This window comes from Gymnoscopelus braueri (genome assembly GCF_963280865.1).
Source record: "Gymnoscopelus braueri genome assembly, chromosome: 2".
NCBI classification, from domain to species: Eukaryota; Metazoa; Chordata; class Actinopteri; order Myctophiformes; family Myctophidae; genus Gymnoscopelus; species Gymnoscopelus braueri.
Genome location: NC_137604.1, coordinates 14,567,590 through 14,835,006, shown reverse-complemented (window position 1 = coordinate 14,835,006; position 267,417 = coordinate 14,567,590). Strand labels below are relative to the sequence as shown.

Here is a 267,417-nt window from a genome sequence, read left to right as displayed (position 1 = left end):
TAGGAAAGACCATTGAATACTTTTCAAAATGTGTGGCTATATTCCCATAACAATACCCAGCATTACTGTATGTGCACAGTTGTGCTAAAGATAAATGTGTGTTTTTCATATCTACATAATAAATGACATGGTTTATGAACATTAATCTGTTCAGTGGATATCCACCCCTGTTGCTGTGTTTGCATATTTACATAAACCACATATCTCATAAGAGTTACAGTATGCTTACTTTATTCTGTATCGTATGTAGGCGTTACACAGCAAAAATAGCCGATGTACAAGAGCTTGTAGATCTGCTTGTAGATAGGCATTTTTTGGCATGCAACACGGTCGTGCGACCAAGTAGGCTTTAGTCTTGTGATTACCAATTCAAAGAAATTCATTCATTTCACAGATCTCGAAACTCACATGGGAACAGAGTGACTCCAATGTGGACTTCATGTGGCCAGCCTGTGAAGTCAGTCATCTATGACATATCCATGATGTATGACTCCAAATTTGGGCAAGGTTTCAGCCCTATCTGATACATTTGAGTTACATCAACATTTTAATTTTAACATTTTAAAATAGTGTAATATAGGAAGGAAGGTGGGTGGGGGGTTGTGGAGGTACTTCATGGTACTTCTGTAGCATCTTGAATGCAATAATTCAACTTGCATGACAGGCGCTCATCATCATCATCATCATAATCATCATAACAGAGGTCTAGGTAAACACAGTACTGAGGTCAATACTTTAATCAATGTCTGTCATAGAAGTATATAGTTGTGGTATTGTGGTGTTTTAACAAGCCTACAATAGTAGTCTATCTATCTGTAACATGACTGAATGGTCTATTTGTTCTTAGAGCTGCAACCCTTAAGTTTCATGTCCTACCCGGGATTCGAACCACTGCAATCCCTGCATAGCCAGAGGAAAGTCTGTGCTTATGAGCTTCGGGCAGAACTACTACGAGATTGACTATTTTCACAGAATGTTCGCCACCGAATAGGGAAACAAACTAAGGGGTTCATGCGGTTACAATAAGTCCCGGACTGCAGCTTTAACCTGCAGACATTCGTTTTCACTCTGGAATAGCGACAGGGCAGATGATGAGCGGAGCGTCGTTCTTCCCAGACTTATTGTTACAGGGGCTGAAGAACGGGTGGATGGTGTCGGAGAAGCTGTCCATGAACGTGTAGATCAGGACCTTGGCGTCCACGTTGTAGAAGGACACCAGGCCCTTGTCACAGTCCACGTAGATGCCGATGCGGGAGGGCCTCAGGCTGAGCGACAGGGCGGTGGAGGGCTCCGTGCGGAAGGCGTAGTCGGTCCGATCCCGCAGGCTGAGGAACCAGTAGCCGTTGGCGGGGCTCACGGTGATCTTGCCCTTTCGGTTGACGGACCGGCTCGCCACTCCGAGGTCCCAGTCGGTCTTCCCGCCGACCTCCACCTGGAGCAGAAAGATGACATTTACGGTCATAAATGACGTCACGTACGTGCACATTTCCTCAGTGGTGGAAAGTAACTTAGTACATGTACTCAAGTATTGTACTTAAGTACACATTTGAAAATCCAATTTTCAATACTTTTCCTTCTACTCCACTACATCTCAGAGTCAGAGGCAAATATTGTACTTTTTACTCCACTACAATAATACTCCACTACAATAATTGAGTTACTTATTTAGATTATTATTACAAAACATACCCATTTCAGCCCTATCTAAACTATGGCTATTTTCCAAAATATTTCTTTATACATTTTAGACTATGATCATTTGTGAAACGGGACATTCTGCATAATGAGTATACTTTTACTTTTGGTACTTTAAGTATATTTTGATGCCAATACTTTTGTACTTTTACCCAAGTAAATTTGGATTACCTGACTTTTACTTGTAACAGAGTGTTTCTACATTGCAGTATTGATACTTTTACTTAAGTAAAACATGTAAGTACTTTTTCCACCACTGATTTACAGTCATAAATGACGTACACACATTTCCTCATATTGTTGTTGCCAGCTGCTTATCAAACAAGAAGAGCTATTTTAATTTCAATCTGTACACGATTGTCTGTGCTTTGTTTATGTACTGTATAGTGCATTGCCTGTATGTATTGGCATGTTTATACACGTTACAGAAACAGTCTTAAGGAGACCCACAGATAGATAGACCTTCATTGATACCAAGGGAAATTCAGATGTGATCGCAGGACCACAGTAATGATGAAACAAAGATACAGGTAGAGAAAAAGTAGTAGTAACATTCAAATATAAATATGCCTGCGTAGTGTATAGGCCACCAGTAGGTAGACATTGAGTCAAAGGTATCGTGTTTGTGTGAATTAGCAGCAATAAAAACAGCATACAAATAGACTTAAAGACCTAGGAACTGACCTGGCCTTCTGGCACTTCCTGATCTATATTTGGTGCACAACACTGCTGTGAAACTGAGTAGCTATAAGTCAGCCTTAACTGGACATAAATATATATTGTGCCATTTATCACAGTAAAAGGGCATACAGCATATTATGTATGTATCAACAAAGTAACTAAAGTTTTCAAATAATTGCAGTGGAGTAAAAGTACAATAATTGCCTCTGAGATACTAGTGGAGTAGAAGTAAAAGTGCTGAAAATTGGAAATACTCCAGTAAAGTAAGAAATACCAAAAAAAAATACTTAAGTACAGTATAGTTACTTTACACCACTGATACAGGCAAAGGCAATTGTACAATCAGTATGTGCATGTAGAATGGGCTCTATAACTGTTTGGGAAAGCGTACTACCTACCTCCCAGTAATGTCTTCCAGAGCTGAAGCCCTCGCGGGCGAGAACACACACCACCCTGTCGAAACGCTCCGCGTTCCCCGGTAGTGTCTGATTACGGTCACCGCAGGACACCTGTTTACCATCCAGAGCAATGATAAGACGTGGATGGGACGTGTTGGGGTCTAGCGTGATGTCAGCTGACACAATGAGAGCGAGAGATTTGATAGTTAGACTGATCATCGGCAGATAGCTGAGGCAATGACTGAATGTCACAAAAGCCCAGGAACTCAATAAACAAATTTAATGCAACAGCATTGATGTAGTGTTACAGTATATACTCAGGGTTGGATTTGTTGGGAGAGATGGGGGATTTCTGTTGATATCATGTTTATGGCCGGTGGGGATGTTTTATACCTGGTTCTGGTACGACTGAATTTAATACATGCATTTCCTTTTGGGTCTGATATATGTTTGATATTTATGTTTGATAATATCATAATATAACAATTTCGTTTAGAATGCATGTCAACAAATCCACTCTCAGTTCTTTCATCTTGTATTGTGTTCATGTAAATATCATCTACAGTAGAACTGAATTGAATGGTTTACCTGCATATTCTTGAACCCTCCTCACCTCTGCAGAGGAGAGAGAAAGATGGAAAAGGTTGAAGTTAAAGATGTTAAAATCCAATCCAATCCTATCCACTTTATTTATAGAGCACATTTAAAACGACAGTGTTGAACCAAAGTCCTGTACACTCAGTAAACAAATATAAAACACTAAGAGTAAAACAATAAACACATAGAAACAGCAACTCTCTGAATCATCGAACGCCAAGGAGTACAAGTGAAATAAAACACACTAGGAATGTGTGACAGACACATCTATTAGGCAGTGAGAACTTACTTGGTTTGGACCTGGTTACTGATTGTTCCGATGGGGACCTGTGACCTGTTCATAGGAAGGATATGGTATTGTCATTGTCGTCATTATTCTATAACCACAGTGAGAACTTTCTTAAGCTAAATGAGGATAAAACAGAAGTTCTCATAATTGGCTCCAGTGAGCAGAGAGAATCAATAACAAGTAGACTTGGTAACCTGGCTGTAGAAAGTAACACCAGAGTAAAGAACCTGGGGGTTATTATCGATTCTGAATTGAATTTTAATACACACATTAATCATGTCACCAAGATTGCTTTCTTTCATCTTAGAAATATTGCGCGAATTAGAGACTATCTGTCGTTAGACGATGCAAAAACGCTGATCCACGCTTTTGTTTTCTCTCGGCTTGATTACTGCAACGCACTCTACTCTGGCCTGCCAAAGAAAACAACTGACAGATTACAACTTGTTCAAAATGCGGCAGCCAGAATTTTAACTAAAACTAGGATGAGAGAACATATCACTCCAGTTCTAGCTTCACTACACTGGCTCCCGGTTGTTTTTAGGATTGATTTTAAAATTCTTTTAATAGTTTATAAAGCTCTAAATGGTCTGGCACCTTCCTACCTCTCTGACTGCCTAGAGAGATATGTTCCAAACCGGGCCCTCAGGTCTTCAAGTGCTGACCTGTTCGAGGTGCCTACAATGACATATAAAAAATACGGTGAAGCAGCATTCTGCTTTTACGGACCGACAGTGTGGAATAAACTCCCATTACACTTAAGACAGGCAGCCTCTGTCGATAGCTTTAAAGCACAGCTCAAGACCTATTACTTCACTCTTGCTTTTAGCTGATTCTTTGGTTGATTTTTAATTCCTCACTGTATTGCCTATTTTAATGTTGTTTTATGCCTTTGCTTTTATTTTATTTTATTTTATTTTTGTTTGCTTTATTGTTAAATTGGTTCTAACTGTAATTGTATTCTTGCTCTGTAAAGCACTTTGAGCTGCATTTCATGTCATGAAAGGTGCTATACAAATAAAGTTTATTATTATTATTATTAAAGCTCCAATCCGTAACTTTCAGGTCGTACCCGAGAATCAGCCCTTGGTCCCTCGCCTGAGTGCCAAAACTCTGACCTTTGAGCTTATAGAGTATGCCTGCTTAATGATGGGATTTTATTTGGACTTTCAGGCAGTACTACTTGTCAACCAGTAGGTGTCCTACCTGATCACAGAATCTAAACGTCTCAATGGAAGAGTTGGGAGACCTCCAACCACAACACATCATGTGTTAGTTATATTGTTGCGAACGCAGCGGAAGGAGGCGCCTCCGCGCAAGTGGAGCTTACTATGTAACTCTGCCTGGGTTGTGTGTGTCTCTGTCCGTGTGTCTGTGTTCACCTCTCATTGGCTGCATGCACCCATGTGACTCACGCTCTCACTGCCTGCCTGCCCCTGGGTGACATGACTCACATGCGTGCACTGCCTGTAAGCAGCCACCCGAGTGCGCCAGAGTGCAGGAATTTACACAATGCTCTGACACACACACACACACACACACGCACACACACACACACACACACACACACACACACACACACACACACACACACACACACAATGTTCTCTCTCCATCACGGTGAAATAACACGGATTACAAGTCCGTAAATACACAATATTTTCGAGCTGCGTTCGCTTCCCGCGTTCGCGCGTCTATACTTGTATTAACATACTATACCATACATATTTATTTAACCCATTAAGACCTGAGGCCGATTCTACAAAATGTCTTCTAAATCCCAACAGTTTTCTGAAAAACTATTGTTGCTATATCAGAGGTGCTCAAACTTTTTCATGTCAAGGACCGCCCAAAATGATATGTATTTGGCCACAGACCCCATCTCAAAATATTTAGCTCCAGGGACCCCCAGAAGCAAAGATTTGAGTTACAAATGTTCGCTTTAAAAATATACAGTATATTCAAAGATGTGCACAAATGTTTGAATGATTTAAAAAATATATAGCAGATCTACAGTATATCTGCTATTTTTGAATAGCCAAATAAATCTAAAATGACACAGACGCATTCCTGGTCTTAATGGGTTAAAATAAATGTCATGTTACCCTATGACTTTTAAAGAAGTTCTTTAGCACCACAGAAATTGATTGGTCACCACTGTCGGTGATGATAAAATTGTAGTGCATGGCCTCTACTGTAGGTCCTGCTAGCATGTTTAGACTCTTGTATTTGTTGTTGATAACCTGTGTAGGATTGGCTATGTGTAATTGTGTATGTGTGTGAGTGATGGGCTGCAGGTGTGATTGCATTTTGCAGGTTGTTGGAGGGAGCTGATTGGTTCTAGCCTTCTGGAGGGAATTTTAAAAGACAGGCTTTGCTCTTTCCACGTCAGCCAGACTGCCAGCCAACCTGCCACACTTTGTAGAATGTTTGTTAGAGATGCTCAGTGTTTTAACAGTCTGGGGGTAGCTTTTATTTTAATCTATTTTTCTCCTATGTTTTGATTAGGTGTTAGGTTAGTGATTTGTCTTTTGATTTGATTAGGTAATTCATGTTTAGTTCCCTTTTTGTTTATTGTTTTGGCTATCAGCTCACACTGAAGTCAATTAGGTTTTTAATAAAACCTGTAAAAGAAAAAGATATATATATTTCATTCAACATTGCTTTAAATTTGGCATCTTTGGGCTTCCTGGTGATTTAACCACACTGCTGGAGATTTCTTCTAATGGTTATTGTTTCTTGCCACTGTCACCAAGCACTTGACCTGCTGTATACTGTATGATGGATCGATCGATCGATTGTACACCACATAATTGCAAGGTCCACATAAAAGCAGAAATGTCTTAAACAATAGTCATTGAATGTAGGATCTTTAACCAGTAAAGTCCTATATTATACATCAGAAATGAAAAACAGCCGATCTACAAGCTCACAACGTTGTGATGTGCTATTTTTTAGAATGTGTACGTTTTTTGGGAAATTGGCAGTCTACCTGCCCTTCAGGTGTGTGGACTTACAGATCTCTGGCAGTTTCCTCAGCTCCTCCTGAAAGCGCTCCATCATCTGCGTAACAGATCTGAGAACCACTCCTGAGGTCAGCTCTGACGTCACACAGGCGTCCGACCAATTCTTGGTCAGCGGACGGCTGGAGAGCGCAGGGAAAGTCTGCAGGGAGCAAATGAAGACAAGAGATAGTTTGAAGAAAACTTAAAGTCATCATGTGACTTGTTAGTTACAGTAGATCATCTATTTTTGCTATGGGGGGGGGGGCATTTTTGACTCTGTCCTATAAATAACCTGCCCAAAATAAGGACGCAGGTTGAAAGGGGTTAATACATCCTGTGAGTCTGGGGGTTCGAATCCACCGTGGTGGTGCACCGTTGAGCATCTATACTAACACAATTGGGCCATGTTCGGGGAGGGAAGCCGGGTGGAGAGGGTGATATTTGTCACTGCACGTACTCCTACGGGCTGGAGCAGCACCTGTCAGCAGGGAGTGTTGGGTGGGAGGAGTAGGACGGAGGCTCTCGGTGGGGGCTCCTCACTGGCAGATGAGTCAGTAGGATACAACAGCAGTGACAACACACACATACATGTGTGTGGGGAGGAATCAATTGGCATAATGACTAAATTGGGGGGAAAGAAATGTCATAAAAAAAAGACGGCTTCCTGAGGAAGCTGTACATTACATTACAGCGTAAGTCCACCCTATATGCAGTTTCTACAGCAGTTCTTCGGCAGGCTTTTCTCCAGGTGAGATGAAGTGAGCCTGTAATGAACCTGAACTCATCATACCTTGAGGAACAGGACATAGTCTTCAGACTGAGCGAGCTGTCCCAGTGCAGTGCTCCTCTTCCTCAGTTCATCTAGCTCCTTCTCCAGCTCTCTGAGCAGACTCTGTGCTCTGTGCTCCGCCGAACGCCTCGCCGTCTCGATCACCTGTTATAGTGACAAACAGAAACACATTATTCTTATCGTCTGTTTTCCTATCTTCGCTGTCGAGCAATCCTTATCCAATTGTTATTATGCTCTGTAATGTGAAGCACTTTGGTTCGACCCTGGTCAATGTAAAATTGCTATACAAATAAAGTTTGATTTGATTTGATTTTAATCCATATTTCATCTTTTTTTCCCATTAAAATAATGCTCTATTTTATACACAGTCGTATGACAGTGTCATTCAAAAGTAGTGAAAATAGCTCATCTACAAGCGCACAACACATTGCATCGTGACGCGTTGAGATAAGATAAGACCTTTATTGATCCCCGCGGGAAATTCAGGCGCCAAAGACAGAACAACAGTTAAGAACAGGTTACAGGACAAGGAGAAACAAAAAGTAGCCTTGAAAATAAAACATTTAAAAATGTCATTTTCCCCTATAAATACTTGCCCAAAATCGACACCAGGTTGAAATGTTTAAAAGTTTGTCTGTGGGTTTTAAATAATAACTACATTGGATCCATTGGAAGTTGGAGGTGGTCTACTTGCTCTTCTATTAAGAATTTTTGAGGTTTGTCAGGTCAGACACCTATTATACTAATTTGTAGCTCAACAGTACAACTTTCGGCACTCGCACAGGGAGGGGGATTCAAATCCCATGTAGGACATGAAAGTTTCGGATTGCAGCTTTAACTCGACTCGACTAGTACTCTTGCAGAGTAGAGTGGGATTATTTATGAGCTGCTTACCTCCAACACTTCAGACTGGCAGCGTTCCACACTGGTGACAAGTTGTGAAAACACACGCACGCTGCCATTTGTCTCTCTCTCCGCACATGCCTGGATCAAACAGACGGCAGGTGGATTCGGTTAACTTAAAATGTTTTAGTTTACATTTACAAACAAGGTAGAGCCATATCTAACAGTTGGTGATGGCGATCACTGTTTACCTTTATGTGCTGCAGTGAAGTCTGTATCTCCTCCACTTTGCGCTCTCGCTCTGAGATCAGATCCCTCAGCTCCACCTCGGTGATACCTAACTGGGACTGCAGGAGAAGACAAAACATTAGCACAGACGTCCACGCATACTCCCCACATACTGTACCACTCCTCGTGCCAATACGCAACAACACACACTAGCCCACAACGTGTTGAATCTGAAGCCTGAGACCTGAAGCCGATTCTACAAATCTCTTCTAAATCACAACAGTTTTCTAAAAAGCGTATGTTTCTGTGGTTCTCAAACTTTTTCATAACTGTCAAGGACCCCCGAAATTATATGTAATTGGCCGCGGACCCCCCACCTCAAAATATTTTATTCCAGGGACCCCCAGAAGCAAAGATTGGAGTTAAAAATGTTCGCTTTAAAAGGATACATATTCAAAGATTTGCACAAATTTTCAAACATTTTCAAAAACAGCAGATCTACAAGTTCGTAGCCGGCACTCAGTGCCGCGCTATGAGCTTGTATATCTGCAATTTTTGGATAGCCAAATTGTAAAATAATGCTTTTTAGCTCAAATAAAAAAATGACACAGATGCGTTCCAGGTCTTAATGGGTTAAGTGATAGCATGTTTTTTTTTATAGCCTATAGAAAGAAATTTAGATTTACAACCCAGTGATGTGTTCTACCGTGGTACGCTGTATACGCAGTATGCCCTGTAGATTTTTTTCGTCGCCACCGTCTACATCCAAAAACTGTTCAAAACAGCATATCTGATACGGTCTGATATGCTACTGCCCAGGAGTGGCTGGGGGGCAGCAAGAATGTGGTCTGTCTAGTGTAACTCTGAGTTGATGGCTTATCATGTGTGTAGCTATTGTTCTTGAGGTGATAAGTAATGGCTGCGACGGAATTCACACATTAACTCAACGACGCGAATACTAATGAAGTACTCTAATAATCAGGCAGACAGAATCTCTCTCTCTGCTCTCATCTGCTGACACTACACTCAATAAGGCCAATGCCAAGTTAATACTATTCTGTAATAGATACATGAATGCTTGCTGTTAACACTGCTATTATATCTGATAAGCCTAATCAGCATCTATTTATAACAATCCTTGCGCTCTTACATGGTAATAATCCTTGCTTTGCATTGAAAATGCATCCAAGGCTAAAAGCAGTTCAGAAGTGGTTGAGTTCAGGTGATTAACATCAGAAACACTATAAAATCAGTACAAAGCATATTGTGTGTGGGCCACACGTGTGCAAAATGTTGACATTAATTTTTTTTGTGGGCCACGTGCAATTTTTTTACATTTAATTACCGGTAATTATAGACGCGCGCATGTGCACATGCCGTGCGTGTGGGAGGCAGGGAATAATCATAGTATACCCTCCAAAAAAATCTAGAACACACCACTGTTACAACCTATATAAACAGGGAAGATTCCTATTTCTGTCTGTTCTGGCCTTTCTCTGTGTCTAACAATTCCCATGATGCATTTCATGCGCCTGCCACTCCCATACGGTCTAATGCCATCATGTTATCTCACATGTTGAGATAATTATTTTGCTGTGAAAACAGAAAACAAGGACAATATCACTTCCACCAACGGTAGCATCTAAGAACCAGGAAGTAAAGGGTTGTAGTTCTCACATTCACGTAAACCTTTCAGCTATTTACACAGACGGCTGCTCAGTGTTACGCCAATGAATGGAATGCCAGCAATGCTATTTTCCCTTTAAAATCCTTTACCAGACAGCAGTGGTGGAACAAGTTAAAGCCGGGCCCTGCATGGGGCAAAGCACATGATTGACCTCTACGCTCTATTCGTTCCTTGCATGGTGGAGAAGCCAGGTTCAGAAAAGCACAATGCTGTTACAACATTTTTTCTCATACAAATTCAAAGCATTTGAGACATCTTCACGAAAATATGTAGGCTATATAAGTTAACAAGTTCATTTCATCCACTTCTTTACACCTGTAAACCTGTGATGTGACAAAAAAGAAATCTTGATTCTTGAACAAAATAACACTACAATGGATGCCTGCCTGCACAGCACAAATCATGCATGACAGTGTACACACACTGACACACACACACACCCACAACCTAAGAGTTCAGTACCAGGGACAGCGTCTGTGTCATTTTGGAACCCGCTTCGATCAGTTACTACAACTACTTACATTACATTACTTACATTACATTACATGTGATGATGGGCCCACCTGACACGCCAGGGGCCCACGCAGGGCTAACATAACATATAGGCAGTGGTGGAAAGTGACTAAGTACATTTACTTAAGTACTGTACTCAAGTAAAATGTTGAGGTATTTGTACTTTACTTGAGTATTTCCCAATTTCCAATACTTTTACTTCTACTCCACTACATCTCAGAGGCAAATATTGTACTTTTACTCCACTACAATTATTTGAAAACTTTAGTTACTAGTTACTTTTGAGATATAAATTATGATATTATGAAACATACACTAACCACTTTATCCCTATTTTATACATAGGCTATTTGAAAATAGCCGATCTACAAGCTCACACGCGACGCGTTGTGAGCTTGTAGATATGCTATTTTCAAACATTTTAGTACTTTTACTTTTGGTACTTTAAGCACATTTTGATGCCAATACGTTTGTACTTTTAATCAAGTAAATTTAGAATTCTGGACTTTTACTTGTAACATTAGTATTTCTATATTGCGGTATTGATACTTTTACTTAAGTAAAGAATTTGAGTACTTTTTCCACCACTGCATAAAGGTAGATGTCACAGACCCTCTGGGAGTCGCGGGGCCCTCAGGCGGTGGCCCCTCCCTCAGCCCCCCCTGAAGCTGTGTGCCCCTGGCATACCTTCTTGATGTGCCATTCTCTCTTGGCGGGGATGGAACTGTGCCCTCGGTGCTCGGTGCTCTCCAGACACACACTGCACACACACGTCTGGTCCGTACGACAGAAGAACTCCAGCCCCCTCTGGTGGACAGGACACAGCGGGAGGTTGAGGGAGGAGTCAGATGGGCCGCTCAACGTGTACCTGTGATCAGTGGCAAATATACAGTATTGTGTATATATTGTATACTTTTTTTAATTTTATTTCAAGGACACGTAGTTTGATATCTGTCGAGCAGAAACCAGCTAACTCCAAAATGTAAAATTTTCAGGAAAAACTGAACAAAAAGTGGAGTTAGGAGGTTTTGTTCATCATTGATAAGAACAGCTGAATGGACCTCCAAGCTCACAATGAGGTTGGAGGTCAAAAGGTGGTGGAGCCTGGAGTCAGCTAAACCAGCTAACTCCACCCTCCTTTGGTGGAGTTAGCTGCTGGTTTAGCAGAAAGTTTGAGGATCCAATGGAGTTGGCTGGTTTTGTCAGAAGCGCTTTTTAATGCTTTACATTGGTTCAATATTTTTTTTAACCAACACACAGACGTAAAGGGTGTTCAATAGCACTGATTTATGGGGGAAAAAAATGCAAAAGCGTCAAAATGGAGTTAGCTGGTTTCTGCCGGACAGCAACGATATGCATTAGGCAACAGACCCCCATTTGATATTATCTTTTATCTCTGGGACTACAGAGCTCTACAATGTAAAATGCTCTGTGTTCATTTAACTATGATACAAATGGAACCAAATGGACCCTTAGGGTCCATTTTGTTCCATTTGTACACTTTCAGAGTTACAGACCCGTTAGGGTCCATTTAGTTCCTAACTATCAATCATTTAGCTGAGGACTCCCCCTGGAACCACCTCAAGGACCCCTGGGGGTCCACCGAACCAGTGGTATAAAGGACTGAGAGTTTTGGGGATAATTGATCATCAGTAATTAATAGACAAGAATTGTGTCGAGAAACTGCCATTGAACCTGTGGACTCTTTCTCCTGCCACTAGGGAAGCAATTTCTACAGTTAAGAAAACACTAACCTTTTATAATTAGAGATAAATTGGAGCATGGTATTTACACCCAATTCCAATACTTGACCTGGAAGACTGTATAGAGGCTATGTGTGTGACACCATCGTACCCGGAAGTTATGTGGGAACACCTACTGAGTGGCAAAAAAATACTTTCTGGCCTTGACAGCCCATACATCCAAACGGAAAAGTCCTATCTGATTGTATTAAACAGCGTTAAACTCACCAACATTGCAGCTGTACGGAAAACTTGAATTATCCTCTTTCTTTCTGCAAGGTTTTTGTTTCATAAAAATCCACCATAGACATGTTATGAGCTACTTTCCGTCAATAAATTCCGTGCAGGTGATTACTTTTCGAAGTGTTGGAGTTTGGAAGCGCTTGTTTTCAATAACGCAACATCCTGCTGTCTCCTGCATTATGTGCAATTTAGAAACAGGTGGTACGCAGGACCGTTGAGTGATTTCCAACAAGCGCTTACAAACTCCAACACTCCATGCTGCTCAATGTTTTGCCACTCAGTCTAGCTGAGGGGGGCGTATCCCGGTGGAAAAGTGACTCATGTGCATACTCTGTATTAGATGGCAATGTCTCTGAATCTGATTGGTTCTGATTCTGAGTGATTCACACCCATTACTAATTTGATTAGCTGCAGCTGTGATGCTTGCTTGCTAGCCTGCAATCTTTTTCCCCCCCTCCTGCAGCGTTTAACCAAAATGTAAAACAAACAGCCTAGGGTTTCCTGCCCCTTTAACATTTGGTGTGATAGGGAAGTGCCACCATGTGCTAAACTGTAACCTCGCTGAAGGATCTGTAACACGGTGAAACTCGGCTACTACCCACAGTTGCTGCAGTAGGCGTGTTTTCATGCGACTCCCTCCCCACACTGTCAGGAAATCCCAGTAGAGCTATACCGTTTTGTTTACCATTACTGTCAATGAGGTCCTGGTTATCTATTTAATTGTCAATTTTTGTCAATTTGATGATAAATTAGGTGTTAGATTAAGCGGCTCAATACCTGCGAGGAGGTGAATAGGGCGGAGGGAGGTCCAGGTGCCCGTGTGCCCGATCGCGTGGGGACGGAGCCGGGACATCGACGGCCTGGGTCTGTGTTTGGATGGGTGTGGAGTGAGGACGGGAGGGGGGTGGCAGAGGAGGCGGTGCCCTGTCGCCCACGGGACGCTGCAGGCGTGTCATCAACTCTGCAAACACGCTCCCCGGCAATGGCATCCCCCCTGGCCTGAGGGAGGGGGACGGCGGCTGGTTGTGGTGATGTGGATGGTGAGTGCCCGAGTGATCTTCCTCCGCCTGCCCTACACCTCCACCTCCACCTGACTCTCTGGTGGCGGCCGCCGGTCCTGCTGCTGACATGCTGACCAACTGTTTGAACTGCTCCGTGATCTCCTTCAGGGTCCTGTTGACCTGGAGGTAGTAGGGGGCGACCATATTATGTTTCAAAAAAAGCCCAAACCGGGACCCTTAATCTCTAAACATGTTTTTTTGTGACATATTTGTGTTTTTGAGAGATTATTTGTCGAAGCGTGTATACCTGGAGGTCCGGCCGCTTGCGGAAGGACTCCTTGCAGAGAGGACAGAGGCAGGGCTTGGTGCTGTTGCCACCGTCCCAGTAGGAGGAGATGCAGGCCAGGCAGAAGCTGTGTCCGCACGGCGTGGACACCGGGTTGGTGAACACATCCAGGCAGATGGAGCAGGTGAACTGGTCTTCAGACAGGAAGGCTGCCGACAGGGCCATGACGTCCCGAGTTTACCAATGAGCTGTAAGAAAGACATTATCATTTAATTTATGTATCATGGGTTTATGTTTTTTTTTTAATAAATTAATGCCCTAGGTATTTCTATACTTTGTTGACTTCAACATGAAAGCGAGTCACAGCCCTGCTACCAGCCCCTAGGGCAGGGTTCCCCAGCCTTTTTTGCACCAAGGACCACTTTCATGAGTCATTTAAAATAAATGATAAAGTTTAATGCACATCAAATAATAATGGTTGTTTTTGATCAACTGAATTGATAACCCCAATAGCCCAAACTGATCACATGGTAGATCAAAAAGTAATGGTTGCCCACCTCTGTTCAGTGTAGGCTATATAGAATTCTCTTTATGCTTGCATAATGGAGATATTTGATATTTTTGTCCTGTTATCTGACTTTTCCCCTTTGCTTCTTCTCTATTCTTTTAACTATATTTTGTAACTGCAAACCGCTGAAAATTATTCCACAGGCTTCTTCCATCTTCATTTACAAAGTTTCTTTGAGCTTTCACAAGAAGGCATGAATACCTCGGCCGTAAAAATGCTTCTGTGTGTACCCACGGACGGAAATATGCAGAGCAGACACATTATTTTCGTTAGAATTATAAAGCCACACGTTCGCCTGATGCTGGTTTATGCATCTCAATAATTATGCAACTGGCCACATCTGCAATAGCCCGCATACGGTGCAACCATTATGCATGGCTGTGAATATTCATGCATTCATAGCTTCTCCTGTACCAGGCATTCACACAAGCACAAATGAAAATGGAAGTGCTTCAGCACTGCTGTCCACTTGGTTTTGATAGGACACTTGTCACTGAGATCTTTCTCACCGTGACAAAAGAACACAAAACGAGTCACAAATCTGGTCCATGTCCAGTTTTCCAGCAGAGCTTCAGCACACTGCACATTGATTTATGACCATTGAAGGTCCCTGTTCCACAGGTTAGGGACCCCAGCTCTAGGGGCCCTGTTGCTCCTTACACCCAACGGCTGGCACTAAAAGAAAGGCCATGGGTCACAAAACCATAAGGTTCATCCTGCAATCTGCTTCTTTTTTTTAAAGATACGTTTTTTAGGCTTTTTATGCCTTTATATATAGGACAGTAGACTGACAGGAAATGGGGAGAGAGATGGGGAGTGACACGCAGCAAATGTCGTCGGGATCGGGACTCGAACCTGCAACATGCTGTGAGGCTGGCATTGCAGCCTAGAGTGCCTGGACCGCCATGCTGTGGCCCAGACCCCTGCAATATGCTTTTAGATGATAATAATATAACTTGTGTATGTGCAATTTTAAAGTTTGGCCCAAGGATGACGGTACAGGAAAGGTCATGGGGTCACCAAAATCAATATGGGTCTCTCTCTCTCTCTCTCTCTCTCTCTCTCTCTCTCTCTCTCATTGTCTCTCTCTAAATGCATTCCTTTACATAAAGGAATATTTGTACATTGTGTCTGCAGTGCACCCGTGCAAAACTGCCACTGTGTGCAGTAAGTGCAGCATGTGCAGTGTGCACGGTACACCCCTCTACCACGCACACACCATTTCACAACATCAGGAAATTCAGGCTTGATTGCAGAACAGTTAGACTCCATTACTGACCATGAATAGGACTGTTTAACACACAAATGTGAGCTATATATAGAACACGGAAATACGAAAGATCTGCATGTCATCCTGACGTTTCCTCGTGAGGCATTTGGATTAGTTTTGACTAGACTTATTAAATCAATCACACAATGTGTCTGTCTTGTCTGTCTGTCTGTCTGTCTGTCTGTCTGTCTGTCTGTCTGTCTGTCTGGGCCTAATCTCGCAAACCGCTGGTCTGGTCAAAGGCAAATTTATTGTGCGCATTGCCTGTAGGCCAAGGAAGTAACTCTTCTGAATAATATTAATAATAATAATTATTATTATTATAATTGTAATAATAATTATACTGGATAGTCTGATCTCCATAGAGTCTTTTAAGGTTCTTCTCATTGAGGTATTACGTAAAGAGTGTACCTATTTCGCATACCCACTGTGATTTTACATCGTGTGTATTCTCTATATTCTCTGTATTATTATTATTTATTTATTTTCTTTAATGTTCTTCTATAGTTAACTATATCTTACTTCACTGTTTATTGCTTTCTATTTGTATATACTGTATCTGTGTTGTACTCAGGGCGTCCTAGCAAAAGAGAGCTTGCTCTCAACGGACCACCCTGAATAAATAAAGGTAAAGAAATAATTAAAAAAAACTAATATATTATTATTGGTGTTGTTATTGTTATTGTTATTATCATGTCTGAATTTAATCAGAACTGTGTCCTGACAGAATAATCTGGATAAATACATTGGGGATTTTTCTTTCTCTCTGTTTCTGTCCATGTCTGTCTCTTTGTTGACACGCATACACATATTTCTTGAACACACACACATGTTAGTAAAGAATGTAGTTCTAAAGTGATTTCCCCATAATTGTGTCTCTGGTGTCATAAAAAAATAAACCACCACTTGAACACTCGTGTCCCTATCAAGGGACTGGGTATGTCATGATAGGTGAACATTCAGCAAAAATCTCAGATATACAAGCTCATAACAGGTTGCATTGTGACACATTGCAAGCTTGTAGATCGGCTATTTTCAGCAAAGACCCCTTTGTTGGGGTCTTTGCCAATCAATCCCTGCACGACATGCGCATGGTCGTGGAGATATGGCGTGCTTTCAATGGATTAAATGACTGTAGTTTCATGAGTGAATCAGCTATGTAGAGTGACATAACTTCAGCATAACTTGACACCATGGGACTACGGTGGCTGAGAGAGCCCAACATGCTGCATATTCACACAACGCAAGACCCCCCCCTCCCACACACACACACACACACGCACACACAATTTGCTTGTGTTTTTGGAATTTGCACTGCTTTAACTGTGTCACACTGGTGCATGTGTAACGCCCGGGATTCAAAAAAGGGCCTCCCATGCAGGAAGGGACACTAAAGCCAAACATCTCAGGGGGTGGGGGGGGTGTGTGTGTGTGTGTGTGTGTGTGTGTGTGTGTGTGTGTGTGTGTGTGTGTGTGTGTGTGTGTGTGTGTGTGTGTGTGTGTGTGTGTGTGTGTGTGTGTGTGTGTGTGTGTGTGTGTGTGTGTGTGTGTGTGTGCGTGCGTGCGTGCGTGCGTGCGCGCGTGCGTGCGTGCGCGCGTGCGTGCGTGGCAGCGGTGGCCTAGTGGTTAGAGGGGCGGCCTTGATACCGGAAGGTCCCTAGTTCGATTCCCCAATTCATCACATCAATCATGAATCACCGCTGAATAGCCCTTGAGCAAGGCTTCCATGCAGGGCCTGGCTGTAAATAAGTGTTAACTTAGTCCAACACCCTGGGTAAACAACAAACTTTGCTTTTGCTTTTGCTTTGCGTGTGCCTGTGTGTACAGTGAGAGTCATTAATGGGGAAATGGCCTTTAAATGAGATATGGTCAAAGCTTTGAATAGACAATGGCATACAGTATAGTGATGCCAGAATATACACATTAAGAATTAAAAAATATATGTGAAGAGAACATGAACCAACACATTCTAAAGATGTCAATGTAATTTTACTGTACTTTGAAAACATTAGCTATAGGGGACTGACTAAGAATGTTCAAAATGGCCTGCATCTGCTCATGAGATTAAGTCTTGTTTAAAAAGAAAAGGTTGTGTGCAAATGAAGTTTATTACTTTGCTAATATTACTTCAGCAATAAACCCTAATTTATACTGAACAATGTGTTGCAACTTGACCTTTTCTGATTATGATTCTCCAACGGAGGCCTATGATGTAGGATGTAATGCTTCTCTCCTTTTTTACTCATACCACCACAAGCTCTTAGTAAATGTTTACCATATCAGACTTGACCTTTTGGATAGAACACTTGTAGATTTTAACATTCACACACACTTCAGGGTTATCTTGTACTCAAAAGGCTAGAATATCTACAATATGTAATCCAAATGTAGGATAAGACTTAAATTAAATACCAACTTGTAACCATAGACTCCTGTGTACTCACAAGAATGTGCTTTTAATGAAGGGGAAAAGTGCCTAAGTAATGCTAACAACGATTGATAATGGCACAATGTGGCCATGTTGTATTTGTTTTGTGTAATAGCTAATGAAGTGATAAGTGGCAAAAGTGTTTCCCAGGCTATTAGTGTGGAGCAGGAATGCTTATTTCTGGAATGTGGACAAATATATAGCATGGGTAAAAAGGACCACTTCTAGACATGCTATCTTGCCGTGTCTACACAGTAAAGACCTCATTGTTTATGTATCCATTTGTAGCTCAGAGAGTGTACAAAATGCACCCTTGTGTGTGTCTCTATAACTATGAGACTGTACAACCAAATGGAACCAAATGGACCCTTGTGTCTCTATAACTACAGTATGAGACTGTTCAGTCTCTGAGAGTTTTATGAATTATGAATTGTATACCAAGGCCCTCATTGGAAACAAGTCCGCAAGGACTTTCATGAACGGACCTGTTAGACAAAGTATTTTAAATGTAACTGTGCTGTTTTACATTTTTTGCCTAATAAAATATTCAATCAATCAATCAAAGTTAAATTGAAGCATAAGATGTCACAGTGTAGAAAACAGTGGTTTCCAGTATAGCGTTCAATAGGTTGGTGTAAAGTTCCATACCTGCAGGTGAGGTGTCCCGCTGAGATTCCAGAATGAGCGATGAGTGGAGATAAGTCCAAAAGTTGTGTCAAAGATGCTCTCTCTCTCTCTCTCTCTCTCTCTCTCTCTCTCTCTCTCTCTCTCTCTCTCTCTCTCTCTCTCTCTCTCTCTCTCTCTCTCTCTCTCTCTCTGTCCCTCTTTTTGAAGCTACAGTATTTGTAGCTTCTTCCAACAGGATTTTTCCTCTGTTTCTTCCCCAATCTTTTTTTAAACAGTGAATTCCCCTCTGCCTTTCAACTACAGGTGACCCGCCTCCCCACCAGCTTATCCAATCCAACCTGCTCAACAGGTGCAGTTGCTCAGCTATGCTTTTGTTTTCAAAGCGCTCTCTCTCTCTCTCTCTCTCTCTCTCTCTCTCTCTCTCTCTCTCTCTCTCTCTCTCTCTCTCTCTCTCTGTGTGTGTATGTCCACTTACTTTCTCTCTCTGTGTGTGTATGTCCACTTACTTTCTCTCTCTGTGTGTGTGTATGTCCACTTACTTTTTAAACTTTTCTCCCAACAGGTCAGTAACTCTGTCCAGACGGTGAAATAAATTGATTATTTATCCTCAGATTCAGTGGCATTGAGAGGCATTGACACACACCAGACCCACATTCCACTGTGTGTGTGTGTGTGTGTGTGTGTGTGTGTGTGTGTGTGTGTGTGTGTGTGTGTGTGTGTATGTGTGTGTGTGTGTGTGTGTGTGTGTGTGTGTTTGTTTACATGGCTGAGTCACCACTCCCATCTTCTCCACTTAGTGTGTATTCCATGTATCGTTTCTTAGTCCTGTCTCATTAGCAATTCTTTTCACTGACTGAAACTGTCCATGTGGTGTCTGCAATTAAGTCAGTGCTACAGTCTGTCTTGCTATTTTATGTTGTTTTTTGCTCTGTGTCCCGAAAAGGTGTTTTAAATATTTAATACTTTTTTTCAGTTGCTTGGTGTTTTGTGTAAAGCACATTGAATTGCCTTGCTGTGGAAATGTGCTATACTAAATTAATTTGCCTTGCCTTACAGTCCCAACCACTTTGAAAACAACGGTTCACACAGAGGTTGTCAATGTTTTATCATAACAGTGACATAAAATGCTTCCATTTTCCACTTCCTTTCAGTTACCCCCTGTAGTACCTCCACGTACCCCTGGGGGAAAACGTACCCCCATTTGAGAAACACTGCTGTTTATACGCTGCTGTACTGTATGTTTCAATAGTTTCTCATTGGTTTATATGTGCTGCAGTGGCTCAACAACAACGTTGGGGACACAAAGGAGCTGAGATTTCTATCAGTTGTCACACTGGATTTGAACCATCCTTAAACTAATAATTGTTTGTTTTGAAAGCTCTAAACGGGCTTCTCTGTATCTATCTGAGCTCCTGCACTGTCACACCCCAACTAGGGATTTGAGATCGGCTGATCAGTTTGTTGCTGGATGTATCTAGAACTGTAGGCAAAGAAATAGAGGTAACCAAGCCTTTGCAGCAGCTCCTAGGCTCTGGAATAGCTTGCCTCTCCCGATTCAATCTCCCCAGACCTAGAAGTTTTTAAATCTTTTTCTCCGTGGCTTTCAATTCTAGTTGAGCTTGACTCTGATGTTGTTGTTGCAGTGGTCCTCGTAGTGGTTCTCTAACTGGTCCCCTTTAAATGTCTTGATGAATTGAATACATAGGACCACAATGGAAACAGGCCCCCTTAGAACGTTTTATGTTATCCTTTTAGCATCATTGTAAAATTGGGTACCACTGTACTATTTTTCCAACTGTTAATGAAGTATTCAATCAGTCAATCAAAAAACCCTCGACCCCTGTGATGGCCACACAAAGTCGGTAAAACATGGTGGACACTTCTCTTTTTTGGTTTGTTAATTTACTTTAGATTGCAAAATATCTTTGTCCCAGTGATAGCGGCAAAGACCAGACCATTGTGGTGGTGCCATCCTGTGGATGTCATTAGTGTATTCAGTCAGCTGGTCAAATCACAGTTTGCCTCTGGAACAATCCCAGCAACCTTGAGCTTGAACCATGTGTGGGTGTTGACATCAAATACAACTCTGCAACTGCCGTGTTAGTACAGTCTATCGAAACAGTCCGCACTCACAAGGTGAATTGTCTTAGATTTTTAAAAAAATAACACAGCAGCAGTCATGACAAACGGAGGCGCTTCGGCTACTCAGGCCTTCATCAGCACCAACATATTCACCAAATAACCTTGTGAGTGCGGACTGTTTCTATAAACTGTTCACTTCACAGGTCTGCACCCTTCTGTCCTTCTCTAAATCAACTGACAGTAGAGCACACTCAGCTCGGGACTGGTCCATAGTATTTGGATATTAGCAGCACAACTGTGTGGCATAAGAACCTCAACCTTCATTCAGCACAAAGACTGTGTAGACGTACACATCAATCAGATCCATATCTTGACCCTCCAAAGGAGTAAACCTAGTTATGTCCCCCTATGCCACTGCAGCATGATAGCCTGTATTTGATTCTCCTTTTTCTTTAGTCACTGTCCAGCGCAACATCTTCCGTCTTCTCTCTAATGAGTTAAGGACATTTTGTTTTGCATGTTCTTTGCCATGGTGGAACGGTGTGCTGTGAGGAACACGCAAATATCTGACGCAACATCCACCAATGTACTGTACTATATGTGCCAAGAGCTCATGCATTCATGCTGAAAATGTGCTTCCAGGGCCACACATTTACATGTAGTTTTACGTGGGGCTGGCGGCACACACAGAACACACGGTAAGTGCTATATGCCAGCCTTTCATATAATCACAACAGAACGGCAGCAGGTTTTTACCCCAAATATCAGCGATTTCCCCTGCATCTTTACTGCATGTGAAATCCACACATCTGAAGACTCTTTCAGAGCCACACAAGATGTAATCACGTGCATCTCAGGATCCACATGGGAAACATGCAGTGGTGTAAAGTAACTAAGTACATTTACTCAAGTACTGCACTTAAGTACAGTTTTGAGGTATTTTTTACTTTACTGGAGTATTTCCAATTTTCAGTGCTTTTACTTCTACTCCACTACATCTCAGTGGCAAATATTGTACTTTTACTCCACTATAATTATTTGAAAACTTTAATTACTAGTTACTTTGTAGATTTGGATTATTATTACAAAATATACATTAACCACTTCAGCCCTATATATATTTCGGCCGTTTGAAAGTAGCCGATCTACAAGCTCACAATGCGTTGCGGTGCGACGCATTGTGAGCTTGTAGATCTGCTATTTTCAAAAGATGCTTTTTTTTTAAACTTGTGAAATAGGACATTCTGCATAATGAGTACTTTTACTTTTGGTAGTTTAAGTACATTTTCATGCCAATACTTTTGTACTTTTACTCAAGTACATTTTGAATTCCGGACTTTTACTTGTAATGGAGTATTTCTACATTACAGTATTGATACTTTTACTTAAGTAAAACATGCGAGTACTTTTTTCACTGGAAACATGTGGCTCCAATGTGGACCTCAACACCTTCGTTTGGCCAGGCTGTGACGTCAGTCATTTACTAATTACTAGTCCATGACATATCTACACTGTGTATGTCATAGACTAGACCCCAAATGTGGGGAAGGTTTCAGCCTGATCAGAGCCCCACTGACCTCAATTAGAAACATTTTTAAACTTTTCAAAACGTATAATATAATTGGGGGGGGGGGCTAGTCAGTTAGTCAATCAGACAGACCGACAGACAGACAGACAGACACCCACCTTCTCGACGGTTCACCTCTGAGGAGCCACGCCCCATAAAAACATCTCCTGTTTAGAGAAACCTAAATAACAAAAGTGACGTACATGTGTAACAGCATGACACCATGACATAAGATCAAAGAACACCTTCATTCTGACTTTGATTATTGCACAGTTCTCTCTTTAGTAGTTCACCCAAAGAATTACTTATTTTCTATCAATTACACGAAGCCTTGAATGAAATTTTAGTTTTTAGTTTTTTTGTCACATTCCTATAAGCCAATAATTCAATGACCGGGTGGCTGCAGTCGGAGACTCCTACAGGAGACTCCTTCGGTAGGATTCAAGGCTTTATGGGGTGTGTAATTGATAGAAAATAAGTCATTTTCTGGGTGAACTACTCCTTTAAGAAAGAAAAAGGAGGTACAGTTTAGGGTAGCAAGAGAAAAAAATAATAATCCTATAATAATTAGGAAGGATGCAAAAAAAAGGATCAGCAGGTAGCAATCCACTGGGGCCTGGAAAGGAGTACCAGAGAGCAGGCTGTACTGCAGACACAGTAACTTGCCCGGCCCACTGCACTACAGTAAAGCAGTGGTTCCCAAACTGGGGGCCGGGACCCCAAGGGGGGTCCCAGATGATTAGCTTGATGATTTTCAACATTGTTTTCTCACTCAACAGTAAACAAACAAACAAACATACAGTATAAGTGCATACAGGGTATCTTCTGCACATTTCTAAAGTTACAATTTAATGACTTTTAAGGCCTTTTCAATACCAAATTGGCCATATTGTCAAATACTACGTTATGTAAGAGGGAAACATTGTGAAAATATCCAAACTACAAGCTCACAACGCCTTGCAGTGTGAGGCGTTGTGAGCTTGTAGATCGGTGTTTAATCCCTTCAGCCTTATAGTAAGTATGGTAAGTAAGAAAGAGAGGCTTATTGTCGGTATCAGCCGAGAACGCGGGAGTCTACCCCTGTTATAATACGCTAGGCTAGACCCCTGAGAGATGGATTGCTGAGGTGGAGCTTCATGCACACCAACCATCAGCTCCCAGTACTTACCGCATGACTTGCCGCACCCAAGCCGTCTGTGTTCGTTTTATGGCAACATTATCGAGATCTCGGTCTCTATCTGTCTGTCCTTGTCTGCATGGATATGCCCATATTTGGCCATATTGGACGGATCAGCGGTTCTGGACAATCAAATCTCTATATATGGGCATATTGACTTTATGCCCATATATAGGGGCACCACACCCCCACGGGTCTTCAGCAATACGCACGCCAAGTTTGAAGTCGATCGGTTGGGCAGTTCTCGAGATCAGCGAAGGACTCACTCACTCATTTGCACGCATATGAGATTTCATGCTTTTGAAAATAGCCGATCTACAAGCACACAATGCGTTGCATTTTAGAAAATGTACATAGTCAGAATCCCATAAGGAGGTATTTTGTAGAAAATAGTGTGATATTTTATTTTGTCCGTATCGCCCAGCCTGGACATCTAACTGGATGCTTAACTGGAAGTCAGCACATTATTAGGAATTATAGTGATCCTGGATGGTATTCATGATGCCGTTCGCCATCACAGCCATCTTTCCGGCTAAAGTCTTTACTCCGTGTTTGAACTCTTTAACATCGTGAGGGGTTGGGAGCATTCTCTCGAAGCCTGATGGCTCTGCGGTCCGACTGCCGGTCCCAAACAAGTCAGCAGAGCTGATGGAAGTACTGCTGGACATGGCCTCCAGTCGTGTCTTTGCATCGTAGTCAGCGCTGCTATCCCGGCCAAAGAACATGTCAGAGGAGATGGACTTTGCGTTGGCGAACTTCTGCCTGGCATCGCTCGACTCAGCCACAGTCGCTGATACCTCATCTTTCTTTCTGCTGGGAGGCCTGGATCCGATAGGCTGTGTACTAGATTTGGTGATCTGCTCTTTGGGATCCTCTTTCTCCAGGGCCCAAGAGGACATGAAGGAGGCAGTACCGCCCTCCGAGTCCCACAGAGATTCAAAACTCAGAGATTCTCGTCTCGCCGCAAACGGGTTGTCTTTAGGATGATACTTAGGAGGACCAGAGGTGAATCTAGGATCAACAAACATGTTCAGTTTGGACCGAGGGGAGGATTTGGCACCAGCAGGAGTCTCCTGCTCAATCACCTGCATTTCCGACATCACAGAGTGAGACACAGCACTCCTGTTGCCGAACCCCATGCCCAGCCTCTCAGCCTGCTCTCTCTTCTGTCCTCCCATGTTCTTGATCTTCCTCTCCTCCATCTTCCTGTCAATCTCCATCTCTTTGTAGGCCAAACGCAAGGACGCCACAATGGATTCCTCCGCTTGTTCCTTAGCTTCAGCGGCCGGCTCTTCTCTAAGCTTCTCAACTGCCTGAGCTTGTTTCTCCACCTCCGTGAAGCTCTTGCTGCTCACCTTCTGGGCACCCAGACCTTTCTTTGCACCTAGACCTTTTTTAGCAACCATGGGCTTCTTCCTCCCAATAGTAATGTAGGGTTTCACATCTATGGTGGCTTTAAATGATGTGCTCAGTCCAGCTTCCTCTGATTGAGGGTTTGTGGTATCCTGGTCTGTGGTTGTTGCCTCTGTCAGAAGTGGTGGGAAAACAAAGGTTTGACCACTATGCCCTGATACGGTGGCAGGTGCCATGTTCCAATCATTAGCAGGCTGTGAGGGCTCTGCAAAGAAGTCTTCTTCCTCTTTCTTCTCAGACGCTGAGGCTGCGTTTGGAGCATTACCTACAGATGAGTTGATCCATAGTTCTGTGCCATATTTAGACAAAGCGCCATTGGCTTGCTGACGAATCCTTTCCCGATACATCTGGGCTGCACGGCTATTATATTTGTCTTTGGTGTCATTTGTTGTGCAGCCATGCTGGCGAAAGAAGGCAGTCGCATTGGCATTGCCACCAACTTGCATACATCTAAGCTGGAACCAATTCCAGTTGGAGTCTAACTCTGTGGATCTGACAAAACTGATGTGCACCCCAAGCGAACGGTGAATCCCAGAGCAGTCAATGCACAAGAACACTCCATATGGAATACTGACCCAACTGGGATTCTTGGCTGCACATTCAAAGCATTCCTTGTTTGTTGGAATAGATCTAAGTCTTCTGAAAATCGCAAGGACTTCTGTAGTATTTGGTTCTGTAGCCATCTTGCCCAAATTCCCTCCTCTCACACTCTCTCTTTCTCCCTGTCTATCTCGCTCTCTCTGTCTATCTCGCTCTCTCTGTCTATTCCCGTTGGTGCTCTCGGACATCTCTTGATGTCTGTAATACCTTTATATAGGCCGACCAGAGCTATAGTCTGACGTCACACAACGTCAATTTGCGCAGGCATTCTTATCTGCACACATATTAATGATTAACTTTCCAGACAAAACAAAGCTAAAGCTAGAGGCGTCCCTGCAAGGGATGAATGTCAACATAAACAGTGGAACAAAACCAAAATACAGCCAGAGGGATGTGTCTTTCTGTAGGAAAACACCCCAGCTTAATTATATAGTGGCTGAGGGGGAAAATAATCTATATATATTTTTTTAAATTTAGGCTCAAAGTTACATAGCTAGCCATTGGTGACCTAATAAAACACGAAAGCAATACAAAACTGGAAAAAACATTACTGAAATGTAACACATTGGTTTGCCGCTTTGTGAGTCCTACGCAAGAAGAAGCACTGCACCATACCCTAAATTGACAAACATTCATATATCGCCATGCGCATATATGGGACTAACTGACTTCAAACTCTGCGCACACATCCGCGAGGACTCGGGGAGTGTGGTGCCCGTATATATGGACATCTAGTTGTCCAGAACCGCCGATCCACAATATGGCATATACTGATGACATCAGGGATCTCCATATATGGGCATAAAAGGGACACGGACAGACAGATAAAGAGATCTCTATATATGGGCATAAAGGGTACACAGGTAGACAGACAGATACAGAGTCCAGACTTGCAACTTTCTTGAGTAGATTAGTGCCCAACGGGCACCGGTCTAGTACCCTAAATTGACAAACATTTTAACTAGAAAGCTTCACATGCTGAGTGGAGTGCATTTCTCCACCAGGAAGTATGACCAGTCTATCACATCAGAGTCACCACTGACTGGTCTATGACGTTTGACTCCACGGTTTCATGGGAACGATGTACAAAAAAGAATTTCACCCACTTTTTTACCTTGTAAACCTGTGATGTGACAATAAAACTGATTCTGATTCTTCTGATTCTTTCAGCCCAATAAAGTTAAATATATGCGAAAGTGGAGACTTACTTCCTTGGCCTACAAGACATTTGGCACTGATCGGTCCAGTGGTTTGCGAGATTAGCCACGGACAAACACACAAATGTAATCTCCCCCCTTGCCTTCGGCTTGGCGGAGATAACTAGAAAGGTGCTCATCTGAGCGCTAATCTCTGCCAGGAGGCACAGCCCTACCTTCCTCCATTGGTGCATGTGGTGACATTGTTTTGCCGTTGTGTACAGGTACAAAAAGGCACGGGCAAGGGGGGGAAAGGCTATGATAAAGGATGCTGCTCATTAAGGCCTTGTGTCAATTATGTTTGTGGGCCAGAGTAGGAACAGAAATCAGGGCTAGAACGAAAATGACAGCGGCCCCCATGTCTGTCCAAATTTACATAAAAAGTATAATGTGGTTAGAGCGAGGCAGCCACATTGTGGCAACCAGCTGATTAGTCATCTATAAAAAATAATGCAACACTGGACAATTTCGAGAAATTGCAACGTGTGGTTGCCCTGACGCAAGACATCGGTTGCAGCCGTCAGGACCCGAGGAAAAATTGTAGACTTTCTACAACATACAGTTCTTCAGCTTTTCACAATTTTTGTGTGCCTTATTGTTAGAAGTGAAATTGCTTTTGGCTCTGCATTATTTTGAGGCTCCTCAATGTGTGATTTAAAAAATGTAACATGAAGTGGGTTGTTATAGTGCCACCATTAGGCTCATTTGAAATACATTTGGCAATAGAATTCCTTGGCCTACTGGTGAACAGAGTGCGCAAGAAATTTGACACTGATCGGTGTAGTAGTGACATTATCTAAGCGCACGCACGCACACACGCACGCACGCACGCACGCGTGCAAACACAATTATCTCTGTGTATAATAATAGTCTTCAGCCTCGATGCAAAAACCATGTAGGCCTAGACCGATTTGGGCTACTGCCAATGTTTCAACGTATGTCTTCATCAGGGCAAATACTGAAACACCTTAGTGTTACTGGAATTTATATTGTCAGCAGACTTTCCCCTCCTTCACAAAGCTTTACTTGGTTCTCACCAAAGTTCAACATTGCTTAGAGGTCAAAACGTAGCCCTGGGTTCAGCCCTATTACCTGCCATGCATTACAACTAGGCTATAACATTTCTTTCACATTGTTACAATTTTATTTTATAAAAAGAAATTCAATAATTGCTAGTTCCGAGAGTACGAAGAGGTCACACACAGGCTAAACAAATACATTTCAAGTACACCATTTGCATGTTTGCAATTTTCCATTTTCCATAACAAACATGGCATGAATGGTTTGGCTCAGGTGTGTATGCAAAATGAAGGAAGTACACAATGGAGATGAAAAGGCAGAACAGAAAGTGCGAGCAATGACAGCTTGGAAAATAACTTGACCCAGAGATATGGCAGATCATTGCCGTGAACTGAAAGGGATTTCTGCCGCCAACAGTGGTAGAATAGAATAGAAAAATGTTATTGGCATCAATAAAAGACAACAACATACGAAACACACAAAAAAGCCAAAGCTTGTTTCCATTGTGGTCTACTCATGGTGAAATGGATCTTCATGAATTGGAACATGAAGAAACTGATAAATGTGACCAGTCGCTCTAAGCTTCAGGCCATGTCCACCTTTGTGGCAAATAACAAGCAAGATGACCCAAAGAATGTTATGGTGTCTGTCTACCGCTGTGATAGCTCTCTTGGTTCTAGGATTTATGGGTTTAGGGGCGGCAGTGGCTCAGGGGTAGAGTGGCCGGAGGAGCGGCCGGATTCGATCCCGGGCTCCCCCAGAGTTGGTGTCGAACTGTCTTTGAGCAAGACGGTGAACCCCTAATTGCTCCCGATGAGCAGGTTGGTGCCGTGCATGGTTTCCTCCACCATCGGTGTGTGTGTGTGAATGGGTGAATGTAATGCATAAACTATGTAAAGCGCTTTGGATAAAAGCGCTATATAAATGCACCATTTACCATTTGTTACAAGCTGTTGTTAATACAACACATCATGCAGAGTAGGCAAAGTAATCACTGCACAATGAGAACATTTATACAATTATGGAAATGTTGCTCTGTGCAGGTGTGCGAAAGAAAAACAAGTGAAGGTATTTAAGGGAAAGATGAGAAGGCTAACTCATTGAGAAAAAAGAATGAGTAAGCGGCACCGTCTGGAAAATCAGTTGCTCATAGAGGAGACGTTCTGAACAAGGGATTTCAACGCTGGAACAAGGGACAATTTAGCAACTTAAAGGTTTCACTTTCCGCGGCATAAAGGTGAGACTTCTTCAAATATTATTAACAATATTCATGCAGGGATTTGCTGAGGATGTTTGCCAAAGAGTATTTTGGTTGCTATATAAAGTCAACCTTAAAGTCGTGATGTGTAACTTTTTTTATTTAAACAAGTTAAAGTTATTTTTTATATAATTTCAGTATTATATTTCATTTTTTTTATTTTTCACAATAACCACTCCACATCACTGTTTTTTATTTAAGAAAAGGCCTTCCTAAATAGAAAGGTTTTTAGGCCTAGACCTAGTAGTAGTAGTAGTAGTAGTAGTAGTAGTAGTAGTATTATTAGTATTATTAATGCATACCGAACTGGGGGTACTTGAACATTTGCGAGTCGCAAGTTTGAGAACAACTGACATACACTGGCCTCTTCTGCACGGGTTCCAGGTCACAGAAGACAGGCGGTGATGACACTGGAAAGCAGCAACAACTGTTCCATCTCCGTATCCTCAGAGGACTACGAATATCTGTCCCAGTCAGTGCTAACGGCTATCAACTCCATCAACCTCATCCTGGGGTTCCCCATCCACAGCTACGTGCTGTGGCTGATTCTGAGCGGAGCTTGCGGGACGTTAGCCTCCGAGTTCTTTTCTCTCAACCTGACCGTATCTGAGATCGTCTTCTCGCTGGCCTCTGTCTTTTACTTTGCATGGATCTACACGCGCAACAATCTTTGTCACACCTTTTTCTTCTTTTTTGCCGGTTTTGTGTACTTTGCCGTCCCGTCGTTCCAGTGTTGTATCTGTGTGGAGCGCTACATAGCCGTGGTCCACCCTGTCGTGTTTCTCAGGTACAAACCTCTTCGGTACAAGGTGGCCTGTTCCTGCGTTGTCTGGCCGATAGTGCTTGCATTCTGCATTGGATATTCTCCTTTAGCTGGTCGTCAATATTCATTGCATTATTACGTCTTGCTGTGCTTTTACATTGTGCTCATTTCTGTGATGTCTTTCTGCTGTATAATGGTCCTCAGAGCTCTGAAACAGCCTGGACCAGGAGAAGGACAGAGGGAGGGGAAAGACATGAAGAGCAGGGCTTTTCAAATTATTCTGATCATCCTGATAGCAATGCTAGTGAGCTATGTTCCCCATTTTATTACTTTACCGCTCAAAGATCATTTCAGCGTTAAACATTACAACTTTGTGCTTTCTATAGCATATCTAATGACCATTATGCCAAAGTTCGTCCATCCTGTACATCCACCGAGTTGGGAGATTTAAATGCTTTTAACGCACTCTGACGCCTCATTTCAACCGGGCATGTCACGCTTTTGAATGTGAACGGGGCTTGGCAAGCACCCAGTGGATGTGACTTCAACCCCACCAGGAGCGATTCAGAAGTGGAGTGTAGCCTACCTATTAAAGAAACATCTTTCTAAATTAGTCTTTGATAATGACAATTAGTGAACGATACGATTGTTCTGTTAAATGATCTGTGTTCATGATTAAATGTCATGTGGATTTGTTTCCTCATATCCTAGTGAGTTTCTGAATCTCTTCAGCACACACACACACACACGCAAGCATTGCTTGCCAAGCACACACGCACGCGCACGCGCACACACACACACACACACACACACACACACCCGCGCACACGCACACGCGCACGCACGCACGCACACACACACACACACACACACACACACACACACACACACACACACACACACACACACATCAAGGTGAAATATTGTGATATTTGATGTTGTCTATTATCGCTCAGCTCTAGTTCACCCTGCAACCTGCCTATTTGATTGAGATACAATTGTGTGTAAGGTTGATACTTTGGCCTGAGGGTGGCGCTAGAGTAAAGGTCATGGGGTTACTCAACATGCAGATGGACGTTTCGGCCTAAAGATGGTGCCAAAGGAAAGGCTATGGGTTCACCTAAATCCACAACAAATTCCATGGAAATCCAGATCTTGTTTGAGAGTAAAGTGTTAAATGGCCCGCTGATCGACCAACATAATTTAGAAGTTACCTTCTGTCTTCTTTTTAAGCCAGTAAATTATAGTTAACACATTAACAAACTGTCCGTTAACAAATATATTTCAATCAATATGCTATCAACAGGAACATTAATTCCTGTATGTAGGAGGCTACTTACGGGGGAAAAAATCAAGAATGAAATGTAATAGGCTTTAGATTTCCAATCGTAAAAAAACAAGATTTTTTTGTGTGTGATTGTGGCCTGTCTTTACCTATCAGGTCACCTACTAGGCCCAGACTGTTTTTTTAGACAGTATAACAAATGGATGCTAATCTCAGTTTATAATCAGAGTGGTATAACATTGTTGGTGCTCGTATGAGTGAGTGAAAAATGTTGATGTGTGACTTTATCTTCTGTGGAACAGAACTGCAGGAGGGAGCCCAGAACAAAATCCCTATGGGGACATCAAAGCATATCTTATCTTATCCTTCTATTAAATGTGTAGTTCTCAATGTGTGTGTGTGTGTGTGTGTGTGTGTGTGTGTGTGTGTGTGTGTGTGTGTGTGTGTGTGTGTGTGTGTGTGTGTGTGTGTGTGTGAGTGACTGTGTGTGACTGTGTGTGTGTGTGTGTGTGTGTGTGTGTGTGTGTGTGTGTGTGTGTGGGGGGGGGGGGGGGGGGGGGCTTATTGGCCAGCCCAGTTCTGATCTATTGATTATTGGCTTAAGTAGGCTACTTTGCAGATGTTACCGTTTTTATTCAGTGTTCATTAAATATGTTTATAGGCAGTTGTATTTGGACTGTATTAGCCATACTGGTGACAGTAGATTAATAGTGTTGTCTCTTGACAATTTGCAATCTGGGAACCCATCGCCAACTGAAAATGAAAAACAGCGCCCTCTGCTGTTTGTTCTATGTCTGTTGGCTCTGGGGGGACGATAACGTAACACCAGAGCACGGTCACTTCCGGTTGGTGCGACTATGTTTTCATTCCCACTAACAATATTTCTACACGGAACACTAACACCACTTCTCCCAGAGAACATGGATCGTTTTGGTTATAAGCCCACTTGTTTCTATGATGAAAGAGTAAGTTAAAATGTGAATATATTTCCGTGGTTTTGTCTGCTCCGCGGACGCTATTGTTAAATTAGTTTCGGTTTGTTTCGAGGGGGAAAGATCGACGGACATGTGAATCCCGCCCACTACATTTGATTGGGTAAAGCGCGGCCTGCTTCCTGATCTGAAGGCACGCCCACTTGTAGCCCAGTGTGTACATGTTACGACGAGCCTTCACGACAGATTCTCACGCAGTGCAGAATCTGTTCTTGAGAGATTATGGTAATTATAATGTTCTCAATCAAGTTTCATGGCAATCCGGCCAACGTGACGTGTGCAGTTTTTTTGCCCAAGGGTGGCGCCAAAAGAAAGGCTATGGGGGTTCACCAAAATCCACAGCCAACTCCTTGGGAATCCAGATAGTGTGTTAAATGGCTGATGATGGACCAATGATGCATTTTATTGAGTTGATTGCATTGATTACATTTCTGACTTACTTTTAAGCCAGGAAACTATATTTAACATATTATCAACAAACTGTCACAAGAGTTCATAGCATATTGTGTGTGTGTGTGTGTGTGTGTGTGTGTGTGTGTGTGTGTGTGTGCGCACGCACGCATGGGCATGAGCACAAACTTATGTTCATTCTGCTGTCGATTAGTCAGCCTGCGTCTTACGTCTTTACAGATCCCGGAAGTTGCGTGGAGGATAATAAATATGTAAACATCATAGCAATAACTTCAAGGAGTTCCACAACAATACGTGGTAAAAGGTAAACATTACTTATCTGTTCTGAATAAAACTAGAGAGGTTGTGGAATCACAGTTAATGTGTGCGATGCATAAACAAAGTGGACAAAATGGTCTTTAGCAGTGAAGAGAAGTTGCCCTGCAGCTGCGTTAGCAGTGCTAACATGATGCGTCCATGTTCATTGTTAGCTCCGTTTGGAATCTCTCTCTCCGCTATTAGCAGCTACTAACACAGTGAGGTTCCAAACGGAGCTAGTCCACTGTTCACATAGATTATTATGTATTATAGTACATAGAGTACACATATATGTATTACATTCTTGACGGTGGACGCTTTGACGTGAAAGCTTTGTTTTTAACTTGAACACACAGGGACATAGCCTTGGATCAAGACTATCATAGCTCATCGATTGTATTGACTCTGGCATTTGCTTGCGTATCATACGGTATGATACGTATAAGTCAATAAAATACACCTATGATAGTCTTGATCCAACGCACACACAGCAGCCGTTGTAATGTTACTTATGTTAGCGTTAACATTAGTGTGGTTGACAGGGGTTTAGTTTATTTCACCCTTTTGCCTGCCAGCCACATTGACATGACATAGTTTAAACAGGTGTTACCAATTATAGTAAATCATTAAAGGGGTAGTTCACCCCCAAAATAACTTTTTTTCTATTGATTACTCACCCCATGGAGCCTTGAATTCATAGATATTTTTTAGTTTTTGTGACATTCCTAAGCCAATAATTTCATTATAATAAATTTGTCCCCATTGATTCCGGTAGGAGACACAAATGCATTTGTGTCTCCTACCGGAATCAATGGGGACAAATTTATTATAATCAAATAATAAAGGAAGGAATGCGACTAAAACAAAAAATATCCATGAATTCAAGGCTCCATGGGGTGAGTAATCCATAGAAAAAAAGTTATTTTGGGGGTGAACTACCCCTTTAAGGTTCTGTTCCATGTACTTCTCTTTCCACGATGCACCCTGTTTTACCTGAATGGATCACAACCTAACTTTGCCCTGTGTTTACATATAAAAACAATATACCAGCAGCTATCAGCCACTGGAGTAGTTTGGTGGTTGGTTTGAATGATTGAATACTTTATTAGACAAAAATGCACAAGGTAGTCATACATTTTGTATAACACAAATTATGGTATAACGCTAAAAGGATAACACAAAAAAGACTTGTTTCTATTGTGGTCCTATGTATTCAATTCATCAACATAGCATAAAAAAATAAACAACAATAACAAATACAATATCATCAACAAATATAAAATACGATATTATGTACAGTAGAAAGGGGGGTAGGATGTAGGCAGTTAAAACAAGCTCATACATTAATTGCGTTTTTACTTGATTCAGTGCTTAAACTTGTATTTCTCGTTGGAATGGGCAGCTGTAGTTCACATTCACTTAACCCACTCTCTCTCTCTCACACACACACACACAAATTTACTACAGTGTATCATGTTCTAACTCAGAGTGTTTTGCCATTAAACATTTTGGCAAAACTTTGCACTTACACATGAACCCTTACATCTCTATACTGAGCATGACATAATAGGCAAACATTTGGCAAAAATAGCAGATCGTGTTGCGATGCATCGGTCTTGTAGCTCATTTCAGTGAAGAGATTTGGTCTATTGGGGAAAAAACAAGTATAGACCCCTGGGGGACCCCGCCGGTCAACAAAGTATGTATGGTGGTTAAAGGGGCATGAAACCTTAGGCTGATTTTGCACATTGTTTTCCAGTTCTGTTTAAAGGGTGAAACATGGCAGGCTGCATAAGGCTGAACTTATAGTACACCGCCAGGGCCTGAATTTAAGTGTGAGATTGCGCAGAATTAATTCCCACAAACGTAGCACTTAATAATGGTGAGAGAGGCGCTAGGGTGTGAGGTGGAGTTTGAAGAGGTGAGTCTTCAGATTATTATAGTCTGAAGTTCTGACTGCAATGGGGAGTTTTATTCCGCAATTTGGGACCAGGAGGGAGAAGAGTCTAGGATGTGTGGAGCCTTGTCCCAGATGTTGTAGGGAAGGCTCAGGAGCATTCCTGTGTTGACTGGTCTTAGTGAGTGGGAGGGGTTGTGGGGTTGGATCAGGCTTTGAAGGTATGGGGCGCCATGTTGGCCTACATGGACATTTTGGCTGGTTGAAGGAGGGAGTAAAATTAGTCAAGCTTTGAAATAACTGAGGCCTAGATAAGGAGTTGGGCAGACTCCTGGGTGAGATATATAAGAGCTGGAGAGAATGTTGGTTAGAAACAACTCGTTCAAGAGTTTTGGAAAGAAAGGAAAGGAATGACACCGGTCTGTAGTATTTGACGTCTGAGGGTTCAAGGGTTGGTCTCTTGAGGATCGGTGTAACTCTGACTGACATGAAGGCAGATGGGCGCAGCAGACTGACGTTACAGATGTGTTGATGATGGTAGTAATGAAAGGGAGTAGATTTAGCCTGATTGGTCTAGTGGATATCACCAGTTTTAGGACCTCATCTGGAGAGAGAGGAGAGAAAGAGGAAAGGCATGACATGTTGGGGTTAGCATTGGGTGAGTTAGACCCGGCCTTGATTTGTGGGACTGGGAAGAAGGGAGAAAGAGCTTCTGATGTAATCAACCTTACTAAATAGGTGATGAAAGCTTTGGCTGAGAGAAAGAGGACTTGGCAGTGGACTTTGACAGGTACTGTGGAGAGATAGGAAAGAGGGGGAGTAGGGGAATGACATGCATCAAATGGTCTGACCGGCCAGAAATCGAACCGGGGACTCGCTGTCAGGTGTTTGAGCCCATGTGGTATGTGCTCTAACCACTCGGATATGGGGGTCGCCTCCATTATTAATTTTATTAGCTGCAACTGCATTGCTTACATGCAACCCATGTTTTTACTCTTCTATAGTTTTTCTATACAGGAAAACAAACAAACAAACAAACATTGGCCTAAGAAGGTTTCATGCCGCTTTATACAGTACTATGTGCTCTTCAAGGTGCGCTATCAAGTAGTGCATTGGAAGCATAAGTGTGGTGTGCCAGTATTGTCGCTGGTCCCCAGGGTCAGGCCTAGGTGTTTATTTTTTTCTCAGTTAAGCAATTTAGGCTACCTGGAGATGAAAGTGCTTCCATTGGATCCATTGGACACGGAGGAGATCTCAAATCTCACTGCATTTATTCTGTGATGTAGCCTAACGGCTGTTGTGTAATAATTCACACACACAGGAAGACTGTGACAACTTTTAGTGAAGGGGTGTACAGACCAGGACTTCATCTCAAATCATTTTCAAACTGAAAAGGAAAAGCTTTTTCACCTTTAATATTATATTTCTGTTTTCCATCTCCCAGCTTTGCTGTGCTATCAGACAGTCTTGTTCACCTTGTTCACCCCCTCCGTTCGGACCAGAGCAGAACATTTGGCACCACCACCGGCACCGGAGGGGCCCATTGCCTCTTTGGACCCGCAGCTGGTGCTGCTGCAGTGGCAGCTCTGCAGTTGGTCCAGATTGAAGCTCAGGTGCACTGTGCTCACCTCACTATTCCGAATCTTAGTATTCAGCTGGTGGGGGTGAGCCAGTATCTGAGCCAGGGGTGGGGTTAAACACTGCAACAAACTGCAGGACATCATAGTATCAGTCCAGCACAATGTATCACCACCACAGCCAGCAAGATGGGCCGCCACAACCTTTCTCCAACAGGCCTGGTCCTTTTCATCACCAAGAGCAAGCACATCAACAGCAGCAGCAGCAGCAGCAGCAGCAGCATCAGCAGCACAATCAGCAGCACAGTCACTTCCAGTACCCTTCTAACATGGGCTCCAGGGACATGGACATGGTGCCCATGGACATGGACATAGAGATGGGCTTGGACCGTATGAATGGGTCAGGATCTGGAGGCTATAGCTCCAACCCGCAACCTCTCTCTGAGAGCCAACCGGGCCACCAGCAAGGGCTGGATTGGTCAAACTACCAACACCCTGGCCAAATGTTTTCCAGTTCTCCCTCCACTGTGACCCAGCAGCCCCAGAGTAGCCACTCTGCGATGGGTACGCAGGCTTGGACGCATGCCCCCGTCTATGAACCACCTTCCCCTCAGACTAGGGGCTCTCATAGTCGAGGTGTGGATAGGCAGGGTATCTCAGAAAGTGCAGGGAGTATCTTAGCTAGCTTTGGGCTCTCCAGCCAGGATCTGGAGGTTCTTAGTCAGTACCCTGAGGATCAGCTAACACCCGATAAATTACCCCACATCCTTCAGGACATGCTGAGAAGGAAATCAAATGATCATGACATTGCAGCTTCCTCCTCCTCTTCATATTCTCAGAGTGCCACACGCGCCGCCCGTGAAACACTGCCGCCTCCCTCCTGCTCCCAGAGAAGCTCGGAACGTTGGCAGTCCCCGGAAGGGTCCAGTCTCCGCAGTGTTGCACAGACTGCAGGAAAATGCATTGACTATGGTCATTCAAGTCTAGCCACTGATGTCAGCAGCAGCAGAGAGGCTTTCATACGAGAGCCGCTATCTAGTGAAAGAAAGATGGTATCTCGTTGTCCACCAATGGACATGCCTGAAAGGTGGCACGTTCGTCCGCAGCCCGCTGAGACAAATAGGCATCGAGACCTAGATTACCGCAGGTCAAGTGGCGAAGTTCTCAATAGCAAACGGTCACCTGCAGCAGAATTTCCCCTGCCTCCCAGATCTCGTCGTCCAGACCTAGACTACAGAAGGGACGCTCCCAAACGTAGCCCCTCATCTGAAACACGGAAAGACTACTCGACCTCATCCAGACGTCCTGCTCCATTGTCCTCTCTTTCAAAATCACGTGACGGCACCAAGAGGTTACCCACTCCCTCCATGATATGTGATTTCTCAGCAGAGTCTCCAAAGGTGTACCCTCATACCTGCACCCTGTGTCTGATAGACTGTGAGCAGGCTAAGGTGAGTGCCAACGTGTCATCGTCTCAGTGTCTAGGGGTCTCCTTAAAGGAATACCTGCACGCTTTGAATTTAAGTCTTCTATTCGTTTTTTTACTAGGCAGTTGTAACCAATTGTTATTGCTGGTTCGAAACTAGCGTGCCAACAACATAATTTACCCAGCAAGTGCCTGGTGAGGGGAAAAACAAGCCCAAAATGTAGAGAGGACTCTTTAAATGGCCAAAAGAGCCAAGGATATTTCTCAGTCCAAATATTCTTTATGCTTGCATTGCATATGAGAAGTTTATGTAGTAATATTTACACATCCTTGGCTGGTAGGTATTTCCCCATTAACTTTAACATTGCTGTGGGTTTTACTGTTTGGCTTGAGCTGCTTGGAGCAGCGGTGCTCTTGCTGGACCACAACTCACTTATTTACAAGGGTTTCAGTCTTACCTCAGACAAGCCCTTTCAGCGAGATGGCTAAGTTCAATATGTCTGTGGTGGTGTTTGTCTGCCCAGCTTATGCCCAAATATTGACACAGAGATTCCGGTGTCAGTGCAAATCGGCATTGTTAGGCAACACTTTCTATTGTGTGTCACATCAAATCAGAGCTCGATCAGCAAGAGAGAGAGAGAGGGGAGGAGAGACCTTTGCTGTGGGGGAAATTCAGTTTCAGCTGAGATGGCTGCTTAGATGGTCATGATGAGAGACAGAGAGAGGGAGAGATGGGGAGGGAGAGTAGAAGTGGGAGTGAGAGGCATACAGGGCCTGTTTCACCCAATAACCTGGCCAATGCTGCGTAGTGCGTTCTGAAACCCAAACCTTGCAAAGCAGACAACACGTGCCTGTTGAATAGTATTGTGCGGCCGATATAGGCACAAAGTACTTGGAGTCCAGTCTATGATGTCAGTTCTATGACCTTGGCACTGCACTTGTCTGTCCATATACTCGGTACCCAGCATTGGCCAGGTTATGGTGATGGTGTTGGACAATACTGTGATGCTTTATCGGGTTGGAGATCATCAGCACACATTGTCAGAGTACTTGGAGGCCAGTGTGTCAGTGCTGTGATGACATCAGTACAAAGATGTTAGCACTGTGCGTGTTTGTCGTTACCCAGCGTTGTCCAGGTTATTGTGCGGTAGTTCAAGGGAAGCCAGTCAGTCAGCTTGCAGATCGGCAGTAGCCAAGTACTTGGGAGGCCAGTCCAAGTACTTAACTGCTGGAATAAACGTTCCTTATGGATTAGTCAGAAGATGTGGGATTGTGGGTGGTTGCAAAAGGACTTCTTCTCACTCTTTGCTTTTGAAATATGGGTTAAACTTTGGCTTTGATCGCAATGTTGATGTACTTTATTTCTATTTGAACGATTTCTATGCTTGTTGGACATTAATACTCTGGTATTGGTGTTACTTCTGGGGCTATTTTGTCAGCACTATCCAGCACACCCTGGCGGTATGTTGTAATGTACAGCTGACAGCCAACAGAATTGAATTGGAGGGTTCTTGACGATGTTGAGACGTGATGGGTCATTTTTCTGACACGTTTCAGCTCTCCATCCTTCCTGAAATGGAAGACTAATTGGTTTTGTATTTGCTATCATGCTTACATCACCTAAGTTGTTTGGTGAACCTACTGTAAGTCATGGCAGTATTAACATAGCCACAAAACACCACTTTAAATATGCTCACCATCTTCAAATTTGATTTCTGTAATATATTATAACCGGCTCCTAGATATTTTGATGATAATTTGCCACTTTTCTCTCCTGACATAATCTCTCTCCTCTTTGTTTTTTTCCAGGGCTGGAGTGAGCATGTCAAGAGTGCAAAACACACTGATTCCTGCAGAAACCTACACAACAAGTAAGGAGGCAATTCATTGTCCTGTGGAAGCCTTGACATATTTGTTTATTTATGTTAAAGACCAGTATTTTGATATTTTCGTTTTGTTTAGGTGGTATGGCACCTTAAATACTCCACAAATGCAAATATGAGAATGAAAATAATGTTCTGTAAAGAAATTTTTTTTTTTTTTTTCAACAGGGCTTTGACACGTTTTTCTTTAGACATTTGCTCAGGCCTGCACAAACAAATCTTATCCTACATTGTACACAGTTTTAGGAATACTTGTTTTCCTATAAAGTTGTAACATGTGCGTGTGTGTGCATGTGTGTGTGTTTGTGTTTGTGTATTTATAGGTACCCAGAGTGGAAACCCAATGTACCAAGGTCCGTTTGACTTGCGTTTCCAAATAATTATTTTAGCACTTTTACTGTATATAAAAGTACTGTAACAACAACAAAACATTCTTTGTTTTGTGTTAATTTTGGTTTCCGGTGTCATGTCACCATTATCTTTTACGGAATTGGATGTGTGATTCCGTTCCTTCTCACCCCCCTTTCATCTCCTCACCGCTGCAGGAGGGAACCACACTCCCTGCGTCAAGATGACAGCCGAACCCCCAAGGAGCGTTCTCCCTCTCGCTCTGTCTCAGCGAGGAGAGAGAGAACGGAGAGAGAGAGGGAACGACTGAAACGAGGTACCATAGCATGCACACACACACACACACATTCGAAATATTTATTTATGTCCACATAAGCAGAAGTACAAGGTGTACAAAGGACATAAACACTGCCAGTGCAGTCAGATAAAGGGAAAACAGCCAGTTACAAAGTGCATGTAAGGCAGAGCATTGTTACATACAAAACAAAAGATGGCATACTTGTCGAACACAGTGGACAACAATCATGGGTAAAGGAAACAACGCCTCCTCCAAATTCAGCGGCTTCCTATAATCGCTGATATTGAGCAGTACCTTGCTAATTGTTTAGCCCCTCCTTTTGGAGAGGCCGGCCATTTGGAGGCCCCTCACAACCAACTTGTGCACGTGGCCTAGACTACCAAAGATAAAAACCAAAAGTTTACATCTGTAGCCTAGCTGAGAGATGGTCTGCTCTAGCTGATGATATTTTAGCACTTTGGTTATGCTTCCTCTAATCAAAAGTACAGCCGACCTCTGTACTTTTGATTAGAGGAAGCATAACCAAAGTGCTAAAATATATATATATCAAAAGTACAGCCGACCTTGGGGCACGGTGGTGCAGTCGGTAGCACTGTCGCCTCACAGCTAGAAGGTCCTGGGTTCGATTCCCTCAGGGGACGCTGTGGGCGCTGGGGGCGTGTTCTCTCCTCCGCGTCATCAGTGCCCATACCCTAGGTGGGGTTGGCGAAAGGGCCTTTCTGTGTGGAGTTTGCATGTTCTCCCTGTGTCTCCTAGGGTAGGTACCCTCACAAAAACATGCAGTAATCCTGGTCACTATACTGCCTCCCCCTGGCCAGCCGGGGCGCCCGATGGAGGGGAAGGGAACTGGTTGGAATAACGTGTTCCTTCCACGCGCTACGTCCAACCAGGGAAACTCTCCCCTGTCAGGTGACAAGAAGGTCAGTTGGCTCTCATGCATTGAAGGAGGCATGAGCTCGGCCCTGGCCTCCCTAAGTTGGCAGAGGGAAGGTAGTGCCCAGGATTACATAGACAATTGGCACTGGGTGTAAAAAATAGGGTTACAAAATCGTGGGATAAAATTAAAAAAAAAGAAAGAAAGAAAAAAAAGTACAGCCGACCTCGAGAATGAACACCTCCCTATGGTTTTCATTAACAACAATGACATCAGGGGTGTTACAGTAGCTGAAATGTTAGAGAACACAGAATCATCGTTACACAGGTTAAACATACACACACACACACACACACACACACACACACACACACACACACACACACACACACACACACACACACACACGCAAGAACATCATACTCTGTCCTGCTATACAAAGTGAAAAACACATTACCTTACCTTGGGCTGCAATTATCAATTGTCTTGTTAGCGATTATTCTATTGATTACTTTTTCGTTTAATCGAATTATCGAAAAGCTTAAGCGTTATTTTATACTTGTAACAGTGAAAATGGCACATCTATCACGAGTCGCGATGTGACACGAGATAGATGTGCTTTTTTTACTGTAAATTCTTCACTTGATTTATTCACCCTTTGAAGATGTAAATCGTCTCTGTCGGGTAGACACGACACCTCATATGTTACTTTTCAGGATTCAAAAAAAATATATAGCAACAAGCTCAGAACTCGTGGCTTCACACTTCGAACTTGCAGATCTGCTACTTTTAATACATTTTGTGTATGGTCTGCTACTTTTAATACATTTTGTGTATGGTCTGCTACTTTTGATACATTTTGTAGTATGACCAAATTTATGAAAAAAAAACACAAAAAGTTAGAATATAGGAGATAGGAGGTTTCTGCCCGACAGCAACGACATGTATCGTAGACACTTTACACACTGTGTATCTTCCAATATGTTAATTCACTACCAGAAGACCATGGTCGTGGAAAGGATCCACGTCCCAGCAGTATCCACAGCCCCAACCGCTCTAACAGAGGGTCGTCGTCCTCTAGTAGCCATCGACCTGAGAGAAGAGCCCACCACTCACCAGGTCAGCATTGTCCTCTCTCTAGGGTACTTAGGGCTGTCAGAGATTACAACATTTAAGTTGACCATTAATTGTCACACAAATAATTGCGATTAACGTTTTAAAGCATCACTATGTAGTTTGGGGTATCAGTGGACACTTTGGACACAAATAACATGGCAGCCAACGTCTTTGACTTCATTACCCAAGATTCTCTGCAAGCATGCGCTGTGATTGGCCAGTCGTCGCTTTGACTGTCAGTTCTGCCTTGGTGCCTTGGCAAATGCCAGGATGAAACTCATTGTCTCCCCTATACATAGTAATAACAGTCAAGCCCCTAGTAGGGACCCCCCTGAGTCTATACATTTATGGAAGGATGATTGTTATTGCTTAAACATGTAACTTTATAATTTTGTGGGACATAATATGCTATATAGTTGTTAAAAAGTTACATAGTGCCGCTTTAATAGTTTTTTTGGCATTGAACATTGGAACATGAATACAAATTCAATTTCTGTTTGCCTTTTAGGCTTCATTATCAAAAATTGCACAGGGTAGATATGACAAATATTTTACATTACTGACATATTTTATAATTTCAACATGGAAACGATTATGCAAAATGATTGTGATTATGTCAAATAATTGTGTTTAGACCATCATGTAATAATTGTGAGTGACAGGCCTTATTGTACCAGTTGTACTCATTATCAGAGGACCCGTTATGCAGATACTTTCTGCATCAAAAAAGGAAACGTATCTACAGATGTCTGTAGTTCCGACCGTCTGCAAAAAAGTTAATCGGTGGGTCGAAACAACATTTTAAATGTTTTTTTACACAGCCTGCCTGCACCTCCATATGAGAACATGCGTGTTCCTGTTCGGGAACGCGTTGAATCAATCAACGCGTTCACTTTTCCTTATCCAGCATTGGCCGGGTCATTGCAGAGGTAAAATAGGCTCAACCTCTCCAATGGGCTGACATTGGGCATATCCATATTTGGGTATGATCCTCCTGCCCGCTACAGACGCTGCCACAACTTGAACTTCATATAGTAGACTTAAGGCTACAAATGTAGTGGTTATTTGTGTATTGTCTGTATTATACTCTAGAGAGAAATTGACCTGTTCCACAGTAACTTAACTTACTGTAGAATCTATGAACAGGTTCACCCATTTGATTAAGACAATTAGAAAACCTCAGGATGTTAACCTTTTTAGTTGTTTCTGACTGTGTCATTTTGTGTGTGTGAGTTATAATGAGAGAACTGACTATCCCGTTTCTCCTGCCTCAATCAGCGGCTGCAGGACGTTCTTCTCGTGACAGCTTGAAACGTCCCCGTGATAAATCTGCTACACGTGATGACGGCTCTGCCAGAAGCAAACTACCATCATCAGCCAAGTCCCCTATCAAGACGACGCCTAAGCCTGGGTCCAAGATAACTAAGCCAGGGAGCTCCAAGGCTGATGAAACAGTGGGTCTAATAGACGTTGTTGTTAAAGCTACATTATGCAATTTCATTATGAATTAAGTTCTTGAGCTTGTGCAGAGCACATTGCACCCACTGGTGGTGATTCCACACTCCCAAGTGATGGCTCCAACAAACTGCACCAACTGCACCAATCAGACGTTTAGGTTAGAGGTGATTAAGGTGGGGGTCAGGGACTGCCTTCAGCACCACAGTGTTGTGCGCTGAAAATAGCCGTTCTGCAAGCTTATGTGAGCTGCATCGGGGACATTTTGACGCGTCATCTGCCTTTCTCTTTTATCTCTTTTTGGTCCGTTTTTAGGAACTCACCATGCTCCGCTGTGATTACATATGATATAATACAATAACAGCGTAGATTGATTTCATAATGTGTCATTGATCTGATTGCACAATTGGAGACTAGAAATCATTATTGTTATTCCCTGATCACATATTTACTTTTAATATCGGCCAATCAATCGGTAGCATCCCTAGTGTTTTCCGCTTGACTTGAGCTGTCTATATTGGTAGTTGACCATGCATATTTTATAGTTTCTAGCTTATTTTTGATTATCATTATATTTTTAGTAAATCGTTTGGAAATGTTTCTATACGGTTGGTTCCAGTGCATTGCATCAACTTTGCTGACAATTTCCTCGTATGGGCAAACATACCTGACAATGAAATTCATTAAATGAAAAACTGAACTCATTGCTCACAGCTCTTACTTTTGTGATGGCATACACTTTAGCGAAGAGATTCACTATTTCTGGAAAAAAGCAGAGATTTCAAGCAGATTCCATGTCAGATTTAGCCTGGTAAACCCTCCCTCCGGAAATCTCTATTCTATTTGATTCCAGGAGTGAGTCTGGGCTGATCGCCCATTCTGCAATATTGGCTGCAGGCTGAGTTGGGCGGAAGTAATACCGTTGACTGACAACCCCTTCAGCCAATGATATTTTTTCCCCTTCAGCCAATCAGCAGTTCACCAGTCTAATGTGACGTCAACGGGACTTTTGAGACAGCCAAGCCCAAAATGGGTTGCCTTATTCGGGTACATGGGTGTCACTGCCCACCCCTACCGGTTCTCTAAATTTTTATTTTTAAATAGGCTTTGTCATGATTAATTGACCACATATATGAAGTTAAACAACTAAATTCTATCCAAACGATATCTTATAAGTAAATTCCGTGCCTCAAAATAGAAGTTAGAGAGCTTTTTGAAGTCAAAAAATCGCGGAGATTATAGCGGACAGAAAAAGATGGCTGCCGTTCGTGTTTTGGGCTCACTCGAACTCGCCACCTGATTGGCCAACTGTCGCTGTCAATCACAGAACGATGTGCGACGACGCTGATAGGCTCGGTTAGCTGGTAATTCCACTAGAAACCCCCACAATGGGCTATCAGGCCAGACTCACTCCTGGAATCAAATAGAATAGAGATTTCCGGAGGGAGGGTTTACCAGGCTATGTCAGATTGCCCTAATTGCCCCATGTTACTGGTCGCGGTGGTTGAGCACCAACATCTGTTACCTGTACTAACCGCTTAATGCTGTTACTAAATCAGAAAAGAGGACTGTATCTAATCAATTTTTATTTTGTATCTTCTAAAAAACGATTGTCATTGTTTCTTTTGAGAAACTTAACGTCAGCAGGCAATCACAACTTGAAAAAACAAAAACAATATAGTATTGAGCTTCTTCCCTATTAGACTAAGTGCAACCTTTTAGTGATCTAGAAGTCACTTTTTTCCAGTCTACCAAAGGTCCACCGGCCAAGAAAGTGTCCACTCCGAGTTCCCAGTCGACAAAGGCTGCGTCTCATCTGGTTCACCCGACAGGCGTCCCCACCATGGTCACAGAAGAGGAAGTGACAGATTTTGTCCGGGGCTTTGAAAAGATCTACAGCGTGGTTCTGTTGGCTGGCAATGAGGCAAAGGAGGAGGAGGAAGAACAGAAGGTACTCCTGCTATAAATGGAACTGTCCCATACTATGTAATTCACAAATAAAATCAGCTATTATTTATGTCTAGGGCTTCCGGATTAACATGACCTCAAGTACATCTTCTTTCACACTAAGAGATGTATTCCATTATGTGCTGTAAATAGTGCTGTGATGCCCCTTAGCTTTTTTACTGATTAGACCGTAACATTCCTATTTTTTTCTTTTATCCTAATTACTCTGGATCTCTGGAAGAGATATATTAAAAATGGTTCAGATACAGTTTGATCCATTGACGTCTGAATACTGTACTTACAGTATTTGATTAATTGTCATTTTATTTATTGCCTTGTGTCCTTTTAGAAACCAGAAGCAGACGATTCAACAGCAGTCAGTAAAGGGTAAGTTAGATTTGTTCTTCCTTCTTTTCTAAGCCTATTGTACATACCCTCTCTCTCCCCCATCTCTAACAAAACACATCAGAGATAAAACTACTTTGTGTTTGTGTCTTCACAGGACATCTTCCCAGGAGCTGTCTGCCATAGGTGGTGAGGATTCAGGTAAGATGATGCCAAAGCCCATGGAGTGAATACCACATATACTTCAGTATTTATTCAATATACTGTAGGTCAACCTGAGAGCCTCTTTACCCAGAAGCGTAATGGAAATGAACAGAGTCAGACCTCGACACTGTGACTATTTCACTCGCATTTGCGACTAAAATAGTCGCTCTGTGTTGACTCTGTTGCTCATTAAAGATGCATTTGCATTGCCTCCGTGCTAACATGCCACCAATTTTCAGTAGACAGAGCAGTGCTATTGAAATAGTCCGTGAGCCAGGGGGGTTGGTCATTATCATCTGAGGGGATTAATGCTCATAGTGATTTTTGTAAAGGTATGCATGTCTAGAGTTAGAAAATATGTGATAGCATTGCACCAATGGTAGCTTTATTGGTGCTATCATGCATTTTATTTTATAACACTAGGCAAAAATTACATGGGTCAATATATGAAAACATACTACTTAACCCCCCCCAAAAAAATATAAAAAAAGTTTTTCAATTCGTTCCGGTACCTCTAGGCATGCTTAAAAACATACAAAAAAATCTAGGAAATTATATGTATCGTAAAGCCATCATTTTCAAGATGGCGTCCAATAAGGCTGCCAGGAGCTTAAATGGATTAATGATACTGTTCAACCTAGAAAGGTGGTTTTGATGTCTAACCCTATGTTTTAGGGTTCAAGAAATGTGGCTCAATCAGTGAAATTACGATCAGTAAATGATGCATCGCCAAATCAAAGATGGTGTCCATCCCAAGGGTGATGCTCCATTGTACAAAGTTATGTTAAAAACAACAAATTGAATTGCAGTTGTGTGAGGGAATCTGTGAACTCATATGAATAGTGATTCATATGGGAACCTGGGGGGGGGGGGTCATAGGTGTAGAATCTATTTCTAATGTTATGTTTTCACTTGACGGTCAGTCTTTGGCCTATGTCAGGTCAAGGTCTCTCTCGCACCTTATCATCCAACCAGGTGTTCAAGCAGTCAGCAGATATGGTCACTATGGTCATATACATGTGACATGTACAGTATTCACCTCACAATTGACATGGAACCGTTTGTTGACACCTTGCAGGTATGCTGGAATCAGCCAGAACAGCTCTATAATGTACAGTAATTGTGCATCCCAGTGGGATGCATGTTATACAGTCATTCCTCAGCTGCATTGCAAAACTTATGCAAGGTTCAGCACTGGAAATGCATGTGGTTGCAGCATATGGAGGGCTGACAGGCAAGTTTAGTGGTAAGTCCTTAGTGTATCAGCAGCAGTCTTGAAGTGGTTTCTATCAACTGGGCCAAAGGCATTCATACAGATACAGCAGTAGTGCTGCACGATTAATTGAAAAAAGATCGTGATCTCGATTCAGACACCTATGCGATCTCGATTTTAAATTATGACGATTTATTTTCAATAAAAAAAAAAAAATATATTAATATTAATATTTTTATATTTACAAGAGAATTGTGTGAGAATCGTGATCTCAATTCTTATGGAGGAAAATCGTGATTCACATTTGAGCAAGAATCGTGCAGCACTAAGCAGTAGCCTACCTGGACACTGCACATCTCCATCCTACTGGCTGACAGTGTGTAGACAACCTCTTCCTACACTTCACATCCACCAGTTTGAATGTGCAGGGAGACACATTGACATCAACTTGTCACCTTCTCTCTCATGACGTACATGATGAAGTACTTCTTCCGTGCTGACCATGTGCAGTATGCTTGATATCTAACCCAGTGCCTGCTGAAGATGCATGTGCTCCATGCCATAGAGGCTAAGCTAGACCTTGTCTGTCAGCACCATGATGGATTCTGGATCACTGTCTCTGCTCACCAGTCTGGGGAGCAGACTGCCATACAGATCAGGAAAAATGCTGTCGTGATGCATGTGAGTGGAGTGGACTGACGCCTTCCCAAAATGTGCAGAAACAGTAGAGGGGGAGTTGAAGCACTGGTGTGTCTTGGTCATAAAATGTTGGAGTGTATCCTCACACACAGAAAGATCACCGCCCTCATCTCTTCAATCCCATCCTTGGCTAAATTGCCCCCATGCTGTTGTGAATGTTGTGAATAGTAATGTCCTTTACCAACATGAGATGTCAACCTGAAGAGCAAGAACATTATGCAGAAGCCATTGAGCATGTTGTACACCTTCAGTGCTGACGATAGATACTGCATTTAGTCATGATGAAGCAGACATCACCATGAGTTCCTATGTCCCTGATGCAGCCATCTCTGGAAAGGGTGTGACACACATGCTCAGTGATTAAACTGATGTTCTTGTCCTGTTGGTGTATTAAGTGGACCTACAGTGTAAAGTACAGATGGAGCATTTGGATAGGACAGTCTTGTATGTATGGCAAAGGCAAGATCAGAGCACACAACACTTTGCTAGCTGGGAACTTCCGAGGCTACCCTGATGTGCTGGGTGAGGTGAGGGCCACAAGTTAATGGCCCTTCCTCCAACACCGACCAACCTGCTGCACCATGTGTGGGCTCATTTACAAGTGATGTTGTGGAAAGTGGCAGACCACCAAGCTCCACCTGACAAGTCGTTTGATGTCACAACATTTGGATGGTAGATCCAGGATAGTATCCCTGTTCCTGTCATTGCTAAGGGTGACCCGGCACCATCAGAGCTACAGTATGAGACATGGTGCAATATCAATTTAAGGCACAGAGTAAGAAGTGCATCACTGATTTACTGTAACTGCTCTGGTGAAGATGGTTACTGATGATATGTTCAAGCTACAGATGAGGAGTGATGTCAATAAGGAGGATACTTATAAGGATGAGGTAGAACAGGACATAGGTAAGAGAATTGTATGCGTGCCAATCAGTCGAGGGCCTAGTTGCAAAAGATACATATTGCCATCATATTATATCATTTTACATTCATGATACTATGAATACCAGTTCTTGTGACATGTTCACAAAAATAAATCATGAATAAAGTGAACCATGAATGTTCATCAAGTTGTTTCCATTTGTTGTTCTCAGAGGTTAAATTTAACCTTGACCTGACCTTTAACAGATGAGATTGACCTCATATTAAAAAATAACATCAGGAATGGATTCTACAAATGAAAACCCTAAAAAAGAGAGGTATTACACAGAGGTATTCTAGGACAAGCGGATCAAAAGTAAATCTTTTGCCAGGCGTTTAGTGGCCATTTTGGATATTTTCTTACACACTTGCACTATATTCTGTTTATTGAATTTCATTATACATTTCCTTAGAATCTATGTATGTAAACATGGTTTTAAATCTTTAGGTAATTTACAAAGAAACCTTTGTGTTCCATCTTTCATGAAAACCGAAGTACATATTTTATGTCATATATAGTCACTATGTTGTCACTGCCTGTAATAGAAAACAAAATCTAGAGATGCTAATTTTAACAACCTTTTTGAACAATATATAATTTGGGCTTTATCCCAACCATTTTTCAAAGAGAGAGGGTCAGTAATAAGAGAGAACCATCATTTTGAAGTAGAATGCTTCAGATTTTTTACCACAGATGCAATGCTATCACATTTTTCCTAGCACTAGGGGTGTATACCTACCCAAAAATCACGATGAGAATTAATCCCCCCAGTTGATACAAATGACCCCATATTTGGGGCCCTGGCTCACAGACTAAAAAAAGCAGACACGACATTTGTAGCAATCCACCTGACTTCTATATACTTCATTCTAGATATTGGTGACAGCTGAAGCACTGAAGTGTTAAACAACATGACCCAGTAAACTGTTACTGATAAGTGTGTTGTCTTGTTGTTGGCCTAGCTCTCAAAGCTAAACTAATCCCCTCAGAGCGGAGGCATCAGAAAGCATTTATCACAGTTATTGATCACTGAATAAAAGTGTTCTATTGTGTTCTAAAGCTTTTCTCTATCTCTTCATAAACTCTATGTACTAAATAAGAAAGCCATGTGGTGTACGATCATTACATTTTTCTTTGTTTTATTATTATTTCCCACTGATCTAATAGCTCAACTTACCCCAACCACAGTTTCTCATCTTACCCCCATAGCAACAATGTGAACAAATACACGGTAGGCTTCATAGCCGGACAGACCAAATATCACATCTGAACTATATCTTTATGTTGATAATAATTGTTGGGGCTTCTCTGCCTTTATTTTCAGTAGAGAGAGACAGGAAACAGAAAGAGAGTCGGAGAATGATACGCAACTAAGTTGCCGCTGGGCTCGGGAATCAAACCTGGCACACGCTGCCAGGCATCAGAGCCTTTGGTATGCGCCTTAACCACTCGGCTATTGGCGCACCGCTGGCTGCTGTAATGTTTAACATCAACCTATAATTGTTTTTGGATTCCTAGAAGACGTCCACGGGAGTAGCTGACCCGTATGACAGGAAGTATTGACTAAAATTAACACCTGCAGTTGATTTATTGGTTACAGTTCTAAACAATTTGAAACACATTTACTGGATTTGTGCTGCCACCAGCCGCAAATGCTTCAGTGCTCATTAATTTATGGAAACAATTTAGGAGCAAGGGGAAAAAAATGGGAGTGCCTCCGCTCTCCCAGCTACATACAAGGGGGTTTGGAATCACAATTCCAACGTGACACATGGCTGACAAATAGAGAGAGACACGCTGTCTCTATTGTCTGTCACAGGGAAAAAGAGGGGGAGTTGAACTCCCAAGGTATGGTGTTCTATGCCTTTTAAAGTCAGTGATTCCAATTCTGGCTCCTATTTCCCCTACAGGAAACGGGCCTAAACTTCACAAGAAAACTTCAGAAGAGGAATTTAGTTTAAATCCCATGGTGGTGATCACTAGGCTTTCTGAGAGTGATGTCATCAAACTGTGCCAGCCGTTTGGAGCTCCCACTGACATCATCCTGGCTACACAATTAGGAAAGGTGGGTGAAGGTATCACAAACACATTGCAGGGAAGGGTTTAATGAGGATTTGGACTAAAAAAGAAGATTTTCCTATTCCTCACCAGCAAGCAGTGCTGGACAGCCTATTCTGATATTGGTATCTCATAGGGCTGTATAATTTAGAAAGTTTAATTTGATGACGAATCAAATGAATCTTTGCTTGCTGAAATAACTAAAATAACAATTCTGTCCTTTAACAATGGGCTTTAATTCCCACAATTAACAATTGTGTGTTCAGAAATAATGTGCAAATATTTATGCGATATCACTTTTTGCCAATATGGTGCAGCTTTGTTTTCTTTTTGACAGTAAGGTTGGAAGGATGATAATGACACTTTCAAACTTATACCATGGTTATAGTGATGCTAACAAAAAAAACGAAAACACTTTAATAATATCCACTGGCTGGGGACATGGTTCAATCTGTCTTTGCACATATGATAATAATTGACCTGTGTACATTTCTGGTCAAAATATTATCATTATATTTGACAACAAGCAAATTGGATACGTTTTTCATATACACATTAGATACTTGCAGTGGTGGAAAGTAACTAAGTACATTTACTCAAGTACTGTACTTAAGTACAATTTTGAGGTATTTGTACTTTACTTGAGTATTTCCAATTTCCAATACTTTTACTTCTACTCCACTACATCTCAGAGGCAAATATTGTACTTTTACTCCACTAGAATTATTTGAAAACTTTAGTTACTAGTTACTTTTCAGATATAAACTATAATATAATGAAACATACATTAACCACTTTAGCCCTATTTTATACATAGGCTATTTGAAAATAGCAGATCTACAAGCTCACAACGCGTCGCATCGCGACGCGTTGTGAGCTTGTAGATCGGCTATTTTCAAATATTTAGTACTTTTACTTTTGGTACTTTAAGTACATTTTGATGCCAATACTTTTGTACTTTTACTCAAGTAAATTTTTAATTCTGGACTTTTACTTGTAACAGAGTATTTTTATATTGCAGTATTGGTACTTTTACTTAAGTAAAGAATTTGAGTACTTTTTCCACCACTGGATACTTGTTAACGATAAGATCCAGTAAAGAGTTTCAAACTGAATTAAACTGTGACACAGACCACCACGGAGGTTGCGGGTTCGAATCCACCGTGGTGCAACCGGCTTTGTCAGGCGTCTACATGAACACAATTGGCACGTGTTCGGGGGGGGGGGCAGGGAGGAAGCTAGGCAGGGAGGGTGATAATTGTCATTGCACGTACTCCTACGGGGCTGGGGCGGCACCTGTCAGCGGGGAGTGTTGGGCGGGAGGAGTAGGACGAAGGCTCTAGTCTACGTCCTCCTGGTGGGGTCTCCTCACTGGCAGGTGAGCCAGTAGGATACAACAGCAGTGACAACACAGAAATGTGTGTGGGGAGGAATCAATTGGCATAACGATTAAATTGGGATGAAAAGGGTTAAAAAAAATATTGGATACCCTAAATAAAATTAAAAAAAGATTTCTGACACAGAAATCAACCACAAGTGTTGATACTTCCTGTCATGCAGGTCAGCTGCTCTCGTGGATTTGGTTTAATTTGAACCGTTGTCCAGTGTGACATGTCCTTGATTTTTGTTCCTAGGAGTCACCTGACGATGACAAAGACAGCCGCACAGTGCCCACTGCTGACAAAGAGGACTCCATTCTTCAAGTGAATGGAAAATCTATCCCAGGAGGGATCAAATCAGAAGGTGTTAACTTGAACAACGTAAATGCAGAGGTTTGTAATTATGATGTGGAAAAGTCATACTATTCCACTGTAAACTCAGTGTATTTGTTGAAAAAGAGCCTGAAGGTACAGCCTGCTTTCATCAGAATGTCATGCTCTCAAGGGGTTGAGCTCATTCGTTTAAAAAAATTAGGAGCAAGGGTTAAAACAGGAGGCATGCGGAAAACTAAGCGGACTGGACTCCAGAGATAAAGGTATCCATCTCCTAAATGCTAAAGTGCTAAATCTCAGCAGAATTCTGAAAAACGCATGTTTCTATATCAGTGGTGCTCAATCTTTTTCATATCAAGTACCCCCAAAATTATATGTATTTGGCCACGGACCCCCATCAAAATATTTTGTTCCAGGAACCCCCAGAAGCAAAGATTTGAGTAAAAATGTTCGCTTTGAAAATATATATATTCAAAGATTTGCTGACATTTTCACGATTTTTCAAAAATAGCAGATCTACAAGCTCGTAACGCGGCACCGAGTGCCGCGCTATGAGCTTGTATATCTGCTATTTTTGAATAGCCCAAAGTGTAAAATAATGCTTTTTAGCTGAAATCTAAAAATGACACAGTTCCAGGTCTTAATGGGTTAAGAAGAGCAGGCGGACCGATGTGCCTACCACAAATTCCTAATGGCAGCTGTTGCCCATCATTGACACGTCCTTGCTTTCTGTTCCTTAGGAGTCACCTGCCAATGAAAAAGACAGCCAGACAGTGCCCACTGCTGACAAGGAGGACTCCATACCTCGAGAGAAGAAAAAAGAAGACGTTAATATTGACAACAGAAATGCAGAGGATGATGAAAAGATCAGCGGCAATGTTGAGGTGCGTAATGATGATGGCATTCCCTTAGGCTGTAAACTCTGTGAATGTAGCTTCTATGACGCTTTAATTCAATAAATCTCCCCAGGTTGCGATCCGTCCAGGTCGGAAAATTTGGAATTTGCATTTAGTTTCACTCTATTATTCAGTCTCAAAGTGCTTCACATTGCAGCTGTTTTCTGAGATGGGAAAGAGGGAGTCTTTGGAGATTGGTTCATCCCAGTTCATCCCTACACCAATCACAATAGGAAAGTGTGTGTGATGTTGTCATGTCAAGTGACACTGATCCATGCACTGGTCCGCTAGCTCGATCGATATTTCCACATCGGTCGCCTTCAAAGCACAAAGTTGTTGTAGTTTCACTAGCCACATCGATACGATCGCACAACGCTTCCTCTGCACCGCTATTGTTATTTTGAAATGTCTGGCTCAGTTGTTTAACACATTGACTGCCAGAGTTTATTCATAATGTACTCACCCCTGTGCCAGCAATTTGCGTGTTTTTTATTTTTTTTGTTTTGTAATTTTTCATTCAAATACATTCTCTGATTGTGTTGTCAAGCACCTACGATTGTTCCACCAGTAGAGAGCAGCACATCCAAACATTGATCACCTCGCTCGCCCCCTCCCAAACAGGCCCACGTCATATCCGGTCATTCAAAGGATGTGACGTTTTCGACAATCCCGGCCCGCTGATCGGCCTGAAAACGATGTGATACACTACGACGATGACTGTTAGTCACCCGGACCAAAGAAAATAGAAGTTGAGCTGTCCGTTTGTCTTTTATACCGTGTGAAAAACCGTGTTTTTCCTTATTCTGTCCGAAAATCACCGGAGAAAAACAACGTGACCCGGAAATGATTTTTTTTTTTTACATCCGGCTCCGGGTGAGTGTGACGTAAGTGGAAAACGAAAGTGTTGATGAGAAATAAACACAGCCGTGCGATCACAGATTAAACAATGAAAATTCAAAACAACGCGTCAACCCGTTCTTTGGAATCCTGGCACTCAAGCGATGGATTTGAAAGAACGGGTTGACGCGATCTTGGCACTGTATGTGTTAACATCATCCCATTGAAAGGACGCTGATTGGTTAGATTTTCAACCAGCAAAACCTGTGGACGACAGCATCACTAGACCCTTGAATCATCGCAAATATATTTTGTAATGGGCGGGGCTAGCGATTCAGGGGCTGGAGCCAGGCTAAAATAATCCTTCAGGTCTATTAAAGCTGTTGTCTCTATCTCCTGTTCTATTTCATTATCATCCTCAGGTGGAGTTAAAGGAGGACCAGTTCCAAGACTTCCCAGACTTCCTGGACTTTGTGACGGTAGACGAGGTGGGATATACGACCCTAGGGATGGAGGAAGCAAATGCGGAGACCTCCGGCGCACGGGGAGACCAAAACGCCGTAAAAGCAGAGGAGAAGAGGAGAGGAGGGGACATGGGGACTTGGGGGAGAGAGAGAAAGGAGGTGGAGAGAAGAGAGAGAGAGGCGAAGGAGAGGCGGAAAAGGTACAGGGAAGATTCTCCTGGGTCAGGGTCGAAGAAGGGAAGTAAGCGCAACTCGAGGAGAGACGGCTCGGATGAAGCAAAGCCAGAGACCTCCGGCCCGCAGGGAGGCAAAAGTGTCCTAAAAGCACAGGAGAAGAAGGAGGACCGGGCGAAGCACCTTCAAACGGAGGAGGAGAGGCACCAACAGGAGGGGAAAGGAAGCGAGGCCAGGAGAGGGAAAGATGCACGAGAGAGACGGGAGCAGGAGGTGAAGGAGAAAGTGAAGAGGGACAGGGAGAGAGAGAGGAAGGTTATGGAAGGGTCTTCTGGGTCGAGGTCAGAGGGAAGTACGGGCAACTCCAAGAGAGATGGTCCGGGCGGGCCACTGGCGTCTGACGAAGCCAAAAAGGTGAGGAGCCCATAGTTCAGTATCCTATTCAGTACAGACTGTCGGTGAACTTTGCGTCCACATGGCGGAAAGCATGGGCGGAAACCTAGTTTTTGACGCGATGGTGTCCCTTGCCAAAAAGTACAGACCTACAAGTTAACAAATGGGCTGGCTGCGTGCGGTTCGACACATTGTTTCTTGTATATCTGTTCTAGTTTTGGCAAGCGACACCATCATACTATACATTATAGTGCAATGCACTGCATAGTTAGTGTTGTGTTGTTTGAATGGGACGTACTGTACTTGCTAATGGCAAGATACTGTACAAGATTCTATCCAGTAAAAGTGTTTCAAACTGATTTGACTTTGATACAGAAATCAACTGTAGCTGTTAACTCATTTTAGTTAACACTAGCTTGACATGTCCTTTTTTCTATTCCTAGGAGTCACCTGCCAATGATAGAGACAGCCACACTGTGCCCACCGCTGACCAGGAGGACTCCATACCTCATAAAGCTTCTCCTCCACCTGATGCTGTTTCCATGGATACCACAGTGATGGTACACGAGGCACAGAGTGCCACGCTACGAGCTTGTAGATCTGCTATTTGTGCAAATCTTTGAATATATATATTTTTAAAGCGAACATTTGTAACTCAAATCTTTGCTTCTGGGGGTCCCTGGAACAACATATTTTGAGATGGGGGTCCGCGGCCAAATACATATCATTTTGGGGGTCCTTGACATTAAAAGGTTTGAAAACCACTGACATAGCAACATGCCTTGTTGGATTTAGAAGACATTTTGTATAATCGGAACCTCAGGCCTTAATGGGTTAAACTTCGTCGTAGGGGAGTGTGGCGCGCCAAAAAGAAGCAATCTACAAGCTGGCAATGCGGCCCGGATGCAACACGTTGTGATCATGTGGACATGCAATTTCATGGCGTAGGGCTGCAACTATTGTTTATTTTCCTAGCGATTATTCTATGTAATTTTTTCGAATAATCAATTAGTTGGATTAATTGTTGCACGATACTTTGTAGCGCCACACCGTCGTACTACAGAGTATAATTTAGGCATTGCTAGCCACCATCTGTCCTTTACTAATGTAAATTGTGACGTGCTCGTTTCAGATGGTATTGGCCAGCCCTGGATACCCGCATAGCTACAAGGTGGCATGAATTGCTATCGGTATCAAAGTTCTAGGGATTTTGAGAACATTCCTAGCAACTTTGATCTTAAATGATTGATAACTTAAGAACATGTGGCACTAAGCTTGATTGTGAGATAAGGTTGTAATTATGAAAGAGAGACAAACATCTCTGTCTTTTGACAGCCATCTTAGCTGGCTAGGCAGAAATTGTTTATTTTTTGCGGATATAGGTCACTTACTGTAAACAAGACATTGGTGCAGTGATACTGATACATAGGTCAGGTGTGTGTTTATTGAGTGTTTACAACAGGCTTCAGCCAAACAGAATCAAGCAACAGAGCTATTCGATTTATAACAAGCCTTTTGACGTAGATACTTGCTAATTATAAGATTATTCTATCAAGTAAAAGGGTTTCAATCTGATTTTCTCTGTGACTCAGCAATCAATTAGAGGTATAAATTCATTTTAGTTAATAGTAGTAGTAGTAATTAGTAGTAGTAGTAGTTTATTTCAGTCATTAGCCATGTACTAATATGACACTTCATACAACAAAGCAAACACAAAGAAAGTACGGCTAAACCGAAAAGGTGTTGGCTGAAGCCTTAGCTTGTAGTGCCTGCCCTTCCTTCTTTAAATAAGCTATATAAAAGAGAAAAACAATTGCAGAATCATCATTATCATTAGAAACAAAAGACAATATTAATAATATTTGTAAATATTACAGTTCATAATTAACTAATAATAATAATTAATGCTGCTGCTCTCGTGGATTTGGTTTCATTTGAACTGTTGCTCAGCTTGACGTGTCCTTGTTTTCTGTTCCTAGGAGTCACCTGACGATGACAAAGACAGCCACACAGTGCCCACTGCTGAAGAGGAGGACTCTATTCTTAAAGATTATGGAAAGTCTGACTTTACTGAGATATTTTATAGTTATGGCGTTGTCATAGGCTACCACTGTAAACTCTGTGACCACAGAGCTGTTGCTCGGAGAGCTGCAGAAATACGCGACCACTTGAACGGGAGAAAACACAACGTGATGCTAATTCAGACGAAATCGTTAAGGAGCTTGTACCTTGCCAAGAAGAGAGACGACATTGAGGATATCTGCAGGGATGAAGGTATTGTGGCGGTTAATAAGCATCCATCCACTCGCTTTCACTGTAAGCTCTGTGAGCGTGACTATAGGTCTGCTGATGTATACCATCACCTGATGGGAAAATGGCACATCGGTTCACTGTGGGCCAAGAAGCAGAAGGACAAGCTTAGAGACGAGGCTCTTAAGAAGACCAGCAGGAAGGATGAAGCTGCTGGGAAAGTACTGTGTAAAGACCAGGAGAATATTAAGGTTGGAGAGGACGTGAAGACTGACAAAACAAAAGTGGGCCTCGCCCAACAATCTGAAGAGCGCAAAACCATCAACACGCTGCCAGAGGAATTGAACGAGATTAAGGAGACCAAGTCATCTAGCTCTGCTGCTGGTGATGGAGAGGCTTCGTCCAGCAAGCCTGCTGATCTTCAACTTCCCAAGGTATTTGATTGTACAGTAGTTGTTCTGTTTTGCTGACTAGTGACTGTTTTTCGACAGTAGACATTGGGTAGTTAATTTCCCTTGCATTTATTTTCTGAGAAAAACTGAGCCAGATGAAACAATGTTCTGCTTCACTCCGCTCTCGGCTTGCGCCTTTCTGTTTGCTGCTGCCTTCCATTGAGATTTTTTTTTTAAATGATCCTTCTGCACTGTAATTTTGACTCAAATTTGTCTTTGCCATGACTTCGTATAGGCATCAAAGTTCTAGGAATTTTGAGAACATTCTTTCTAGCAACTTTGATCTTACATTATGGACAACCTGGAACGCATCTGTCATTTTTAGATTTGAGTTAAAAAGCATTATTTTACACTTTGGCTATTCAAAAATGGCAGATATACAAGCTCATTGCGCGGCACTGAGTGCCACGCTATGAGCTTGTAGATATGCTTTATTTTTTTAGTGTGAAAAAGTTTGCTAATCTTTGAATATATATATATTTATTTTAAACGAACATTTGTAACTCAAATCTTTGCTTCTGGGGGTCCCTGGAACAATATATTTTGAGATGGGAGACTGCGGCCAAATACATATATACATTTTGGGGTCCTTGACATGAAAAGGTTTGAGAACCACTGACATAGTAACGTTTTTTCAAAAAAATGATTTAGAAGACATTTTGTAGAATCGGCCTCAGGTCTTAAAGGGGAAGACCACCCATTTTCAATATTTAACTATGTCATTAATATAGCATAAAGGAGTTGTGTGGAAATAAGAAAAAATTTAAATGTTAAAAATTTTAAATGTTAAACCCAAATTGATTTTGGGTTTAACATTGCAAATTACACCATGATGAGTCATCACGGTGTAATTTGCAATGTTAAACCCAAAATCAATCCTCCAGTTCAACGCAACACAGAAAGGGGGGAACTTTTTTCTTATTTCCACACAACTCCTTTATGCTATATTAATGACATAGTTAAATATTGAAAATGGGTGGTCTTCCCCTTTAATGGGTTAAGAACACGTCGTATTAAAGGGGTAGTTCACCCCCAAAATAACTTTTTTTCTATTGATTACTGACCATCTGGAGCCTTGAATTCATAGATATTTTTTTGTTTTTGTCACATTCCTAAGCCAATAATTTGATTATAATAAATGTGTCCCCATTGATTCCGGTAGGAGACACAAATGCATTTGTGTCTCCTACCGGAATCAATGGGGCTAAATTTATTATAATCAAATAATAAAGGAAGGAATGCGACAAAAACAAAAAAATATCCATGAATTCAAGGCTCCAGATGGTCAGTAATCAATAGAAAAAAAGTTATTTGGGGGGTGAACTACCCCTTTAAGCTATAATTCAATTCAAAGCTTGATTGTGAAATGAGTTTCCTGAGACAAACATCTCTGTCTTATAATTCTATCAAGTAAAAGTGTTTCAACTTCCAATCTGATTTTCTTTGTGACACGGCAATCAACTCCTTTTAGTTACTACTTCCTGTCATACTGGTCAGCTGCTCCGGTGGATTTGGTTTCATTAGTCTGGTTGCCCTAACAACAACCTCTTCTTTCTGGACAGACATAAGATTCATATAGCATCGTTTCGAGTCCTTTTGACGTGCTTTTGAAGGATATTTTCTTTGTTTTGATTTATTTTCTTCGGACGTTACCGTTGCTATGGCTGTTGTTGCAGGAAATGGTGGAAATAAAGAGGCGACCCCATTGGTTGTAACGGGAATCACGTGCCAAAAACCGCACCACCCCTTTGAAAGTATTACTACGCTGCTAAGAAAATAGTACCGACTTTTAAACACTGATTATAAAAATACTGCGCCAAATCAGATGGCGGTAACTTTGTTTCTTACTTACTACCAATAGATCTTTTTTAAGAAGCAGAGATTATTTAGATCCACTTGATGGGAACGAAACTGAACGAAAAGGACCTAGACAATATGGCCTAACAGGGCAACCAGACTATAGTAATCTTCCGACTTTATTTGTAGATAAACTTTATTTTGGCGCGCTACTCCTCCCACAGTTTTTGCGGCACACACTTGTGCCAAACACTCGTGTCAAATTGACCGGCTTCATCGGGAATCGGGAACTTATTTGCTAAGAAATGCGTTGTATAGTTTAATTGATATTAATTTATTTGTGAAAAAATTTTCCCCATTGACTTATAATGGGGACATGCAAAGACTCCCATTCAAGTATTTTTCTCTCGGAAACCATAAGGGTTACAGTTACAAGACTTGAAGGGGAGGTTCATAGTCCATTGTTAAATTATTAGAAACATAATTACACCAGTCGGCCTCATGGTGGCGCTATAACAGCCCCCTTTATGTTTTTGGCCTATAACTCTTGAACCGTAGGTCGTAGAATAAAAACATATTTTCCCCTGGATTCCTTGGGTCATGACGCAACTCCCTATATAGGCCACACCCATTTGCGTCTGGATAGATTTTCCGCCATTTAGAATTTTCTTCAAAACACACTTTTAGCTCCTCCTGCCACATATTTTGTCCAAATTTAACAGAAATCGGTACACATGATCTCTGGACCCATGCGATAAACATATCTAAGCAGCATTTTGATAGTTCATACTGTTCGTCCGTAATTGGCTTCCAAAGTTAGCGGGAGGGGCCTGTTTTACAAAAAATGCCAAAAATCACGAACGAAACGTCCGGTCAATCCCAAATTTAAATCACATGTCAAGGGTAGTTTACGCAAAACAAATCCCCAAAATCATTTCCACTTTGATCCATAGGGGGCGCCATAAATGCAAAAAATTTAACCTTTTGATGCAAAAACATGATTTTGGGGGGGATCAATCCTCTCAAATTGAAATTCAAGTGATCTCAGGCACGTATCACGAACGCGGGATGCGATCAGCATCAAATTCGAATCGAACGTCGCGCGGCCTCCGACGGTATTCCTCCCAGCATATCCCGGCGGACGCGACCCGCGACTGGCGGCGGCGCAATCACACTTTGAAATTTCCCAGAATTGCGAAAATCCTAGTTTGAACTGTTGCCCAGCTTGACGTGTCCTTGTTTTCTGTTCCTAGGAGTCACCTGCCGATGACAAAGACAGCCACACAGTGCCCACTGCTGACCAGGAGGACTCCATACCTCAAGATCATGGAAACTCTGTCTATCTTGAGGAAGTTTGTTTTGACGATGGCACGGTCTTTGGCTTCCACTGTAAAGTCTGTGAATGCAGCTTCCTAACTGATACTAAAGACGCCCACCTGAAGGGAAGCGTTCACCAGGAAAACGAGATTGAGGCGATTGCGAACCTCAATAAATATGTTGTAGAGGTTAATAACCCGAATGAAAGCAGGTGCTTCTACTGTAGGCTCTGCGATTGCTCCGTCGCTAACCTTAGCACAATGGACTTCCACATGAAGGGAAGGAAACACGCCGCTAAACTGCGTGCCAAGGACGGAACGCACGCCAGGAAGCTGAAGGCTAAAGACCAGCTGGATAAAGACCGGCTGGATTTTAAGGTTGTTGTTTTTTAACCCATTGAGACCTGAAGCCCATTCTACATGTCTCCTAAATCCCAACAGTATTCTGAAAAACCTATGTTTCTATATCAGTGGTGCTCAATCTTTGTCATGTCAAGGACCCCCAGAATTATATGCATTTGGCCGCGGACCCCCATCAAAATATTTTGTTCCAGGGACCCCCAGAAGCAAAGATTTGAGTTAAAAATGTTCGCTGTAAATAAATATATATTCAGAAGATTTGCACACATTTTCACGATTTTTCAAAAATAGCAGATCTACAAGCTCATAGCGCGGCACTCGGTGCCGCGCTCTGAGCTTGTATATCTGCTATTTTTGAATAGCCTAAAGTGTAAAATAATGCTTTTTAGCTCAAATCTAAAAATGACACAGTTCCAGGTATTAATGGGTTAAATTATTTTCCAAGGCAAAGCCTAGAAAAGTAAATAATGTTCCGCTTCGCACCGCTCGGCCGGGAATTCGCCCATCCAACAATGATAAGGTCAATTAAAAAAAAGTGTTGTATTCTATCCTGTTGTCTTCTCATCTATTTCATCACCATCCTCAGGTGGAGTTAGAGGAGGATCAGTTCCAAGACCTCCCACACTTCCTGGACTTTGAGACGGTAGACGAGGTGGGAAACGTAAACGACTTCCCCGGTTTTCCTCCGCCCGACGCCGTTACCATGGATACTACAGTGATGGTAGATAAGGTAGGAGATGTGAGCGGCCTTGAGCCTTAACCCATTTGACCGGGAAGGTGTTGCATCTGTGTCATTTTATGATGTCTTTGGCTATTCAAAAATAGCAGATATACAAGCTCATAGCGCGGCACTCGCTATGAGCTTGTACATCTGCTATTTATCTATTTTTAATCGTGAACAATTTGGCAAATCTTTGAATATATATATACATTTGTAACTAAAATCTTTGCTTCTGGGGGTCCCTGGAACAAAATATTTTGAGATGGGGGTCCGCGGCCAAATGCATATAATTGTGGGGGTCCTTGACATGAACCACTGAATATAGCAACATACGTTTTTTAAAAGAAAACTGTTAGGATTTAGAAGACATTTGTAGAATCCCCAGACTCAAAGATTTGAGTTACAAATGTTTGCTTTAAAGAATATATATATTGAAAGATTTGCACAAATCTTCACGATTTAAAAAAAATAGCAGATCTACAAGTCTAGTGCCGCGCTATGAGCTTGTACATCTGCCATTTTTGAATAGCCAAAGAAATCTTAAAATGACACACAGATGCGTTCTCGGTCTTAATGGGTTAAGAGCCCAGTTCATACTTCGTCGTAGGACGGTGTCGCACATGGAAAATAGCTCATGTACAAGCTCACGATGCTTGGCAGGTGTGATGCGTCGTGAGCGTGTAGATGTGCTATTTTTTGGGTTCCAACCGTCAGTCATTAGCCACCATTCAGATTGAGTAAATGTCAGGCCGGTGATACCTGTGTAGCTACTAGGTGGCATGAATTGCTATGGATCATTCCTAGCAACTTTGATCTTAAATTATTGACAGCTTAAGAACACGCAGCAGCAAGCTTGATGATTGTGAAATAATGTTCTATATGAAAACTTTCTGTCTCCGTCTTGTGACATCCATCTTAGCTGGCCCACAGATAGGCAGACATTCTTCTTTAGTGAGTAGGCCTACATAGAAACTTGAGGTTACTTAACGTAACCCTCATTCTCTGCTAAGGTGTCCCACTATGGTCAATATTGTGGTCCCCATAGTGAAACACTAAGACGGATGTTTGATTTTTTTTTGCTAATCTCACAAAACACATCAGAGCCAAATTTGCTGTACGGTACATGCTGCCAGTAGGCCAGTGTTGTACCTCCACTTATTATTATTATTGTTATTAATGTATTTCATTTTTAACGTTTTTTTGGGGGGAAATATTCAACTTTTATTTCATATTGAAACCAATCCGTCTGTGATCGCGCTGAAACCTTGGAGTCCTATGACGACTGATGTCACAGGCTGGTCAGATGAGCTGGCCCGAGATCCACATTGGAGCCACTCCGTTTCTGTGCATCCCCATATCCACATACATTTTCACGTTTTATATTTCTTTCAAATATTTAAGCTTTATTTATTCATTTAGAATTTTAAAGCAATGACAGTAGGAAGTCTGAGAGGAAGACGGTGTAGGAGAGACAGACGGTAGATGCACATTGTGAGCTCTGTGATTACACTTCAGTCTGTTACCATCCAACAATAATCCTTCAAGTCAATGAAATGTGTTTTATTCTGTCCTGAGAGGGAGATGGTGTAGGGGAGACAGTGTAGGGGAGACAGAAGGTAGACATGCTGAGACGAATAGATGAGGGAGACATCTGGCAATCAACCAACAGCTGCTGTCGGTAGATTGCCAATGGTCATATTTAGCAGTTGTTCTTCCACAGACTGCTGCACACAGATGATTTTTATCATGTAGGTGACAACCAGCCAGTTGGTTAACAAGCCTTTACATACTGTGTAGAGATAACTTGCTGACTAAAAGATACATGATTCTATCCAGTAAAAGTGTTTCAAACTGATTCAACCCGTGATACAGAAATCGATTGCAGGTGTTAAGTCCTTTTAGTTAACACTTCATGCCATACAGTTCAGCTGCTCTTGAGGATTTGAACTGTTGCCCAATGCTTTTATGTGTCGTTGTTTACTGTTCCTAGGAGTCACCTGCCAATATGAGAGACAGCCACACAGTGCCCACTGCTGACAAGGAGGACTCCATTACTCAGGAGAATGAAAAATCTGTCCCAAGAGAGAAGAAAAAATGTGTTAAGATGGACAACAGAAATGCAGAGGGTGATTCAAAATTCAGCGGCGAAGATGAATATGTTGAGGAGATTCCTAATCGTAACAGCAAGGTCATTCTTCTTCACTGTAAACTCTGTAAATGTATCTTCCAAAAAAATAATACTTTCGCTAAAGAGCAGCACCTGAAGGGACAAAGACACGCTATTAGTTTACAACTGCTAGTAGAGAAGAGTAAGACAGAGGAATGTTTTGAAGAAGTCCGTACTCCTAATGGCAAGGTAATTTTTCTCCGCTGTAAACTCTGTGAAGGCAGCATAGGACTTAATGCAAAAGACCAGCACCTGAAGACAGAGACACACACAAGAAGATTAGAAATCAAGCGTTACTTTGATGCCAAGAAGCTGAAGGAGGACAAGCTGAGAGACGATACAGATGAGAAGACCAGCAGCAAGGATGAAGCTGCTGGGAAAGAACTGAGTAAAGACCAGCAGGATATTAAGGTTGGAGAGGAGCTTTCCAACGCTGCTCCCACACAAGTCTGCAAAGCGGACGTGAAGACTGACAAAATAAAAGTGGCCCTCGCCAAACAGCCTGATGAGGGCAAACCCATCAACACGCCACCAGAGGAATTAGACAAGATTAACCCTGGACCAAAGGAGACCACGTCATCTAGCTCTGCTGCTGGTGATGGAGAGGTTTCTTCCAGAAAGCCTGCTGATCTTGACCTTCCCAAGGTATTTGATATAGTTGCTTTGTTTTGCTGTGTAGTGAGTATTAGGTCTGTGAATCTTCTGCTATCTCACGATTCGATTCTGATTCTGATTTCAAAACAAACAATTCTTGATTCAAAAACGTTTTTTTTTCGATTCAAAACGATTCTCGATTAAAAAACCTTTTTTCCCGATTCAAAACGTTTCTCGATTAAAACGTTTTTTCAGATAAAAAATCGCTTTTTGTCCCCGATTCAGCCCAGAACTTGCCACTTCTCAAAAATTTCATTTTACAAAAATACAAAAATATATATATTTTTAGAATCGATTCTGAATCGTCCACATGAGAATCGCTTTTTTTCCCACACCCCTTGTGAGTATGGATGGGGATCGAAACCGGGTTCTATTAAGGACCCTGCTCCAAATTCATTAAAGACCCAAAAATCAATAAGGCTTGAGCTTATCAATACTGCTATGCTATAGAGCCTAGCGGGTCGGTGAAGAGACCTCACGTGACCTCAAGAAATCAAATCACTGGTGTACAACCCATCCACTGTCTAATAAAGTTTTTGGATTCAGTTGAGCATAATGCAAATTTCAAATAGCTTTGCATCGTGGCGCTGATGGCCTAGTGGTTAAGGCACGTATCACATGTAGGCTCTGATGCAGCCTGACGGCAAGTCCCGGGTTCGATTCCCGAGCTCGACAGACCTTTGCTGCGTGTCACTTCCTGACTCTTTCCCCGTTTCCTGTCATTACTCCACTGTTCTATCAATGAAGGCAGAAAAGCCCCAAAAATATCTTGACAACGCTTTGCAGTGTGACACGTTAGTTTGTAGATCTTATTCGGCGTCGCCTATAGGGCTGTGAATCGTCTGCTATCTCACGAATCGATTCCGATTCTTGGGGTCACGATTCCGATTTTTATCGATTTTTTCAAAACAAACAATTCTCGATTCAAAAGCGTTTTTTTCCGATTCAAACGATTTTCGATTCAAAACTATTCTTGATTCAAAACATAGGAATTCAGGATCTACTCCAATCTGCTGGCATGAGAACAGAGTACATTTATGTAGCTTTTATAATTGTAAAGGTTTTATCAACTGATAATAATGTAAACACACAAAGATTAGAATTAGAATCGATTCTGAATCGTCCAACAGTAGAATCGCGATTCGTATTCGAATCGTTTTTTTCCGACACCCCTACCAAAGACATTGTCAATCTGCGATGTCTTGCGTTGTCTTAAAGCGATAGTACAGACATCAACCAACACCTGGATTGTTATTGAAACCAGGGCTTTTGTGATATCCTTTTTCGCATAACCATTGACTGTACTACCTGTACTGTTAACAAACGTGTTAATAAAGTATAAAAAGCAATACAGTGTGATCGATTGATTGATTGAATACTTTATTAACGGTTTGCAAATAGTACAGAGGTACGATTGTACAAATATTATTAAAAGGATAACACAAAAAGGGGCTTGTTACCAGTGTGGTCCTGTTCTGTTCCCACCAATTAATAGAAAAGTACCGATAGTGGTATCGATAAAGAAATCATTAAGCTATATCAATAATGGTATTAGTACCTACCCTCCCATCCCTACTAATGAGTGGATGCTTTTTTCCCCTTTTTGTTTGTCAGTAGGGTTTGGGTAGTTAATGCAAATGTTTTTTTTTTGTTATCAATTGTTTTTATTATCATATCAGCAATACAATTATGTTTGAATGGATACATTGTCAACAAAAAACAAGGTAACCCGTACAGTATTAACACTTTCTGTCATACAGGTCCGCTTCTCTTATGGATTTGGTTTGCATTTGAACTGTTGTAAGGCTTGACGTGTCCTTGTTTTCTGTTCCTAGGAGTCACCTGGCGATGACAAAGACAGCCACACAGTGCCCACTGCTGACAAGGAGGACTCCACTCCTCAGGAGAATAAAAAATCTGCCCCAAGAGAGAGGAAAAAAGATTTTAATGTGGATAACAGAAATTTAGAGGGTGACGAAAAGATCAGCGGCAAGGATGAATATATTGAGGAGGTTCGTGATGCTGTTGGCAAGGTAATCCTCTACTTCCGATGTAATCTCTGTGAATGCAGATTAAATAACTTTAACAACAAACAGCAGCACCTGAAAGGAAAATCACATAATTTACTACTGCTAGGCAAGAAGAGGAAGGCAATGCCAACTGCTGACAAGGTGGACTTGACACCTCAACTGAATGAAAAATCTCTCCCAGGACGGAAGACAAAAGGTGGTGTGGACAACAAAAATGCAGAGGTTTCTGAAAAGATCAGTGGCAAAGATGAATACGTTGAGGTTCGTAATCCTAGTGGCAAGGTCATTCTCCTCCTCTGTAAAGTCTGTGAACGTAGCATAAAGCTTAATGATAAAGACCAGCACCCGAAGACAGAGGCACACACACAAAGATTAAAGCGCAAGTGTTTCTCCGATGCCAAGAAGCTGAAGGAGGGCAAGCCGAGAGACGATGCAGATGAGAAGACCAGCTGCAAGGATGAAGCCGCTGGCAAAGAACTGAGTAAAGACCGGCAGGATATTAAGGTTGGACAAGTGTGCAAACAACCTGAAGAGAGCAAAACCATCAACACGTCCCCAGAGGGATTGAACAAGATTAACTCTGGACCAAAGGAGACCACGTCATCTAGCTCTGCTGCTGGTGATGGAGAGGATTCTTCCAACAAACCTGCTGATCTTGAACTTTCCAAGGTATTTGATATAGTTGGTCTGTTTTGCTGACTAGTGACTGGATGTTTATTTGTCAGTATTAGAATTTTCATAGTTGCAATAGTAATTTTATAATGCATTTTAATCACTGTTATAAATGATTATACCATAGTGAGATTATACAATGTAAGTCAATACAAATGGTGATTGGGTGCGTTAAGTGTTGACATTCCTGGAGGTATAGGCAGACATTTTTTTGTTGTGTTCTTGCATAGAGGTAACACTGCCTATGAAGCCCATATCTATAATGCATTAAATATTCATTTAAAGCACTATAATGCTGGTGCATAAAAACAATTCGCTTATAACACTGTATAATTACAGTTATAAGCACTCATAAATACTTCTAATGCAATCATGACACATTATAAAACGTTTTATAATTACTTATACGGTCAAGTATCATAATTACTGATCACTCACAGGCTCTCTTTTGGCCATGATCATAGTGTATATAATTCTCATAGATATAATACATTGTAATAATATAATGCATTATAAATGCAGTATTGCATTATAGTGTGACTATAGCTAAGTCACTTTAAGTGGCCATTTGGTGCTTTTAAGTAAAGTGGGGGAAAAAACAAAATCCATAGAAACTTGAGGTTACTTATTCCTTAGTCCCTCGTTCTCTGATAAGTTGTCCATAGTGACACTGAGACAAATGTTTGTAAGCGAACAAGCATATCGTCGCTGTCGGGCAGAAACCTCTTATTTCCATATTCAAAATGTTTGTGTTTTTCCGTAAATTAACGCCCTACTACAGCGTCACACAAAAGCATCAAAAGTAGCAGATCTACAAGCTCGAAACGCGGCGCGAAGCAACGCGTTTTGAGCTTGTAGATCTGCTACTTTCAAATTTGAATCGTGAAAAGTAACTGTTTCGGAGGAGGTTTCCACCCGACAGAGACGATATTCAAGGGTGGTTCATTTTAAGTATATTTTTTATCATAAAAAAAAGACGCATTCGTTTGATTTAATCATTTATAGGACGGCCAATCAGCCAGTTGCTTAACGAGCCTTTTCTTACACATACTTTATTAACAATAAGATACATGATTCTAACCAGTAAAAGTGTTTCAAACTGATATCAATTTTGACACAGAAATCAACTGCACTTGTTAACTCATTTTAGTTACGTATGTCAGCGGCTCCTGTGGATTTGGTCTCATTTTAACTGTTGCTCAACTTGATGTGTCCTTGTTTTCTGTTCCTAGGACAGCCACACAGCGCCCACTGCTGACCAGGAAGACTCCACCCCTCGAGGCAATGACAAATCTGTCCCAGGAGAGAAGACGAAAAAAAAAGGTGGTAACAAAATGGACAACAAAAATGCACAGGGTGATGAAAAGACCGGCGGCAAAGATGCATATGTCGAGGAGGTTCGTAGTTCTATTGGAAAGGTCATTCGTCTCCACTGTAATCTCTGTGAATGCAGCGTAATGCTTAATGCTAAAGACCAGCACTTGAAGACAGACACACACCAAAGAAGATTAAAACTCAGGCGTTACTTTGATGCCAAGAAGCTGAAGGAGGGCGAGCTGAGACACGAGACAGATGAGAAGATCAGCAGCAAGGATGAAGCTGCTGGGAAAGAACCGAGTAAAGACCAGCAGGATATTAAGGTTGGAGAGGAGCTTTCCAACGCTGCTCCCACACAAGTCTGCAACCCAGAAGCAGAGGGATTGGACAAGATTAACTCTGGACCAAAGGAGACCAAGTCGTCTAGCTCTGCTGCTGGTGATGGAGAGGTTTCTTCCAACAAGCCTGATGATCTTGAACTTCCCAAGGTATTTGATATAGTTGGTCTGTTTCGCTTTTTTCCTCAGTAGAGATTTGCTAGTTAATTTAACTTGCATTTATTATCTGAGGCAGATCTTAGAAAAGCTGAGGCAGAGTTAATAAGGATCTGATGTGATTGGATCCTAAGCCAGCAGTGAGTTCATGTGACTAAAGCACCGATCCTGATGTTCTGGTCTGTGTGGGATAACTCCACAGGTATAGACGGTTATCATTTTGTCCAAGCAAAGGGGGAGGAATGACTATCTACATGAAATCTAATTACAATGCATTCGTCATTTGAATGTATTGGTGGGTTGCCTCGATTTGTAGGCGTCTTTTTTCCCGCACATTGTGAGCTCTGTGAAAAACACTTAAGTCTATCACCGCTAGGCAATTAACCAAAGATATGTAGAAAAAACTATATTTAGAACTAGCTCTGGTCCTTCTAACGCTATGGACCAGAGCTAATTTAGAACCATTTACCAAGACTAGTCTTGCTCATGTAGTTATTTTTTCCCCCTTATATATCAACTAATCGACATGAACAAACTGTACAATATCATTATAAGCGACTAAATCAATTAGTCTGATTAACCACTTAACACTTTATTATACTCTTTTGTTCAATTGTGTATTTAAAAAAAAATTGCCAATCTACAAGCTCAGAGCTTGTAGATCTGCTATTTTCACAATTTTCTCTTAAATAATTGTTCATTAATCCTAATCGAGGCGAAAGTCATGTTGCCCAGCCCTTGTTTACCAGACAACGATAATCCTTCAGGTCAATTTAAAGCGGTTGTATTCTATCCTGTTGTGTTCTCATCCATTTCGCTATAACACCATCATCCTCAGGTGGAGCCAGAGGAGGACCAGTTCCAAGACTTCCCGTTCGACATGGCCGACTTTGTGACGGTGGACGAGGTGGGAGACGGAGACGAGTCCGACCTCCCCGGCTCTCCTCCTGCCCCCGCTGCCGTTTCCACGGTTACCTCGGAGGCGGTGGAGGAGGAGAAGAGCACAGAAACGCCACGTGAGTCGGAGGCTGAGGCCACGCCCGTCCCAGAAGACACACCTCAGGTAATTCTGTTTGTCACAGAGTGCAGCATGGGAAAACTGTTAACCCATTAACTCCATTCACTGCCTGAATTATTTATGGCCGTGTTTGCCCACTGCCAGAGATTTTTCATTGAAAAAAAAAAAGAACTCAGGAGCCGAGATACAGAATTTTTAAGTTAACAGGGAAGTGGATGGGAGTCTAGATCTTCGAAAAATCATATCTCCTTGGTCTTTGGGTCAAGCTGATTTTTTTTTTTTTTTTTTTTTGAAAAAATAAAATTACGTTTTTTACGTTCTTGGCAGTATTGGTAATTGGAAATAATTACATTTTTTACGTTTTTAGCAGGGTATGAGTTAAGACCCGAAGGCAGATTCTACAAATGCCTTCTAAATCAGCAGTTCTCAAACGATTTTGTAATGAAAAATTATTAAAACATTTTCAAACACTCAAAAATAGCAGACGTACAAGCTTGCCTGTATATCTGCTGTTTTTGAATAGCCAAGGCTAAAATCTAAAATGACACAGACGGATGCTTTCCCGGTCTTAACCCATTTAGGGCGGGAACCCCTATTTGTAACTATGCCTTTCAAGACGGGAAACCCCTTTTGGGGTTCTTGTTGCTAGGTCAGGATTTTGAAGGTGTTTTTAGAATCGGCCTCAGGTGTCCTAACGGTGAACAAGGTGGACACTTCATTTCAATCAGACGGGGACATTGTCCTTTTTTTCTCTGTTTTAACATGTCGACCCTGTACTTGACACCAACCTCCTTAGGCCTCACCCGGGCCTGTCACCCTGGCAACGGCCGCTCCAGAGAAGTCAGAAACCCATTCACAAACGTTGGACCCGGTCGTCACAGCCGAGCAGCACCCACACTCGCCTGCCCCCCCCCAGGCCATGTGCTCCTCTGACCAGCTGGATGCACCTGTGTCTCTGCCTGTAGCAGGTAGCACCGCCCCCTCTGTTCCTGCACATCTACGAACTGGTTTAATTTGATGGTTTATGTTTACTGTAGTTTAATCCTTTAAGACCGGGAACGCCATCTGGTGTCATTTTAGATTTCTGTGGCTGTTGAAAAATAGCAGATATACAAGCTCATAGCGCGACACCGAGTGCCACGCTACGAGCTTGTAGATCTGCAAAAAATAAATGCTTTTATCGTTAAAATGTATGCAAATGTTTGAATGTATATATATTTTTAAAACCGATATTTTTTAACTCAAATCTTTGATCTGGGGGTTCCTGGAACAATATATTTTATCAGTTATTATTATTAGTTATTATATCAGTTGTTCTATAACTTTCATGTCAAGGACCTCCCAAAATTACATGTATTTGCCCCCCCCCCCCCCCCCTGCATCTCTAAATATTTTTTTTTAATACAAATGTTCGCATTAAAAACATATATATTCAAAAATATGCACACATTTTCATTTTTTTTGCAGATCTATGAGCTTGTAGATCTGCTATTTTTTAATAGCCAAATAAATCTTAAAATGACACAGATGCGTTCCCGGTCTAAATGGGATAATACCTAAATACAAAATCTGCTGAAAAGTCCTAAATCATGTTGATGTCTTTAACTCCACCCTGGCAGATGATTCCCTCCCGACATCCAGCTCACCTAAGGGTGCCACCACCCCCGATTTGGAGGCGTGCTCCTCCGGTGTGACGCCTACGGCAGGAGGAGAGCAGGAGAACCAAGGTCCAGTCGGCCACAGCCAGGCTGAGGAGGAGGTGACAGAGAAAGTAGAGCAGATGGAGGATGAGGAGGACAAAGAGAAGCCAGCTGCCTCTGTCTCTGGTAGGATGAATGTGGTGTTGTTTAGAAATTATGCACACGTTAACGCATAAAACAAGACCGTCCAACAACAGCATGTTGTCCCTGGCCAGTCTTTAGACATAGTATTTCATTTTTACTCTCTACAAATATGAACACACCCGACATTCTCTTTGTTTCAGCGAAGCGCCTGATGTCTGAAGACAAGAGAAGGGAGGAAGAACCTATGCAGAAAAAACAGAAGATACAAGCCGCCACTGCTGACGACCCTCTTCCCTTTGACCCTAATAACAGTGCTGATGGTGAGATTCTCTCTGTGGAAAAGAAGAAGGAAGTCCGCACACTGTTCTCAAGCTCCAAGAAACTCACTTTTTATTTTTGCAACGTTTCGACCTTCTAGGTCTTCATCAGGCAAATATTTGCCTGATGAAGACCTAGAAGGTCGAAACGTTGCAAAAATAAAAAGTGAGTTTCTTGGAGCTTGAGAACAGTGTGCGGACTTCCTTCTTCTTTTCCTTGATTCTTCCCTTGATGTCCAGCACCTGGCCTAACTGCAGGCGTGGGATGTGCACACAATCTTCTCCTTGAGAGATTCTCTCCATGCCATCAGCTGTAGGCTCATTTACATAGTCAGTCATAGGTTGATATTCTCTGTTCACGTATGTTTCTATACATTTCTATTGTCCTTGATTATTTAACCCATTCAATCCGGGAACGCGTCTCTGTCATTTTAGATTTCTTTGGCTATTCAAAAATAGCAGATAAACAAGCTCATATGATCTTGTAGCTCTGCTATTTTCGAAAAATCGTGAAAATGTTTGCAAATCTTGGAATACATATATATTTTTTAAAGCGATTTTTTTAACTCAAATCTTTGCTTCTGGGAATTCTACAAATGTTTTCTAAATCCCAACAGTTTTTTGTAACTTATGTTGCTATAATATCAGTAGTTCTCAAACTTTTTCCAAAATATGTATTTGTCCGCAGTCTTAATGGGTTCATGTCTGTGCTTGCATGCAGCCCCTGCTGGTATGGAGTTCCTGGTTCCCAGAACGGGTTTCTTCTGTCAAGTGTGCAACAGCTTTTTCAGTGGAGAACAGGAGTCAGAGCTGAACCACTGCAAGAGCCTGGAGCACAACGACAACCTGCAGGTAGGACCAACACGCACAAAGCACAAGATGATGCTGTTGCAGATTGTAGGGATGGGGGGGGTATAGTGGCTCAGGAGGTAGATCGGAAGGTTCCAGGTTCGATACCCGGCTCCTCCTGGTTGTGTGTTGAAGTGTCCTTTAGCAAGACACCGAACCCCTGAATGCCCCTGATGAGCATTGTGAAGTGCTTTGTAAGCTAGTATCGTTTTATTTTAAGGAACCTGCACATAGTAAATGGATTACTGTATGTCTGGTGGTGTACTTGACATTACTGCAAACCATTTTGGGTGTTTGAATTTTGCTAATAAAATATGCCAGTACTTGTCAAACAAATCTGCACTTTCAACTACAACTCGGTCATGTAGTTTTGACAAAAAAGGTACAAAAAGGTAATAGAAATGTTACTGTGGTGGAATTACCTATATGATCTTGAGGTTGAAGTTGATTTTCATACTGTATTGAATAGAATATAATGGCTTCCAAGTTCCTGGCAAACAAACAACGCTATGCTTTGGAATGGTGGGCAGGAACGTCAGCTATATATATCATGAGTTGTAGTTGATGATGGTCTAAACATGTCAGACCAGTGGTTTAGTCCTTCAAGATGTACAACTTCTAAGAACTACAGGCTGCTGCCCTCTGCTGGACATTGTGGGAACTTTAGTGAACAGATAAATTGGAGCTAGTGAAGTAATTTGATGTTTGATTCTCGTTTTTCTTTGTTCTTTTACAGAAATATCTCAAGAGCAGGAAGACGACCTCTAGCTGAACATTCATTTATATGAACCTGAATGACAGAGTCAAGTCATTCCTCTCCTTAACAATGTTTGTCCCCATCAACGGTCTACATTGTCTTGTTGGTAAACATTGTTATATTTTAACTTTTCCTTTTTCTTTTGTGGTACTTTGATTAGTCATGGGTGAAAAACCTTACGTTGAATTTGTTTTAAAGAAGATTTTTTTTTTTAAATAAATGTTCTATTTAGTCATTTCAAATACTTATGGGTTCTAGTGTTGTAATGATTTATAACTGTGTGTGTGTGTGTGTGTGTGTGTGTGAGTGAATATATATATATACGGAAAAGTCCAGTGTAATTAAATGGTCATTATTTGGAGTTGAGTGTGTGATCTCTTACTGGTTGTAGGAGTTGGTCAATCTCGTTTGGCCTTCAACGGTGCTGACTTATACACACATTAGCAATATTGCTCTATTGTGCTAATGTTTTAATTTGTTGGGGCTATTCAGTAGCTAACTAGAAAATGTGCTCCTCGGAGCACAGGTCTCCGCCAGGCGAGTACTGTTCCTGATTAATCCTGTCTTACCTATTTATATTACATATTGTCACGTGTCACGTGAAGCTTGACCAATGTTAGCTTGGCTGAGACGGACACACACACGGTAAAACATACTCCCCACCATGCCTTCGGCCTGGCGGAGACAATAATGACATGATGTTTTATGTTTTAGAGACTTTTAAAATGACATCTACAGGAATGTCTCAATTTCATTAAGATACTAGCTATATCACACAGATCCACCTCCCTGACAGAATAGCAGAATATTTTCAAGCACAGTACTTATATGACACGATTTAAAAAACATCCAAGGGATTTTGAATGGGAAAAACACTTCCGTGACCCAGGGAGCGTGGGGTTGATGACGTCAGGACATCTCTACTCTGTGGTCGGGTAACATAAGTCGACAGGGAATCAAGAATCAGGGGAAAAGAGAAATATATATTTTTATTAAAATCCATAACAACACTTGAAGCAGTAGGAAAACTGTGGTGAAACGAGCACTGTGGTAAGACGTTCTCTACATGATCCCAAGATTGTTGGTTGAAACCCCACCAAGATTGTTCTACTCCTGACTCCTATGCATGTTTTGAAGGCTAACATCCACAACGAAACTGAAATAACTACAAACACTACACTAGAACAGCGAACATGGTGTCTCACTGTGTTAAGACATTCTCCCGATGTTCCCAAGGTTGTCAGTTCATACGCCACCAAGGTTGTGTTACTCTTGACTGAGCATGTTTTGAAGGCTAAAATGCACTTCACTACACTATAGCCTTAGTAAAAATAAGATCATTGTCTGTTGCTCCTCACCTTCTGTTATTATATATATATAGATATAGATAGATATATATCTATCAGGTAGCTCTCGTGCACATCCAGGGTAGAGGTGCTGGTTTGGCAAGATAATGCATATAAGAAAGAAAGGAACCCCACTGCTTCTCTTAGAAGGAACCGCACACACTCCAATGACGATGGACTCCGACTCAGTTAATGCTTCATTTTTTAAGCTTTATTCGCACGACGCGTTTCGCCGTGTTGGCTTCATCAGGTGCTATATATAGCATATATGCGGTTCCTTCCTAAGAGAAGCAGTGGGAAGGTTCCTTTCTTTCATATATATATATATATATATATATATATTACTAATCAACAGTAGAATGAACAAAATCGTGTGCGCGTGCGTGCGTACACTCACACACATGTATATATACATATATACACATATACATACATATACATATATACATACATACATATATTATTTCATCATGATTTGTGTGCATGGGGATCTCATCTTAAACAAGCTCAGTGCTTAATGAGTCTTCCAGTTTAGTTGACCTTGTATTGTGAATTTGTACTTCCATGTACTGTTGTTCTCATGTCTTACTAAATAAAGTACATCAATCAATCAATCAATCATATATGTGTGTGTGTGTGTGTGTGTGTGTGTGTGCGTGCGTGTGTACGCACGCATGCGCACACGATTTTGTTCATTCTGCTGTTGATTAGTCAGCCTGCGCCTTACGTCAGACTCAGATACCGGAGGTTGCGTGGAGGATAATAAATATGTAAACATACATCAGAGCTATAACTCCAAGGAGTTCCACAACAATACGTGATAAAAAGGTAAAATTACTTATCTGTGTTGAATAAAAGTTAAAGCTAGAGAGATTGTGGAATCACAGTTAATGTGTGCGATGAATAAAGTAACAAAGTGGACAAAATGGTCTTTAGTAGTGAAGAGAAGTTGCCCTGCAGACATGAATCTTAATGCATCCATGTCCATTGTTAACTCCGTTTGGAATCTCTCTCTCCGCTATTAGCAGATAACTGAGGTTCCAAACGGAGCTAGTCCACTGTTTAGATAGATTATTATGTATTATAATACATATAGTACAAATATATGTATTGCATTGTTGACGGTGGACGCTTTGACGTGAAAGCTTGTTTTTAACTTGAACACACAGGCACATCTATAGCCTTGGCTTGGATCCAAGACTATCATAGATGTATTTTATTGACTCTGGCATTGTCTTACGTATCATACGGTATGATACGTAAGACAATAAAATACACCTATGACTATAGTCTTGATCCAACGCACACACAGCAGCCATTGTAATGTTAGCGTTAACATTAGCCTTATGAGTGTGGTTGTGGTTTCCTACGGCCAGAAATCGAATCGGGGACTCGCTGACAGTCGCTGTCAGGCGTTTGAGCCCATGTGGTATGTGCTCTAACCACTCGGATATGGGGGTCGCCTCCATTATTAATTTGAGTAGCTGCAACTGCATTGCTTACATTTACTCTTCTATAGTTTTCATATACAGGAAAACAAACATTGGCCTAAGAAGGTTTCATGCCGCTTTATATAGTACTATGTGCTCTTCAATGTACGCTATCAAGTAGTGCATTGGAAGCATAAGTGTAGTGTGCCAGTATTGTCGCTGGTCCCCAGGGTCAGGCCTAGGTGTGTTTTTTCTCAGTTAAGCCCATTTAGGCTACCTGGAGATGAAAGTGCTTCTCATTGATTCACTGTTGCCTAACATTGCTTTGCTATCCCGTCCTATAAGACAACCATGGCGGTGGATCCATTGGACACGGAGGAGATCTCAAATCTCACTGCATTTATTCTGTGATGTAGCCTAACGGCTGTTGTGTAATTCACACACACAGGAAGACTGTGACAACTTTTAGTGAAGGGGTGTACAGACAAGGACTTAATCTCAAATCATTTTCAAACTGAAAAGGAAAAGCCTTTTCACCTTTAATATTATATTTCTGTTTTCCATCTCCCAGCTTTGCTGTGCTATCAGACAGTCTTGTTCACCCCCTCCGTTCGGACCAGAGCAGAACATTTGGCACCACCACCGGCACCGGAGGGGCCCATTACCTCTTTGGACCCGCAGCTGGTGCTGCTGCAGTGGCAGCTCTGCATTTGGTCCAGATTGAAGCTCAGGTGCAGCTCACCCTTCTCACCTCACTATTCCGAATCTTAGTATTCAGCTGGTGGGGGTGAGCCAGTATCTGAGCCAGGGGTGGGGTTAAACACTGCAACAAACTGCAGGACATAGTATCAGTCCAGCACAATGTATCACCACCACAGCCAGCAAGAGGGGCCGCCACAACCTTTCTCCAACAGGCCTGGTCCTTTTCATCACCAAGAGCAAGCACATCAACAACAGCAGCAGCAGCAGCAGCACAGTCACTTCCAGTACCCTCCTAACATGGGCTCCAGGGACATGGACATGGTGCCCATGGACATAGAGATGGGCTTGGACCGTATGAATGGGTCAGGATCTGGAGGCTATAGCTCCACCCCGCAACCTCTCTCTGAGAGCCAACCGGGCCACCAGCAAGGGCTGGATTGGTCAAACTACCAACACCCTGGCCAAATGTTTTCCAGTTCTCCCTCCACTGTGACCCAGCAGCCCCAGAATAGCCACTCTGCGATGGGTACGCAGGCTTGGACGCATGCCCCTGTCTATGAACCACCTTCCCCTCAGACTAGGGGCTCTCATAGTCGAGGTGTGGATAGGCAGGGTATCCCAGAAAGTGCAGGGAGTATCTTAGCTAGCTTTGGGCTCTCCAGCCAGGATATGGAGGTTCTTAGTCAGTACCCTGAGGATCAGCTAACACCCGATAAATTACCCTACATCCTTCAGGACATGCTGAGCAGGAAATCAAATGATCATGACATTGCAGCTTCCTCCTCCTCTTCATATTCTCAGAGTGCTATACGCGCCGCCCGTGAAACACTGCCGCCTCCCTCCTGCTCCCAGAGAAGCTCGGAACGTTGGCAGTCCCCGGAAGGGTCCAGTCTCCGCAGTGTTGCACAGACTGCAGGAAAATGCATTGACTATGGTCATTCAAGTCTAGCTACTGATGTCAGCAGCAGCAGAGAGGCTTTCATACGAGAGCCACTATCTAGTGAAAGAAAGATGGTATCTCGTTGTCCACCAATGGACATGCCTGAAAGGTGGCACGTTCGTCCGCAGCCCGCTGAGACAAATAGGCATCCAGACCTAGATTACCGCAGGTCAAGCGGCGAAGTTCTCAATAGCAAACGGTCACCTGCAGCAGAATTTCCCCTGCCTCCCAGATCTCGTCGTCCAGACCTAGACTACAGAAGGGACTGTCCCAAACGTAGCCCTTCATCTGAAACACGGAGCGACTACTCGACCTCATCCAGACGTCCTGCTCCATTGTCCTCTCTTTCAAAATCACGTGACGGCACCAAGAGGTTACCCACTCCCTCCATGATATGTGATTTCTCAGCAGAGTCTCCAAAGGTGTACCCTCATACCTGCACCCTGTGTCTGATAGACTTTGAGCAGGCTAAGGTGAGTGCCAACGTGTCATCCTCTCAGTGTCTAGGGGTCTCCTTAAAGGAATACCTGCACGCTATGAATTTAATTTCTATTTTTTTTATTAGGCAGTTGTCCGATATGTTGTTGTCCACTTTGTCATTGACATTCTTCTCAGTGTCATCCTTCTTTGAAACCAATTGTTATTGCTGGTTCCAAACTAGCGTGCCAAACAGTGGCTAGTACCAGTTCCTATTGGTTTGAATGTTGGATACTAACTGTACAGTACTAGATAATTTACCCAGCAAGTGCCTGGTGAGGGGAAAAACAAGCCCAAAATGTAGAGAGGAAGAGCCAAGGATATTTCTCAGTCCAAATATTCTTTATGCTTGCATTGCATATGAGAATATTATGTAGTAATATTTAACATCCTTTTTGTCTGGTAAAACTCTCCCTGGGCCTGGCTGGTAGTTCTTTCCCCATTAACTGTAAAATATCTGTGGGCTTAACTGTTTGGCTTGAGCTGCTTGGAGCAGCGGTGCTCTTGCTGGACCACAACTCACTTATTTACGAGGGTTTCAGTCTTACCTCAGACAAGCCCTTTCAGCGAGATCTGCGGTCAAGTTCAAGATGTCTATAGCGGTGTTTGTCTGCCCGGCTTATGCCTAAATATGGACACAGAGATCCCGGTGTCAGTGCAAATCGGCATTGTTAGGCAACGCTTTATATTGTTTGTGACATCAAATCAGAGCTGGATCAGACGGAGAGAGAGATGGAGAGGGAGAGAGGGATGCCGACATTGTGTGTGACATCTGACCAGAGCTTGATCAGCAAGAGAGAGAGAGGGGAGGAGAGACCTTTGCTGTGGGGGGAATGGACCCTTCGCTAAACCCCACCCCAAAAGCGATTGTCTAATGCCAGCGTAGCAACCGTTGTTAGCCTAGCATAGGTCTGGCAAGCTTTCGTCACCTGCCATAGCTGTCAATGTTATTTCGCCCGCACACACACAATCATTTGCAACATAATGGTAAGAATAGGAATACCACGATAACGCAATGGTAACTATGAACCACGTACCCAAACCCTGTTGGAGGCTGCTTTTCCCAAGCTGAAATCTGCACTTAAACTGCAAGGCTTCATGGCTGTGTTGTTGAACACATACACAGCTTAACGTCAGGAAAGTTACACGACTCACTCGCTCAGGTGGTGTCAATAATAGGCTACTAATCACCGTAATCGTAACAAAATTCAGAATCACAGCGCTGCCTGTTTCGGATTCCGCACGTTAAAGTATATTAATTCATTTGTTCATCTATTTATTAACTGCTACTGCAGTCCCTGCGGTACATGAAAACTCCTGTTACAGTCAAGGATCACTTTCAACCTGGTGTTTGCACTTTCTCCATTTACGGTCCGTACATCTATGTAAACGTTCAGATTTTAAATATAAAGTGCTTACCCCATGGCCACGGATGTTACAATTATGCACGGGACCCTCAAAAGTACCCGTATATTCTGTATTGTTCAATGAAAAGCATTTTAATCCGATCAGTGGCCATTTTCTCATAATGTATTGGAGTGCAATACACCTACCAACCGATAGGGTCACTCAGTTGAAAGCATATGGAGAAATTGGCCACCGATCAGATTAAGGTACTTCTGAGAGCCCGTATATACATGTAACATCCATGGCCATGGGATAAGCACTTTATATTTGAAATATTAACGTTTATGTAGATGTACGGGCCATAAATGGAGAAAGTGCAAACACCAGGTTGAAGTTCATCCATGACGGTCATGACAGTCGACCGTCGTGTATCCATGGCTATTACTCCCTCTAACATTTCCCATGTTTTTAGTTTATTGAAATAATGTCATGCACATTTGTCCAGTGCATAGCCTACTGCAGGCCTTGTTGACTAGATTTAGAAGAGATTTTGAAGCTCTTGCTCCTGAAATGATCGATTATTTTTAAGGGGAAAAGCCATCATTTAACATGCAAGTCAATGGGTGAGAAGCAGAGATTGCCAGGCGCTGCCAGGCCTGGGTGTGACTAACTTCGCACCACCAGTCACAGAGTGGAGCGGGTGGGGCTTAGCGAAGGGTTCAGTTTCAGCTGAGATGACTGCTTAGATGGTCATGATGAGAGACAGAGAGAGGGAGAGACGGAAAGGGGAGGGAGAGTAGAAGTGGGAGTGAGAGGCATACAGGGCCTGTTTCACCCAATAACCTGGCCAATGCTGCGTAGTGCGTTCTGAAACCCAAACCTTGCAAAGCAGACAACACGTGCCTGTTGAATAGTTTTGTGCGGCCGATATAGGCACAAAGTACTTGGAGTCCAGTCTATGATGTCAGTTCTATGACCTTGGCACTGCACTTGTCTGTCTATATACTCGGTACCCAGCATTGTCCAGGTTATGGCGATGGTGTCGGACAATGCTGTGGTGCTTTATCGGGTTGGAGATCATCAGCACACATTGTCAGAGTACTTGGAGGCCAGTGTGTCAGTGAGTGCTATGCTGACATCAGTACAAAGATGTTAGCACTGTGCGTGTTTGTCGTTACCCAGTGTTGTCCAGGTTATTGTGCGGTAGTTCAAGGGAAGCCAGTCAGTCAGCTTGCAGATCGGCAGTACCGAAGTACTTGGGAGGCCACGTCCAAGTACTTAACTGCTGGAATAGACTTTCCTTATGGATTAGTCAGAAGATGTGGGTGGTTGCAAAAGGACTTCTCATTCTTTGCACGTTTTTGAAATATGGGTTAAACTTTGGCTTTGATCTCATGTACTTTATTTCTATTTGAACGATTTATATGCTTGTTGGACATTAATACTCTGGTATTGGTGTAACTTCTGGGGCTATTTTGTCAGCACTATCCAGCACACCCCGGCGGTATGTTGTAATGTACAGCTGACAGCCAACAGAATTGAATTGGAGGGTTCTTGATGATGTTGAGACGTGATGGGTAATTTTTCAGACACGTTTCAGCTCTCCATCCTTCCTGAAATGGAAGACTAATTGGTTTTGTATTTGCTAAATTGCTATCATGCTTACATCACCTAAGTTGTTTGGTGAACCTACTGTAAGTCATGGCAGTATTAACATAGCCACAAAACAGTACTTTAAATATGCTTACTAAGTTTAAATGTGCTCACTATCTTCAAATTTGATTTCTGTAATATATTATAACCGGCTCCTAGATATTTTGATGATAGTTTGCCACTTTTCTCTCCTGACATAATCTCTCTCCTCTTTGTTTTTCTCCAGGGCTGGAGTGAGCATGTCAAGAGTGCAAAACACACTGATTCCTGCAGAAACCTACACAACAAGTAAGGAGGCAATTAAGCCTTGACATTTTTGTTTATTTATGTTAAAGACCAGCATTTTGATATTTCAGTTTTGTTTAGGTGGTTTGGCACCTTTAATACTCCACCAATGCAAATATGAGAATGAGAATAATGTTCTGTAAAGAAAAAAAAGAAGAGAGGAAGAACATGATTTCAACAGGGCTTTGACACGTTTTTTTTAATGCGCAGGCCGCATCTTATCCTACATTGTACACATTTTTAGGAATACTTGTTTTCCTATGAAGTTGTAACGCGTGTGGCGTGCGTGTGGCGTGCGTGTGGCGTGCGTGTGTGTGTGTGTGTGTGTGTGTGTGTGTGTGTGTGTGTGTGTGTGTGTGTGTGTGTGTGTGTGTGTGTGTGTGTGTGTGTGTGTGTGTGTGTGTGTGTGTGTGTGTGGTACCCAGAGTGGAAACCCAAAGTACCAAGGTCGGTTTGACTTGCGTTTCCAAATCATTATTTTAGCACTTTTAATGTATATAAAACTAACAACAACAAAACATTCTTTGTTTTATGTTAATTTTGGTTTCCGGTGTCATGTCACCATTATCTTTTACGGAATTGGATATTTGATTCCGTTCCTTCTCACCCCCCTTTCATCTCCTCACCGCTGCAGGAGGGAACCACACTCCCTGCGTCAAGATGACAGCCGAACCCCCAAGGAGCGTTCTCCCTCTCGCTCTGTCTCAGCGAGGAGAGAGAGAACGGAGAGAGAGAGGGAACGACTGAAACGAGGTACCATAGCATGCACACACACGCACGCACGCGCAAGAACATCATACTCTGTCCTGCTATACGAAGTTATTATCTTACCTTGGGCTGCAATTATCAATTGTCTTGTTAGCAATTATTCTATTGATTACTTTTTTGTTTAATCGAATTATTGAAAAGCTTGTTTTTTTAAATACATTTTGTAATACACCAGAGAGGCCATTAGCGTTATTTATATACTAAATTTGACACTTATCACGAGTCGCGATGTGACACGAGATAGATGTGCTATTTTTATTGTGAATTCTTAACTTAACTCACTGTGAATTCTTCACTTGATTTATTCACCCTTTGAAGACGTAAATCGTCTCTGTCGGGTGGACACGACACCTCATATGTTACTTTTCAGGATTCAAATAAAAAAATAGCAACAAGCTCAGAACTCGTCGCTTCACACTTCGAGCTTGCGGATCTGCTACTTTTGATTTTGTGCGACGCTGTAGTATGATCAAGTAGGGCGTTAATTTATGATAAAAACACAACAAATTAGAATATAGGAGATAGGAGGTTTCTGCCCGACAGCAACAACATGTATCATAGACACTTAACAGATTGTGTATCTTCCAATATGTTAATTCACTCCCAGAAGACCATGGCCGTGGAAAGGATCCACGTCCCAGCAGTATCCACAGCCCCAACCGCTCTAACAGAGGGTCGTCGTCCTCTAGTAGCCATCGACCTGAGAGAAGAGCCCACCACTCACCAGGTCAGCATTGTCCTCTCTCTAGGGTACTTAGGGCTGTCAGAGATTACAGCATTTAAGTTGACCATTAATTGTCACACAAATACTTGCGATTAACGATTTAAAGCATCACTATGTAGTTTGGGACGGACACTTTGGACACAAATAACATGGCAGCCAACGTCTTTGACTTCATTACGAAGAAAAAGCTGATTTAAACAGCTTTTTCTCTCGCTTTGAGTCTGCAAACGATGGTCTAGATGATGCATTGGTGCCCTCTAGTGGGGATAGAATCACTGTCAGTGAGGAGGAAACCAGGCGCATATTTCAGCGTTTAAACGCAAAAAAAGCCCCTGGTCCCGACCTAATAAGCCCCCTTATTCTGAAGGATTTTGCCACAGAATTGGCCCCTGTCTGGCAGCCCATTTTTCAGCACATTGTTGACAATCCACATACCATACCACAGGCTTGGTTGACTGCTCACATAAAGCCACTGCCAAAAAAGACAAACCCTAAAGAACTCAATGATTATAGACCAATAGCACTCACATCTGTTATCATGAAAGCTCTGGAAAAAATTATGGTTCATCATCTCAACAATGCCATATTTAACTCACAGGATCCATTTCAACTCGCTTACAAGCAGGGTCGTAGTACAGAGGATGCAGTTGTCACACTGGTTCACTTCATCTCCAAACATCTTGACAAACCAAAATCCTATGCTAGAGGACTTTTCCTAGATTTTTCTTCTGCTTTCAACACAATACAGCCGGACTTGCTCCTCACTAAAATGGTTCAGTTACACATTCATCCTTTTGTTATTCAGTTTTATCTTAACACATCGGGTGCCAAACACGGTCTGAACCGTGTTTGCGCAGAGTAGCGGTCCGGTGCCGAACACGGTCCAGACCGTGAAATATGTCTTTTTGTTTTTTTCGTTTTTCTCCACACGGGCGGGGCTAGAGCAGCTCTGGGAGTACCCATTGTGATCTTGAGAAGGATAGGCCAGATAGATCACCGGAAAAACAAAAACATGGCTCCCATCCACTTCCTGTCTATTTCCTTCTTTAAAACACCTATATCTCCGAATCTGTTTCCGGTGGGGAAAACCGGTCATGCGCGATGCGCGATCCCCCCCCATTGTAACTCGCGAGTGAAATGTTATCGTTCCAGGCTGTAGCCAGGGTCATCGCGCAACATGAATGGATGTTTTTTTTTACATGGATTTGCTCCTCGTGGAGTCTAGAGCTTTAAACAGCTAAGCGCAGTCAATGGGGAGAATGCTGGCACCCAACGTAAGTTGTTATGAAAAAATGCTGGCACCCAATGTGTTAAGTTCCTCACTGACAGAATTCAGTATGTAAAGGTAAACAAGACACTCTCCTCTCCCATCAGGACCAGAGTTGGTGCACCCCAAGGTTGCATTAGCTCACCTGTACTGTTTACTCTTTACACGGCAGACTGTAACACCTGCGAGTCAAATCAGTTTCTTCTGAAATATTCAGATGATTCTACACTAATAGCTCTGATGACTGACAGTGATGACCCGAAACAGTACCAGTGTAGCGTTGACCGGCTTGTGGAATGGTGTGACAAAAATAATCGGATTATCAACACTAAGAAAACTGAGGAAATTATATTTGGTCCTGCTCCCGGTGATAAGACACCACCGGTGACAATCCATGGTTCAGCTATTGAACAAGTCCCATCTTACAAATATCTGGGGGTGATGATAGATGCCACCTTATCATGGTCATCTCATATTGATTATATTTGTAAGAGGATACAGCAGCGTATGTACTCCCTACGCCGACTTAGATCGTTTGGTGCTAGCAGTCAGATCTTGTCTCTTTTCTATACGTCTGTTGTTCAAACTGTGATGTTGTACTGTAGCACGGCCTGGTTTAACAGCCTATCAATGGTATATAAGAACAAACTGTATAGCCAAATTAAGATCTGCGCTAAAATTGTTGGTAGGCCAGTTGAGGTTGTGTCACGTTCCTTTAAAGAAGCCCAGATCAATAGCATGCTTAGACTGGCGAAGAGCATCTCCTCTGACCCCTTACATGTTTTAAATGATGAATATCAACTGTTGCCCTCCATGAGGCGGTTTAGAGTCCCAAAATATAAGAAAAACAGGCTAAATAACTCTTTTGTACACCAGTCTGTTCTGCTTTTAAACCAAAATCGGTAAACCAAGAGGATATGTTCTATTGTTCTTGTTTCTGTCTGCTTCTGTGATGTGTGTCCTGTAATGTATTGTGTATGTCCTGTCTGTATCTTGAACGGTGACGTCATGGACACAAAGAAAATTTCAGTGAGAGCTGACAATAAAGTTGTATCGTATCGTATCGTATCGTATTACTTTCTGGCAGAGGATTACAAGTTCTGCCTTGGTGCCTTGGCAAATGCCAGGATGAAACTCGTTGTCTCCCCTATACATAGTAATAACAGTCAAGCCCCTAGTAGGGACCCCCCTGAGTCTATACATTATGGAAGGATGATTGTTATTGCTTAAACATGTAACTTTATAATTTTGTGGGACATAATATGCTATATACTTAAAGTGACATAGTGCCGCTTTTGGCATTGAACATTGGAACATTCAATTTCTGTTTGCCTTTTCGGCTTCGTAATGAAGAATTGCACAGGGCAGATGTGACAAATAATTTACATTACGACATATTTAATAATTGTATACTTTAGAAATAGCTTCTAGATCTGCTAATTCTGCTTTTTTATATTTGAAAGTGTTTGAACACTTTTCAACATTATGACGATTATGCAAAATAATTGTGATTAGACTTAGACCATTGTGTAATAATTGTGAGTGACAGGCCTAATTTGACCAGTTGTAGTCATTATCAGAGGACCCAGCATTGGCCGGGTCATTGCAGAGGTCAAATAGGCTCCCACTCTCCAATGGGCTGACATTGGGCATGTCCATATTTGGGCATAATCCTCCTGCCCGCTACAGACGCTGCCACAACTTGAACTTCATATAGTAGACTTAAGGCTACAAATGTAGTGGTTATTTGTGTATTATACTCTAGAGAGAAATTGACCTGTTCCACAGTAACTTAACTTACTGTAGAATCTATGAACCGGTTCACCCATTTGATTAAGACAATTGGAACCTCAGGATGTTAATCTTTTTAGTTGTCATTTTGTGTGTATGAGTTATAATGAGAAAACTGACTATCCTGTCTCCTTTCTTTTTAATAATTATTCCCTTGTTTCTCCTGCCTCAATCAGCGGCTGCAGGACGTTCTTCTCGTGACAGCTTGAAACGTCCCCGTGATAAATCTGCTACACGTGATGACTGCTCTGCCAGAAGCAAACTACCATCATCAGCCAAGTCCCCTATCAAGATGACGCCTAAGGCTGGGTCCAAGATAACTAAGCCAGGCTCCAAGGCTGATGAAACAGTGGGTCTAATAGACGTTGTTGTTAAAGCTACATTATGCAATTTCATTATGAATTAAGTTCTTGAGCTTGTGCAGAGCACATTGCACCCACTGGTGGTGATTCCACAGTCCCAAGTGATGGCTCCAACAAACTGCACCAACTGCACCAAGCAGACGTTTAGGTTAGAGGTGATTGAGCAACCTTTTCGCGATCTAAAAGTCACTGTTTTCCAGTCTGCCAAAGGTCCACCGGCTAAGAAAGTGTCCACTCCGAGTTCCCAGTCGACCAAGGCTGCGTCTCATCTGGTTCACCTGACAGGCGTCCCCACCACGGTCACAGAAGAGGAAGTGACAGATTTGGTCGGGGGCTTTGAAAAGATCAACAGCGTGGTTCTGTTGGCTCGCAATGAGGCAGAGGAGGAGGAGGAAAAACAGAAGGTACTCCTGCTATAAATGGAACTGTCCCATACTATGTAATTCACAAATAAAATCGGCTATTATTTATGTCTAGGGCTTCTGGATTAACATGACCTCAAGTACATCTTCTTTCACACTAAAATATGTATTCCATTATGGGGCGGCCATAGCTGAGTGGTTAGTGAGCCCGCCTAGGGAGCCAGAGGCCCTGGTTGCCCCAGGTACGATTCCAGCCCAGGCCATTAAATGTGTCGATGAAATGAAATATGTCCCTGAGCAAGACTCTTAACCCCTAATTGCTCACAGGCCCTCATTGGAAACAAGACCGCAAGGACCTGTTAAAGGAATTATCCTTATCCTTGCTGTAAAGAGTGCTGTAATGCCCCTTAGCTTTTTTACTTATTAGACCGTAACATTTTATTCCTATTTTTTTTATTTTTTCCTTTTTTAAATCCTAATTACTCTATGACTTTTCTATGTCAAATTCCTTGTATTTGAACATATAGAGGATGCTCTGGCTCTGGCCCAGTGTAGCAGCCTCTCCATCAGAGACCAGCCCATTACTGCCACTTTAACCAAGGTTTCTTGTCAAATTCAGGCTGCTACACCAGCCGTGCTACGCAGCACTACGACAGCCGCTGGCGCTGTGCCCGGGGGAACCACCCGGGTGCAGCTAACTAGCGGCGCTTCATCCCCCTCTTCCCAGCCGTCTTCTCCGCTGCCACAGCAGGCGTACCGGGACAGCGGTGCGTCGCCAGACGACAGCGAGGGTTCCGACGACGGCAGCACCCACAGCATGGACGAGGGGGACGAGGAGGGTGAGATACCCTCGTTCCAGGAGGCTTCCGGAGCGGTCGCCACCAGTCCTCTTCGGGACGGCGTCCTAGGAGCCTCGGGCGGTCAGCTGGTGCCCAGCTGGCCGGCCAGCCAGGAGCTAGACTCCGATGCCGCCAAACGGGAGGAACCAGTCTCGGCCATCATCAAGAGAGCCTTGGCTAGATGTGGTCTCGAGCGCCCGTCCACCGCTCCGGATGACGACTACCAAGGCCTGGCTCCCCAGGATCAGCGTGCGCCAAGGTCCAGGAAAGTCCCGGCCGCCAGGGGCTTCGCGAGGGCCCTCATGTCCACCTGGGAGAACCACTCCGAGCCGGCTCGTCTTGGATTCTCTCTCAACGTGGTGGACGCGCCTAAAATGGGTCTCATCGCCTGCCCCCCCATGGACTCCGTGTTGGCCCAGGGCATCGTGGACCAGCGACATGCAGTGGCCCTGACTCCCGAGCCTCATTTCACCGCCCCCAAAGAAAAGTTGCTTTCCGTGGCGGTAAAGAAGGCTTACAAGTCGGCGGCGCTGGCAGCGCGCGCGCTAAATATGGTGGCCATCCTCCAGGGCTCGACAGCCAAGCGGCTAGCCGAGCTAAAGGAGGCTTGGGGCGAGGACGCTGAGGAGCTGGAAGCTCTACAGCAGTTGACCATTAAAGTCACTCGCCACGCTACAGCATGGATGGGGAAGTCCATGGCGGACAACGCGGCGATTGAACGAGCTCGGTGGCTCGATCTGGCCATTTTCAGATCCGAGGTGGTGGATGCAAAGAAGAGTGTCATGGCGCTCCCGTTGAGGCCAGACAATCTCTTCGCGGGCGCTTCAGAATTCCTCCGCGTCTCCACCGATTCCAGGAAGGCCCAGAGGGAAGCAGCGGCTGGAGTTTTGGAGCCAGCTCCTCCTCCGTCTTCAAAACCCCGCAGCGAAAGGCCCGCAGGCAGAGGACGTTCCTCCTCCTCTCGCCGTGGACAGGCCAGCACCTCTCGGTCCTCTTCGGCCCAGGCGAGCTCGCGGGAAAGAGCTCACGACGCGGGGAACAACCGGGGCAGAGCTTCTCCCCGTCAGCCACCCGCATCCAACACCAGCCGGCCTCCACGTCGCGACACAGGGAAGCCTCGCCGTGGCGCGCGGGTTAAGTGACATTTTATCGCCGGTGCACAGACCGGCTCAGCCCCCCCCTCAGCCGTTCATGTTGGGGAAGAGGACAGTGGCTTTTCAGGCCTCGATGGACAGAGTCATGGACGGCTCCACGAGTGCGAAAAAACGTTGTTTACAGAATGTGGACGATTTATGTGTGCAAAGCAATGTTTACGTGAAAAGTGCGATGTGTGCAAAAGTACCTTTTTTTTCTGCCAAAGAAAATAAATGTGTTACATGTTACAAACCAGCTCGTTCTTTCACATGGCCTAGAGCAGCGGAGCAGTGGGGTCCCCGTCCCGAGGGCACCTCTGCTCCAACGCTCTCATTGTATAAACCCACAATGCCTGGGGCCCCCGAATTCCGGGGCTCCAGACATTGCTGGGGTAACCCCTGTGCATGCAATAAATCAATGTCATCTTTCCATAAGCCCACAATGCCTGAGACACCCGAATTCCGGTGTACCAGACATTGTTGGGATAACCTCTGTACATGCAGTAAATCTATGCCATCATTCCATGAGCCCACAATGTCGGGGACACCCGAACCCCGGTGTCCCAGACATTGTTCGGACAACATCTGTGCATGTTTTGGATCATATGAAGGTAATAAAAAAAACGACGTCGCCCTTGTCCGCCAGAGGGCGCCAAAGCGCCAGTGGAATAGGGTCACGCCGGTTTTGCCTTCCGTCTCACAGGCTTCCGTCTCACAGGAAGCGACCAAACGCCACTGTGAACCGGAAGTACTTGGGTCAGAAAGAGCGGACCTCTGTCTCCGCCATTTTGGAGGGACAGATGCCCCCTTTGCCGTACCGCCTCACGGGCTACAGGCCTCGTTCGCCGCTAACGAGCGACAAAGCACCCCCTACGGGGAGGTCGACTTTGTCGACGCTCCGTACGGAGCCTTTGGGCTCAGACGAGAGGGTGACGGCCAAGGTAGGCTTATTTCGGACGGCCCCGTCTGTCAGAGTGACAGCGCCGTTGGTTTCCATGGAAACAGACAAGCTGCGCTGGCGGACAAACCGGATGTTGACGTCAGGGAAGGTCCCCGTGACCAGTCACGTGACCCCGCCGGGTCCTCGGGACGGACCGTTAGTACCTCTACTGCCTCGAGCGGACACCTCAGGGTTAGCACCGCCGGCGGCAGTGGCAGCGTCACTGGTCCCCATGGCAACGCACACAGGGTTAGCGCTGCTAGCACCAGTAGTAGCGTCTTTGGTCCCCATGGCAACGCACACACACTCCGAGCGGCCGATGACGTCATCGTCCAATCCACTCGCTCGGTGTGTGGAGCAATGGAAGATTTGCAAGCCGAATCCTTGGGTATTACGCACAATACAGAAGGGTTACAGGTTACAATTCTCCAGAAAACCCCCCATGACAGACAAAGTGTTGTTTTCCAAGGCAACGGGTCCAGCAGCCAGTACTTTGAGGGAGGAGGTTGCCTCCCTCTTGAGCAAAGGCGCTGTCACAGAATTACTTCCGAACCAGAACCGACTGGGTTTCTATTCGAAATATTTTCTGGTGAAAAAGAAGGGGGGGGGGGGTGTACGACCCATTCTGAACCTGAAGGGTCTCAACAAATACGGTTTTCAACTTTCGAATGTTGACAACCGCTGCGCTTTTACGCACGGTGCGTCAGGGGGACTGGTGGACCAGCATCGATCTCAAAGATGCTTACTTCCACATCCCGATTTACCCACCGCACAGGAAGTTCCTGCGCTTCGGGTTCGAGGGGAGGGTGTACGAATACAATGTCCTCCCCTTTGAAATGCCTCTCAGCCCCAGGGTGTTCGTGAAATGCACGGACGCAGCCGTGGCTCCACTGAGGAGGTAGGGGATCCGTCTGTCGACTTACATTGACGACTGGCTCTTGGCGGCGGGCTCGAGGGAGGAGGTGATGCAACACACGCGTGTGGCCATCTCTCACCTAACGTCTCTAGGTTTCACCATCAACGCCAAGAAGAGCGTGTTGGTTCCGTCCCAGCGGACCACCTTCATAGGGATCCTACTGGACTCGAACACGCTCGTGGCGCGCCTATCCCAAGACAGGATAGACAGCTTTTTGGCCTGTGTGAGGTCTTTTCACGTGGGGCGTCAAGTCAGTTACAGGCTGTGCATGCAAGCGGCAGGTCTCATGGCTTCGGCCATACACCTGGTCCGTTTGGGCAGGCTCTACATGAGACCTTTCCAGAGGTGGATGTTGGCTCTAGGGATCCCGTCCACTATGGGTTCTCGGAAAGTGTTAGTGCCTCCACGGTGCGTGGAAGCACTCAGGCCGTGGTCACAAGCGGTTTTTCTGTCCGAGGGGGTCAGTGTAGGGGTTGTGACGTCACGGAAGGTCATCACCACGGACGCCAGCCTGACAGGCTGGGGGGCCGTCCACGAAGGCCGCTCGGCCAGGGGAGTGTGGGACCCCAGTCTACGGGAGGCCCACATCAACTACCTGGAGCTGATGGCGGTTTTCCTCGCCCTCAAACACTTCGAGGCTCGCATCCGCGGTTGTCATGTCACTATCAGGACAGACAACACCACGACCATGTGCTATATCAACAGGCAGGGGGGCTTGCGCTCCCTGGTGTTGGACAGCCTGGCGTGCAGACTGACGCGTTGGTGCGACTCGCGTCAATACGAGCTTCGCATGTACCGGGTCTCCTGAACAGTGGAGCGGACTTACTGTCCAGGGGCGGACTTCGGTACGAGGACTGGTCCCTCAAACCGAGGGTGGCGGACCTGATCTGGGCCAGGTTTGGCCGGGCGCAGGTCGACTTGTTTGCCTCCAGAGAGAACGCGAAGTGTTCTCACTTTTTCTCGATGAGGGTGGGGGACCATTCCCTGGGCATGGATGCCCTAGCACACGACTGGCCGGACGAACTGCAGTATGCGTTCCCGCCACTGGACCTGATCCTCTCAACACTAGAGGGTGAGACTTCATGGTCGGTCGGTGCTGCTAGTGGCTCCAGCATGGGGCGTGTGGAGGTCAGAGATAACACATCAGGGACAAACATTTATTTTGAATGTGTGTTGAAGATTAGAAAATATGAAAACAATGATTATGAGTAATAAGAGATCTGTTAAAAGTGGTTCAGATACAGTTTGATCCATTGATGTCTGAATACTCTACTTAGAGTATGTGATTAATTGTCTTAAAGGGACTACACCATGAATTTTAACTTTTTCTTATTTTTTGTGTGTTTTTGGTCTCCCCTACCTCTCTTCTATCCCCAAAAATACCCCAGTTTGAACACTCAGGCTTTCACAGCAAATCTGGGGTTTTCTGTAAATTGGTCTCAAAACAGGCCAAACTGATTTGCACCCTGACGTGACGTCACGTCAGGGTACAATCCCTCCCGTTTTTCAGTTCCAACCAAAAAAAAAAAAAAAAAATCTGAGGCTTGATTTAGGCTCAAACCTTTTGAAAAACGTTTGAGGGACATAAACAATATGATATTAAATATTATTATTCTTTTTTAAATTCATGGTGTAGATCCTTTAATAAATGCATTTTATGTATTGCCTTGTGTCCTTTTAGAAACCAGAAGCAGACTATTCAACAGCAGTCAGTAAAGGGTAAGTTAGATTTGTTCTTCCTTCTCTTCCAAGCCTGCTGTGCATACCCTCTCACTCCCCCATCTCTAACAAAACACATCAGAGATAAAACTACTTTGTGTTTGTGTCTTCACAGGACATCTACCCAGGAACTGTCTGCCATAGGTGGTGAGGATTCAGGTAAGATGATGCCAAAGGCCATGGAGAGAATACAACATATACTTCAGTATTTATTCAATATAATGTAGGTCAACCTGAGAGCCTCTTTACCCAGAAGCGTAATGGAAATGAATGAATGAAATGAGTCAGACCTTGACGCTGTGACTATTTCACTCCCATTTGCGACTAAAATAGTGTCTCTTTCGCTCTGTGTTGACTCTGTTGCTCATTAAAGATGCATTTGCATTGCCTCCGTGCTAACATGCTACCATTTTCAGTAGACAGAGCAGTGCTATTGAAAAAAGCAGACACAACATTTGTAGCAATCCACCTGACTTCTACTTCATTCTAGATATTGGTGACAGCTGAAGCACTGAAGTGTTAAACAACATGACCCAGTAAACTGTTATTGATAACTGTGTTGTCTTGTTGTTGGTGTGGGTGTAGTACCTTGGAATACTTAGTCTTCCCGGTGATGGATTGGTAGAATGAAACACTCTCAAACTTGAAGTTAGTTATATCAGCAGAAGAGGTTTATTACAGTAAGCATAGCAAGGCTTAAGCATTACAGCAAACGATGTTGCCTCTCTGGGCTCCCGAATATCTCTCTCCCTCTCTTCCGTCTATCTTACTAATATATCTGGGCATCACCATCCTCATTACACAGTTAATTTCATTCTCTCATCATACAATTATTTGTTACCTCTCCACTGTGTCCCACATGGGACCACAGTGTCGAACACCACCTGTTGTTTGCTTGCTTAGTTGTCAAGTCATCTTGACATGACTCGTATCTTTTAACGAGTAATTGATCCTCCGTGTCGAGGCATTCCCCCTCCCTTATGTGTTCTTCTAGTTGTTTCTACGTTCTTTCTTTATAGGCCTGAGGTTACTAGGCCACGAGCGCTCCTTGGTTGCCCCCTAATCAAGCCCCAACCAGCTGTGCTCAGCTGTAGACCTTGTTCGTCATACGCTGTCAGTAGGGATGCTCCTCTGCCTGATTTACCTCCCATTCTGGCCATATAGTATTCTTTTGGTTTACACCCACTTCTGGGCAGAGGAGTGGGCAGCTTATCTCGATTTACTGACAAATCAACTGGAACTGGAAATGGACTGGAACTGAAATGGAAGTCCACTTCTTCCAGTACCTTCTCTATTAATACAATTTAGTTTAGCAGGCCAGGGTCATAGGTCACGAGGTCATAGGTCACGACCTTCTGCCCCCACATAATCCTTCCTCTAGACAATAATTTGTCTATCTCTGCCAGGTCGGGATTGCCAGGTCGGGTTGTCTATGAGATAAGTATGGCTAAATATGGCTAAGTATGGCTTTCACTTCATAAAGTGCATAATGTGCAGTCAAACATTCTTATAATGCACTCAAACACTCTATAATGCACTCAACATAATGCACTCAACATTCATGTTTTATAGGCTATAATGTGAGACTAGTCAATTACTCTTAACTTTTAACTCGTTTTGGTATGATGCACTTTTGGTCGTTTTGGTATGTTGCACTTTTGGTCGTTTTGGTATGATGCACTTGTAAATACTCTTAAGTAAAAGTAATACACGATTGTCCTCTCACTGTACTTTTGTAAATGAACCACTCTACTTGTTTACTCTACTCTACTTTACTATTTACTCTACTCTTATTACTCTAATAAAGTAATAAAGTACTCTACTTTAATAATAACTGTTACTCTACTTTAATAATAACTGTAATAATAATGACTTGTATAACTGCTGCTGTAATAATAAATGACTTGTATAACTGTAATAATAAATGACTTGTAATAAACTAGTCATAACAAATGGAATGTAATATAATAAACTGAAATAATAAATGACATTTGGAATGTAATAACAAAATGGAATGTAATAAATGACATTTGGAATGTAATAACAAAATGGAATGTAATAAATGACATTTGGAATGTAATAAACTGCAATTCTGCGTATTCTTTTCTTATAACAAAGCTTCCCGCGTCCTTCATCTAATATTTGTCTTCCGTACTCCGTCCCATAGTGCAAAAGCGATAGTTCAGAAAACCTTCGATGTGACAGTTCTTCCTGGTACCGATCGTACCCCTCAATCATCCCTTCCTCTGTCACGGACACGTGACACTTAACTGTCCAGTATCCAAGTCCACTTGTGCTGTGCCTAGAAATACACAGCCAAGTATAGTTGTCCATTTCTACTGCGGTGTGCGGGAGATGTTTGCCAGCCGGAACTCCGTCATCATGATGGACATAAAAGAGAGGAAATGCATGTCTTAGTAATATATATGTTACAGGGAAAATGGCATTCCAGGGAAATTGAAAGGGGTACGCTTGTTTTCATGCCCCTCATGCAATTCTGTAGAATCAACGCTAGAGGGCAATGCAAGCCAGACATGAGCCCCACACCACACACGCACGCATGCACAAACCAGCACGCACACACGCATGCGCACACGCGCGCGTGTACACACACATACACACACACACACACACTCCAGGGGGCGGGCCTGGCGGGCTATGTTAGTGCAGTGAGTGGCACTTGGGGCAAACGCAGTCCCCACACAACATCATTTACGATTCTGTGCCTATCGGTACATAACTCGGACGGCGCTTAAGTCGACTAGCAGACCATCGCCCGGTCGTCGCGGGCACTCGCGCCTGGAGGCGCTCGGGCGCGACTCCTCGGGCTCAAGGTCTGCTAAGTCGGAGCGCCTTCCGTCATGGTCCAAAACTATACTTTATCAGCGAAAAAAAAGTAGTCCGCGGTTGTTTGAAAAAGTAATGTCCCAAGCTGGAGTCAAACCCCGGCTCCCAGTGGTAGTGGGTGGGGAGTCCAATGATTATCGAAGTGCGCCACTGAGGCTTGTACTAGTGGTGCAAAGTAACAAAGTAGATTTACTCAAGTACAATTTTGAGGTATTCGTACTTTACTTGAGTATTTCTCTCATATTATCCATTTTATTTTCAGCGTTCCCCTAGTGTAGCTTCCTGGTTAGTATGTTGTTGTTGTGGTCGTCGTCCTCGCATCAAAGCCCCGCCTCGCAGCACCGCCCCGTGCCTATAAAACAAGCGCTCCCCTGTCAATTTCCCTGGAATGCCATTTTCCCTGTGACATATATATCACTCTTTTTTTCTTTTTTTTTTTTCTTTTCTCTTTTCTATAACACATACACATATACACATTGAGGGATTATATAATGATCACCTTTTGGGATTATATAATGATCACCTTTTGGGATTATATAATGATTCTTCCTCTAATGTTTCCCTAAACTATCTTCAGAGTCCTTACTGGCTCAGACTACGTCCAGTCTCGCCCAGCCTGTCTCCACAAAAAACAAACTAAAATAACAAACAAAACAACAAACGTAATCCCCGAAGACCCCAGCCGACCAAGCCGTCTGAGGTTGGGAATTCCCTATGCTTAGAAAGAATCATTTTATCATTCTTATAATACCAGTACATATGTAGCTGTTGTACCAGTTTATATGTGTTATATGTATCTGATGCAGGTTGATTTTGGGTTCTTACCCTTTTTAATTGCTTTCGTTGTGTTCGCTGTCCTCTCTGGCCTCTCTTTTGGTCTCTCCTGTCTCCTGGTCGTTGCGGGTCCCTCTGGTTCTGCTTGTCCTGTCCTTGTGGTCTCTGGCCCTTCTGGTTCTTCTGGTTCTGCTTCCGTCTCTCCCTCTCCCTGGCACCTGGGACGTGGTTGGATGCTCTGGAACACTGGTCATTGATGATTTCTTATCTGGAGTTTCATCTATTGTTGTTCTTCCCTCGGTAGTGTCATTGCATCTGTTGCTTTCTCCTTGACTGCTCCCTGGGCTGTTGGTTGGTCCCTCTGGTGGCACCTCTTCTTTGGACGTAGTATACTCTTCTTCTTTGGACGTGGTAGGCTCCTCTTCCTTGTACATGGTAGGCTCTTCTTCTGTGGTAGGCTCTTCTTCTTTGGACTTGGTAGGTTCTTCTTCTTTGGACTTGGTAGGCTCTTCTTCTGGATCCTCCTCATGCGTGGAAGTGTCTGATGCTCTTGTATACCATATCTTTCTTCCCTGGTACCATACCTTTCCTCCCTGGGTGAGTATGGTCCCTGTTCTGTCTGGGGTGGTGTGGTTTCAGGTGTCGTTGGGTCCCACTGGTGACAACCTTCTTGACAAAACCAAGCTTCCTCTGGGTTTTGTCGCTCACCTTCCTCTGGCGGTTCCTCTGGGTTTTGTCGCTCACCTTCCTCTGGCGGTTACTCTGGGTTTTGTGGTGATTTTTGCTCTTTGTCTTGACTCTTGTTGGTCTTCCTTGTCTTGGGGTTGGTTTACCTATAACGAAAAATGTTCATAACTAATTTCTTGTAAACCAACGAAAAATGTTCATAATTACTTTCTTGTATTGTCTCCTCCTATCCTCCTCTCTTCTATACGCAGGTTTCTTGTCCTCCTCCTTTTTGGTCCCTTCTGTTACTTCAAACTTCCTTGCTTCTTATTCGTTTTTCGCCATCTGGATTCGCATCTGGGTCAGTTTTCTGGTTTGTGCTGTATCGTTTTCCATCAATCTGGTTTCTTCATTTCTGTATTTTTCCAGGACATGTTCCACATGTTCGCAAAACATGATAAAAGTCATGGAAGTGATCCCCACGAAATCATTCAGCGATGAGCGCACTTTATTAGGAAGGCCACTCAGAACTGCCCCCCGGAACAGTGTTCTCATTCCGTTCTCATTTCCGTCATTTTCCGGATTCGTTCCCATCTCCAGTCTCCAGACTTTCTGTATTCTCTGGATGTAGACCCCTGCTGTCTCTTCATTCTTTATTTTTTTTCCTGTCAGCATTCCTGGTTTTATCCGAGCAGGGTATCTTCTCTTCATTTCTTGCCACAGTGAGTGTCGATAGTTGTTGAACAGATCTGCGTCTCTTGCTTGTGTATCAATCGTGTGACACATCGTCGTCTCATGAAGTAAATCTTTCATCTCATGTCGTCCTAGAGCGCGACAAAGAACACTTTTTATGTCGCCGACACTCAAGATGTATTGTACGGTGCGTTCCTCAAATTCTTGTATGAATTTGTGGGCTCCTTCGAATATGTTTGGGATTTTTGATAGCAGACTGTCCATGTCTCCAGCGGAAAATGGTGTGTAATCGAAACGCTCTCCTCTGATTATCACTGGTCCCATCATCTGGCTCCCTTGTGTGTCTGGTTGTACCGTCGCTGTTTTTTGGGTGATGTTATCTCTCTTTTCCATCCTTCCTGATATTTCCATTGTTGCTATTGGTATGATGAATGGTGGTTGCTGGTCTCCTTGGTTTGGTTCATTGAGGCTGACATCTGTGCTGCTCTCTAACACAAAAACTGTCCCTCTGTGGTCTTCCTTGCCTTGGCTTCTGGACTCCCTTTGATGCTGCTCTTCCCCTGGGGCTCTGGGCTTCCCTTGATGCTGTTTCTCAAACTGTCTGAATTTTTGGAGTGCTGTCCTCATATTGTCATGGTGGTTTTCTCTTGGTGGTGATGTCATGTCTCTGCCCTCTTGATGGTGTTTTCTGGCCGCACCCCCTCTGTTGTGTTCTAGTGACATCCTCTCCATCTTCTTCCGACCGGTATCCTCATCTTCGGCTCCTTCTGCTTGTCTGAGTTTCTCCATCACAGTCTGTTCATATCCTCCTTGCTTCTTTTTCTTTGGGCTTGTATCTGTGTCTGGATACAGCGTGCCTGATCTCAGTGTTCTTCTTGATGGAGCCTTTGATTCTTCATCCTCCCTCTCATATTCATAGTTTCCGCACATTGTGATTTTCTCAAAGACTGGAGCTTGAACGTGATATTCCGGTGGTGCGCTTGCATTTTCCTTCATGGCCGTTCTTCTGCACGCTAGGAGATTGTCAGCAAGCTCCTGTCCTTTCTTCTGGTACATTTTAAGGATTGCAAGTTCTTTCACCCTCTTCTCTTCTCTTTTCTTCCCGTTCTTTTCCTTCTTGTGATTTCTGATTAATGTGTGCATTTGTTTGCACACATTGATGTCAAATGTGCCCTCTGGTGGCCAGATTGTGGCCTTTTCTTTTGTTCTCTTCGCCCATTTGTTATTAGTCTCCTGCAGTACTTTTCCCAACATTGGGTATTCTTCTGTCAGTATTGCCTGAGCCGTTCTCTGGACCCCTGGCCCATCTTCTTTGCCTTTAATCACGGAAACATTCTTCTTGTTCTCCAAACTTGTTTTCTTCTTTGTCTTTAATGACAATGCTAGCTTCTTTGTCTCTGGTTGCTTGTCCATTCTTTTTCCTGGCGGCCGCCTTGAGTTTTGTCGACAGGCGAAGCCCGAGATTGGTCCGGTCCTCCTCTTGTGAGCCCTCTTCCTCTTCCTCTTGTTTCTGTTGCAGGCCTCAGAGTTGTCTGTTCTTTAGCTGTAGTGGGAGTTATAGTTGTCTGTTCTTTAGCTGTAGTGGGAATTGTTCTTTAGCTGTAGTGGGAATTGTTCTTTAGCTGTAGTGGGAATTATAGTTGTCTGTTCTTTAGCTGTAGTGGGAGTTATAGTTGTCTATTCTTTGGCTGTAGTGGGAGTTATAGTTGTCTGTTCTTCATGTTGTAGGGCTGTTCCATCTTTAGCTGTAGTGGGAATTGTTCTTTAGCTGTAGTGGGAATTATAGTTGTCTGTTCTTTAGCTGTACTTTCTCTTGAACTTCTGTGGACTTCAGTGATCACAATGTCATTATTCTTGTTCCCTCATTCACAATGTCATTATTCTTGTTCCCTCCTTATCCTTATGATTTACTCTCTCAAAATATTGCTGATAAAAATAAAATGAGACAAAATTAAAATAAAATAAAATTCAAAAAGAGAAAAAATCGTGAATACGTAAAGCCGACCTTTAATTAGTTGCATGATTAGTTCATTAAACCATCCAAAATTTCGATGGCAGTGACTGTATGTGAACACTCGTTCTCAATTAACAAAACCATGGTTACAGAAGTAACCTTTAATTCATTAATTCTCTCTAAAACCATCCAAATTTCGATGGTAGTGACTGTATGTGAACACTCGTTCTCAATTAACAAAACCATGGTTACAGAAGTAACCTTTAATTCATTAATTATCTCTAAAACCATCCAAATTTCGATGGTAGTGACTGTATGTGAACACTCGTTCTTAATTCATAAACCATGGTTACGGAAGTAACCTTTAATTCATTAATTCTCTCTAAAACCATCCAAATTTCGATGGTAGTGACTGTATGTGAACACTCGTTCTTAATTCATAAACCATGGTTACGGAAGTAACCTTTAATTCATTAATTCTCTCTAAAACCATCCAAATTTCGATGGCAGTGACTGTATGTGAACACTCGTTCTTAATTCATAAACCATGGTTACGGAAGTAACCTTTAATTCATTAATTCTCTCTAAAACCATCCAAATTTCGATGGTAGTGACTGTATGTGAACACTCGTTCTTAATTCATAAACCATGGTTACGGAAGTAACCTTTAATTCATTAATTCTCTCTAAAACCATCCAAATTTCGAACGCTCTGTGTCTGTGTGTCTCTCTCTCTTTGTGTGTCTTAACTCTTTGACTGCCAGAGTCGTTGACTGCCAGAGTATTTTCATTTGACTCCCTCAGTGGTTTTTTCTCTAGAGCCTCCAGTCCGCCTCTAGAGAGCAGCACATGATAGCTTAATGAGCTGTCATGTCAGCTCGCACCCCACACACACAGTCAAACAGTGAATACATTACAACTGATGTGACTGATTGGTGACTGATCGGCAGATTGTCCAATCGGCCAAAATTACGATGTGATACACGACAGTGATGACTGATCGTCACCCAGACCATAGATTATAGCAGATAACATGTCCGTTCGTTTGTTATACCGTGTGAAAAACTTTTTTTTTTTTTTTTTTTTTTTTTTTTTTTTTTCCTGGACGAAAATGACCAGGGATAAAAATCAAAAACCGGAAACGGAACCCAGGTCATGAAATCGGATGCAGGTGTGGTTGAAGCAAGTGGAACTCGAAAATAAGATTGAAATAACTTAACATTATAGCGCAATCAGAGATTAAACAATGAACGCGCGTCCAACGCGTCTAAAGCGTCGACGCGTTTTCGAGTCAATGACGTTTATAGAGTCTTTCTCTCTCTGTGTGTCTCTCTCTCTCTCTCTCTCTGTGTGTCTCTCTCTCTCTTACTGTACCTACAGTAATTATGGACCTCTCTCTTACTGTACCTACAGTACACTATGGACCTCTCTCTCTCTCTTACTGTACCTACAGTACATTATGGACCTCTCTCTTACTGTACCTACAGTAATTATGGACCTCTCTCTTACTGTACCTACAGTACACTATGGACCTCTCTCTTACTGTACCTACAGTACACTATGGACCTCTCTCTTACTGTACCTACAGTAATTATGGACCTCTCTCTTACTGTACCTACAGTAACTATGGACCTCTCTCTTACTGTACCTACAGTAATTATGGACCTCTCTCTTACTGTACCTACAGTAACTATGGACCTCTCTCTTACTGTACCTACAGTAACTATGGACCTCTCTCTTACTGTACCTACAGTAATTATGGACCTCTCTCTTACTGTACCTACAGTAATTATGGACCTCTCTCTTACTGTACCTACAGTAACTATGGACCTCTCTCTCTCTCTCTTATTATCTCTTTGTATATCTCTTTGTATATCTCAGAGTATCTCTGTATATCTCTGTATATCTCTGTATATCTCTGTATCTCTGTATCTCTGTATCTCTCTGTATCTCTCTGTATCTCTCTCTGTATATCTCTGTATATCTCTGTATATCTCTGTATCTCTGTATCTCTCTGTATCTCTCTGTATCTCTTTGTCTCTCTCAGAGTATCTCTGTATATCTCTGTATATCTCTGTATATCTCTGTATATCTCTGTATATCTCTGTATCTCTATATCTCTCTGTATCTCTTTGTCTCTCTCAGAGTATCTCTGTATATCTCTGTATATCTCTGTATCTCTGTATCTCTGTATCTCTGTATCTCTTTGTATCTCTCTGTATCTCTTTGTATATCTCTTTGTATATCTCTGTATCTCTGTATCTCTTTGTATCTCTCAGAGTATCTCTGTATATCTCTGTATATCTCTGTATATCTCTGTATCTCTGTATCTCTCAGAGTATCTCTGTATATCTCTGTATATCTCTGTATCTCTGTATCTCTGTATCTCTCTGTATCTCTCTGTCTCTCTCAGAGTATCTCTGTATATCTCTGTATATCTCTGTATCTCTGTATCTCTTTGTATCTCTCAGAGTATCTCTGTATATCTCTGTATATCTCTGTATATCTCTGTATCTCTGTATCTCTGTATCTCTCAGAGTATCTCTGTATATCTCTGTATATCTCTGTATCTCTTTGTATCTCTCAGAGTATCTCTGTATATCTCTGTATATCTCTGTATATCTCTGTATATCTCTGTATCTCTTTGTATCTCTCAGAGTATCTCTGTATATCTCTGTATATCTCTGTATCTCTGTATCTCTGTATCTCTCAGAGTATCTCTGTATATCTCTGTATATCTCTGTATATCTCTGTATATCTCTGTATCTCTGTATCTCTGTATCACTCAGAGTATCTCTGTATATCTCTGTATATCTCTGTATCTCTGTATCTCTGTATCTCTGTATCTCTGTATCTCTCTGTCTCTCTCAGAGTATCTCTGTATATCTCTGTATATCTCTGTATCTCTGTATCTCTTTGTATCTCTCAGAGTATCTCTCTGTCTCTCTCAGAGTATCTCTGTATATCTCTGTATATCTCTGTATATCTCTGTATATCTCTGTATCTCTGTATCTCTGTATCTCTCAGAGTATCTCTGTATATCTCTGTATATCTCTGTATATCTCTGAATATCTCTGTATATCTCTGTATCTCTTTGTATCTCTCAGAGTATCTCTGTATATCTCTGTATATCTCTGTATCTCTGTATCTCTGTATCTCTCAGAGTATCTCTGTATATCTCTGTATATCTCTGTATATCTCTGTATATCTCTGTATCTCTGTATCTCTGTATCTCTCAGAGTATCTCTGTATATCTCTGTATATCTCTGTATATCTCTGTATATCTCTGTATATCTCTGTATATCTCTGTATCTCTGTATCTCTCAGAGTATCTCTGTATATCTCTGTATATCTCTGTATATCTCTGTATATCTCTGTATATCTCTGTATCTCTGTATCTCTCAGAGTATCTCTGTATATCTCTGTATATCTCTGTATCTCTGTATCTCTGTATCTCTGTATCTCTCAGAGTATCTCTGTATATCTCTGTATATCTCTGTATATCTCCGTATATCTCTTTGTATCTCTTTACATGGGATCACCATTCATAACACAACGTTACTACACTTTCACACACAACGTTAAAACACACCGTCACCTGTTTTGTCTTCCCTTAGTCTCTCTTCTATCGCCCCTAGTCAGCCTCTCTGCTGACTGCCTCTCCTTCTGTAGGGGTTATAACATTTACAACACAACATTAATACACTTTTAAACCACAACGTCAACCACACCGTCACCCGTCTCTCTTTACATCACAAAGGTTCCTTATATATCACAAAGGTTCCTTAGCAGCGTTGTGATATATTCTTTTGAGGTAGCTGTATTGATAAATGTTCTTGTATAAATTGTTTATGGAACCAATGTGGTTGCTTGTGTGTTGTGGGTGTGTGTATATGTGTGTGTGTGTATGTGTGTGTGTGTGTGTGTGCGTGTGTGTGTGTGTTACAGTAGTTATGCGTGTGTGTGTGTGTGTGTGTGTGTGTGTGTGTGTGTGTGTGTGTGTTACAGTAGTTATGCGTGTGTGTGTGTGTGTGTGTGTGTGTGTGTGTGTGTGTGTGTGTGTGTGTGTGTGTGTCTGTGCAAATACAGCAGCATTTGTGATATTTGAGGTAGACCTGAGGTAGATTTCAAAAAAGAAATATTCTTCTAGATTTTCAGAAACCCTTAAATCTAAATACTTTACAAAGTTTTAAAATGTTCACGCAATCCACACATTATTTTAAACGTCAAACCGACCACTGCTTCACTATTCTATTCTGACCTGGTAAATAACACCAGGGGCCTACAGAGGCACAGAGATATAGACGAGAGGCAGAGGAGGTTAGCACGGGTGGGGGCGCCTCCTTAGCGCTGGATCCCCCTTCTATTCCCAGTGAAGCTCGCTCTCCCATTTTTCCTCTCTCTCTCTCTAAGCTCCAACCCAACTCGTATATCAAGTTTAGGTTGTCATCCAGGCTTCACAGAGAGAGAGCCACGAGAGGCAGAGAGGCCAGCACGGGTGGGGGCGCCTCCTTAACATTGGATCCCCCTTCTATTCACAGTGAAGCTGGCTCTCCCATTTTTCCTCTCTCTCTCTCTAAGCTCCAACCTAACTCGTATATCAAGTTTAGGTTGTCATCCAGGCTTCACAGAGAGAGAGCCACGAGAGGCAGAGAGGCCAGCACGGGTGGGGGCGCCTCCTTAACATTGGATCCCCCTTCTATTCACAGTGAAGCTGGCTCTCCCATTTTTCCTCTCTCTCTCTCTAAGCTCCAACCTAACTCGTATATCAAGTTTAGGTTGTCATCCAGGCTTGGGGACGCATAATTTGTTTATTTTAAATTACCGCGTTCAAATGTTCTAAACTGCATTATTTTTTTCATTTAATTAGTCCACTTTAAAACATGTTTTTTCATTTAATTATCCTCTCTTTGTGTTAGGTTATTTTTCTTTTTATTAGTACATTTATTGCATTTATTTAACCTTTTTCCGATCGATTTTCTGTATTCTCTTTTAAATCCACACTGCACGCCATCCAAATGAGTCTATTTCTATGCGTTCAAAATACTTCATTCACTCACTGTAAAATTGTCCTATTTAAGCCATCATGCGCTCATTCAAATCCATTCTGCACGCCATCCAAATAACTCTATTTCTATGCATTCTAAATACTTCATTCACTAACTGTAAAATTGTCCCATTTAAGCCATCATGCACTCTTTCAAATCCGCACTGCACGGCATCCAAATAACTCTATTTCTATGCATTCTAAATACTTCATTCACTCAGTGTAAAATTGTCCTATTTAAGCCATCATGCGCTCATCAATCACGATCATCACACTCACCAATATTGCACCTAGTTATCTCAACCTGTGATTAAACCAGCCATGTACTCCACACACTTCCATTGCTCTCTTATTTCCACTGTCTAAATTCTCCAGGTTGGTCATGACTTTATGCGCTCTAATTAATTTGATTATACAGTATATATTATTATTATTATTATTATTTTATTCTCTGTGTAGCTACATTTACTCTATCTCCTTATATAAATACCTTGACTCTCAGCCTGTCGGCTGATTTATATAATTGCTTTCTACTCTTTAAATGTTCCTAAATTATCACATGTGAGCTCACCATTCATTTCTTTTTCTGTGTAACGTTACTGGTTCTCTTGGCCTTTTTACCTCTTTAATTATCTGAATACAGCTTAATCTCTTACGCAGCCTGATGGCTGTATTATTTTCAGACTTACAGATTGTCATTTTTATCTCTTCAGACTCTCTCTTAGTCTGTTCCTTCTTAAAGCTCTATATTGTAGCTTTTTCATGCGTCTGTAATTTTCCTCGTCAGACTCTCTTAGTCTGTTCTCTTTTAAAGCTCTATATTGTAGCTGTTCATGCGTCTGTTATCTCTTTAGACGTGTTCTCTCTGTGTTTTGTTTGTATAAATCTGCGCAATATCTCTGCACAGTTTACTGCAAACTCTTAAATTTATCTCTTTAACCGGTTTATCTCTCGACCTTGTTATCCAATTATGGTCAATTAAAATTTTGCTTTGCAAGGCTTTTCAAGCTGAGAATGTTAGACATGCTTCTAATGCTTGGTTAGTGTTATTAAGCTTAATCGTGCATTCATTCACCTTCCAATCCGCTAATAACTACATTTATTTGTATTTATTTATTTTTTTTGGTACTATTCCCAGCACAAATTCTTTTATTTATAGTTTCGCTGTTTTTTCCTCCTCCCCGCCCAGCGCCCCACAGCCCCGGGCCGGGACCCCCCGTCTCCCCCCAGCGAGAGAACTCCACAAAAAGGCACTGAATCAATGGCTCGAGTTTTATTACCTTTTCTCTGGTGGCCACCTTGAGTTCTGTCGACAGGCGAAGCGCGAGATTGGCCCGGTCCTCCGGCCGCTGCAGCTGCGCCGCGCGAGGCGTCGGTCAAAATTCACGAAACGCTTTATTAAACTCCCGATTTCGTGACGCCAATCTTTGTGGGTGTAGTACCTTGGAATACTTAGTCTTCCCGGTGATGGATTGGTAGAATGAAACACTCTCAAACTTGAAGTTAGTTATATCAGCAGAAGAGGTTTATTACAGTAAGCATAGCAAGGCTTAAGCATTACAGCAAACGATGTTGCCTCTCTGGGCTCCCGAATATCTCTCTCCCTCTCTTCCGTCTATCTTACTAATATATCTGGGCATCACCATCCTCATTACACAGTTAATTTCATTCTCTCATCATACAATTATTTGTTACCTCTCCACTGTGTCCCACATGGGACCACAGTGTCGAACACCACCTGTTGTTTGCTTGCTTAGTTGTCAAGTCATCTTGACATGACTCGTATCTTTTAACGAGTAATTGATCCTCCGTGTCGAGGCATTCCCCCTCCCTTATGTGTTCTTCTAGTTGTTTCTACGTTCTTTCTTTATAGGCCTGAGGTTACTAGGCCACGAGCGCTCCTTGGTTGCCCCCTAATCAAGCCCCAACCAGCTGTGCTCAGCTGTAGACCTTGTTCGTCATACGCTGTCAGTAGGGATGCTCCTCTGCCTGATTTACCTCCCATTCTGGCCATATAGTATTCTTTTGGTTTACACCCACTTCTGGGCAGAGGAGTGGGCAGCTTATCTCGATTTACTGACAAATCAACTGGAACTGGAAATGGACTGGAACTGAAATGGAAGTCCACTTCTTCCAGTACCTTCTCTATTAATACAATTTAGTTTAGCAGGCCAGGGTCATAGGTCACGAGGTCATAGGTCACGACCTTCTGCCCCCACATTGGCCTAGTTCTCAAAGCTAAGCTAATCCCCTCAGAGCTGAGGCATCAGAAAGCAGAGTTATTGATCACTGAATAAAAGTGTTCTATTGTGTTTTAAAGCTTTTCTCTCTCTCTTCATAAACTCTATGTACTAAATAAGAAAGCCATGTGGTGTACGATCATTTAAAAAATGAAGAATATATTTCCCACTGATTTAATGGCTCAACTTATCCCAACCACAGTTTCTCATCTTATCCCCATAGCAACAATGTGAACAAATAAATGGTAGGCCTACACGGCAGTACAGACCAAATATCACCACTATATCTATCTTTATGTTGATATTTTTGGAGCTTTTCTGCCTTTATTTGATAGCACAGTAGAGAGAGACAGGAAGCAGGAAGAGAGTCGGGGAATGACATGCAGCAAAGTCGCCGCTGGGCTCGGGAATCGAACCTGGGACATGCTGCCAGGCATCAGAGCCTTTGGTATGCGCCTTAACCACTCGGCTATTGGCGCACCGCTGGCAGCTGTAATGTGCCAGCCAGAAATGAACAGAACATCAACCTATAATTGTTTTTGGATTCCTAGAAGTCCACGGGAGTAGCTGACCTGTATAACAGGAAGTGTTAACTAAAATTAACACCTGAAGTTGATTTCTTAGTTACAGTTCTAAACAATTTTAAACACATTTACTGGATTTGTGCCTCCGCCGGCCGCAAATGCTTCAGTGCTTTTGAGACAACTCATTCATTTATGGAAAAAAAATTATGGGAGTGGCTCCGCTCTCCCAACTACATTCAAGGGGGGTTGGAATCACAATTCCAACGCGACACATGGCTGACAAAATCTGCATAATATCCACTACTTAGGCATTACACCAGCCAAGACAGCGTGTGTTTCTATTGTCTGTCACAGGAAAAAATAGGGGGAGTTGAACTCCCAAGGTATGGTGCTTTATGCCTTTTAAAGCCAGTGATTCCAATTCTGGCTCCAATTTCCCCTACAGGAAACGGGCCTAAACTTCACAAGAAAACTTCAGAAGAGGAATTTAGTTTAAATCCCATGGTGTTGATCACTAGGCTTCCTGAGAGTGATGTCATCAAACTGTACCAGCCGTTTGGAGCTCCCACAGACATCATCCTGGCTACACAATTAGGAAAGGTGGGTGAAGGTATCACAAACACATTGCAGGGAAGGGTTTAATGAGGATTTGGACTAAATACAAGATTTTCCTATTCCTCACCAGCAAGCAGTGCTGTACAGCCTATTCTGATATTGCTATCTCATAGGGCTGTATAATTTAGAAAGTTTAATTTGATGACGAATCAAATGAATCTTTGCTTGCTGAAATAACTAAAATAACAATTTTTCCCTTTAACAATGGGCTTTAATTCCCACAATTAACAATTGTGTATTCAGAAATGATGTGCAAATATTTATGCAATATCACTTTTTGCCAATATGGGGCAGCTTTGTTTTCTTTTTGACAGTAGGGCTGGAAGGATGATAATGACACTTTGAAACTTAAGCCATGGCTATAGTGATGCTAACAAAAAAAACAAACACTTTTATAATATCCACTGGCTGGGGACATGGTTCAATCTGTCTTTGCACATATAATAACAAGAATAAATATGACTTGACAGTCATATTATTAGCAGAGGTGTGTGTGTGTGTGTGTGTGTGTGTGTGTGTGTGTGTGTGTGTGTGTGTGTGTGTGTGTGTGTGTGTGTGTGTGTGTGTGTGTGTGTGTGTGTGTGTGTGTGTGTGTGTGTGTGTGTGTGTGTGTGTGATCATAGACCTGCTTGTTTCTCACCAAACCTGGCAACTCTGCGACCCTAAATGCTAATTATGTTTTTTATATAAGTGGTGGCAACATTTTTAGACACCACACAGGTCTTCCTAACAATAGCAAAGATTAAAGTAACGGTGAAGATGGCCAAATAATAACTTAATAGGCCAACTAGGTCTGAGGAAGCACGCTAGCATTTTCGCTAACTATAGCCTGACTTCTCGCCAAACCTGGCAACATTGAATGTGCGCCGCTAAACGCTAATTATGTTTTTTATATAAGTGTTGGCAACCTTCTTAGACAACACACGGGTCTTCCCAACAATAGCGAAGATTAAAGTCAGGGTGAACATGGCCAAATAATAACTTAATAGTCCAACTAGGTCTGAGGAAGCACGCTAGCATTTAAGCTAACTCTGTAGTCCGCACCGTCTGAAGCTACGTTGCACTTGCAGAATACTGTTGTTGAAGAAACTAAGGAGCCTTGATTTCCTCAGGGAGGGGAGGGGAGGGAAGGGGAGGGGTGGTACTGCGGAGGACGGGCCGTCTCCCCATTGGCTTAAACGGGGAAGTGTCCCCATTGGCTTAAAGTAGTGAAGGACAGCCAGGACAGCCAATGACAAATAGGTGTCGCGGATGACGATGTCTCTGTCTCTTTGTAAAGACAAATAGGTGTCGCGGATGACGATGTCTCTGTCTCTGTCTCTTTGTAGAGCAGCTTTGCAGCTGCTAATAATTGACCTGTGTACATTTCTGGTCAAAATATCTATTATTATTATATTTGACAACCAGCAAGTTGGTTAAGAAGCTTTTTCATATAAACATTAGATACTTGCTAACGATAAGATACATTATTCTATCCAGTAAAAGTGTTTCAAACTGATAAACACAATTGGCCCATGTTCGGGGGAGGTGAACTGGGCAGGGAGGGTGATAATTGTCATTGCACGTATTCCTACGGGCTGGGGCGGCACCTGTCATCGGTGAGTGTTGGGTGGGAGGAGTAGGACGAAGGCTCTACGTCCTCCTGGTGGGGGCTCCTCACTGGCAGGTGAGCCAGTAGGATACAACAGCAGTGACAACACAGAAATGTGTGTGGGGAGGAATCAATTGGCATAACGATTAAATTGGGGAGAAAAGTAAAAGGTAAAAAATAATTGGATACCCTAAAGAAAAAAGAAGTGTTGATACTTGCTGTCATACAGGTCAGCTGCTCTCGTGGATTTGGTTTAATTTCAACTGTTGTCCAGCTTGACATGTCCTTGTTTTCTGTTCCTAGGAGTCACCTGACCTGTTGTAGTTTCATTAGCCACATCGATGCGATCGCACAACACCATCTCGGTACCGCTATTGTTGTTTTGAAATGTCTGTTTCAAAACAAAGTTGTTTAACATCATCCCATTGAAAGGACACTGATTGGTTAGATTTTCAACCAGCAAAACCCAATAACGAGAGCATGACTAGACGCTTGAATCATTGCAAATATATATTTTTAATGGTCATGGCTAGCGATTCAGGGGCTGGAGCCAGGCTAAAAGAATCCTTCAAGGTATCATGACATTCATTTTCACTTTTTTTATTTTCAATGTTTTATTTGGGGTTTTATGACCTCAATTACACCCAAAAAACCTGAACTTAGAACATTCAGTGGATTTTCTGTGGTCTGGGGTTTTCTGAATAATTAGGCTGAAAAGTAATCTGAGCTTGGCCCTTCGACAGTGAGGTCACAGTCGATTAATCCCGCCCACTCTCCTCCTCGCCCCTCCCCTCCCCTATCCTTTCCTTTGGGGGGGGGCGGAGCAGAGGCGATGATTGACAGGCAAAATCCCTCACCAGCGACACCCGCAGGCAAAGATTTCTTTTTTCATTGCAGTTGAAAAGGTTTAGAAATGTGAGAGAAAAACACCTGCCATGGATCACTGGAATGGAATTTTCACTTAAAACTTTTTGTACACTTTTGAAGGACCAGGACAAAGACTTTGAATGTGGTGTAAAAGTGAATGTCATTAAACCTTTCAGGTCTATTAAAGCTGTTGTATTCTCTCCTGTTCTATTTCATTATCATCCTCAGGTGGAGTTAAAGGAGGACCAGTTCCAAGACTTCCCAGACTTTGTGACGGTAGACGAGGTGGGACATACGACCCAAGGGATGGAGGAAGCAAATGCGGAGACCTCCGGCGCACGAGGAGACGAAGGCGCCGTAAAAGCAGAGGAGAAGAGGAGAGGAGGGGACACGGGGACATGGGGGAGAGAGAGAAAGGAGGTGGAGAGAAGAGAGAGAGAGGCGATGGAGAGGCGGAAAAGGTACAGGGAAGATTCTCCTGGGTCAGGATCGAAGAAGGGAAGTAAGCGCAACTCGAGGAGAGACGGCTCGGATGAAGCAGAGACCTCCGGCCCGCAGGGAGGCAAAAGTGTCGTAAAAGCACAGGAGAAGAAGGAGGACCTGGCGAAGCACCTTCAAACAGAGGAGGAGAGGCACCAACAGGAGGGGAAAGGAAGAGCGGCCAGGAGAATGCGAGCCCAGGAGAGAGAAGCAAGAGAGAGACGGGAGCGGGAGGTGAAGAAGAAAGTGAAGAGGGAGAGAGTAGCAAGAGAGAGACAGGAGCGGGAGGTGAAGCGGGAGGTGTGGGAGAAAGTGAGGAGGGACAGCCTGTCCCTCTTAACTTGGAGGAAGGTTATGGAAGGGTTTTCTGGGTCGAGGTCAGAGGGAAGTAAGGGCAGCTCCAAGAGAGATGGTCCGGGCGGGGCACTGGCGTCTGACGAAGCCAAAAAGGTGAGGAGCCCATAGTTCAGATGGCCTGGTATAGCTGTCTTATGATAGGGTCTGTGTGTCTGTCCGGAGGTAATCTCGTAAAGCACCAAACTGATCAGCGTCAAACACAGAAGTACCTCCAATAAAATCTTTTTCCACAGATGTTTTATACTTTTTAGTTGTGTGCATCTCTCCCCTACGATACGATACATATCTGGGCTTCATCATGGGCTATGATAGGATTCTGGGCCAATCCTTTTGAATGAAGAACGAGTTGGTGTGATTCGATCCGAATACAGAACCATTCAATGTTATTCAGTGCAATTACAGTTTGTAACCTATTTTGTTTATGTAGACTTTAATCTTCCATTTTAAATTTAAATTCTATAAAATTGGTTATAAATTTGATAGAAAACTTAAAAGTTGGTTTAAGTAAACAGTGTGCAGTATCCTATTCAGTACAGACTGTCGGAGAACTTTGCGTCCACATGGCGGAAAGCATGGGCGGAAACCTAGTTTTTGACATGATGGTGTCCCTTGCCAAAAAGTACAGACCTACAAGTTAACAAATGGCTGCGTGCGGTTCGACACATTGTTTCTTGTATATCTGTTCTAGTTTTGGCAAGCGACACCATCATACTATACATTAGAGTGCAATGCACTGCATAGTTAATGTTGTGTTGTTTGAATGGGACGTACTTGCTAACGGCAAGATACTGTACAAGATTCTATCCTGTAAAAGCGTTTCAAACTGATTTGATGAAAGAGAGACAAACATCTGTCTTTTGACAGCCATCTTAGCTGGCTAGGCAGAAATTGTTTACTTTTGCGGATATAGGTCATGTAAACAAGACATTGGTGCAGTGATACTGATACATAGGCCCAGGTGTGTGTTTATTGAGTGTTTACAACAGGCTTCAGCCAAACAGAATCAAGCAACAGAGCTATTCGATTTATAACAAGCCTTTTCACTTAGATACTAATTATATTAGTATAAGTATCTATTACTAATTATAAGATTATTCTATCAAGTAAAAGAGTTTCAAACTCAGATTTTCTCTGCGACTCAGCAATCAATTAGAGGTATTAACTCATTTTAGTTAATAGTAGTAATAGTTTATTTCAGTCATTAGCCATGTACTAATATGACACTTCATACAACGAAGCAAACACAAAAAAAAAAACAGTACAAGACCGCTAAACCGAAAAGGTGTTGGCTGAAGCCTTAGCTTGTAGTGCCTGCCCTTCCTTCTTTAAATAAGCTATATAAAAGAGAAAAACAATTGCAGAATCATCATTATCATTAGAAACCAAAGACAATATTAGTAATATTTGTAAATATTACAGTTAATAATTAACTAATATTAATAAGGAATACTTCCTGTCATACAGGTCAGCTGCTCAGCTGGATTTGGTTTCATTTGAACTGTTGCTCAGCTTGACGTGTCCTTGTTTTCTGTTCCTAGGAGTCACCTGGCGATGACAAAGACAGCCACACAGTGCCCACTGCTGACAAGGAGGACTCCACTCCTCAGGAGAATAAAACATCTGTCCCAGAAGAGAAGAAAAACAATTTTAATGTGGATAACAGAACTTTAGATGGTGATGAAAAGATCAGCGGCAAGGATGAATATATTGAGGAGGTTCGTGATGATGTTGGCAAGGTCATCATCGGCTTCCGATGTAAACTCTGTGACTGTGAATGCATCAACAGACCTTTTTCCTTTCAGGAGCACCTGAACGGAAAAAGACATAAAGATGAATTACTACTGCTAGGCACTGCTGAAGAGGAGGACTCTATTCTTAAAGATGGAAAGTCTGACTATTTTGAGATATTTTATAGTTGTGGCACTCTCATAGGCTTCCACTGTAAACTCTGTGACCTCAGAGCTTGCGATCGGAATGCAATAGCAATAGACGACCACTTGAACGGGAGAAAACACAACGTACTGCTAATTCAGACGAAATCGTTAAGGAGCTTGTACCTTGCCAAGAAGAGAGACGCCATTGAGGATATCTGCAGGAATGAAGGTATTGTGGCGGTTAATAAGCAATATCCATCCGCTCGCTTTCACTGTAAGCTCTGTAAGCGTGACTATAGGCCTACTGATGTATACTATCACCTGAGGGGGAAAGTGCACATCGTTTCACTGTGGGCCAAGAAGCTGAGAGACGAGGCTCTTAAGAAGACCAGCAGGAAGGATGAAGCTGCTGGGAAAGTACTGTGTAAAGACCAGGAGAATATTAAGGTTGGAGAGGACGTGAAGACTGACAAAACAAAAGTGGGCCTCGCCGAACAACCTGAAGAGAGCAAAACCATCAACACGCTGCCAGAGGAATTGGACAAGATTAAGGAGACCAAGTCATCTAGCTCTGCTGCTGGTGATGGAGAGGCTTCGTCCTGCAAGCCTGCTGATCTTGAACTTCCCAAGGTATTTGATTGTAGTTGTTCTGTTTTGCTGACTAGTGACTGTTTTTCGACAGTAGACGTTGGGTAGTTAATTTCCCTTGCATTTATTTTCTGAGAAAAACTGAGCCAGATGAAACAATGTTCTGCTTCACTCCGCTCTCGGCTTGCACCTTTCTGTTTGCTGCTGCCTTCCATTGAGATTTTTTAAATGATCCTTCTGCTCTGTAATTTTTACTCTTATTTTCCTTGCCATGACTTGCTATAGGCATCAAAGTTCTAGGAATTTTGAGAACATTCCTTCTAGCAACTTTGATCTTACATTATGGACAACTTAAGAACACGTCGCATTAAGCTATAATTCAATTCAAAGCTTGATTGTGAAATGAGTTTCCTGAGACAAACATCTCTGTCTTGTGATCCATCTTAGCTGGCCCACAGATAGGCAGAAATTGTTTATTTGTGGGGACATAGGTTACTTATTGTAAACAAACATGTTGATGCAGTGATACTGATACATGTGATCCAGGTGTCTGTTTCAGTGTTTAAAATCGGGATTCAGCCACCAATAACAGCCTTTTCATTTAGATACTTGCTCATGATAAGATATATAATTCTATCAAGTAAAAGTGTTTCAACTTTCAATCTGATTTTCTTTGTGACACGGCAATCAACTAACTCCTTTTAGTTACTACTTCCTGTCATACTGGTCAGCTGCTCTCGTGGATTTGGTTTCATTTGAACTGTTCCCCAGCTTGATGTGTCCTTGTTTTCTGTTCCTAGGAGTCACCTGCCGATGACAAAGACAGCCACACAGTGCCCACTGCTGACCAGGAGGACCCCATACCTCAAGATCATGGAAACTCTGTCTATCTTGAGGAAGTTTGTTTTGATGATGGCACGGTCTTTGGCTTCCACTGTAAAGTCTGTGAATGCAGCTTCCTAACTGATACTAAAGACGCCCACCTGAAGGGAAGCGTTCACCAGGAAAGCGAGATTGAGGCGAACCTCAATAAATATGTTGTGGAGGTTAATTACCCGAATAAAATGGCGGTAGACGAGGTGGGATACACGACCCAAGGGATGGAGGAAGCAAATGCGGAGACCTCCGGCGCACAGGGAGACGAAAGCGAGGCCAGGAGAAAGCAAGGCCAGGAGAGAGAAGCAAGAGAGAGACTCCCGTCTCCCGTCTGGCGGGAGGTGAAGGAGAAAGTGAAGTGGGACTCCCTGTCCCTCTTCACTTGGAAGAGGGACAGGGAGGGTCTGTGTGTCTATCCGGAGGTAATCTCGTAAAGCACCAAACTGATCACCGCCAAACACAGAAGTACCTCCAATAAAATCTTTTTCACAGATGCTTTATACTTTTTAGTAGTGTGCATCTCTCCCCTACGATACGATACATATCTACTGTAGATACATGGGCTATGATAGGATTCTGGGCCAATCCTTTTGAATAAAGAACGAGTTGGTGTGATTCGATCTGAATACACAGAACCCTTCAATGTGATTCAATGCAATTACAGTTTGTAACCTATTTTTTTAATGTAGACATTAATCTTCCATTTTTAATTTAAATTCCATAAAACTGGCTATCAATTCGATAGAAAACTTAAAAGTTGGATTAAGTAAACAGTGTGCAGTATCCTATTCAGTACAGACTGTCGGTGAACTTTGCGTCCACATGGCGGGCAAGGGACACCACGATGGTGTCCCTTGCCAAAAAGTACAGACCTACAAGTTAACAAATGGGCTGGCTGCGTGCTGTTCGACACATTGTTTCTTGTATATCTGTTCTAGTTTTGGCAAGCGACACCATCATACTATACCTTAGAGTGCAATGCACTGCATAGTTAATGTTGTGTTGTTTGAATGGGACGTACTTGCTAACGGCAAGATACTGTACAAGATTCTATCCAGTAAAAGTGTTTCAAACTGATTTTCACTTTGATACAGAAATCAACTGTAGCTGTTAACTCATTTTAGTTAACACTAGCTTGACATGTCCTTTTTTCTGTTCCTAGGAGTCACCTGCCAATGATAGAGACAGAAACACAGTGCCCACTGCTGACCAGGAGGACTCCATACCTCATAAAGCTTCTCCTCCACCTGATGCTGTTTCCATGGATACCACAGTGATGGTACACGAGGTGTGAGACGTGAACTAAAGCTCCTTTGAATTGAATTGAACTACTTCCCCAGTTCACACAGTTCAGCCTTAAACCCTATTTAAACTTCCTCGTAGGGGAGTGTGGCGCGCCAAAAAGAAGCAATCTACAAGCTCGCAATGCGGCACGGATGCAACACGTTGTGAGCATGTGGACATGCAATTTCATGGCGTAGGGCTGCAACTATCCATTATTTTCTTAGCGATTATTCTATCGATTATTTTTTCAAATCATCAATTTGTTGGGTTAACTGTTGCACCCCTACTTTGTAGTGCCACACCGTCTTACTGCAGAGTATAATTTAGGCAGTACTAGCCACCATCTGTCATCTGTCCTTTACTAATTTAAATTGTGACGTGCTCGTTTCAGATGGTATTGGCCAGCCCTGGATACCTGCATAGCTACAAGGTTGCATGAATTGCTATCGGTATCAAAGTTCTAGGGATTTTGAGAACATTCCTAGCAACTTTGATCTTAAATGATTGATAACTTAAGAACATGTGGCACTAAGCTTGATTGTGAGATAAGGTTGTAATTATGAAAAAGAGACGAACATCTCTGTCTGCTTCAGCCAAACAGAATCAAGCAACAGAGCTATTTGATTTATAAGCCTTTTCACTTAGATACTTGGTAATTATAAGATTATTCTATCAAGTAAAAGGGTTTCAATCTCTGATTTTTTTCTGTGACTCAGCAATCAATTCGAGGTATTAATTCATTTTAGTTAATAGTAGTAGTAGTAATAGTTTATTTCAGTCGTTAGCCATGTACTAATATGACACTTCATACAACAAAGCAAACACAAAAAAAGTACAAGACGGTTAAACCGAAAAGGTGTTGGCTGAAGCCTTAGCTTGTAGTGCCTGTCCTTCCTTCTTTAAATAAGCTATATAAAAGAGAAACACAATTGCAGAATCATCATTATCATTAGAAACAAAAGACAATATTAATAATTTTTCTAAATATTACAGTTAATAATTAACTAATAATATAATGAATACTTCCTGTCATACAGGTCAGCTGCTCTCGTGGATTTGGTTTCATTTGAACTGTTGCTCAGCTTGACGTGTCCTTGTTTTCTGTTCCTAGGAGTCACCTGACGATGACAAAGACAGCCACACAGTGCCCACTGCTGAAGAGGAGGACTCTATTCTTAAAGATTATGGAAAGTCTGACTTTACTGAGATATTTTATAGTTATGGCTTTGTCATAGGCTACCACTGTAAACTCTGTGACCACAGAGCTGTTACTGGGAATGCTGCAGAAATACGCGACCACTTGAACGGGAGAAAACACAACGTACTGCTAATTCAGACGAAATCGTTAAGGAGCTTGTACCTTGCCAAGAAGAGAGACGATATTGAGGATATCTGCAGGAATGAAGGTATTGTGGCGGTTAATAAGCAATATCCATCCGCTCGCTTTCACTGTAAGCTCTGTAAGCGTGACTGTACTGATGTATACCATCACCTGAGGGGGAAAGTGCACATCGGTTCACTGTGGGCCAAACAGCTGATGGACAAGCTGAGAGACGAGACTCTTAAGAAGACCAGCAGGATGGATGAAGCTACTGGGAAAGTACTGTGTAAAGACCAGGAGAATATTAAGGTTGGAGTGGACGTGAAGACTGACAAAACAAAAGTGGGCCTCGCCGAACAACCTGAAGAGAGCAAAACCATCAACACGCTGCCAGAGGAATTGGACAAGATTAAGGAGACCAAGTCATCTAGCTCTGCTGCTGGTGATGGAGAGGCTTCGTCCTGCAAGCCTGCTGATCTTGAACTTCCCAAGGTATTTGATTGTAGTTGTTCTGTTTTGCTGACTAGTGACTGTTTTTCGGCAGTAGACATTGGGTAGTTAATTTCCCTTGCATTTATTTTCTGAGAAAAACTGAGCCAGATGAAACAATGTTCTGCTTCACTCCGCTCTCGGCTTGCACCTTTCTGCTTGCTGCTGCCTTCCATTGAGATTTTTTTTTTTAAATGATCCTTCTGCTCTGTCATTTTTACTCTTATTTTCCTTGCCATGACTTGCTATAGGCATCAAAGTTCTAGGAATTTTGAGAACATTCCTTCTAGCAACTTTGATCTTACATTATGGACAACTTAAGAACACGTCGCATTAAGCTATAATTCAATTCAAAGCTTGATTGTGAAATGAGTTTCCTGAGACAAACATCTCTGTCTTGTTTTGATTGATTGATTGATTGATTGAATATTTTATTAGGCAAAAAATGTAAAACAGCACAGTTACATTTAAAATACTTTGTCTAACAGGTCCGTTCATAAAAGTCCTTGCGGACTTGTTTCCAATGAGGGCCTTGGTATTTAATTCATAGGCATATATAGTGGCACCACAGTTCAAATATCATTACAAAATAAACAGCCAAAAACAATATATAACACTGTGTACAGCAAAAAAATGAAAAAGAGGGGAAAAAAATATGTACAAGAACAGGGGGGGGGGGGGTCTGCTGTCTAACGGGAAAATGGTACTACCTCCACCTTTGGCCTCCTGAAAGGTGATTTTTTAAGGCTCTTTTAAATGAGCCCAGCGAACTGCATTTTTTGAGGGATGGAGTTAGACTATTCCAATCCTGGGTGGCAGTGCTGTAGAAGGAGAATTTGCCCATGTTTGATTTATGGGTGGGTGGTACCAAATTGTTGTTAACGCTCCCTCTGGTATTGTGACTGTGGGTGTCGCTAACCTTTTGGAGGTATTTACTCAGATATGCGGGAATTGGGGGCATATCGGGCAAATTTGCATTTACAATTTTGAAGGCCAGCCCCATTTTTTGTTGTTTAACCCTGTCTTCCACCCTGAGCCAGCCTAGGCTGGCAAAATGGGTGGGAGAAAGGTGGGTCATGGGCCCCAATCCGAGGAGTAGCCGAATCAGTTTGTTTTGGGAGGTTTGAAGCTTAGTCTTCAGTGACACTGAGGTGTTGGAGTACCAGGAGGTGCAAGCATAGTCAAAAAGTGGTTGAATCAGGGCCCCAGAGAGGGTCCTGAGGGCCTGAGGGTTGACAAAAGAGGAAACTCTGCCCATAAATTTGGTTCTCTGGTTTACTCTTTTGACCACCTTTGTAGCCATGCTATCACCTGTCAGGTATTTGTCAAGTACACAACCCAAATAGGTAATCTCTTCTTTGCTAGAGATAATTGTGTCATCGACTTTGACCTTGAAATCATTTACATCCATCTGTCTGAGGGAATGTTTGGTCCCAAAGAGAATGGATTCAGTTTTCCCAAGGTGTAGTGACAGTTTGTTATCGGTAAGCCAAGTACGGATTTTTGAGAGTTCGGAGCTGAGCGCCTCCTCAACTTGCAACTTGTCCTCTCCCGAGATCAGGAGTGCCGAGTCATCAGCGAACAGGAACAATTTGCAGTTACAGGCAGCACTCATGTCGTTAATGTATAGAAGAAACAGTAACGGCCCTAGAATGCTGCCCTGAGGAACCCCACAGCTCACCGGGAGGGATGAGGACATGGTTCCGTTGATGTCAACCACTTGTTCTCTTCCCTCCAGGTAAGATCTCATCCAGTTTAGTGATGTGCAGTCAAAACCAATCGCCCTCAGCTTATCAAGTAAAATTGAGTGGTTTACAGTGTCGAACGCTTTTTGGAGGTCCAACATGACCATGCCGCAGTATTTGCCCGCGTCTACCTCACGTTTGATGTAGTCGGTCAGATACAGTAGGCATGTGTCAGTGGAATGGGAGGTTCTGAAGCCCGATTGGAATTCAAACAACAGTTTATGCTCGCTGAGGTAGCTGTTGATTTGTTCTTGAATTAATCGCTCTACAACCTTTGAGATGGAACAAAGGATGGAAACAGGCCTATAGTTGCCAGGTTCTAATTTGCTTCCTTTTTTATGCAGAGGGATTACTCTTGCCAACTTGAAATCCTGTGGGACGTGACACTGGCTGATGGATAGGTTTGTGATTTGGGCTACTATGGGGGCAATAGCAGTAGCTGCGTCTCTGAGGAATCTGGTGGGGATATTGTCAAGGCCGGTGGCCTTGTTTGGCTGGAGGGCGAGTAGTTTTTTCTGCACATCATCAGCATTTACTGGTTTGAATGAAAAGGAGTCTTTTTTAGCCCCTAGTTTAACATAGTGAGCATGGATGTGGTCAGAGCCGTACAAACCTGAATGCTGAGGAAGTTTGCTTACCAACTGGGTTGCAATGGTGGTAAAAAAGCTGTTAAAACAGTTTGCTACCGCTTGCTTGTCGGTAATGAGCACGCCACTTGAAATAATGCAGATGTTTGTAGCTTTGGTTTGAATTTTGTTGTTGCAGCCCAATTTCTGTAGCGCTTCCCACAGCTTTTGTGGGTGGCTTTTGTTTGCCTCAATACTTTCATTTAAGAAATTCTTTTTGGCAGTTTTGACCAATTTGTTTACTACATTTCGTTGATTTCTGCATCTTTCAAGTAGTTGTGATCCATCTTAGCTGGCCCACAGATAGGCAGAAATTGTTTATTTGTGGGGACATAGGTTACTTATTGTAAACAAACATGTTGATGCAGTGATACTGATACATGTGATCCAGGTGTCTGTTTCAGTGTTTAACACCGGGATTCAGCCACAAATAACAGCCTTTTCATTTAGATACTTGCTCATGATAAGATATATAATTCTATCAAGTAAAAGTGTTTCAACTTTCAATCTGATTTTCTTTGTGACACGGCAATCAACTAACTCCTTTTAGTTACTACTTCCTGTCATACTGGTCAGCTGCTCCCGTGGATTTGGTTTCATTTGAACTGTTCCCCAGCTTGACGTGTCCTTGTTTTCTGTTCCTAGGAGTCACCTGCCGATGACAAAGACAGCCACACAGTGCCCACTGCTGACCAGGAGGACCCCATACCTCAAGATCATGGAAACTCTGTCTATCTTGAGGAAGTTTGTTTTGATGATGGCACGGTCTTTGGCTTCCACTGTAAAGTCTGTGAATGCAGCTTCCTAACTGATACTAAAGACGCCCACCTGAAGGGAAGCGTTCACCAGGAAAGCGAGATTGAGGCGAACCTCAATAAATATGTTGTAGAGGTTAATTACCCGAATAGAATGGCAGTAGACGAGGTGGGATACACGACCCAAGGGATGGAGGAAGCAAATGCGGAGACCTCCGGCGCACGGGGAGACGAAAGCGAGGCCAGGAGAAAGCAAGGCCAGGAGAGAGAAGCAAGAGAGAGACTCCCGTCTGGCGGGAGGTGAAGGAGAAAGTGAAGTGGGACTCCCTGTCCCTCTTCACTTGGAAGAGGGACAGGGAGGGTCTGTGTGTCTATCCGGAGGTAATCTCGTAAAGCACCAAACTGATCACCGCCAAACACAGAAGTACCTCCAATAAAATCTTTTTCACAGATGCTTTATACTTTTTAGTAGTGTGCATCTCTCCCCTACGATACGATACATATCTACTGTAGATACATGGGCTATGATAGGATTCTGGGCCAATCCTTTTGAATAAAGAACGAGTTGGTGTGATTCGATCTGAATACACAGAACCATTCAATGTGATTCAATGCAATTACAGTTTGTAACCTATTTTTTTAATGTAGACTTTAATCTTCCATTTTAAATTTAAATTCCATAAAACTGGCTATCAATTCGATAGAAAACTTAAAAGTTGGATTAAGTAAACAGTGTGCAGTATCCTATTCAGTACAGACTGTCGGTGAACTTTGCGTCCACATAACATGGCGGGCAAGGGACACCACGATGGTGTCCCTTGCCAAAAAGTACAGACCTACAAGTTAACAAATGGGCTGGCTGCGTGCTGTTCGACACATTTTTTCTTGTATATCTGTTCTAGTTTTGGCAAGCGACACCATCATACTATACCTTAGAGTGCAATGCACTGCATAGTTAATGTTGTGTTGTTTGAATGGGACGTACTTGCTAACGGCAAGATACTGTACAAGATTCTATCCAGTAAAAGTGTTTCAAACTGATTTTCACTTTGATACAGAAATCAACTGTAGCTGTTAACTCATTTTAGTTAACACTAGCTTGACATGTCCTTTTTTCTGTTCCTAGGAGTCACCTGCCAATGATAGAGACAGCCACACAGTGCCCACTGCTGACCAGGAGGACTCCATACCTCATAAAGCTTCTCCTCCACCTGATGCTGTTTCCATGGATACCACAGTGATGGTACACGAGGTGTGAGACGTGAACTAAAGCTCCTTTGAATTGAATTGAACTACTTCCACAGTTCACACAGTTCAGCCTTAAACCCTATTTAAACTTCCTCGTAAGGGAGTGTGGCGCGCCAAAAAGAAGCAATCTACAAGCTCGCAATGCGGCACGGATGCAACACGTTGTGAGCATGTGGACATGCAATTTCATGGCGTAGGGGTGCAACTATCCATTATTTTCTTAGCGATTATTCTATCGATTATTTTTTCAAATCATCAATTTGTTGGGTTAACTGTTGCACCCCTACTTTGTAGTGCCACACCGTCTTACTGCAGAGTATAATTTAGGCATTACTAGCCACCATCTGTCATCTGTCCTTTACTAATTTAAATTGTGACGTGCTCGTTTCAGATGGTATTGGCCAGCCCTGGATACCTGCATAGCTACAAGGTGGCATGAATTGCTATCGGTATCAAAGTTCTAGGGATTTTTAGAACATTCCTAGCAACTTTGATCTTAAATGATTGATAACTTAAGAACATGTGGCACTAAGCTTGATTGTGAGATAAGGTTGTAATTATGAAAGAGAGACGAACATCTCTGTCTGCTTCAGCCAAACAGAATCAAGCAACAGAGCTATTCGATTTATAACGAGCCTTTTCACTTAGATACTTGGTAATTATAAGATTATTCTATCAAGTAAAAGGGTTTCAATCTCTGATTTTTTCTGTGACTCAGCAATCAATTCGAGGTATTAATTCATTTTAGTTAATAGTAGTAGTAGTAATAGTTTATTTCAGTCGTTAGCCATGTACTAATATGACACTTCATACAACAAAGCAAACACAAAAAAAGTACAAGACGGCTAAACCGAAAAGGTGTTGGCTGAAGCCTTAGCTTGTAGTGCCTGTCCTTCCTTCTTTAAATAAGCTATATAAAAGAGAAACACAATTGCAGAATCATCATTATCATTAGAAACAAAAGACAATATTAATAATTTTTCTAAATATTACAGTTAATAATTAACTAATAATATAATGAATACTTCCTGTCATACAGGTCAGCTGCTCTCGTGGATTTGGTTTCATTTGAACTGTTGCTCAGCTTGACGTGTCCTTGTTTTCTGTTCCTAGGAGTCACCTGACGATGACAAAGACAGCCACACAGTGCCCACTGCTGAAGAGGAGGACTCTATTCTTAAAGATTATGGAAAGTCTGACTTTACTGAGATATTTTATAGTTATGGCTTTGTCATAGGCTACCACTGTAAACTCTGTGACCACAGAGCTGTTACTGGGAATGCTGCAGAAATACGCGACCACTTGAACGGGAGAAAACACAACGTACTGCTAATTCAGACGAAATCGTTAAGGAGCTTGTACCTTGCCAAGAAGAGAGACGACATTGAGGATATCTGCAGGAATGAAGGTATTGTGGCGGTTAATAAGCAATATCCATCCGCTCGCTTTCACTGTAAGCTCTGTAAGCGTGACTGTACTGATGTATACCATCACCTGAGGGGGAAAGTGCACATCGGTTCACTGTGGGCCAAACAGCTGATGGACAAGCTGAGAGACGAGACTCTTAAGAAGACCAGCAGGAAGGATGAAGCTGCTGGGAAAGTACTGTGTAAAGACCAGGAGAATATTAAGGTTGGAGAGGACGTGAAGACTGACAAAACAAAAGTGGGCCTCGCCGAACAACCTGAAGAGAGCAAAACCATCAACACGCTGCCAGAGGAATTGGACAAGATTAAGGAGACCAAGTCATCTAGCTCTGCTGCTGGTGATGGAGAGGCTTCGTCCTGCAAGCCTGCTGATCTTGAACTTCCCAAGGTATTTGATTGTAGTTGTTCTGTTTTGCTGACTAGTGACTGTTTTTCGGCAGTAGACATTGGGTAGTTAATTTCCCTTGCATTTATTTTCTGAGAAAAACTGAGCCAGATGAAACAATGTTCTGCTTCACTCCGCTCTCGGCTTGCACCTTTCTGCTTGCTGCTGCCTTCCATTGAGATTTTTTTTTTAAATGATCCTTCTGCTCTGTCATTTTTACTCTTATTTTCCTTGCCATGACTTGCTATAGGCATCAAAGTTCTAGGAATTTTGAGAACATTCCTTCTAGCAACTTTGATCTTACATTATGGACAACTTAAGAACACGTTGCATTAAGCTATAATTCAATTCAAAGCTTGATTGTGAAATGAGTTTCCTGAGACAAACATCTCTGTCTTGTGATCCATCTTAGCTGGCCCACAGATAGGCAGAAATTGTTTATTTGTGGGGACATAGGTTACTTATTGTAAACAAACATGTTGATGCAGTGATACTGATACATGTGATCCAGGTGTCTGTTTCAGTGTTTAACACCGGGATTCAGCCACAAATAACAGCCTTTTCATTTAGATACTTGCTCATGATAAGATATATAATTCTATCAAGTAAAAGTGTTTCAACTTTCAAGCTGATTTTCTTTGTGACACGGCAATCAACTAACTCCTTTTAGTTACTACTTCCTGTCATACTGGTCAGCTGCTCCCGTGGATTTGGTTTCATTTGAACTGTTCCCCAGCTTGACGTGTCCTTGTTTTCTGATCCTAGGAGTCACCTGCCGATGACAAAGACAGCCACACAGTGCCCACTGCTGACCAGGAGGACCCCATACCTCAAGATCATGCATATTGTCAAGTATCTGCTCTTGAAATATTGGCAGGGACACTTGTTCAATTCCATTTTGTTTACACCTGCACATCATGGTACACTAGATCCTTAAAAATAATCTACAGACCTCTCAAAAATAAGTTAGTTAGTTAGTTTGATCCTTGAATTCCACCAAAGAACACCCGGCTCATTTTAGTGTCTCAGAGTGGAGGGAGTATCGGATATTAAACTGTGTGGACTGTGGACAGGATTAAACAAGGTGGCACCCAAACATCTAGTCAGTTACTTTCAGCTCTGCTCTGCAGTGTGATGTACACAGTTATTATGTGGAGAGGGAGCTCCACATACGTTAAATAAATTAAAAATAATATCTTTTAAATAAATTAACTAGCTTCATTGGAAAGGACTCGTTTTTATACTCCGCAGCAGTTTCTATGTGGAATGGGTTATCTGCAATTCTTAAGTTGATTAGCTCTATTTTTAACTCTTCTCTAGAGCCCACTCTTCTCCCCCCAAAGTGCCCACTCTTCCGGGTGCCCAGTTTTCTCGGTGCCCACTCTGTTTTGGTGCCAAGATTTCCCTATTGCCCAGTCTTCCTGGTTTCCACAATTCCCTGGTGCCCACTCTTCTATAGGTGCCAAGTTTTCCCTAGTGCCCAGAATGTTTTGGTGCCCACCTTTCCTGTTTCCTTAAAGAGCTGACTGAATAGCTGCTGGACCTAACCATCAGTTGAGTTGTAGCAGGTTCCTTTTACAGTACCCATGATGTTCTTTATTGTTTACTAGTCTAACACATTGAAATTGTATGAATGTAGTACTATTGATTTTATTTTTCTGTTGGTCTCTGAAAGAAAGGGACCACAATGGAAATAAGCTCTCAAGCTTTTTTGTATTTGATCCTTTTGACATATATTTACAAATAGGTGGTCTTGTATATGCACTTTTGTCAATAAATAAAACATACAAAAATGTATATCTATATCTAAAAATGTTTTATAATAATCAATGTTCCCTATTGGAGCAATTATTTTTGCATTAAACTAACATCACTAACATACAATTAACTAACATATAATCATGGTTGAAAGCATATTCCACAACCTCTGGTTATAAACTTTGTATGTAAAGCGACTTTTTGTACTTAGAAAAGCACTATATCAATCTGAGCTATTATTATTATGGTCTCTTTGATAAAAGGGTGACAAACTGAATTTGTACTACAGAGGGAGCACTCAATAAAGATGGTATATATAGAGGGGTCCTGAAGAATATTCTGAGCTTTTCTATTGACCCTCTTGTGATACACACGACACAACTGAGGTCATTCAGGTCCACATCCTCAACAGAGCAATGGGAAGAGAGTGCCGACAACTCCATTCACTCCAATGGACCAATTTATTGCAGCAATTTCCAGATCATGGAGCCTCTCAATGGTTCCTGGAAGTTGTCATCATATAATAGCAGCGCAGTAGAGTTGCAGCAGAACACACTGTTTGTAATGCACTTGTAATACGTAAGATATCTTGTTCATGTATCATAGTGTCCCTATTCTGGGCATCATTATAAGCGAACATTCTACTCGAGCTACCAGCTCTGCTTCTGTGTTTCTCTCACCCTGTCCACATTCAGTGGTGTAAAGTTACTAAGTACATTTACTCAAGCACTGTACTTAAGTACAATTGAGGCATTTTTACTTTACTGGAGTATTTACAATTTTCAATACTTTTACTTCTACTCCACTACATCTCAGAGGCAAATATTGTACTCTTTACTCCACTACAATTATTTGAAAACTTTAGTTACTAGTTACTTTGCAGATATAAATAATTATATTATTACACATACATTAACCATTTCAGCCCTATTTTATACATCCGATCTACAAGCTCACAGCGATGCGACGCGTTGTGAGCTTTTAGATCTGCTATTTTCAAACATTTTAGTACTTTTACTTTTGGTACTTTAAGTATATTTCGATGCCAATACTTTTGTACTTTTACTCAAGTAACATTTTGAACACAGGCCACAGGTATTTTTATATTGTAGTATTGCTATTTTTTACTTAAAGTAAAAAATATCTGAGTAGCCTACTTCTTCCACCACTTCTCCACATCAGTGGTTCTCAACCAGTGGTCCTTGAGGGTGTTCCAGGGGGTCCCAATGGGGGGGTCCCAATTAGCCTGGTAAACCCTCCCTCCGGAAATCTCATTTCCATTTGAATGGAAATGAGATTTCCGGAGGGAGGGTTTACCAGGCTAGGTCCCAATGGGTGTACAAATGGAACCAAATGGACCCGTTATGATTATATTTACACAGTGTAGATTAAGACCCCCAAGAAATCTAAATGGTTTGAGTCCCTGGCATATCTTTTCAAATGGGGGTCCGTGGGCCAATATGTGTCAATTTGGGGGTCCTTGATGCGAAAAAGGTTGAAACCCATGGGCTTTAACCATAGAGTTAAAAATAATAGAGAGGGCACCAGAAATCTCCTCCCATCCACTTGCATTGAGTTGCTCACCCAGCGCATGGGCCTAATTCCTGCCTAATTCACCCCTTCTTCCGGGTTGGACATTTGGGTTGGACAGGTGGGCGCGGCCTATTATGGCCCCAAACGCGTCACTTCTGTGACGCGCGCAGCCCCGTGCGCATGCTCGTGAGTCGAGCCCATTGGTCGAAACCGTTTTCGCTCGTTCATGTTGCGGTACTAAGGTGCAGTACCATGAATGGCCAGCATGAATGGCCAGCATGTCCATTTGGCTTCAATGAAACCAGTGCCACTGGGTTCTGGGGGCTTGGCTTTAACGTTATCCTATTCTACCGGATGTGACGTTTTCAGACGGCGACTGTCCGCAGCTCTCTTCATTCTGCTTTCGATTAGTCAGCCTGAGCTGTTCTGAGACTGCGTCGCTCTGAAGAGAATAAACAAACAACCTGACACCAACATCCAAGGAGATCCACAATAATACGTGATAAAAAGGTACAATTAAATATATGTGTTGTATACAATGGAGGTTGTGAATTAATGTGGGGAAAAAAATCAATAAAATGGTCTTAAGCAGGGAAGAGAAGTTGCTTTTGCATTCGTGTGCAGCTGTTTACATTGATAATGATGTATTGTATTGTGTACATTATATTATTACGTTGTTAACATGCAGGGACTGGAGGCTGTGAGCTGTAGTGACTTGAACCAACACTTTTATAACAGCTTGTCGCTCATCACACAGCAGCAGTACAAAGGAACCCAATGGAAACTGCAGCCATTACTTTCTTGGGTTTAAAGATCCTCTTCTTAACAGCCCTTGTGTTGAACTGGGCTTGTCTTTGCAAACTGTTATTAAAGAGTTCAATCAATATTCAGTTCAAATAAAAGCCTGGAGATCGAGGCTAATATTCAGTCAATCAGCCATTGTAATGTTAGCATTAACATTATTATTAGCTAGCCCCCCAGTTTAGAAACTCACCCTCCACGATAGCGGAGAGGTTCCGATCGGAGCTTAGCATTAGCTAGCTCTGGTCCATAGCGAGGAGAACTCCTTCTAAAGCTATGGACTAGGCTAGCCGCAAGTAACTCAAAGGTTAAGACTTTGACAGGGGCCAGTTTGACAGTAAATACAAGTTTGACAAGTAAAGATAAAGAATATGCTTTCGCTAATCTCCAAAACAAAGACGGGTTTAAAGGTTTCATGACATTCATTTTCACTTTTTTTATTTTCAATGTTTTATTTGGGGTTTTATGACCTCAATTACACCCAAAAAACCTGAACTTAGAACATTCAGTGGATTTTCTGTGGTCTGGGGTTTTCTGAATAATTAGGCTGAAAAGTAATCTGAGCTTGGCCCTTCGACAGTGAGGTCACAGTCGATTAATCCCGCCCACTCTCCTCCTCGCCCCTCCCCTCCCCTATCCTTTCCTTTGGGGGGGGCGGAGCAGAGGCGATGATTGACAGGCAAAATCCCTCACCAGCGACACCCGCAGGCAAAGATTTCTTTTTTCATTGCAGTTGAAAAGGCTTTAGAAATGTGAGAGAAAAACACCTGCCATGGATCACTGGAATGGAATTTTCACTTAAAGCTTTTTGTACACTTTTGAAGGACCAGGACAAAGACTTTGAATGTGGTGTAAAAGTGAATGTCATTAAACCTTTAAGATGTTGAAAGCCTACTTTGCTTGGTGGGAATACTCTGACCCCCCCCCCCATCCATCAATACAAATGTTTTATGGACACGGGATAGTTTATTTCGCCTTCTTTCCACATCAGCCACATTGACATGAAATGGTACTTTAAACACAGGTGTTACCAATGATAGTAATTTCATTGATTTCACTGTTGTTGCATTAACATTGCTTTGCTTTCCTGTCCTGAAGACAACCATGGTGGATGCAATGGACACACAGAGGAGATCTCAAATCTCACTGCATTTATTCTGTGATGTAATGAGGCCACACACACACAGGAAGACTGACAACTTGTAGTGAGGTGTAGGGCTGTTGCCACCTTTCAGAAACTGAAATAAGGGACACCTAATCCTATCCTGGGCCGCGTGGGATAGAGAAATGTTGGGGAGCCAGCCCCCCAACCCCTGACATGCATATAAATCTATGCATTTCGGAACAGTTATACCCATAACACACAACATTTACTGTAACATTGTTGTAACAAGTCCTATATTACCAAAATCACAAGGAAATGCAATGCTTAAGCCATACATGTATTGTGTATGTACAGTATGTTTTGCAGTATGACATTGCCAATTGTTTTCAAAAATATGAAAAGGTTAATAGAATAATGCTTTGGAAAATTGTATGAAATAAGTATTTGAACCTGCTAAATGTACCCTTCAACTTATTGTTTATGCCATCTACAAATGTTATAGTAATAGTTGAAATTAGGCCTTAAATGTCAAATGTTCAAGCATGTTCAAATCAAGTATACTTTACCTTATTTCAGGTCATTTTCTAAAGCATACAGGCTTGTCAGGTTTATCCAGACTCTTCTGGTTACCTAGTAGTCTAACTAGTCATATTTGCATACTACGAGCTTAAGTAACAACAACCAGAGTTGGGTTTAAACACAAAATCAACATGCTTTGATTTGATTGACATGATTTCGCATACCATGTTAGTCTCTGGGGGCCTCTGGCAGACGAGGTGTGTGACTTTGTCATTGCTCCCTGGCTTCTGCTGCTTTTTACTTTGTCTCACTGTCTACGCACCCTTATTTTTTACTCTGACTTTTCAGTCTTTAGTTTTTACTTTAGACATTCAACTTGTCTTCTGAGCTGGTAGTCGCATTGTCATGCTGCAGCTTTGTTGTGGTTTGAATGGAGGGAGGGTGTGGGGGGCAACAGACATCTTAGCAACACTGAAAGCGTTTCTCTCATTGGTCGTGTCATGAGTAAATGAGCCAATGAGCTGAGCGCATTTTCAGACACCAGACCCAGACTCGCACAGCTCACTGACAGTCACACAGCAACAAGAGGGGGACAGGAAGCGAACAGCCTTCTACCATGCCGTTTCGGGGCGAGGCTTCCCCTATTGGGCGGGCGGGAACTTCTTTCCTCTACAATAGAAGAGTTAAGACGTTCTAATACAACCCAAATACCCAATTTTAGCACCGGCCTCAGTGGCGCACCTCGCTAATCATTGGACTACCGATCCACCACCTCTGAGAGTCTGGGTTCGACTCCCGCTTGGGACAATACTTTTTCAAACAACCTGAACCGCAGACTATTTTTTTCGCCGATAAAGTATAGTTTTGGACCATGACGGAGGCGCGCCGACTCAGCAGACCTTGAGGCCGAGGAGTCGCGCCCGAGCCCCTACAGGCGCGAGTGCCCGCGACGACCGGCCGATGGTCTGCTAGTCGACTAAGCGCCGTCCGAGTTATGTACCGATAGGCACAGAATCGTAAATAATATTGGTGGGGACTGCGTTTGCCCCAACTGCCACTCACTGCACTAACTTAGCCCGCCAGCCCCGCCCCCTTGTGCCTTCAACGGCATGGTAGAAGGCCGTTCGCGGACAGGAAGGGGAGCTGCTGCAGGACAGCAGAATTACTGTAATTTCTCAAATAAATGGTCATATAAATGATTCACATTGATTCCCCGACCTCAAAATACGGAACAAAGTGCGTCCCGTATCAGTTCAATACGGGAAACTTAGTTTCCAAGTAAGGGACGATTCCGTATTTTATGGGACGGTGGCAACCCTAAGGTGTACAGACAAGGACTTCGTCTCAAAACATTTTCAGACTTCAGAGGAAAAGCTTGTTCATTTTTAATCTAATATTTCTGTTTTCCATCTCCCAGCTTTGCTGTGCTCACAGATATACAATCAATCTTGTTCACCCCCTCCGTTAGAGCCAGAGCAGAACATTTGGCACCACCACCGGCACCGTAGGGGCCCATTGCCTCTTTGGAGCTGCAGCTGGTGCTGCTGCAGTGGCAGCTCTGCAATTGGTCCAGATTGAAGCTCAGGCCCAGCTCGTCCTCCAGCAACGTACTGCTCCAGCAGCTGAAACTGTTGTCAGCCAGCGTGATAGTGGCAGTGTGATTGTTGTCTCCTCGCTATCCAGAAACATCTCAGTACACAGTGTGTGCTGAGAAGTGTAGGAGTGGGGTTAAACATTGCAACACAATGTATCACCACCACAGCCAGCAACAGGGGCCGCCACAGCCTTCCTCCAATAGGCCCGGTCCTACTCATCACCAACAGCAGCCAAATCAACAGCAGCAGCAAAATCGTTTCAAGTACCCTCCTCCTAGCCATCTGCCTGACGAGCTGGTATCGACAATGGCTACCAGGGGATCCGGGGACATAGACCACTGTCTCATGGACCTTATGAACCGGCCAAACCCGAACCAAAGGTCACGGCCAAATCCGGACCAAATGTCAGGAACTGCAGGCTACAGCTCCGACCAACTAGGCCACCAGCAAGGGATGGACTGGTCAAACTACCCACACCCCAGCCAAATGTTTGCCAGTCCTCCCTCCACTGTCACCCAGCAGTCGAAGAGCAGCCCCTCTGCAATTGGTAATCAGGCCTGGATGCAAGCCCCTGTCTATGACCCACCTTCCCCTCAGTCTAGGGGCTCCCAAGGTGGTGGAAATGGTGGTGGTGGAGTTGTGGATAAGCAAGGTTTATACACCCCAGAACGTGCAGAGTGTATCTTGGCTACCTTGGGGCTCTCCAATGAGGATCTCGAGTTTCTGAGTCAGTACCCTGAAGATCAGCTAAACCCTGACAATTTACCCTTCATCCTTCGGTTTATCCAGACGAATAAATCAAAAAGCCAGAACAGTGCGGCTTCCTCTTCATATTCTCAGAGTGCTTCACGCGCCATCCATGATACACTGCCACCTCCTGCCCGCTCCGGTAGAAATACTGGACGTTTGCGATCCCCAGAAGTGCCCAGGTACCACAGCGTTCCACAGACTGCAGGGAAAGTCATTGACTACGGTCATGCTAGTCAAGCCACTGATGACAGCAGTGGTAGAGAGAGCATGCCTGAAAGGCGGCATGCTCGTCTTCAACCCTTTGAACCAAACAAGCATGTTGACCTGGATTACTGCAGGTCAGGCGGTGAGGTTCACAAGAACAAACGACTGTCGCCTGCAAGAGAATTTCCCCCACTGTACAGATCTCGTCATCCAGACCGAGAGTACAGTAGAGACGGCCCCAGACCAAGCCCTTCATCTGAAACATGGAACGATTCTTCGTTATCATCCAGAGATTCCAGACATCCTGTTTTGAAATCACATGGGGCAACCATGAGGTTACCCACTCCCACCATGATGTGTGATTTCTCAGCAGAGCCTCCAAAGGTGTACCCTCATACCTGCTCCTTGTGTGAGGTAGACAGTGAGCACGTTAAGGTGAGTGCCAACGTGTCATCGTGTCATTGTCTATGGGTCTCTTTAAAGGAATACCTGCACACTTTGAATTTAAGTCTTTCGCTTTACGAAGGCAGTTGTCAGATATATCATCTTTTGTCATTCTGCTCAGTGTTGTCCTTAATTTAAACCAATTGATTTATCCCTGGTTCTAAACTACAATGCCGACCAGTGGCGACCAGTTCTCATTGGTTTGAATGTCAGATACATAATCGGATCGTTTAACAATATTATGATAAGTGCCTGGTGAAGGGAAAAAACAAGGCCAGAAATTACAATATCAAGAGGACTCTTTTAAAGGTGAAAAGAGACGAGGATTCTTTCGCGATCTGGTTTATGGTTTACTATGGCCTACATACAAAGTCTTAGTATTCATTTTATATAACTCTGATTAAAATAACATTAAATATAACAGATTCTAAAAAAGGACCAATAATCGATAATGAAAATAATCTCTGGTCAGCTTAATTATATCGTTTTTGGGTGTAGTAATGATATAATTATTTACATGGCCGTGGTCATGGTGAAACTGTCAAATGACGATGAGTTCTCGCAATCTCAATTATACGTCTGCAAATTGTATGGATATGAAATCGATGTATTTTTTATAATAAATGTAATTTGTTTAGTTGAACATTTTTATTTTATTTCTTTTTGATGGCAATTTACAAACAAACAGTTCAGCTTCAAGCTTGAATCAACTCTTGATGTCGCTGTCATTCAGTTGCCTAAATAATGAAGGATATTACTCAGAACCTTTCTTTCTGTTTAGCCAAGTCTTCTTAGTTACATTGAGACATGCCAAGTCTTCTTAGTTACATTGAGACATATCTGGGCTCAGTCAATTTAATATGATTGATTGCCACCAATATGTAGTTTCTTTACAGGTTGTGGTTGTTTTTTTATGTAATCCATCTAGAGCACGGTAAATTTTATTCAGATTTTTTTTTTATATAGTTTTACTTTTAGGCTTTATTTAGAGTAATAGTATAGTAATTTAGAAGGACAGGAAACTGAGGACGGAGGGGGAGACATGCAACAAAGGTTCCGTTGGAGATAAGTATGATCTGATGCACCGGTTAGCTACTGGCAAGAGCCCCATCTTAAATTGATCCTGGTGATCGATATGTCTGGCCTTCCGGGGAAATTCCTGAAAATGCTGTGCTGTGCATCATCTGTTCTATAGGAAAATCTTAACTAGTTATTTTTTGGTTCCTTTTTTTATATGAATTCAAAATTAAAGTGGGTTTAGTTTAGTTTACTAGCACATTGTAATAGAAAAAAATACATATCAAAAGAAAACAAGTTATTGTGCAAGAAAAGGAAGAAGCCAACAGGCTTATTTAGAATCCTCTCCTTAAAGAAAGACGTCATTAAATAGCATACATTAAAAGTTCAATAAGAATAATACAAGCTTACAATGGGACCAGCAATGCAATAAAGAAATAAAACACAAAAACTGCACAGAAGAAGAACATAAAAAAATGACACATCAGAACTAAGGGTGTAAGTGATTTCCTTTTTGGGAAAAAGTGTATTGTTAAATAGCTCTGAGTAAAAGTAACAGGGGTCTGTCTGGCCAGCTCTTTAATAAACAGAAAATATATTTTCAGTTTGTTATACCAATTTCATCCAATCAGGAGAGAGAACTCACACAGGATAAACAAGGTAAAGTGATGAAACAAAAACAAAAAGATTTATCAGACAAGATCAAAATTGGAACACTAACATTGAAGCTGATGAATGGCTTCTCTCTCCCGATTGGATGAAATTGGTGACCCACCTGAACATTTATTTTCTGTTTATTAACCCATTAAGACCTGGAACCGCGCTATGAGCTTGTATATCTGCTATTTTTGTAAAATCGTGAAAGTTTGTGCAAATCTTTGAATATATATATATTTTTTTTAAAGCGTTAGGATTTAGATAATTTTTTTTTTATTGGCCTCAGGTCTTAATGGGTTAAAGAGCTGGAGAGACAGGTAGACCCCCTGTTACTGAACAAACTCTGCAGCAATGATCAGTATATACAGTAGAGCTTTAACTTAAAAAAGAAAAAGAACGTCTTATGTTATATAGACATGTTATAGTGGTGCTGAGCATCAACATTTGCATATACAATATACAATCAGTACTAGAGGACAGCTGTAGCTGAGTGGGTAATGTAGACAGGCGGTCTGGTAATCAGAAGGTCACCAGTTAGAGACAAAGTGTTCCTGAGACACTTAACCCCTTTCACAGATATTTTTTCAAGTTTGAAATGTACAGCTGACACAGCCAAGAGAAATTAACTCATTGAGTGCCATAACTATTAATATCTATTTCTGGCCATTACAATTTTTATTAAAATTTAAAATTTAGTAAAACAAAAGTGCTTAGGAAGCGAGATACAGCCTTTTTCAGTTATAAGATAAACAAGGAGTGGATGGAGCTGCAAATCTTCATATAATGATATCTTGGGTTCAGGAAGATTATTATTATTATTATTATTATTATTATTATTATTTTTTTTTTAAACACGTGAAACACGTTAATGGCACGTTGCACCATAGCGCTAAAACACGTGAAACACGTTAATGGCACTCAATGAGTTAAAAGTAGGGTCACGTTTTCAGTTCTGCGTCTTAAAAAAAAAAGGTTAAAGGAAGACTTCTCTCAAAACGGTTTTGTATTTTCTGCTGCTTACATTGCCTCCTGAAACCTAAGCCATGGCAGTATTAAGAGCCACAAAAACACGACTTTAAATATGCTTTCTATCTGCATTTTACTAATGTGATTTGATTTGTGCCTGCAATTAACTGGCGTCCAGATGAATGGCCATTTTTCTCCTGACATTTCTCTCTCTCTCTCTCTCCAATTGTTTTTTCTCCAGGATTGGATTGAGCATGTCAGAAGCGTAAAACACACCGATTCCTGTCGAGACCTACGCAACAAGTGAGGAGGCATTTAAACACAATGGGGCCCTATTTTGCATGTATTTTGCGTGTCTTAAGTACCATGACTTAACTTGAGACCTGGAGGCGTGGCCAATTCTGTTTGGCTGTTTTGAGTGGCCAAACAGCATTGGCCACGCCTCCAGGTCTTAACCCATTTTGGGCGGGAACCCCTATTTGAAACTGTACCTTTCAGGACGGGAACCCCTTTTGGGGATGTTGTTGTTATGTACAGTATATAGCAACATACATGACGTTTTTCAGAAAACTTTAGTCAGGATTTAGAAGGCGTTTTTAGAATCTGCCTCAAGTCACGCAAAAATAGGGCCCAATGTCTTGTAGAAGCCATGAATCTCCCTATGATTACTGAAAACTTGTGTATTTTATGTGAAAGGTGTGTTGTTGGACTACTTGCTTGCCTAATAGAGTGTTAAATAATGTGCTAACAACTTTGTGTGTGTGTACTGTGTAGGTACCCAGAGTGGAAACACAAGCTACCAAGGTCAGTATCACTTGTTTTTTGATTATTTTATGTTGTTTTTTTAAGCACTTCTTATACTGAAACATTGAAAACATGGAAGATGTCACTTTAAAATTAAACTATTGCCGTTTACAGAATTTTATCTTCACCTCCCTTTCCCTCTTCGTCTCCTCCTGGCCACTCTAGGAGAGAACACTCCCTGGGCCAAGATGACAGCCAAACCACCTGGCACACCAAGGAGCGTTCTCGCTCTATGTCCCGTTCTCCAACCCCTAGTTCTCTTTCTGGCAAACGCAGAATCCCCTCTGCGTTTGCCTTTTCAACTCCTGCTGGCCACTCTAGGAGGGAACGCTCCCCGGTCAAAGATGACAGCCAAACCACCTGGCACGCCAAGGAGCGTTCTCCCGCTCACTCTATCTCCCTGTCCCATTCTTGGTCTCCAAGCCCTAGCCCTCCTCCTGACAAACACAGAGGGGGTCCCCACTCTCAAAGGCAGAACAGGAGATCATACCAGACCCCCCGTCACTCCTATCATCGTCACCACCAAGGTAAATGAGATGCTACACGAGAGATGCTACATACAAGTCGGTGGAATCAAACAAAACATATTTTTTTAAAGATCAAGTTCTTGGCACACCTTTACTTTGTTTATTTGTTCAGATCAGAGCATAGTTTTTCAAGAATGTTGGCTTGTTGAAAGTTCACCTGCAGACTCCGTTGGGCAGATAAAGTGAGGTGAAAGGTTAGGCAGATTCAGAGTCTAGCAATGACTAGGTCTCTCAAAGATCCCATAGTTTACAGATGTCGCTGGTTTAGTAAATTATGTGATGTTGTTTCAAAGCTTGTCTGAGACAACCGACAGGTCAGTTCTGTGCATCTTAAAGTATGGGTTCTTCACTTCTAGATTTAAGAGTAAGTTGCTCTTTGAATAGAGGCACTTGGAGTCATCCTGCTTGTTTGCAAGGAAATGTGTGAAAATTGGATCCATAGTTGAAAAGGGTTAGAAACTTTCCAGTGATCTTTTTTCTTCTTCTTTTTTTAAGAATACACAATATGGTGCTAATTGGTCTTGTTATTCAGGGAGTATTGGTTGAAATTCAACTCCCCAAGTGAAACCCATGACATCTGCTGAAAATTGGATAACTTTAAGTATAGGCAGAAATTGCACCTAGCAATATTCATTTTCTCACAAACAAAATGGGTTTGCGACTAGCAGGAAAAGTAGGCATGGAAGTATTTATGCCAAGGAGTCGTTTTGGCGCAAAACAAATGCTTGCAATGGATTCAGAATATATATATATATATTTTTAAAAAAGACAACAACTTAGTTTTACCCCTCATAAGCTATTTAAGGCAGAATTAATAATTTTTAGAGTTTTCCCAGATAAAGTTACAGTACTCAAACTATCAGCAGCAATCACGGGTTCCCCCAGGGGAGTTGAATTTCAACTTAAAAAAAAGAAATGTGTTAGTAGACGCCTGAATTTGTTTGAATATTTTTATAATATTCCCTGACTGTGTGGCGTCCTGGTCAATCCCACTGGTTTTGATGACCCTGTGTCCTTTTCCACTAGCCACATTTTCTAATTGTGCACAAGATATCTCATCTAATTGGCAGATCACAGTTTTTGGTGAACACATTACCTGTTCTCTAGCACCTCCTTTAGGGCAGGTTTAGCTCCCTCGCAGCAAGGCTCTACAGATCACAATGTCGATTGGTTGTGTTGGGCTCCCTTTGTCGCCTTTCTTTATCAATGCTTCCCTTTCCCCCCCCCCCTGCCTCAATCTGCAGCTACAGGGAGTTCTTCTCGCGATGGTTTGAAACGTCCCCGCGATGCATCTGCCAGACATGATGACTCTGCCAGACGCAAACTACCATCATCAGCCAAGTCCCCAATGAAGACCAAGCTTAAGCCTGGGTCCAAGAGAACTACGCCAGGGAGCTCCAAGGCTGATGATACAGTGGGTCTAATAGACTATTATTTAAAGTTACATATATAGTTTAAAATTATGAAGTTCTTAATCTTTTACAGAGCAAATTGCACCCTTGGCATGTCAATACTTCTCCCAAGTAGTTAGGTGCAACCGCCTTTTCAGCTCAGGGTCTTCCTTACTCTGAATGTTGCCTCTCTTCTGGCTCTTTTTGACTAATATTTTTGCTTTTTTTTCTGTTCCGTTTCTGTTAAGTGTTCAGACGGTTGGGCCGCATGCATTTCAGAGCATGTTTATTTTAATGATCAATTGATTGATTGTCTTCTGGCTTGGATCAATGGAACTAAAGTAGTATACTTCCTATTTAGCAGTGTGACAATTAAAACTCACTTTTCAAGGTTTTAAAGAAAAAATACCATGACATAACAAAATTATCATTCTTAACTCTTTCACTGCCAGACTTATTTCAGAATGTGTTGTCCCATTGCCAGGAAAAAGGTGCATTTTTCCTCTGTTTGTTTTTTAACATTGAAGTGAATGGAGCAGCAATTTTTTGGATAGCGTTATCTCCTAGTTCCTTTGAGATAAACCCCCCAAAAAAAATACCAAACAATTCATATTTTTTCATATTTTCGTCTTTCCGTCATTGGCCATGATAGCCATAGAGCCATCGGACGGGAATTCCCGTCCGGGGCAGTCAAAGAGTTAATGTGAATGTTATATTATCATTAAAACCGTTGTTTTGCCAAATTATTTGAATTGTTTTGCCATTTGCAATATCCTCACGGCCCACCAGTTGAGAACCACTGACTTAGCTCTTATAGTCGAAAAGAGCCTTAAAAGTCTTATTTTCCAGTCTGCCAAAGGTCCGCCGGCCAAGAAAATGAAGAAAGTGTCCACCCAGAAGAAAGTGTCCACCCAGAGTACCCCATCCTGCACTGCAGCGTGTCTGGTGTACCTGACGGGCATCCCCACAACGGCCACAGAACAAGAAGTGAAAACGTGGGTCAGGGACTTCGGGATGTACAACAACGTGGTTCTGTTGTCTGGCAGCGAGGCAGACCAAGGACAGAAGGTACTCTCCTTAAGTCTGGGCGATATGACTTCAAATTCATAACGCCATCAAACGCCATTCAAACATTTTGCCTCAATTACGATTTAATAGACGCTTAACATTATTCTCTTAATTTTTTTAATGAAAATAGCAGAATAAACGGACTGTGATTGTCTTCCCTCCTAGGCATCGGTGTGTATGGAGAGAGAAGAGGATGCTCTGGCTCTGGCCCAGTGTAGTAGCCTCTCCATCGGAGACCAGCCCATTACTGCCACTTTAGCCAAGGTTCCAATTTATTGTATTCATTTAGTTATATATTAATATTTAGTGATGGTTCCATCAGGGACAAACATTTATTTTGCATGCGTGTTGAAGATTGAAAAACATGAAACAATAAGAGATCCACATGAACCCTAGCATCCCTATCCTGGGCATGTCATACTAGCCGGATATTCAGTGAAAATAGCAGATCTACAACCTCACAGCGTGAGGTGTTTTGAGCTTGTAGATCGGCTATTTTCAGCGAAGTGAGTGTTATAGAGGGGAACAATTACAGACCCCTAGGGATCAACAACATATATAGAGTTAAAGTGGTTGTAAAGTGGCTGTGAGGCTGTCGCCTCACAGCTAGAAGGTCCTGGGTTCGATTCCCACAGGGGACACTGTGAGCGCTGGGGGCGTGTTCTCTCCTCCACGTCATCAGCGCCCATACCCTAGGTGGGGTTGGCGAAAGGGCCTTTCTGTGTGGAGTTCCATGTTCTCCCCGTGTCTCCTAGGGTAGGTACCCTCACAAAAACATGCAGTAATCCTGGTCACTATACTGCCTCCCCCTGGCCAGCCGGGGCGCCTGATGGAGGGGAAAGGAACTGGTTGGAATAACGTGTTCCTTCCACGCGCTACGTCCAACCAGGGAAACTCCCCCCTGTCAGGTGACAAGAAGGTCAGTTGGCTCTCATGCATTGAAGGAGGCCTTCCCTCTGCCTCCCTAGGTTGGCAGAGGGAAGGTAGTGCCCAGGATTACAGAGACAATTGGCACTGGGTGTTAAAAGTCGTGGGATAAAAAATTAGATTAGAAAAAAAAAAGTGGTTCAGATACAGTGTGATCCATTGAAGTCTGAATACTCTACTTACAGTATGTGATTTATTGTCTTGGTATAAATGCATGTTATTTATTGCCTTGTTTCCTTTCTTTTAGAAACCAGAAGCAGTCGATTCAACAGCAGTCAGTAAAGGGTAAGTTAGATGTGTTCTCCCTTCTTTTCCAAGCCTACTGTGCATACCCTCTCACTCCCCCACATCTCATAACACATCCGAGGTTTTACCACGGTTCTACGTTTACTACTCACTATGGGATATCAGCGCCCCCAGGCGATGCACAGAGCAACATACACACGCTCCCGGTGCCAATATTTGATTGGCTGAGGGTATGTCACGAGTCCGGAAAACCCTGGGGTATAAAAGACCCCGCGTGACTCAGGCTCCTCCTCTTTTCTACTCTCTGCTCGCGTATGCACACGCATCTACATACAACATTAAGAGTTTAACGGAGAAAAATTCCAGTTTAGCCCACAGCGGAGTTCGGGACTAACTCCCACGGGATCTTTTTCTTTATATCTTGAAGCACGCTCCCGCGGCTTATTAAAGGGTAAAACTGGCGTGACCCTGTTACACTGGCGCTGAGGCGCCCCCTTGTGGGCAAAACTAGCAAGGGTTTTATTACCTGCGTCTTGTTTATTGCTTTATAGGGACCGTCCAAACGCTGTGGGCTTATGGGTGGGGAGCGACGATACAGGGGGGCTCCCTCTTGGGGGGTCCCCCTGCATCGCGGCTCTATGACAGGTGAAATAATGAGCGGTTTTATCATTTTCAATCCTTTTTTTATTTTTTTTGGAACCACAGGCTGCACACATACACCTTGGCACACATTCAGACTGTTCTCTGTAGAGACCTGGCTCTGTAAAGCTACTGTCTTTTTGTGTCTCTTGGCACCCGAGGAGTCGTCCACGACTCTGTGCGTCGGGGCAAGTGAGTCGCCGTGCCTCTTCCCCAAAGTGACCAGGGGGGCTATTCCCCCTCCACTCCGCCCGTGGGGATGTTGGGGGGGGGCAGCCGAACAACCGGTAAAACCGGGGGGCGAGAGTCATTTACCTTGCCCGTGACGGGACCTTCCCGTTCCGCGTTGTGCGGTTCTGGGGGATGGGGGATAGGCGGTTGCGTTGTCTCTGTCCAGTGAGAGCCTTGAAGCTCTATTGTCAGAGGACAGTGGCCAATCGATCATCGACGCAGCTCTTTGTCTCTTTTGGCCATGGGGTTCAGAGGAAGGCGGTTACTAAGGCGACGCTTTCTAGATGGATCTGAGATGCCATTAAACTGGCTTATGTGAGTAGCGGTGCCCCAGTTCCGGTAGGTCTGAGGGCTCACTCTACTAGAGGCATGGCTACATCCTGGGCTCTCTACAGGGGAGCTTCGATCCAGGAGATCTGTGCGGCTGCAAATTGTTCGTCTCCATCGACCTTTGCGGCTTTCTACAGCCTGGACGCGGCGGCGTCATCCTTGGCGCACACGGTCCTAGGCGTGGCTGCTGCCTCCGGGCCAGTGGAGGGAGGGGAGTAGGCTAGGGGCCTTTTCTCCCTATCTCTCGACTTCCTCTTTGGGTTTCCATGGGGATGGGGCCCTGTTTCCTCATTTTGAGTTATGAGGCAGGCTCGTGTCTGCCTGTTAGTGAATAAGGCGGACTCTAGAGTCTGTCAGGGCCTAAACTTTATTATCTATCCCGCACCCCAGCCCGGTGGGTTGGGGGCGCCCTTGGGGGCTGAGTGGCGTGCGGGCCTGTTAGGGTTGTATGGCTCATTGCCTCAAGGGGAGTTTATGAATCCCATAGTGAGTAGTAAACGTAGAACCGTGGTAAAACTAGAGGTTACGAATGTAACCCCGGTATTAGTATGTTCGGAGTTTACTACTCACCTGACACCCCTTTCTGTGCGCATTTGGCGAGCAGAGAGGAGAATGTTAAGAGGAGGAGCCTGAGTCACGCGGGGTCTTTTATACCCCAGGGTCTTCCGGGCTCGTGACATACCCTGAGCCAATCAAATATTGGCACCGGGAGCGTGTGTATGTTGCTCTGTGCATCGCCTTGGGGCGCTGATATCCCATAGTGAGTAGTAAACTCCGAACCTACTAAAACCGGGGTTATATTCGTAACCTCTAGTTACACTACTTTGTGTTTGTGTCTTCACAGGACATCTATCCAGGAGCTGTCTGCCATAGGTGGTGATGTTTCAGGTAAGATGATGCCAAAGCCCATGGAGAGAATAAACCATATACATCACTAGGTCAACCTGAGAGCCTCTTTACCCAGAAGCGTAATGGAAATGAACAGAGTCAGACCTCGACACTGTAACCATTTCACTCGCATTTGCGACTAAAAGTAGATGTGTGCAAATTGTTAAATGTATTTAGGAACACTGAATTCCTAAATGAATTGAAAAATATTACTCACTCACTCACTCGGGTCGTCTCCTTCGCTCCATGTGTTGCTCATTAAAGATGGCCAGTTACATTGTCTCTGTGAAAGGTTTTGGTTGACTAAACAAGAAATTAGCGGTACAGCTGTGTGTTTTCTCCGACAGGAAACGGACCTGAAACTTCAGAAGAGGAATTTAGTTCAAATTCCGCGGTTTTGATCACTGGGCTTCCTGAGAGCGGTTGGACTGAGAGTGATGTCATCAAACTGTGCCAGCCGTTTGGAGCTCCCTCTGACATCATCCTGGCTACGAAGTCAGGAAAGGTGGGTGTGAAGGCGTCGCACACACATTGCAGGGAAGGGTTTTGAAAACTACATTTTCCTATTGGCACTCATCAGCAATGAGTGCTGGACAGACCATTCTGATATTGTGTTCTCACAAGGCTGCATAAGAGATTTTGTATAACTGATGTTATTATATTCCATAATCATTGTTGAATATAGATAAGCTCAATAGATTTGTTAAGCACACCCCACGGTGGTATCAAATCATATGAATCGTGACTGTTCAGGACAGGTGTGGGGAAGATTACAGGTGATAAAGAAATTTGTATTCACAATTTTCAAGTGTGGGTCATTACCGAAAGAATAAGATCGCGGATACTCCCTTAGAGATAGGGTGAGAAGTTCAGTCGTCTGGAGAGACTCGGAGTAAAACCGCTGCTCCTTGACTTGGAAAGGAGCCAGCTTAGGTGGTTCGGGCATCTAGTACGGATGCCTCCCGAGCGTCTCCCTAGGGAGAACCTTGCTACAAGTGCCACTGGGAAGAGACCCTGTTGCAAACCAAGGACCAGATCGTCTTTTACTTGACGATCAATTGCCATACAAATAATTGTGAATACGGATTTAATTGTGTTTTTTGGTATCGAACACTGGAACATATCATTCTAAATTCCTTTTTTGTGTGCCTTTTTAGGCTTTGTAAACAAAAATTGCACAGTGCAATAAATGCATTTATTTTAGACATCACAAATAAAGGACCTGTACCAATAATGAAAATAAAATGTATTTTGATTATTAGTACCAGTTCTTGTCCGGTACAATGTAATCTTCTGACCATGTACTATGGCCAAAACATCCCATGCATTTAAGCATTTTATACTTTTATTTTATTGATTCGACTCATGTTGTGGGCTGTTGACCAGGGCTATGATTTCTGCACTTAAAAAGTGAAAATACATTACTTCTGGTGTTTGTCCATCAGGCGCTGCTGTTGATGCCAGACGTAGAGATGGCTGAGGAGATGGTGAAGAACCACAGCGTCGCCCCGATGAAAATCAATGACTCTGAACTGAAGATGACCAACTTAGAACAGGCCATCAGTCTCAACACACCAGTACGCTTCTACCCCTAATCTGCAATCCTGTCTCTATCTACACTCTAGTTTATTCGCATTTGTTGATTCCATGGTGTAAACATTTTGTCATATGTAATATATATTTTGTATTTTATTCATATATATTTTTTGCCTATTTCTGTCTTTTTGGGACATAACTTATTATGACTTAGTCCTGATTTCCTTCCCATTCAATGTTGTGTTGTCCTCCTATAAATGCCAATCCTGAAAATAATCTAGCTGTCCTGCAGGTGGTGCTGTACAATCTTCTGAATCCAGGTTTGGTAAGTATTGTAGTCTTTCCCTCTGAACTTTCCCAGCTTAATGGCAGACTTACTGTCAAGTCATCTTTATTTATATAACTCATTTAAAAACAACAGAAGTTGACCCAAAAGTCCATAAAATGCATAAATTACAACAGATTGTTTTTAATTTATACACCATCGTGCAATGGTGTTGCTTGCCTTAAAGAGCAGATCTACAAGCCACCAAATCAATGCATTGTATTGTGACTGTGACAGCTTGTACTGTAGATCCTTTTTTTTTGGGAAGCGACTTTTTTCCTATATCTGAGATCAATAACAATAATCACTTGGTAGATAAGCACACCGTAACAATAATAGCAAACACAGCACAATTTAATAAATTTACTTATGACACCCAGTGACTTGTAATCACACTATAAGGCAACTATGAGAATTATAATTCACTACGTTCCTTGCCAAACAATTAATCTATTAAATTGATTAGTTTGATTAACTGTGGCACCCCTACTACAAGCTCACAACACACAATCTGCTATTTTAAGCGAATGCTCACCTACGCCTATTATGACATGGCCAGAATAGGGACGCTAGGGTTCATGTGGTTAGTTGATGATGTAATGTTTTGCAGGAGGTAAAACATTACTGGAATCACCTGTTGGTGATCAGAAATGTTCCTGACACGCCCACCGCATCCTCAGAGGTCCAGAAATTGATTGAGCGAATCGGAACGGTCCACAACAACCTGGTTCTCAATCACAACATGGTGAGAATCACATTACAGTTGCATGTGTTAGAGCAGGGATGCCCAAGCCATTTGCCATGCCTCACAAAAATCATATGTATTTTTTATTTGATTAGCCTATGTGCCCCTCCCCTAGTCCCCTATAAGTAGGCTTGGGTACCAAAACCCCTATAGGTCAGGTACCTACTGGACCGAATCACAACACATATTTCGGTCACCACTTCAATACGTAAGCTCTCAATTTGCCCCCTGGTGCTCCAAACTCTATGCAATTTGTATTCTGTTGTGACGCTCACCGGAAGTACCTGATCTGATTTATTTTTATTTTTATAATCATATAAATCGATTAGACTGACTGTCTTAAGTGGTTACTTAACACATTGGGTGCCAAAACCGTATATATACGGTTTTGCGCATACTAACGTTGAGTGCCAAAACCGTATATATACGGTTTTTGAAAAAAAAAAAAAAAAAATTACTTTTTTTTTTTTTTTTTTTTTTTTAATTTTTTTTTTTTTTTTCCTTCACAGCAACAGGAAATATCACTCCTACAAGATTTAGACTCCAATCCACCTCCTGGTTAACTTATGACTTCAAAAACCTGTATCTCGGCTCCTGTGCACTTTTTTTTTTTACAATGTTAATTTAACTTTTTTGAACTGGCTGCAACTATGGAATGGATTTCCGAATGTTTAAAATTTTTTCCCCCCGATTATACGAGACCTGTATGTGTGTAATGAGGGGATCACCGTGAGGACGGTGATCACTGAATTTTTTTTGTGACTACTTGAAAAAGGTTCAAAATGTTTAAAAAGTCCTGGCACTCAAAGTATAATATTTTAATAAACCTCTGGCACCCAATGTGTTAAGACCTATTTTACACTTTGTTGTTACACAGTGTCAAGCAATTTATAAAAAGAATAACTCACAACACATGATTTTGAGCTTCTAGATCTTATAATTTCACTGTTTCCTTTTTATTAAACTCTTTAGTACGAGTAGTAACTGTTGCACCCTTGGTATTCATTGACCAAAACAGTCCCTCCCTCATTCCAGATCATCTGTGAGATGTTGAAAGTTGGCGCGGCCGTGAGAATCAGGAATCACTACTACAAGTTTCCGTGTATCGTCCAGAGCAATCCCCTGTACTTCACTGCCAAAGGTCCGCCGGCCAAGAAAATGAAGAAAGTGTCCACCCAGAAGGAAGTGTCCACCCAGAGTACCCCATCCTGCACTGCAGCGTGTCTGGTGTACCTGACGGGCATCCCCACAACGGCCACAGATCAAGAAGTGAAAACGTGGGTCAGGGACTTCGGGAAGTACAACAACGTGGTTCTGTTGTCTGGCAGCGAGGCAGACCAAGGACAGAAGGTACTCTCCTTAAGTCTGGGCGATATGACTTCAAATTCATAACGCCATTAATTCAAACTTTTTGCCTCAATTACGATTTAATAGACGCTTAACATTATTCTCTTAATTTTTTTAATGAAAATAGCAGAATAAACGGACTGTGATTGTCTTCCCTCCTAGGCATCGGTGTGTATGGAGAGAGAAGAGGATGCTCTGGCTCTGGCCCAGTGTAGCAGCCTCTCCATCGGAGACCAGCCCATTACTGCCACTTTAGCCAAGGTTCCCATTTATTGTATTCATTTAGTTATATATTAATATTTAGTGATAGTTCCATCAGGGACAAACATTTATTTTGCATGCGTGTTGAAGATTGAAAAACATGAAACAATAAGAGATCCACATGAACCCTAGCATCCCTATCCTGGGCAGGTCATACTAGCCGGATATTCAGTGAAAATAGCAGATCTACAACCTCACAGCGTGAGGTGTTTTGAGCTTGTAGATCGGCTATTTTCAGCGAAGAGAGTGTTATAGAGGGGAACAATTACAGACCCCTAGGGATCAACAACATACAGTATATAGAGTTAAAGTGGTTGTAAAGTGGTTGTAAAGTGGCTGTGAGGCTGTCGCCTCACAGCTAGAAGGTCCTGGGTTCGATTCCCACAGGGGACGCTGTGAGCGCTGGGGGCGTGTTCTCTCCTCCGTGTCATCAGCGCCCTAGGTGGGGTTGGCGAAAGGGCCTTTCTGTGTGGAGTTTGCATGTTCTCCCCGTGTCTCCTAGGGTAGGTACCCTCACAAAAACATGCAGTAATCCTGGTCACTATACTGCCTCCCCCTGGCCAGCCGGGGCGCCTGATGGAGGGGAAGGGAACTGGTTGGAATAACGTGTTCCTTCCACGCGCTACGTCCAACCAGGGAAACTCCCCCCTGTCAGGTGACAAGAAGGTCAGTTGGCTCTCATGCATTGAAGGAGGCCTTCCCTCTGCCTCCCTAGGTTGGCAGAGGGAAGGTAGTGCCCAGGATTACAGAGACAATTGGCACTGGGTGTTAAAAGTCGTGGGATAAAAAATTAGATTAGAAAAAAAAAAGTGGTTCAGATACAGTGTGATCCATTGAAGTCTGAATACTCTACTTACAGTATGTGATTTATTGTCTTGGTATAAATGCATGTTATTTATTGCCTTGTTTCCTTTCTTTTAGAAACCAGAAGCAGTCGATTCAACAGCAGTCAGTAAAGGGTAAGTTAGATGTGTTCTCCCTTCTTTTCCAAGCCTGCTGTGCATACCCTCTCACTCCCCCACATCTCATAACACATCCGAGGTTTTACCACGGTTCTACGTTTACTAGTACTCACTCACTATGGGATATCAGCGCCCCCAGGCGATACATAGCAACATACACACGCTCCCGGTGCCAATATTTGATTGGCTCAGGGTATGTCACAAGTCCGGAAAACCCTGGGGTATAAAAGACCCCGCGTGACTCAGGCTCCTCCTCTTTTCTACTCTCTGCTCGCGTATGCGCACGCATCTACATACAACATTAAGAGTTTAACTGAGAAAAAATCCAGTTTAGCCCACAGAGGAGTTCGGGACTAACTCCCACGGGTTTTTTTCTTTATATCTTGAAGCACGCTCCCGCGGCTTATTAACACATCCACCGCCAAGGGCTAATCTCATAATGTACTCACCAGTGCCAAGGTTTTATTGTTGTTTTTTGTTTTTTTCAGGTCGCCATAGGCCCCGTTAAAATCCTTTAGATTGCGCGATCCACTGTTTGTAAACAACGGGCACATGTCCTGGTGTCTACTCGTCAAGACCGCGTGTCAAACGGAGCCGCCATGTTTGAGTTCTGACCGTTTATGTTAACATGGGAAATGCGAGGATGAAAAACTACATAGGTTTTACAGGGCTTTTTGTGTACGACTTAGAATGGAGGCCGACGGGAAACAAAAAACGGGATCGCACTTCCGGTCGACTTCGGGTGGTGTTACACTGAAAATGGTCCCCCTAGAAAATTGAAAAAAAAAAAATTGAAAAAAAAACACCCGGACCGTAGGACTACGGTTTCGGCGCTTAACAGTTGGATTTAACGGACCGTAGGACTACTTTCTTGGCGGTGGATGTGTTAAGGGTAAAACTGGCGTGACCCTGTTACACTGGCGCTTAGGCGCCCCCTTGTGGGCAAAACTAGCAAGGGTTTTATTACCTGCGTCTTGTTTATTGCATGCACAGAAATCATCCCAGCAGCGTTTGGAATGTCGCCAAAAGGACCGTCCAAACGCTGTGGGCTTATGGGTGGGGAGCGACGATACAGGGGGGCTCCCTCTTGGGGGGTCCCCCTGCATCGCGGCTCTATGACAGGTGAAATAATGAGCGGTTTTATAATATTCAATACTTTTTTTTTTTGAACCACAGGCTGCACACATACAGACTGTTCTCTGTAGAGACCTGGCTCTGTAAAGCTACTGTCTGTTTGTGTCTCTTGGCACCCGAGGAGCCGTCCACGACTCTGTCCGTCGGGGCCAGTGAGTCGCCGTGCCTCTTCCCCAAAGTGACCAGGGGGGCTATTCCCCCTCCACTCCGCCCGTGGGGATGTGGGGGGGGGGCAGCCGAACAACCGGTAAAACCGGGGGGCGAGGGTCATTTACCTTGCCCGTGACGGGACCTTCCCGTTCCGCGTTGTGCGGTTCTGGGGGATGGGGGATAGGCGGTTGCGTTGTCTCTGTCCAGTGAGAGCCTTGAAGCTCTATTGTCAGAGGACAGTGGCCAATCGATCATCGACGCAGCTCTTTGTCTCTTTTGGCCATGGGGTTCAGAGGAAGGCGGTTACTAAGGCGACGCTTTCTAGATGGATCCGAGATGCCATTAAACTGGCTTATGTGAGTAGTGGTGCCCCAGTTCCGGTAGGTCTGAGGGCTCACTCTACTAGAGGCATGGCTACATCCTGGGCTCTCTACAGGGGAGCTTCGATCCAGGAGATCTGTGCGGCTGCAAATTGTTCGTCTCCATCGACCTTTCTACAGCCTGGACGCGGCGGCGTCATCCTTGGCGCACACGGTCCTAGGCGTGGCTGCTGCCTCCGGGCCAGTGGAGGGAGGGGAGTAGGCTAGGGGCCTTTTCTCCCTATCTCTTGACTTCCTCTTTGGGTTTCCATGGGGATGGGGCCCTGTTTCCTCATTTTGAGTTATGAGGCAGGCTCGTGTCTGCCTGTTAGTGAATAAGGCGGACTCTAGAGTCTGTCAGGCCCTAAACTTTATTATCTATCCCGCACCCCAGCCCGGTGGGTTGGGGGCGCCCTTGGGGCCTAGGGGGCTGAGTGGCGTGTGGGCCTGTTAGGGTTGTATGGCTCATTGCCTCAAGGGGAGTTTATGAATCCCATAGTGAGTAGTAAACGTAGAACCGTGGTAAAACTAGAGGTTACAAATGTAACCCCGGTATTAGTATGTTCGGAGTTTACTACTCACCTGACACCCCTTTCTGTGCGCATTTGGCGAGCAGAGAGGAGAATGTTAAGAGGAGGAGCCTGAGTCACGCGGGGTCTTTTATACCCCAGGGTCTTCCGGACTCGTGACCCTGAGCCAATCAAATATTGGCACCGGGAGCGTGTGTATGTTGCTCTGTGCATCGCCTTGGGGCGCTGATATCCCATAGTGAGTAGTAAACTCCGAACCTACTAAAACCGGGGTTACATTCGTAACCTCTAGTTACACTACTTTGTGTTTGTGTCTTCACAGGACATCTATCCAGGAGCTGTCTGCCATAGGTGGTGATGATTCAGGTAAGATGATGCCAAAGGCCATGGAGAGAATAAACCATATACATCAGTATTGATTCAATATACAGTAGGTCAACCTGAGAGCCTCTTTACCCAGAAGCGTAATGGAAATGAACAGAGTCAGACCTCGACACTGTAACCATTTCACTCGCATTTGCGACTAAAAGTAGATGTGTGCAAATTGTTAAATGTATTTAGGAACACTGAATTCCTAAATGAATTGAAAAATATTACTCACTCACTCACTCACTCGGGTCGTCTCCTTCGCTCCATGTGTTGCTCATTTAAGATGGCCAGTTACATTGTCTCTGTGAAAGGTTTTGGTTGACTAAACAAGACATTAGCAGTACAGCTGTGTGTTTTCTCCTACAGGAAACGGACCTGAACTTGTCAAGAAAACTTCAGAAGAGGAATTTAGTTCAAATTCCGCGGTTTTGATCACTGGGCTTCCTGAGAGCGGTTGGACTGAGAGTGATGTCATCAAACTGTGCCAGCCGTTTGGAGCTCCTTCTGACATCATCCTGGCTACGCAGTCAGGAAAGGTGGGTGTGAAGGCGTCGCACACACATTGCAGGGAAGGGTTTTGAAAACTACATTTTCCTATTGGCACTCATCAGCAATGAGTGCTGGACAGACCATTCTGATATTGTGTTCTCACAAGGCTGCATAAGAGATTTTGTATAACTGATGTTATTATATTCCATAATCATTGTTGAATATAGATAAGCTCAATAGATTTGTTAAGCACACCCCACGGTGGTATCAAATCATATGAATCGTGACTGTTCAGGACAGGTGTGGGGAAGATTACAGGTGATAAGGAAATTTGTATTCACAATTTTCAAGTGTGGGTCATTACCGAAAGAATAAGATCGCGGATACTCCCTTAGAGATAGGGTGAGAAGTTCAGTCGTCTGGAGAGACTCGGAGTAAAACCGCTGCTCCTTGACTTGGAAAGGAGCCAGCTTAGGTGGTTCGGGCATCTAGTACGGATGCCTCCCGAGCGTCTCCCTAGGGAGAACCTTGCTACAAGTGCCACTGGGAAGAGACCCTGTTGCAAACCAAGGACCAGATCGTCTTTTACTTGACGATCAATTGCCATACAAATAATTGTGAATACGGATTTAATTGTGTTTTTTGGTATCGAACACTGGAACATATCATTCTAAATTCCTTTTTTGTGTGCCTTTTTAGGCTTTGTAAACAAAAATTGCACAGTGCAATAAATGCATTTATTTTAGACATCACAAATAAAGGACCTGTACCAATAATGAAAATAAAATGTATTTTGATTATTAGTACCAGTTCTTGTCCGGTACAATGTAATCTTCTGACCATGTACTATGGCCAAAACATCCCATGCATTTAAGCATTTTATACTTTTATTTTATTGATTCGACTCATGTTGTGGGCTGTTGACCAGGGCTATGATTTCTGCACTTAAAAAGTGAAAATACATTACTTCTTGTGTTTGTCCATCAGGCGCTGCTGTTGATGCCAGATGCGGAGATGGCTGAGGAGATGGTGAAGAACCACAGCGTCGCCCCGATGAAAATCAATGACTCTGAACTGAAGATGACCAACTTAGAACAGGCCATCAGTCTCAACACACCAGTACGCTTCTACCCCAATCTGCAATCCTGTCTATATCTACACTCTAGTTTATTCGCATTTGTTGATTCCATGGTGTAAACATTTTGTCATATGTAATATATATTTTGTATTTTATTCATATATATTTTTTGCCTATTTCTGTCTTTTTGGGACATAACTTATTATAACTTAGTCCTGATTTCCTTCCCATTCAATGTTGTGTTGTCCTCCTATAAATGCCAATCCTGAAAATAATCTAACTGTCCTGCAGGTGGCGCTGTACAATCTTCTGAATCCAGGTTTGGTAAGTATTGTAGTCTTTCCCTCTGAACTTTCCCAGCTTAATGGCAAACTTACTGTCAAGTCATCTTTATTTATATAACTCATTTAAAAACAACAGAAGTTGACCCAAAAGTCCATAAAATGCATAAATTACAACAGATTGTTTTTAATTTATACACCATCGTGTAATGGTGTTGCTTGCCTTAAAGAGCAGATCTACAAGCCACCAAATCAATGCATTGTATTGTGACTGTGACAGCTTGTACTGTAGATTTTTTTTTTTTGGGCAGCGACTTTTTTCCTATATCTGAGATCAATAACAATAATCACTTGGTAGATAAGCACACCGTAACAATAATAGCAAGAACAGCACAATTTAATTAATTTACTTATGACACCCAGTGACTTGTAATCACACTATAAGGCAACTATGAGAATTATAATTCACTACGTTCCTTGCCAAACAATTAATCTATTAAATTGATTAGTTTGATTAACTGTGGCACCCCTACTACAAGCTCACAACACACAATCTGCTATTTTAAGCGAATGCTCACCTACGCCTATCATGACATGGCCAGAACAGGGACGCTAGGGTTCATGTGGTTAATTGATGATGTAATGTTTTGCAGGAGGTAAAACATTACTGGAATCACCTGTTGGTGATCAGAAATATTCCTGACACGCCCACAGCATCCTCAGAGGTCCAGAAATTGATTGAGCGAATCGGAACGGTCCACAACATCCTGGTTCTCAATCACAACATGGTGAGAATCACATTACAGTTGCATGTGTTAGAGCAGGGATGCCCAAGCCATTTGCCATGCCTCACAAAAATCATATTTATTTTTTATTTGATTAGCCTATGTGCCCCTCCCCTATAAGTTGGCTTGGGTACCAAAACCCCTATAGGTCAGGTACCTACTGGACCGAATCACAACGCATATTTCGGTCACCACTTCAATACGTAAGCTGTCAATTTGCCCCCTGTTTGTATTCTGTTGTGACGCTCACCGGAAGTACCTGATCTGATTTATTTTTATTTTTATAATCATATAAATCCCTTCGATTAGACTGACTGTCTTAAGTGGTTACTTAAGACCTATTTTACACTTTGTTGTTACACAGTGTCAAGCAATTTATAAAAAAGAATAGCTCAACTCACAACACATGATTTTGAGCTTCTAGATCTTCTAATTTCACTGTTTCCTTTTTATTAAACTCTTTAGTACTAGTAGTAACTGTTGCACCCTTGGTATTCATTGACCAAAACAGTCCCTCCCTCATTCCAGATCATCTGTGAGATGTTGACAGCTGGCGCGGTCGCGAGAATCAGGAATCACTACCACAAGTTTCCGTGTATCGTCCAGAGCAATCCCCTGTACTTCACCTCATGGCGAGACCCCATAGACCAAAACCTGGTGTGGGGACCTCACTGGCTGCCTCCTTGTCTGACTGCCTCCCTGGATTCACTCAAGGTAACCCCAGTTTGGTATGCATTAAGCCACGGACCCCCATAATTCTGAGAGTTTACACACGTACAAGTACACTCTCAGAGTTATAGACCTGCACTGGTCCATTTGGTTCCTAACTATCAATCATTTAGCCTGGGGAGCCCCTGGAACCTCCTCAAGGACCCCTAGACCCCACTTTAAGAGCCAATGGCCTAAAATCAGCAGCAATCTGTTGATTGCCAATGGCCACCACTGGTTGCTGCTGTGCACCTACATTTCTATATTTAACAGTTGTTTTAATGTTATTTACAAAGTATCACTGACTGCTGAATACAGATGATTTTATTATTTAGATGACAGACTAGATACTTGCCAACGATAAGATACATGATGGTATCCTGTAAAAGTGTTTCAAACTTATTTAAACTGTGAAACAGAAATCAACTGCAGGTGTTTAACTCCTTTTAGTTAACACTTCTTACAGTACTGTCATACGGGTCAGCTGCTCTCGTGGATTTGGTTTCATTTGACCTGTTTTCCAGCTTGACGTGTCCTTGATTTCTGTTCCTAGGAGTCACCTGACGATGACAAAGACAACCACACAGTGCCCACTGCTGACAGCTCCATTCGTCAAGAGATTGGAAAGTATGACTATCTTGTGGAACTTTGTTATGAGGGCACGGTCATAGGCTTCTACTGTAAAATCTGTGACGTCAGTGTTGATTCTATAGGTATAGACCCTATGCATATAGACGCCCACCTGAATGGAAAAAGGCACGAGATGCTGTCAAGCCAGAATGAAGAATATGTTGAAGAGGTTAATAAGAACGTTAACCTTAGGCGCTTCTACTGTCATCTCTGTAAGTGCTACATCAATGACCTTAAGAGTAAAATCCTACACCTGAGGGGAAGAAAACACGTTGCTTCACTGATGGAGAACCAGCGGGACTATAAGCGTGCCAGGAAAGTGAAGAGGGGCAAGCTGAGAGATGAGACTGGTGAGAAGACCAGCAGCAAGGATGAAGCTGCTGGGAAAGCAGCTTCAAAAGAACGAAAGAGTAAATACCAGCAGGATATTAAGGTTGGAGAGGAGCTTTCCGACGCTGCTCCCACACAAGTGGAAGCAGACGTGAAGACTGACAAAATAAAAGTGTCCCTCTCCAAACAACGCAAAGAGCGCAAAACCACCAACACGTCACGAGAGAAATTGGACAAGATTAACTCTGGACCGAGGGAGACAAAGTCATCTCGCTCTGCTGCTGGTGATGGAGAGGCTTCGTCCAGCAAGCCTGCTCATCTTGATCTTCCCAAGGTATTTGATATACCGGTAGATGTTCTGTTTTGCTGACTAATGCTGAATGTTGTAGTTTTTTTGTCAGTAGAGATTGGGTAGTTAATTTTCCTTGTAAGCATGAGATACACTACGGAGGTTGAAAGAGAACACACTTTCCTGTGAGTTGCAATTGACTGTGTTTCTTCTGCACATTGTGCAGAAAAAACACACATACCATCCAACAACAATCCTACAGGTCAATTAAATATGTTGTATATGGGCGCTCGGTTGGCGCAGTGGTAAAGTGCCCTGCCCACCATCGTGGAGGCTGGGGGTTTGAATCCACCGCGGTGCATCCGGCTTTGTCGAGAGTCTATACGAACACAATAATGTGTTCCGTGTTCGGGAGAGGGTGATATTTGTCACTGCTTGTACTCCTACGGGCTGGGGCGGCACCTGTGAGCAGGGAGCTGCTGGGTGGGAGGAGTAGGACGAATCCTCCCGGTGGGGGCTCCTCACTGGCAGGTGAGTCGGTAGGATACAACAGCAGTGACAACACACGTGTGTTGGAGAGGAATCAATTGGCATAACGGCTAAATTGGGGAGAAAAAGGGGGTAAAAAAACAACCCCCAAAAAAAGTGTTGTATTCTATCCAGTTATGTTCTCATCTATTTCATCACCATCCTCAGGTGAAGTCAGTGGAGGATCAGTTCCAAGACTTCCCAGACCTCCAGGACTTTGTGACGGTAGACGAGGTGGGAGACGTAAACGACTTCCCCAGTTCCCCTCCGCCCGGCGCCGTTGCCATGGATACTACAGTGATGGTAGATAAGGTAAGAGAGATGTGAGCGGCCTCCCCGGGTTCTGCCAGCTGCCATTTCCATGGATACCGCAGTGATGTCACACCGTCTTCCCCAGGTCACCTAGTTCAGCCTTGAGCCCAACTTATACTTCGTCATAGGCAGTGGTGGACAGTAACTAAGTACATTTACTTGTGTACTGTTCTTAAGTACATTTTGGGAGCATTTGTTTTTTATTTTTGTTTTTTGCAAGCTGATGAGTTTAACGCAGCTACATTTCAAATAGAAATTCTAAAAACTCCTTCTAAATCCTGCTCTCGGAAGTTCTCGGAAAAACTTTAACAAAAAAAATGAATGATGTTGCTATATATCGTCTCTGTCGGGTGGAAACCTCATATGTCCATAACTGTTACTTTTCGGTATTCAAATTTAAAAAAAGTAGCTTTGCGCTGCGTTTTGAGCTTTTGGATCTGCTATTTTTGAATTCAAAACGCTGTAGTATGATCAAGTAGGGCATTAATTTACGAAAAAACACAAAGTTAGAATATGAGTGATTGAGATGAGAGGTTTCTGCCCGAAAACAGCGATATATAGCAACGACTACTGTAAAATGGACGTTCCCAGCTTGAAAGGTATAACAACGTATAGGTGTAACTAAATGGGATAAATTAGGCTGCAATGCACTGTATAATGTATGTTGTGTTGAGTGAATGGGGCGTACTTGCTAATGATTCTATCCAGTAAAAGTTTTTTAAACAGATTTTCACTTTGACCCAGAAATCAATTGCTGGTGTTAACTCATTTTAGTTAAAACTTCCTGTCATACTGCTCTCGTGGATTTGGTTTCATTTGAACCGTTGCCCAGCTTGACATGTCTTTGTTTTCTGTTCCTAGGAGTCACCTGCGGATGACAAAGACAGCCACACAGTGGCCACTGCTGACAAGGAGGACTCCACTCCTCAAGAGAATGAAACATCTGTCCCAGGAGAGAAGAAAAAAGCTGTTAAGATGGACAACAGAAATGCAGAGGGTGATGCAAAGATCAGCGGCAAAGATGGATATTTTAAGGAGATTTATCTTGACGGCAGGGACCGCCTTCACTGTAAACTCTGCAATGGTATTTTTTTGAAGGAGGCTAAAGAGCAGCACCTGAAGGGAAGAAGACACACCATTAGTTTACTACTGTTGGTACAGAAGAGTGAGACGGATGAATATCTTAAGGAATTCTGTACTCGTAAAGGAAAGTTTCGCTTTCGCTGTATACTCTGTAAATACGACATAGGGCTTGATGATCGAGAGGAGCACCTGAAGACAAAGACACACAGAAGAATGTTAGAACTCAAGCGTGACTTAGATGCCAAGAAGCTGAAGGAGGGCGAGCTGAGAGACTATACTGATGAGAAGACCATCAGCAAGGATGAAGCTGCTGGAAAAGGACCGAGTAAAGGCAGACTATACCGGCAGGATATTAAGGTAGGAGAGGAGCCCCCAAAAAAAGCACTCTACAAGCTCACAATGCATCACGGATGCAACACGTATCTTCGGTGTAGGGCTGCAACTATCTATTATGTTCTTAGCGATTCTATCGATAACTTTTTTTCGATTAATTGAATAATTGAGAAGCATGTTTTTTATATATATATATATATATATTATATATATATATATAGCGTCTTTGTACTCAGAAAAGCGTATGTGTATATATATATATATATATATATATATATATATGTATACATAGTATATCTAATCATCGATTATCCACTTGAGCGTTATTGTATACTTTGTTGCGCAAGGGTGTCATGCAAATAACTTTGGGACACGTTTCACCTGTTATGACAAAATAAGGATGGATATTTTTTTATTAAATGATCGATTATGAATTTTATCATAAAATAAAAAATTGGTTACTTCAATTAGTTGGGCCTACTTACGACACCGTCGTACTACCGAGTATAAATTAGGCATTACTAGCCACCATCTAGCCTTTACTAATCATTTCAGATGGTATTGGCCAGCCCTGGATACCTGCATAGCTATTAGGTGGCATGAATATTACAGTTCTAGGGATTTTGAGAACATTCCTGGCAACTTTGATCTTAAATTGTTGACAACTTAAAGCATGGGTTCCCAAACTTTTCAGCCCGCGACCCCAAAATAATGCGGCCATTGACTCGCGACCCCACCTAACCGTGGAGGTAATTTATGCACATAAACTTGCACGTTCTGTGCGCAATTGTAATGTATTTTAGTATTACTTTTGACTGTAGGCCTACTACTTGTACTGTTAATAATCTTGTTAATATATAATTCAATCAATCACATTTACAGTACCTAATGAATAAAATGTACTATTTGTAATCATTTTTAGATTGAAATGTACCTGTTAAAAAAAAAGTTTTTTTGTTTTGTTTTTTAAGACCCAAAATAATTTCGTGACCCCACCGTCAGTGTCCCGCGACCCCAACTTTGGGAACCCCTGACTTAAAGGACCACTTCACCCATTCTTCACCCATTCTCATCCTATCTTCATTTAATAGGTCCTCACTAATGCTTATTATTGTCTCCGCCGAAGGTGGAGAATATGTTTTCGCTTTGTGTGAGCAAACATTGTTAGCCAAGCTAACATTGGGCAAGCTCCACGTGACACGTGTCAATTTGTTGACACCAATGCCTCTGATTGGCTAGAGGGACGCGTGACGAAATAAAATTCTATAAATAGGTGTGTCACTTCAAAAAGCCATTACTTTTTGAAGTGAGGTAAAACAGGATCAATCAGACTTGATTGGAACAGTACCTTCAGTAAGTCCAAGTCACCCGTCTGTGCGTGTGTGTTTCCCTCTGAGAACACCTAACATTGGTCAAGCAAAGGCGCAGAAGGCCAAAGCTAAGAAAGCATACTCATCTACAATTGTAACGTAGAAGAGGACTAGAGTTGAAATGATCCCACAACAAAGCCGAACTCTTAATACGTGTCAATATGTTGACATCAATGTCTCTGATTGGCTAGAGGGACGTATGACGAAATACAATCCTATAATAAAAAGGTGTGTCACTTCAAAAAGCCGTTTACGTTTTTGAAGCGAGGTAAGACAGGATCAATCAGTCTTGATTGGAACAGTATCTTCTAGTCCAAATCACCCGTCCGTGCGTGTGTGTGTCCTCAATCTTCAAAAATTTTTGGATCTCTTTTTTTCATCCTATCTTTTTTTAAACATCTCAACTATCTCATTAGTTATTGCTATGATAATATAATTGCTATAGTCTGCTGGCGGAGACTTGTGCTCCTAGTTATTATTATTATTTGTATTACCATGTTTGTCTAGTAGGGCTGTGTCTCAGAGGAGGGTGTGGGCAGTTCAGAAACATGTGCATGCTATAATAATAGAAGCTATGGTTCTTAATGCATTAATAATAATAAAAACATGTTACCGGTAAATCCTTTTTTTAAATGACCAAACTTGCCTACCGATGATGTCACTGGTAGGTAGGTTTCTGAACTTTCCACAGCCCTCCTCTTGAGATGGACAAAAATGGTACCATTATTATAATGAGCAAGAGCATTAGTGAGGACGAATTATATGAAGATATGTTGAAAATGGGTTAAAGGTAGGGTAAGTGATTTGCAATTAGTCAGAAAATTTGCAAAATGGGTCTATATTGTGATAGTACTCATTGCTATAGTGTGTTTGTTCAGTAAAAGGAGTCTCCCATGTCTCTCCAGCTCTTTATTAAACAGAAAATGCATTTTCAGTGCTCTCTCCTGATTGGCTTAAATGTTGTCACCTACCTGAAAATGTACTTTATTCTCTTTACTTAAGAGCTGGAGAGACCCCTGTGACGGAACAAACGCTCTGTAGCAATGATTACTATCAGAATATAATACTTTGACCTTTTTAACAAAAAAAAAACCAAAATATCACTTACCCTACCTTTAAGTAACTTTATTTCAACTTTTATAATTTAAGGCGATGGCGGTAAAAACATTAGAGGGATTCAGTGTAGGAGGGACAGATGGTAGGAAAGCTAAGATGGAGACAATAGGGGAGAGACAGGAAAGCTGTCTTGTGAGCCTGTAGTTTGGCTATTTTCACAAGTATCTGTGGAACCGAGTCAAACTAAATGTAATGCCTACAATTCCATGTGCTTGTCAGGGTGGGGGGGGAGGTCCCCAGTTCAAATTTGAGTCTTTTGGGGTCGCGGCCTGAAAAGTTTGGGAACCCTTGATTTAGATGACAACTCACAGTTGGTTAACAAGCCTTTTTATCCTGTTTAGATACTTGCTAACAATAAGATACATGTGTGACAGGAAGTCACATTTAAAATGTGACTTCCTGTCGCACAGGTTTTTCCCATGGATTTGGTCTCATTTTAACTGGTGCTCAGCTTGACGTGTCCTTTTTTCTGTTCCTAGGAGTCACCTGATGATGACAAAGACAGCCACATAGTGCTCACTCCTCAACAGAATGGAACGTATGACCATCTTGTGGACATTTGTTACGATGGCACTGCCATAGACTTCTTCTGTACACTCTGTGAAATCCCATTGAGAAGTAGAGACGCTATATTTGTAGACTCCCACCTGAATGGAAAAATGCACCGTGGTGAGAAGAGAGACAATCCGTACCGTGGCGAGAAGAGAGACAAGATTGAGATCTTAAGCGAGGATAAATGTATTGTAGCGATTAATGGGCAATCTTCTACATCTTCCATCTTCTACTGTTCTCTCTGTAAGTGCAACTTTAATGTCCGAAGTAAATCTGACGGACACCTGAAGGGAAAACAACACATTGCTTCACTGTGGGAGAGGATGAAGGACGGCAAGCTGAAAGGAGAGGATTCTTCATGCAAGCCTGCTCATCTTGAACTTCCCAAGGTATTTGATATAGTTTCAAAGGGACATCTTAACGCACACAGTAGAGGACTATAATATGAATAAAGACAATTTACCTGGGCACTTCAAAATATACTACCCAAATGAGGCACTGAAGCACTCAATAAGTCTGCGCATTTTATTTAGAAAATGCAGTCTTACGGCCTAAAATCACTTCAGATATCGGTTTCTGTATTAAAAAACATGCCCTGTACCAAAACGGTACATGTACTACTATTAACTTCAGTCTATTCATAATAATAATTCAGTCCCCTTTTTTTTTGTTGTCTTGATATTTGTCACAGTACATTTGCACATACGTGTCGGAGGGGGACCAGTTCCAAGACTTCCCGTTTGACATGACAGACTTTGTGACGGTGGACGAGGTGGGAGACGTCAACGACATCACCGGTCCTCCTCCCCCTCCCCCTCCTCCCGATGCCGTTGCCACGGATACCACAGCGACGGTAGAGGAGGCGGGAGACGAGTCCGACCTCCCCGCTTGTCCTCCTCCGCCCGCTGTCGTACCCATGGATACCTCAGAAGCGGTGGTGGTGATGGTGAAGAGCACAGAAGAAGAGGAACGCAAGTCGGAGGCCGAGGCCACGCCCGTCCCAGAAGACACGCCTTGGGTAATTCCATCAGAGCGGCGCTTCCACTTAACTTAAATTTTTTGACAATTTGTAGCATCGTTTTGTGAACATTTCTGAATTCTGCTTTTTTATTATTATTATTTTTATTATATTATTATTGTGGTGTTGGAAAATCTTTTGAAATAATAATTAAACAAAAAAATAATTAAGAAAAAATAAGGGATATTTACTTGGAACTTGGAATGTAGGAGTTGAGGCATTACGTTTAGTTTGACTCGGTTCCACAGCTAACTATTGTGAAAATAGCAGATCTACAAGCTCACAATGCCTTGTAACGACTTTCAAGACCTTTTAAAAAGGTCTTAAAAGTCCTTAAATTGTCACTTAACTGTCATCTGCCCCCCCCCCCAAAAAAAAAAAAGCATGTGGGGACCAGATCAAGGTGACAACAGCCCACATTTGCATTGGTCCAGGGTTACGATTGACATCAGTGGAAAAGTTACTTAATGTGGTGGTGTGTGCATTCTCAGTTATCTGAATGTCCACCCAGCTGGTCTTTGGCTGCTGTGAGCATAATGGCCATCTGAGGTCTTAACGAGTACAGCATAATAATCAGATCTGAAAATGTACTTTTGTCACCTTGTAACAGTCACCTCAAATCAACTTTTTGCCACGCCTCAAATATTTACTATTTCTTGAACAAATATGACAAAAAAAGTGATTCAAGTACCCATTCACACACAGAGGTCTCACTAGGGAGAAAACACTTTGAACTTGATCATTTAAAGGAAGTTCACAAGCCAACTGCTGCTTGGCGACTTGGCAGAGTACTGTGAGTTTGACTTTTTGTTTGTTGTAGAGCAGTGGTTTTCAACCTTTTTTTCATATCAAGGTCCATTATTTATTCGGCATTTGAGCCACCCACGGACCACCGTTTGATGAGCTTTAGCCTCCCAGACCCAAAACTTAATTCGTCTATGTTTTCTAAATGTGTAGACTTCTTGTAACTCTTTAACTCTTGGGGGCGTAAAATACATTTTACGCTCTCAAGAGTTAAAGATCTATAAGGGTCCATTTGGTTACCAACTCTCAGCTATTTAGCTGGGAACCACCTGGAACCCCCTCAAGGACCACTGGTGGTCCCCGTACCACTGGTTGAGAGCCACTGTTGTAGAGTGCAGCATGGAAAAAGTAGCAAATGATTTTCGTAGCAGCAAGCTTGACACCACTGTGTCTTAACGGTGAACATGGTGGACGCTTCATTTCAATCGGACGAGGACATTATCTTGTCCTTTTTTTACCGTGTTTAACACATTGACTGCCAGAATTATTTCAGATTTTTTGCAGTTTATTGCCGGGGGTTTTTACATTGAAAAAAAAATAAGTACTCAGGAGCCGAGATACAGAATTTTTAAGTTTTAAGTTAACAAGGAAGTGGATAGGAGTCTAGATCTTCGAAAAATCATATCTCCTTGGTCTTTGGGTCAAAATAAATAAATAATAATAATAATAATAATAATTTTTAAAAAAATGTATTTTTTTTTAAAAGAACAAGTATACTTGATCTTGGCAATCAATGTGTTAACGTGTTGACCGTGTACTTGTTGTGAACCTCTTAGGGCTTGCCCGGGCCTCTCACCCTGGCAACAGCCGCTCCAGAGAGGTCTGAAACCACTGCGACCGCCTCTGAAAGTCCTGCATGTGTGGAACCCACGTTGGACCCGGTCGTCACAGCCGAGCAGCACCCACACTCTCCTGTCCCCCCCCAGGCCATGTGCTCCTCTGACCAGCTGGATGCACCTGTGCCTCTGCCTGTAGCAGGTAGCACCGCCCCCTCTGTTCCTGCACATCAACGAACTGGTTTAATTTGATGGTTTATGTTTACTGTAGTTTAATCCTTTAAGACTGGGAACGCATCTGTGTCATTTTCTTTGGCTTTTTTTTTTTTTTAATCGTGAAAATGTATGCAAATGTTTGAATATATATATATATATATATATTTTTTTTTAAAGCGAACATTTTTAACTAACTAAATCTTTGATCTGGTGGTTCTAAAACCTTTTCATGTCAACGACCTCCCAAAACGATATGTATTTGGCCGCGGACCCCCCCCCATCTCTAAATATTTTGTTCCAGGGACCCCCAGCAGCAAAGATTTGAATTACAAATGTTCGCTTTAAAAATATATATATTCAAAGATTTGCACACATTTTCGTGATTTTTCAAAAAATAGCAGATCTACCGCGCTATGAGCTTGTAGATCTGCTATTTTTGAATTGCCAAAGAAATCAAAAAATGACACGGATGCGTTCCCGGTCTTAATGGGTTGATACCTAAATACAAAATCTGCTGAAAAGACCTAAAGCATTTTGATGTCTTTAACTCCACCCTGGCAGACGATTCCCTCCCTGCATCTGCTCCAGCTACGACAGCCAGCTCGCCTAAGGGTGCCACCACCCCCGAGGCGTGCTCCTCCGGTGTGACGCCCGCGGCAGGAGGAGAGCAGGAGAACCAAGGTCCAGTCGGCCACAGCCAGGCTGAGGAGGAGGTGACGGAGAAAGTAGAGCAGATGGAGGATGACGAGGACAAAGAGAAGACAGCTGCCTCTGTCTCTGGTAGGATGAATGATCAACTCATCGTTATTTATATAGCACATTTAAAAACAACAAGAATTGACCCAAAGGGCTTATCAATTGAGGATGACCAACACATCCATAAAAGTTTAAATTATTAAATAAAAAAGTAAAATTCAAAAGTTAACAAAATCTACTCTGGCAAATGTCTTCTAAAACTGTTTTATGAAAAGAAAAAGATGTTTCTATATCAGTGGTTCTCAAACCTTTTCATGTCAAGGACCCCCAAAATTATATGTATTTGGCCGCGGACCCCCCATCTCAAAATATTTAGTTCAAGGGACCCCCGAGAAGCAAAGATTTGAGTTAAAAATGTTCGCTTTAAAAAATATATATATATCCAAAGATTTGCAAAAATGTTCACGATTTTTCAAAAAAATAGCAGATCTATAGCAGCACTAGTGCCGCGCTATGAGCTTGTATATCTGCTATTTTTTAATAGTCAAAGTATAATATGGACAAAGTGGTTACACAGATGTGTTCCCGGTTTGAATGGGTTAACAGGGTGAAAGGATGGAAATGACAACGCTTCGATGTTACTACGAGTCATCTGACGAAGACGTAGTAACATCGAAACTTTGTCATTTCCATCCTTGCACCCGGGTTAAGAAAAATAACCTATTATACCTTATTCAAATGTTGGGCCTGATATCTAAACTTATAAAACCCAAGGAATAAAGTCTTAGGCTCATTGTAGCCTGACAGCGGCGCCGCGTGGGTTCGAGTCCCGTTCCCGACGACCTTTGTCTCTCCCCGTCTTTCTCTCCCTCTTTCCTATCCATCTTCGCTGAAAAAAACTATCAATAAAGGCCGAAAAGACAAAAACAAATCTTAAATTTTTTTATTTTTTAAAGTTAGCGTTCTCCAGGATCAAATCCAATTCCATCTGGGCTATGAATGTCAAGATAATGTTTTAAATAGCTGATGCATATAGGGTACTGGCCTGGGGGTCCCCGGACCCCACTTTGAGAACCTCTGCATTAGACCACGGACAACCACAAGGACAACCGTAACTCTGTACACTCTCAGAGTTACAGCCACTTGGGTCAATGTGGTTCCTACCTATGCATCATTTATCTGGGGACCCCCCGGAATCCCCTCAAGGATCCCTGGAGGGGTCCCCTGGCCCCACTTTGAGAACCACCGAGCTATAATATAATAATGCTATCATGCCATTTATCAAACGTTGTTTTTTACAGTCCTCTTAAAACAGTAGAATGACTTCACCACAATTTGCTTTGCAATAATATTTAGTTTTATTTAACCCTGGCACTCCCAACATTCTCTTTGTTTTCAGCGAAGCGCCGGATTCCTGAAGAGAAGGAGGAAGAACCTATGCAGAAGAAACAGAAGACGCATGGAGCCACTGCTGACAACCCTCCTCCTCCTCCTCCCTTTGACCCTAACAGTGCTGTTGGTGAGACTACTGTCAATGCCGTCAGCTATAACACTGGTTCTCAAACTGTTTCATGTCATGGACCCCCTAAGTTAATGTGTGTTTGGCCGCGGACCCCCATCTGAAACGATTATGTGCCAAGGAACCCGTACAAAGTAAGGGTCCATATGGTTCCATTTGTACACTCTCAGAGTTACAGCCACTTGGGTCAATTTGGTTCCTAACTATCCATCATTTATCTGGGGACCCCCCGGAACCCCCTCAAGGTCCCCGGACCCCACTTTGAGAACCACCGAGCTATAACACTGGTCCGCAACGTCGTGATCCGAGGACCACCAGAGGCCCAAATGGACCGTTACGGGTCTACTCTGTAAACACTGTGGACTTTACAGTGTAGATTGTGGTCCCAAAGGGGGAAAAAAACTGAATTGTACACTTACAGACCCCTGGTGGGCCCCCGGATTACACGTTGAGAAGCTCATTTCACATCATTTATTAAAAAGGTAGATTTTCTCCAAAGTGTTCAATACTCTTCTGTACATTCGTATTGTCCCTGCAGGCATGGAGTTCCTGGTTCCCAAAAGGGGATTTTTCTGTAAACTGTGCAACCGCTTCTTCACCGGAGGCCGGGAGTCGGAGCTGAACCACTGCAAGAGCCAGAAGCACCATGAGAACTGGCAGGTACAGTTTGGACGCACGTGCCACAAGATGATGTTGCATGTCTGTCTCGTTGCGTTCTTCAAATATCGGTTACCCATAAAAAGAATAGAATTTTGGTTCTGCTTATCGGCTACTATATGTAGCAAACATATGTGGCTACATATCATTTACATTTTAGGACAAAATGATTTAGATTCAGCATCGGCTCTCTTTTTTTTTCTTAAACAGGGAATCGATAAGAATTGGAATTGCTAAAATCCTAATGATACCCGCCCCTAAAAAAATTATTGGCTACTCTTAATTTTGGAAAAAAAGAAAAACCTCAATGTTAACATAATTTTGACATAATAATAATAATAATGGCAACAGAACTGTCACTGTGTTTTCATAAATTAAGCACGTTTCAAATCTGCATCTTGATTTAGAATGCAATGGCTTCTTCGCAAACAAACTACGGTATGCTTTAGAATGGTCGACAGGAACAGCATGCATATCATGAGGCCTACTTCATGGTCTAAACATGTAAGACGAGCGGTTTGGTCCTTCAAGATGTACAACTTCTAAGAAATGCAGTCGCTGCCCTCTGCTGGACATTGTGGGAACTTTTATGAACATAGAAATTGGAACTAGTGAAGTCGTTTGGTCTATTTGGTTGCCCTGTTTGATTCTCGTTTGTGTTTGTTCTTTTACAGAAATATCTCAAGAGCAAGAAGACGACCTCTAGATGAATATTAAATGATGTGAACCTGAATGGCCGAGTCAAGTCATGAGTTGTTGTCACCTGTCAACGGTCTACTCAGTTGTTGGTAAACCTTTTGCTACGTTGTCTCTCTTTCTTTTTCTTTGGCGGTAGTTTGATTGTAATGGGTGAAAAAGTATCTAAAGCAGGGGTCTTCAACAGGGGGTCCTCAGAGTTACTACAGGGGGTCCGCCAAATCTATCTGTGTGATAGGATTTTTTTGTACATTAACCACTTGAACCCTAGCATCCCTATTCTGAGGAGAACTTTAGCCGAAAATACAAAGCTCAGAGCTTGTAGATCTGCTATTTTCCGCAAAAAGGTTTGGTGTAGAGGGGGGAAAAGAGCAGACCAAGTACAGAGCCAAAGGTCAAGTCTACTAAGTATTGAGGGTTTAAGTGGTTAAACCCCATTACGTAACTATACCTTTCGAGAGGGGAGGGAACCCCTTTTAGGGTTCTTGTTGCTATGTACAGTATATAGCAACATATATTTTTGAAAACTTAGGTCAGGATTTAGAAGGCGTCTAAATGGGTTAACATGAATCCAGCATACTCTGATGATAGTTCTGTCCAACAATTCTATGAAGCTAGCCTATCTATGAAAAAGTTTAATCTGCTAAACAATTTTTTTACAATATGTAGTGTGGGGTCCCTGCTTCATCTCTCTCAGCTAAGGGGTCCTTGGCCTGAAAAACGTTGAAGACCCCTGTTCCACAAAATTAAGTGAAAAAATAAATAACGTTTGTTCTGTAAGTTGCCATTGCTTTTGTCTTTAATGTCCTCTACTGGAGAATTTCTGTTTGCCGCAAGCCATTATAAACGGGGTTGAATTCCTAACAGACGTGTAACAATAGTATACAAAAGCATATTCCACCTTGGTGGATTTTTTATTCGAGCGTATTCCACAACCTCTGGTTATGATTTAAAACTTTGGTATGGTCTCTTGGATAAAAGGGTGTCAATGAATTATACTACCTCTAGACAGCCTACATGGGGGAGGGCGGAAACACTCAAAGAAAGTATAGAGTTGCCCCGAAGAATATATCACAAGCTTTCCTACTAGTGTCCCTCTATTGATATCCAATAGCTTAGGTCAGTGGTTCTCAAAGTGGTGGAGCCATTTTGTATATTGTGCAAAAAGACCATGCAGGAAATTATATCAAGAGAGGACCACTGCAAGTCATGCAAGGGATTTGAACACCAATCTGTGACTGAATAAATAATTAAATAAATAATTACTATTGTGGAAATCCCACCACATGACATACAAGTACAAGACTAACATTGTTTGCATTTAGGTTTTACAATTCTTTAAAAAAATGTTTTAATAATAATAAAAAAACTTCGTACTACAGTGCTTGAGGCTCAGCAATCTTCTCTAGGGGCACAAATAGTACATTCAGTAATAAAGGTGAGGAAGAACTATAATCACGGTACTTTGAGACAGATTAAAGGATAAAGGGGCAACAATCCATGGATAGAACCATAATATTCATTGCATCCATATGGCAGTCTGGTTAAACATCAGTAAAGTCATCGTAACATGAAGAAAAGTACAGTCCAGACATAAAAATACAATTTTCTCTGTTTCAGAGGGTTTACAGAAACGCTGATAGGTCATAGTCCTCATTTAGCCGATCGGGCTGCAGTGTGCGGAGGGTGTAGATAGGCCAATAGGCCTCCCTTCTGTGGAGATCATGAATATCTCCACCTCTGCGTGGCAGCTGTACCCTTTCTATTCCTACGTATCTAAGTGATGCGACGGTGTGTCCCATTTTGTTGAAGTGTAGGGCTTATGGGGTTTTTCGTTCTGATGTTGGATCTATGTTCATTTATTTGTGTTTAGAGGGCTCTATTTGTTTGGCCAACATAGGAAAGACCACAAGGGCATGTCAGCATATGACATTTGTGGTTGAACAGGCAATAGTTCCTCTGCACAAGAACTGCATTTGAAATTGCCTGTGGGAATGCTGTCTAGGAATGTTCGAGGTCCAGGGGGGTTATGATCTGATCTAACCAGCAATGATCTTATGTTGGGTGCCCTTTTGTACACAATTGTGGTGGTCCTTGATACTGACTTAAAAGCGTTATCAGAATGAATGGAATGCCAGTGTTTACCTAAAATGTTGTCAATTTCCTTTCCCAATGGTGAGTAGGTCAAAAAAACACTTGGTCTGTTCTGAAGCTTAGACACTCTGTCTGGGAAATATGATTAACCTTGTCCCCACTATTTGTCCCACTAGAGCAGATTGCTAAGCCTCAAGCACTGTAGTACTTTTTTTTTTTATTATAAAAAAATAAAACAATGTCTAGCTATGTCAAGTGGTGGGATTCATTCAGATTGGCGTTCAAAGTAATCTACTCCTGTCCTATAGTCACTTTGGTCACATGTCTCACATTACCATATAAGGGACGTGGGTCACTAATGTCACCTGATGAAGGCCAACTGTGGCCGAATCGTTGTGTACCCTGGAATGTCAGCGTTTTAAATAAACAAAACAAGAGCAAAACTGTTGTGCAGACTTCTATTTTATATTTAGTTTAGTGCAGCAATGGCTAAAGGGACAAAACTACTAAATTGAACTTTTTGCCATTTCAAAGTTCTGTATCTTTATCCAGATGACAATATACTGTAGGGGATGATCCGTATCATTTGCACTTGTGAGTGCTAAACGTGTAATGGCTTTATTGTTCATATCAGAAGGTGTAGGAAGTCCGATGATCTTGGGAGGCAATACGGGTAATACTGAAAAGTTTGTTTTTGTTAGACATGGACAATATAGTGAAGAAACATGGGGAACAATACAACAGGTTGAATAATGATCTTGTACAGTAATAACAGGTGAGGGGCAACAGACGATATTATTTTTTACCAAGGCTATAGTGTAGTGAAGTGCATTTTAGCCTTCAAAACACGCTCAGAGTCGAGAGTCACACAACCTTGGTGGCGTATGAACATGTCAGAACAATGGGAGAATGTCTAAACACAGTGAGCCACCATGTTCGCTGTTCTAGTGTAGTGTTTGTAGTTATTTCAGTTTTGTTGTGGATGTTAGCCTTCAAAACATGCGTAGGAGTCAGGAGTAGAACAATCTTGGTGGGGTTTCAACCAACAATCTTGGGATCATGTAGAGAACGTCTTACCACAGTGCTTGCTGTTTCACCACAGTTTTCCTAGTGCTTCAAGTGTTATGGATTTTAATCAAAAATATTTTCTCTTTTCCCCTATAATTTCCTTGATTCCCTGTCGACTTATGTTACCACAGAGTAGAGATGTCCTGACATTAAAAACTGATAAACTCCAAATAATGACCATTTAATTACACTGGACTTTTCTGTATATACATTGTCATCTTTACCAGGTTCTGTGTATAATAAAGGAAGTGAATCTTGCATCCTCGAGTAATGACAGTGCTGGTGGAGAGGTTAAGGACCAATCTGCTCGGGTATTACAGCAGCTACACAGAAATGTATAACATACTGAATGCTGTGACTCAAGATATCATCGTTTCTCTGGTTTTATTTAATTATTATATGACAAATAGCCTACATTTTCTATGGTGGGGATTCACTTCATGTCAGACATTTCCACATAGAGCTAGGCTAAAGCATAGAGTCCCAAATATTTAGCATGGCATTTGGAAAATCAGAAAAGTCACACACATCCCAAAACAAACTTGTAAGGTTACTTCTTGGCCTCAATCACAAAACCCATCTAACCCCTGATCATTTTGCTAGGATTGGATGGCTTAGGGTTGAGGACAGAGTATAGCAACTTGCTATGGGCCTGGTCTTCAAGATACACCACAACATTGGGATCCCCCTGTATTTGTCAAAATACTTCCAAAATGTTAAAGATCTACAGCACCTGGACGCGGTACTGGACGCCCTCAGACACACCGGGCTGACCGCCAACGCCAAGAAGTGCCGCCTCGGCCTGACGGAGACCGACTACCTCGGCTACACAATTGGCAGGGGCTGCGTAAAACCACAGACGCGCAAGGTGGAGCGCGTCCGGGACTGGCCCCGTCCCGTCACAAAAAAACAAGTAAAGTCATTCCTCGGGTTAATTTCGTATTATCAAAAATTTATTAAAAATTACTCTACTGTTGCAGCCCCACTGTATGAGCTAACACGACAGAAGCTGCCACACCACGTCTCCTGGACGTCCGAAACGGAGCTGGCGTTTCAGCAGCTGAAGAGCGCACTCTGTGAGGAGCCGGTGCTGAAGGCCCCCGACTTCGGCCAGCCGTTCCTCCTCCACACGGACGCATCCGGCACCGGGCTTGGCGCCGTCCTCGCCCAGGTCATTAATGGCGAGGAGCACCCGGTGACGTATGTGAGCAGAAAACTATTGGACCACGAGAAAAACTATGCAACAGTTGAAAAAGAGTGTCTGGCGGTGAAGTGGACCATACACCACCTCCGCTATTATCTATGGGGCCGCACTTTCACTCTCATTACAGATCATGCACCTCTAAAATGGATGGCGACCAATAAGGACCGGAATGCCAGGGTGACGCGCTGGTTCCTGGAGCTGCAGGACTATAATTTCAGAGTGGAGCACCCATAGATATATATAAAGGCTAGATGACTCACCCGCGCTGCTGGCCAATGGAGTACGACGTTGCCACATGGCGGCCATCTTGAAACAGTCATTCATAACATTATGTCTATGGAGCATATACTTTAAAATAACCATAGCGTGCTCAATTTTCATCCGATTTTCAAACGGTTTGGTGTGTTGTAAACACCAAAGATGTAATAAAATTATAAAATTATAAAATTATAAAAAATTAAAAAAAACATGATTATAATTATAAGTATGCAGTATCATAACTACATCTTTGGTGTTTACAATACACCAAACCGTTTGAAAATCAGATGAAAATTGAGCACGCTATGGTTATTTCAAAGTATATGCACCATAGACATAATGTTATGAATGACTGTTTCAAGATGGCCGCGGTTGAGCTACGCTTGCGCCGTCCCCTTGAGCCATCTAGCCTTTATATATATCTATGGGAGCACCGGCCCGGGAAGGACATCCCGCACGCGGACGCACTGTCCCGGATGTATGAAGAGGAGGAAAATGAAGCCCCCGGCCCAGGCGGCGGGCTAGGTGACCGCCCGACAGGTAGGCACCTCACCAGGGAGAAACAGTGGGAGAGAGACAGAGAGAGACCTGGCAGACAGCACCACAGCCTAGGCCACGTCATCGAGGGGCGGTACCTACCTCTCCTCATCATGAATCAGCCCCAACTCAGCGCACCTGTGATGACTAGCTAGGTGTGGCACCCCAAGCTACAAACACAGACGCTCTCCCTCACTCTCCTGGTGAATGGACAGGTGCTCGGGCGGTAAGTGAGAAACTCCACTATTTTCCCTTTACCTGTATGACAATGCTAAAGTGAAATTGGAAACTAAAAGTATGTCTCTTTTATTTTATAGGCAACCTGCGGAACATACTGAATTGCATGGATTATGAATGTATATGGAAACCCCGACCCTGGGAAGAACCTGTGATACATGTTTGAGTTTACTATGATTTAAAGTTTGGAAAAGAAAAACATAAACAATGCTCTCTGAGCCAAACCTTCAATAAATGCCCTTTTATTGGGTTTGTACCCTGCCTCACTGTGTCTTGGCCTTGATCAGTGTATCAAGGACCACCACAATTGTGTACAAAAGGGCACCCAACATAAGATCTTTGCTGGTTAGATCAGATCATAACCCCCTGGACCTCGAACATTCCTAGACAGCATTCCCACAGGCAATTTCAAATGCAGTTCTTGTGCAGCTTCACCTCCAGATTTGAGTCCTTCAACCACCCACCCACACACACACGGGCAAGGCAATTAAAATCAGAGGAACTATTGCCTGTTCAACCACAAATGTCATATGCTGACGTGCCCTTGTGGTCTTTCCTATGTTGGCCAAACAAGTAGAGCCCTCTAAACACAAATAAATGAACATAGATCCAACATCAGAACCAAAAACCCCATAAGCCCTACACTTCAACAAAATGGGACACACCGTCGCATCACTTAGATACGTAGGAATAGAAAGGGTACAGCTGCCACGCAGAGGTGGCGATATCCATGATCTCGACAGAAGGGAGGCCTATTGGATCTACACCCTCCGCACACTGCAGCCCGATCGGCTAAATGAGGACTATGACCTATCAGCGTTTCTGTAAACCCTCTGAAACAGAGAGGATGGTCTCTTTATGTCTGGACTGTGCTTTTCTTCATGTTACGATGACTTTACTGATGTTTAACCAGACTGCCATATGGATGCAATGAATATTATGGTTCTATCCATGGATTGTTGCCCCTTTATCCTTTAATCTGTCTCAAAGTACCGTGATTATAGTTCTTCCTCACCTTTATTACTGAATGTACTACTTGTGCCCCTAGAGAAGATTGCTGAGCCTCAAGCACTGTAGTACTAAGTTTTTTTTATTATTAAAAAAAATAATTAAAGAATTGTAAAACCTTTAAAAATATTGTTTTTTAAATGCAAACAATGTTAGCTAGCTAACATGTCTTGTACTTGTATGTCATGTGGTGGGATTTCCACAATAGTAATTATTTAATTATTTATTCATTCACAGATTGGTGTTCAAATCCCTTGCATGACTTGCTACAGTGGTCCTCTCTTGATATAATTTCCTGCATGGCCTTCTGGCACAATATACAAAATGGCTCCACCACTTTGAGAACCACTGACCTAAGCTATTGGATATCAACTCTATACTTTCTTTGAGTGTTTCCGCCCTCCCCCATGTAGGCTGTCTAGAGGTAGTATAAATTCATTGACACCCTTTTATCCAAGAGACCATACCAAAGTTTTAAATTATAACCAGAGGTTGTGGAATAGGCTCGAATGAAAAATCCACCAAGGTGGAATATGCTTTTGTATACTATTGTTACATGTCTGTTAGGAATTCAACCCCGTTTATAATGGCTTGCGGCAAACAGAAATTCTCCAGTAGAGGACATTAAAGACAAAAGCAATGGCAACTTACAGAACAAACGTTATTTATTTTTTTCACTTAATTTTGTGGAACAGGGGTCTTCAACGTTTTTCAGGCCAAGGACCCCTTAGCTGAGAGAGATGAAGCAGGCACCCCACACTACATATTGTAAAAAAAATGTTTAGCAGATTAAACTTTTTCATAGATAGGCTAGCTTCATAGACTTGTTGGACAGAACTATCATCGGTGTATGCTGGATTCATGTTAACCCATTTAGACGCCTTCTAAATCCTGACCTAAGTTTTCTGAAAAAAAAAAAAAACTCAAAAATTACCAAAAAAATATATATGTTGCTATATACTGTACATAGCAACAAGAACCCTAAAAGGGGTTCCCTCCCCTCTCGAAAGGTATAGTTACGTAATGGGGTTTAACCACTTAAACCCTCAATACTTAGTAGACTTGACCTTTGGCTCTGTACTTGGTCTGCTCTTTTTCCCCCTGAGTCTACACCAAACCTTTTTGCGGAAAATAGCAGATCTACAAGCTGTGCTTTGTATTTTCGGCTAAAGTTCTCCTCAGAATAGGGATGCTAGGGTTCAAGTGGTTAATGTACAAAAAAATCCTATCACACAGATAGATTTGGCGGACCCCCTGTAGTAACTCTGAGGACCCCCTGTTGAAGACCCCTGCTTTAGATACTTTTTCACCCATTACAATCAAACTACCGCCAAAGAAAAAGAAAGAGAGACAACGTGACAAAAGGTTTACCAACAACTCATGACTTGACTCAGCCATTCAGGTTCACATCATTTAATATTCATCTAGAGGTCGTCTTCTTGCTCTTGAGATATTTCTGTAAAAGAACAAACACAAACGAGAATCAAACAGGGCAACCACATAGACCAAACGACTTACTTCACTAGTTCCAATTTCTATGTTCATAAAGGTTCCCACAATGTCCAGCAGAGGGCAGCGACTGCAGTTCTTAGAAGTTGTACATCTTGAAGGACCAAACCGCTTGTCTTACATGTTTAGACCATGAAGTAGGCCTCATGATATGCATGCTGTTCCTGCCGACCATTCTAAAGCATACCGTAGTTTGTTTGCCAAGAAGCCATTGCATTCTAAATCAAGTTGCAGATTTGAAACGTGCTTAATTTATGAAAACGCAGTGACAGTTCTGTTGCCATTATTATTATTATTATGTCAAAATTATGTTAACATTGAGGTTTTTCTTTTTTTCCTAAATTAAGAGTAGCCAATAATTTTTTTAGGGGCGGGTATCATTAGGATTTTAGCAATTCCAATTCTTATTGATTCCCTGTTTAAGAAAAAAAAAAAGAGAGCCGATGCTGAATCTAAATCATTTTGTCCTAAAATTTAAATGATATGTAGCCATTGTTTGCTACATATAGTAGCCGATAAGCAGAACCAAAATTCGATTCTTTTTATGGGTAACCGATATTTGAAGAACGCAACGAGACAGACATGCAACATCATCTTGTGGCACGTGCGTCCAAACTGTACCTGCCAGTTCTCATGGTGCTTCTGGCTCTTGCAGTGGTTCAGCTCCGACTCCCGGCCTCCGGTGAAGAAGCGGTTGCACAGTTTACAGAAGAATCCCCTTTTGGGAACCAGGAACTCCATGCCTGCAGGGACAATACGAATGTACAGAAGAGTATTGAACACTTTGGGAGAAAATCTACCTTTTTAATAAATGATGTGAAATGAGCTTCTCAACGTGTAATCCGGGGGCCCACCAGGGGTCTGTAAGTGTACAATTCAGTTTTTTTCCCCTTTGGGACCACAATCTACACTGTAAAGTCCACAGTGTTTACAGAGTAGACCCGTAACGGTCCATTTGGGCCTCTGGTGGTCCTCGGATCACGACGTTGCGGACCAGTGTTATAGCTTGGCGGTTCTCAAAGTGGGGTCCAGGGACCCCCCCCAGGGGACCTTGAGGGGGTTCCAGGGGGTCCCCAGATAAATGATGGATAGTTAGGAACCAAATTGACCCAAGTGGCTGTAACTCTGAGAGTGTACAAATGGAACCAAATGGACCCTTACTTTGTACGGGTTCCTTGGCACATAATCGTTTCAGATGGGGGTCCGCGGGCCGAATACACATTAACTTAGGGGTCCATGACATGAAACAGTTTGAGAACCAGTGTTATAGCTGATGGCATGGACAGTAGTCTCACCAACAGCACTGTTAGGGTCAAAGGGAGGAGGAGGAGGGTTGTCAGCAGTGGCTCCATGCGTCTTCTGTTTCTTCTGCATAGGTTCTTCCTCCTTCTCTTCAGGAATCCGGCGCTTCGCTGAAAACAAAGAGAATGTTGGGAGTGCCAGGGTTAAATAAAACTAAATGTTATTGCAAAGCAAATTGTGGTGAAGTCATTCTACTGTTTTAAGAGGACTGTAAAAAACAACGTTTGATAAATGGCATGATAGCATTATTATATTATAGCTCGGTGGTTCTCAAAGTGGGGTCAGGGGACCCCTCCAGGGATCCTTGAGGGGATTCCGGGGGGGTCCCCAGATAAATGATGCATAGGTAGGAACCACATTGACCCAAGTGGCTGTAACTCTGAGAGTGTACGGAGTTACGGTTGTCCTTGTGGTTGTCCGTGGTCTAATGCAGAGGTTCTCAAAGTGGGGTCCGTGGACCCCCAGGCCAGTACCCTATATGCATCAGCTATTTAAAAAAATAATCTTGACATTCATAGCCCAGATGGAATTGGATTTGATCCTGGAGAACGCTAACTTTAAAAAAAAAAAAATTTAAGATTTGTTTTTGTCTTTTCGGCCTTTATTGATAGTTTTTTCAGCGAAGATGGATAGGAAAGAGGGAGAGAAAGACGGGGAGAGACATGCGGGAAAAGGTCGTTGGGAACGGTACTCGAACCCACGCGGCGCTATTGTCAGGCTACAATGAGCCTAAGACTTTATTCCTTGGGTTTTATAAGTTTAGATATCAGGCCCAACATTTGAATAAGGTATAATAGGTTATTTTTCTTAACCCGGGTGCAAGGATGGAAATGACAAAGTTTCGATGTTACTACGTCTTCGTCAGATGACTCGTAGTAACATCGAAGCGTTGTCATTTCCATCCTTGCACCCTGTTAACCCATTCAAACCGGGAACACATCTGTGTAACCACTTTGTCCATATTATACTTTGACTATTACAAAATAGCAGATATACAAGCTCATAGCACTAGTGCTGCTATAGATCTGCTATTTTTTCTTTTATCGTGAACATTTTTGCAAATCTTTGGATATATATTTTTTTAAAAGCAATTTTTTTTAACTAAAATCTTTGCTTCTCGGGGGTCCCTTGAACTAAATATTTTGAGATGGGGGTCCGTGGCCAAATACATATAATTTTGGGGGTCCTTGACATGAAAAGGTTTGAGAACCACTGATATAGAAACATAATTTTTTTCATAAAAATGTTTTAGAAGACATTTGCCAGAGTAGATTGAATTTTACTTTTTTATTTAATAATTTAAACTTTTATGGATGTGTTGGTCATCCTCAATTGATAAGCCCTTTGGGTCAATTCTTGTTGTTTTTAAATGTGCTATATAAATAACGATGAGTTGATCATTCATCCTACCAGAGACAGAGGCAGCTGTCTTCTCTTTGTCCTCGTCATCCTCCATCTGCTCTACTTTCTCCGTCACCTCCTCCTCAGCCTGGCTGTGGCCGACTGGACCTTGGTTCTCCTGCTCTCCTCCTGCTGTGGGCGTCACACCGGAGGAGCACGCCTCGGGGGTGGTGGCACCCTTAGGCGAGCTGGCTGTCGTAGCTGGAGCAGATGCAGGGAGGGAATCATCTGCCAGGGTGGAGTTAAAGACATCAAAATGCTTTAGGTCTTTTCAGCAGATTTTGTGTATCAACCCAATAAGACCGGGAACGCATCTGTGTCATTTTTTGATTTCTTTGGCAATTAAAAAATAGCAGATCTACAAGCTCATAGCGCGGTAGATCTGCTATTTTTTTTAAAATCACGAAAATGTGTGCAAATCTTTGAATATATATATTTTTAAAGCGAACATTTGTAATTCAAATCTTTGCTGCAGGGGGTCCCTGGAACAAAATATTTAGAGATGGGGGGGAGGGGGGGGGGTCCGCGGCCAAATACATATCGTTTTGGGAGGTCGTTGACATGAAAAAGTTTTAGAACCACCAGATCAAAGATTTTAGTTAAAAATGTTCGCTTTAAAAAAAAATATATATATATATATATTCAAACATTTGCACACATTTTCACGATTTTTCAAAACAAATAGCCAAAGAAAATGACACAGATGGCGTTCCCAGTCTTAAAGGATTAAACTACAGTAAACATAAACCATCAAATTAAACCAGTTCGTAGATGTGCAGGAACAGAGGGGGCGGTGCTACCTGCTACAGGCAGAGGCACAGGTGCATCCAGCGGGTCAGAGGAGCACATGGCCTGGGGGGGGACAGGAGAGTGTGGGTGCTGCTCGGCTGTGACGACCGGGTCCAACGTGGGTTCCACACATGCAGGACTTTCAGAGGCGGTCGCAGTGGTTTCGGACCTCTCTGGAGCGGCTGTTGCCAGGGTGAGAGGCCCGGGCAAGCCCTAAGAGGTTGACAACAAGTACAACACGGTCAACACGTTAAACACGGTAAAAAAAAAGGACAAGACAATGTCCTCGTCCGATTGAAATGAAGCGTCCACCATGTTCACCGTTAAGACACAGTGGGTGTCAAGCTTGCTGCTACGAAAATCATTTGCTACTTTTCCCATGCTGCACTCTACAACAGTGGGTCTCAACCAATGGTACGGGGACCACCAGTGGTCCTTGAGGGGGTTCCAGGTGGTCCCCGGCTAAATAGCTGAGAGTTGGTAACCAAATGGACCCTTATAGATCTTTAACTCTTGAGAGCGTAAAATGCATTTTACGCTCTCAAGAGTTAAAGAGTTACAAGAAGTCTACACATTTAGAAAACATAGACGAATTAAGTTTTGGGTCTGGGAGGCTAAAGCTCATCAAACGGTGGTCCGTGGCTCAAATGCCGAATAAATAATGGACCTTGATATGAAAAAAAGGTTGAAAACCACTGCTCTACAACAAACAAAAAGTCAAACTCATCACAGTACTCTGCCAAGTCGCCAAGCAGCAGTTGGCTTGTGAACTTCCTTTAAATTATCAAGTTCAAAGTGTTTTCTCCCTAGTGAGACCTCTGTGTGTGAATGGGTACTTGAATCACTTTTTTGTCATATTTGTTCAAGAAATAGTAAATATTTTGAGGCGTGGCAAAAAGTTGATTTGAGGTGACTGTTACAAGGTGACAAAAGTACATTTTCAGATCTGATTATTATGCTGTACTCGTTAAGACCTCAGATGGCCATTATGCTCACAGCAGCCAAAGACCAGCTGGGTGGACATTCAGATAACTGAGAATGCACACACCACCACATTAAGTAACTTTTCCACTGATGTCAATCGTAACCCTGGACCAATGCAAATGTGGGCTGTTGTCACCTTGATCTTCTAATGGTCCCCACATGCTTTTTTTTTTGGGGGGGGGGGGCAGATGACAGTTAAGTGACAATTTAAGGACTTTTAAGACCTTTTTAAAAGGTCTTGAAAGTCGTTACAAGGCATTGTGAGCTTGTAGATCTGCTATTTTCACAATAGTTAGCTGTGGAACCGAGTCAAACTAAATGTAATGCCTCAACTCCTACATTCCAAGTTCCAAGTAAATATCCCTTATTTTTTCTTAATTATTTTTTTGTTTAATTATTATTTCAAAAGATTTTCAAACACCAGAATAATAATATAATAAAAATAATAATAATAAAAAAGCAGAATTCAGAAATGTTCACAAAACGATGCTACAAATTGTCAAAAATTTAAAGTTAAGTGGAAGCGCCGCTCTGATGGAATTACCCGAGGCGTGTCTTCTGGGACGGGCGTGGCCTCGGCCTCCGACTTGCGTTCCTCTTCTTCTGTGCTCTTCACCATCACCACCACCGCTTCTGAGGTATCCATGGGTACGACAGCGGGCGGAGGAGGACAAGCGGGGAGGTCGGACTCGTCTCCCGCCTCCTCTACCGTCGCTGTGGTATCCGTGGCAACGGCATCGGGAGGAGGGGGAGGGGGAGGAGGACCGGTGATGTCGTTGACGTCTCCCACCTCGTCCACCGTCACAAAGTCTGTCATGTCAAACGGGAAGTCTTGGAACTGGTCCCCCTCCGACACGTATGTGCAAATGTACTGTGACAAATATCAAGACAACAAAAAAAAGGGGACTGAATAATTATTATGAATAGACTGAAGGGCATTAATAGTACATGTACCGTTTTGGTACAGGGCATGTTTTTTAATACAGAAACCGATATCTGAAGTGATTTTAGGCCGTAAGACTGCATTTTCTAAATAAAATGCGCAGACTTATTGAGTGCTTCAGTGCCTCATTTGGGTAGTATATTTTGAAGTGCCCAGGTAAATTGTCTTTATTCATATTATAGTCCTCTACTGTGTGCGTTAAGATGTCCCTTTGAAACTATATCAAATACCTTGGGAAGTTCAAGATGAGCAGGCTTGCATGAAGAATCCTCTCCATCAACAGCAGCAGAGCTAGACGACTTGGTCTCCTTTGGTCCAGAGTTAACATCTAAATAACACTTGAGTTCTAATCTTCTTGCGTGTGTCTCTGACTTCAGGTGCTCGTCTTTAGCATTAACCTTTATGCTACATTTACAGAGTTTACAGCCGAGAAGAACGACCTGGCCATCACGATTATGAACCTCCTCAACATATTCATCCAGCTTACTATTCTCTACTAGCAGTTGTAAACTAATGGCGTCATCAGTCTTCACGTCCGCTTCCGGGTTGCAGACTTGTGTGGGAGCAGCGTTGGAAAGCTCCCCTCCAACCTTAATATCCTGCTGGTCTTTACTCAGTTCCTTCCCAGCAGCTTCATCCTTGGTGCTGGTATTCTCATCTGTATAGTCTTTCAGCTTGCCGTCCTTCATCCTCTCCCACAGTGAAGCAATGTGTTGTTTTCCCTTCAGGTGTCCGTCAGATTTACTTCGGACATTAAAGTTGCACTTACAGAGAGAACAGTAGAAGATGGAAGATGTAGAAGATTTAAGATTTACAATACATTTATCCTCGCTTAAGATCTCAATCTTGTCTCTCTTCTCGCCACGGTACAGGTTCCGGCTTAGCAGCATCTTGTGCATTTTTCCATTCAGGTGGGAGTCTAAGCTTTTTTTTTCTTTTAGAATAGTAAGCTTTTTGCCATGATTGCTACTTCTCAATGGGATTTCACAGATTGTACAGAAGAAGTCTATGGCAGTGCCATCGTAACAAATGTCCACAAGATGGTCATACGTTCCATTCTGTTGAGGAGTGAGCACTATGTGGCTGTCTTTGTCATCATCAGGTGACTCCTAGGAACAGAAAAAAGGACACCTTTTAAATGAGACCAAATCCATGGGAAAAACCTGTGCGACAGGAAGTCACATTTTAAATGTGACTTCCTGTCACTGTATCTTATTGTTAGCAAGTATCTAAACAGGATAAAAAGGCTTGTTAACCAACTGAGTTGTCATCTAAATCAAGGGTTCCCAAACTTTTCAGGCCGCGACCCCAAAAGACTCAAATTTGAACTGGGGAACCCCCCCCCCTCACCCTGACAAGCACATGGAATTGTAGGCATTACATTTAGTTTGACTCGGTTCCACAGATAATTGTGAAAATTACCAAACTACAGGCTCACAAGCCAGCTTTCCTGTCTCTCCCCTATTGTCTCCATCTTAGCCTTCCTACCATCTGTCCCTCCTACACTGAATCCCTCTAATGTTTTTACCGTCATCGCCTTAAATTATAAAAGTTGAAATAAAGTTACTTAAAAGGTAGGGTAAGTGATATTTTGGGGGGGTTTTTTGTTTGTTTTTTGTTAAAAAGGTTGAAGTATTATATTCGGATAGTAATCATTGCTACAGAGCTTTTGTTCCGTCACAGGGGTCTCTCCAGCTCTTAAGTCAGGGATGTCAAACATACGGCCCGCGGGCCGGATCAGGCCCGCTAACTAGTTTAATCCGGCCCGCGAGATGATTTGGCAAAGCATTAAAAACGTCTTTTTTTTTTTTTAGTGCCAAAAATGTTTTAATTGTTTTTTGGCCAAGTCTACACCTGCAACCACACGTAACTTCCACTTTCCTCTTCTTCTTCCTCGTCTTTGTATTGGTATTTTTTGTGTTGGAGCGCCTCAGTGCGGCTGCAGAGTTCATGTGCATGTGACTTGCCCCTTTGAAATAAAATGTATTTTGGCACAAAAAAAAAAGTTCTTAACGGTTATCGATTAATTAATCGGTAAACGGTTAATAAAATGTCTCCATTTGGCCGTCCCTATTTGTGAAGTTTACATTTTCAGAATGTGCTTGTACTAACTAAGACTAAGTAAAGTAAACAAAGAAAACTATCTGAAGTTGTTATTTTTATTATTAGTTATTATGCCATGATTTTACCGGTCCGGTACGGTACTGGTCCGGTACCGGTCCGGCCCTCCTCCATGTGGCCCCTGAGCTAAAATGAGTTTGCCATCCCTGTCTTAACCCATTAATACCTGGAACGCAAATGTGTCACTTTAGATTTCTTTGGCTATTCAAAAATAGCAGATATACAAGCTCATAGCGCGGCACCGAGTGCCGCGCTACGAGCTTGTAGATCTGCTATTTTAGAAAAATCGTGAAAAAATATTTTTTATATTGTTTTCAAAAAAAAAAATAGGATTTAGATTTTTTTAAAGAATCGCCTCAGGTCTTAATGGGTTAAGTAAAGAGAATAAAGTACATTTTCAGGTAGGTGACAACATTTAAGCCAATCAGGAGAGAGCACTGAAAATGCATTTTCTGTTTAATAAAGAGCTGGAGAGACATGGGAGACTCCTTTTACTGAACAAACACACTATAGCAATGAGTACTATCACAATATAGACCCATTTTGCAATTGTTTTGACTAATTGCAAATCACTTACCCTACCTTTAACCCATTTTCAACATATCTTCATATAATTGGTCCTCACTAATGCTCTTGCTCATTATAATATGGTACCATTTTTGTCCATCTCAAGAGGAGGGCTGTGGAAAGTTCAGAAACCTACCTACCAGTGACATCATCGGTAGGCAAGTTTGGTCATTTACAAAAAGGATTTAACATGTTTTTATTATTATTAATGCATTAAGAACCATAGCTTCTATTATTATAGCATGCACACACTGTCCAGGAACAGAAAGCCTGCCGTTTCTATTGGCATGGATTCCCCATCGATGAAGTAACTAGCAGGCGAGTTTCTGAACTGCCCACACCCTCCTCTGAGACACAGCCCTACTAGACAAACATGGTAATACAAATAATAATAATAAGCATTAGTGAGGACCTATTAAATGAAGATACGATGAGAATGGGTGAAGAATGGGTGAAGTAGTCCTGTAAGTCAGGGGTTCCCAAAGTTGGGGTCGCGGGACACTGACGGTGGGGTCACGAAATTATTTTGGGTCTTAAAAAAAAAAAATCATTTTTTTTAACAGGCACATTTCAATCTAAAAATGATTACAAATAGTACATTTTACCCATCTCATTAGGTACTGTAAATGTGATTGATTGAATTATATATTAACAAGATCATTAACAGTACAAGTAGTAGGCCTACAGTCAAAAGTAATACTAAAATACATTACAATTGCGCACAGAACGTGCAAGTTTATGTGCATAAATTACCTCCACGGTTAGGTGGGGTCGCGAGTCAATGGCCGCATTATTTTGGGGTCGCGGGCTGAAAAGTTTGGGAACCCATGCTTTAAGTTGTCAACAATTTAAGATCAAAGTTGCCAGGAATGTTCTCAAAATCCCTAGAACTGTAATATTCATGCCACCTAATAGCTATGCAGGTATCCAGGGCTGGCCAATACCATCTGAAATGATTAGTAAAGGCTAGATGGTGGCTAGTAATGCCTAATTTATACTCGGTAGTACGACGGTGTCGTAAGTAGGCCCAACTAATTGAAGTAACCAATTTTTTATTTTATTATGATAAAATTCATAATCGATCATTTAATAAAAAAATATCCATCCTTATTTTGTCATTACAGGTGAAACGTGTCCCAAAGTTTTTTGATATTTGCATGACACCCTTGCGCAACAAAGTATACAATAACGCTCAAGTGGATAATCGATGATTAGATATACTATGTATACATATATATATATATATATATATATACACATACGCTTTTCTGAGTACAAAGACGCTATATATATATATAATATATATATATATATATATATATAAAAAACATGCTTCTCAATTATTCAATTAATCGAAAAAAAGTTATCGATAGAATCGCTAAGAACATAATAGATAGTTGCAGCCCTACACCGAAGATACGTGTTGCATCCGTGATGTATTGTGAGCTTGTAGAGTGCTTTTTTTGGGGGCTCCTCTCCTACCTTAAGATCCTGCCGGTAAATCCTGCCTTTACTCGGTCCTTTTCCAGCAGCTTCATCCTTGCTGATGGTCTTCTCATCAGTATAGTCTCTCAGCTCGCCCTCCGTCAGCTTCTTGGCATCTAAGTCACGCTTGAGTTCTAACATTCTTCTGTGTGTCTTTGTCTTCAGGTGCTCTTCTTGTTCATCAAGCCCTATGTCGTACTTACAGAGTATACAGCGAAAGCGAAACTTTCCTTTACGAGTACAGAATTCCTTAAGATATTCATCCGTCTCACTCGTCTGTAACAGTAGTAAACTAACGGTGTGTCTTCTTCCCTTCAGGTGCTCCTCTTTAGCCTCCTTCAAAAAAATACCATTGCAGAGTTTACAGTGAAGGCGGTCCCTGCCGTTAAGATAAATCTCCTCAAAATATCCATCTTTGCCGCTGATCTTTGCATCACCCTCTGCATTTCTGTTGTCCATCTTAACAGCTTTTTTCTTCTCTCCTGGGACAGATGTTTCATTCTCTTGAGGAGTGGAGTCCTCCTTGTCAGCAGTGGGCCCTGTGTGGCTGTCTTTGTCATCGGCAGGTGACTCCTAGGAACAGAAAACAAAGACATGTCAAGCTGGGCAACGGTTCCAATGAAACCAAATCCACGAGAGCAGTATGACAGGAAGTTTTAACTAAAATGAGTTAACACCAGCAATTGATTTCTGGGTCAAAGTGAAAATCTGTTTAAAAAACTTTTACTGGATAGAATCATTAGCAAGTACGCCCCATTCACTCAACACAACATACATGATACAGTGCATTGCAGCCTAACTTATCCCATTTAGTTACACCTATACGTTGTTATACCTTTCAAGCTGGGAACGCCCATTTTACAGTAGTCGTTACTATATATATATATATCGCTGTTTTCGGGCAGAAACCTCTCATCTCAATCACTCATATTCTAACTTTGTGTTTTTTCGTAAATGAATGCCCTACTTGATCATACTACAGCGTTTTGAATTAAAAAATAGCAGATCCAAAAGCTCGAAACACAGCGCAAAGCTATTTTTTTTTATTTGAATACCGAAAAGTAACAGTTATGGACATATGAGGTTTCCACCCGACAGAGACGATATATAGCAACATCATTCATTTTTTTTGTTAAAGTTTTTCCGAGAACTTCCGAGAGCAGGATTTAGAAGGAGTTTTTTTAGAATTTCTATTTGAAATGTAGCTGCGTTAAACTCATCAGCTTGCAAAAAACAAAAATAAAACAAATGCTCCCAAAATGTACTTAACTCATTCACTGCCAGGCTTATTTCAAGCTAGTTGATCCATATGCCAAAGGCATTTTGGGTCAAACGGAGAAAAAAATGTCTCCGTTTACATTACAAGTGGATGGAGAATTAAGTTTTTGAAAATCGTTTTCTCCTAGTTCCTTTGAGATTAAAAAAAAAAAAAAAAAAAAAATGTTAGGAGACGTCAAAAGACGTCATTGGCACTAATGGCACACTGAAAACGGCCGTCAAAAGACGTCATTGGCACTATATGAGTTAAGAACAGTACACTAGTAAATAATAATAATAATAATAATAATACATACGATTTATATAGCGCTTTTCTAAATACTCAAAGTCGCTTTACATAGCAGAAAATTAACAACTTTATTAGAATTGATTAGTTAAAAAGGATTAAAATCTATAAAAGAAAAGTACAATAAAAAGGAGGGGTAGGAGTTGGGGTTTTATGTAGGGAATGCGATTCTGAAAAGGTGGGTTTTGAGTGTGGTTTTAAACATGGTGAGGGTGGGAGCAGCTCTGATGTGAGCTGGGAGTGAGTTCCACAGTTTGGGGGCAGCCGCAGAGAAGGCCCTGTCACCCCAGGTTCGTTTGTTTGTCCAGAGGGTGTCCAGGATGTTGTCATCACCCGACCTGAGGGAGCGGGAGGGGGCATGGCGTTTGATGAGTACAGAGATGTAGTGGGGGGCCTGGTTGTTGAGGGCTTTGTAGGTGGTGATGAGGATCTTGAATTCAAATGTACATAAATGTACTTAGTTACTGTCCACCACTGCCTATGACGAAGTATAAGTTGGGCTCAAGGCTGAACTAGGTGACCTGGGGAAGACGGTGTGACATCACTGCGGTATCCATGGAAATGGCAGCTGGCAGAACCCGGGGAGGCCGCTCACATCTCTCTTACCTTATCTACCATCACTGTAGTATCCATGGCAACGGCGCCGGGCGGAGGGGAACTGGGGAAGTCGTTTACGTCTCCCACCTCGTCTACCGTCACAAAGTCCTGGAGGTCTGGGAAGTCTGGGAACTGATCCTCCTCTGACTTCACCTGAGGATGGTGATGAAATAGACGAGAACATAACTGGATAGAATACAACACTTTTTTTGGGGGTTGTTTTTTTACCCCCTTTTTCTCCCCAATTTAGCCGTTATGCCAATTGATTCCTCTCCAACACACGTGTGTTGTCACTGCTGTTGTATCCTACCGACTCACCTGCCAGTGAGGAGCCCCCACCGGGAGGATTCGTCCTACTCCTCCCACCCAACACTCCCTGCTCACAGGTGCCGCCCCAGCCCGTAGGAGTACAAGCAGTGACAAATATCACCCTCTCCCGAACACGGAACACATTATTGTGTTCGTATAGACTCTCGACAAAGCCGGATGCACCGCGGTGGATTCAAACCCCCAGCCTCCACGATGGTGGGCAGGGCACTTTACCACCGCGCCAACCGAGCGCCCATATACGACATATTTAATTGACCTGTAGGATTGTCGTTGGATGGTGTGTGTTTTTTCTGCACAATGTGCAGAAGCAACACAGTCAGCTGCAACTCACAGGAAGTGTGTTCTCTTTCAACCTCCGTAGTGTAGTGAGTCGTTACTTATCTCATGCTTACAAGGAAAATTAACTACCCAATCTCTACTGACAAAAAAACTACAACATTCAGCATTAGTCAGCAAAACAGAACATCTACCGGTATATCAAATACCTTGGGAAGATCAAGATGAGCAGGCTTGCTGGACGAAGCCTCTCCATCACCAGCAGCAGAGCGAGATGACTTTGTCTCCCTCGGTCCAGAGTTAATCTTGTCCAATTTATCTCGTGACGTGTTGGTGGTTTTGCGCTCTTTGCGTTGTTTGGAGAGGGACACTTTTATTTTGTCAGTCTTCACGTCTGCTTCCACTTGTGTGGGAGCAGCGTCGGAAAGCTCCTCTCCAACCTTAATATCCTGCTGGTATTTACTCTTTCGTTCTTTTGAAGCTGCTTTCCCAGCAGCTTCATCCTTGCTGCTGGTCTTCTCACCAGTCTCATCTCTCAGCTTGCCCCTCTTCACTTTCCTGGCACGCTTGCAGTCCCGCTGGTTCTCCATCAGTGAAGCAACGTGTTTTCTTCCCTTCAGGTGTAGGATTTTACTCTTAAGGTCATTGATGTAGCACTTACAGAGATGACAGTAGAAGCGCCTAAGGTTAACGTTCTTATTAACCTCTTCAACATATTCTTCATTCTGGCTTGACAGCATCTCGTGCCTTTTTCCATTCAGGTGGGCGTCTATATGCATAGGGTCTATACCTATAGAATCAACACTGACGTCACAGATTTTACAGTAGAAGCCTATGACCGTGCCCTCATAACAAAGTTCCACAAGATAGTCATACTTTCCAATCTCTTGACGAATGGAGCTGTCAGCAGTGGGCACTGTGTGGTTGTCTTTGTCATCGTCAGGTGACTCCTAGGAACAGAAATCAAGGACACGTCAAGCTGGAAAACAGGTCAAATGAAACCAAATCCACGAGAGCAGCTGACCCGTATGACAGTACTGTAAGAAGTGTTAACTAAAAGGAGTTAAACACCTGCAGTTGATTTCTGTTTCACAGTTTAAATACGTTTGAAACACTTTTACAGGATCCATCATGTATCTTATCGTTGGCAAGTATCTAGTCTGTCATCTAAATAATAAAATCATCTGTATTCAGCAGTCAGTGATACTTTGTAAATAACATTAAAACAACTGTTAAATATAGAAATGTAGGTGCACACACAGCAGCAACCAGTGGTGGCCATTGGCAATCAACAGATTGCTGCTGATTTTAGGCCATTGGCTCTTAAAGTGGGGTCTAGGGGTCCTTGAGGAGGTTCCAGGGGCTCCCCAGGCTAAATGATTGATAGTTAGGAACCAAATGGACCAGTGCAGGTCTATAACTCTGAGAGTGTACTTGTATATGTGTAAACTCTCAGAATTATGGGGGTCCGTGGCTTAATGCATACCAAACTGGGGTTACCTTGAGTGAATCCAGGGAGGCAGTCAGACAAGGAGGCAGCCAGTGAGGTCCCCACACCAGGTTTTGGTCTATGGGGTCTCGCCATGAGGTGAAGTACAGGGGATTGCTCTGGACGATACACGGAAACTTGTGGTAGTGATTCCTGATTCTCGCGACCGCGCCAGCTGTCAACATCTCACAGATGATCTGGAATGAGGGAGGGATTGCTTTGGTCAATGAATACCAAGGGTGCAACAGTTACTACTCGTACTAAAGAGTTTAATAAAAAGGAAACGGTGAAATTAGAAGATCTAGAAGCTCAAAATCATGTGTTGTGAGTTGAGCTATTCTTTTTATAAATTGCTTGACACTGTGTAACAACAAAGTGTAAAATAGGTCTTAAGTAACCACTTAACTCATTGAGTGCCAGATTATTATTATATTTTTAAACGTTTGGCAATTCTGGCACTCAATTGTACTACCTAGTATGTAAAAGAACAAAAATGAATAAAGAAAAATTATTTCGATATTATGTTGTCCCAGTGCCAGAGTTTTTTTCAAAGTAAAAAAAAAGTGCTTAGGAAGCGAGATACAGCCTTTTTCAGTTATACGTTAAACAAGGAATGGATGGAGCTGCACATCTTCAGATAATGATATCTTGGGTTCTGAACAAGTTTTTTTTTTACTATTTTTTCAAAACCACGTCAAACACGTCATTGGCACGTTGCGCCATAGCGGTAAAAACACGTGAAACACGTTAATGGCACTCAATGAGTTAAGACAGTCAGTCTAATCGATTTATATGATTATAAAAATAAAAATCACACCCCCAGTGTGAAGTGGGCGGTGTGGTCATCACAGTGGTCATCATAGTGATGGAAGCTCACTTTAAAAGTGCATAATCCTATTTATAGGTTATTAATGTCATCATGTGTCTCGCTAGCCAATCACAGTGCTGCATAGAGTCAGCCAATCACAGTACAGCTAGGGGTGTACTAATGAGCCAATCACAATACAGCTAATGAGGTGTCCCAACCCCACTTATAGGGGCGGCTACACCGCCCAAAAATAAATCAGATCAGGTACTTCCGGTGAGCGTCACAACAGAATACAAATTGCATAGAGTTTGGAGCACCAGGGGGCAAATTGACAGCTTAGGTATTGAAGTGGTGACCGAAATATGCGTTGTGATTTGGTCCAGTAGGTACCTGACCTATAGGGGTTTTGGTACCCAAGCCTACTTATAGGGGACTAGGGGAGGGGGACATAGGCTAATCAAATAAAAAATAAATATGATTTTTGTGAGGCATGGCAAATGGCTTGGGCATCCCTGCTCTAACACATGCAACTGTAATGTGATTCTCACCATGTTGTGATTGAGAACCAGGATGGTGTGGACCGTTCCGATTCGCTCAATCAATTTCTGGACCTCTGAGGATGCGGTGGGCGTGTCAGGAATATTTCTGATCACCAACAGGTGATTCCAGTAAACCTCCTGCAAAACATTACATCATCAATTAACCACATGAACCCTAGCGTCCCTGTTCTGGCCATGTCATGATAGGCGTAGGTGAGCATTCGCTTAAAATAGCAGATTGTGTGTTGTGAGCTTGTAGTAGGGGTGCCACAGTTAATCAAACTAATCAATTTAATAGATTAATTGTTTGGCAAGGAACGTAGTGAATTATAATTCTCATAGTTGCCTTATAGTGTGATTACAAGTCACTGGGTGTCATAAGTAAATTAATTAAATTGTGCTGTTCTTGCTATTATTGTTACGTTGTGCTTATCTACCAAGTGATTATTGTTATTGATCTCAGATATAGGAAAAAAGTCGCTTCCCAAAAAAAAAGGATCTACAGTACAAGCTGTCACAGTCACAATACAATGCATTGATTTGCTCTTTAAGGCAAGCAACACCATTGCACGATGGTGTATAAATTAAAAACAATCTGTTGTAATTTATGCATTTTATGGACTTTTGGGTCAACTTCTGTTGTTTTTAAATGAGTTATATAAATAAAGATGACTTGACAGTAAGTCTGCCATTAAGCTGGGAAAGTTCAGAGGGAAAGACTACAATCAGGGTCCCCACACATTTTTAGCAATGAATTTCCAAAACTTTTCCAAAACTTTTCCAGAATATTTAGCCCAATTTCCAGGCCTATATAACAATCATTCAGCGCAATAATGTGTCTCTTACTCCTATGTAGAATGCCCAAAGATAGGCAGTGTAGCAAAAATAAAGCATAGAATATAGAATAGTACAATTTCATTAAAAATTTCGTGCAAAATTAGGGCATAGCTCACTGGAAGACTCATTATGGCATCCGTATGACTTATTTTATTTAAATAATATATGCCATCACACAGCCCGTTCGGCGAAAAACTACTTATGTTACATATTTCGTGTAATGTTATACATGTTTATGAAAATGTTTTGTATTAACAAAATCAATAGCCAAAAACTATGCATAGCCAAATATTTTTCCAGGACCCTTGATAAATTCCAGGACCTTTGATCAATTCCCAAACTTTTCCAGTACTGGATTATTTTTTTTTCAATTTCAAAATATTTCCAGGAATTTCATGACCGTGGGGACCCTGTACAATACTTACCAAACCTGGATTCAGAAGATTGTACAGCGCCACCTGCAGGACAGTTCGATTATTTTCAGGATTGGCATTTATAGGAGGACAACACAACATTGAATGGGAAGGAAATCAGGACTAAGTTATAATAAGTTATGTCCCAAAAAGACAGAAATAGGCAAAAAATATATATGAATAAAATACAAAATATATATTACATATGACAAAATGTTTACACCATGGAATCAACAAATGCGAATAAACTAGAGTGTAGATATAGACAGGATTGCAGATTGGGGTAGAAGCGTACTGGTGTGTTGAGACTGATGGCCTGTTCTAAGTTGGTCATCTTCAGTTCAGAGTCATTGATTTTCATCGGGGCGACGCTGTGGTTCTTCACCATCTCCTCAGCCATCTCCGCATCTGGCATCAACAGCAGCGCCTGATGGACAAACACCAGAAGTAATGTATTTTCACTTTTTAAGTGCAGAAATCATAGCCCTGGTCAACAGCCCACAACATGAGTCGAATCAATAAAATAAAAGTATAAAATGCTTAAATGCATGGGATGTTTTGGCCATAGTACATGGTCAGAAGATTACATTGTACCGGACAAGAACTGGTACTAATAATCAAAATACATTTTATTTTCATTATTGGTACAGGTCCTTTATTTGTGATGTCTAAAATAAATGCATTTATTGCACTGTGCAATTTTTGTTTACAAAGCCTAAAAAGGCACACAAAAAAGGAATTTAGAATGATATATTCCAGTGTTCGATACCAAAAAACACAATTAAATCCGTATTCACAATTATTTGTATGGCAATTGATCGTCAAGTGAAAGACGATCTGGTCCTAGGTTTGCAACAGGGTCTCTTCCCAGTGGCACTTGTAGCAAGGTTCTCCCTAGGGAGACGCTCGGGAGGCATCCGTACTAGATGCCCGAACCACCTAAGCTGGCTCCTTTCCAAGTCAAGGAGCAGCGGTTTTACTCCGAGTCTCTCCAGACGACTGAACTTCTCACCCTATCTCTAAGGGAGTATCCGCGATCTTATTCTTTCGGTAATGACCCACACTTGAAAATTGTGAATACAAATTTCCTTATCACCTGTAATCTTCCCCACACCTGTCCTGAACAGTCACGATTCATATGATTTGATACCACCGTGGGGTGTGCTTAACAAATCTATTGAGCTTATCTATATTCAACAATGATTATGGAATATAATAACATCAGTTATACAAAATCTCTTATGCATACACAATTATCAGAATGGTCTGTCCAGCACTCATTGCTGATGAGTGCCAATAGGAAAATGTAGTTTTCAAAACCCTTCCCTGCAATGTGTGTGCGACGCCTTCACACCCACCTTTCCTGACTGCGTAGCCAGGATGATGTCAGAGGGAGCTCCAAACGGCTGGCACAGTTTGATGACATCACTCTCAGTCCAACCGCTCTCAGGAAGCCCAGTGATCAAAACCGCGGAATTTGAACTAAATTCCTCTTCTGAAGTTTTCTTGACAAGTTCAGGTCCGTTTCCTGTAGGAGAAAACACACAGCTGTACTGCTAATTTCTTGTTTGTTTGTTGACCTGTTGGGGCCAGCAAGATTGTGGGGGCACAATTTAGCTGTCTGAGTCATATATATGACCTGCAGGTGCTTAAGAAAGCATCTTCTATTATGGCAGACAGCTCTCACCCCCTAAATCCTGAATATGAATTCTTGCCTTCCGGCCAAAGGTTAAAGACCCCTGTAGCTAAAAACAATAGGTACAAATTCTCATTTGTACCTACTTCTATTCGTGCCATCAATAACAGCAGCAGGAGGAGGTAGCTATGAGTAGCTATTATTATCTGGATCTTGTGATTATGTCTATGTCTATGTGTGTCTTGTGTATGTATGTTTACTGTGTGTTGGAGTTTCTTACTTTCTCACTATCTGCTGTAACATAAGTTGCCCAATTTGGGACATAATAAACTTGAACTTGTTTAGTCAACCAAAACCTTTCACAGAGACAATGTAACTGGCCATCTTAAATGAGCACATGGAGCGAAGGAGACGACCCGAGTGAGTGAGTGAGTGAGTAATATTTTTCAATTCATTTAGGAATTCAGTGTTCCTAAATACATTTAACAATTTGCACACATCTACTTTTAGTCGCAAATGCGAGTGAAATGGTTACAGTGTCGAGGTCTGACTCTGTTCATTTCCATTACGCTTCTGGGTAAAGAGGCTCTCAGGTTGACCTACTGTATATTGAATCAATACTGATGTATATGGTTTATTCTCTCCATGGGCTTTGGCATCATCTTACCTGAATCATCACCACCTATGGCAGACAGCTCCTGGATAGATGTCCTGTGAAGACACAAACACAAAGTAGTGTAACTAGAGGTTACGAATGTAACCCCGGTTTTAGTAGGTTCGGAGTTTACTACTCACTATGGGATATCAGCGCCCCAAGGCGATGCACAGAGCAACATACACACGCTCCCGGTGCCAATATTTGATTGGCTCAGGGTATGTCACGAGTCCGGAAGACCCTGGGGTATAAAAGACCCCGCGTGACTCAAGCTCCTCCTCTTAACTCTTTGACTGCCAGAGTATTTTCATAAAGTACTCCCCCAGTGCCAGCAATTTTCGTGTTTTTTTATTTTTATATTTTGAATTTTTCTCATGAAAATAATTTAAGGAGACATAATGTAAAGACCCAGCACAAATCCGCCACTAGAGAGCAGCACATGACAGCATGATCAGGTCGTTGGGTCTCTCTCACCCTTCTTGATAGATTAGACAGGGAAAAACATGAAAACGGATGTGACGTCCTCCCAGATTGTTTTGATCGCCAAAATTACGATGTGATACACGACGGCGATGACTGATCGTCACCCAGACCATAGATTATAGAAGAGAAACTGTCCGTTTGTCCGTTATACCGTGTGAAAGACCGTTTATTTACCTATTTTGGACGAAAATGACTGGGGAAAAGAATCAAAAACCGGAAACGGAATCCAGGTCATGAAACCGGATGCATATGTCCGTGAAGTAAGTGGAACTCGAGAATAACATTGAATATTAAGCAGCATAGCGCAATCAGAGATTAAACAATGAACGCGCGTCCAGCGCGTCGAACGCGTCGACAGCCAACTGGACAAAGTAGCACTTGACGCGTTATCGCGTCGTCCGCAGTCAAAGAGTTAACATTCTCCTCTCTGCTCGCCAAATGCGCACAGAAAGGGGTGTCAGGTGAGTAGTAAACTCCGAACATACTAATACCGGGGTTACATTCGTAACCTCTAGTTTTACCACGGTTCTACGTTTACTACTCACTATGGGATTCATAAACTCCCCTTGAGGCAATGAGCCATACAACCCTAACAGGCCCGCACGCCACTCAGCCCCCTAGGCCCCAAGGGCGCCCCCAACCCACCGGGCTGGGGTGCGGGATAGATAATAAAGTTTAGGCCCTGACAGACTCTAGAGTCCGCCTTATTTACTAACAGGCAGACACGAGCCTGCCTCATAACTCAAAATGAGGAAACAGGGCCCCATCCCCATGGAAACCCAAAGAGGAAGTCAAGAGATAGGGAGAAAAGGCCCCTAGCCTACTCCCCTCCCTCCACTGGCCCGGAGGCAGCAGCCACGCCTAGGACCGTGTGCGCCAAGGATGACGCCGCCGCGTCCAGGCTGTAGAAAGGTCGATGGATACGAACAATTTGCAGCCGCACAGATCTCCTGGATCGAAGCTCCCCTGTAGAGAGCCCAGGATGTAGCCATGCCTCTAGTAGAGTGAGCCCTCAGACCTACCGGAACTGGGGCACCACTACTCACATAAGCCAGTTTAATGGCATCTCAGATCCATCTAGAAAGTGTCGCCTTAGTAACCGCCTTCCTCTGAACCCCATGGCCAAAAGAGACAAAGAGCTGCGTCGATGATCGATTGGCCACTGTCCTCTGACAATAGAGCTTCAAGGCTCTCACTGGACAGAGACGCAACCGCCTATCCCCCATCCCCCAGAACCGCACAACGCGGAACGGGAAGGTCCCGTCACGGGCAAGGTAAATGACCCTCGCCCCCCGGTTTTACCGGTTGTTCGGCTGCCCCCCCCCCACATCCCCACGGGCGGAGTGGAGGGGGAATAGTCCCCCTGGTCACTTTGGGGAAGAGGCACGGCGACTCACTGGCCCCGACGGACAGAGTCGTGGACGGCTCCTCGGGTGCCAAGAGACACAAAAAGACAGTAGCTTTACAGAGCCAGGTCTCTACAGAGAACAGTCTGAATGTGTGCCAACGTGTATGTGTGCAGCCTGTGGTTCAAAAAAAAAAAAAAAAAGTATTGAATATTATAAAACCGCTCATTATTTCACCTGTCATAGAGCCGCGATGCAGGGGGACCCCCCAAGAGGGAGCCCCCCTGTATCGTCGCTCCCCAACCATAAGCCCACAGCGTTTGGACGGTCCCTTTGGCGACATTCCAAACGCTGCTGGGATGATTTCTGTGCATGCAATAAACAAGACGCAGGTAATAAAACCCTTGCTAGTTTTGCCCACAAGGGGGCGCCTAAGCGCCAGTGTAACAGGGTCACGCCAGTTTTACCCTTTAATAAGCCGCGGGAGCGTGCTTCAAGATATAAAGAAAAAAATCCTGTGGGAGTTAGTCCCGAACTCCGCTGTGGGCTAAACTGGATTTTTTCTCAGTTAAACTCTTAATGTTGTATGTAGATGCGTGCGCATACGCGAGCAGAGAGTAGAAAAGAGGAGGAGCCTGAGTCACGCGGGGTCTTTTATACCCCAGGGTTTTCCGGACTTGTGACATACCCTGAGCCAATCAAATATTGGCACCGGGAGCGTGTGTATGTTGCTCTGTGTATCGCCTGGGGGCGCTGATATCCCATAGTGAGTGAGTACTAGTAAACGTAGAACCGTGGTAAAACCTCGGATGTGTTATGAGATGTGGGGGAGTGAGAGGGTATGCACAGCAGGCTTGGAAAAGAAGGGAGAACACATCTAACTTACCCTTTACTGACTGCTGTTGAATCGACTGCTTCTGGTTTCTAAAAGAAAGGAAACAAGGCAATAAATAACATGCATTTATACCAAGACAATAAATCACATACTGTAAGTAGAGTATTCAGATTTCAATGGATCACACTGTATCTGAACCACTTTTTTTTTTTTTTTATCTAATTTTTTATCCCACTATTTTTAACACCCAGTGCCAATTGTCTCTGTAATCCTGGGCACTACCTTCCCTCTGCCAACCTAGGGAGGCAGAGGGAAGGCCTCCTTCAATGCATGAGAGCCAACTGACCTTCTTGTCACCTGACAGGGGAGAGTTTCCCTGGTTGGACGTAGCGCGTGGAAGGAACACGTTATTCCAACCAGTTCCCTTCCCCTCCATCAGGCGCCCCGGCTGGCCAGGGGGAGGCAGTATAGTGACCAGGATTACTGCATGTTTTTGTGAGGGTACCTACCCTAGGAGACACGGGGAGAACATGCAAACTCCACACAGAAAGGCCCTTTCGCCAACCCCACCTAGGGTATGGGCGCTGATGACGCGGAGGAGAGAACACGCCCCCAGCGCTCACAGCGTCCCCTGTGGGAATCGAACCCAGGACCTTCTAGCTGTGAGGCGACAGCCTCACAGCCACTTTACAACCACTTTAACTCTATATACTGTATGTTGTTGATCCCTAGGGGTCTGTCGTTGTTCCCCTCTATAACACTCTCTTCGCTGAAAATAGCCGAACTACAAGCTCAAAACACCTCACTCTGTGAGGTTGTAGATCTGCTATTTTCACTGAATATCCGGCTAGTATGACCTGCCCAGGATAGGGATGCTAGGGTTCATGTGGATCTCTTATTGTTTCATGTTTTTCAATCTTCAACACGCATGCAAAATAAATGTTTGTCCCTGATGGAACTATCACTAAATATTAATATATAACTAAATGAATACAATAAATGGGAACCTTGGCTAAAGTGGCAGTAATGGGCTGGTCTCCGATGGAGAGGCTGCTACACTGGGCCAGAGCCAGAGCATCCTCTTCTCTCTCCATACACACCGATGCCTAGGAGGGAAGACAATCACAGTCCGTTTATTCTGCTATTTTCATTAAAAAAATTAAGAGAATAATGTTAAGCGTCTATTAAATCGTAATTGAGGCAAAAAGTTTGAATTAATGGCGTTATGAATTTGAAGTCATATCGCCCAGACTTAAGGAGAGTACCTTCTGTCCTTGGTCTGCCTCGCTGCCAGACAACAGAACCACGTTGTTGTACTTCCCGAAGTCCCTGACCCACGTTTTCACTTCTTGATCTGTGGCCGTTGTGGGGATGCCCGTCAGGTACACCAGACACGCTGCAGTGCAGGATGGGGTACTCTGGGTGGACACTTCCTTCTGGGTGGACACTTTCTTCATTTTCTTGGCCGGCGGACCTTTGGCAGTGAAGTACAGGGGATTGCTCTGGACGATACACGGAAACTTGTAGTAGTGATTCCTGATTCTCACGGCCGCGCCAACTTTCAACATCTCACAGATGATCTGGAATGAGGGAGGGACTGTTTTGGTCAATGAATAGGGGTGCTATAGGGGTTTTGGTACCCAAGCCTACTTATAGGGGAGGGGCACATAGGCTAATCAAATAAAAAATACATATGATTTTTGTGAGGCATGGCAAATGGCTTGGGCATCCCTGCTCTAACACATGCAACTGTAATGTGATTCTCACCATGTTGTGATTGAGAACCAGGATGTTGTGGACCGTTCCGATTCGCTCAATCAATTTCTGGACCTCTGAGGATGCGGTGGGCGTGTCAGGAACATTTCTGATCACCAACAGGTGATTCCAGTAATGTTTTACCTCCTGCAAAACATTACATCATCAACTAACCACATGAACCCTAGCGTCCCTATTCTGGCCATGTCATAATAGGCGTAGGTGAGCATTCGCTTAAAATAGCAGATTGTGTGTTGTGAGCTTGTAGTAGGGGTGCCACAGTTAATCAAACTAATCAATTTAATAGATTAATTGTTTGGCAAGGAACGTAGTGAATTATAATTCTCATAGTTGCCTTATAGTGTGATTACAAGTCACTGGGTGTCATAAGTACATTTATTAAATTGTGCTGTGTTTGCTATTATTGTTACGTTGTGCTTATCTACCAAGTGATTATTGTTATTGATCTCAGATATAGGAAAAAATCGCTTCCCCAAAAAAAAGGATCTACAGTACAAGCTGTCACAGTCACAATACAATGCATTGATTTGGTGGCTTGTAGATCTGCTCTTTAAGGCAAGCAACACCATTGCACGATGGTGTATAAATTAAAAACAATCTGTTGTAATTTATGCATTTTATGGACTTTTGGGTCAACTTCTGTTGTTTTTAAATGAGTTATATAAATAAAGATGACTTGACAGTAAGTCTGCCATTAAGCTGGGAAAGTTCAGAGGGAAAGACTACAATACTTACCAAACCTGGATTCAGAAGATTGTACAGCACCACCTGCAGGACAGTTAGATTATTTTCAGGATTGGCATTTATAGGAGGACAACACAACATTGAATGGGAAGGAAATCAGGACTAAGTCATAATAAGTTATGTCCCAAAAAGACAGAAATAGGCAAAAAATATATATGAATAAAATACAAAATATATATTACATATGACAAAATGTTTACACCATGGAATCAACAAATGCGAATAAACTAGAGTGTAGATAGAGACAGGATTGCAGATTAGGGGTAGAAGCGTACTGGTGTGTTGAGACTGATGGCCTGTTCTAAGTTGGTCATCTTCAGTTCAGAGTCATTGATTTTCATCGGGGCGACGCTGTGGTTCTTCACCATCTCCTCAGCCATCTCTACGTCTGGCATCAACAGCAGCGCCTGATGGACAAACACCAGAAGTAATGTATTTTCACTTTTTAAGTGCAGAAATCATAGCCCTGGTCAACACCCCACAACATGAGTCGAAACAATAAAATTAAAGTATAAAATGCTTAAATGCATGGGATGTTTTGGCCATAGTACATGGTCAGAAGATTACATTGTACCGGACAAGAACTGGTACTAATAATCAAAATACATTTTAGTTTCATTATTGGTACAGGTCACTGTCAGTCATTTATTTGTGATGTCTAAAATAAATGCATTTATTGCACTGTGCAATTTTTGTTTACAAAGCCTAAAAGGCACACAAAAAAGGAATTTAGAATGATATGTTCCAGTGTTCCAATACCAAAAAACACAATTAAATCCGTATTCACAATTATTTGTATGGCAATTGATCGTCAAGTGAAAGACGATCTGGTCCTAGGTTTGCAACAGGGTCTCTTCCCAGTGGCACTTGTAGCAAGGTTCTCCCTAGGGAGACGCTCGGGAGGCATCCGTACTAGATGCCCGAACCACCTAAGCTGGCTCCTTTCCAAGTCAAGGAGCAGCGGTTTTACTCCGAGTCTCTCCAGACGACTGAACTTCTCACCCTATCTCTAAGGGAGTATCCGCGATCTTATTCTTTCGGTAATGACCCACACTTGAAAATTGTGAATACAAATTTCCTTATCACCTGTAATCTTCCCCACACCTGTCCTGAACAGTCACGATTCATATGATTTGATACCACCGTGGGGTGTGCTTAACAAATCTATTGAGCTTATCTATATTCAACAATGATTATGGAATATAATAACATCAGTTATACAAAATCTCTTATGCAGCCTTACAATATCAGAATGGTCTGTCCAGCACTCATTGCTGATGAGTGCCAATAGGAAAATGTAGTTTTCAAAACCCTTCCCTGCAATGTGTGTGCGACGCCTTCACACCCACCTTTCCTGACTTCGTAGCCAGGATGATGTCAGAGGGAGCTCCAAACGGCTGGCACAGTTTGATGACATCACTCTCAGTCCAACCGCTCTCAGGAAGCCCAGTGATCAAAACCGCGGAATTTGAACTAAATTCCTCTTCTGAAGTTTCAGGTCCGTTTCCTGTCGGAGAAAACACACAGCTGTACAGCTAATTTCTTGTTTAGTCAACCAAAACCTTTCACAGAGACAATCTTTAATGAGCAACACATGGAGCGAAGGAGAGGACCCGAGTGAGTGAGTGAGTAATATTTTTCAATTCATTTAGGAATTCAGTGTTCCTAAATACATTTAACAATTTGCACACATCTACTTTTAGTCGCAAATGCGAGTGAAATGGTTACAGTGTCGAGGTCTGACTCTGTTCATTTCCATTACGCTTCTGGGTAAAGAGGCTCTCAGGTTGACCTAGTGATGTATATGGTTTATTCTCTCCATGGGCTTTGGCATCATCTTACCTGAAACATCACCACCTATGGCAGACAGCTCCTGGATAGATGTCCTGTGAAGACACAAACACAAAGTAGTGTAACTAGAGGTTACGAATGTAACCCCGGTTTTAGTAGGTTCGGAGTTTACTACTCACTATGGGATATCAGCGCCCCAAGGCGATGCACAGAGCAACATACACACGCTCCCGGTGCCAATATTTGATTGGCTCAGGGTATGTCACGAGTCCGGAAGACCCTGGGGTATAAAAGACCCCGCGTGACTCAGGCTCCTCCTCTTAACATTCTCCTCTCTGCTCGCCAAATGCACACAGAAAGGGGTGTCAGGTGAGTAGTAAACTCCGAACATACTAATACCGGGGTTACATTCGTAACCTCTAGTTTTACCACGGTTCTACGTTTACTACTCACTATGGGATTCATAAACTCCCCTTGAGGCAATGAGCCATACAGCCCTAACAGGCCCACACGCCACTCAGCCCCCAAGGGCGCCCCCAACCCACCGGGCTGGGGTGCGGGATAGATAATAAAGTTTAGGCCCTGACAGACTCTAGAGTCCGCCTTATTCACTAACAGGCAGACACGAGCCTGCCTCATAACTCAAAAGGAGGAAACAGGGCCCCATCCCCATGGAAACCCAAAGAGGAAGTCAAGAGATAGGGAGAAAAGGCCCCTAGCCTACTCCCCTCCCTCCACTGGCCCGGAGGCAGCAGCCACGCCTAGGACCGTGTGCGCCAAGGATGACGCCGCCGCGTCCAGGCTGTAGAAAGCCGCAAAGGTCGATGGAGACGAACAATTTTCAGCCGCACAGATCTCCTGGATCGAAGCTCCCCTGTAGAGAGCCCAGGATGTAGCCATGCCTCTAGTAGAGTGAGCCCTCAGACCTACCGGAACTGGGGCACCGCTACTCACATAAGCCAGTTTAATGGCATCTCAGATCCATCTAGAAAGCGTCGCCTTAGTAACCGCCTTCCTCTGAACCCCATGGCCAAAAGAGACAAAGAGCTGCGTCGATGATCGATTGGCCACTGTCCTCTGACAATAGAGCTTCAAGGCTCTCACTGGACAGAGAGACAACGCAACCGCCTATCCCCCATCCCCCAGAACCGCACAACGCGGAACGGGAAGGTCCCGTCACGGGCAAGGTAAATGACCCTCGCCCCCCGGTTTTACCGGTTGTTCGGCTGTCCCCCCCCACATCCCCACGGGCGGAGTGGAGGGGGAATAGTCCCCCTGGTCACTTTGGGGAAGAGGCACGGCGACTCACTGGCCCCGACGGACAGAGTCGTGGACGGCTCCTCGGGTGCCAAGAGACACAAACAGACAGTAGCTTTACAGAGCCAGGTCTCTACAGAGAACAGTCTGAATGTGTGCCAAGGTGTATGTGTGCAGCCTGTGGTTCCAAAAAAAATAAAAAAAGGATTGAAAATGATAAAACCGCTCATTATTTCACCTGTCATAGAGCCGCGATGCAGGGGGACCCCCCAAGAGGGAGCCCCCCTGTATCGTCGCTCCCCACCCATAAGCCCACAGCGTTTGGACGGTCCCTTTGGCGACATTCCAAACGCTGCTGGGATGATTTCTGTGCATGCAATAAACAAGACGCAGGTAATAAAACCCTTGCTAGTTTTGCCCACAAGGGGGCGCCTCAGCGCCAGTGTAACAGGGTCACGCCAGTTTTACCCTTTAATAAGCCGCGGGAGCGTGCTTCAAGATATAAAGAAAAAGATCCCGTGGGAGTTAGTCCCGAACTCCGCTGTGGGCTAAACTGGAATTTTTCTCCGTTAAACTCTTAATGTTGTATGTAGATGAGTGCGCATACGCGAGCAGAGAGTAGAAAAGAGGAGGAGCCTGAGTCACGCGGGGTCTTTTATACCCCAGGGTTTTCCGGACTCGTGACATACCCTGAGCCAATCAAATATTGGCACCGGGAGCGTGTGTATGTTGCTCTGTGCATCGCCTGGGGGCGCTGATATCCCATAGTGAGTAGTAAACGTAGAACCGTGGTAAAACCTCGGATGTGTTATGAGATGTGGGGGAGTGAGAGGGTATGCACAGCAGGCTTGGAAAAGAAGGGAGAACACATCTAACTTACCCTTTACTGACTGCTGTTGAATCGACTGCTTCTGGTTTCTAAAAGAAAGGAAACAAGGCAATAAATAACATGCATTTATACCAAGACAATAAATCACATACTGTAAGTAGAGTATTCAGACTTCAATGGATCACACTGTATCTGAACCACTTTCTTTTTTTTTTTTTTATCTAAATTTTTATCCCACGATTTTGTAACCCTATTTTTAACACCCAGTGCCAATTGTCTATGTAATCCTGGGCACTACCTTCCCTCTGCCAACCTAGGGAGGCCAGGGCCGAGCTCATGCCTCCTTCAATGCATGAGAGCCAACTGACCTTCTTGTCACCTGACAGGGGGGAGTTTCCCTGGTTGGACGTAGCGCGTGGAAGGAACACGTTATTCCAACCAGTTCCCTTCCCCTCCATCAGGCGCCCGGGCTGGCCAGGGGGAGGCAGTATAGTGACCAGGATTACTGCATGTTTTTGTGAGGGTACCTACCCTAGGAGACACGGGGAGAACATGGAAACTCCACACAGAAAGGCCCTTTCGCCAACCCCACCTAGGGTATGGGCGCTGATGACGCGGAGGAGAGAACACGCCCCCAGCGCTCACAGCGTCCCCTGTGGGAATCGAACCCAGGACCTTCTAGCTGTGAGGCGACAGCCTCACAGCCACTTTACAACCACTTTACAACCACTTTAACTCTATATATGTTGTTGATCCCTAGGGGTCTGTAATTGTTCCCCTCTATAACACTCACTTCGCTGAAAATAGCCGATCTACAAGCTCAAAACACCTCACGCTGTGAGGTTGTAGATCTGCTATTTTCACTGAATATCCGGCTAGTATGACCTGCCCAGGATAGGGATGCTAGGGTTCATGTGGATCTCTTATTGTTTCATGTTTTTCAATCTTCAACACGCATGCAAAATAAATGTTTGTCCCTGATGGAACTATCACTAAATATTAATATATAACTAAATGAATACAATAAATGGGAACCTTGGCTAAAGTGGCAGTAATGGGCTGGTCTCCGATGGAGAGGCTGCTACACTGGGCCAGAGCCAGAGCATCCTCTTCTCTCTCCATACACACCGATGCCTAGGAGGGAAGACAATCACAGTCCGTTTATTCTGATATTTTCATAAAAAAAATAAAGAGAATAATGTTAAGCGTCTATTAAATCGTAATTGAGGCAAAAAGTTTGAATTAATGGCGTTATGAATTTGAAGTCATATCGCCCAGACTTAAGGAGAGTACCTTCTGTCCTTGGTCTGCCTCGCTGCCAGACAACAGAACCACGTTGTTGTACATCCCGAAGTCCCTGACCCACGTTTTCACTTCTTGTTCTGTGGCCGTTGTGGGGATGCCCGTCAGGTACACCAGACACGCTGCAGTGCAGGATGGGGTACTCTGGGTGGACACTTTCTTCTGGGTGGACACTTTCTTCATTTTCTTGGCCGGCGGACCTTTGGCAGACTGGAAAATAAGACTTTTAAGGCTCTTTTCGACTATAAGAGCTAAGTCAGTGGTTCTCAACTGGTGGGCCGTGAGGATATTGCAAATGGCAAAACAATTTAAATAATTTGGCAAAACAACGGTTTTAATGATAATATAACATTCACATTAAGAATGATGATTTTTTTATGTCATGGTATTTTTTCTTTAAAACCTTGAAAAGTCCGTTTTAATTGTCACACTGCTAAATAGGAAGTATACTACTTTAGTTCCATTGATCCAAGCCAGAAGACAATCAATCAATTGATCATTAAAATAAACATGCTCTGAAATGCATGCGGCCCAACCGTCTGACCACTTAACAGAAACGGAACAGAAAAAAAGCAAAAATATTAGTCAAAAAGAGCCAGAAGAGAGGCAACATTCAGAGTAAGGAAGACCCTGAGCTGAAAAGGCGGTTGCACCTAACTACTTGGGAGAAGACAACCACAAGGTTTCTCTCAGAGAAAAGCACAAGAAAACGTTGTTTTTTCCCCTGTTTCTAGCATCTCCTGGCACCACCGCTTGGCGCCGACGCGGGAAAATAGCTGCACCCCTCCCCCACCCCTCCCCCACCCCCCCCTCCTCCTCCTCCACCACCACCAGTCGATACCAGGACAACCGCATAGTATCCCACCGAGAGGAATGCTGGGAAACGGAGTTCCTTTCCCTGTTTTCCAAGCGGTCACTGGACAACCACATGGTTTTCCCCTGTGGGATCGGCGTGGAAACAGAGAGTTTTCCATTTTCCCAAACAGTCCATTGCCTGGGGGAATTTGGCGGAGGTCGACACAAGGGTTTCCCCACATCACCCCTCCCCCACATCCACCACCCCCACCCCCCCTCCCCCAGGGCAGATCTAAGGAAGGTTATGCAGCCTCAAATCACCTCCACACCCCCCCCTCACATCACAAAGCCCCCCCCTCCCCCACCCACACCTCCGACCCCCCCCACCGACCCCCCAGAGCCTGAAAGGGACAATGGTTACTACTCAACTGAAGAAATGGATGCCCTGTTTTCTACTAGAGGTACCCACATTGTTCACTTGAATGTAAACAGTCTTAAAAACCCTGAAAAAATGTCTGAGCTGAGATCCATGTTTGGAAGTGGCAAGGTAGACATTATTTCATTCTCAGAAACTAAGTTGGATAATTCCATCAAAGACTTTGAGATTGAAATAAAGGGCTACAATGTCATCAGAAAAGACAGAAATCTCTCTGGGGGTGGGGTTTGCATCTATGTGAGATCAGACATTATTTACGATGTGATCCCAGATATGGATAACAACCCCACTGAATCGGTCTGGGTCAAAATTTTATACCCACATGCAAAACCACTGATAATTGGCGCCATCTACAGACCCCCAGATCAAAATGCTTTTTATGACTTGATTGAGGATCATGTGGCGGGTTTAGGAAACTCTGAGACGGTACTAATTGGTGACTTTAACACCTGTGTTCTGAAGAAAGACGCAGCTACCTTTAAGTCCCTCAGAAAGTTCTGTGACCTGCACAGCTTTACCCAGCTGATAAAGCATTTTACAAGGGTAGGCATTGCTTCTCAATCAATCATAGACCTAGTGTTGACAACGGACCAATCCAGAATTTCCAAGAGTGGAGTGATTGAGTGTAGTTTAAGTGATCACAATATCATTTTCTGCACTCGGAAGATTCACGGACCTGGAGCTTATTGTCACAGGACAATCAGCTGCAGGTCTATGAAACACTACTCAAGTGATCTTCTAACAACAGCTCTTGGAAAAATGGACTGGTCCCATGTCCTAAATTGCACCTCTGTGGAGGAGTCCTGGTCCTGTTTCAAAAAAGCTTTTTTGTGTGTACTTGATAACATCGCACTCACAAAGGTGGTGAGGGTCAAAGCTAGCACAGAACATTGGATGAAGGGTGACATTTTGAATGCCATCAAACTCAGGAACAAAAGCTACTCTGAGCTCAGGAAAAACAAAAGTGAGCAGCTACTTGAAAAGTGCAGAAATCTACGAAATGTAGTTACTAAATTGATCAGAAATGCCAAAAAGAATTTCTTAAATGAGAACATAGAGGCAAACAAAAGCCACCCACAAAAACTGTGGGAGGCACTAAAACAATTAGGCTGCAACGGAAAAATTCAGACTAAATCTACAAACATTTGCATTATTTCAAGTGGCTCACTCACTACCGACAAGCAATTGGTAGCGGACTGTTTTAACAGTTTCTTCACCACAGTTGCAACCCAGTTGGTAAGCAAACTCCCTCAGCATTCAGGTCTGTACGGCCCCGACCACATTCAAGCTCACTATGAGAAACTAGGGGCTAAAAAATATTAATTTTTTTTCAAACCTGTATTGACTGAGGATGTGCAAAACAAACTCCTCGCCCTACAGCCAAACAAGGCCACCGGCCTTGACAACATCCCCACCAGATTCCTCAGAGACGCAGCGGTCTCCATTGCTCCCATAGTAGCCCACATTACAAACTTATCCATCAGTCAGTGTCACGTCCCACAAGAATTCAAGTTGGCAAGAGTAATCCCTCTATTTAAAAAAGGAAGCAAACTAGATCCTGGCAACTATAGGCCTGTTTCCATCCTTTGTTCCATCTCAAAGGTTATAGAGCGATCAATCCAAGAACAAATCAACAGCTACCTCAGCGAGCGTAAACTGTTGTTTGAATTCCAATCAGGCTTCAGAACATCCCACTCCACTGACACATGCCTACTATATTTGACCGACTACATCAAACGTGAGGTAGACTCGGGCAAATACTGTGGCATGGTCATGCTGGACCTCCAAAAGGCGTTTGACACTGTAAACCACGCAATTCTACTTGATAAGCTGAGGGCGATTGGTTTTGATTGCACATCACTAAATTGGATGAGATCTTACCTGGAGGGTAGAGAACAAGTGGTTGACATCAACGGAACCATGTCCTCATCCCTCCCGGTGAGCTGCGGGGTTCCTCAAGGCAGCATTCTAGGGCCGTTACTGTTCCTTCTATACATTAACGACATGAATGCTGCCTGTAACTGCAAACTGTTCCTGTTCGCTGATGACTCGGCACTCCTGATCTCGGGTGAGGACAAGTTGCAAGTTGAGGAAGCTCTCAGCTCTGAACTCTCAAAAATCCGTACCTGGCTGACCGATAACAAACTGTCTCTACACCTTGGGAAAACTGAATCCATCCTATTTGGGACCAGACATTCCCTCAGTAAAATGAAGGTAAATGACTTCAAGGTCAAAGTCGATGACACAATCATCACTAGCAAAGAAGAGATTACCTATTTGGGATGTATTCTTGACAAATACCTGACAGGTGAAAGCATGGCAACAAAGGTGGTCAAAGGAGTAAACCAGAGAATCAGATTTATGGGCAGAGTTTCCTCTTTTGTCAACCCTCAGGCCCTCAGGACCCTCTCAGGGGCCCTGATACAGCCCCTTTTTGACTATGCTAGCTCCTCTTGGTACTCCAACACCTCAGTGTCACTGCAGACTAAGCTTCAAACCTCCCAAAACAAACTGATCCGACTACTTCTCGGACTGGGGCCCATGACCCACCTCTCTCCCACTCACTTTGCCAGCCTAGGCTGGCTCAGGGTGGAAGACAGGGTTAAACAACTAAAAATGGGTCTGGTCTTCAAAATTGTAAATGCAGATTTGCCCGATATGCCCCCTATACCCGCATATCTGTATAAATACCTCGAAAAAGTTAGTGACACCCACAGCCACGAAACTAGAGGGAGCGTAAACAACAATCTGGTACCACCCACCCATAAAACAAACATGAGCAAATTCTCCTTCTATAGCACAGCCACTGAGGAATGGAATAGTCTAACCCCATCCCTCAAAAAATGCAGTTCGCTGGGCTCATTCAAAACAGCCCTAAAAACCCATCTTTCTGGAGGCCGAAAGAGGAGCTAGTACCAGTTTCCCTGTAGACAGACGACCCCCCCCCTCCTCTTTTTGTACATATTTTGTATTTCCTCATGCTTTTTTTTGTATATAATTTTTATTTTTCCATGCTTCCCCCCCCCCCCCCCCTTTTTTTTTTTTTGTTTGTACATATATTTTTTAAATGCTTTTTTTGTACATAGTGGTATTTTTTTTAATGTATTATCTGTATTTTCATGTTGATTTTGAACGGTTTGGTTGCTACTATATATGTCTATGAAATTAACTCAAGGACCCCAACGGAAACAAGTCCGCAAGGACTTTTTTGGCCGGACCTTTTAGACAAAAGCATTATAAATGTAACTGTGTTGTTTTACATTCTTTTGCCTAATAAAAATTTCAATCAATCAATCAATCAATCAATCAATCAATAGTATTGACATGCCAAGGGTGCAATTTGCTCTGTAAGAGATTAAGAACTTCATAATTTTAAACTATATATGTAACTTTAAATAATAGTCTATTAGACCCACTGTATCATCAGCCTTGGAGCTCCCTGGCTCTAAGAATCTTAGAGAATCTAAGATTTTCTTAGATCTTCTGGACCCAGGCGTAAGCTTGGTCTTCATTGGGGACTTGGCTGATGATGGTAGTTTGCGTCTGGCAGAGTCATCATGTCTGGCAGATGCATCGCGGGGACGTTTCAAACCATCGCGAGAAGAACTCCCTGTAGCTGCAGATTGAGGCAGGGGGGGGGGAAAGGGAAGCATTGATAAAGAAAGGCGACAAAGGGAGCCCAACACAACCAATCGACATTGTGATCTGTAGAGCCTTGCTGCTAGGGAGCTAAACCTGCCCTAAAGGAGGTGCTAGAGAACAGGTAATGTGTTCACCAAAAACTGTGATCTTATCTTATTAGATGAGATATCTTGTGCACAATTAGAAAATGTGGCTAGTGGAGAAGGACACAGGGTCATCAAAACCAGTGGGATTGACCAGGACGCCACACAGTCAGGGAATATTATAAAAATATTCAAACAAATTCAGGTGTCTACTAACACATTTCTTTTTTTTAAGTTGAAATTCAACTCCCCTGGGGGAACCCGTGATTGCTGCTGATAGTTTGGGTACTGTAACTTTATCTGGGAAAACTCTAAAAATTATTAATTCTGCCTTTAAATAGCTTATGAGGGGTAAAACTAAGTTGTTGTCTTTTTAAAAAAAATATATATATATATATATATATATATACACTGAATCCATTACAAGCATTTGTTTTGCGCCAAAACGACTCCTTGGCATAAATACTTCCATGCCTACTTTTCCTGCTAGTCGCAAACCCATTTTGTTTGTGTGAAAATGAATATTGCTAGGTGCAATTTCTGCCTATACTTAAAGTTATCCAATTTTCAGCAGATGTCATGGGTTTCACTTGGGGAGTTGAATTTCAACCAATACTCCATGAACAACAAGACCTATTAGCGCCATATTGTGTACTGTATTCTTTAAAAAAAATGTGCCTCTATTCAAAGAGCAACTTACTCTTAAATCTAGAAGTGAAGAACCCATACTTTAAGATGCACAGAACTGACCTGTCGGTTGTCTCAGACAAGCTTTGAAACAACATCACATAATTTACTAAACCAGAGACATCTGTAAACTATGGGATCTTTGAGAGACCTAGTCATTGCTAGACTCTGAATCTGCCTAACCTTTCACCTCACTTTATCTGCCCAACGGAGTCTGCAGGTGAACTTTCAACAAGCCAACATTCTTGAAAAACTATGCTCTGATCTGAACAAATAAACAAAGTAAAGGTGTGCCAAGAACTTATAAAATATGTTGTGGTTGATTCCACTGACTTGTATGTAGCATCTCTCGTGTAGCATCTCATTTACCTTGGTGGTGACGATGATAGGAGTGACGGGGGGTCTGGTATGATCTCCTGTTCTGCCTTTCAGAGTGGGGACCCCCTCTGTGTTTGTCAGGAGGAGGGCTAGGGCTTGGAGACCAAGAATGGGACAGGGAGATAGTGTGAGAACGCTCCTTGGCGTGCCAGGTGGTTTGGCTGTCATCTTTGACCGGGGAGCGTTCCCTCCTAGAGTGGCCAGCAGGAGTTGAAAAGGCAAACGCAGAGGGGATTCTGCGTTTGCCAGAAAGAGAACTAGGGGTTGGAGAACGGGACATAGAGCGAGAACGCTCCTTGGTGTGCCAGGTGGTTTGGCTGTCATCTTGGCCCAGGGAGTGTTCTCTCCTAGAGTGGCCAGGAGGAGACGAAGAGGGAAAGGGAGGTAAAGATAAAATTCTGTAAACGGCAATAGTTTAATTTTAAAGTGACATCTTCCATGTAACATAAAATAATCAAAAAATAAGTGATACTGACCTTGGTAGCTTGTGTTTCCACTCTGGGTACCTACACAGTACACACACACAAAGTTGTTAGCACATTATTTAACACTCTATTAGGCAAGCAAGTAGTCCAACAACACACCTTTCACATAAAATACACAAGTTTTCAGTAATCATAGGGAGATTCATGGCTTCTACAAGACATTGGGCCTATTTTTGCGTGTCTTAGCCCATAAAGACCTGAGGCCGATTCTAAAAACGCCTTCTAAATCCTGACTAAAGTTTTCTGAAAAACGTCATGTATGTTGCTATATACTGTACATAACAACAACATCCCCAAAAGGGGTTCCCGTCCTGAAAGGTACAGTTTCAAATAGGGGTTCCCGCCCAAAATGGGTTAAGACCTGGAGGCGTGGCCAATGCTGTTTGGCCACTCAAAACAGCCAAACAGAATTGGCCACGCCTCCAGGTCTCAAGTTAAGTCATAAGACCTGGTACTTAAGACACGCAAAATAGGGCCCCATTGTGTTTAAATGCCTCCTCACTTGTTGCGTAGGTCTCGACAGGAATCAGTGTGTTTTACGCTTCTGACATGCTCAATCCAATCCTGGAGAAAAAACAATGAGAGAGAGAGAGAGAGAGAGAGAAATGTCAGGAGAAAAATGGCCAATCATCTGGACGCCAGTTAATTGCAGGCACAAATCAAATCACATTAGTAAAATGCAGATAGAAAGCATATTTAAAGTCGTGTTTTTGTGGCTCTTAATACTGCCATGGCTTAGGTCTCAGGAGGCAATGTAAGCAGCAGAAAATACAAAACCGTTCTTCTATTAACTTTTTCTTTTAAGACGCAGAGCTGAAAACGTGAGCCTACTTTTAATTTCTCTTGGCTGTGTCAGCTGTACATTTCAAATTTCTCAGGGACACTTTGTCTCTAACTGGTGACCTTCTGATTACCAGACCGCCTGTCTACATTACCCACTCAGCTACAGCTGTCCTCTAGTACTGATTGTATATTGTATATGCAAATGTTGATGCTCAGCACCACTATAACATGTCTATATAACATAAGACGTTTTTTCTTTTTTAAGTTAAAGCTCTACTGTATATACTGATCATTGCTGCAGAGTTTGTTCAGTAACAGGGGGTCTGCCTGTCTCTCCAGCTCTTTAACCCATTAAGACCTGAGGCCAATAAAAAAAATGTTATCTAAATCCTAACGCTTTAAAAAATATATATATATATTCAAAGATTTGCACAAATCTTCACGATTTTACAAAAATAGCAGATATACAAGCTCATAGCGCGGTTCCAGGTCTTAATGGGTTAATAAACAGAAAATAAATGTTCAGGTGGGTCACCAATTTCATCCAATCGGGAGAGAGAAGCCATTCATCAGCTTCAATGTTATAGTGTTCCAATTTGAATCTTGTCTGATAAATCTTTTTGTTTTTGTTTCATCACTTTCCCTTGTTTATCCTGTGTGAGTTCTCTCTCCTGATTGGATGAAATTGGTATAACAAACTGAAAATATATTTTCTGTTTATTAAAGAGCTGGACAGACAGACCCCTGTTACTTTTACTCAGCTATTTAACAATAAACTTTTTCCCAAAAAGGAAATCACTTACACCCTTAGTTCTGATGTGTGATTTTTGTATGTTCTTCTTCTGTGCAGTTTTTGTGTTTTATTTCTTTATTGCACTGCTGGTCCCATTGTAAGCTTGTATTATTCTTATTGAACTTTTAATGTATGCTATTTAATGACGTGTCTTTCTTTAAGGAAAGGATTCTAAATAAGCCTGTTGGCTTCTTCCTTTTCTTGCACAATAACTTGTTTTCTTTTGATATGTATTTTTTTCTATTACAATGTGCTAGTAAACTAAACTAAACCCACTTTAATTTTGAATTCATATAAAAAAAAGGAACCAAAAAATAACTAGTTAAGATTTTCCTATAGAACAGATGATGCACAGCACAGCATTTTCAGGAATTTCCCCGGAAGGCCAGACATATCGATCACCAGGATCAATTTAAGATGGGGCTCTTGCCAGTAGCTAACCGGTGCATCAGATCATACTTCATCATTTGAATGATCCGACTTATCTCCAACGGAACCTTTGTTGCATGTCTCCCCCTCCGTCCTCAGTTTCTTACTCTAACTATTACTATTACTCTAAATAAAGCCAAAAGTAAAACTATATAAAACAATTTTCTGAATAAAATTAACCGTGCTCTAGATGGATTACATAAAAAAACAACCACAACCTGTAAAGAAACTACATATTGGTGGCAATCAATCATATTAAATTGACTGAGCCCAGATATGTCTCAATGTAACTAAGAAGACTTGGCTAAACAGAAAGAAAGGTTCTGAGTAATATCCTTCATTATTTAGGCAACTGAATGACAGCGACATCAAGAGTTGATTCAAGCTTGAAGCTGAACTGTTTGTTTGTAAATTGCCATCAAAAAGAAATAAAAAGGATGTTCAACTAAACAAATTACATTTATAATAAAAAATACATCGATTTCATATCCATACAATTTGCAGACGTATAATTGAGATTGCGAGAACTCATCGTCATTTGACAGTTTCACCATGACCAAGGCCATGTAAATAATTATATCATTATTACACCCAAAAACGATATAATTAAGCTGACCAGAGATTATTTTCATTATTGATTATTGGTCCTTTTTTAGAATCTGTTATATTTAATGTTATTTTAATCAGAGTTATATAAAATGAATACTAAGACTTTGTATGTAGGCCATAGTAAACTATAAACCAGATTGCGAAAGAATCCTCGTCTCTTTTCACCTTTAAAAGAGTCCTCTTGATATTGTAATTTCTGGCCTTGTTTTTTCCCTTCACCAGGCACTTATCATAATATTGTTAAACGATCCGATTATGTATCTGACATTCAAACCAATGAGAACTGGTCGCCACTGGTCGGCATTGTAGTTTAGAACCAGGGATAAATCAATTGGTTTAAATTAAGGACAACACTGAGCAGAATGACAAAAGATGATATATCTGACAACTGCCTTCGTAAAGCGAAAGACTTAAATTCAAAGTGTGCAGGTATTCCTTTAAAGAGACCCATAGACAATGACACGATGACACGTTGGCACTCACCTTAACGTGCTCACTGTCTACCTCACACAAGGAGCAGGTATGAGGGTACACCTTTGGAGGCTCTGCTGAGAAATCACACATCATGGTGGGAGTGGGTAACCTCATGGTTGCCCCATGTGATTTCAAAACAGGATGTCTGGAATCTCTGGATGATGACGAAGAATCGTTCCATGTTTCAGATGAAGGGCTTGGTCTGGGGCCGTCTCTACTGTACTCTCGGTTTGGATGACGAGATCTGTACAGTGGGGGAAATTCTCTTGCAGGCGACAGTCGTTTGTTCTTGTGAACCTCACCGCCTGACCTGCAGTAATCCAGGTCAACATGCTTGTTTGGTTCAAAGGGTTGAAGACGAGCATGCCGCCTTTCAGGCATGCTCTCTCTACCACTGCTGTCATCAGTGGCTTGACTAGCATGACCGTAGTCAATGACTTTCCCTGCAGCCTGTGGAACGCTGTGGTACCTGGGCACTTCTGGGGATCGCAAACGTCCAGTATTTCTAGGAGGTGGCAGTGTATCATGGATGGCGCGTGAAGCACTCTGAGAATATGAAGAGGAAGCCGCACTGTTCTGGCTTTTTGATTTATTCGTCTGGATAAACCGAAGGATGAAGGGTAAATTGTCAGGGTTTAGCTGATCTTCAGGGTACTGACTCAGAAACTCGAGATCCTCATTGGAGAGCCCCAAGGTAGCCAAGATACACTCTGCACGTTCTGGGGTGTATAAACCTTGCTTATCCACAACTCCACCACCGCCATTTCCACCACCTTGGGAGCCCCTAGACTGAGGGGAAGGTGGGTCATAGACAGGGGCTTGCATCCAGGCCTGATTACCAATTGCAGAGAGGCTGCTCTGCGACTGCTGGGTGACAGTGGAGGGAGGACTGGCAAACATTTGGCTGGGGTGTGGGTAGTTTGACCAGTCCATCCCTTGCTGGTGGCCTAGTTGGTCGGAGCTGTAGCCTGCAGCTCCTGACATTTGGTCCGGATTTGGCCGTGACCTTTGGTTCGGGTTTGGCCGGTTCATAAGGTCCATGAGACAGTGGTCTATGTCCCCGGATCCCCTGGTAGCCATGGTCGATACCAGCTCGTCAGGCAGATGGCTAGGAGGAGGGTACTTGAAACGATTTTGCTGCTGCTGTTGATTTGGCTGCTGTTGGTGATGAGTAGGACCGGGCCTATTGGAGGAAGGCTGTGGCGTCCCCTGTTGCTGGCTGTGGTGGTGATACATTGTGTTGCAATGTTTAACCCCACTCCTACACTTCTCAGCACACACTGTGTACTGAGATGTTTCTGGATAGCAATGAGACAACAATCACACTGCCGCTATCACTCTGGCTGACAACAGTTTCAGCTGCTGGAGCAGTACGTTGCTGGAGGACGAGCTGGGCCTGAGCTTCAATCTGGACCAATTGCAGAGCTGCCACTGCAGCAGCACCAGCTGCAGCTCCAAAGAGGCAATGGGCCCCTCCGGTGCCGGTGGTGGTGCCAAATGTTCTGCTCTGGCTCAAACGGAGGGGGTGAACAAGATTGATTGTCTTTCTGTGAGCACAGCAAAGCTGGGAGATGGAAAACAGAAATATTAGATTAAAAATGAACAAGCTTTTCCTCTGAAGTCTGAAAATGTTTTGAGACGAAGTCCTTGTCTGTACACCTTAGAGTTGCCACCGTCCCGTAAAATACGGAATCGTCCCGTACTTGGAAACTAAGTTTCCCGTATTGAACTGATACGGGACGCACTTTGTTCCGTATTTTGAGGTCGGGGAATCAGTGTGAATCATTTATATGACCATTTATTTGAGAAATTACAGTAATTCTGCTGTCCTGCAGCAGCTCCCCTTCCTGTCCCCCTCTCGTTGCTGTGTGACTGTCAGTGAGCTGTGCGAGTCTGGGTCTGGTGTCTGAAAATGCGCTCAGCTCATTGGCTCATTTACTCATGACACGACCAATGAGAGAAACGCTTTCAGTGTTGCTATGATACGATGTCTGTTGCCCCCCACACCCTCCCTCCATTCAAACCACAACAAAGCTGCAGCATGACAATGCGACTACCAGCTCAGAAGACAAGTTGAATGTCTAAAGTAAAAACTAAAGACTGAAACGTCAAGAGTAAAAAAATAAGGGTGCGTAGACAGTGAGACAAGATTATGAACAAGGCAAACTTTTTCAGCCACGGTAGAATCCACGATGTAAACAACAAAGTAAAAAGCAGCATAGATGCCAGGGAGCAATGACAAAGTCACACACCTCGTCTGCCAGAGGCCCCCAGAGACTAACATGGTATGCGAAATCATGTCAATCAAATCAAAGCATGTTGATTTTGTGTTTAAACCCAACTCTGGTTGTTGTTACTTAAGCTCGTAGTATGCAAATATGACTAGTTAAACTACTGGGTAACCAGAAGAGTCTGGGTAAACCTGACAAGCCTGTATGCTTTAGAAAATGGCCTGAAATAAGGTAAAGTATACTTGATTTGAACATGCTTGAACATTTGACATTTTAAGGCCTAATTTCAACTATTACTATAACATTTGTAGATGGCATAAACAATAAGTTGAAGGGTACATTTAGCAGGTTCAAATACTTATTTCATACAATTTTCCAAAGCATTATTCTATTAACCTTTTCATATTTTGAAAACAATTGGCAATGTCATACTGCAAAACATACATACACATGTGTGGTGTATGGCTTAAGCATTGCATTTCCTTGTGATTATGGTAATATAGGACTTGTTACAACAATGTTACAGTAAATGTTGTAATTGTGTGTTATGGGTATAACTGTTCCGAAATGCATATGCATGTCAGGGGTTGGGGGGCTGGCTCCCCAACATTTTTCTATCCCACGCGGCCCAGTATAGGATTAGGTGTCCCTTATTTCAGTTTCTGAAAGGTGGCAACAGCCCTACACCTCACTACAAGTTGTCAGTCTTCCTGTGTGTGTGTGGCCTCATTACATCACAGAATAAATGCAGTGAGATTTGAGATCTCCTCTCTGTGTGTCCAATGCATCCACCATGGTTGTCTTCAGGACAGGAAAGCAAAGCAATGTTAATGCAACAACAGTGAAATCAATGAAATTACTATCATTGGTAACACCTGTGTGTTTAAAGTACCATTTCATGTCAATGTGGCTGCTGTGGAAAGAAGGCGAAATAAACTATCCCGTGTCCATAAAACATTTGTATTGATGGATGGGGGGGGGGGGGTCAGAGTATTCCCACCAAGCAAAGTAGGCTTTCAACATCTTAAACCCGTCTTTGTTTGAAAGCATATTCTTTATCTTTACTTGTCAAACTTGTATTTACTGTCAAACTGGCCCCTGTCAAAGTCTTAACCTTTGAGTTACTTGCTGCTAGCCTAGTCCATAGCGCTAGAAGGAGTTCTCCTCGCTATGGACCAGAGCTAGCTAATGCTAAGCTCCGATCGGAACCTCTCCGCTATCGTGGAGGGTGAGTTTCTAAACTGGGGGGCTAGCTAATAATAATGTTAATGCTAACATTACAATGGCTGATTGACTGAATATTAGCCTCGATCTCCAGGCTTTTATTTTAACTGAATATTGATTGAACACTTTATTAACAGTTTTGCAAAGACAAGCCCAGTTCAACACAAGGGCTGTTAAGAAGAGGATCTTTAAACCCAAGAAAGTAATGGCTGCAGTTTCCATTGGGTTCCTTTGTACTGCTGCTGTGTGATGAGCGACCAGCTGTTATAAAAGTGTTGGTTCAAGTCACTACAGCTCACAGCCTCCAGTCCCTGCATGTTAACAACGTAATAATATAATGTACACAATACAATACATCATTATCAATGTAAACAGCTGCACACGAATGCAAAAGCAACTTCTCTTCCCTGCTTAAGACCATTTTATTGATTTTTTCCCACATTAATTGGGATTCACAACCTCGATTGTATACAACACATATATTCAATTGTACCTTTTTATCACGTATTATTGTGGATCTCCTTGGATGTTGGTGTCAGGTTGTTTGTTTATTCTCTTCAGAGCGACGCAGTCTCAGGACAGCTCAGGCTGACTAATCGAAAGCAGAATGAAGAGAGCTGCGGACAGTCGCCGTCTGAAAACGTCACATCCGGTAGAATAGCATCGCAGTTCCCGCCCACTTCCTGGTTTTTCGTGGTGCCGGAAGGAACAACTCAATGCATTTTTCCCATTGACATTTCCAAAAATATTTTTATCTATTAATTTAAGCCTCGAATCAAGCCATCATGACATGTCATGAATCATGACCATAAAACGTTTGATTCTGTGATTATTTATTTTTTTAAACGGCAAAACAAAGGGTATTTATTAAATATAGTATATCATATAATTAAATATAAAATAACAAAAATCACAGAAAAAAACGTTTTATGGTTTTAACGGGTCCATTTGGTTCCATTTGTACACCCATTGGGACCCCCCCATTGGGACCCCCTGGAACACCCTCAAGGACCACTGGTTGAGAACCACTGATGTGGAGAAGTGGTGGAAGAAGTAGGCTACTCAGATATTTTTTACTTTAAGTAAAAAATAGCAATACTACAATATAAAAATACCTGTGGCCTGTGTTCAAAATGTTACTTGAGTAAAAGTACAAAAGTATTGGCATCGAAATATACTTAAAGTACCAAAAGTAAAAGTACTAAAATGTTTGAAAATAGCAGATCTAGAAGCTCACAACGCGTCGCATCGCTGTGAGCTTGTAGATCGGATGTATAAAATAGGGCTGAAATGGTTAATGTATGTGTAATAATATAATTATTTATATCTGCAAAGTAACTAGTAACTAAAGTTTTCAAATAATTGTAGTGGAGTAAAGAGTACAATATTTGCCTCTGAGATGTAGTGGAGTAGAAGTAAAAGTATTGAAAATTGTAAATACTCCAGTAAAGTAAAAATGCCTCAATTGTACTTAAGTACAGTGCTTGAGTAAATGTACTTAGTAACTTTACACCACTGAATGTGGACAGGGTGAGAGAAACACAGAAGCAGAGCTGGTAGCTCGAGTAGAATGTTCGCTTATAATGATGCCCAGAATAGGGACACATGAACAAGATATCTTACGTATTACAAGTGCATTACAGACAGTGTGTTCTGCTGCAACTCTACTGCGCTGCTATTATATGATGACAACTTCCAGGAACCATTGAGAGGCTCCATGATCTGGAAATTGCTGCAATAAATTGGTCCATTGGAGTGAATGGAGTTGTCGGCACTCTCTTCCCATTGCTCTGTTGAGGATGTGGACCTGAATGACCTCAGTTGTGTGTATCACAAGAGGGTCAATAGTAAAGCTCAGAATATTCTTCAGGACCCCTCTATATATACCATCTTTATTGAGTGCTCCCTCTGTAGTACAAATTCAGTTTGTCACCCTTTTATCAAAGAGACCATAATAATAATAGAAGTACAAAAAGTCACTTTACATACAAAGTTAATAACCAGAGGTTGTGGAATATGCTTGTGTATGCTATAGTTGCAGGTAACCCATTCCACATAGAAACTGCTGCGGAGTATAAAAACGAGTCCTTTCCAATGAAGATTTTTAATTTATTTACAAACGTATGTGGAGCTCCCTCTGGAGGAATAACTGTGTACATCACACTGCAGAGCAGAGCTGAAAGTAACTGACTAGATGTTTGGGTGCCACCTTGTTTAATCTTGTGGTCCACAGTCCACACAGTTTAATATCCGATACTCCCTCCACTCTGAGACACTAAAATGAGCCGGGTGTTCTTTGGTGGAATTCAAGGATCAAACTAACTAACTAATCTATTTTTGAGAGGTCTGTAGATTCTTTTTAAGATGATGTGCAGGTGTAAACAAAATGGAATTGAACAAGTGTCCCTGCCAATATTTCAAGAGCACTTCAATATGCATGTCAAGTATCTTCACATGCAGTTCTACCTTCCATCACACAGGGCAAAGGCTAGGTATGTGATATACGTACATGCGCACGCACACACCAACCATTTCTGTACAGAGTGTACAGCACTTCAACTCTGTCGTTTTATATGTGCTCTATAAATAAAGTGGATTGGTTTGGATGCTCTTATCCAGAGCGAGTAAACATGAACTCTAGTCAATAAACAGGGTAAATAATCACAAAGCACACACGTTATAAATTACTACAACACCAGAGGCCAGAAGTATTTGAAAAAACATAAGGAAACAAACTTTAACTCACTTATTCTCTTTATAAAGTTTATTTAAATCTTTAAAATATTTTTCTCCCATGACAATTTAAAGTGATGAAAGAAGGAAAGGTAACAATGTAACAAAATGTTTACCACCCAACTTCATACATATTTCATAATCTGTTGCGACTGAGGAACTTGCCTTTATTAATTAATGTATTTTTAGTACACACAATATTTTATTATTTCACATTTTCCTTTTTTCCTCTCGATATAAATTTGTTTTTTTACAGCAATTTGTGGGAGCTTGCATGTAAAATAATTTCACCCTCTCTTTTACAACTGTGAACTTCTGATAATGAACTTAAAATTCAACTAGGAGTTCACTTCAGACTCACCAAAGCATTAAGCCTGATTTAAACGTTGTCGTATGACGGTGTCACGCACCATACATCGCCAATCTACAAGCTCACAATACGTGGCATGAGTGAACTTGTAGATTGCATTATGGGCTTCATAGAAAGAAAATGTAAATACATCAGAAGGGGCTTATTTGATTAAAATAAACTCCAATCAGCATATCAGCAGTTCTCAGGGTTAGTGTTGTAGTCAAGTACATACAGTGCACACTTTGTCACATGAACCCAGTGCTGGCTTAGGAGCGAATCACATCAGAACATTATTTACTCGGACTCAGAAAATAAACGTAATGGGAAATGACTCACTCACTCAAAACATCCAGTCAGCTTTGGAAAGCTCCCCTCCAACCTTAATATCCTGCCGGTCTTTACTCAGTTCTTTCCCAGCAGCTTCATCCTGGCTGCTGATCTTCTCATCTGTATCGTCTTTCAGCTTGCTCTCCTTCAGCTTCTTCCACAGTGAAGCAATGTGTTTTTTTCCCTTCAGGTGTATGTATTTATCTCTAAGGTTTTTGATGTAGCGCTTACAGAGATAACAGAAGAATGGTTTGTGTAGTGTCATTATCAAATTAACCTCTACAATACATTCATCCTGGCTGAAGATCTCAATCTTTTTGTCTTCTCTCTTCTCGCCAAGGTACAGGTTCAGGCTTAGCAGCTTGTTGTGTATTTCTCCGTTCAGGTGGGTGTCTACATGTGTAGCGTCTCTACTGTTCAATGGGCTTTCACAGAGTGTACAGAAGAAGTCTATGGCAGTGCCATCGTAACAAATGTCCACAAGATAGTCGTTCTGTTGAGGAGTGGAGACCTCCTTGTCAGCAGTGGGCACTGTGTGGCTGTCTTTGTCATGGGCTGGTGACTCCTAGGAACAGAAAACAAGGACACGTCAAGCTGGACAGTTAAAATGAGACCAAATGTCAGCTGTCTTCTAAATCAGTGGTTCTCAACCTGTGGGTCGGGACCCCGCACATGATTTTGGAGGGGGCCCCTGAGTGACAGTAATGTGACAATTTAAGGACTTTTAAGACCTTTTTAATACCAAAAAAAGACCATTACTGCATCAAAAGTAATCAACAAACTATACTACAAAAACTGGTCAAACATTGGCCAAATTGTCAAATATTATAAGAAAGACGCAACAATTGTAGATCTGCTATTTTCACAATATTTATCTGTGAGACTGCGTCAAACTAAATGTAATGCTTCAACTCCTACAATTCCAAGTGCTTGTCAGGATAGGGGGTCCCCAGTTCCAATATGATTATTTTGTGGGGGTCACTGCCTGAAAAGGTTGAGAACCACTGATCTAAATCAAGGGTTCCCAAACTTTTCAGGCCGCGACCCCCAAAATAATCATATTTTAACTGGGGACAAGCACTTGGAATTGTGGGCATTACATTTAGTTTGACTTGTGTTGTGAAAATAGCTTGTAGATCGGCTAGATTTTTACAATGTTTGAATACAATACAAAGTTTAAAATCCTAGCACGACCTCTGAGATATATATATATATATATATAAATACATTAGAAAAACATGCTTCTCAATTATTCAATTAATCGAAAAAGTTATCGATAGAATAATCGCTAAGAACATAATAGATAGTTGAAGCCCTACGCCGAAGATACATGTTGCATACGTGATGCATTGTGAGCTTGTAGAGTGCTTTTTTTGGGGCTCCTCTCCAACCTTAATATCCTGCCGGTCTTCATCCTTGCTGCTGGTCTTCTCATCAGTATCGTCTCTCAGCTCGCCCTCCTTCAACTTCTTGGCATCAAAGTCACGCTTGAGTTCTAATATTCTTTTGTGTGTCTTTGTCTTCAAGTGATTTTCTTTATTATTAAGCTGTATGTTGCACTTACAGAGTTTACAGTGCAGACGAACAAGCTTTCCTTTAGGATCACGGACTTCCTCAAAATATTCATCCGTCTCACTCTTCTGTCCCAACAGTTGTAAACTAATGGTGTGTCTTCTTCCCTTCAGGTGCTCCTCTTTAGCCTCCTCAAAAAAAATACCATTGCAGAGTTTACAGTGAAGACGGACCCTGCCGTTAAGATGAGGAATCTCCTCTAAATATTCATCTTCGCCGCTGATCTTTGCATCACCCTCTGCATTTCTTTTGTCCATCTTAACAGCTTTTTTCTTCTCTCCTGGGACAGATGTTTCATTCTCTTGAGGAGTGGAGTCCTCCTTGTCAGCAGTGGGCACTGTGTGGCTGTCTTTGTCATCGGCAGGTGACTCCTAGGAACAGAAAACAAGGACATGTCAAGCTGGGCAACAGTTCAAATGAAACCAAATCCACGAGAGCAGCTGACCTGTATGACAGGAAGTGTTAACTAAAATGAGTTAACACCAGCAGTTGATTTATGGGTCAAAGTGAAAATCAGTTTGAAACAGTTGTACTGGATAGAATCATTAGCAAGTACGCCCCATTCACTCAACACAACATACATTATTTATACAGTGCATTGGACTAACTGACTTATCCCATTTAGACCTGTTACACCTATACGTTTGTTATACCTTTCAAGCTGCGAACGCCTCTGTGTAATTTTAGTTTGACACAGGTTTAGGTCATGGCTCCAAATCGGGACATGATACAGGTGTGTACCAATTTTCATACATGTAGGCAAAACCGTACTGTGGGGCGTCAACGTTGAAATTTTGTCAGGGGCGCTATTGAGCCATTAGGCCACACCCATTTTTTAGACCATTAAAATACGAAATATTTCGCCACTTGTGATGTGTGTGCAAAGTTGCATAACTTTTTGAGTATGTTTAGGCCCTAAAAACGCGATTCATTTGCGGGAATAATAATCTTTGCAATTTCAATAGGGCTTCGCACTGGTGCAGTGCAGTCCTCAAGTTAAGAAACTTGAGGAAGCTTGCGCTGTAAAGAGAAGTCGGCCATCATGAAGAGGATGTTGAAGTCATGTTCTTGGGAGAGCGCTTCGCGGGGCTTCAAAAACCTACGCCGACTTTGTCCTGAAGACAAACATGGCAAAGTCTGCCAAGAAGGTCTCCATCTTCCTGGAGGAGCTGGCCAATAAGCTGAAGCCACTGGCAGAAAAAGAGAGAACAAACCTCCTCAAACTAAAGGAGGATGAGTGTCAGAAGAGAGGTCTGCCATTCAATGGGGAGCTGTATGAATGATGGGACGTGCCATACTACATGCGCCAGGTGAAGGGGACTCAGTTTGGAGTGGATCACAACAAGTTTGAAAAAGTATTTTCCTTTGGAGGCTGTAACCCAGGGTCTGCTGGACATCTGCCAGGACCTGCTGGGTCTGTCGTTCAGCCTGGTGCACGGCGCCCCCATGTGGCATCCTGATGTAACTCTTTACTGCGTCACCGACCGCTCCTCTGGACAGACAGTCGGACAGTTCTAACTCGACCTATTCATCAGAGAGGGAAAGGATTTTCCAGCAAATTGGTCTGGATATTGCTTCGCGCTGCAGCCCGGCTGTCTGCTGTCTGACGGGAGCAGACAGATGGCTGTCGGTGCCATAGTGACCCATTTCTGCATCCTGAAGCCTGGTGGTTCTAAGGATGCCGAAGAGATGCTGAAGAACGTCTTGGGTCGTTCCTCCTGAGCAAGGACTAAAAGTTTAAAACGTGTTCAGTTCATCCCAGGTGGAGGGGGACTTTGCGGAGGCTCCGTCCCAGATGCTGGAGAAAGGACTGAAAGTTTCAACATAGAGGACTAAAGGTCTCAACATCAAAGAAAAAGAAAAGAAAGAAAGGACAAAGAAAGCATCAGCAACTTTGGAACAATTTCGACTTTCACATTTCACAATGTGAGCTTGTAGATCTGCTCTTTTCGCTAAATTTTAAATAGGGCTTAAGTGGTTAATTCATAATATATTTTTGAAAGTTTTGGTCCTTAGGGTCCCTTCCTAGACATGCAGTAGAGTCAAAAGTACAATATTTCTATTTGAAATGTACAGTCATCAGCTAAAAAATAAAAAACAAATGCTCCCAAAATGCACTGAAGAACAATACACAAGTAAATGTACTTAGTTACTGTCCACCACTGCCTATGACAGTATAAATTGGACTCAAGGCTGAACTTGGTGACCTGGGGAAGTCGGTCACGTCTCTCATCTTGTGTAACATCACTGTGGTATCCATGGAAATGGATATAGAACTGTTACTACACACTATCTGATATCAATTAAATTAAGCCGTCTGCCAGCATATGCAGTTGTCTTAATTTTTTCAAATGCTCAAAACATGTTCATAAGGGCGCTCGAGTGGCGAAGTGGTAAAATGTCTGCCTGACTACCAATGAAATTCTGATTTGGGTACAGCCCTACTTTTATCCAAAGGCATCATCCGTTGAGGAATGCAAAATGTGATATCCAGTAAACGTGACCCCCTCCAGGCCAGGGTCACATTTACTGGCTAAATGAGGTCAATATGAATCCTACAGAACGCACCAGCCTCACCATTTTAAATAGATACTTTGAAATCACTTAATCCAAAGGTTTCACAAGGCCAGAAGCAGGTTTGAGCCCAGTGAGACGTGCCTGAGTAAGTTGCAAGCCGAGAGAATGCTCGCCCCGAGCAGAGCGAAGCCGGAACATATTCTACACAATCCAATCTCAACTGAGGAAAAAAACAACAACATCCAGTTACTTGTCAGCAAAACACAACAACTATATCAAATACCTTGGGAGGTTCAGCATGCTTGCTGGAAGAAACCCCTCCATCAACAGGAGCAGAGCTAGATGACTTTGTCTCCTTGTCCAATCCCTCTAGTGATGTGTTCATGCGTTTGCTCTCTTCAGGTTGTTTGAAGAGGGAGACTTTTATTTTGTCAGTCTTCACGTCCGTTTCCGGGTGGCACACTTGTGTGGGAGCAGCGTTGGAAAGCTCCTCTCCAACCTTAATATCCTGCTGGTCTTCACTCTTTCCTTCTTTTGAAGCTGCTTTCCCAGCAGCTTCATCCTTGCTGCTGGTCTTCTCACCAGTCTCATCTCTCAGCTTGCCCCTCTTCACTTTCCTGGCACGCTTGTAGTCCAGCTGGTTCTTCATCATTGAAGCTATGTGTTTTCTTCCCCTCAGGTGTAGGAATTTACACTTAAGGCCATCCATGTAGCACTTACAAAGATGACAGTAGAAGCGCCTAAGGTTAATGTTCTTATTAACCTCTTCAACATATTCTTCATTCTGGCTTGACAGCATCTTGTGCCCTTTTCCCTTCAGGTGGGCGTCTATATGTATAGGGTCTATAGATAAAGCATCTGTAGTTTCAATCCTGCTGTCACAGAGTTTACAGTGGAAGCCTATGACCGTGCCAGCATAATAAAGTTTCTCAAGATAGTCACACTTTTCATTCTCTTGAAGAATGGAGTCCTCCTTGTCAGTAGTGGGCACTGTGTGGTTGTCTTTGTCATCGTCAGGTGACTCCTAGGAACAGAAATCAAGGACACGTCAAGCTCGAAAACGAAATCAATCATAAAATGAAACCAAATCCACGAGAGCAGCTGACCTGCATGACAGGAAGTTTAACTAAAAGGAGTTAAACACCTGCAGTTGATTTCTGTGTCACGATTTAAGACCTGAGCCCGATTCTAAAAATACCTTCTAAATAAGTAGTTTCAAGATTTTTAAATAGCCAATGCTAAAATCTAAAATGACACAGATGCTTTACCGGATTCAATGGGTTAAATTAGTTTGAAACACTTTTACAGGATACAATCATGTATCTTATCGTTAGCAAGTATCTAGTATATGAAAAGGCTTGTTAACCAACTGGCTGGCTGTCATCTGAATAATAAAATCATGTGTCTGTGATACTTTCAAAATAACATTAAAACAACTGAACATGTGGGTTCACAGCAGCAACCAGTGGTGATCATTGGCAATCAACCAACTGCTGCTGATTTAAGTTAATTGGCTCTTAAAGTGGGGTCTAGGGGTCCCCCCTGGGGTCCTTGAGGAGGTTCCAGGGTCTCCCCAGGCTAAATGATTGATAGTTAGGAACCAAATGGACCAGTGCAGCTCTGTAACTCTGAAAGTGTACTCGTACATGTGTAAACTCTCAGAGTGATGGGGGTCCGTGGCTTAATGCATACCAAACTGGGGTTACCTTGAGTGAATACAGGGAGGCAGTCAGCCAGGGAGGCAGCCAGCGAGGTCCCCACACCAGGTTTTGGTCTATGGGGTCTCGCCATGAGGTGAAGTACAGGGGATTGCTCTGGACGATACACGGAAACCTGTGGTAGTGATTCCTGATTCTCACGACCGCGCCAGCTGTCCACATCTCACAGATGATCTGGAATGGATTGTTTTGGTCAATGAATACCAAGGGTACAGTTACTACTCGTACTAAAGAGTTTAATAAAATGATAGAAACAGTGATTTAGAAGATCTACAAGCTCACAATCACATGTGTTGTGAGTTCGGCTATTGCATTTTTTTTTATTGTGTGACACTGCTAAACAACAAAGTGTAAAATAGGTCTTATGTGGTTAATCAGTCTAATTGATTTATATGAAATATATGAAAAATAAAATCAGGTACTTCCGGTGAACAGAATACACATTGCATAGAGTTGAACACGGTGCATCACTCCACTTTAACCCTTTTGGGCGGGAACCCTTTTTTGTAACTACCTTTCAGGACGGGAATCCCTTTTGGGGTTCTTGTTGCTATGTACAGTATATAGCAACATATATATATTTTAATTTTTTAACCCATTAAGTTGACTGCCAATCGCGTAGATCTACGCGAACCTATTTAAAGCCGCCACGTGCCAGTCGCGTAGATCTACGTGAACTTTCTTTTTTTTTTTTTTTTTGACCCAAAGACCAAGGAGATATGATTTTTCGAAGATCTAGACTCCTATCCACTTCCTTGTTAACTTAAAACTTAAAAATTCTGTATCTCGGCCCCTTGAGTACTTTTTTTTTTTTCAATGAAAAATCACTGGCCACAAATAGCCAGAAATACTTCTGGCAGTTAATGGGTTAAGACCTGGAACTGTGTCATTTTTAGATTTGAGCTAAAAAGCATTATTTTACACTTTGGGCTATTCAAAAATAGCAGATATACAAGCTCATAGCTCAAAAATCGTGAAAATGTGTGCAAATCTTTGATATATATATTTTTAAAGCGATCAGTTTTTAACTCAAATCTTTGCTTCTGGGGGTCCCTGGAACAAAATATTTTGATGGGGGTCCACGGCCAAATACATATAATTTTGGGGGTTCTTGACATGAAAAAGTTTGAGCACCACTGATATAGAAACATACGTTTTTCAGAATACTGTTGGGATTTAGGAGACATGTAGAATCGGCTTCAGGTCTCAATGGGTTAATAAATATTTGAAGTTTTTCAGAAAACTTAGGTGAGGATTTAGAAGGCGTTTTTGGAATCGGCCTCAGGTCTAATTGGGTTCAAGTGTATCCTGTGAGTCACCAGATGCTTCATTAAGTTTGGCGTGTCACCACTTTGTACAACGTTGCACGCTGTTGGAATCCCCTCGAGTGCAATTCCGCCACACAGACAGTTTAGTCTGTTTAGCTTAGCGGATCTCAAGACAGGGTCCAGGGGGTGTGCCCAGGTAAATGATTGATAGTTAGGAACCAATGGACCCTTGTGCTCCGTTCACACTGGCAGATACAAAGATACAGGCTACCGTGCTTTTTCAATGGAAGTCAGTGACATATAAGACACAAAGATACATCCGTACAACGTTTGTTCTAAAAACTACAAAAGAAGTTGAGCTGGTTTCAACTTCAGATACAAAGCTACAAAGATGCTGTGTAGCTTTGTATCTTTTGTATCTGCCGGTGTGAACGCAGCATTACAGGCCTGGTGGACAAAGTACACTCTCTGAGTTATGGGGGGGGGGCTTGAAATTAATATGTTTGAGAAACACAAAATTAGCTTTAACCATTTTTGTAGCCGACATGCTGCTGTCATAGCAAGTGCAATGTTGTTTGTGTTGCTAGTTGTACGTGGAGTGATGCTTCTGTTGCCTGTAATGTTTGTTTTGGAGCACCACCAGGGCTCCAAATTGACAGCTTAGGTATTGAAGTGGTGACCGAAATATGTGTTGCGATTCGGTCCAGCAGGTACCTGACCTATAAGAGTTTTGGTACCCAAGCCAACTTATAGGGGCGGGGCACATAGGCAAATGAAATAAAAAATAAATATGATTTTTGTGAGGCATGGCGAATAGCTTGGCCATCCCTGCTCTAACACATGCAACTGTAATGTGATTCTCACCATGTTGTGATTGAGAACCAGCATGTTGTGGACCGTTCCAATTCGCTCGACCAATTTCTGGACCTCTGAGGATGCGGTGGGCGTCTCAGGAATATTTCTGATCACCAACAGGTGATTCCAGCGTACCTCCTGCAAAACATTCCATCATCAATTAACCACATGAACCCTAGCGTCCCTATATGTGTTACGTTTTGCTTATCTACCAAGTGATTGTTATTGGTCACAGATTCAGGAAAATAGTCGCTTCCCAAAAAGAACAGATCGACAGTAAAAGCTGTCAGAGTCACGATACAATGCATTGATTTGGTGGCTTGTAGATCTGCTCTTTTTGGCAAAACAATCTGTTGTAATTTATGTATTGTATGGACTAAGCTAGGACAGCTCAGAGGGAAAGACTAAAATACTTACGAATGTGTCTTTAGATTGATTCAGAAGATTGTACAGCGCCACCTGCAGGACAGTTAGATTAGGAGGACAGCACACCATGTCAACATTGAATGGGAAGGAAATCAGGACTAAGAAAAAGACAGACTCTAAAAGAATGCAGGCTATAAATAGAAAAAGTAAATAAAATATTAAAAAAATAAATGTTTACACCAAGAAATCAACAAATGTGAATAAACTAGAGTGTAGATAGAGACAGGATTGCAGATTAGGGGTAGAGGCGTACTGGTGTGTTGAGACTGATGGCCTGTTCTAAGTTGGTCATCTTCAGTTCAGAGTCATTGATTTTCATCGGGGCGATGCTGTGGTTCTTCACCATCTCCTCAGCCATCTCCTTATCTGGCATCAACAGCAGCGCCTGACGGACAAACACCAGAAGTAATGTATTTTCACTTTTTAAGTACAGAAGTCATAGCCCTAGTCAACATTCAATGCCAAAAACAATTAAATCCGTATTCACAATTATTTGTATGGCAATTGATCGTCAGTGAAGTTTTATGATTGCGACAGCCCTAGTATGCTGCAGCCTTTACTGTCAAAGGAAAGCAAGACTGCTCCATATTGGTGGAAAACTATACAATATTAAGACAATATAATTTAAAGATTTAATCATCTTGACAATTGTGAATAAAATTTTCAGTATCACCAATAATCTGCTGCCCGCCTGTCCTGAACAGTCACGATTCATATGATTTGATACCACCGTGGGGTGGTATCAAATTATCGTATTCAACAATGATTATGGAATATAATAACATCAGTTATACAAAATCTCTTATGCAGCCTTGTGAGGACACAATATCAGAATGGTCTGTCCAGCACTCATTGCTGATGAGTGCCAATAGGAAAATGTCGTTTTCAAAACCCTCCCCTGCAATGTGTGTGCGACGCCTTCACACCCACCTTTCCTGACTTCGTAGCCAGGATGATGTCAGAGGGAGCTCCAAACGGCTGGCACAGTTTGATGACATCACTCTCAGTCCAGCCGCTCTCAGGAAGCCCAGTGATCAAAACCGTGGACTCGCCTGTTTTCTTGTCAAGTTCAGGACCGTTTCCTGTAGGAGAAAACACACAGCTGTCCTGCTAAATGTCTTGTTTAGTCAACCAAAACCTTTCACAGAGACAATGTAACTGGCCATCTTTAATGAGCAATAGTCAGTGAGTGAGTGAGTAAGTAATATGAAGCAGGGACAGCATGGGCATATACAGTGTTTCACCTAACCCGTCCCTAACCTCACAAAACCATGCCTAAAACTAACCTTAAAACCACGCCTACCTGGGCAAATCACCTGAAAAAGATGTTCATGCACAATGCAGCTGTGTGTGTGCGTGTGTGTGCGTGTGTGTGTGTGTGTGTGTGTGTGTGTGTGTGTGTGTGTGTGTGTGTGTGTGTGTGTGTGTGTGTGTGTGTGTGTGTGTGTGTGTGTGTGTGTGTGTGTGTGTGTGTGTGTACTCAAGGAGAAAAGAGAGCAGAAAATGAATATTGAAACAGTGTCGTTTGTACAGTCAATCGTTACAGTGAACTCTGTTCATTTCCGCTTCTGGGTAAAGAGGCTCTCAGGTTGACCTACAGTATATTAAATCAATACTGATGCATATGGTTTATTCTCTCCATGGGCTTTGGCATCATCTTACCTGAATCCTCACCACCTATGGCAGACAGTTCCTGGGAAGATGTCCTGTGAAGACACAAACACAAAGTAGTTTTTATCTCTGATGTGTTTTGCTAGAATGATGAAATAATAATAATGAATTGCATTTATATGGCGCTTTTCTAAGTACTCAAACTTACTCAAAGCGCTTTACAATGGTTCATTCATTCATACAGGGGGGGGAATTGGGAGGTGGAGCGGCGAACAGTCGACGCCAGTGTCCCCACTTTTCCCACATTCACACACCAATGGTGGCAAGCTAGCGCCGACCGTATCATTGGAGGCAATGTAGGGTTCAGTGTCTTGCCCAAGGACACTTCGACATGTGGACAGGAGGAGTTGGGATTCGAACCGCCGACCCACGGATCAATGGACGACCTGCTCTACCTCCTGAGCCACAGCCGCCCTAAAGAGATGGGGGAGTGAGAGGGTATGTACAATAGGCTTGTAAAAGAAGGGAGAACACATCTAACTTACCCTTTACTGACTGCTGTTGAATCGTCTGCTTCTGGTTTCTAAAAGAAAGGAAACAAGGCAATAAATAAAATGCATTTATACCAAAACAATAAATCACATACTGTAATTAGAGTATTCAGACTTCAATGGATCACACTGTATCTAACTACCGGTACTTAAAACTCTATATATGTTGTTGATCCCCAGGGGTCTGTAATTGGTCCCCTCTTTTTTCCCCTCTATAACAATCAGTTTGCTGAAAATAGCCGATCTACAAGCTCAAAACACCTCACGCTGTGAGCTCGTATATCTGCTATTTTCACTGAATATCCGGCTAGTATGACATGCCCAGGATAGGGATGCTAGGGTTCATGTGGATCTCTTACTGCTCATAACCATTGTTTCATATTTTTCAATCTTCAACACGCATGCAAAATAAATGTTTGTCCCTGATGGAACCATCACTAAATATTAATATATAACTAAATGAATACAATAAATGGGAACCTTGGCTAAAGTGGCAGTAATGGGCTGGTCTCTGATGGAGAGGCTGCTACACTGGGCCAGAGCCAGAGCATCCTCTTCTCTCTCCATACACACCGATGCCTAGGAGGGAAGACAATCACAGTCTGTTCATTCTGCTATTTTCATTAAAAAATAAAGAGAACTAGAAAAAGTGCTCCTAGGAGCACAGGTCTCCGCCAGGTCAGGTACGTTATTGTGGCCTCCTGTTGGCGCTATAATAGGCCAATGTGAAAAGGGTGCCATTTGTTCAAGGGCTTTTCACTGCAATCGGACACTGCATTCATGATTTGAGACATTTTGTTCCAAAAATGTGTTTTGCAAAATTAGACCTGCTGGTGGCGCTATAACAGGCCAATGTGAAAATGGTGGCATTTCTTCCTCGGCCTAATAGAAATGTGCGTGTGAAATTTCACGAAAATCGCAAGCTGCGTTTGAGGCATTTTGTTCAAAACGGACCAATTCTGCAAACTTTGGAAGACAATCTTAGGCAATCAGGATGGAATATGGGAAATCGGATAAATCCGTGTTGATCACATGACTATAGAGATACTGTGTTCCGATTTATGTGATGTTTGGACAAAATCTGTAGCAGTAGTATCAATAAATGTGTTTTGCACATATCGGCCTCCTGGTGGCGCTATAACAGGCCAATCTGAAGATTTGGGCCAGAGGTTCTGAATTGGCATCCAGGGAGTGTGCGTGCACAGTTTCGCAGCGGCCGGGCCAACGGTGCCAGAGATTAGCTGCTAACGGACGGACAGGACGGACGGACGGACGGACACACGGACGTACGGACGGACAGAGGGTAAAACATACTCTCTCGCCATGCCTTTCGGCCTGGCGGAGACAATAATGTTAAGCGTCTATTAAATCGTAATTGAGGCAAAATGTTTGAATTAATGGCGTTATGAATTTGAAGTCATATAACCCAGCGCTAAGGAGAGTACCTTCTGTCCTTGGTCTGCCTCACTGCCAGACAACAGAACCACGTTGTTGTACTTCCCGAAGTCCCTGACCCACGTTTTCACTTCTTGTTCTGTGGCCGTTGTGGGGATGCCCGTCAGGTACACCAGACACGCTGCAGTGCTGGATGGGGTACTCTGGGTGGACACTTTCTTCATTTTCTTCTGGGTGGACACTTTCTTATTTTTCTTGGCCGGCGGATCTTTGGCAGACTGGAAAATAAGAGATTTTTAGGGCTCTTTTCGACTGTAAGAGCTAAGTCAGTGGTTCTCTTTTTGCCTTTAAAAGAGTCCTCTTGATATTGTAACTTCTGGCCTTGTTTTCCCCTTCACCAGGCACTTATCACAGTATTGTTAAATGATCCGATTATGGATCTGACATTCAAACCACTGGGAACTGGTAGCCACTGGTCGGCTTGCTGTTTGGTTCCAGCGATAAACCAAATGGTCTCAAATAAGAACGACACTGAGCAGAATGACAAAAGATGACAACAACATATCTGACACCTGCCTTTGTAAAGCGAAAGACTTAAATTCAAAGTGTGCAGGTATTCCTTTAAGGAGACCCATAGTCATAAGATGACACGTTTGCACTCACCTTAACGTGCTCACAGTCTACCTCACACAAGGAGCCGGGATGAGGGTACACCTTTGGAGACTCTGCTGAGAAATCACACATCATGGTGGGGGTGGGTAACCTCATGGTTGCCCCATGTGATTTCAAAACAGGATGTCTGGAATCTCTGGATGATGACGAAGAATCGTTCCATGTTTCAGATGAAGGGCTTGGTCTGGGGCCGTCTCTACTGTACTCTCGGTCTGGATGACGAGATCTGTACAGTGGGGGAAATTCTCTCGCAGGCGACAGTCGTTTGTTCTTGTGAACCTCACCGCCTGACCTGCAGTAATCCAGGTCTACATGCTTGTTTGGTTCAAAGGGTTGCAGACGAATGTGCAGCCATTCAGGCATGTCCGTTTCATGTTTAGAAATGGACGATGGAGGATGAGGAAATGCCACATTAGCCTTCCTTTCCGAGGATGCCGGATCTCGTTTGGAAGTCTCTCTACCACTGCTGTCATCAGTGGCTTGACTGGCATGACCGTAGTCAATGACTTTTCCTGCAGTCTGTGGAACGCTGTGGAACCTAGGCACTTCTGGGGATCGCAAACGTCCAGTACTTGGCAAGGAGCGGGCAGGAGGTGGCAGTATATCATGGATGGCGCGTGAAGCACTCTGAGAATATGAAGAGGAAGGCGCACTGTTCTGGCCTTTTGATTTATTCACCTGGAGAAACCGAAGGATGAAGGATAAATTGTCAGGGTTTAGCTGATCTTCAGGGTTCTGACTCGGAAACTCAAGATCCTCATTGGAGAGCCCCAAGGTGGCCAAGATACTCTCTGCACGTTCTGGGGTGTATAAATCTTGCTTATCCACACCTCCACCATCGCTATTTCCACCACCATGGGAGCCCCTAGTCTGAGGGGAAGGTGGGTCACTGACAGGGGCTTGCATCCAGGCCTTATTACTCCAGCCTAGTTGGTTGGAGCTGCAGCCTCCAGTTCCTGACATTTGGTTCGGATTTGGCCGTGACCTTTGGTTCGGGTTTGGCCGGTTCATAAGGTCCATGAGACAGTGGTCTATGTCCCCGGATCCCCTGGTAGCCATGGCCGATACCAGCTCGTCAGGCAGATGGCTAGGAGGAGGGTACTTGAAACGATTTTGCTGCTGCTGTTGGTGATGAGTAGGACCGGGCCTATTGGAGGAAGGCTGTGGCGGCCCCTGTTGCTGGCTGTGGTGGTGATGTATTGTGTTGCAATGTTTAACCCCACTCCTACACTTCTCAGCACACACTGGGTACCGAGAGGTTTCTGGATAGTGAGGAGACAACAATCACACTGGCTGACAACAGTTTCAGCTGCTGGAGCAGTACGTTGCTGGAGGACGAGCTGGGCCTGAGCTTCAATCTGGACCAATTGCAGAGCTGCCACTGCAGCAGCAGCAGCTGTGGGTCCAAAGAGGCAATGGGCCCCTCCGGTGGTGGTGCCAGATGTTCTGCTCTGGTCCGAACGGGGGGGGTGAACAAGACTGATTGTCTTTCTGTGAGCACAGCAAGGCTGGGAGATGGAAAACATAAATATTAGATTAAAGATGAACAAGCTTTTCCTCTGAAGTCTGAAAATGAGGTCCTTGTCTGTACTGTTACTGTACACCTCTTCACTAAAAGTTGACACAGTCTTCCTGTGTGTGTGTGTGGACTCATTACACAACAGCCGTTAGACTACATCACAGAATAATTGCATTGAGATTTGAGATCTCCTCTGCTCTTTGTCCAATGGATCCACCTAGCTCTGGTCCATAGCGTCAGAAGGAGTTCTCCTCTAACGCTATGGACCAGAGCTAGCTGTAGTATACAACCCTCGTAGACGTATTTATGATTCTGACGTCTTCAATCTAGGAGAGTTGTAGGGTTCACGCCCCATGGAGACCTGGACTTTCTGCACTATGCCCCGTAGACACTCCAAACATGTACAAATGTGAAAATAAAGGTGCTTAACCCCAAGCCCCAAATGTTAACGGGCTCTACGGGGTAGTAGTTTAATGTAATAATCCATATCTTTCAATTAAGAAGTGTTTTAATGCCGTCTGTGGCCGAACACCATTTTTTCACCCTCGTTTACTTCCTGTTTACATTTAGTGTAATTCCGGGTTCCACCGGATGCGCCCCGTCACTACCCGTCACTACCGCCCATTGGGAACTTCCGACAGAATCGGCCACAGACGGCATTAAAACACTTCTTTATTGAAAGATATGGATTATTACATTAAACTACTACCCCGTAGAGCCAGTTAACATTTGGGGCTTGGGGTTAAGCACCTTTATTTTCACATGTGTACATGTTTGGAGTGTCTACGGGGCATAGTGCAGAAAGTCCAGGTCTCCATGGGGCGTGAACCCTACAACTCTCGTAGATTGAAGACGTCAGAATCATAAATACGTCTACGAGGGTTGTATACTACAGCTAGACCAGAGCTAGCTAATGCTAAGCTCCAATCGGAACTTCTCTCTCCGCTATCGTGGAGGGTGAGGTTCCAAACGGGGCTGGCTAATGCTAACGTTACAATGGCTGCTGAGTGATGATCAAGTTAAAACCACAAACTTTTATATAAGTGTTGGTTCAAGTCACTACAGCTCACCGCTTCCAGTCCCTGCATGTAAACAACGTAATGATATAATGTACACAATACAATACATCATAATCAATAGCCGTAGATTAAGACTATCGTAGATATTGTATCGATGTTGACATTTTTACATCTACAATAGTCTTAGCGATCACCCCCCCCAGTGCGCCCTGCTCTTTCACCAGTAACGCCCGTATTTCTCCGAATATGTACAAATGCAGAAATATAAGGCACTTACCCGGTCGCCCCAAATGTTAACTAGCGATCCGGCGTCTTTGTGCAATGTATTAGTCCATATATTTCAATAGATGTGTTTTAATCCCTTACCGAACGCCATTTCCCCTTATACCTCTATGCATTTCCCCCCTCGTTTACTTCCTGTTTACATGGTGTAATACCGGCTTTCGTCGGATGCGCCCCCCACTACCGCCCATTGAGGAATACAGGGAACTTCCGACAGAATCCAACACACCGATTAAAACACATACCCTATTGAAGAACATGGACTAATACATTGCTCAAAGACTCCAGATCACTATTTAACATTTGGGGCAACCGGGTAAGCACCTACAATGTATTTTGTACATGTTCGAAGTACGGGCTTTACTGGTGAAAGTGCAGGGCGCACTGGGGGGTGATCGCTAAGACCATGACGTAGATACGAAAGTAAAAGTCAGACTCGATAAAAATACATCTAAGATAGAAGGCTACATAATCAATGTAAATATCTGCACATGAATGCAAGGCAACTTCTCTTCCCCGCTAAAGACCATTTTGTCTACTTTATTGACTTATCCCACACATTAATTGTGATTCACAACCTCTATCTTATACAACACAGATATTTAATTGTACCTTTTTATCACGTATTGTTGTGGAACTCCTTGGAATTGTGTGTCATGTTGTTTGTTTATTCTATTCAGAGCGACGCACTTACGTCTTCTTCATTTACTTTCCGGGCAGCGTAGACGCCGCAAGGCGTATTACTGCCCTCCACTGGTCTGGTGGTTTCTTTAACTAGAGTTTCTCATACCACACCAGTACCGTGCAGGACAGGTCTGTAGGTATGTCTTTGAAATCATTTGGTGGTTCTTCTCATTATGGCCAAACAAAGAAAAAAACGGGGGAAACAATTATAAATAGCCGGTGTCTTTCTGTGTTGTAGTTACTGCGTCTGCATTCTAGGAACACATGCTTGACTCTTTCTGGCTGCCCACATTGACGTCCTGTGTCATGCTTTCCTATAATAAACCAGTTCTGGTTTAACCCATATGGGTTTAACCCACAATGCCCCAGCCTCAGTCTACACAGCTTTACTGCATCTCTGCGAGATGAGGTGTTACAATAGCCATGGTTCACATGACGTATGACAGTCATGCTAGTGCTACAACAGCATTTCCCACTAACTTTAGGTTGGACTTTGAAGTAATGCCTCCCCTTATCCTCCTTCTCCCAACCTGCTTGCCACCCCTTTATTAAACCCTTTTTGATTAATCCCCTCTGCTCCACCCTCCCCACCCCAGGGGCAGGTGGGTGTTTATTTCTCTTTCTAAACTTTCTTTTGCCAAGAGGTCCACCTTCTCATTCCCTAATACCCCGGCGTGCCCTGGAACCCAACATAATGATACCTCACACACCCCAACCATATTCTACACAAGACACTTAACATTTCAGTCGCCGTCTGAAAAAGTCACATCCGGTAGAAAATAAAGCTGAAGAGGTTTTATTTTTATCAAAGATGGTTTGTCTTGGGTTTTATTTGTAGCATCGGCCTCAGGTCTTAATGGGTAGTAAAAAGTGAATTACACAAGTTGACATAAAGATGATTCAGTGAATGTGAAATCCAACCCTGCAGGGACCCAGAGTGCAGCAGTTTTTACCCAAGCAGTCTGGTATGAGACTCATCTAGATCTGAGACAGCAGGTAAACACAAGCAATAAACAAGGAGAATAGCGCTGCTGCTGTCGGGCAGAAACCTTTTTCCTGTTTACCTGTTTTCATAATTGAAAGCACTATTTTATACTTTGTCGTATGACAGTCTTGCGCAAACACAAGTTAGTTTAGCGTCTTTTTAAATTATGGTACTTTATTTAATTTCACTTTAAAGCGGCTGTTGCTTATAATGTGTTAATCACACAGGGAATATACAACATATTACCTTCCCATAGCACAAATAATCTTAAAATGTCCCTTTCCCTCATTTTTAACCTCTCTAGTGAGAGTGTCGGGCTCTAAGGATGCCAGTTGGCTATCGGAGCTCTTAGACAGTTCTTTTGTAAAGATAACACATAATACCCAACAGTTTTATATGGGAAACATTGTGAATTACTAGTTATTTGCATTTTGTGGATAAAACAGAAAACACAATGTCAGAAAGCTTTTTTTTTGTTGTTGCTGAATTGTGTTTAATCTTGTCATGATGTAAACAAGAAAGACAGATCAGGTAGGAGGATCCTTAGATTCTGATAGGCTTGCTTGGTGGTGATGTCACATCTTGGCAAGTCAGCAGCTCTCCTCCTTGACAATCAAGATATCCATTCTGGTTGTCCTGGAGAAGAAACAATGATGTGACAGTCAGTAAGTAGGTCGGAGAGGCTTATTGTCGGTATCAGCCAAGAACGTGAGAGTGTATCCCCGTTACAATGCGCTAGGCTAGACCCCTGGGAGAAGGATTGCTGAGGTGGAGCCCCACCATCAGTTCCCAGTACTTACTGCACGACTTGCTGCAAGCCTGCACCCAAGCCGTGCTACTCATACGCTTAGTGCCCGGGATCGAACCCATGATGACCTTGTGGTCCAAAGGCAAATGGCTCTACCGGCTGAGCTATGCGGACAGTACCTTTGAATGCTTTAAAAGCATGTACTTTTGATTGAAGTGTTTTTTTAAAGCAAGTACTCCAGTACTTGAACTCAAATACGAGCAACTTTCACTTGTGGTTGAGCACTATTTGACCAGGAGTACCTATACTTTGACTCAAGTACGGGAGTTGAGTACTTTGTCCACCACTGGCTGTATGTCATTTGTAATCACCCAACATGTGTAGGCTACATCTTTTCCCTGTCAGTCCTTGTTTAGTCATTGTTTAGAGTCGCATTGTGTTAGTTTGTTTGTGATGTCTTCTCTGTTCACCTGTATTAAAACGCCCAATCTGCCTGGCTGTCCTGTGTTTGGGTTCTCATTACCCCAGTATGTCACACCTGTCTATAATGCCGCCCACATTTTGGACGGTGAATTTCATGGGGGATAACCAATTTCGACCGAAAGTGGGTTATCTCCCATGAAATTCACCGCCTTTCACTGAATGAAGTGGAAAACTTCAACTCCCTGTGTGCTAGCCCTGAGAACAGAGCAGCTGTGTACATAGTTATACTCACTGTCTGTGGACACACAGGGCACAGTCGTTGGCATAGGTGTTGCCATCGCTGCCACACACAGGAGCGAGATTGAGAGGACATGCCATGATCTCTTCTCCCATGTCAGGGCAAGATGGCTGCCAAGCACAACCATACGGTATGACAGAAGAAAAATTATAACAATTATAATATTAATAAATACAAATTTATAATAAATACTCTATTAACTCTGAGAGTGTACACATGTAACGTCGGGTCTATTTGATTGCATTTGTGACATATCGTTGAATTAATATGAGGATTTTAATGTGTGGCAAGATGAAATCAACAGGATTTGAACAACATTAACCTCACATTTCAAAAATAGGAATTGAAAAAATCCCCAAAAGATAGCACATCCCCACTTCAAATTAATGTAGGACAAAGTACTCACATTTTAACCTTTTTATTGGCACACATCAATAAACGAACGCCAATTAACCTCACATTCTTCTTGCATGGATTCAAGACAATTTGTGCTGTACAGCACTGGTTCTCAATGTGGGGTCCGGGGACCCCCGGGAGTCCTTGAGGGGGTTCCAGGGGATCCCAAGCTAAATGATTGATACTTGGGAACCAAATGGACCCTTACGGGTCTGTAACTCAGAGAGTTAGGCCTACAGTTCCATTTGGTTCCATTTGTAGTTAAATTAACAGATTTTGTGGATTAGGGTCCCAGATACAAATTGTATCAAATGGGGGTCTGTGACCTAAATGCATATCAAACTGGGGGTCCTTGAAATTAAAAGGTTTGAGAATGACTGCTGTACAGTATATTTTAATTGCATGATGTGAACCAATAAGGCCAAAAACACTCAAAGGAGCACTTAAAAAAAAAGAAACCTTATCTTCATATAATTGGTCCTCACTAATGCTCATTATATGATGGCACCATTTCCATCTACTCACGTCTCATTGGTGGGCTGTGGACAGTTCAGAAACCTGCCTACCAATGACATCATCAATGGGGATCCCAAACTTATAGAATCTACAGCCTTTCTTTTCTTGGAAAGTTAGCACGCTGAAATAGAAGCCATTTTTTAATGATCAATGATCAAATGAAATGATCAAATCTGCCTACTGAATGATGTCACTGGTAGGCAGGTTTCTGAACTGTCCACAGCCCTCCTCTGAGACACGAGTGAATAGACAGAAATGGTGCCATCTTAGAATGAGCATTAATGAGGACCACTTGTAGTATATCAAGATATAGGTTGAACATGGGTGATGTTGTCTAGACTCTAATGTTGTCTAAAGACAACATTACAGCTAAACATTTTAAGATAATGGTTTCTCACCTTTCTCAGAACACCAGATTTGTCCTCTGCATCTGTAAAAAAAAAAAGCAGATTATGAATGAGGCCACTTATGGTTTGATTGTAAAATATGGTGAATCAATATTGATTTCATGAGCGCCCTAAACAAGGCTAAAATAATAGTAACAACCATAGTATCAGAACTGTTATAATTTATGTCAGACTCTGATTCTGAACATTAATTATAATTATACAAAATTAATCTGTAATCCATGTCTAACATAGATTAATAGGTAAATCACATTCTCCAAAATCAAGTGACAAGCTGGAAATCAATGCCTTCAAATTATTTGAAATATCATAAAATTGCCCCACAGACTTAACCAATTTTAATACGGGTTATATTTCGTCGTAGGACAGTGTCACACAGTGAAAATAGTCTATCTACAAGCTCACAGCTGTAGTTTTGCTAACCCTTACAGGTATTTTTTTAGATTAACACTGTGGATTGTGCTCTGTATGTAGTTACGTTAAAGGTGCTGTACAGTTTATTGTTAATAAATTAAAGCTCTATATTCCTAAAGTAATCATTGCTATAGACTCTATAGCAATGATTACTAAATTGGCTGTTACTGCTGTTACTGAACAGACACTCTATAGTATAGAGTGTCTGTTCAGTAACAGCAGTAACAGTCAATTTAGCATTTTCAGGTGGGTTACAAATTGCATCCAATCAGGATATAGAGGTATTTAACACTTTTAATCATGTTAAAAAAATAACCTATAATGTTTATCTGTTACCTGCAGCTGTGAGGATGAGCAGAAGACCCAACAAAAGCACTTTAGCAGTCATCATGTTCCAAAGTGTCTGTCTCTTACCACAGAAAGCTACAGTCTGCGATGTCTGTGGGAATGCAACAGCTGAGAGGTACATATCTGCATACAGTACGTGCACGTATCCACATACAAACACGGTTGCACGCGTGCGCACACCTACATTTTTCACTTGTTTTTATTTGTTTCTAATTTTGACTTGTTTTGATTCATTTTCAAAGCGGGTTTGCGAGTTTAGTTTAGGTTTTTTTCTTTTTCTTCAAAAGGCTTAGTTTTGGTTTAGTTTTTATTAGTTTTGTTTTATTCATTGCTGTTCAATCAGGGGCGATCCATTTCAAAAAGCTCAGTAAAATCTACAAGCTCACAATGTGTCGGCTATTTTATCAATTTTCGAAAGCCAAATACTGGATACTGACAAAGACTAAAATTAAGGACATGTTCTCTATGCTTTTCAGTTACCTATTTCGTTACTTTTAGTTAACTATGATAACCCTGGTGTGCGCACACACACACACACACACACACCAGTGTATGTGTGTGGGGCGGCTGTCTAATCAGAAGGTCACTGGTTCGCCTCCTGCCCCACCCAGTAATACGCTCACCATAACCATCAGCTGGGTGAAGCTGAAGCGGAACTTCCCCGGGCCTGCAGGACTAATAAGGTCTACCCACATACGGTATAAATGCACAGACATACACATGCACATACGAATGCATAGGCACACGTACACACACACGTGTCATTCTTTTCGCATTTGATTTTGTCTACTGTTTCTAAATTGGATAGTAAGTAAGCTTTGCCAAGCCCTGAGGCCCATAGGTCAGGAGGCCATCTTCTGTTTCCTTAGCGTGAGGCATCTTGATGTACAAGTACACCCCCTGGACATGACGCTAGTATGTCGCAGAGACTTACCCCCAATCCAACCCTTGATGCTGAGTGCCAAGCAGGCCGGTATTGGGTCCCATTTTTAAGAATCTTTGATATGGCCCGGTTGGGGATCAAACCCCAACCTCCCAGTCTCAGGGCGGACACTCTTACCACAAGGCCACTGAGCTGGTGCAAAATAGGATTTACACACCTGGATATGATGCAAATGTTTCTAAAGTTCTATGCATATGATGCTAACGTCCTAAATATAATGTATACCTGCTTTCACGCTATCTGTATGTATATCTTTATTAATTTTGATCATTTTAACCTGTTATCGACCTCTTTTCCTTTGCTCTCACTATACCTCTGTCCTCTCTCTTCTCATAGAATACTACAAAATGCATTTCAACCACTGCTTTACACCTGTAAAAAAGACGAATAAAACGGATTCTGATTCTGATAATAATGTGATTTGCAGAAAAGGGAAGACCAACTGACCAAGGCACTCTTGTGGAAAAAATTAAAAGCCTTAAATAGTCTGCTAATGCACGGCAATAATACAAAATACACCTATGCGTTACTGCAATAATGCCTTCATCAGGGTGACTAAAGTAGTAGTAGTAGTATTAAAAAGCCTTTAATAGTTTGGCTAATAGACTAATAAAGGCTTTTAACATTTTCCACAAGAGTACCTTGGTCTCTTCCCTTTTTTGCAAATCAATTTTGTCCCCATTTGCATCTAAGAGCACCTTGTTGGGGATTTTTACTCCAGCCAAACAGATGAGCTCCTTTGTCTCTTTTTTCGGATTATAATGTGTTGCTCTGGAATGAAGGATGGGTTGTGGAATGGAGGCGGGCCGAGAGGTGAATGGCCGTTTGGTTATCTCTGTCAGCTCACTGTTTACAGTCCCAATACTGAGTAACTAGTTGTCGATAGTGTGTGTGTGTGTGTGTGTGTGTGTGTGTGTGTGTGTGTGTGTGTGTTTGCGTGTGTGTGTGTGTGTGTGTGTGTGTGTGTGTGTGTGTGTGTGTGTGTGTGTGTGTGTGTGTGTGTGTGTGTGTGTGTGTGTGTGTGTGTGTGTGTGTGTGTGTGTGTGTGTGTGTGTGTGTGTGTGTGAGTGAGAGAGAGAGAGAGAGAGAGAGAGAAAACGTAAGTTAGGAGAGGGAGAGAAGAGAGAGCTATTAAAGAGGAAGTAATAAACTGATCAAACCTGGGGTCAAAGGTCAGCTGTGTGAGTCACCTGTTCAAAAACAGGAAAAAGAGAACGGTTTCACACACAGTGCTATAACACAACAGGCTGAAACACCACTTTATCTCCTTGATGAGGACAGATCAAAAAGGGTGAGTATAGACTGCGTCAACATTCTTATCGAAAGCTGTGAGATAGCCAACTGTTATGTATTTTACTATCAGCGGTTTATGATCTCGGAAATTGTTGTGAAGTTCATACGATCATATTGTGAGCTATGAAGGGGCCTTTGTGTAACATAAACAAGTGGGAACTGAAAGCTGAAACATGAGGTTGGGAGATGTTCAGTTTCATTATCGATGCACTATAGATTCAAGACATTAACACCTGTAAATGACCTGCTGTTCAAAGCCAGAGACCGTACTGCACTTGGTCCAAATGGATACGTATACACAAGCCTGTTGTTGACAGCTGGATAATTGGTCAGTAAATGACCCAAATCCAAATAGGAGAATTTAAGGTACTGGTTCGTATGCTGATAACGAGTAGCAGGGATGCATCATGCGTCAGATGCATGTAGACTTACTTAATTTTGGTTTCAATTTCAAATAATGTATTTGGTGTTCTTGAGATGAACTGAAGTTGAACAGAGATATCTGCACACCAAGCAGCTCCCGTTCAAATTTTTATTTTCAGCTGTTGTGAAGTTTTGGAGCACTTTGCTCTTCTCTTCTCTTCTCTTCTCTTCTCTTCTCTTCTCTTCTCTTCTCTTCTCTTCTCTTCTCTTCTCTTCTCTTCTCTTCTCTTCTCTTCTCTTCTCTTCTCTTCTCTTCTCTTCTTGATACTACAAGATACTACAACTAACTAAATAATACCAAACATTAATGATCCAATGCGAGATACAATAGTTTTGTTTTGTTTGTTATACATTAAATTATTCATAAGATCAGCTTCAGTTAAGTTTTTTTTTTTATTAATTTGGGATGGAGTTCAGCCTTAGTTCTGACTAGTTCAGCTGTAGTAGTGTTCAGGTCAGCTGCAGATAAATAGATAAAGATAGATACATACATTCTTTATTAGTCCTTGCGGATATCCATCAGGACACATAAATTACACAATACATAAACAAACAAATAATACGATACATAAACAAATTACACAATACGGAGTTCAGTTCAGTTCAGCTGTAGTTTTGTTTAGAATCAAATATCAATCAGATTTAGGTGTCTTTGGGTACTTAGAAAAGCGCTATACATTTGACATTATTATTATCAATCATGCTGTGTGCTCCAATAGGAGCTCCATGGAGGTCACCTGTCACAATGGAATCTCCATGGATCTCTTCCTGCATCTGTCCATCATCCCAGCAGTAAGTCAAGTTCAAACCTTTAACCACGTAAACCCTATATGGTTGACCGGAGGCCCTCAGGGCTCTGTACTAGTGTATTTTCTGTTTTCTATATTGTGGGGAAAGCTTTCGCAGAAAATAGCCGATCGACAAGCCCATAGCGCGTCGCGTGTTGTGAGCTTGTCGATCTACTATTTTGTGCAAAAGCTTTCCCCGCAATAATGATGCTGGGGTTTAAGTGGTTAAATCCTATATACCCTTCACTGACTATACTGTGCCAAACAAGTGGACTCAAAAGACTAATCTACTTCTCCTCAGCTGTTAACAAAGTCTTTGAAGTGGCTTTGATGTGTGTTTTGGTTTAACGTGAATTGAAAATGTTAAATGATGATTGCTGAAGCCTTTTCGCTGAACCTTATTATCATGATGACATGTGTTTTTGCTGTGGTCTTCCAGCTGGTGATTGTACTGGCGTTGTCGTTCCTCCAGACACGTGCGCGCCGACTGCCTGTTGACCACAGGCTGCCGTTCCTGGAAGGACGCTTTGGAGTCGTAGTGTGAGGATGAACATTCTCTCTCAGAATACGACATCATACATGTTGGGAAAAGTTTTTTTGTCCAGTGCTCTTATGTTTTCTATCAGTTCTCACACTTTTTAAATACAAGGACCCCCAAATTAATGTATTTGGCCACAGACCGCCATCGGAAAATATTTTGTGCCAGGGAGTCAGGGACCCCCTTACAAGGATTTGTGTTGTTAAAATGTTTGAAAAAATATTCCAAATTTTTCACATTTTTTCCAGATACAATAAAAGCAGACCTACAAGCTAAAAAAAAGCAGCTCTCAATGCATCGCATCGTTGTGAGCTTGTACCTTGATCTGCTATTTTTCAAATATCCAGGATATATAAGTTTAAAGTGGTTAAACTGCTTTTGATGCTATATTAACTAATCTTGCCGGGGACCCCCTGGAACTTTGAGAACCACTGACCTCCACCACCGACAGGCATGTTGTTGAAGTTTGTGTGGTTGTGTTGTGTTGTGTTACAGACATTTGCTGTGTTGTGTATTTCAGGCCTCTAGACACCATCGGCAGCCTCAGCAACCGCTGGTCGTATGGGTTCGCGTTCGGTGCTGTGTCCTCCAGTGTCCTGCTGCTGTTCTCTGAGCGTTACATCCCCTTCAATGTCCCGCCCTGGGCTAGAGGTACTGCACTGTCTGTCACTGTACTACACACAATGTAAACATACTGTAAACAATGTCCCCCCTAGGCTAGAGGTACTGCACTGTCACTGTACTACACACAATGTAAACATACTGTAAACAATGTCCCCCCCTGGGCTAGAGGTACTGCACTGTCACTGTACTACACACAATGTAAACATACTGTAAACAATGTCCCCCCTAGGCTAGAGGTACTGCACAGTCACCAGGGGCGCCGATATTTATAAGCTCTAGTGGGTGCCCAACCTGGCACACATGCACGCGGGTTTTGGCCGGATAATTAACTTTTTTGGGGGGGTTTTGTAACTTTATTTCGGTTAATTCGGTTTATTCAGTGGTGATCTGAACCAGGCGATCTGATTAAAATAAATATATATATATATATATATATATATATATATATATATATATATATATATATATATATATATTTTTTTTTTTTTACCAGGGTGCTCCTCACCCACAGTGGGTGCTTTAGCGCCGAGGCACCCACAGTATCGGCGCCCTTGACTGTCACTGTACTACACACAATGTAAACACACTGTAAACAATGTCCCCCCTGGGCCAGAGGTACTGCACTGTCACTGTACTACACACAATGTACACATACTGTACAGTATCACTGTTTCCCAAGCAATGGGTCGGGACCCATTTGTGGGTCCCGGGCCGATTGTTTTTCCTATATTTATAAAATACATATCTTATTTCAAACGATTTTTAAAAGGTTTAAACAAAAAAAAATACAACTTTTCATCAATTAAAAGGGATGTGAAAAACATTTTTAAAAAGTATTTCATGAATAGAATCTGGAAATCAAATAATTTCCATAAAATGTAAGTAAATAAACTGTTATGAAGGGTCTCGAGCTAAAAAGTTTGGGAACCACTGCTCTACATCATACTGTGCGCATACTGTGCGCATACTGTACAACATACTGTACAAAATACTGTAAAAATGTGAAATGGTGAGGAGGAAACCATACAAGGCACCAACCTGCTCATCGGGAGCAGTCAGGTGTTCAGTGTCTTGCTCAAGGACAATTCGACACTAACCCAGGGGGAGCCCGGGAATCGAACCGGGAACCTTTTGATTCCCAAGCGGACGCTCCTGAGCCATAGACAAGGTGTACACATACTGCTGGCACTTGTTTGATGACATATAACAGAGCAAGGGTGAAACATAAGGCCTATAAAACTATACATTAAACAGAAATACTTATATTATGTTATACTATATATTATGTATTGTGTGACGGGCAGTACCAGTGTTGTGATGGTTATCCCATTTAGATCTGTTACATCTATACGTTGTTACACCTTTCAAGTCTGGAACACCTCTGTCATTTTAGTTGTTGCTATATATAGCAACATAGATTTTTTGTAATTATTTGAATAAAGATTTAAAGTTTTTCAGAGAACTTAGATCAGGTCAGGACAGGACTGAATTTATTTGTATAGCGCTTTTATAAACAAAGTAGTTTTTAGAAGGCATTTTTAGAATCGGCCCTCAGGTCTAACTGGGTTAATAATGATGTTATTTTCACTTTTTGCATGTGCATAGCCATAGTGTACCTGGTTGGAGCGTTGGAGATTGGCTTGGTTTACTTCCCTTTCTTTGCCTGTCTGTCCACTCCCTTCAGAGGCGTTGGAGCAGTGCTGGGAATACTCTACACTCTACCCTGGTAATCATTTTTATTTGAGCTACTTTCAGTTGTGGAAAGTTTACTAAGTATATGTACTCGTACTACACTACTCAAACACTGTGTAATTGTGAGGTATGTTTTACTTTACTTGAGTATTTCCCATTTTCAATACTTTTACATCTGCTGCACTTCATCTCAGTGGCAAATATTGTAATTTGTAGTCCACTACAATCATTTGAAAGCTTTGGTGATGGATTGATCACGCAATGGACTGTATTTAACGATTTGTATGCATTGTGTATGCAGACTGTTTGTATTGTACCTGAGTGGTCGTGTCTGATTGCAGGATCATTGTGACTCTGTGGGACATGTTCTCCTGCCCTGATGGTAAGGTAGGTGAGTACTGGTTTTGTACTGGTCTGATCAACACAGGGAGTGTAGATTCGCCAGGGAGTGTAGATATTGGAAATATAGTTACATACCATTACATGAGCATGCATCTTAAAGGGATAGTTCACCCCCAAAATGACTTTTTTTTCTATCGATTAGTCGCCCCATGGAGACTTGGATTCATGGATATTCTTTTGTTTTTGTCGCATTCCTAAGACAATAATTTGATGACCGGTAGGTGTTCCGGTAGGAGACACAAAGTGTCTCCTTTGTATCTCCTACCGGAACCGCTGCCTACCGGTCCGCTGGTCGTCAAATCTTTGGCTTAGGAATGCGACAAAATAAAAAAAATATCCATGAATTCTCCGTGGGGTGACTAATCGATAGGAAAAAAGTATATTTTTGGGGTGAACTATCCCTTTAAAGGACCACTTCAACCATTTTCAACCTATCTTCATATAATTGGTCCTCACTAATGTCAACTATTATAATATAATAAAATGTTTGTCTATTCAGAGGAGGGCCGTGGACAGTTCAGAAACCTACCAGTGACATCATCGGTACTAGGCGTGTTTGCAAGATTTCAAATACATTATTCTATCTTTCATGAATGCGAGAACAATGGCTTCTATTATAGCATGCTAACTTTCCAGGAATAGAAAGCCTGCAGTTTCTATTCGCTTGGATTCCCCATCGATGATGTCACTGGTAGGCAGGTTTCTGAACTGTCCACAGCCCTCCTCTGAGACACAGTGAGTAGACAGAAATGTTACCATATTGAGCCATAATGAGCATTAGTGAGGACCAATTATATGAAGATAGGTTGAAAATGGGTGATGTGCTCCTTTAATATGCTATTATTAGTTTATTATTGCAAAACTGTAATGAGTCAGTGTATAGAGTATGTCAATGACACAATACCATAAACCAGTGATTCTCAAACGTTTTAATTTCACCCCCAGTTTGATATGATTTTTATCTCTTGGACCCCCAAAGTACACTGTAAAATCCTCAGTGTTAATTTAACTCTAGTGTACAAATGGAACCAAATGGACCCTAAGGTTCCATTTGTACACTGTCAGAGTTACAGACCTGTATGTCCTATAAAGGACCATTGGGGGTCCCCAGACCGCACTTTGAAAAACACTATGGGTCTAATAACGGCCTGGCTTTATGTGGATATCTGGTGTCATGTTGAACACGTCATATCGATGGCATCAGCCATCGCTAGATACAGAGGGACGGTGGATCTGGGATCACAAACCAAATATTCACAATATGAAATAATGAACATATTCTTCCTCCCTGCTTGTTGAAGCTGGGAATTTACCCACCAATCAATCAATCAATCAACATATTATTCGATCTGTGGGAGCTGGGTATATACCATAATGAATGTATGAGTGAATCAACATGTTCTTCCTCTCTGTCTATCTATATGAGCTGGGTAAATACCCGAACGACCGAACAAACCAACAAACCAACGAACCAACAAATGAAAAAACAAACAAACAAACGAACATGTTCTTCCTCTCTGTGTGTAGGAGCTAGGTAGATACCAGAAGATCATTTCCCAGTGGCCGTCCATTCTGTCTCTCATCTTCCTCCTGGGACGATATGTCTACATGCTGTTCAAAGCTGTCCGTGTGCACCTGCAACTGCAGCAGGAGGTTAGAATGTATGTGAACGTGTGTGTGTGTCACGTGACGTCAAAGCTGTCCGTACGTATACACCAGCAACTGGAACAGGAAGTCAAAATATGTGTGTGCATGTGTACAATTGAAGCATTTAGCAGACGCTCTTAATTAACTGCCAGAATTATTTTCATATTTTTTTAGCCAGTGCCAGAGTTTTTCATTGGAAAAAAAAAAGTACTCAGGAGCCGAAATACAGCATTTTTAAGTTTTAAGTTAACAAGGAAGTGGATAGGAGTCTAGATCTTCAACTAATCATATCTCCTTGGTCTTTGGGTGAAATTGGAAAAAAAAAACATAAGAAAAAAACGCGGTTCGCGTAGATCTACGTGATTGGCAGTCAATGTGTTAATCCAGAGCGATTTACAGTAAGCAAGGACAACACGAGGTAAAACATCAAATGCATAGAAATAGTAATCTAGGATCATAGGTAGGCTAAACCAAGAACCTTTCATCAGTCTAAACAGTAGAATATCCCCATAATCTATAATCTGTACATTGAAACTACAGACTATAGGATGCCAGGTCTACAAATGACCTGGCATCTGTCTGTGTACAGTATATGCACATCAGGCAACAATCATTAAAACAATGGACCTTGACTGAAGATTGAACTAGAGGTATTTACACAGTGAGAGACTAAAAAAGCACAACATTATAAAAGTTATGTTCATTTATTTAGTTATGTTATTTAGGATGTGTTTTACTTGTTGACAGATGTAGAAAGATGCTAGATTTGATGTCTACTTGATATGATAGTTATGTATGTCTGCATCAAAACACAACGCATTGAGAGCTTGAAAGATGCAGCTATTTTCGGCGAGAGATTTGAGAGATTTGGTGTTGAGTGAAAAACCTAGGGGACCAAGTATAGACGCCTGGGGGACTCCAGTCAATGAAGTATATATGGTTTATAAATATTCATTAGATAGCTCTTATCTTTGAGGATGACTGAGATGAGTTGTCTATGCTGCAGGAGTCAGAGGAACTGATGCAGCAACACCAGCTACAGCATACCAAAAGACTGCTGCGGAGAATACCTGCAGACAGGTAGACCAGCCACACACACACACACACACACACACACACACACACACACACACACACACACACACACACACACACACACACACACACACACACACACACACACACACACACACACACACACACACACACACACACACACACACACACACACACACACACACACACACACACACACACACACACCTGGCACTGTGCAACTTAAGCAAAAACCAGGCATAACGGTATATCAACCCTGTGTCTACAGTGGTCAGCCAGTGAGCTGGTTTCAGAGGAGGGTGTATGAGTGGGATCCATACTTCAAGTTCCCCAACAGAATCATCGGTACTGCTATAATATCCCTCATAGGGCTGTATACGGTAAGGAGACGACGGGTGGGTGACATTTTGTACAGTGTGTGTGTGTGTGTGTGTGCATGTATTGTGTGTGAAGCAGCTCAAAATGTGTGTACTATTTGGTTGCTGCTGATAGCTGTGAGTAATGCCTGGAAAATGTTCTGCCCTCTTGGTGACTTTGACTGAAAATACTCACTTGTATGTGGAAAGGTTGCTTACTTTTGTGAACTTATGAAACACACACGCACACAGAAGGGCACATGGCTGTGTAGATTATAACAGAACTTTATGATCCCTCTTACAAGGGCACATTGGAACATAGATGCTCTCTTTCTCTGTCTGTCTGTCTGTCTGTCTGTCTGTCTGTCTGTCTGTCTGTCTCGATCTCTCACTCTTTCTCTCTCTATCTGTCTCATTTTGTTTTGATTAACTTTTTTTACCCTCTGTAGACAATGACCAGAAAATTCTTTCTGGGTTTTAATTAATTCTCCCTTATCCCACTCTGTCTGTCTGTCTGTCTGTCTGTCTGTCTGTCTGTCTGTCTGTCTGTCTGTCTGTCTGTCTGTCTGTCTGTCTGTCTGTCTGTCTGTCTGTCTGTCTGTCTGGCTGGCTGGCTCTCTCTCAGGTGACATTAGCAAACTACAGTCTCAGTGACCTGGCCTTTGACAAGTTGGACATGTGGAAGAACACTCTTCAAAATTTGGCTGCTTCCTGTAACCAGAGTCAGGCTCTGGAAGCCATAATTCTACAACTGGAAGAGTTCACCTATGTGGCTAGGAGTGAGTCGTATAATTCATATTCATAACCATAATCGAATCACTAGAATAACACATCGTAGACACTGACTGTAGTGTAATCCCAACCATAACCACAAATTAGCAATTAGTAAAGTGTCAAATCTTTTTTGTTTGTTTGTTGTTTGGTTCAGAGTCTTGGTTTGCTACCACCATGTTTGCCAGTCTGACCTCTGGAGTGTACATCTTCCATGTGTTGGCATGTTACAGGTAGGAGAGTTGTTCTGTCGTTATGTCACTCTCCATCCACAATACACAGTTTCATCGTCAATTGGGCGGTCATAGCTGAATGGGTACAGAGGCCGCCTGGGAAACAGAAGGTTCAATTCCCGGCCCGGCTATGTGTCGAGGTGTCCATGAACAAGAAACGTGCCGCCTAACTGCTCTGCTCCCCCCCAAGCGCTCAATATGACCACCTTAGAGCAGCCATCAGCTGGGTGAAACTGAATTTCACCCTGTGGGATTAATAAGGCCTACATTAAATCACAACACAACGCCATGGAACTTTGTTTGTATATTAGATTTCAAACTCAATATCTGAGATATAGTGTAGTTTGGTGGTTAAGGGTCAAGATCAAGAAGTCAAACTATTGATTAACACCTTGTCATACATATTGTAAATTGTTGAACTAGTCATCATAGAGGAATTAGACTGATTGTATTTGAAAGCTTGTCTTGCCATTGAGTTGAGTGTTGAGTATGACACCTAGTGGTTGTCAATAGAATTATTGGAAGGAGACTGCACACCAAATGGGGTTATTGTAGTTTGGACATCGTTGGATTTAGCTCCGTCTGTCAGTAGAGACAGATAATGGACATAAAACGTACAGATTTTAGCTTAAGATGACAAAAGATAAGGATATAAATTGACATTTAATTTTGGCAACCACGTCGCTCATCTATCTCTGGGCCATCCCTCTTAATATATAGACACCCCAGAAACAGTAGACACTAGACAGACATTTTGTATTTGAATAATACGACACAAAGTTTCTGTATGTACATGGTTGAATATGGATGCCAATAAAGATTTGTTGTTGAAAGCAGTTTTTCCAATTGAGCTATTGACATGAAATACCTGTTAGCCATGAATCCATTACTAAATACTGTTTTCATGTTGTACTACTGTCATAGGAAACACCTTAAGAGACTGTGGGCTGGACAGAAAGGCTTTCTTCCTGAGAAGTTCCATAACCCTAGCTCTGCTGTCAGTGTAGTGAGTAACACACACACACGCACGCACGCACGCACGCACACACACACACACACACACACACACACACACACGCACGTACACACTTGCCCAAGGACTCAAACATAACGTAAATGTATTTGTTATTGATCTTTGCAGGCTGCGATTGCAAGATACTCGGGATGGCAGATAGCTTTCACACTGTGGGGTAAGAACTTTTCTTTTGTGAGACAGATAAAAACACAAGACATACAGTATGTATGACTTTCCTGAGTGTTAATTGAACTGTGAGAGTGTAAAAATAGACTGTGTTGTTCATGTTCAAATATGATAGCGCTGGTGATTTAGTGAGACAAGAATATGACAGATAATGTGTGTCATTATTGTTTTCTGATGTGATTCCAGGCTACCTGATAGTTCATTTTGTCCAGTTTCTGTTTGCCCTGCTCTTTGTCTACGCGCTGGTTCTACCCATACAGCATGGCAGAGTGGCAGCCATGCTCACTAACCTCGGAATCATAATGTAAGACTACCTACTGTACTGTACCTACTGTAAATGTATGTATGTATGTATGGCCTAGCCCTATTTTATACATAGGGTATTTGAAAATAGCCGATCTACAAGCTCACAACGCGTCGCATCGCGACACGTTGTGAGCTTGTAGATCAGCTATTTTCAAACATTTTAGTACTTTTACTTTTGGTACTTTAAGTATATTTTGATGCCAATACTTTTGTACTTTTACGTAAGTAACATATTGAACACAGGCCTTTTACTTGTAACAGAGTATTTCTACATTGCAGTATTGATACTTTTACTCAAGTAAAAAATTACTTTTTCCACCACTGGTGATATACCTAAACATGCTAACTGACCTCTGCTTGTGACAGTCTAACCATAGGTGTGGTGATAGCGCTGGTGATTCTGCAGGTTGTTCTGGTTCAGATCTTCTTTCTCCAGGACAAGATGTCTCCCACTGACAAACACAAACCTCTAGCTCTCAACAACAGGTAGGCGACAGAAATGCAAGTGTACACACAGGGTCAACAGGTAAAACCTACATTGATTTTGGGTTTATTGGTGCAGTTTGACACATTTATTTCCAAGCTGCATAAACATCTAAGCAGAAACTATGTGATGCTTAAAGGTGTAGTTCACCCAAAAAATTACTTATTTTCTATCAATTACACACCCCATGAAGCCTTGTATTCAAGGGAGTTTGTAACCCTATCATTCCATTGTGACAAGCTCTGCAGACACAGAATGCATTGAGAAGTGTTAAATGTTATAACACCCACTTCATAATGGCACGAGAACGATAGGACTCTGGATACAAATCGGTGAAGTTGCCCTTCACCGATTTTAGGGGGCACGGGGCGCAGTCGGTAGCACTTTTGACTCACAGCTAGAAGGTCCTGGGTTCGATTCCCGCAGGGGGCGCTGTGGGCGCTGTGGGCATGTTCTCTCCTCCGCGTCATCAGTGCCCATACCCTAGGTGGGGTTGGCGAAAGGGCCTTTCTGTGTGGAGTTTGCATGTTCTCCCCGTGCACCCTAGGGTAGGTACCCTCACAAAAACATGCACTAATCCTGGTCACTATACTGCCTCCCCCTGGCCAACCGGGGCGCCTGATGGAGGGGAAAGGAACTGGTTGGAATAACGTGTTCCTTCCACGCGTTACGTCCAACCAGGGAAACTCTCCCCTATCAGGTGATAAGAAGGTCAGTTGACTCTCATGCATTGAAGGAGGCATGAGCTCGGCCCTGGCCTCCCTAGGTTGGCAGAGGGAAGGTAGTGCCCAGGATTACATAGACAATTGGCACTGGGTGTAAAAAATAGGGTTACAAAATCCTGGGATAAAAATTTTAGCAAAAAAAAAATGAATAAGTTGCCCTTTTAACGCAAGTTAACCTTTTTTGCCCCACTCAGGAAGGCGTTCCACTGCTTCAACTATTTCTTCTTCTTCTACAATGTGGTGATGGGGCTGAGCAACTGCATCCTGAGACTGCTGTGCAGTGTGGTGGTGGGAACATGGCTGGTCTCCCGTATTGACCGAACGATCATGCAGAGGGGGTACGAGACCATGGACCCTGGTACGCTCACCACCAATGAGAACGTGTTGCAGGACAAATTATATGTAAAACTGAAACATTGCAGGGCTGCAGCTAATTATGTTCATAATCACTCAATCTTTTCATTATTTTTCTGATTATTTGACCAGAAGCCACTTCACTTTGAATAATCTATGTTGTAAATACATTTTAGACCATGGAATTATGGTGACGTTTTTCTGAACACAAACATACATCTTGAAATTGTTTAATATCCTGGCATAAGGATTTAGTTCAAAAATCTTTTATTTCTTATTATGGAACAAAGACAAGCGTTCATATTTTAGTGCAGTTGTAAATAGCACACAATAATTCTTACATGATTGATTACTAAAATTCAATTTGAATACATTTATTTTGATCAACTCATTCAATGTCGAAGAGCAGGGTAATATTTTTTTTATAATATGTCTAGGTTCTTACTGAACACCAGGGCTCAAAATGCATGGCCTGCTACAGTATACTCAGTGGAACAATATAGGCTTTTGTCCAGAAGATGGCAGTATTTCATGTGTTCTGTGTCAGAGAATGAGTACAGTGACACTACAGTGGCCTTTCAGTCATACATTTTTTAATCCTCACTTATTCAACATTTCAGCTCAAATATTGTTTTTTCCTACAGCCTCAGGTCAATGTGTAACAACCTACTGTACAATGTCCAGTACTGTAAATGCTGTATTCATTGGTGACTTGTACAGTCTATAACATCCTTAGAATTGAGTGTGCAAATAGAGATAGATAGATATTGCAGATGTATACTTAAAGGTAGGGTAAGTGATGTTTTTTACTATATTTTGATAGTAATCATTGCTACAGCGCGTTTGTTCGCTACAGGGGTCTCTACAGCTCTTTAGTAAACAGAATTTAGTACATTTTCAGGTAGGTGACATATATTAAGCCAATCAGGAGAGAGCATTGAAAATGCATTTTCTGTTTAATAAAGAGCTGGAGAGACATGGAGACTCCTTTTACCGAACAAACACTCTATAGCAATGAGTACTATCAGAATATAGAGCTATTTAACACTTATTTTAACCAAAGTAAATCACTTACCCTACCTTTAATTAATTCCGTAGGAAATACATACAATCAACTGTTCATTTATGGGTCCATTCCAGGTTACAATTGATATCTTTGTCCAGTGTGTGTATCTAACAGTCACACCCTCATATGCAGGCTACAGTACATGGATTGGGATGATCTTCGCTGATCACTACCACAACAATCCAGTGATGGTGTGTTTCTGTCAGCTTCTGGTCTCCAACACTCTGGAGAGACGTACGGCCTCTGCTTACTCCACATTCAACAACAGACCAACTGGTCAGTTGTGTGTGCGCGTGTGTGTGTGTGTGTGTGTGTGTGTGTGTGTGTGTGTGTGTGTGTGTGTGTGTGTGTGTGTGTGTGTGTGTGTGTGTGTGTGTGTGTGTGTGTGTGTGTGTGGCACAGTGGTTCAGTGGTTAGCACCTTTCTGTGTGCAGTAGGCGTGTTCTCCCTGTGTGCATGTGGGTCTCCTATCACACTAACTGAAGCACATGCATGCAGTGGTGGAAAAAGTACTCAATTTTTTTACTTAAGTAAATGTACCAATAATGCAATATAGGAATACTCTGTTACAAGTAAAAGTCCAGAATTCAAAATTTACTTGAGTAAAAGTACAAAAGTGTTGGCATCAAAATGTACTTAAAGTACCTAAAGTAAAAGTACTAAAATATTTGAAAATAGCTGATCTACAAGCTCACAATGCGATGCGTTGTGAGCTTGTAGATCGGCTATTTTCAAATAGCCTATGTATAAAATAGGGCTAAAATGGTTAATGTATGTTTCATAATATCATAATTTATATCTGAAAAGTAACTAGTCACTAAAGTTTTCAAATAATTGTAGTGGAGTAAAAGTACAATATTTGCCTCTGAGATGTAGTGGAGTAGAAGTAAAAGTATTGGAAATTGGAAATACTCAAGTAAAGTACAAGTACCTAAAAAATGTACTCAAGTACAGTACTTAAGTAAATGTACTTAGTTACTTTCCACCACTGCATGCATGTTAGGGCCAGGCCTCGCCTCAGTCAACGTACCTTGAACACTGTAAAAAATAAAGGTTCATAATAATGTCTGATGTTATGTCCAATAACTCCCATTCTTTCCACTCATATAGCCATCCATCAACTTGTACATCACCTTGGTGTCTCTCTGAAGTAACCTTGTTTCTTTCTACCTGACTTTCCTTCCATTCTTTATCATCTCTTCCAGAACATTCGGCACACAGTAGAGCCAGGAGACGCTGGCTGCTCCTCTACACCTTACTGAGGAACCCTCGTCTGATCCTCCTCAGAAAGCACTATCCAACAAACGCCACTACTGTCCCATCATCACCATCATCACCACAGTCAGACAGCCATCACCCTGACCAGGCCACAGTGGTTCGGACGTGGGTCATGGCCTCACAGATGCAGAACGGCCAGCCAGCGTCACCACCGGAGATCATAATCACACCATGTGAAGAATGATAAAGACTCAACTCCATACATACGTAATAAGTAAAGTTACAAACTTATGAGGAATTCTTTCCCTCCTTTGCATGGTATTGCATAGGATAAACCAGTGGTCTTCAACGTTTTTCAGGCCAAGGACCCCCTAGCTGAGAGAGAGATGAAGCAGGGACCCCCCCACTACATATTGTATCAAATTGTGTTGTAGATTAAACTTTTTTTTTTAACTTTGTTTGCTCTTTTTTCCCCTCTACACCTATACCTCTTTGCCAAAAATAGCTGCGAGGCGTTGAGAGCTTGTAGATCTGCTATTTTTGGCTAAAGTTCTCCTCAGAAAAGGGATGCTAGGGTAATGTAAAAAAGAAAAATCATATCAAACAAAGATTTGGTATCCCGGACCCCCTGTTGAAGACCCCTGGGTTAAACGATTACAAAAGGAATCACTGGGTCACATTTAATGTTGCCTTTAATTATTCATGTGCTAGCATTAAAACAGATTTAAATTACCCAGGTTCAATGCCTGGCAGTGGTGCCTCCGGCTTGGTGGGGCGCTCCAAGGAACACATGTGTGCCTATGGGTGGGAAGATAGTGAGGGGTGATGTCCTTATCGCTGCACTAGTGACCCCTGCTTGTCTGTCTGTCTGTCTGTCTGTCTGTCTGTCTGTCTGTCTGTCTGTCTGTCTGTCTGTCTGTCTGACTGACTGACTGACTGACACGCACACACACACACACACATGTTTCAGCTCAGGTGACACTGTGCCTCTGCATTGCCCTTTTAGAATCTTATACAATAATTTGCATGGGAGGGAAACAATTTCCAAAGTGTTAACTTTATAGTGCAGAAACTGCACAAAGCAGCCTGCCAAACTTGAGGTACTTTTATTTTACTGCAGTATTTCCGATTTTCAATACTTACTTCAACTCTACATATCAGAGACAAATATTGTGCTTTTTTACTCCACTACAATTATTCGAAAACTTTAGTTACTGGTTACTTTGTAGATTTAGATTATTATTACAAAACATACATTAACCAGCCCCTAAATACCTTTGGTATTCGAAAATAGCAGATCTACAAGCTCACAACGCGTCTCAACGCGACACTTTGTGAGCTTTGTGAGCTGCTATTTTCAAAGGATTTGTATATATTAAGTATGTTTTGATGCCAATACGTTTGTACTTTTACTCAAGTAAAATTTGAATGCCTGACTTTTACCACATTGTGGTATTGATACTTTTATTTTAAAGAAATGTGAGTACTTCATCTCACCACTGCAAACATTTAGTTGTTTTCCTCATAAGCTACATGATGTGTTTATAAAGTATGGGTTGAGATCATAGGGTTGAGATACAATAATGGGCCATGCGCCTGTAGCATTGAGTAGTATGCCACAAGACAGCAATTTCAAAGTGATGGGAGAAACATGCTTATTTTATAGAGACCTGGTTTAAGAATGTTCATTTTTTCTTCTTTTTTTCTTCAGTTTTCTGGTTGCATGAAGCAGCAGGAATGTGCCTATAATGATGCTGATATTGATTGCTGCCTTGCTGGTGTCAAAGTTATAGAAATGTCAGCATGTAATGGATAATGATGATACACTTAACTTAAAGCTTGTACGCAGTACAGAGGACAGAGTTTTGATTGTTTTGTTTCTTTACTTTGTTTTTTAATAAAAATTAAATGTTTCAATAAACTCGTAAAACAAAGTTCAATTTCAATGTTGTGTAATTTGTAGAGCACAGCAGGCTAATGCTGTGTGTGTGCTGTGCGTGTGCGTGCGTGTGCGTGTGTGATAACCTCGCATCTTTCCATCCACCAGTTCGTCCTGATGACAGCCAGCAGTGTTGGACAGTGACCCATTAGCCCTAGTGGTGTCTATGGGAAACCACCAGACCAGCCAGCAGATGAGTGGGTGAGGCTGGGAACGAGGCTACCAGACCAGTGGATCTACACACTGCCGATACAAATGAAGACGAAAGTGCGTCACTCTGAGGAAAATAAACAAACAACATGACACACACATCCAAGGAGTTCCACAACAATACGCGATAAAAAAGGTACAATTAAATATCTGTGTTGTATAAAATAGAGGTTGTGAATTAATGTTAATTACAATTAATGTGTGGGATAAGTAAATAAAGTAGACAAACTGGTACCCAAAATGCCCCGACCCCCCCCCCAGTGCGCCCTGCACTTTCACCAGTAAAGCCTGTACTTCTCGAACATGCACAAAATAAATATATAAGGTGCTTACCCGGTTGCCCCAAATGTTAACTAGCGATCTGGAGTCTTTGTGCAATGTATTAGTCCACATTTTTCAATAGGTATGTGTTTTAATCCCGGCTGTGTCGGATTCTGTCGGAAGTTCCCTGTATTCCTCAATGGGCGGTAGTGGGGGGGCGCACCTGACAAAACCCGGTATTACACTCAATGTAAACAGGAAGTAAACGAGGGGGGAAATGGCGTTCGGTAACAGAAGGGATTAAAACGCATATCTATTGAAAAATATAGACTAATACATTGCACAAAGACACCGGATCGGATCGCTAGTTAACATTTGGGGCAACCGGGTAAGCAACATCGATAATGTATCTACGATTATCTTGATCTAAGGCTATTGATAATGATGTATTGTATTGTGTACATTATATTAGTACGTTGTTTACATGCAGGGACTGGAAGCTGTGAGCTGTAGTGACTTGAACCAACACTTTTATAAAAGTTTGTTGTTTTAACTTGATCATCACTCATCAAGCTAATACACAACAAATAGTTGTTCTTTGTAAACTGGCTGTGTGGGTGTGAAAGGGGGGCTCGGGCTTCAAGAATCAAGTGCTGCTATGATGGACTGACCAGGGATCAGATTACTGCAGCCAATATATATATATATGGGGGAACAAAGTTGTTGGATTTCTTATTAATTGAGGTGAAAACGTGCAATGTCATATCATTGTCAATGTCTCTTATTGTAGGCTGCTACTGCATGGAGTAGCCTATAGCTGACATCTGATCTTGCAGACTGTGTTTAATTTATTATATAATTTATAATCTATTGTTCAATATTTATTCTGACTTCCTTATTACTAAGTGATGTTTATTAAAATGCAATATGTTTCATGTAGTTCTTCTAACTTTCACTTAAGCTTTATTGTCTCTTAAAATAGAAAGTCTAACATTAACAATCTGGTCTTTATCCAGAGCTACTGTAATAGTGTTTATATTAAGTTAATTAAATTCCGAGGAGCCCATTTGGTTACATTTGTAATTTACTCTTTGGAGCTACACCAGTTCAGTCCACACACACAGGTAGACTGCGTCAACTTTTAATGAAGAGGTGTACAGACAAGGACTCAAATCATTTTCAGACTTCAGGGGAAAAGCTTGTTCATCTTTAATCTAATATTTCTGTTTTCCATCTCCCAGCTTTGCTGTGCTCACAGAAAGACAATCAGTCTTGTTCACCCCCTCCGTTTGAGCCAGAGCAGAACATTTGGCACCACCACCGGCACCGGAGGGGCCCATTGCCTCTTTGGACCCACAGCTGGTGCTGCTGCAGTGGCAGCTCTGCAATTGGTCCAGATTGAAGCTCAGGCCCAGCTCGTCCTCCAGCAACGTACTGCTCCAGCAGCTGAAACTGTTGTCAGCCAGCGTGATAGCGGCAGTGTGATTGTTGTCTCCTTGCTATCCAGAAACCTCTCGGTACACAGTGTGTGCTGAGAAGTGTAGGAGTGGGGTTAAACATTGCAACACAATGTATCACCACCACAGCCAGCAACAGGGGACGCCACAGCCTTCCTCCAATAGGCCCGGTCCTACTCCTCACCAACAGCAGCCAAATCAACAGCACAATAGTTTCAAGTACCCTCCTCCTAGCCATCTGCCTGAAGAGCTGGTATCGACCATGGCTACCAGGGGATCCGGGGACATAGACCACTGTCTCATGGACCTTATGAACCGGCCAAACCCGAACCAAAGGTCACGGCCAAATCCGGACCAAATGTCAGGAACTGCAGGCTGCAGCTCCGACCAACTAGGCCACCAAGGGATGGACTGGTCAAACTACCCACACCCCAGCCAAATGTTTGCCAGTCCTCCCTCCACTGTCACCCAGCAGTCGCAGAGCAGCCCCTCTGCAATTGGTAATCAGGCCTGGATGCAAGCCCCTGTCTATGACCCACCTGCCCCTCAGACTAGGGGCTCCCATGGTGGTGGAAATTGCGACGGTGGAGGTGTGAATAAGCAAGATTTATACACCCCAGAACGTGCAGAGAGTATCTTGGCCACCTTGGGGCTCTCCAATGAGGATCTCGGGTTTCCGAGTCAGAACCCTGAAGATCAGCTAAACAATTTAGCCTTCATCCTTCGGTTTCTCCAGGTGAATAAATCAAAAGGCCAGAACAGTGCGGCTTCCTCTTCATATTCTCAGAGTGCTTCACGCGCCATCCATGATATACTGCCACCTCCTGCCCGCTCCTTGCCAAGTACTGGACGTTTGCAATCCCCAGAAGTGCCTAGGTTCCACAGTGTTCCGCAGACTGCAGGAAAAGTCATTGACTACGGTCAGGCCAGTCAAGCCACTGATGACGGCAGTGGTAGAGAGACTTCCAAACGAGATCCGGCATCCTCTGAAGGGAAGGTACATGAAACGGACATGCCTGACTGGCTGCACATTCGTCTGCAACCTTTTGAATCAAACAAGCATGTTGACCTGGATTACTGCAGGTCAGGCGGTGAGGTTCACAAGAACACACGACTGTCGCCTGCGAGAGAATTTCCCCCACTCTACAGATCTCGTCATCCAGACCGAGAGTACAGTAGAGACGGCCCCAGACCAAGCCCTTCATCTGAAACATTGAACGATTCTTCGTCATCATCAAGACATCCTGTATTGGAATCGCATGGGGCCACCAAGAGGGTGAGTGCCAACGTGTCATCTTATGACTATGGGTCTCCTTAAAGGAATACCTGCACACTTTGAATTGAAGTCTTTTTCTCTTTACAAAGGCAGTTGTCAGATACAGTATGTCTTTGTCATTCTGCTCAGTGTCGTTCTTATTTGAAACCAATTGGTTTATCGCTGGTTCCAAACTAGCATGCCGACCAGTGGCTACCAGTTCCCAGTGGTTTGAATGTCAGATACATAATCGGATCATTTAACAATATTGTGATAAGTGCCTGGTGAAGGGAAAACAAGGCCAGAAGTTACAATATCAAGAGGATCTTTTAAAGGCAAAAAGAGAACCACTGACTTAGCTCTTACAGTTGAAAAGAGCCCTAAAAATCTCTTATTTTCCAGTCTGCCAAACGTCGCAAAAGGAAGTACGTATCCACCCAGAAGAAAATGACGAAAGTGTCCTCCCAGAGTACCCCATCCTGCACTGCAGCTTGTCTGGTGTACCTGACGGGCATCCCCACAACGGCCACAGAACAAGAAGTGAATACGTGGGTCAGTGACTTCGGGAAGTACAACAACGTGGTTCTGTTGTCTGGCAGCGAGGCAGACCAAGGACAGAAGGTACTCTCCTTAGCGCTGGGTGATATGACTTCAAATTCATAACGCCATTAATTCAAAATGTTTGCCTCAATTACGATTTAATAGACGATTATCATTATTATCTTTATTTTAATGGAAATAGTGGAATACCAGAATAAACAGACTGTGATTGTCTTCCCTAGGCATCGGTGTGTATGGAGAGAGAAGAGGATGCTCTGGCTCTGGCCCAGTGTAGCAGCCTCTCCATCAGAGACCAGCCCATTGCTGCCACTTTAGCCAAGGTTCCCATTTATTGTATTCATTTAGTTATATATTAATATTTAGTGATGGTTCCATCAGGGACAAATATTTATTTTGCATGTGTGTTGAAGATTCAAAAATATGAAACAATGGTTACCACATGAACCCTAGCAATCCTATCCTGGGTATGTCATACTAGCTGGATATTATGTGAAAATAGCAGATCTACAAGCTCACAGCATGAGGTGTTTTGAGCTTGTAGATCAGCTATTTTCAGCGAATAGATTGCTGGAGAGGGGACCAATTACAGACCCCTGGGGATCAACAACATATATAGAGTCAAAGTGGTTCAGATACAGTGTGATCCATTGAAGTCTGAATATTCTACTTACAGTATGTGATTTATTGTCTTGGTATGAATGCATTTTATTTATTGCCTTGTTTCCTTTCTTTTAGAAACCAGAAGCAGACGATTCAACAGCAGTCAGTAAAGGGTAAGTTAGATGTGTTCTCCCTTCTTTTCCAAGCCTATTGTACATACCCTCTCACTCCCCCATCTCTAACAAAACACATCAGAGATAAAACTACTTTGTGTTTGTGTCTTCACAGGACATCTTTCCAGGAACTGTCTGCCATAGGTGGTGAGGATTCAGGTAAGATGATGCCAAAGCCCATGGAGAGAATAAACCATATACATCAGTATTGATTTAATATACTATAGGTCAACCTGAGAGCCTCTTTACCCAGAAGCGTAATGGAAATTAACATAGTTAAACCTCGACACTGTAACGATTCACTGTTCAACCGACACTGTGTTTCAATGTTAAATTTCTGCTCTCTTTTCTCCTGAGTTCACACAAACACACACACACACACACACACACACACACACCGCTGCACTGTGCAAGAACATATTTTTCAGGTGACTTTGCCCAGGTAGGCGTGGTCTTAGTTTTAGGCATAGTTTTTGTAAGGTTAAGGTTAGGGTTAGGCGAAACACTGCTGCACTGTATATGCCCATGCTGCCCCTGCTTCATATCACTCACTCACTCACTCACTCACTCACTCACTCACTGTTGCTCATTAAAGATGGCCAGTTACATTGTCTCTGTGAAAGCTTTTGGTTGACTAAACAAGACATTTAGCAGGACAGCTGTGTGTTTTCTCCTACAGGAAACGGGCCTGAACTTGACAAGAAAGCTTCAGAAGAGGAATGTAGTTCAAAATCCACGGTTTTGATCACTGGGCTTCCTGAGAGCGGCTGGACTGAGAGTGATGTCATCAAACTGTGCCAGCCGTTTGGAGCTCCCTCTGACATCATCCTGGCTACGCAGTCAGGAAAGGTGGGTGTGAAGGCGTCGCACACACACATTGCAGGGGAGGGTTTTGAAAACTGCATTTTCCTATTGGCACTCATCAGCAATGAGTGCTGGACAGACCATTCTGATATTGTGTTCTCACAAGGCTGCATAAGAGATTTTGTATAACTGATGTTATTATATTCCATAATTGTTGAATTTAGATAAGCTCAATAGATTTGTTAAGCACACCCTACGGTGGTATCAAATCATATGAATCGTGACTGTTCAGGGCAGGCGGGCAGCAGATTATTGGTGATACTGAAAATTGGATTCACAATTGTCTTTAAACTGTCAGCTCTAATCTCAACCACTCTAACCGTCTTGTATGTCCAAATAATATAACATTTTTATTTGCAATATCACGTAGTTTTTCACCAATATGGAGCAGCCTTACTTTCCTTTGACAGTAAAGGCTGCAGCATACTAGGGCTGTCACGATCATAACATTTCACTTGATGATCAATTGCCATACAAATAAGTTACAAATAATTGTGAATACGGATTTAATTGTTTTTGGCATTGAACACTGGAACATATTACATTTCTGTTTGCCTTTTAAGCTTTTTAAACAATTTTGATTATTGGTACCAGCTATTTTCCGGTACAATGTACTCTTCTGACCAATGTACTATGGCCAAAACATCCCATGCATTTAAACATGTTACATTTATTGTGGAATGTTGACCAGGGCTATGATTTCTGCACTTAAAAAGTGAAAATACATTGCTTCTGGTGTTTGTCCGTCAGGCGCTGCTGTTGATGCCAGACGTAGAGATGGCTGAGGAGATGGTGAAGAACCACAGCGTCGCCCCGATGAAAATCAATGACTCTGAACTGAAGATGACCAACTTAGAACAGGCCATCAGTCTCAACACACCAGTACGCTTCTACCCCTAATCTGCAATCCTATCTACACTCTAGTTTATTCGCGTTTGTTGATTTATTGGTATAAGCATTTATTTTTGTCCTTTTATCTCTTTTTTCAAATTTAGTTTGTATTTTATTTACTCGTATTTATTTATTATTATTTAGAGCCTATATGCTGTCTTTTTGTCTCCGCCAGGCCGAAGGCATGGTGGAGAGTATGTTTTACGTCTTGTTCTTAGTCCTGATTTCCTTCCCAATGTTGACCTATAAATGCCAACCCTGAAAATAATCTAACTGTCCTGCAGGTGGCGCTGTACAATCTTCTGAATCAATCTAAAGACACATTCGTAAGTATTTTAGTCTTTCCCTCTGAGCTGTCCTAGCTTAGTCTATACAATACCGGTACATACATTACAACAGATTGTTTTGCCAATGCATTACAAGAGTGAGTATGATACATTATTACATTTTTACAATATTTGACAACTATGAGAAATATAATTCTCTGCGATCCTTGCCAAACAAGTAATCTATTAAATTGATTAGTTCGATTAACCGTGGCCCCCCTACTACAAGCTCACAACACACAATCTGCTATTTTAAGCGAATGTGCTATTTTAACTCTATAACTGCCAAAGACGTTTATTAACGTCTTTGGGCCTTCAGCTATTGCCTGCCAAGGACGTTAAAAAACGTCTTTGAAAAAAAAAAAAAAAAAAACTTTTTTCAAAAAAATTTTTTTTCTAAAAAGATTCTCTAATTATTTAAGATTGACACCTTTTCGATATTCCAAACGAATAAGGAGATAACAATTCCCAAAGATTTGCTGCTCCATCCACTTCAATGTTAAAATTGAAACGGACAAACAATTCACAATGTTTTTTGGTTTGAAACTACTGGTTTTGAGCTATTTTCAAACATCAAACAACACATGACAACAAGGTCAAATTGACCTCGTTGACATTTGTGAAACCACACCTGAATCTCATCTGTGATTAGAAATTATCTGGGATCAATCATACTGGAGAAAAATATTCTGTGGCTATGCGAAAAGGTACCAAAATCGGTCAAAACCCTGGCAGAGGCTACAGACTTTTTGAAAAAACTCTGGCAGGGTAAGAGCTAAGCGAATGCTCAGCCTGCTTTGATTGATTGAAAATGTTATTAGGCAAAAGAATGTAAAACAACACAGTTACATTTATAATACTTTTGTCTAAAAGGTCCGACCAAAAAAGTCCTTGCGGACTTGTTTCCGTTGGGGTCCTTGAATTAATTTCATAGACATATATAGTAGCAACCAAACAGTTCAAACATCAACATAAAAATACAGAGGAAAAAAAAACAAAAACACTATGTACAAAAAAAGCATGAAAAATAAAAAATATATACAAATAAAATCACACCCTGTGTGAAGTGGGCGGTGTCTTGCTAGCTAATCACAATACTGAATGGAGTCAACTAATCATGTACAAAAAAGAAATACATTTATTGAAACACTCTTTATGATGGAAGAAACCAGAACTTAAAAAAAACAAAATTATGTTTTTTTTAAAGTTATGGTTTCTTATATAGGGCTATGCACATGTGTCATGTGACACTGGCCAATCACAGTCCTGAATAGACTGTGATTGGCTTGTGATTGGCCAATCACGGTGCAGGGTTAGGCGGGGTACATTTTTGTACATTTTTGTACATTTTTGGCCAAT

At 42.5% G+C, this 267,417-nt stretch overlaps 7 protein-coding genes across 14 annotated transcripts; 4 read left to right on the top strand and 3 right to left on the bottom strand.

The window, feature by feature from the left end:
* Nucleotides 1-17: 17 nt before the first annotated feature.
* LOC308094329 (E3 ubiquitin-protein ligase TRIM21-like) lies at nt 18-19,141 on the bottom strand. The gene is made up of 12 exons (XM_080440917.1): nt 18,913-19,141; nt 14,020-14,246; nt 13,489-13,892; nt 11,414-11,594; nt 8,550-8,645; nt 8,350-8,439; nt 7,456-7,599; nt 6,678-6,825; nt 3,661-3,705; nt 3,363-3,389; nt 2,775-2,950; nt 18-1,432 (listed from the first exon to the last, which is right to left on the bottom strand). The coding sequence occupies exons 2-12, from the start codon at nt 14,221-14,223 to the stop codon at nt 1,064-1,066; spliced, it is 1,884 nt and encodes a 627-aa protein (XP_080297043.1). The 5' UTR covers nt 14,224-14,246; nt 18,913-19,141; the 3' UTR covers nt 18-1,063.
* Nucleotides 19,142-24,184: 5,043 nt separating this feature from the next.
* Nucleotides 24,185-25,813, bottom strand: LOC308094321 (ADP-ribosylation factor GTPase-activating protein 2-like; the record flags this gene model as incomplete). The annotated part of the gene is made up of 1 exon (XM_080440902.1): nt 24,185-25,813. The coding sequence occupies one exon, from the start codon at nt 25,811-25,813 to the stop codon at nt 24,185-24,187; it is 1,629 nt and encodes a 542-aa protein (XP_080297028.1).
* A 7,065-nt stretch (nt 25,814-32,878) lies between these two features.
* On the top strand, nt 32,879-75,129 carry LOC308103255 (uncharacterized protein). Of its 3 annotated transcripts, none has more exons than XM_080453162.1 (27): nt 32,879-32,959; nt 36,294-37,877; nt 39,662-39,723; nt 40,059-40,088; nt 40,281-40,399; nt 42,255-42,374; nt 43,650-43,825; nt 45,574-45,777; nt 46,123-46,160; nt 46,276-46,319; nt 51,067-51,221; nt 52,849-52,986; nt 53,667-53,810; nt 55,082-55,711; nt 56,134-56,250; nt 57,670-58,374; nt 61,443-61,883; nt 62,452-62,586; nt 64,577-65,398; nt 67,243-68,106; nt 69,342-69,914; nt 70,759-70,983; nt 71,735-71,906; nt 72,558-72,764; nt 72,923-73,042; nt 73,761-73,891; nt 74,625-75,129. In XM_080453162.1, exons 2-27 carry the CDS (start codon nt 36,591-36,593, stop codon nt 74,658-74,660), a joined length of 7,695 nt encoding a protein of 2,564 aa, XP_080309288.1. In that variant the 5' UTR covers nt 32,879-32,959; nt 36,294-36,590; the 3' UTR covers nt 74,661-75,129. The 3 variants fall into 3 exon arrangements, with proteins under 3 accessions (XP_080309288.1, XP_080309287.1, XP_080309289.1); XM_080453161.1 differs by having other exon boundaries at nt 62,452-62,595; XM_080453163.1 differs by lacking the exons at nt 52,849-52,986; nt 53,667-53,810 and having other exon boundaries at nt 62,452-62,595.
* Nucleotides 75,130-76,732: 1,603 nt separating this feature from the next.
* Nucleotides 76,733-126,724, top strand: LOC308103325 (uncharacterized protein). Its single transcript, XM_080453247.1, has 18 exons — nt 76,733-76,819; nt 77,993-78,216; nt 78,261-79,536; nt 82,767-82,828; nt 83,460-83,578; nt 84,201-84,320; nt 87,552-87,724; nt 87,938-88,141; nt 93,609-93,646; nt 93,762-93,805; nt 108,836-108,990; nt 111,692-112,393; nt 113,839-114,804; nt 115,563-116,060; nt 116,801-116,926; nt 118,034-118,735; nt 124,220-124,921; nt 125,684-126,724. Exons 3-18 carry the CDS (start codon nt 78,283-78,285, stop codon nt 125,894-125,896), a joined length of 6,078 nt encoding a protein of 2,025 aa, XP_080309373.1. The 5' UTR covers nt 76,733-76,819; nt 77,993-78,216; nt 78,261-78,282; the 3' UTR covers nt 125,897-126,724.
* A 1,890-nt stretch (nt 126,725-128,614) lies between these two features.
* LOC308103294 (uncharacterized protein) lies at nt 128,615-170,194 on the top strand. Of its 4 annotated transcripts, none has more exons than XM_080453218.1 (33): nt 128,615-128,719; nt 132,052-133,618; nt 136,509-136,570; nt 137,042-137,071; nt 137,237-137,598; nt 138,843-139,012; nt 139,839-140,057; nt 140,223-140,321; nt 141,232-141,269; nt 143,275-143,318; nt 143,666-143,823; nt 144,764-144,895; nt 145,147-145,179; nt 145,790-145,924; nt 146,960-147,274; nt 147,434-147,532; nt 148,454-148,491; nt 150,990-151,033; nt 151,403-151,572; nt 152,513-152,644; nt 152,895-152,927; nt 153,538-153,672; nt 154,198-154,383; nt 154,931-155,671; nt 156,323-156,466; nt 157,328-157,906; nt 160,848-161,309; nt 161,612-161,938; nt 163,519-163,720; nt 164,296-164,514; nt 165,830-165,949; nt 166,488-166,609; nt 167,281-170,194. In XM_080453218.1, exons 2-33 carry the CDS (start codon nt 132,380-132,382, stop codon nt 167,314-167,316), a joined length of 6,825 nt encoding a protein of 2,274 aa, XP_080309344.1. In that variant the 5' UTR covers nt 128,615-128,719; nt 132,052-132,379; the 3' UTR covers nt 167,317-170,194. The 4 variants fall into 4 exon arrangements, with proteins under 4 accessions (XP_080309344.1, XP_080309343.1, XP_080309342.1 ...); XM_080453217.1 differs by having other exon boundaries at nt 150,960-151,033; nt 164,323-164,514; XM_080453216.1 differs by having other exon boundaries at nt 150,960-151,033.
* A 2,831-nt stretch (nt 170,195-173,025) lies between these two features.
* Nucleotides 173,026-217,967, bottom strand: LOC308103274 (uncharacterized protein). Of its 3 annotated transcripts, XM_080453189.1 has the most exons (33): nt 217,859-217,967; nt 213,920-215,474; nt 211,325-211,386; nt 210,814-210,843; nt 210,329-210,684; nt 208,964-209,163; nt 204,308-204,526; nt 204,050-204,148; nt 203,066-203,103; nt 200,980-201,023; nt 200,487-200,644; nt 199,413-199,544; nt 199,129-199,161; nt 198,385-198,519; nt 197,883-198,197; nt 197,625-197,723; nt 196,669-196,706; nt 193,966-194,009; nt 193,021-193,190; nt 191,958-192,089; nt 191,675-191,707; nt 190,422-190,550; nt 189,077-189,262; nt 187,786-188,526; nt 186,980-187,123; nt 184,807-185,382; nt 180,867-181,745; nt 180,238-180,564; nt 178,721-178,922; nt 177,930-178,148; nt 176,513-176,629; nt 175,839-175,960; nt 173,026-175,164 (listed from the first exon to the last, which is right to left on the bottom strand). In XM_080453189.1, exons 2-33 carry the CDS (start codon nt 215,144-215,146, stop codon nt 175,129-175,131), a joined length of 7,242 nt encoding a protein of 2,413 aa, XP_080309315.1. In that variant the 5' UTR covers nt 215,147-215,474; nt 217,859-217,967; the 3' UTR covers nt 173,026-175,128. The 3 variants fall into 3 exon arrangements, with proteins under 3 accessions (XP_080309315.1, XP_080309317.1, XP_080309316.1); XM_080453191.1 differs by lacking the exons at nt 208,964-209,163; nt 213,920-215,474 and having other exon boundaries at nt 217,859-217,940; XM_080453190.1 differs by lacking the exons at nt 208,964-209,163; nt 217,859-217,967 and having other exon boundaries at nt 213,920-213,963.
* Nucleotides 217,968-243,568: 25,601 nt separating this feature from the next.
* Nucleotides 243,569-257,854, top strand: stra6l (STRA6-like). The gene is made up of 18 exons (XM_080450155.1): nt 243,569-243,635; nt 244,780-244,852; nt 245,288-245,388; nt 245,907-246,037; nt 247,616-247,736; nt 248,044-248,089; nt 249,632-249,757; nt 250,758-250,831; nt 251,076-251,187; nt 251,789-251,942; nt 252,092-252,167; nt 253,092-253,173; nt 253,309-253,357; nt 253,555-253,672; nt 254,041-254,160; nt 255,078-255,241; nt 256,436-256,579; nt 257,509-257,854. Exons 1-18 carry the CDS (start codon nt 243,616-243,618, stop codon nt 257,763-257,765), a joined length of 1,968 nt encoding a protein of 655 aa, XP_080306281.1. The 5' UTR covers nt 243,569-243,615; the 3' UTR covers nt 257,766-257,854.
* Nucleotides 257,855-267,417: the final 9,563 nt, after the last annotated feature.

Coding starts and splice junctions, on each gene's coding strand:
- LOC308103325 (XM_080453247.1), top strand. CDS start 78,283: ATGTATCACCACCACAGCCAGCAAGAGGGGCCGCCACAACCTTTCTCC. Junction 82,829..83,459: donor TGCAGAAACCTACACAACAA/GTAAGGAGGCAA, acceptor TCACCGCTGCAG/GAGGGAACCACACTCCCTGC. Junction 83,579..84,200: donor GAGGGAACGACTGAAACGAG/GTACCATAGCAT, acceptor ATTCACTCCCAG/AAGACCATGGCCGTGGAAAG.
- stra6l (XM_080450155.1), top strand. CDS start 243,616: ATGAGGACAGATCAAAAAGG. Junction 249,758..250,757: donor ACCTGCAACTGCAGCAGGAG/GTTAGAATGTAT, acceptor TCTATGCTGCAG/GAGTCAGAGGAACTGATGCA. Junction 256,580..257,508: donor ATTCAACAACAGACCAACTG/GTCAGTTGTGTG, acceptor CATCTCTTCCAG/AACATTCGGCACACAGTAGA.
- LOC308103294 (XM_080453216.1), top strand. CDS start 132,380: ATGTATCACCACCACAGCCAGCAACAGGGGCCGCCACAGCCTTCCTCC. Junction 148,492..150,959: donor TCAACAGCAGTCAGTAAAGG/GTAAGTTAGATG, acceptor CGTAACCTCTAG/TTACACTACTTTGTGTTTGT. Junction 157,907..160,847: donor TATACCGGCAGGATATTAAG/GTAGGAGAGGAG, acceptor TTCTGTTCCTAG/GAGTCACCTGATGATGACAA.
- LOC308103255 (XM_080453161.1), top strand. CDS start 36,591: ATGTATCACCACCACAGCCAGCAAGATGGGCCGCCACAACCTTTCTCC. Junction 46,320..51,066: donor CATAGGTGGTGAGGATTCAG/GTAAGATGATGC, acceptor TTTCCCCTACAG/GAAACGGGCCTAAACTTCAC. Junction 56,251..57,669: donor CCATGGATACCACAGTGATG/GTACACGAGGCA, acceptor TTCTGTTCCTAG/GAGTCACCTGACGATGACAA.
- LOC308103274 (XM_080453189.1), bottom strand. CDS start 215,146: ATGTATCACCACCACAGCCAGCAACAGGGGACGCCACAGCCTTCCTCC. Junction 192,090..193,020: donor TGGCTACGCAGTCAGGAAAG/GTGGGTGTGAAG, acceptor TTTGTCCATCAG/GCGCTGCTGTTGATGCCAGA. Junction 191,708..191,957: donor CCATCAGTCTCAACACACCA/GTACGCTTCTAC, acceptor ACTGTCCTGCAG/GTGGCGCTGTACAATCTTCT.
- LOC308094329 (XM_080440917.1), bottom strand. CDS start 14,223: ATGGCCCTGTCGGCAGCCTTCCTGTCTGAAGACCAGTTCACCTGCTCC. Junction 11,595..13,488: donor CCCTATTCACCTCCTCGCAG/GTATTGAGCCGC, acceptor CACTGATCACAG/GTACACGTTGAGCGGCCCAT. Junction 3,390..3,660: donor AGTAACCAGGTCCAAACCAA/GTAAGTTCTCAC, acceptor TCTCCTCTGCAG/AGGTGAGGAGGGTTCAAGAA.